This window comes from Bufo bufo, chromosome 1 (assembly GCF_905171765.1).
Source record: "Bufo bufo chromosome 1, aBufBuf1.1, whole genome shotgun sequence".
NCBI classification, from domain to species: domain Eukaryota; kingdom Metazoa; phylum Chordata; class Amphibia; order Anura; family Bufonidae; genus Bufo; species Bufo bufo.
Genome location: NC_053389.1, coordinates 682,749,466 through 683,037,823, shown reverse-complemented (window position 1 = coordinate 683,037,823; position 288,358 = coordinate 682,749,466). Strand labels below are relative to the sequence as shown.

Sequence of the window (288,358 nt, the reverse complement as noted above, 5' to 3'; positions counted from 1 at the left end):
TAAAACACCCCACAACAGCCTTTAGTACAGATAATTGCACCGCAAAAGGGCAAATAAGCTACTTTCACACTGGCGTTTCTGGGTCCGCTTGTAAGATCCGTTTCAGGGCTCTCACAAGCGGGCCAAAACGGATCAGTTTAGCCCCAATGCATTCTGAATGGATAAGGATCCGTTCAGAATGCATCAGTTTGCCTCCGTTCAGCCTCCATTCCGCTCTGGAGGCGGACACCAAAACGCTGCTTGCAACGTTTTGATGTCCGCCTGACGATGCGGAGCCAAACGGATCCGTCCTGACTTACAATGTAAGTCAATGGGGACGGATCCGTTTTCATTGACACAATATGGTGCAATTGAAAACGGATCCGCCTCCCATTGACTTTCAATGTAAGTCAAAACGGAGCCGTTTGCATTATCATAAACAAAAAAAAATAATAAAAAAAAATATTTGGAATGTTCTGAACAGATACAAGCGTTTGCATTATAGGTGCGGATCCAGGTGTGAAAGTAGCCTAAGATGTTTAAATAATTACTTGGAATAACCCCTGTTAATGCCTGTATCAAGAACGGTTTGCTGCAATTACAGAGCTGTATAATGGCAGTTTGGGTGCCCAGTCAGTGCTGCAAGGTCTCATAGGATTGTTCCTATCACCTAGGCTGTCACCTCCCCGAATGAACCATGTTCAACATAAATGCTGTGGAATGATTCCTCCCTATCCTTTCCCTACACCTTGAATAATCTTTCCCTGCACTTGTAAATCTTTTTTTTTTTTTTTCAGTAGAATGACTATTTTTCTAGCACTGTCCCTAGCGCCTGCAGACACGTCTCTCCCTGCACTAAGTTCGCTGGTGAATTTCAGTAGAATGACTATTTTTCTAGCACTGTCCCTGTCCCTACGCCTGCAGACACGTCTCTCCCTGCATTAAGTTCGCTGGTGAATGGCAGAATCTAAGATGGCTGCTGTATTTATAGGGCTGTGACATCACAGGGCTGGCTGGCTGCTGATTGGCAGCATGCTTGGCAGTATGGGTGATCCCTTCCCAGACTTCCTTTCTCCATGTCCTCACACATGCAACAGCCATTTTAGGAAAAATGCGATTCGTTACTATGAAGCGTGAGGAAATTTGCATTCGGTGTGAATCAAATTTTTCCTGAAATTTTTAACTAATTCCAATTCATCAGCTTCGAATCGCTCATCTCTAGTCATCAATTCCAGATCAACAGGGGTCCAACTCATGACACCTCTGCAAATCAGCTGTTTAAATGGTTCACAGAGCTCGGAAGACCACTGCAGTCCCTTCAGGATATACCAAGCACAGCACCGTATGCTGTATAGTGGATGTAATTGGTACTGCAGCTTAATCCCAATCACCTGAATGGGACTGAGCAGCAGAAAGGCTGTTGGACTAATAGAAGTGACAACACAAACCAATAAAGAAACTGTTGTCCTTGCCAGAGCACTGCGGCCACGACTAACAGCAGATTAGTGGGAGTTTTGGGACTTAGGGTACTTTCACACTTGCGGCAGAGTGATCCGGCAAGCAGTTCAGTCGCCGAAACTGCCTGCCGGATCAGGCAATCTGCATGCAAAACAAATGCATTGCAAGAACGGATCCGTCTCTCTGTTTGTCACACGGACAAACGGATCCGTTTCAATTTTTTTTCACATTTTTACCGGTCTGTGCATGCACAGACCGGAAGGACGGATCTGGCATTGCAGTATTTTTAATGCTGGATCCGGAATTTTGGCAACTGATCCGGAATTTTGGACGGAGATAATACTGTAGCATGCTGCGGCATTTCCTCCATCCAAAACACTGTTCAGTCACTGAACTGAAGACATCCTGAACGGATTTCTCTCCATTCAGAATGCATTAGGATAAAACTGATCAGTTCTTTTCCGGTATAGAGCCTCTAGGATAGAGCTGAGTGCCAGAAAAGAAAAAACGCTAGTGTGAAAGTACCCTTAAACCACTAATTAGATAATGATGACCAAACACAGCATCCTGCAAACACTGAATATACAGATTGCTATATTCAATATATAAATGAATATGATGTACTTATCAAATATACTTTAATCGAAATCATTTGTGCATTCTACCATGGCCAGATGACCTCTTTAAGGCTACTTTCACACTTGCGGCAGGATGGATCCGACATGCTGTTCACCCTGTCGGATCCGTCATTCCGCTATTTCGCCGTGCCGCCGGACCGCCGCTCCGTCCCCATTGACTATAATGGGGACGGGGCGGAGCTCCGGTGCAGCACGGCGGTGCACGGTGAAAGCCGCCGGACTAAAAAGTCCTGCATGTCCGACTTTTTAGTCCGGCGGTTTTTGCCGTGCAGCGCCGGAGCTCCGCCCCGTCCCCATTATAGTCAATGGGGACAGAGCGGCGGTCCGGCGGCACGGCGAAATAGCGGAAGGACGGATCCGACATGGTGAACAGCCTGTCGGATCCGTCCTGCCGCAAGTGTGAAAGTACCCTTAGATGGGACCCTACTCTATAATTACTCCCCTGCTCTCTAGCGGTCTTACATTTAGGCCTCCTGCACACGACCATATGGCTTCTTCAGTGTTTTGCGGTCCGTTTTTCACGGATCCGTTGTTCCGTTTTTTTTTTCCGTTGTGTTTCCGTTTCTGTTCCGTTTTTCCGTATGGCATATACAGTATACAGTAATTACATAGATAAAATTGGGCTGGGCATAACATTTTCAATTGATGGTTCTGCAAAAAAACGGAACGGAAACGGAAGAACTACGGATGCATTTCCGTTTTTTTGCAGACCTATTGACTTGAATGGAGCCACGGAACGTGATTTGCGGGCAATAATAGGACATGTTCTATCTTTTAACGGAACGGAAAAATGGAAATACGAAAACGGAATGCATACGGAGTACATTCCGTTTTTTTTGCGGAACCATTGAAATGAATGTTTCCGTATACGGACCGTATACGGAACGCAAAAAGCGGCCAGTAAACGGGGAAAAAAAACGGTCGTGTGCAGGAGGCCTTAGACCATTTTCTATTCCTAAAACAGGCATACAAAATGGTAAATGAGACGGGCCTGTCGGCAGAAATACTCCTAATATAGGCATATTTCTGTTTAAAAAAAGCGCCTGTATTTTTCCTTCCATTCATATCCGATTAATATTTGACAAAAGATACAATGTTATTTTTAATCATATTTATTTTCAGAAATTCTTATTGTACAAATAAATATTCCAATATAAAACACACACACATATATATATATATATATATTTGTGACACAAGCCGATTTTTTACATCAGCAAAACACAAAATCAGTAACGTGTGCAACGATACAGTATACTGAATGTCAAAGTACAGTATATACAGGTCTGTGTTTCCTTGTGTCATCTAGAAAGGCAGCAGTGAGGAATTAGATTTTCTTAGCGCACTTATGGTCAGTATCAGAACTGGATGGGTATCTTTATAAGTGCCAGATTTGTTGCAAACATTTCTGCAACTGAAAAATGTATCTTATACATATGAATTGGTTTGTTTCTGCAGCAGATGAATGGAACAGTTGCTGAAATTTCTGCAACAAATCTGCCGGGATTGAACATACCGAAAAGTAGTAATTCCAAAAATGTTGTTCATTTATATTAGGGAGTATCTGACAAAAATGATTTTCTAACGTTATTTTAATAGTAGCTGCACTTTTTACATTAAATCCTAGCTTCTAGGATGATCCATAGCCATGGTCACAGGGAATTTATACATGGACATAAGGCATTGCCTGAACAAACGTGAATCATTTCCGATTTTCATCTGAATGTACTTTGTCTTGCTCAGAAAGAGGTTCTGTACTTGGTATTTAAAAAAAAACACACATTTTATTAAACCATGCAATTTCCACTAATATTCCAAAGAAGTCCCTGTACATTGTCTTATATACAGTGAAGTATATATATAGCCTTTATCTCCATAAGACCCCGTTCATATTTCTGTGTCCGTTTGATGTCCATGGAAAATCCGTCTGTGAAGATGTCCATGAAGAATCTGTGTCTGGTCTGTGTGTCTGTTTTTTGCCCTCTGTGTATCATATGTATAACACCCACACTTTCCAGCGCATCTCCTATCAATGGTCCGTGAAAAAACACTGACAGAACACAGATGCCATCCGTGTTGCGTCAATGGTTTTTTACAGACTCATAGCCTTTAATGAGCATGTTTGGTCCCCATCACACTGATATGTGAACAAACACATTAAGGCTGAGTTCACACGGGCGTCGCGGGAAAAGGTGCGGGTGCGTTGCGGGAACATGCACAAATTTTCCGCGCAAGTGCAAAAATTGTAATGCGTTTTGCACGCGCATGAGAAAAATCGTCATGTTTGGTACCCAAACCCGAACTTCTTCACAGAAGTTCGGGCTTGGGATCGGTGTTCTGTAGATTGTATTATATTTGAATACAGAATGCATAGTACAATAGCGCTGGAGGGGTTAAAAAATAAATAAAATAATTTAACTCACCTTAATCCACTTGCTCGCGCAGCCGGCATCTCTTCTGTCTTCTTCTTTGCTGTGTGCAGGAACAGGACCTGTGGTGACGTCACTCCGGTCATCACATGGTCCGTCACATGATCTTTTACCATGGTGATGGATCATGTGATGGACCATGTGATGACCGGAGTGACGTCACCACAGGTCCTTTTCCTGCACACAGCTAAGATGAAGACAGAAGAGAAGCCGGGCTGCGCGAGCAAGTGGATTAAGGTGAGTTAAAAATTTTTATTTTATTTTTTAACCCCTCCAGCGCTATTGTACTATGCATTCTGTATTCAGAAAGCTATTATTTTCCCTTATAACCATGTTATAAGGGAAAATAATAATGATCGGGTCTCCATCCCGATCATTTCATAGCAACCGTGCATGAAAATCGCACCGCATCCGCACTTGCTTGCAGATGCTTGCGATTTTCACGCAACCCCATTCACTTCTATGGGGCCTGCGTTGCGTGGAAAACGCACAATATAGAGCATGCTGCAATTTTCACGCAACGCATAAGTGATCCGTGAAAATCACAGCTCGTGCACAGCCCCATAGAAATTAATGGGTCCAGATTCAGTGCGGGTGCAATGCGTTCACCTCCCACATTGCACCCGCGCGAAATACTCGCCCGTGTGAACTCAGCCTAAAAGTCAATGGATACGTGTGCTGACCGTGGAGAACACAGACAGCACACGTCCATGATTCACTGAAGTGTGAACAAACTCTGAATTTGCAGTTTCAAAAACAATACACTGAAGTCTGTCCAGCTGCAGTCTCAATTATCTTGGCTTAATAAAGAGGACCTGTCACCTCTCCTGACATAACAGTTTATCATTCCCCATGTGATAACAATTCTGGAGCAGCTATTCTTATTACTCTGTTGTGCCGTTCATGTAATATTCCTACTAGGAAAATGAAAAATTACTAGCAGTTTGTAATGGTTGTTACCTTCTGGTTGTTAGTATTTGGGGGTCCCTGCTGCCTGACAATAGCAGCACTGATTGGATAGTGTCAGACTGTCAGGAACGCACTCCTAACTGGTAACACCCATCACAACCTTAATTGCTAGTAAGTAATTTAGAATTTCTAGCAGGGATATTACAGGCAAGGCAATAGGCATGCAAGTAGTTGCTAAAATATTACAAAGGGATGCAAGTACAGTAATAGCTAAAATAGACATGTCAGAAGATGTTACAGTTGTCCTTTAGGATACCCATACACATTAGTCTAAAGTTGATCAAAACTGACAATTTCAACCAATATGATCATTGGGTGAAATTTAACAGTGAAGAGTTGTTTCAGCTGACCAACACCAGAATGCCATTGCCTGAAAAAAGTTGGCTGTGTTTGAAATTTTTATCCAATAGTTGGACCAAAGATCTTTCATTTAAAGAAAAACTGTTTGTGGATAAAAGATCTTTCTTGGGAACAGCATTTCCAGAAAGATTGTTTGTCCATCATCTGGTTTCGATAAACGTGTATGGCCATTGTGAACGACTAGAAAGGCCAATAAAGACTAAAACGTCTGCAGAATAGTCATTAACATGATGGTCATTTGGTTTAACTGCTGTTCAACCATCAACGAGCTTCTATCTCAGGTGTATGGCCAACTTTAGAATATAGTGTAAATTACATAATTAAATGAAAAGTGTACAGAGTATAAAACCCCTTTACCATAAAATGTGGATTATCAAGAAAATGACGACAATAAACCTAAATCAGAAAAACATGAACAAATGCTCAGAATATGATTCAACATGAACGGCTCGTCTTTGTAACGTATATTGATAATAGTCTTTTAAAAGGTAGGATTTACAAATATACTTTTATCAAGAGGCCTGCAAACCATTGATGAAAGTGAAATGTGGGTCAGTGCTCCTCAGACAGCTGTCATTTTCTCTTAGGTATGGGAGATGTGATGGTTGTAAGTTCACTGCTTGATCCTCTGTAACCTGCATTTGAACAGAAAAATGTAAGTGGACTTGCAATAGATATTATTTTATGAGCTCCGATGAATACTCATCTACCAAGCTATTCTTGCTGTCAAACACATAAGTACTCTTGATAGAAACAGATCTGTCATGCTCATCATGTCTCTATTATGAACAGAACCTTTTCTATTAACTTTAGCTGTTAATATATTAAGCATTTAAATTAAATCCACCAACTAAATACTTTGAAAACTCATGCCTTGAGCTTTATCCTACCTAGTTGGCCAATAAAACACTGATGTCTAACTATATTATCACATTACTTGTCAAAGTATACAATACAAATCTAATAACCCCCATAGTGGACACAAAGTTCCTTACCTGATATGTGTGTGTAAACCTTGACATGTATGGAGATGGCAGGCTGCAGTCAGTCGCAGGTATGTTCCTCCTATTGTAGACTGCTGATGACATCCACTGTTCTTCTTGTTGTCTGGTGTTATATTGGGTGGAAGAAATTCGAAAGTTGTTGCCTTGGTAAGATAGTTCATTAGAGATAGGATTTTGTGGCTGCTGTTGGTTCTGCTGATAGTGCCGACATGTCACTTCTTGGTTTCCTTCTGGGATCTTTGGATATGCAACATTCAGTTCAGGTTGAATTTCTCTACTCTGGCCCATGGTCTCTTCATTCAAACCAAGTAACTGTGATAAATGAGAAATGTAGCTAATGGTCAATGTCAAGGTTTCGATTTTAGTTAGGTTCCGGCCTGCTGGTACAACTGAGGGCGGTAAGTATCTTCTCAGGTTATGAAGAGCCTTGGAGAGATCCCTCATTCTCAACTTTTCCCGTTCACTGGCGTTTTGTCTTTGGGGGCCCATCATTTTGCATCGTGTCCTCTTAGATGTCACAGGAGACTTTTCAGCATGATGACAAGCCATGCTCATCACTGGATCCTGAAGGTAGTTTCTGATAGTTTTGTTATTCAAGGATAGATGTGAATAGTTTGGTGACAGAATGTAGGACTCAGAAGAAGATGCTGGAGACTTTGAGTCTGAAGAAGGATAGACCCAGTCAGTAAGAAAGGAGCAGTCTTGAGGCATCATATAGTCTAGGACCGTCCAAAAGTTTCTTTTCCCCAAAGTTGTGTGCTTCTTGACAGTCAGTCCAAATGCTGAAGGGACTGAGCTTCCCTGGTTTATATACTGAGTCCAGAGGTGTGAAGAGTCTTCTTCCCAGGACCAGAGATGTGTCAAAATCATCAGCCTTTTGAATGAGTCAGATGCAGGAGGTCTCTGGGAAAGTGAGCCCCATTTGCAAAGGTGTGAATTTTGTCTCCTTATGTCACTAATTGGTGCTACAGTGAACTCCTTATGTGTGGTGGGAACCATTATTATATATATAACAACTGCTAACTTTCTTACTTTAAGTGTCTTTATCAGACAACTATGAGATGTTCCCAGTAAAAAAAAAAAAGTTTTGATTAGCTACATAGTGGCTTCAGATACCTTGACAGACTAAGCCAGCAATATTCACTATAAGGGACATTTATTAAGACCAGCATATTATACGCCTGTTATAATCTATCGTTAGATGCACCATAACTATCAAGAGGTGCTCACTCTGAAGGTCTGAGCACCAAAACATAAATCAACACCTGCAAGGGAGCTGGTGTAGATTTCCACAAAATTTTTTAAAACAAAGGGGGTCATTTACTAAGCTGAAATACTCCTAAATTAGGTGTATTTCAGGGGCGGATGACTGCAGCAATGTTATCTGCGACTTCGCCCTGCTCACACCAGGTCTAAAATTGTGGGCGTGTCGTGGGCAGGGAAGGGGACGGACCGGCAAGCTCGTCTCATTCACTATTTTTTACGCATGTTTTAGGCGTAGAAAAAGGTCTAAATGTAAGACAGCTCGGAAGCTGTCCATTTAGAACTGGCGTTGGATGCGCCGAAGTTATTTAGAGGCCTGTGCCTCTTCATAACTTCGGCGGATCCACCGCCAGCTATGGACCTTTATTAAAAATTTTGCAGAATAAAATTTTTCCCAACTATAATATGCATTAAACTTTGTAAATTTTTCATGGCAGTTTTCTGGTGTACAGGGAATGATAAATATAATAATATTTTAAGTTGTTTTTCGTGAGTAGTTTTAAGGATTCTTCATTGATGTAGCAGCTACGAATCTGCAATCACCTTATATTAAAGTCTATATATGGACATCAGAATCAGGACTGTGTCTAATCTTGCCTTAGTAATGGCGAGATGAGCCAACCCCTTTAACCCCTTAAGGACACAGCCTTTTTACACCTTAGGACCAGGCCATTTTTTGAAAATCTGACCAGAGTCCCTTTAAGTGCTGATAACTTTAAAACGCTTTGACTTATCCAGGCCGTTCTGAGATTGTTTTTTCGTCACATATTGTACTTCATGACACTGGTAAAATGAAGTCAAAAAAATTATTTTTTTTGCACCAAAAAATACCTAATTTAACAAAAAATTTTGAAAAATTTGCAAATTTCAAAGTTTCAGTTTCTCTACTTCTGTAATACATAGTAATACCCCCAAAAATTGTGATGACTTTACATTCCCCATATGTCTACTTCATGTTAGAATTGATTTGGGAATGATATTTTATTTTTTGGGGATGTTATAAGGCTTAGAAGTTTAGAAGCAAATCTTGAAATTTTTCAGAAATTTACAAAAACTCAATTTTTAGGGACCCGTTCAGGTCTCAAGTCACTTTGCGAGGCTTACATTATAGAAACCACCCAAAAATGACCCCATCTAAGAAACTACACCCCTCAAGGTATTCAAAACTGATTTTGCATACGTTGTTAACCCTTTAGGTGTTGCACAAGAGTTATTGGCAAATGGGGAGGAAATTTGAGAATTTCATTTTTTTGTCTAATTTTTCATTTTAACCCATTTTTTCCACTAACAAATCAAGGGTTAACAGCCAAACAAGACTGTATCTTTATTGCCCTGACTCTGCCGTTTACAGAAACACCCAATATGTGGCCGTAAACTACTGTACGGCCACACAGCGGGGCGTAGAGTGAAAGGTGCGCCGTATGGTTTTTGGAGGGCTGATTTTTATGGACTGGTTTATTTACACCATGTCCCATTTGAAGCCCCCTGATGCACCCCTAGAGGAGAAACTCCCTAAAAGTGACCCCATCTAAGAAACTACACCCCTCAAGCTATTCAAAACTGATTTTACATACATCGTTAACCCTTTAGGTGTTGCACAGGCGTTATTGGCAAATGGCGATGAAATTTGAGAATTTCATTTTTTTGCCTAATTTTCCATTTTAACCCATTTTTTCCACTAACAAAGCAAGGGTTAACAGCCAAACAAGACTGTATCTTTATTGCCCTGACTCTGCTGTTTACAGAAACACCCCATATGTGGCCGTAAACTACTGTACGGGCACACAGCGGGGCGTAGAGTGAAAGGTGCGCCGTTTGGTTTTTGGAGGGCTGATTTTGCTGGACTGTTTTTTTGGCACCATGTCCCATTTGAAGCCCCCCTGATGCACCCCTGGAGTAGAAACTCCATAAAAGTGACCCCATCTAAGAAACTACACCCCTCAAGGTATTCAAAACTGATTTTACAAACTTTGTTAACCCTTTAGGTGTTGCACAAGATTTAATGGAAAATAGAGATACAATTTCAAAATTTCACTTTTTTGGCAGATTTTCCATTTTAATATTTTTTTTCCAGTTACAAAGCAAGGGTTAACAGCCAAACAAAACTCATTATTTATGGCCCTGATTCTGTAGTTTACAGAAACACCCCATATGTGGTCGTAAACTGCTGTACGGGCACACGGCAGGGCGCAGAAGGAAAGGAACGCCATACGGTTTTTGGAAGGCAGATTTTGCTGGACAGTTTTTTTTTACACCATGTCCCATTTGAAGCCCCCCTGATGCACCCCTAGAGTAGAAACTCCAAAAAAGTGACCCCATTTTAGAAACTACGGGATAGGGTGGCAGTTTTGTTGGTACTAGTTTAGGGTACATATGATTTTTGGTTGCTCTATATTACACTTTTTGTGCGGCAAGGTAACAAGAAATAGATTTTTTGGCACGTTTTTATTTTTTGTTATTGACAACATTCATCTGACAGGTTAGATCATGTGGTAATTTTATAGAGCAGGTTGTCACGGACGTGGCGATATCTAATATGTATACTATTTTTTTTATTTATGTAAGTTTTACACAATGATTTCATTTTTAAAACAAAAAAAATGTTTTAGTGTCTCCATAGTCTAAGAGCCATAGTTTTTTCAGTTTTTGGGCGATTATCTTAAGTAGGGTCTCATTTTTTGCGGGATGAAATGACGGTTTGATTGGCATCTATTTTGGGGTGCATATGACTTTTTGATTGCTTGCTATTACACTTTTTGTGACGTAAGATGACAAAAAATGGCTTTTTTTACACCGTTTTTATTTTAATTTTTTTACGGTGGTCATCTGAGGGGTTAGATCATGTGATATTTTTATAGAGCCGGTCGATACGGACGCGGCGATACCTAATATGTATACTTTTTTTTTTATTTATGTAAGTTTTACACAATGATTTCATTTTTGAAACAAAAAAAATCATGTTTTAGTGTTTCCATAGTCTAAGAGCCATAGTTTTTTCAGTTTTTGGGCGATTATCTTGGGTAGGGTATGATTTTTGCGGGATGAGATGACGGTTTGATTGGTACTATTTTGGCGTACATGCGACTTTTTTGATCACTTTTATTACCTTTTTTGGGAAGTAAGGTGGGCAAAATTTCAATTTCATCATAGTTTTTTATTTTTTATTTTTATGGCGTTCACCGTTCGGGTAAAGTAACATAACCGTTTTATAGATCAGGTCGTTACGGATGCGGCGATACCAAACATGTGTAGGGAATTTTATTTTTTTCATTTTTAATCAGTGATAAATGTGTTTTTTGATTTTTACTTTTTTTTCACTTTTTTTAACTTTTTTTTTGACCCAGACCCACTTGGTTCTTGAAGATCCAGTGGGTCTGATGTCTGTATAATACAGTACAGTACAATATATATTGTTCTGTACTGTATTTTACTTACACTGAACAGATCTATGCTTTCAGCACAGATCTGTTCAGCACCATGGACAGCAGGACGCCTGAGAGGCGTCCTGTTGCCATGGGAACCTTCCCCGTCTGCTCAGAACTGCGCAGACGGGGAAGGGTAAGCACAGGGCTGAGGGGGGCTCTCTGGGGGCTCTCTCCCTCTCCCATCGGGGGGCTGCAAAGGCACAGCAGCCCCCCGATGGGAGAGGGAGGGAGCTCCCTGCGCTGTTAACCTTTTCCATACAGCGGTCCGTACGGACCGCTGTATGGAAAGGGTTAACGGCTGACATCGCATCGCAGATGTCAGCCGTTTATACCAGGGTGCCAGCAATGTGCTGGCACCCTGGTATACCCACTAGAAACCAACGATTATACAAGGGGAGGCGGGCGGGGGATCGCGATCCCGCCTGCCGCACCGCCCGCCCGCCTCCCGCACCGCCCGCACTGCCCGCAACCCTCCCCCTGCACCTCCCACCGGGCTAAAATCACTCGGGGGGTGCAGGGGGAGGGATACAGATCTATTTTAGGAATACTAAAGTTTCTGATCCCCGCGGTCAGGGACCGCAGGGATCAGAAACTGCAGAAATCGCAGCAAACCGCAGGTCTGAATTGACCTGCGGTTTGCCGCGATCGCCGACATGGGGGGGTCACGGGACCCCCCCGCGCATTTAGCCTAGGTGCCTGCTCGATGATTTGAGCAGGCACCGGGTTCCGATCACTGCCGGCCGGGCGGCAGTGATCGGAACAACACATGACGTACCGGTACGTCATGTGTCCTTAAGTACCAGGACATCATGACGTACCGGTACGTCATGTGTCCTTAAGAGGTTAAACCTGGGTAGGCAATCCATGTGATGTAGCCTGTAGGCCATAATAAGGTGCTTCCTCTATTCGCATGCATATTATAGAGCAGGAGGAGCTGAGCAGACTGATATATATAATTGACAGCTAGCAGTGTATACACTGTCATAGATGGAAGGCTGTCAATCACAGATTGAGCAGACATTTAAATGAATAAATTGCAAGTTTTACTGAATCTTTTACCATAAAAACATATATCAATCTGCTCTGTTCCTCCTGTTCTATAACATGCTGTCTGCAGCTTACATTGCATTTTCATGGTGACAGGTTCCCTTTAATAGAAGCACTGTAACTTACTTACTATGTAGGGAGTATAGAACAGTGAATATTTTAGCTTGCTCTCTCTCTCTCTCTCTCTCTCTCTCTCTATCTATATATATATATATTTTCTTTCTTATGTAAATCTTCAGGTTATACTCACAAGACTCAGATGATAATAAGCGTAAAAGACCGGCTCAGCACTGTCATCCACCCAGGAGCTGCACACCTTAGATGCCGTTCACTAGACCAGACGGACGAATAGGATCTTTAGCCGCTTGTACGAAATCTTGCACAAGCACAAGCTGGATCTCAAAATGAATACCACTTTGGCAAGATGTCAAACTTTACACTCTTCAAGGTCTCGGAGGAAAGATATCAACCAATGGTGAAGTACATACCACAGTGTTAGATAAAAAGGATTTATTATACTCACAAAGAACGCAAGTTTTGGAGCAAATTTAAAACAAGTACAAAGTGCCTGGGTGGATGACAGTGCTGAGCCGGTCTTTTACGCTTATTATCATCTGAGTCTTGTGAGTATAACCTGTGATCAGGTGACACTCCTTTTTAGAAGTTACTACACCATTGTGCGGTCTCTATTTCATTTCAGATTTCCACACCGCAGTTGTGTTTGATGTATATGGATGAACCCATTTGACCGAAGATTTACATAAGAAAGAAAATATAAGTAACTTTTGGACTTTAACCTTTTTAGCATACTCTCCTGCAGCGCAATCCATTTTCTTCTATTCAATTAAAAAACAAACTGAAATCTTTTAGATGGAGGGAAGAAAACAAAAAAACTAAAATAATATGGTTGCATAAGTGTGCACTATAACTAGGGGTGTAGCTGTGTTCAGAATTAAGCAATAACATTCAAAATCATGTTAAATAGGAGTCAGCATACACCTGCCATCATTTAAAGTGCCCCTGATTAACCCCAAATAAAGTTCAGCTGCTCTGGTTGGTCTTTCCTGAAATTTTCTTAGTCGTATCCCACAGCAAAAGCCATGGACGACAGAGAGCTTCCAAAGCATCAGAGGGATCTCATTGTTAAAAGGTATTAGTCAGGAGAAGGGTACAAAAGAATTTCCAAGGCATTAGATATACCATGGAACAGAGTGAAGACAGTCATCAAGTGGAGAAAATATGGCATAACAGTGACATTACCAAGAACTGGACGTCCCTCCAAAATTCATGAAATGACGAGAGGAAAACTGGTCTGGGAGGCTACCAAGAGGCCTACAGCAACATTAAAGGAGCTGCAGGAATATCTGGCAAGTACTGGCGGTGTGGTACATATGACAACAATCTCCTGTATTCTTCATATGTCTGGGCTATGGGGTAGAGTGGCAAGACGAAAGCCTTTTCTTACAAAGAAAAACATCCAAGCCAGGCTACATTTTGCAAAAACACATCTGAAGTCTCCCAAAAGCATGTGGGAAAAGGTGTTATGGTCTGATAAAACCAAGGTTGAACTTTTTAGCCATAATTCCAAAAGATATGTTTGGTGCAAAAACAACACTGCACATCACTAAAAGAACACCATACCCACAGTGAAGCATGGTGGTGGCAGCATCATGCTTTGGGGCTGTTTTTCTATAGCTGGAACTGGGGCCTTAGTTAAGATAGAGGGAATTATGAACAGTTCCAAATACCAGTCAATATTGGCACAAAACCTTCAGGCTTCTGCTAGAAAGCTGAACACGAAGAGGAACTTCATCTTTCAGCATGACAACGACCCAAAGCATACATCCAAATCAACAAATGAATGGCTTCACCAGAAGAAGATTAAAGTTTTGGAGTGGCCCAGCCACAGCCCTGACCTGAATCCGATTGAACATCTGTGGGGTGATCTGAAGAGGGCTGTGCACAGAAGATGCCCTTGCAATCTGACAGATTTGGAGTGTTTTTGCAAAGAGTGGGCAAATCTGGCCAAGTCAAAATGTGCTTTGCTGATAGACTCATAGCCCAAAAGACTGAGTGCTGTAAAAAAATCTAAAGGTGCTTCAACAATGTATTAATTTAAGGGTGTGCACACTTATGCAACCATATTATTATTATTTTTATAAAAATAATTCCTGGGCAATATTTTTGGACGCCATGTTTCGCAATGGTACCGCTTCCGGGTATCGTGTGGCATAGCCCAACACAACCAAGATATACTGGTGCCCCCTAGCTGACTTAACAATGGGACCCACCAAGTCCATGGCAATTCTTTCAAAAGGTACCTCAATGATGGGAAGATGCACCAAGGGATTCCGGAAATGTTATGTCGGGGCAGTATATTTCCACTTCCTTGTATACTCCAGGTCAGAAAAATCTTTGTAGTACCATCTCCTGTGTTTTGCTAACACCCAAATGACCCCCAAGTACGTGATTATGTGCGAGATCTAGTACCATACGTCTATAGGGTTTTGGCACCAGAAGCTGCTCCAAAATTTCATTGTTGAATTTATTAACTCGATGCAGCAGGTTTCCATTCATGGCAAAATGCGGAAATTTCTGGTCAGCTTCTGGTACCTGTGGTACACCATCTATCACGGTAACATTTCCGTGAGCACTCATGAGAGTGAGGTCTCTCAATTGCTCTGTACCAAAGTTACCCCGAGACACCCCTAAGTCTAACACATTTTCCCCAGTTGGGGAAGCTTCATCTTCACCAGCTAACACCTGCAATGGAAAAGTGTCATTATCAGGTATGTCACATAACCCCACATTTTCATCAGACATTTCAGTTACCATGACATCTTCATTTTGCACCTTATCGGCACCATTGTTTTCAATGGTCTCTTCCTTTAAACCATTGGATTCAATGAGCCCCTCATAGCAATGATTATTTAAAGGAGAAGGCACAGATTCTGCAGGAATGTTTCTCTTCTCCCACAACTTCCAAAACAAGGGGAAGTCCCGGCCCAATATCATATCATGCATAAGTCTTTTTACGACCCCAACTTTATAGGATACAGTCCCAGCCGGAGTTTCCAGCTTAACGCAAGCCACCGGGTATGATTTTGCATCCCCGTGGATGCACAGCACACTTACTCTTTTGTCCGGCACATAATTCCCAGCCACGAAGTTGGCATGCACTAAGGTGACCAGACTACCGGAGTCCAACAAAGCCCTGACTGAGCAGTTATTTATCTTCAGGGTACACATCTGCGGCTCAGTCTCTAGTCCTGGGGAGGCCGCACACACTGGCACCGCATACAGCGACTGTCTCCGGCTTCTGGCACACTCCATGGGCTCTGAGGTCAGAGGGCAATAGGCAGCAATGTGTCCCCACTCACGGCACCTCCAGTACTGGGTCGCCCCAGGTCTTCCAGGTGAGAAGACCTCTCCGGGTCTGGACTGCCCGGGAGACTCAGCCTTATGCCCACGCCCAACCTCTAGAGCCTTATTCCCTCTTCCACCCTTCCACACACCCCCAACAGCCGGAACTCTCTTACCCACAGATGACACAGGTCGGGCACTCCGGGGAGGTGTTCGTGTGGTAGGGACATCAGGTAGTCCTCAGTCACCAGGAACCTTTCCACCATGTTCACGAGCTGATCCGCAGTTTTTGGGGTCTCCATGACCCACCGTTGTAGCTCCGCCGGGAGGGCTCTGAAGTAGTGATGATCCACCACTACTTTCTCCACGATCTGGTCCGGTGTAGAAGACTCAGGTTCCAGACACTTCCGTACAAGATGGAGGAGGTCAAACATTTGAGATCAGGCAGGCTTGTCCATGGTGTAGCTCCACGTGTGGACCCTCCGGGCACGAACCGCCGGTGTAACGCCCAAACGAGCTAGGATCTCAATTTTTTCCAGCTCCCTGAGGTCATAGTAGGCCTTTTGTGGTTCGCCGGACAAAAAGGGCGCAAGGACCTCTGCCCACTCTGCTATTGGCAGCCTTTCTCTTTCCGCCACCCTCTCAAATATGGTCAGGTAGGCCTCGATATCATCATCAAGTGTCAGTTTTTGCGCTGCACAGCCCTCCTCACATTCAAAGTCTCTGGGGGGCTTACCCCCACTTGTGGGGCTGGCATTACAGCAGTCTCTCTTATTGCAGCAATTTGTTCTATCAGCCAACGATTTGTTTCCTGCTGCTGTGCCATGTTGTTGCTGCGCATTAGCCTGTTGTTGGACACGTAAGGCTTCTTCGTGTCTCTTTTTATCCTCTGCATGCAACCTCTGCTGTTGCTCCATGGCCTGTTGTTGCCTTAGGTTAGCCTGAACCAGCTGCTTCATCATTTCCTCCATGGGACTTGATGCACTTTGCATTGTATTTGCAGCTTTTAGCCAGGACATTAAATCAACTGTCACGCCGTTGCCCTTAGCAACCTGCTATTGCCTTTTTTTCAGCAGGGATGCTTGCCCACATCCGACACCAATTGTAAGGGGTTACACTCTCAGGCTGGGCGGCGATGACAGATTCTCTTGCAGACCACAGGGTTAAAGTCCAAATGTTGCTTTATTTATCACACTTCGGCAATACAGGCAACCCCAGTTATAATTCACTGGGTAAGGTGAAGGTCCAACACCACAAAACATAAACCAAAATAAACACCTACACGTCTGGGCTCTGGCTAATACAGTGAAGTTCCTAACTCACCTATTGAACACAGTTCACACAGAGAATTCGGCTTCTCTAGCCAGCAGGGCAGCCAGCTTCCCAGACTTTCTCCAGGCATTACACCATGGGCGTAGCTATAGGGGGTGCAGAGGTAGCAGTCGCTACCCGGCCCAGGAGCCTGAGGGGGCCCAAAGACCCTTGTGCCACATAAGAAGACACACAATGCACTGAGGGAAGGGGGGCCCAAGCTGAACTCCTGCACCAGGGCCCATGAGCCGTTAGCTACGCCCCTGCATTACACTCGCCAGACTGACAGCCTGGACTGTGCTTTATTTCCCCTTGATGATCCCAGCTGTCTTCAGCTGGGGATCCCTCAGGCTAGGGGAAAACCTGTCCCAGAATGGGGTGGACTGGGGAGGTCCCTCTACCAATCCTACCTTCTCCCAGTCCAATAAAATCCAGCCCATAAACTTAACAAAACTGTCTCAGCAACCTACACATTGCTGAGACCATTTTAACCTTCTGGATTTTATTTACCTCACCCAGTTGAGGAAGCTGGGTGGGATATACACCCTTTCCAGGACTTTACCATACACTTTTCTGTTCACCTTACCACAATATATATATATTAGTGTTGGACGAGCATGCTCGGCCAAACACCATTTTGACTCGAGCATTGCAATGCTCGGCACATCGCGGTTTTCGGCCGAACACTGCGTGTGCTCGAGCGCGATGCTTGAGTCTCCTCCCCGCATGTTTGTTGGCTGCTACACAGCCAATAAACGTGCGGGGAAGTACTGGCACTCACTGTAATGCCGTAGCCATGTTGGTTACTGGCATTACAGTGATTGGCTGGCCGGAATGCTTCATCGGGTGCTATATATTCGGCTCAGTCTTAGTCAGGGCGAGCTGCAGCAGAAGGGACAGATAGTGTAGGGACAGGAATAGTTTTTTTTTAGGCAGGGTTTAGTGTTGAAAGGTGTTAGAGACTCAAAAGTCCTTTTAAGGACTATTGTTTTATCTGGCTGCAATAAATATTATTAGCGCAACCTGGGCTAAATTGCGTGCAATTGTTTGGCAGCTGCTGCTACATCTGTTGTGTTACATTTGCGCATTCTAAATATCTGTGACATTCAGCGCAATTGTTTGGCCGCTGCTGACAGCGACATTACCTGCACTTCATCTCCTGTATAACGTTTGCGCATCCTAAATATCTGTGACATTCAGTGTAATTTTTTCTTGCCGCCCGTGACAGCGACATTACTGTACCTGTTCTACATCCCCTGTATAACGTTTGCGCATCCTAAATATTTGTGACTTTCAGTGCAATTTTTCCTTAGCCGCTGGTGATAGCGACATTACCTGCGCTACATCTCCTGTATAACGTTAGCGCATCCTAAATATCTGTGACATTCAGTGTAATTTATTTGCGCATACACTTACAAAACCTGCGCTACTGTACGTGTGACATACAGGGAGTGCAGAATTATTAGGCAAGTTGTATTTTTGAGGATTAATTTTATTATTGAACAACAACCATGTTCTCAATGAACCCAAAAAACTCATTAATATCAAAGCTGAATATTTTTGGAAGTAGTTTTTAGTTTGTTTTTAGTTTTAGCTTTTTTAGGGGGATATCTGTGTGTGCAGGTGACTATTACTGTGCATAATTATTAGGCAACTTAACAAAAAACAAATATATACCCATTTCAATTATTTATTTTTACCAGTGAAACCAATATAACATCTCAACATTCACAAATATACATTTCTGACATTCAAAAACAAAACAAAAACAAATCAGTGACCAATATAGCCACCTTTCTTTGCAAGGACACTCAAAAGCCTGCCATCCATGGATTCTGTCAGTGTTTTGATCTGTTCACCATCAACATTGCGTGCAGCAGCAACCACAGCCTCCCAGACACTGTTCAGAGAGGTGTACTGTTTTCCCTCCCTGTAAATCTCACATTTGATGATGGACCACAGGTTCTCAATGGGGTTCAGATCAGGTGAACAAGGAGGCCATGTCATTAGATTTTCTTCTTTTATACCCTTTCTTGCCAGCCACGCTGTGGAGTACTTGGACGCGTGTGATGGAGCATTGTCCTGCATGAAAATCATGTTTTTCTTGAAGGATGCAGACTTCTTCCTGTACCACTGCTTGAAGAAGGTGTCTTCCAGAAACTGGCAGTAGGACTGGGAGTTGAGCTTGACTCCATCCTCAACCCGAAAAAGCCCCACAAGCTCATCTTTGATGATACCAGCCCAAACCAGTACTCCACCTCCACCTTGATGGCGTCTGAGTCGGACTGGAGCTCTCTGCCCTTTACCAATCCAGCCACGGGCCCATCAAGACTCACTCTCATTTCATCAGTCCATAAAACCTTAGAAAAATCAGTCTTGAGATATTTCTTGGCCCAGTCTTGACGTTTCAGCTTGTGTGTCTTGTTCAGTGGTGGTCGTCTTTCAGCCTTTCTTACCTTGGCCATGTCTCTGAGTATTGCACACCTTGTGCTTTTGGGCACTCCAGTGATGTTGCAGCTCTGAAATATGGCCAAACTGGTGGCAAGTGGCATCTTGGCAGCTGCACGCTTGACTTTTCTCAGTTCATGGGCAGTTATTTTGCGCCTTGGTTTTTCCACACGCTTCTTGCGACCCTGTTGACTATTTTGAATGAAACGCTTGATTGTTCAATGATCACGCTTCAGAAGCTTTGCAATTTTAAGAGTGCTGCATCCCTCTGCAAGATATCTCACTAATTTTGACTTTTCTGAGCCTGTCAAGTCCTTCTTTTGACCCATTTTGCCAAAGGAAAGGAAGTTGCCTAATAATTATGCACACCTAATATAGGGTGTTGTAGTCATTAGTAGGGATCGACCGATTATCGGTTTGGCCGATATTATCGGCCGATATTGAGGATTTTGAACGTTATCGGTATCAGCATCAATTTTGCCGATATACCGATAACGTATGGGGAACACAGAACGCGCTGCTCTCAGCGCTCTCTGTGTTCCCTTCGCAGCACAGGGGAGAAGGAAGCAGTGTCTCCTCCCCCTGTGCTGCTGCTGCCGCTGCCGCCAATGAGGGGATAGAACATAAGAGGAGGGGAGGGGCTGTGGCCGCTGCGCCACCAATGAAGATAAGCCTCTCATTCATTCATATACAGGAGGCGGGAGCTGGCTGCAGAATCACATAGCCGGCTCCCGACCTCTATGAGCAATAGCTGCGGTCCGCGGTAGTTAACTCCTCAGGTGCCGCGGATCGCAGCTACCGCTGATAGAGGTCGGGAGCCGGCTATGTGATTCTGCAGCCAGCTCCCGCCTCCTGTATATGAATGATCGAGAGACTTATCTTCATTGGTGGCGCAGTGCGCCCCCCCAAGCCCCCCAGTATTAATCATTGGTGGCGCAGTGCGCCCCCCACCCCCACCCCCCCGAGTGAAGACAGCAGTACAGAGGGGGAGGGATCCGCAGCACCGCAACAGGCTGGAAGAGGCAGTGTGGTGACAAAAGGGAGAAGGCGGGCCACACCAAACAGGCCCGCAACTGTTCCCCGGAGCCCCCCCTTGCGGCAATCTCCCTTGCCAAGGGGTAGGTGTTCCGCAGTCTGGCGCTTTTTTGAGGAAAGTGCAGACGATAAAAGATTTGTCATTTGTAACCTGTGCCGTACCAAAATGAGCAGGGGCGTGAACACTAGCAACCTCACCACCTCCAGCATGATCCGCCACATCAAAGCACCCCAATAGGTGGGCCGAACGCCTGGGTCCACACTCAGTGTCTGCGGGTCACACCACTGCCTCCTCTTCCCCTGTGTTACGTGCTGGCCAATCCCCTGTCCAAGACGCAGGCCCGGATGCCTCCCGCCCTGCACCTGGACCTTCGCAAGCACCATCAGCTAGCACATCCACCTCTGTGTCCCAGCGCAGCGTACAGATGTCCACACCCCAGGCCTTTGAACGAAAGCACAAATACCCAGCCACCCACCCACAGGCCATAGCACTAAATGCGCACCTTTCCAAATTGCTGGCCCTGGAAATGTTGCCATTTAGGCTTGTAGACACTGAGGCTTTCCACAGCATGATGGCGGCGGCCGTCCCTTGTTACTCAGTCCCCAGTTGTCACTATTTTTCCCAGTGTGCCGTACCCGCCCTACACCAGCATGTGTCCTGTAACATCACCCGTGCCCTGACCAACGCAGTTATTGGGAAGGTCCACTTAACGACTGACACATGGACAAGCGCATTTGGCCAGGGATGCTACATTTCCCTAACGGCACACTGGGTGAACGTTGTGGAGGCAAGGAGAGAGTTGTACCCTGGGATGGCACAGGTGCTACTGACGCCAAGGATTGCGGGCCCTACTTCCATCAGGATTTCCGCCACCACCTACATTAGTGGCTACAATCCCCCTTCCCTCCTCCACCTCCTCCTCCACTTCCACCTCTGAATTCTCATCTTGCAGCACCAGTTAGCCGTTTAAAATTCGAAGCATCGACTCAATTGTACCATTTCTGGCTTTTTACACCACCACAATGGATTTGAAATGAAACAAACAAGATGTGCTTTAACTGCAGACTGTCAGCTTTAATTTGAGGGTATTTACCTCAAAATTAGTAGAACAGTGTAGGAATTACAACAGTTTTTCATATGTGCCTCCCACTTGTTAAGGGACCAAAAGTAATGGGACAATTGGCTTCTCAGCTGTTCCATGGCCAGGTGTGTGTTATTCGCTCATTATCCCAACTACAATGAGCAGATAAAAGGTCCAGCGTTCATTTCAAGTGTGCTATTTGCATTTGGAATCTGTTGCTGTCAACTGTCAAGATGAGATCCAAAGAGTTGTCACTACAGGGAGTGCAGAATTATTAGGCAAGTTGTATTTTTGAGGATTAATTTTATTATTGAACAACAACCATGTTCTCAATGAACCCAAAAAACTCATTAATATCAAAGCTGAATATTTTTGGAAGTAGTTTTTAGTTTGTTTTTAGTTTTAGCTATTTTAGGGGGATATCTGTGTGTGCAGGTGACTATTACTGTGCATAATTATTAGGCAACTTAACAAAAAACAAATATATACCCATTTCAATTATTTATTTTTACCAGTGAAACCAATATAACATCTCAACATTCACAAATATACATTTCTGACATTCAAAAACAAAACAAAAACAAATCAGTGACCAATATAGCCACCTTTCTTTGCAAGGACACTCAAAAGCCTGCCATCCATGGATTCTGTCAGTGTTTTGATCTGTTCACCATCAACATTGCGTGCAGCAGCAACCACAGCCTCCCAGACACTGTTCAGAGAGGTGTACTGTTTTCCCTCCTTGTAAATCTCACATTTGATGATGGACCACAGGTTCTCAATGGGGTTCAGATCAGGTGAACAAGGAGGCCATGTCATTAGATTTTCTTCTTTTATACCCTTTCTTGCCAGCCACGCTGTGGAGTACTTGGACGCGTGTGATGGAGCATTGTCCTGCATGAAAATCATGTTTTTCTTGAAGGATGCAGACTTCTTCCTGTACCACTGCTTGAAGAAGGTGTCTTCCAGAAACTGGCAGTAGGACTGGGAGTTGAGCTTGACTCCATCCTCAACCCGAAAAGGCCCCACAAGCTCATCTTTGATGATACCAGCCCAAACCAGTACTCCACCTCCACCTTGATGGCGTCTGAGTCGGACTGGAGCTCTCTGCCCTTTACCAATCCAGCCACGGGCCCATCCATCTGGCCCATCAAGACTGACTCTCATTTCATCAGTCCATAAAACCTTAGAAAAATCAGTCTTGAGATATTTCTTGGCCCAGTCTTGACGTTTCAGCTTGTGTGTCTTGTTCAGTGGTGGTCGTCTTTCAGCCTTTCTTACCTTGGCCATGTCTCTGAGTATTGCACACCTTGTGCTTTTGGGCACTCCAGTGATGTTGCAGCTCTGAAATATGGCCAAACTGGTGGCAAGTGGCATCTTGGCAGCTGCACGCTTGACTTTTCTCAGTTCATGGGCAGTTATTTTGCGCCTTGGTTTTTCCACACGCTTCTTGCGACCCTGTTGACTATTTTGAATGAAACGCTTGATTGTTCGATGATCACGCTTCAAAAGCTTTGCAATTTTAAGAGTGCTGCATCCCTCTGCAAGATATCTCACTATGTTTGACTTTTCTGAGCCTGTCAAGTCCTTCTTTTGACCCATTTTGCCAAAGGAAAGGAAGTTGCCTAATAATTATGCACACCTAATATAGGGTGTTGATGTCATTAGACCACACCCCTTCTCATTACAGAGATGCACATCACCTAATATGCTTAATTGGTAGTAGGCTTTCGAGCCTATACAGCTTGGAGTAAGACAACATGCATAAAGAGGATGATGTGGTCAAAATACTCATTTGCCTAATAATTCTGCACGCAGTGTATCAGTGAAGCAAGCCATCATTAGGCTGAAAAAACACAACAACCCCAGCAGAGAGATAGCAAAAACATTAGGCGTAGTCAAAACAACTGTTTGGAACATTCTTAAAAAGAAGGAAAGCACCAGTAAGCTCAGCAACACCAAAAGACCCGGAAGACCACGGAAAACAACTGTGGTGGATGACCGAAGAATTCTTTCCCAGGTGAAGAAAACACCCTTGACAACAGGCCAGATCAAGAACACTCTCCAGGAGGTAGGTGTATGTGTGTCAAAGTCAACAATCAAGAGAAGACTTCACCAGTGAATACAGAGGGTTCACCACAAGATGTAAACTATTGGTGAGCCTCAAAAACAGGAAGGCCAGATTAGAGTTTGCCAAACGACATCTAAAAAAGCCTTCACAGTTCTGGAACAACATCCTATGGATGAGACCAAGATCAACTTGTACCAGAGTGACGGGAAGAGAAGAGTATGGAGAAGGAAAGGAACTGCTCGTGATCCTAAGCATACCACCTCATCAGTGAAGCATGGTGGTGGTAGTGTCATGGCGAGCGCATGTATGGCTGCCAATGGAACTGGTTCTCTTGTATTTATTGATGATGTGACTGCTGACAAAAGCAACAGGATGAATTCTGAAGTGTTTCGGGCAATATTATCTGCTCATATTGAGCCAAATGCTTCAGAACTCATTGGACGGCGCTTCACACTGCAGATGGACAGTGACCCAAAGCATACTGTAAAAGCAACCAAAGAGTTTTTCAAGGGAAAGAAGTGGAATATTATGCCAAGTCAATCACCTGACCTGAATCCGATTGAGCATGCATTTCACTTGCTGAAGACAAAACTGAAGGGAAAATGCCCCAAGAACAAGCTGGAACTGAAGACAGTTGCAGTAGAGGCCTGGCAGAGCATCACCAGGGATGAAACCCAGCATCTGATGATGTCTATGCGTTCCAGAATTCAGGCTGTAATTGACTGCAAAGGATTTGCAACTAAGTATTAAAAAGTGAAAGTTTGGTTTATGATTATTATTCTGTCCCATTACTTTTGGTCCATTAACAAGTGGGAGGCACATATGCAAACTGTTGTAATTCCTACACCGTTCACCTGATTTGGATGTAAATACCCTCAAATTAAAGCTGACAGTCTGCAGTTAAAGAACATCCTGTTTGTTTCATTTAAAATCCATTGTGGTGGTGTATAGAGCCAAAAATGTTAGAATTGTGTCAATGTCCCAATATTTATGGACCTGACTGTATATATATATATATATATATATATATATACACTGAGCAAAAATATAAACGCAACAGTTTCGATTTTGCTCCCATTTTGCATGAGCTGAACTCAAAGATCTGAAATATTTTCTACATACACAAAAGACCCATTACTCTCAAATATTGTTCACAAATCTGTCTAAGGCCTCTTTCACACGACCGTTGTGTGCATCCGCGGCCGTTGTTCCGTTTTTTGTTTTTTTTCGCGGACCCATTGACTTTCAATGGGTCCGTGGAATACTCGGAAAAGGCACCGTTTGTCATCCTTGACCGTGATCCGTGGTTTGAGTCAGTGAAAAAAATATGACCTGTCCTATTTTTTTCACGGCCAACGGTTCACGGACCCATTCAAGTCAATGGGTCCGTGAAAGAACACGGATGCACACAAGATTGGCATCCGTGTCCGTGATCCGTGGCCGTAGGTTAGTTTTTATACAGACGGATCCGAAGATCCGTCTGCATAAAAGCTTTTTCAGAGATGAGTTTTCACTTCGTGAAAACTCAAATCCGACAGTATATTCTAACACAGAGGCGTTCCCATGGTGATGGGGACGCTTCAGGTTAAAATATACTAACAGAACTGTGTACATGACTGCCCCCTGTAGTTAACACATTGGTGGCCAGTGCGGCCGGCCCCCCCCTCCCCTGTAGTTAACTCATTGGTGGCCAGTGCGGCCCCTCCCCTCCCTTGTAGTTAACTCATTGGTGGCCAGTGGGCCCCCCCCCTGTAGTTAACTCATTGGTGGCCAGTGCGGCCGGCGCCCCCCTCCCTCCCCTGTAGTTAACTCGTTAATGGCCAGTGGGCCCCCCCCCCCTCCCTTCCCATGTAGTTAACTCGTTGGTGGCCAGTGGGCCTTCTCCCCTCCCTCCCCCTCGTAATTAAAATCTCCCCCCTATCATTGGTGGCAGCGGAGTGTACCGATCGGAGTCCCAGTTTAATCGCTGGGGCTCCGATCGGTAACCATGGCAACCAGGACGCTACTGCAGTCCCGATTGCCATGGTTATTTAGCAATTTGTAGAACCATTATACTTACCTGCGAGCTGCGATCTCTGCGTCCGGCCGGGAGCTCCTCCTACTGGTAAGTGACAGGTCCGGCCGGGAGCTCCTCCTACTGGTAAGTGACAGGTCATGTCACTTACCAGTAGGAGGAGCTCCCGGCCGGACCTGTCACTTACCAGTAGGAGGAGCTCCCGGCCGGACACAGAGATCGCAGCTCGCAGGTAAGTATAATGTGGAGGTCATCACCATGGGAACGCCTCTGTGTTAGAATATACTGTCGGATTTGAGTTTCACGATGTAACTTAAATCCGACAGTATATTCTAACATAGAGGCGTTCCCATGGTGATGGGGACGCTTCAAGTTAAAATATACCATCGGATTGGAGAAAACTCCGATCCGATGGTATATTAACTCCTGACTTTACATTGAAAGTCAATGGGGACGGATCCGTTTGAAATTGCACCATATTGTGTCAACGTCAAACGGATCCGTCCCCATTGACTTGCATTGTAATTCAGGACGTATCCGTTTGGCTCCGCACGGCCAGGCGGACACCAAAACGACTTTTTTTTTCATGTCCGTGGATCCTCCAAAAATCAAGGAAGACCCACGGACGAAAAAACGGTCACGGATCACGGGAAAACGGGACCCCGTTTTGCGGACCGTGAAAATATACTGTCGTGTGCAATAAGCCTAAGGGTCCATTCACACGTCCGTTTTTTCTTTCCTGATCTGTTTCCGTTTTTTGCGGAACAGATCAGGACCAGATCTGGACCCATTCATTTTCAATGGGTCCTGGAAAAAATCGGACAACACAATGTGTGCTGTCCGTTTCCGTTGTTTCGTTCCGCATGTCCGATTAAATATAAAACTTGTCCTATTCTTTTCCGCAAAAATCGGATCCTGGTACAATACAAAGTCAATGGATCCGCAAAAAACGGAAGACATTCGGATGTCATTACGTATGTCATCCGTTTTATGCGGATTCCGTTACTGGAAATGACATTTAAATTTTTTATTTTTTTCAAAGAAATCCAAACAACTTTATTTGCTTATTGAAATTTATACATGTTTCCGTTTTTTGCGGATCCGCAAAAAACGGATGACATACGGAAACATTTTCAGGAACAACGGATCCGCAAAAAATGGACCGAAAATCGGGATATAGAAAAATACTGACGTGTGAATGTAGCCGGCTCCATTCACACGTCCGCAAAATGTGTCCGCATCCTTTCCGCAATTTTGCGGAAAGGATGCGGACCCATTCATTCTCTATGGGGACGGAATGTGCTGTCCGCATCCACATTTGCGGATTCGCACTTCCGCATCCGTGTTTCCGTTTCCGCAAAAAAATAGAACATGTCCTATTCTTGTCCGCAATTGCGGACAAGAACAGGCATATTCTATTATGTCGGCAATGTGCGGTCCGCAAAATGCGGAACGCACATTGCCGCTTTCCGTGTTTTGCGGATCCGTGACTCCGTGTATCCGCAAAACACATTGTGGACGTGTGAATGTAGCCTTAGTCTGTGTTAGTGAGCACTTCTAGATTGCTGAGATAATCCATCCCACCTCACAGGTGTGGCATATCAAGGTACTGATTAGACAGCATGAATATTGCACAGGTGTGCCTTAGACTGCCCGCAAGTATTTCATTTAATGTTTGTGTGTGTGATTAAAAGATATCCCCCATAAAAGTGCCCTCCACAGCGGCCCACCCCCTTAACTATGACCTCCATATTGCCCCACTCCTTTACAATTTGACCTCCACAGCACCTTGCCCCCTTAACAGTGACCTCCACAGCGGCCTACCCCCTTACCAGTGGCCCTCCACAGCGGTCTACCCCTTAACTGTGACCTTCACAATGCCCCACACCCTTAACATTTACCTCTACAGCACCCCACCTCGTTAACAGTGACCTCCACAGTGGACCACCCCTTTCACATTGACCTCCACAGCAGTCCGGCCATCTTAACAGTGACCTCCACAGTGGACCACCCCTATCACAGTGACCTCCACAGCAGCCCGGCCAGGTTTCCATAGCAACTTCACTGTTATAGGTTACTGTTAAGGGGGTAGAGGCTATGTAGGTCACTGTTAAATTGGTTGTCTCACTTCAGTAAGTGGCATTTATCATGTAGAAAAAGTTAATACGAGGCACTTACTAATGTATTGTTATTATCCATATTGCTTCCTTTGCTGGCTGGATTAATTTTTCCATCACAATATAAACTGCTTGTTTCCATGGTTACGACCACCCTGCAATCCATCAGTGGTGGTCGTGCTTGCACAATATAGGAAAAAGCACTAGCCTATGTGAGCTCCCATGGTCCCGGCCGCCAGCGAGGCTGATGCTTTTTCTTATAGTGTGCAAGCATGACCACTGATGGATTGTAGGGTGGTCTGTAACCATGGAAACAAGCAGTTTATATTGTGATGGAAAAATGAATCCAGACAGCAAAGGAAGCAATATGGATAATAACAATATATTAGTAAGTCGTTTGTATTAGCTTCCTCTACATGATAAATGCCACTTACTGAAGTGAGACAACCCCTTTAACAGTGACCTAGATAGCACTCTACCCCCTTAACAGTAACCTATAACAGTGAAGTTGTTATGGAAACCTGGTGTAAAACTGTGTGTATGTCAAGACTGAAGGACCTGCAAGCTTCTATAGGCTAATATGGGTCATGTGACTGTGTGTATGGCAGTTAGAATGTGAGTGAAGCTGCAAGCTCCTATTGGCTAATACATTTTTTGGGTATATCTTAAGAACTGTACGTCCTAAAGAACTGAGACCTTTACGAAAACCTTCCCAGACACTAAGACATGTAAAGAGCAGACAGACGACAGCAGAATTTCATTATATATTTAGAGAGCTAAAATGTGTTTATTGTTAATTATTTTTCTCCATTACATTTTTTGATTAGTAAATAAATTAGACTTTTGCTGTTATCCCAGTGTCCTGGTATACAGAGATGTATCTGTAAATCTCAAAGCTGTTAAGCCTGTGCCTCAGCTAGTAAGGCTATTGCCTCTGAAGGTCCCTGGTTTGATACCCACTAGTAACAATTTGGATAAAAGGAGAATAAACATTTTATAAATACACATGGGTGTTGTCAATTAATATTATAATGTTCAAGGCCCTAGATATATGGGGGAATGACTTTTATTTTAACCTCTTCCCGACCTACGCTATACATGTAGTCTATAGGAGCAGCAGTCCAGCAATCCCTAGAGTGACTTAAAATAAGTGAAAGGAAAATGAAAAAAAAGTTTTTAAAACTATAAAAATTCAAATGAGCCCCTCTCCCCATATTAATAACAAAATTAAACAATAAAAACTATTAAAATATAAATGTATTTAGTCCGTATGGTGAACTCCATAATAGAAAAAACAAAAAAACAAAACTGCGGACATTTTTTGGTTGCTTCATCTCCCAAAAAAACAATAAAAAATTCTCATTCCAAAATAGTACGAATAAAAACTACAGATGTCTGGGGGAAAAAAGACCACCTACTTAGCTTGGCCATACCTTCTGCCAGTTTGGCTCTGCCTACAACATAGGACACTTCTACTTTTTTTCCAGGGCCACTTTGAGTTCCCAATCCGCACCAGGCCCGTGTAAAAGGGGCCCTAAAGGGGTTGTCTGGAAATAACTTCTAAATGATGCCAGCAGCCTGCTTCCACTATTGAAAGATTCATACTTACCCGCTCTCCACCACTCTGGTCCTCCATGCTGACTGCCGCGTGTCCATCTTCTGATCCCCGGTTTGTTTACTTCTTTCCACTCATGGTCATGGTCTTCTGCTCAGGAGAAGGTAAACTTGCCAAGGATTAGAGGATGATGACCACACAAGCATGCAGGAGCAAAGCGGCTGGGAGCAGGTAAGTATGAATGTTTCAATAGCGGAGACAGGCTGCAGGCATCAATTAAAAGATAGGTATTCCTGGACAACCCTTTTAAGCCACAAAGTAATTACAGAAGTGTCTGTATCTGCAGTGTCCATCTGACCAAGATTTACATCCTGAGGATATTCCAATGAAAACCTCAGCTGTATCAGTTTAACATCTGTAAATCAGTCTGGCATCTGTCATTCATAAGCACCCTGTTGTATGTAGTATATATCTCTTTTATAAAAATTGAAAAAAACAATGATATCCCTGACACATATACTGTCCTTAAAGCAACCAAAGGGACACTTTTTGGACTCCACTTAATGGGAACCTGTTGGAACTTCCCCAGACATACATAATGCAGTATAAAGAGACACTAAAAAAGGCTACAATTTTTAATTCTCTATTAATGGCCCCTTTAATTTAACTACTGAGCTATATGGTTTCTGCTAAGGGCTTGATCACACGAACACGTATTTTGAGGTCCGCAAATTGCGAATCCGCAAAACATGGATGCCGCCCGTGTGCCTTCCACAATTTGCGGAGTGGAACGGACAGCCCTTTATAGAAATGCCTATTCTTGTCCGCAAAAAGGTCAAGAATAGGACATGACTCACAATTTTTGCAGCGCCACGTAATAAAGCCACGGATGCGGACAGCACACAAAGTGCTGTCCTCATCTTTTGCGGCCCCATTGAAGTGAATGGGTCCACACCCAAGCCACAAAAAATGCGGCTCGGATGCAGAACCAAACCATGGTAGTGTAAATGAGCCCTAATTCAAATGTCTTCACACAGAATTCTTCATACACATAATAAAGCTGTCGGCCAACAATCAGCTTTCTCTGACTCACCCCTTAGGCTAGTTTCACACTAGTGGCAGAGATCCTGCAGGCTGTTCTGGATCTCCGCCGGTCCCCTTTGTAGTGAATGCAGCCTGACGGAGCCTTACAAACTTCCGTCAATGCCAGAATGCACAGAGATCTGGCAGGCTGTTCCCTGCTAGAACCGCCTGCTGGATCTCTGCTGCTAGTATGCACTTTCGACTTGGCCAAGCATGCATGTTATTTCTATGATACTGTTACTTTGGATCATTAGTCGGACGAATGGGTCTGGACTAGTTAGACGACTGGGTCTGGATTTGCAATGATACAGACACTAAAGCAGAGCCGCATTTTGGCTGTCTGAATTATGCCTATGTTTCCAGCCTTCTGTGCACTTTTTGCTACCGGTCCTTTGGTCAGAAGAAAGAGGAGGTCTATTACCAGTTTACCAGTGGTCTGGTCCTAGGATTAAATAACACCTACTAGATTAAACCTTAAAAAAAAATAATGAAGAAGCCATTGACCTTGTGCTGCCACGTAAACCCCATGTGATCTGGCACACTGGACGTCATGATGTCTTTGAGGGTTTTCATATGTCTCTTAGATTGTACGACATCTGCCTGCTTATGGTCAGGCTAAGTACAAAAGGTCCTAATTGGTCATCAGCTTGTAAGGGCATTTTTACTTTATATATCCTAAGGGCATTTTTTTCCAGACATTAGGCCAGGTCAGCCAGGATGTTAATTTGTTATATGGGAAGTGAAAGCTGTGAATCTGATTTACATGTCAGTGGAGGGAAGCACTAACACTGTGACGCTTCTATTTAATCACTAATGAGAACCTCAGCAGGTACAATGCCTTGTATATTCTGGAGCAACATGCTGCCTTTCATGTAGAGACAGAAGCTCAGACACATTTTGAATAAATATACATACACGTCACGTATACATAACTCCTGCAAGCATTTATTACACTGGAAAAATACACAAAGTCCTCTATTAAAGTCTATAACATACGGGTGCTGCAGGATCCCTTTGAAGTAGGTCCTCTTTACAAAACCACTACTTTAAATAAATAGATCAGCGCAAAGTGACCAGTGCGGATCCATTTATTTAACATATTTATTGCGCTGTGTTATAATTATGGAGGTCATCCTTATGCCCTCTTCAAGAAAACTTACCAGATGTCTTTTACATGGGCCAGTGATTGGGAGCGAACATTAAACATGCCACCGATTGGGTGATCGCATCTTTTATAGGCATCAAAATCATTGGTTGTCGTCAGCACATCGCCCTGTGTAAACAGGGAATTGCTGCCATGAGAGTGTACATCTGAACGATTGTTCAGGCAAATACAGTTAGGAACAGGATTTGGGCAGGATTGATGAAATTGCTCTTATTGTTTGTTACCGTCTTGCGTTTCGGTGGTGAAAAGAAGATAAAAGATAAGAAGTAAAGCCTTGGAGGTTTTATTCTTCTGGATAGGGAACGCACGGTCCCAAAAAACGCATGTACTGAACTGTGACTTGTGCTCACTTCACTTTCGGGAATCGCTTCGGCAAACCATAGACAACGGACTGGAGCTAAATAGTTTTTTTTAAATACAGTTAGGAGCTAAACGAGCACCACTCAACATGCTATATCGTTGATCAGTGCTTGTTTTGGGCAAAAAAAAATCAGTCTGTGTAAAATGACCCTTAGGGCTCTTTGAAATGAGCATGTCCTGTGCGGGAATCACACTCTGTTTGTGAGTGTGATTCCCCATTATGGACACTGCTGGTTTCGGAAGAGCGCACGGCATTATACTGATTTATAATGCTGTGTGTCTCTGCTACTTCTTTTATTTAAGAATTATGGAGGCTGCTGTGCTCTTGAGAACTTTCAGTGCAACAGATTTTTTTGTACCCTTCTCTAGATCTGTGCCTCCAGACAATCCTATCTCTGAGCTCTACAGACAGTTCTTTCCTCCTCATGGCTTGGTTTTTGCTCTGGTATACTTTATCATCTGTGAGACCTTATATAGACAGGGCGGTGACTTTCCAAATCATGTCCAATCAACAGAATTTACAACAGATGGACTCTAATCAAGGTTTAGAAACATCTCAGATTATCAAGAGAAATGGAAGGCCCCCAGAGCAAAATATCAAAGGGTGTGAACACTTATGTCTGTGAGAAATTAAAATTCTTCCTTTTTAATACATTTGCAAACATTTCTAAAATTCTGTTTTCACTTTCTCATTATAGGATATTGAGTGCAGATTGATGGGAAGAAACTTAATTTTTTTTTTTTTTTTTGCACAAGGCTGCAACATAACAAAATGTGAAAATAGGGAAAGGGTCTGAAGACTTTCCTAAAGCACAGCATGGTAAATATTAGTTATTGAGTCTTTTGTGGGCTAAGACCATCCATCTTAAAAGCAGAAAAAAAAATCTAATTTGGATATTTGCACATTTTGTTAAATTTTCATAAAAATGTGGATTTTTTTATTATAAATAAAAAAATATATCAACCAAAATTTATCACATTACATAAAAGTACAGTATCACGAGAATACAGTCTCAGAATGACTTGAATAAGTAAAAGCATTAGAAAGTTATTACTACATAAAGGGACGTGTGAGATTTGAAAATTGGCAAAATAGGCTTTGTCGTTAATGGGTTAAACGAAAGAAAAAGCGTGGATCGCACATCCATGATGCATTGATCTTCTACTTCTTAGCATAATTAATAAACCGTACATGAGGCACTTAGTACACATTTCAATAAAAATGCATAAGCCCTCTCACCGCGTTAAGATGGCCTCCTTGAGTCCCCACGCCATACACTAAATTGGCGCAGTACCACATGCTGCCACAGCACCACACCCACAGACGGTGTGACCCAGCAGCTGAAGAACACCCCTGCTGTCAGGTTAATCCCTGCACTGGGCCACACCAACCCAATAGCAACAACAACCTCCATGCTGCACGGAAACTAAACTGAGACCAAAGAACAAAAAGTATAACAAGTGTGTCATGTACATTTTATTATTTATGCAAAAGATCAATGGATTGCTTGTGGATGTGCGATCCATGCTTTTACCTTAGTTAACTGTACTCGGCCCAGTATAAAGATGACACTCATTAGAGCTAAAGCTCACTGTAGTATTATGAGTCTATGTTGTACAAATCAGAAATACCATGCTATGGGTCTTAGTTCCATGTGCCTCTCATTTTATACAGAAAAACAAAAAATAATGGCACTCTCTGCATGCTTTATTACACATCATTGCTTCTAGAAGTGAATACAATGGCTCACGGAAATACCATATGGAGATTACAGATGTGCACGTCCATGTGCAGACCACATACAGATGTACATGTGCTTAAAGGGGTTGTCTCACCTCAGCAGACGGCATTTAGCATGTAGAGAAAAGGCACTCCTTAATGTATTTTGATTGTCCATATTGCACCCCTTTCACATCTTACTGTATACGGCTTCCTTCCATGGTTAGCAGTAATCACAGATTTTCAACTCCTACAATGAAATACTGACCTCCAAATAACCGACCAGCGGTAATCTCCTGTCTATGGTAATGCCTATAGATGAAAGTATATTATCATATGTCTCCACAGCACTTAGGCTCATTTCACATCCGGTAGGCTGCTCCACTGTTGCGCGCAGCGGAATTTGCCTGTCCGATTCTTGGCATATTTGCAGGGTTGTGACCAGATCTCTGCCAGTGCCCGTTATAGTTAGTGGCATTCATGTAGCTTCCAGCAATGCCAAATCCAGAGAGACCCTGTAGGCTGTTCCCTGTGTGAAATTAGCCCCAAAAGGGATGTCCGAGATTTTAATACTGATGGCAAAGTCAGCTGTTTGAGAAAGCACCGGCGCCGCGGCCTTCTTGCAGCTTACCAAGCACAGCGCGGTACATTTGATAGCGGCTGTGCTTGGTATCACACTCACTTCTATGGGGCTGAGCTGTGTCTAGGCCACGTGACAGATAAACGTCACATCACTGGCCTAGGAAAAGCTGGGAGAAGTCCACGGCGCTAATGCAAGCACTGCTGCCTTCTCAAACAGCTGATTGGCTGGGGCCTCGGATGTCCTGAGGATTGGTCATCAGTATTAAAATCCCAGAAAACCCCTTTAAATGAGCATTATTGAAGTGTGCTGATACGAGTTATGTTCTGATATTGTAGGCCACATGGGTATATTTCATATACTGCTACATTTCTCCAACCTTGCCTCTATAATATAACAATCTTTTCTATACATGCTACTAGTCCGAATAATAAAAGTCACTTTGAATGAAATAAAAAATGCATTATTATAAATGCTTTTAACACATTCAAACATGGTCAGAGTGTATGCAAGCTGCTGCACACAGATACTAATGGAAGGATATGATAAGGGATATTGATCAGGTATATTTAAGGGATTCTGAACTTTGTTTAAACTGATGATCTATCCTCTGGATAGATCATCAGCATCTGACCGGTGGGGGTCCGACACCCGGGACCCCGCCGATCAGCTGTTTGAGAAGGCAGCAGCGCTCCAGCAGCGCTGCGGCCTTCTCACTGTTTACCGCCTGCCCAGTGACGTTATGACTAGTATTAACTTGCCTGGGCGGTGCTAAGCTCTGTTCACTTGAATGGAGCTTAGCCCCGCCCAGGCCATTGATACTAGTCGTGACGTCACTGGGCCTGCGGTAAACAGTGAGAAGGCCGCAGCGCTGCTGGAGCGCCGCTGCCTTCTCAAACAGCTGATCGGCGGGGATCCCAGGTGTCGGACCCCCACCGGTTAGATGCTGATGATCTATCCAGAGGATAGATCATCAGTTTAAACAAAGTGCAGAACTCCATAAAAGCAGAACTTCCACTTTCCTTGTGTGTTTTTGTGTTGTACATATATACCTTATGTATTATGTGGACGTATGTAGGAACATACTTGCTGTACATATAAGAAAATTCTCAGGTGCTATAAAAGTGCAGTCGGAGCATAAGGCCCCATTTACATGACCGTATTTTTGTGGACCCATTCATTTCAATGGGTCCGCAAAAAATGCAGACAGCATCTTCATTCAGCAGGACCTGCGCTGACGTCACTGCGCTCCCCACGTGGTGAGCGCGATTACGTCATCAAAGGTCCTTTTGCAGGTCCTGAAAGAAGAAGCAAGAAGACGATGCCAGCTGCGCGATCAATTGGATAAGGTGAGTAAATATTTTTTTTATTTTTTAACCCCTCAATCCACATTTTAGTAAGCATTCTGTATTAAGAATGCTATTATTTTCCATTATAACCATGTTATAAGGGAAAATAATAAAATCTACAGAACATCTAACCCAAACCCGAACTTCAGTGAAGAAGTCCGGGTTTGGGTCTGGGTACCACATTCAGTTTTTTCTCAGGCGCGTGCAAAACGCATTGCACTCGCAAGGAAAAAACGGAACATCGGAACGCAATCGCAGTCAAAACTGACTGCAATTGCGTGCCTACTCGCGCGGTTTTCCCGCAATGCACACGCGACTCATCCGGAGCAAATCCGTAACGCCCGTCACTGATAGCCGGACACCTACTGTATACGCCGGCATCGGTTAAAACACAGATGCCGGCAAATTATCCCTTGCACTGCCACGGTCAGCGCTGACTGCGTCACATGCGGTATCCTGCCGGGTGCAGGGTGTCCAACGGGACTCCGCGCTGCTGTAACAGGGACCCGATGGCTTGGACGGAAGCTGTAAGTGTATTACACTGGTAATACACTTAGGCCAGGTCTACACGACGACATGTGTCGCGCGACAATAAGAAGCAATTTTTATAATGGTAGTCTATGGAGTCGCACTGCGACATGCGACATGCTGCGACTGCGACGCGACAGTCGCAGAAAAATCCATCTTGAATGTTTTTTTTTCGACTGTCGTGTCGCAGTCGCAGCATGTCGCAGTGCGACACCATAGACTACCATTCAAAATGTCGTGCGACAAATGTCGTCGTGTAGACCTAGTCTTACAGCCAATGCATGACAATACAGATGTATTGTAAAGCATTGTACAGGGGATCAGACCCACAAAAGTTGAAGTCCCAGAGTGGGCCAAAACATAAAGTTAAAAAAGAAGTAATAAAAATAAAGTTTTACAAAAAAAATGTAAAGTTTCAAGTAAAAAAAAAAAGTCCTTTTCCCAAAATGAAGTAAAAAAAAAATTGTAAAAAAAGAAAAAAGAGAAAAGTAGACATATTAGATATCGCCGCTTTCGTATCGACCGGCTATATAAAATCCACCCCATCAGGTAAACACTGTAAAAAAAAAAAAAAGTGCCAAAACAGCCATTTTTTGGTCACCTTGCCTCACAAAAAGTGTAATACCAAGTGATCAAAAAGTATTATGTACCCCAAAATTGTACCAATAGAAACATCACCTCATCCCGCAAAAAATGAGCCCCCACATAAGACAATCACTTAAAAAATAAAAACCAATGGCACCCGTAAACCAATCCATAAAATCTGCTCTGCCAAAGCAATATGGCGCTCCTTCCGTTCTGAGTCCTGCCATGTGCCCCCACAGCAGTTTACCACCATGTATGGGGTGTTGCCGTATTCAGGAGAAAATGGGTAACAAATTATGGGGTGCTTTTTCTCCTGTTACCCCTTGTGAAAATGAAAAATTTGGGGCTAAAGCAACATTTTCTTGGAAGAAATGAAACTTTTCATTTTGACAGCCAAGTGTAAAATGCTTAGGGGGTCAAAGTGTTAATATATTCTTTAAGGGGTGTAGTTTCCAAAATGGGGTAACTTTTTGAGGGTTTCCACTGTAGGGGTACGTCTGGGTCTCTTCAAATACAAAATGGTGCCTAAAAACCATTCCAGCAAAATCTGCCTCCAAAATCCATATGGCGCTCCGGTTACTTCTGACCACTGCCACGTGCCCATAGGACAGTTTACTACCACATATGGGGTATTTCTGTAAACTGCAGAATAAGAGTAATATGTGTTGAGGTTTATTTCGCTGTTAACCCTTGCTGTGTTGCAAAAAATAATTTATTAACATAAAAAAATTCTACCAAAAAATAGAAATTTTTAAATTTCACCTCCATTTTCCTTTAATTCTTGTGGAACACCTCAAGGGTTAACAAAGTTTGCAACATGAGCTTTAAATAATTAGAGGGGTGCAGTTTCTAAAATGGGGTCATTTATGGATGGCTTCCATTACGTAAGCCCCTCAAAATCACTTTATAACTGAATCGGTGGTTAAAAAAAAAAGTTTTGGAAATTTTTTAGAAAATTTGAAAAATGGCTTCTAAACTTCTAAGCCTTCTAATGTCCTAAAAAAATAAAATGACATTTGCAAAATGATGCCAATATAAAGCAGACATATGGTGAATGTGTCACAAGAAAACAGTTTTAGAATGGCTTGGATAAGTAAAAGTGTTCCAAAGTTATTACCACATAAAGTGACACATGTAAGATTTGCAAAAATCGGCCTGGGATTTAAGGTGAAAAGTGGCTCGGTATTGAAGGGGTTAATAATCTATCAAGTTTTTTCTATCGAACATAGACTGGTTGATGTGCTATACATTGAATATATGTATGTAGTATAGTTATGTGCCACTTGTGCAGGGGGTGGGAGACTAGGTGCCCACCTAGCTCAGGGGCCCACTGGCGGATTCACCTGTACCCCTGTGAGCCAGTCTGAGCCTGCTGTCAGACATGTACCCCAGGGGGTAGATGCCATGTCTCTAGGGGGTACTCCCAGTATGTGACTGCAGTCCTTTTAATAGATAGCATGGAGTATGGTCTCGCCTGGATGTTATTTTCTTCATTAGAGAGTACTTGGCTTCAGAAATACGGGAACAATAATCTTGATCTGATTTCCAGATCCATTCATTTGTATAGAGCTGGTCAGGTTCATCGGTGGGTTCTGTTTGGACTAGTGATTCCCATCATAGCACTCAGAGTCTGATGGAGGCTGAGCGCGGTGACAGGGAGCTTCAGAAGGTGTCAGAATTCTGGCACTTGTCTAAATACAAGGAGGCCAAAAGTGAGACATGTTCACACTCACAGAGGGGCCTGGAAAGGTCAGGGGGCAGCAAAATGCCATTATATTTGGGAAAGTAATGTTAAAGGTTATGACACTGAGAAGTCATGACAGCCAGCCATAGGTAACACTAACCTATACGGGGCAAGGTCAGTCATTGAATGGCATCTACTATATATAAAAAATGTGGCATAGTGAGTATGATAAATAGTTAAAGAGGACCTCTCCATTCTCTTGACATGTCTGTCTTTGAAAATACTTGGATTCTCCATGAAACAATGATTGTGGAGCATCTTTTCTTGTCACTGTGTGGAGGGACAAACCACATACTAGTAACGCCCAGCTGTTAATTTATTAATACATTTTCTAGTAGTGATAACAGAGGACTGGCACAATGCAGAGTTGCAGGCCTTGTGAACTACCTCTTTTGATGCAGCTGGTCAGGTCCTTTCTCACCAATGACTATATTTGCTAGTTGTAATGACGCAGTAATTTATACGCTTTGTGTCCATTTGGTATACTTCAGGGGGTATAGTCTTTATATGTTATAATGAAAAACTCCATTGACAGCGCCATCACAGTTTATTGATCACGCGAATGCCAGATTTCCCTGAACGCAATCATGTAGCATCATATGGACAGGTCTTTATGTGATAGTAATTCTGAAGCCTGATTGATAAGATGTTTATTACCTTTTCCGCAGCCGTTTTGCAGGCAAGAATACATGTACATGAGACCTAAAGCTGTGTTATATTCTCAATGTTCACATCCATAGTTTAAATTATTTCATTTCTCACACACACATATTGATATTGATATAACATTAAGCTTTACAGAAAAATTGGGTTACCATTATGTTAAACCTTTACTTCTAGTAACATAGTTTATAAGGCTGAAAAAATACATTTGTCCATCCAGTTCAGCCTGTCATCCTGCAAGTTGATCCAGAGGAAGGCAAAAGAAACACATGTGAGGTAGAAGCCAATTTTCCCCACTTAAGGGGAAAAAAATTCCTTCCTGACTCCAATCAGACAGTCAGATAACTCCCTGGATCAACGAGCCCTCTCTAGTAGCTGTAGCCTGTAATATTATTACACTCCAGAAATCCATCCATCTCATCTTTTAGTGAACTTCCCGTACCATCACCACCCCCTCAGGCAGAGAGTTCCATAGTCTCACTGCTCTTACCGTAAAGAATCCTATTCTATGTTTGTGTACAAACCTTCTTTTCTCCAGACGCAGAGGATGTCCCCTCGTCACAGTCACAGTCCTGGGGATAAATAGATGATGGGAGAGATCTCTGTACTGACCCCTGATATATTTATACATAGTTATTAGATTTCCCCTCAGTCGTCTTTTTTCTAACGTGAATAACCCTAATTTTGATAATCTTTCAGGGAACTGTAGTCCCCCCATTCCAGTTATTACTTTAGTTGCCCTCCTCTGAACCCTCTCCAGCTCTGCTATGTCTGTCTTGTTCACAGGAGCCCAGAACTATACACAGTACTCCATGTGTGGTCTGACTAGTGATTTATAAAGTGGCAGGACTATGTTCTCATCATGGGCATCTATGCCCCTTTTGATGCAACCCATTATCTTATTGGCCTTGGCAGCACCTGCCTGACACTGGTTTCTACAACTTAGTTTACTGTTCACTAAAATTCCTAGGTCCTTTTCCATGTCAGTGTTAGCCAGTGTTTTACCATTTAGTATGTACGGGTGACTTGCATTATTCCATTATTTGACAGTATTAAACCTCATCTGCCACTTCTCTGCCCAAGCCTCCAATCTATCCAGATCCCTCTGTAGTAGTATACTGTCCTCTTCCGTGTTAATTACTTTACACCGTTTAGTGTAATCTGCAAAAAATATTTTACTGTGCAAGCCTTCTACAAGATCATTAATAAATATATTAAAGAGGTACTCCGCTAGTGACAGTGACCCAATCTGAGTGAATACCGTTAATAACCACCCTCTGTTTTCTATCACTCAGCCAGTTACTTACCCACATACAGACATTTTATTCCAGTCCAAGCATTCTCATTTTATATACTAATATTTTATGCGGTACAGTGTCAAATACTTTGGAGAAGTCCAGATATACGACATCCATTGATTCGCTGCTGTCAAGTCTAGAACTTACCTCCTCATAGAAACTGAATAAATTAGTTTGACATGACCGATCCCTCATGAAGCCATGCTGATATGGTGTTATTTGCTTATTTTCATTGACATACTCCAATATAGCATCTCTTAGAAAACCTTCAAACAGTTTACCCACGACAGATGTTTAACTTACCGGTCTATAGTTTCCAGGCTCTGTTTTTGGACCCTTTTTGAATATTGGCACCAGATTTGCCATGCGCCAATCCTGTGGGACATTCCCTGTCAGTATAGAGTCCGCAAATATCAGAAATAAGGGTCTGGCTATGACATTACTTAATTCTCTTAGGATACGGGTGTGTGTGCCATCCGGTCCTGTTGATTTGTCTATTTTAATCTTTTTTAAGACGTCGCTGTACTTTTTCCTGCATTCTGCATTTCATCTGACAGTTTATTATCCTCAGTGAATACAGTGGAGAAAAAAAATATTTAACAGCTTTGCTTTCTCCTCATCGCTCTCTGCGACTCCCCCCTCATTACTCTTTAAAGGGCCGACACCTTCAGATTTATACTTTTTACCATTTATATAATTGAAGAACATTTTAGGGTTAGTTTTGCTCTCTTTGGCAATTAATCTCTAGGTCTCTAGTTTGGCTACTTTTATTAGTTTTTTACATATTCTATTTTTTTCCTTATAGTTTTTCTATTAGGGAATGGCATTAAAGGGACACTACTTACACATTTGTATCACATATTAACAGCTTAAATGTGAATATTCTATGCTAAAAAAAAGTCACTGCATGAATCCTACGACCTCTACTGGCTCTTTAATTTCCTCCTTTGTCTGGATTTATTTATTTATTGGTTTCAATAATTTTTCTGTGATTTTCATATAATAACGTTGGTCAATAAAGTACAGGTTGAAATAATACAGTGTAACATGTGTTTCAGAGTACTTGAATCAGAATATTTCAATGTAAAGCTAATCAGGAATATAATAGCTTGTTAGCAAAGATATACAAACGTATACAGTTACATTGAAAAACAGCCAGTTTAACAGAATTTAAAAAGGGTAACCGAAATCGGGGAGCACATAACTTAGTAAGTAGGTCTCAAATGGAAACTTGATTTACTATTGGAGTTGGACTAATGGGCATGGGTACAAAATTAAGCCAGGCCTGCCACTGTTGATAGAATTTCTCAGGTTTATGGTCTTTATAGGCCATCATCTTTTCATAATTGCAGTTTTGCTGTATATGAGCAATAATATCTTCCATAGTCGGGATTCTCATGGACTTCCAGTGTCTGGTGATGAAAAGTTTAGTGACTATGAATAGGTGAGCAATAGGGATTCTATATGGTATGGGAATGTCCTGCATATCCATAAAGAATAGAGCTCTATGGGGGGAAGGTTCTAGTGGTGTGCCACAGAATCTGGAGGCAAAGTCAAAGACATTACTCCATAAGCCCGTCAAGCTAGGACAAGACCAGAGAATGTGTAGCAGTGTACCTTTGGCGCCACATTCATGCCAGCATAGATGGGAGCAACCAGGATATACACTGCTCAAAAAAATAAAGGGAACACTTAAACAACACAATGTAACTCCAAGTCAATCACAATTCTGTGAAATCAAACTGTCCACTTAGGAAGCAACACTGAGTGACAATCAATTTCACATGCTGTTGTGCAAATGGGATAGACAACAGGTGGAAATTATAGGCAATTAGCAAGACACCCCCAATAAAGGAGTGGTTCTGCAGGGGGTGATCGCAGACCACTTCTCAGTTCCTATGCTTCCTGGCTGATGTTTTGGTCACTTTTGAATGCTGGCGGTGCTTTCACTCTAGTGGTAGCATGAGACGGAGTCTACAACCCACACAAGTGGCTCAGGTAGTGCAGCTTATCCAGGATGGCACATCAATGCGAGCTGTGGCAAGAAGGTTTGCTGTGTCTGTCAGCGTAGTGTCTAGAGCATGGAGGCGCTACCAGGAGACAGGCCAGTACATCGGGAGACGTGGAGGAGGCCGTAGGAGGGCAACAACCCAGCAGCAGGACCGCTACCTCCGCCTTTGTGCAAGGAGGAACAGGAGGAGCACTGCCAGAGCCCTGCAAAATGACCTCCAGCAGGCCACAAATGTGCATGTGTCTGCTCAAACGGTCAGAAACGGACTCCATAAGGGTGATATGAGGGCCCGACGTCCATAGGTGGGGGTTGTGCTTACAGCCCAACACCGTGCAGGACGTTTGGCATTTGCCAGAGAACACCAAGATTGGCAAAATCGCCACTGGCGCCCTGTGCTCTTCACAGATGAAAGCAGGTTCACACTGAGCACATGTGAAAGACGTGACAGAGTCTGGAGACGCCGTGGAGAACGTCTGCTGCCTGCAACATCCTCCAGCATGACCGGTTTGGCATTGGGTCAGTAATGGTGTGGGGTGGCATTTCTTTGGAGGGCCGCACAGCCCTCTATATGCTCGCCAGAGGTAGCCTGACTTCCATTAGGTACCGAGATGAGATCCTCAGACCCCTTGTGAGACCATATGCTGGTGCTGTTGGCCCTGGGTTCCTCCTAATGCAAGACAATGCTAGACCTCATGTGGCTGGAGTGTGTCAGCAGTTCCTGCAAGACGAAGGCATTGATGCTATGGACTGGCCCGCCTGTTCCCCAGACCTGAATCCAATTGAGCACATCTGGGACATCATGTCTCGCTCTATCCACCAACGTCACGTTGCACCACAGACTGTCCAGGAGTTGGCAGAGCTTTAATCCAGGTCTGGGAGGAGATCCCTCAGGAGACCGTCCGCCACCTCATCAGGAGCATGCACAGGCGTTGTAGGGAGGTCATACAGGAACGCGGAGGCCACACACACTACTGAGCCTCATTTTGACTTGTTTTAAGGACATTACATCAAAGTTGGATCAGCCTGTAGTGTGTTTTTCCACTTTAATTTTGAGGGTGACTCCAAATCCAGACCTCCATGGGTTGAAAATTTGATTTCCATTTTTTTATTTTTGTGTGATTTTGTTGTCAGCACATTCAACTATGTAAAGAACAAAGTATTTCAGAAGAATATTTAATTAATTCAGATCTAGGATGTGTTATTTTTGTGTTCCCTTTATTTTTTTGAGCAGTGTATTTTATTTAGCCTATCTGGGGTAAAACACCATCTCAGGCTGGTTTTAATGGCAGCCTCATAAAGGGAGACACTAAAGAAAGTATTAGAAATGAATCTCAGAGCTGGGATCCATTTAGTTATGGAAATAGATGTATTCATTTCTTTGTCCCAGGTTAGGAAAGGGGTTGTTTTATGGAAGTATTGTTTGTCACCAAGACTCATGTATAGAGGTCTAAGAGTAGGTGAGTGTGCTAATTGTATGGTGGAAATGCTCCTCTCCAATACTTGACCTGTAGGAGTTGGCGGATCTGTAAATATTTATAAAAGTCATTATTGGATAAGTCTAACTGTTGTTGGAGCTCTTCAAAGGACTAAAGTTGTCCATTATCATAGAACTGGGAAATCCATTGGATGCCCTTCATTCTCCAATTAGAGAGGTCTATGTCAGGGATTTTCCACTCTAATAATTGTATAGGGGAGATGGATGGGATACTCATATTTGTATGGATGCACCTGTGGTGGAAAGTGTGCCAGTGATGTAAGGCCCCATCTAGAAGGTATGGCAATTGTATGAGTGTTATAGTAGAAGGGTTTAAGCTATCGATTAATAAGGCTCAGAGGTGTTTTGAGGGGGCAAGGGAGGTCTCAATTTGGATCCATGGGATGGAGGTATCTCCTCTCCACCAGTTGAAAAGTAGGTTGATTTGTGTTGCCAAAAAATAGTCAGCTAGGTTTGGGAGGCCTAGGTCTCCTCCTCTTTTGGTTTTGCATAGTAGCGTGAAAGATACCCGTGGTTTGCGACCTGCCCAGATAAAAGAGTTAAGGAGGTTTTGAGCTTTAGTGAAGAAATGAGTGGGCACTTTAATTGGGACCGTGCGAAAGATGAATAGAAGTTTAGAATGTGTCATCATTTGGAAGGTGGCTATACGACCCACCCATGATATTTTAAATTTCCCATAGTTGGAAATATCCTGTTTAATAATGTCCAGGAGGGGGAGGTAGTTATGCTGAAACAGGAGGTGAGTAGCTGAAGTTAGATTGATACCTAAGTATTTAATGTGGGTGAATTGCCAGTCGAAAGGGAATCTGGACTTTAAGTCTGGTATTTGTTGGGGAGGTATGTGAAAGGGCAAGAGCTGAGATTTACTTTCATTAACTTTGTAATATGATATACGGCCAAATTCAGCTAGGAGTGGTAGGATTATTTCTAATGAAGTCTGTGGGGAAGATAGAGTTAGCAGGATATCATCAGCATATAAAGATATGCGGTGTTGTTTATTAGCTATATTGATCCCTGATATGTCGGGGTGTTGTCTGATGGCCTGGGCTAAGGGTTCTATAGCTAATACAAAAATGAGGGGGGAAAGTGGGCATCCCTTTCGGGTTCCATTAGTGATTGGAAAGGTTGACGATAATGCCCCATTTACAAATACCCTTGCAGAAGGGACTGAATATAGGGCTTTTATGGCTGTAATGAGGTCATTTCCAAGGCCTAATCTCCCGAGGACTGAGAAGGCGAAGGACCAGTTCAATCGGTCAAACGCCTTCTCAGCGTCCAGCGTAACCAGGCAGGCAGGGATCTTTTGGCGAGGGATATGGTCAATGAGGTTTAGTGCCCTTCTCGTGTTGTCAGTGAGTTGTCTCCCCTTGACAAAGCAAACTTGGTCTATTCCGATTAGTGTTGGGGGAATTTTTGCTAGTCTGTTCGCTAATGCTTTTGCATAGATCTTAACATGTGTGTTCAGGAGGGAAATAGGTCTAAAGTTTTGGGGTGTGTCTTGAGGTTTGCCAGGCTTAGGATTTGTTACAATTGTGGCCATCAACATCTCTTGTGTGGGAAGGAGCCATCAGCAAAGGCTTGTTGGTATATTGGTCGCATGTGACAAAAGTTTTGTAGTAGGTATTTGAGAGGCCATCAGATCCAGAGGATTTATGTAGGGGCAGGGATGATATGATTTGTGATATCAATGTGTGGGAGAAGGGGAGAGATAACCATTGTTGATGTTGAGGAGTTAGAGAGGGAAGATTAAGGGAGGATAGAAAGGATTTTATCTCTAGGGGGGAGGCTTGATAGGTATATTGGGAATTGTTTAAATTGTAGAGGGAGGAGTAGTACTATATAAATTGGTTCGTAATGTCTTTTGGGTTGTATAGTTTGCTCTTTTTATCCGGGTGCAGTAGAAAGGGGATTTTGGATTTAGCTAGTCGTGTTTTAATTCGGTTAGTGAGCAGTTTCCCTGCTTTGTTATTTTGGGAGTAATAGCGAGCCTTCACTGAGTGTAGGTGCTTCTCGTATCGATGTAATAGACAATCTTTGAGTTGATTTCCATTTTGCGCTCTTCAGTGAAGGAGGTTTTGTTTATGGATTCTAGGGTGGATAGCTTGGAAATAATGGAATCAATCAGTTTTTCTCTTTCTTTCTTTGCACGGTGCCCTAGTTTTATAAAGATCTCCCTTATGAAGGCTTTGTGTGCATTCCAAAGACTAAATGGGCTAGACACAGACCCAATATTTAGAGAGAAGTATTCAGTCAGATCCTTCTCCATCTCCGATTTATAGCTGGGGTTTGATAGTAGGAAGTCATTGCAACGCCACAAAGTCTCTTTGACATTATATGTTTCCTCAATTGATAGTGAAATTGCGGCATGGTCTGACCATTCAATAGTTTCAATGGTAGATTGCGAAGCTAACTGTAGGAGGGATCTGCTCAAAAGAAACAGGTCAATACGGGAGTATGTGTTATGAACATTGGAGAAGAATGAAAAATCACGTTCTTGCACGTGGTGGATTCTCCATATGTCATAAAGTTCTTCTTTGTGTAGCAGTGGACCTAAGATTTCGCTCCAAGATCTGGAAGAGACTGTAATGTCCACTTTTGCATCAGGGATCATATTAAAGTCTTCACAGAGCAAAGTGTTTTATCTTAGATACTTTGGTTAATAACCTATGGAGGAATCGCATCTGGTGCTTGTTGGGGGCATAAACTGCCACTATGGTGTAAATGATGTTGTTTAATTTGCATACCTGTATTATAAATCTGCTTTTTGGGTCTATGGACAAGGCAATAGGTTGGTATGCTATTGAAGATTTAAAAGCAAGCATCACCCCTCTCTGTTTTTTTGTGATAATGGGATTGTACAATATTTGGGAAGAGGTGGTGGTTCAATCTGTGGGCATCCTGAAACACCACATGAGATTCCGGGACACAGAAAACATCAGCATGAAGTTGTAAAAAAAAATACTCTTTTCAGACAGAAGTATTCATTTAATACCAATTCCCAAATACATATCCCTGATTTGCCCTTTAATGTAGATACCACTGCAATATTGATCATGACTACAGGGAATACGAATTCCAGTTTAGCCAATGCTGTTGAACATGAAATGTTAAAACATAAAGGGCTCATGCACATGAACGTGTTTTCTTTCCGCGTCCGTTCCATTTTTTTTTGCGAACGGTATGCGGAACCATTAATATTAATGGGTCCACAAAAAACGGAAGTTACTTTGTGTGCATTCCGTATTTCCGTTTTTCAAAAAAATAGAATATGTCCTATTATTACGGACAAGGATAAGACTGTTCAATTAGGTTGTTCCGTTCCGCAAAATACAGAATGCACACGGAGTCATGCACATTTTTTGCGGATGCATTTTTTGTGGACCGCAAGATACATACGGTCGTGTGCGTGAGCCCAAAGGAAGCTAAAAGCTGGAAAAGCAGTTAGGAATGGATGATGTTCCGCTGAATGTAGTGGTTCCCAAGTTAACACGTCAGACTTGTGGGAGGACAGGTTCATGAGGCTAGGCACTTGTGTCAACATGAGGCTAAGGTGTGAAGTGGTCACACTTCCAAACATTCAGAGGCACCCAAGTGACCGTAGATGAGTTTGGGAAAAGTGAGCATGCTCAGAAACTCAACTGACCTGACCTTGGACTGAATTATCATCCATTTCTATAATCATAAGAGTATACAAATAATTAATAAACATATAATACAAATAAATGAAAAAAGAGGTGCTTGTTTTTTCCCCAGAATTTATTTCTAACCACATCAGCATATTTTAAAAGGAATTTACAAAGCAGGTAATATTAAGGACTGCTCCACGATAGTGGTGGATCTCAGTGCCAAATCAAAGTTCTTAGTGGCAATGTTGTACCTACTGGCTCATGTGCCCCTGGTTTCATGATCACAAAAAAATCAGATTTTTCACTGCCTGAAATAGCAGGCACACAAAACAACAAATACACATGCGATTTCATGCGCACCTTCACAGGTCAACCTTACTGCACTGCCATCTCAAAGTGCAATAATTGTACCACACAGCATTAATCTGAAGAGTAACTACACCCAGAAGTGAAGACTCATTTTTTTTTTTACTAATTACACTGATATCAAAAGGTAGTGTTGAGTGAAGTTCTCAAAAATTCCATTCGGATACTTTGCTGAATAAAAAAATAAAAAATTGGCTTGGTGACGAATTACTTCACCGTGAAGAGCATTTCTTTGTAAATTGTAGGTCCAATGACAGAGAACAGCAAGTCCGCCTGACTTTAATATTTAAGTCTATAATAAAAATGTTTTAATGAAATTGTACTTACCTCATCCATTTGATCGCAAAGAGCCCGCTGCCGCAATCTTGATTGAAGGTCCAATGCGAAATCTCGTGAGGCCCGTGATAACGCCATCACATCGGCCAACATGGTGATGTCATATGTCACCGCGCATGGGATTCCGCGGGATCTTCAATCAAGATCGTGGCGGGTTCTTCGCACTCAAACGGATGAGGTAAGTATGAATTTTAGTTTTTTACTGCATTTCAGGGAAATCGTTTCGACACCATGAAGCACGAGGAAATTCAGCTTAGGTTACTTTCACACTGGCGTTTCGGGGTCCGCTTGTGAGATCCGTTTCAGGGCTCTCACAAGCGGCCCAAAACGGATCAGTTCAGCCCCAATGCATTCGGAATGGATAAGGATCCGTTCAGAATGCATCAATTTGGCTTTTTAAGTGAGCTGGTATATATAATTGTTTGCATAACAAATGCACATACCACTTTATTGAAGCATTTTTAGGCTTCATTAATTTTTGCAGTTACGGTATATCATGTGACCCCCCCCTATCCTAATGAGACTCACTGGATGCCCTCTCATATGACAGTCTCATAGGAATGAATAGATAGAGAACCTGACTTCCTTTCATTCACTCATGATCTAACTGCCGCAAGTAACGGAGGCTGAAAATAATCAATAACTTGCATTCTTGACAACATTTGAAAGTTGGCTTGCGGGAGATTGATGACTTAGCTCCACAGACTTTGTGCATCGCCCCTACTTCCTTTGTAAGGCTCTCTTCTCCAAATTCAATTTGGACGCTGGGGTTGCATCTAATGAAACAGAATCCCAGCATCAGATACATTATATGGTTGGGTGCATTTTGGAAGAAAGCAGTCCTCTATGATTTGCCTGGAACTGGGAGATTTGCTGAATCTTCAGGGACGGCTCTCCTTGTTCTAGTACAGTTGCAAGTATGATAAATCGATAGGTAAGTTTGTGAATCAAATAATTATGAGGACCAGCAAATTTACCAATGGGTGGGAAAAAAAAAAAGTTTCTGGGAGCGCTTCTTTAAACGGCCTGTGGTAAATCTCAGCAACACTGGGCCTATGATTTGATCATTCCAAGGGGAATGGTTGAGGTCGTAACTAGGGAAAGTAACGTGTATCAGTCATTCATCTGAACAATTTTAGTAGAGGTCCAAAGGGAACACTTAAGCAGAATTACATGATTACATAGGGGCACTGTGAGTCCCAGGGGCGTAGCTAACGGCTCATGGGCCCTGGTGCAGGAGTTCAGCTTGGGCCCCCCTTCCCTCAGTGCATTGTGTGTCTTCTTATGTGGCACAAGGGTCTTTGGGCCCCCTCAGCCTCCTGGGCCCGGTAGCGACTGCTACCTCTGCACCCCCTATAGCTCCGCCCATGACTGTGACCCCTCTGGTAGTACACCAAGTACCTGCACTCACAGAACAGTAGGTTTCTAGACACACATTAACATGACACTGCACACAATATACAAGCACATTACATTGCAAAGCATCTAAATCACAATGATTCGGTGTGGGTGGATAGGGTGATTATTAGATGCCAGACAGACAGACAGAAAGGAAATTCAGCCATCCAATCCCATATAGCTAGTCAACATGTAATCTTATTGTGTGATGGCATTTTCATGCTGGGCCTTAGGGTACAGATATTAGTAGGCTGGCACCATTTTGCTAAACACTAATCTGACTAGAAAGATGCAGTGCCAGGCCATACTGTCTGGGGAGAAAGCATCTGGTTCCTGCTCCTGACTACAAGGATAGACTTTAGCCCCTCTCACATTGTGATTTGGGGCAGATGTACTAATCCTAATAGTTAGAGATTGTAAACTTTGACTAGACAGTCTAAATATTACCCCAGATTTACCATAATGGCTGACAGAATTTTTTGAATACCCCTTCCCAGTGAAGCTACTCCCATATGTCATACCCCCTCGGTGAGGGATTATTTTTTTTGGCCTACTTGCTTCATAAATATGTCTAAAATGAGATGTCCCAAAGTGCGCCAAAAAGTCTAAAATGCCTCCACACTAGAGGAACATTTAAAACAACAGCCATAATTATGCCAGCAATAAACTGGGGGTGGGGCAAATTGTATATAGGTATATATTTTATGTATGTTTTCAAATGTACTTGGGTTAGTTCTACTGCTTAAATGGCTTTTCCAACCATTTAATTGGGACTTAAAGGGGCTGCCCCACTGATTAATTCAGAATGGTGTGAAATTATAAAAAAATGTAATGATCATCTTACTGTTCACCTACCACTTCTGTTCTGCACCTATTGGTTCCCCACTCCCAGATTGGCCATAGACCTTTCTCGGAAATTTCCTGGTGGGCCGATGCCCAGGGGGCAGCCTGGGCCCTCCTCACGGCTGGCCAGTGAAAGCTTTTGGGAATGTATTTTGTGCTGTGGGCAGTATTCTGTGATGGACTGTGGTGTTTGGCTCTGTTGAGGTAGTATAATGTGCCACAATATGGTATTTCTGGCCCTGCCTTCCATCAATTTGGACCCAACTACAAAACAGGGCCACTCTTAGTATTTTTTCCAGGGCCACTTTAAGTTCCCAGTCGTCCCTGCCCTAGTTACTTCCCAGTCCCCCTCGACACATAGGAAATGACTGCTCAACCCATCACTGGTGTAGCAGTGACCAGTAATTCGCTGAGTGGTCATAGTCTGTAGGTCAGAGATTTACTAAGAAGTAGAGACTGGCAAGGGACCATTAAGCATCAGAACAGGAGTGTTGGGGGATTGTTAAGGTGAACAACTTATTAAAAAAATTTCCACTGTTCTGAGCATATTTAAAAAAAAATGTAATTGGTCTGTTTGCTCAAGATAACTACCTGGTCAGTCCTTCTTGTGGGGGTCTTACAGTGGCTCAGTAGAAAAACATAACTCAGTTTTTTCAGATAAAGCCATTTAGGAATTTCTAGTTATGTCTATGGTAATAAAAGCACTCTGATGTACTACATGGGTTGGAGCAGGTGATCAACTACAAAACTATAGTTTAGGATATATATACGTCCGGAACAGGGACAGTGAATTTCTACTTACAAAAAATAAAGTTTCCCATCATTCCTATTACATTTGGATGGAATTGCACAATTGTTACATTTAGTCTATGGATATAGCGTACATAAAATCCTGCTTACAGTTCCTTGTGACTGGACATAAATTCGCATTGTGTATTGCAAACTAGTCTGCTGGCTGAAGAGCTCCTTCAGCCCGGGCAGAAAAGCCTAGGTGTTACTGGGAATTTGCACTAGGATGCCAATACACAATTATAGAGGTACTGTGTGTTTCAAGAGCTGGGGAGGATCTGGAAATGAACTCCAGCACACTAATGAACAGCGGTTGAATGTGAAATGGGCTGCTAATACCTTTCATTCCTGTCACTCTGTGACTTGTAATGTTTGAAATGCAAGTATCTTGCTGGGATCTCTTGTAATCTTGTATTTGATGTCCCAGCCTCTCTGTAATCTGACCGGACTCCGCTCACTTTGATAGACAGAGATAAGTAGTTCCTGTCTGGGAGAAATCCTGTTATTGGGTAGACTGTATGTGTTAACAGATAAACATTAAAGGCGGTTTACTGTACCCCTTTTTGTTAATGGGGTTATCTACTTAGTGCCCTATTAGCTGAAGTCAGGGGGGTAACTACCATAGCGGCAGACCATGCGAGTGCTATGGAGCCCAGGAAAAAAGGGGGCCTAGTTGGGATCAGCCCGTCTTCTAGAGGAGGACTTTACCCTCTAAAGGAATAACTTTAGCAAGGCAGTGAAAAAAATGTCCCAACAGTCATTGAAAAGGGTTTAGGTGGAAACCCTTCTGTCCTGTGTGGGGGGCCTGGTTTGATCCCTGCCATGGGGCCCTTACTTCTCTATGTACGCTACTGGCTGAAGCCAAAAGTCATCATCCTATTACGGCATGTTGAGCTAAGGGCAACCATTTAAGAGAGGTGTCCATATGAAATCTTTTAAAGGAATATAAGGCCGAATTGTATGCTGTGTATCTTAATGTATGTAGAACCATCAATGGGACTGTTTGCTCTCCTGCCATCACTTGTATTATCATTGCCAATGGAGTTGGGTGCAGTAGGTTTGGGGTGTCCAATGCCGTCTAGTGGGATGTGTAGGTGGCTGCCACTGAGTTCTCAGTTCTAGAGGAAGTGCTATGAGCACCAAGTGGCTGTGATGAGCATCAGTGTATGTAAACCATATAGTATAGAAATGTACTGCAGTTCTCCAGAAAAGGCAATTCAAAGGTTAATGTACTCCACATGGGAGAAGACAAAACATCCAAAAAATAATGGCTAAAGATGGCTATTAAGCTGATGAGAATTATATTTTCAAGCCTTCCCATTTCACCCCTAGTTAAAGAATTTGTCACCAAAGGAGGCAAATTGGCCACCTTTTGGTCTCCTGAGTGTGGGAATGTACTGGTTCACTGTGAACCTTCGTAGAACAGCTGTAAAGGGTAAGGAGCCCCTCTGTGCACGTTCCCAAGACCCTATGATGGACAATGACATAAACAGTTAGAGAGTAATGATTTACTATATTGCAAATTAATCACTGTTATCAAGCTCCATTAGCAACAGATAATAGCAAAATGACAAAAATGTCCTTCTAAGGGTACTTTCACACTAGCGTTTTTCTTTTCCGGCACTGAGTTCCATCATAGGGGCTCAATACCGGAAAAGAACTGATCAGTTTCATCCCTATGCATTATGAATGGAGAGAAATCCGTTCAGGATGCATCAGGATGTCTTCAGTTCAATCATGCTGCGGTATTATCTCCGTCCAAAATTCCGGATCAGTTGCCGGAATGCCGGATCCGGCATTCATTTACATTGAAATGTATTAGTGCCAGATCCGGCATTAAAAATACCGCAATCCTGGATCCGTACTTGCAAAACCGCATGCGCAGACCGGTAAAAATGTGAAAAAAATATATAACGGATCAGTTTCTCCTGATGATATCCGGAGAGACGGATCCGTCTAGATAAGGATCCACTAGATAAGGATCAAGTGGTTGAAATGTCCTCAGGGAGATAAACCGCTATCAGTGGTGTCTGGTAGCAGCTTTCTAGCCATCCTTATACATAACGCATGCACGCTGGGATGAGACAGACAGATATCTCATATCTATGGCTAGCCCAACAGATCAAAACAATAAAGTGTGCCTTAAGTGGTTTTATTTCAGATATAGTTAGGCTGTTCCTACCTTATATCTTGAATGACTGCAGAATGACAGAAAGAACAAGCAAGTGAATGATTGATGGCAAGAAGCTTCATCAATATTCAATGATTGATAGCTGTCCTGACAATGTGAGCATGCTTAGTAATACGGCTGTCAGTCACTGACTGATACTGCTCTCAGTGACATTTCCAGGAACTAATCATCATTTATCACATGCATCATGGAAGGCAAAGTCAGGAGTAAATTAAAAAAAGAGAAGTATCTGTCCATTACACTTTCTATTCTCTTATGATCAACTCCTGATTTCCACTTCAAAAACTACGTCAAGAAACCTGGCTGTGTGGCTGTACCCTTAAAAGGGTTGCCCGGGTTCAGAGGTGAACCTGGACATAAGCTCCCCTTCACTCATTTACCATGTCTGGGTGGAGCATCGGAGCATTTCTTGCTCCAATGCTCCCCCTTGCCAAGCTTTTTCTTCACTATCGGTGACGTACCGGGTTTTACATGGGCGGTCTTTAGTGCTGCCTAGGGCAGTGCTAAAGACCGCCCATTTGTGCCGGTGATGTCACCGGGATCACCCCTAGACAGAAGCCTCCTCATAGCATACTGGGAAAAAGCTGGGTACGTCACCGGCAGTACATAAACTGCCCTTGTCCTGCCCTGTGCAGGGCAGGGCAAGGGGGAGCATTGGAGCTAGAAATGCTGCGATGGTCCACTCACACATGGCAAATGAGTAAAGTGGGGCTTATGTCCGGGTTCAATTCTGAACACGGACAACCCATTTTAAGGTATCCACACACATTATCAACATGCCCATTTTTTTTGTTTCCAGGAAAGATAAGCTGCCACCAGTGGTGTCTGGCCGTGACTTACCCATTCAGAATACTTCCATGGTCAGCCAAGCGGAGTGAACATGTATATTGGGGACTGGGAGGAAAAAAAGTTGGCCAACAGCTATCTAAAGGGTATGGCCAAGTCTACGCTATAACTATTGTGCAATCAATTTGTTTTCAGCAATAGACCTGAAATATAGCTACAGATAGATAAAAGGAACAGTAGGCCAATAAATATCCAAATGAAGAATAAGGCCTCATAGACACGGCCGTTGTTTTGGCGGCTCGGATGCGGACCCATTCACTTCAATGGGGCAGCAAAAGATGCGGACAGCACTGTGTGTGCTGTCCACATCCGTTGCTCCGTTCCGTGGTCCGCAAAAAAAATATAGCCTGTCCTATTTTTGTCCGTGTTTTGCGGACAAGAATAGGCAGTTATATTAATGGCTGTCCGTGCCATTCCGAAGTGGCGCAACCAAGTAAGTTCCAGATCACAGTGTGATGAAAAATAAGTTTATTGTGTTAATCTCTTAAGAGGTGATGCGTTTCAGGGCCAGACTGGCCCCTTTATCAGACCAAGAGCAACCTAGGTAGATATATGTACACGGGGCAGTGATCAGGGTTGAAAATTCATACAACCTTTTGTTCACCTGATCATTGACATATATATAGAGGAAAAATGGCGGCACTGGCTATAAGTGAGTAAAAAAGGGTGCACGTTCCTAGGGAAAAGACTTCTTACCCCGCAATAAATCCAGAAAATGGACGGCACTCCAGTTAGATGAAAAAATTCAGTGATACCTTTATTCAACCATCCGGTGCAACGTTTCAGCTCTAAATGAGCCTTTTTCAAGCAGAGATACAATGTGAATGAAGACAGACTTATAGGTGAATCAATTAACAAAGACACACCCATCTCTGGGTGTGTCTGCACAATTACAAAAAAATGTGAACAAATCTTAAAGACACATCCCACACCGGGTGTGTTCACAAAACATATCAGTGTCATAATAACATATAGAGAAGTGCGAAACAATGAATAAAAGGAACATATATGTCCCATAGTTACATAATACACGTGCATTTATAAATACCATATCTCATGTGGATCTAAAGACACGCCCATCGATCGGGCGCACAGGACTAATCGATGTGTGTGTCCGGTACCACATGTGTATAAGGGGCGGAGCAGGGACATAACAATGTGGACATACCAAACATCAGCTGGAGACATATTCCATGTGACTACTTGGCGTTGTGTACATTCCAATACGCAGACGCGTATTACAACATCATCAAAACTTGCCGACATCATTGCGTCATCAAGACGCCCCTGGCTTGTCACGGCGCATGCCCAGCGTCGATCTACGTTACAAAGCGCCATCTTAGATACTGGAGAAATGCTCCTAACCTGTGTGACAATAGGTCACACATATATATGGGACTGGGAACACAGGCTGGATTGTCCAATCCTATTGTATTTTTTGCAATTCATTGCATTACTCTGTATATATTTCACTGTCCATAGATATAATGTAGGGTTATCATACAGCCGACAACTGTTTACTGTGTATAGCATACCACTGAATAAAATGAGCGTTTTTTAGCGACCCTATTCCGCCATGTGAGGGACTGGATATGGGGATCCTCTCACTTCTTGGCATCAACATTAGAGTGGGAATTGGCACATCCATGGCACCTGGGAGCGCTTCTTCACTCGAGGTTACGGGACGTCCCTCCCCGAATTAAACATAGCGTACTATTGAGAGACACGATGATGGGATGGAAAGCTGCAAGGAAAATATTCCAGTCTATGTGTCGCCGCAAATGCCCCTGTGAACATTTCTGGCATTCCCCCAGGGTAGGCACAATAAGATGTTTAAAATATGGAGACACAAGGGGATACATCGATTGCACCATATTTTAGATTCATCAGGTCAGGCCTTACTTCCTTGGGAAGATTTAAAAACCAAATATCAGCTGACGGATTCTCATTTTCTCCCGTACCATCAGGTAAAATCTTATTGCAACTCACAGGCAACTAAACTGGGAGAAGCGGAAAAGCTGTTATGGTTTAAGTCACTTTTGGGGGGAGAAACGGCACCGATATCCTTGTCGGAATTGTACTTTAAGATTCATAATACACAAATGATAGGATTGGTGGAGAGAGCTTTTTAAGTCTGGGAGAGAGAGCTGGGTGACCAGACCATAACGAAAAAGATGAGAGACGGTCTTGAATTCGTCAGAAAAGCCATCCAAAACGAGCAATGGAGGGAGACCCAACTACGTATACTCCATAGGGCCACCTATGCTTTCAACTTGTCTTATAGGGATGCCCCAGCCCATTATCTTAGGCACTGCCCCAAATGTACCCTGTCCAAGGCCGATCTGACCCATAGCCTCCTAACCTGCCCGCGACTACAGTCTCTTTGGTCAAAAGCGGCAGAATTTGTGCGTCAGGTATGGGGGGTCAAAGTAGTGGTCAATGCACAACACTGTATCTTTCAATACATCCCCAAAGACCAATTAGATGATCAGGAGATAGGAGTGTCAGACTGAGGTATTCACATCTTGCTTATGTCTGTCAAGAAATCAATCTTGAGGAAGTGGCTATAAACGGAGCCACCCGAATGGGAGGAGGTCAAATGAAACAAGTGTTTTACATGGAAAGGCGGGAGATTGAGAGACATAAGGAAAACACCATAGGCAGGTTCATGAAAAAATGGAAACTGTTTATCATTGCAGTTCTGTCTGATTCAGAAATAGAGGAACTGATGTCACCTTTCCGGCAGACAAAATGGTACCTCACATCTCAACTAAGAGGCGATCTGGGCAGACTAGGTATTGGGGGAGATTGAGAAGGCACCAGTCCAGGGAGACAACCTGTGCACTTACCTGATAAACGAGCCCTTTATTTGATTAAGGGGAAATTGATGGAAACAGAAGCACCTGAGGGGAGGGATGGGGTTTCAAGTTTTGGTTGGGGAGAGGGGGGGAGAATTCATAGTTTCTACATGTTGGACATTCTTCATATTGTTTATGTCGTGCAAGGAAAGAAATAAGCAAGACATTCAATTTATTTATTTTTTATGCTTTATTGGTGACCACAAGATGTCATATTTGCAAAATGATTCTCCATGTTTTACAAAGTGATATGCCATACTTGTAAAATGTCTTGCTTGTAATAAAAAGATTTTGAAAAAAAAATAAAAATAATTAAGGGTTTGCCACAATTTCATAACTATCACTGACTTTGTAAAAACCTACCATGCATTCGAAAGTCTTCAGACCCTTCTACTGTTTTTTTAATATTTTATTATGTCGCAGCCTTGTGCTAAAATAAAATAAAAAAATTCAAGATTTCCCCCATCAATCTGCATTCAATAACGCATTATGACAACGTGGAAACCAAATGTTAGAAATCTGTGCTAATTTATTGAAAACTGAAGAATTAAATATTGTATGGGCATAAGTATTCAGACCCTTTACTCAGTAGACGTCTACTGACTCTGCCGTGATGCTGCTGAAAACAGAGAACAACACTCCGAACACTCCGTGGATGACTAAGTGACTAATGCACTTTTGGTGAACATTATGTTTAAGTGTATTTTGTATTTAGTGTTGAGCGAACTTGTGATTTGCAAGTTCGGTGTACAAGGTTTGGGTTATATAAGAATTCCGTTATGGATTCCGCTACAACGGACCATAACCGAATTCTATGACAGCATGCACCACGGAAGCCTATAAGAGGCATTCCGTATTGCATTCCGTCATAATAGAAGTATAGGCTGGCCATAGACTTCTATTATGACAGAATGCAATACGGAATGCCTCTTATAGGGTTCCATGGTACATGTCGTCCTAGAATTCCGTTATGGTCCATGGTAATGAAATCCATTACAGAATTCTTAGATAACCCGAACCCTGAACTTGCAAATTGCAAGTTTGCTCAACACTAGTCAGTTCTATTGCAGCAACTTACTGTATTTTTGCTTTATAAGATGAACTATTTTCCCAAAAGGGTGGTGGGAATAGCAGTATATATTAAAAACAAAAAACGAATGAGGGCTTCCATTATGGAAGTGCACATTAGTATGTAGGAGGTGTGGGAAGCAGTGACTGTAGTGCTGCTAGCACTGGCTGAACTCACCGCTCCCTGGTCATCTTTTGGGCCCCCGCTGTGCTGTGTCCTGATTGTGAATACCATCCACAGCAGGAGAGGTAAGTTGTTTTATTTATTTTACTGCCTAGTCTGAGGTCTGAAGAAGATTGGGGGTCTGACTGGGGGTGTGATCTGAGGTCTGATAAAGATTGGGGGTCTGATTGGGGGATGTGATCTGAGGTCTGATAAAAAATTGGGGGTCTCATTGGAGGGTTTGATCTGAGGGCTGATAAAGAATGCGGTTCTGTTTGGGGAATCTGATGTCTGATAAAGTTTGGTGGTCTGATTGGGGGGTCTGATATGAGGTATGATGAAGATTGGGGGTCTGAACTGAGGTCTGCTAAAGATTGGAGATTTGATCTGAGGTCTGATTTGGGAGTCTGATGAATATTGGGGGTCTGATGAAGATTGGGGATCTGATTGGGGGTCTAAACCGAGGTCTGATGAAGATTGAGGGTCTGATCTGAGGTCTGATAAATAATATGTTTTCTTATTTTCCTCCTCTAAAACCTAGGTGTGTCTTATTATTAGGTGCATCTTATAAAGCAAAAAATATAGTACTTATAAAAGGTACATAGCAATATAAACATTACTATATTTCTGGTTGTGAAATAATGTGTATTCATCAGCAAAAACGACACTACAGGAGCTATTTCTAGCAGATTTATAACGGGGATAGCTACCTCCAAAAACAAAAGTGCAGTTCGCACCATGTTGCGGGATTTCACATGGGAGAGACTTTTCTAACCTTTCTCAGAGAATTCTTTCAACTATATAGACATATTTCAAAATATTCAGACAGGTTGAATTACATTTCATTCCTGTAGGAGTGAAATCGCTCACTTTGGTCCTCTGCTGAGTCTTCTTCCCAGGGACCCCCTGCCTAGTCTGCCTGGGCCCCATGAGGCTTTGATGTGTTGATGATGGTGGTGAAGGTGACAATTCACACCTCTACAAGCTGGATAAAGGCTTGACAGTTCACTTCTGCTCACAATTCCACAAGAACTCTAAGAGGAAAGGGAGACATGGAAAACTCTTCTATGCCTCTCTACCAGCAGGACAACATGTACCAGACCTGTGCCACTTTACACCAATACAATTATCCAAGCTCTGAAGGATACAGCAGTCTTTCTCCTGCATCTTCCATAGACTCCATTGGCCTATCTCCTCCATATATTGGTTATGCAACATCACAGGAAGCATATGGTAACATTTCTATGCCTTGTTCTCAGCAAATGGATGTGAAAATTCAACCTAACATTCCTTCAGAAAAGAAAACCAAGAAAATGAAAGGAAAACTACCATACAGTCAACGACAAAGTGCAAGTGAGAGGGAGAAGATGAGGATGAGGAACATCTCCAAAGCTCTACAGAACCTTAGAAGATATCTCCCTCCTTCAGTAGCTCCAATTGACAAGACTCTAACTAAAATAGAAACACTTCAGTTGACCATAAGCTATATATCACTGCTTTCTGAACAGCTGGGGCTCAGTGAAGAAGTACTGGAGCAAAGAAGACAAGCTGCCATACAGACAAGATGTGCCCAAGATGTTAGCTGCTGCATGGATATGAGTCATTCATTGTGTTCAGAGTCTGTAAAACAGAATCCGCCAATTGGGCCACCTACAGAACATATACCTTTAACAAGAACCCCAGCTATTGACTCTAGGTGGCTGAATATGCAAACAAGTTGCCAGATGCCATATGAAATGCCTCAATACCATGCATTACCAGTAAGCCCACTACAGAACCATTATCAAGAACCTGGTACAACACTGTCTCAGCCAGCTAATGACTACTATGTCACAAGCCACCAACAAATGGTAAGCATCTCTTTAAAAATAGTATATACCTTGATATTTGTCTATAAGCATTCTAGACCTTTGGTAACATAGCTGAATATGAGTATATGTAATTGTTTTAGACTTTCTAAGTGAATGGTTTATTTCCTTAGTGACCACACCATTTTTTTTTTAAATCACATCCCAAGAGCTATAACTTTTTAGTTTTTTCATCAATGTACCTGTATGAGGGCTTTTTTTTTTTGCAGGACAAGTTACAATTTTTAATGCACCATTTTGGGTATATATAATAATTGATTAACGCCAGCTGTCTAACTTAAACCCGCTTAGTTAACGTCAGTAAAAAGGCGTATTAGTGGTCACTAAAGGGACCATGCCTGGAGCTATAGTCTAAGACCATCTTAGGAGGCATATTCTACCATCAAATTAAACATAAATACAACTGTTTAGATGAAATGTACAGTATGGTCCAGTATGTAGTAAAATATTTGCAGTTAATATTAACTCGACTGTTATGATGTATTTATTAGGCCCCCTGTGAAGAGTACTCACACCTGGTGGAGATGTGGAGGACAGAACCATCTCATGTCTGAACATGAAGACAAGACTTGGAGCTTATAAAAAGTGACTCACCTAAATTATTGGGTTTATACTATGTATATACGTATTCTCTATCTATTCCTTGTATGGTCTCTTATTCAGTTTGGATTGAATTCACAATATTTATATATCTATTTATAAAATATTTGTATTTTTCTAAATCATAGTTGCCTTTTATTTGGGGAAATTATGGGAATTATTTAGGATTAAGGAACTCCTTTTCTATTATTAATTTCGAAGGTGCTTTATATATGGAGTACAGTGAGGATTAAATAGATAACTTATAAATAAACTTAAAAAACATGCAAGAACAATAGATATGAATGAAGTAATCTAAAGGCTAGAGGGTGGAACATCTGATGTGGTATGAAGTGTGTAACATAATTATTATAACATAAGGGTTTGTACCAAGTTTTAAACGTATCCCCTATTCACTGGATAGGAAATAAGTGTCGGATTGGTGGGGCTGTGCTCTCTGGGACCCCCACTTATCATAGGAATGGGGGTTCCTGTGTTTCCCTGTATGAATAAAGCCATGGTCGAGCATGCCGCTCCATACTTTCCTATGGGACTGTCAAAGAGTAGCCAAGTACAGAGCTGGAAGTCTCTGGCAATCCTACAGAGATTAATAGAGTGGCAGTGCACATGCTTCAACAATGCTCCATTCACACGGGTAGACATAGGACCCCTGTACTCATGATTGGTGGAGATCCCAGTGGTCCCAGCATTAGTAAGTGCCTTGCATTAACTTTCTCTACATGATAAATGTCATTTGTTGAAGTGAGACAACACCTTTAAGATAAGGAAACTCGTCAAATTTCATTCTATTTATTTCTACCCTTTTTGTAACTTTTTAAAACTCACAGCTAATGGGTAAACAAATGGATCCCTACAAAGTGGATTTGTGAAACAAAATCAGTGGGATCCTCTCACTAGTTAATTCTTTTATGCCAGGCATGCTCAACCTGCGGCCCTCCAGCTGTTGTAAAACTACAACTCCCACAATGCCCTGCTGTAGGCTGTTCGGGCATGCTGGGAGTTGTAGTTTTGCAACAGCTGGAGGACCGCAGGTTGAGCATGCCTGTTTTATGCTTTTCAAACAATGCATATTAATAAGGTTAAGTTTACTCTGTGTTTGCAGTATATGCTGAACATACTCCCTGTGTCTCATTGGCCAAAGAGTGTTGTTTTTTGGGTGGAGTGTGTGTGTGGGGGGGGGGGGGGGCATACAGTATGTCGGGGCAATATGTGTCAACATACCCTTTTTAAAATATATTCAATAATAAAAAAACAGCTGTGCTATTCAATATGGAGGCATCCCACAAAAATCATACATAGGCTTCTGTCACAGATAAATACTCACTGAAAAATAATAACGCACTCAGAGTTGTTGGAATTGAATGGAACTTTATGTGTGAATGTAATCAGTCAGTGATGCCCAACCTACGGCCCGTGGGCCAAATCTGGCCGGCGAAGCTGTGTCATGCGGACCGTGCAGTTAGGCCAGACAGTCCGGTTTTAAGAGTCCTGGTCCTCCGTCCGCGCAAGGCCAGGACGGACAGCCAGGAGTCCTCCTTTAGTGTGGTACAGGGTCAGGGTCCATTTAAGTTTACCCATGGCAGGGGCAGGCAGGCAGCACGTTGCCCGCACAGTGTGCTGTATGACATGACGTCATAACGCCATCCAGCGCTGGCTGCGTCGTCGGACAGAACTGTTATCTACAGCAGGCAGGACGGAGTGCGGGTGCCACTGTCAGCAGTGTACGTCAGTTTAATGGCGGTGCATCTCTGACAGGTATTTGTATAGCGCAGTCACACCGCAATATTGTGCTCACAGCATCATTAGTCTTTTGCCCCTCAATCTGTTCCTGTGCCGCATGTCCAGGGAGCTGCTCAGTCATCTGCACAGCCTTCACTCTATAGGGGAGGAACATCAGATAGGGGTGAGGGGGACGAGGCGCCCCTTAAATCACCACTGTAGCTAATAATATACATGCCCCCCCCCCCCCCACAGAGTACAACAGCACACGAGGAGGAGAGATTCGCTGCGTACTAGGGGCACATATTTTACATGACTCCTCTTTACTAGTCCCAATGTTCCCAAAAAGAAGTCACATATACCCCCATAACAGTGTGCAACCCACATATACCCCATACCAGTGTGCCACCCATATATACTCCATAACAGTGTGCCACCCATATATATACTTGAAACAGAAGAAACGTCCAGCACATAGTAGGTTACAACGCTGCAACATCTTTATTCCATCGTAGATAAAATCAGTATACAAAGCAGTGGTCGTCACCTCCATCAGACCGACATGTTTCAAACCAAAAAGGTTCTTAATCATGATCTGTAAGTGATCGGAACTCGGACAAACTTGTTAAACCTATCCTCCAATCAGATGCGAAAAGAAGGGGGGGGGAAGGGAAACCGCAGGTGATTGGAGGCGTGGAACAAGAGAGTCCGACCCCGGACAATCCTTTTTCCGCACATAAAAAATCCCACCCAAACACGTGTAAATATATGAAAACTAGAATATGTATAAACACAGTAATCCATAAGGAGAATGCCTTCTCCTTATTGATTACTGTGTTTATACATATTCTAGTTTTCATATATTTACACGTTTGGGTGGGATTTTTTATGTGCGGAAAAAGGATTGTCCGGGCAACTGAACGCAATCGCAGACAAAACTGACTGAACTTGCTTGCAAAATGGTGCGAGTTTCACTGAATGCCTTAGGGTACTTTCACCCTAGCGTTGTTGGATGCGGAAAATCCGTATGCAAACGGATATCTTTTTTTTCCTGGATATGGATCCGTTACACTTCTTAATTGAAATACCGGATCCGTCTTTCTGGTATCATCCAGATTAACGGATCCGATATTTAATGTTTTCAAAGCTAGAAAGAACTGCGCATGAGCAGCACGAAAAACCCGATCCGGCAATTTCCGGAACACTTGGTACCGCTTCCGGCATTAATACATTTCAATGGAAATGCGGTAGTGTTCTGGAATTTGGGCTGGAAAAAATACCCGGTCAAATACTGTACAAGGGACGGAACGGAAGACATCCTGATGCATACTGAACGGATTGCTTTCCATTCAGAATGCATTGGGACAAAACTGAAGTGTTTTCCGGTATTGAGACCCTTTGATTTCAATACCGGAAAAGTATAATGCTAGTGTGAAATTACCCTTAGCTGACTGCTGGACTTTTCAGAACATCAGCCAGAAAACCTTTGAGGGGAAATAAAACCTCTTGGCAGCTGGAACCAATAGGAAGCATGGGCAGGGAAGGGGACGGACCGGCAGGCCCGTCTCATTTATTATTTCCTGTTTTAGGCGTAGAAAATGGTCTAAATGTAAGTCAGCTAGGAAGTTGCCTTACATTTAGTACCTAGATGCGCCAAAGTTATGGAGAAGCCGGCACCTCTACATAACTTTGGAGGATGCACCGCCAGCTGTGGGTCTAAAACGTCTTAATAAATGTTCCCCAATGTCTGCAACCCTGATAGGTAGGCCCATAGCATTGTGTTTTACATATTGCATGAAGCTATCATTTTATAGTCTGCAGGTCATTAGTATTTGACCTTGCATGGTAATATTATTTGTTAATATAGCTCTATTTGTGCACTGTATGACAGCATAATCTTCACACTGTGTGATCACATAATGTTGGCACTTCATGTTACTGTGGGACATACAGTACAGACCAAAAGTTTGGACACACCTTCTCATTCAAAGAGTTTTCTTTATTTTCATGACTATGAAGGCATCAAAACTATGAATTAACACATGTGGAATTATATACATAACAAACAAGTGTGAAACAACTGAAAATATGTCATATTCTAGGTTCTTCAAAGTAGCCACCTTTTGCTTTGATTACTGCTTTGCACACTCTTGGCATTCTCTTGATGAGCTTCAAGAGGTAGTCCCCTGAAATGGTCTTCCAACAGTCTTGAAGGAGTTCCCAGAGATGCTTAGCACTTGTTGGCCCTTTTGCCTTCACTCTGCGGTCTAGCTTACCCCAAACCATCTCGATTGGGTTCAGGTCCGGTGACTGTGGAGGCCAGGTCACCTGGCGCAGCACCCCATCACTCTCCTTCATGGTCAAATAGCCCTTACTTTCAAAGTTTTCCCAATTTTTCGGCTGACTGACTGACCTTCATTTCTTAAAGTAATGATGGCCACTCGTTTTTCTTTACTTAGCTGCTTTTTTCTTGCCATAATACAAATTCTAACAGTCTATTCAGTTGGACTATCAGCTGTGTATCCACCTGACTTCTCCTCAACGCAACTGATGGTCCCAACCCCATTTATAAGGCAAGAAATCCCACTTATTAAACCTGACAGGGCACACCTGTGAAGTGAAAACCATTTCAGGGGACTACCTCTTGAAGCTCATCAAGAGAATGCCAAGAGTATGCAAAGCAGTAATCAAAGCAAAAGGTGGCTACTTTGAAGAACCTAGAATATGACATATTTTCAGTTGTTTCACACTTGTTTGTTATGTATATAATTCCACATGTGTTAATTCATAGTTTTGATGCCTTCAGTGTGAATCTACAATTTTCATAGTCATGAAAATAAAGAAAACTCTTTGAATGAGAAGGTGTGTCCAAACTTTTGGTCTGTACTGTACTGTATATATATCTTTAGCTTGTGAAATACATGTGACTATGTAAAGATTCCTTTACACTTGACGATCTTACAGCAGATTGCTGGGAAGTGTTCCTTTTCGACAATCTGCTGATCGCTAGCAGAGGAGACCATTTACATGCAGCGATCTCCTCCAGAGTATGGAAAGGAGTGATCGCTAATGCCATCACTCCTCCCCATAATGACTCGTTGCTTGCCGGCAGGAGATCGAGTTTACATGGCATGTTCTGCTGCCCATCACTTTTGCGTGTGCACAAATGATCGGATTACCCGATGAACAAGCGTTTCGGTCGTTCATCGGGTAATAGACGATACATTTACACCGCCCGATCATCGCTAACGAGCATTACTATGAACATTTGTTAGCGATAATCTGTGTGATTCTCGGCCCATGTAAAGGGCCCTTAAGTCATAAAATCTTTGATCAGCTTCACACCTCTGTGTCTCTGTGTCAAATTCTCCCAAATAATGGAACGGCAAATCATAATGAGGTGGATATTATGGGGGACTTCAACTACCCAGATATAGACTGGGAAACTGAATCTTGTATATCTCATAAGGGAAACAGGTTCTTGGCAATAACCAAAGACAATTACCTCTCCCAACTGGTTCAGGACCCGACTAGATGGACAACCATACTGGACTTAGTATTAACCAATAGGCCCGACAGAACAACAGATGTGCAGGTTGGGGGACAACTGGGAAATAGTGACCATAAAGTAATAACCTTACAATTGTCATTCAAAAGAGCGTTTCTACAGGGAGGAACAAAAATACCAAACTTCAAAAAAGCTAAATTTAAGAGAGGCCTAACTAACTGGGACAAAGTCCTCAAAAATAAAAATACAGCCACAAAATAGTTGAGATGGATTTAGGGTACTTTCACACTTGCGGCAGAGGATTCTGGCAGGCAGTAGCGTCGCCGGAACCGCCTGCCGGATCAGGTTTAGGATCCTCATCCATATGACAAATGCACTGAAATGCTCTCCGGTGTCATCCGGAAAAACGGATCCGGCATTTATTTTTTTTCACTTTTTTTGCGGTCTGAGCATGTGCAGACCGCAATGCCAGATCCGTTTTGCCGGATCCGGCATTAATGCATATCAATGGGAAAAAAGTTAAAACAAAATAACGTTTTGAAGGATAACCTTACTAAACAGGAGAGATGAGCCCCCAGCAATTTGCGGGAGAATAAAGATCTAATAAAGATCTAATAATTTAAAAAATCAGATAAGGGTGGTAATGTAGTTGTGTTAGATGCAGGTTTATATCTGAAATGTAATGAGGATTTGCTGGGGGATACATCCACATATAGAGTACCTAAATCAGATCCTACTTGGGAGTTTGTTTCAGCTGTATCCAAATTGCTAGATGAGGGAGTCTCATTAGGAGTTCTTGATTTGAAACTCAGAGACTATCTTCTAATAAATAAACCGGTAATCCCTATCTTTAACTCACTCCCTAAAGTTCATAAAAAGCTCTCCCCCCCCCCTTCCCCATTACAACCAATGGTATCAGGCATAGGGAGTTTAGGAGAACGTTTGGGAGCATGGGTGGATCACTATCTACAACCCCTTGTACAACGTATCCCAAGGTATTTGAGAGATACAAAACATGTGTTGGAGCTGACCAGTAATCCTCTGGGCTTAGGGAGCTTGAAAAGACATTTAGATCTTTATAGTAAACATAGTGCTGCTTTGAAAGAATTTCTCTATATGTCTGTGGAGTCATAATTATTTCTCCTTCAATGGGACTTTTTATTTGCAGACGAGAGGAGCATCAATGGGTGCTAAGTTCTCCCCCTCGTTTGAAAATATATATATGTCCCATTGGGAGGAACAGTACCTCATGACCGAGGACAATATTTTTTTGCCCTTGATCATGCGGTACGGAAGATTTATAGATGATATCATCTTGGTTTGGAACTCCACAGAAGAGAATTTTTCAAATTGTGTGAGGTACATGAATAAAAATGAAATGAATCTTCAGTTTACCCACACAATAGCAGCCAAGGATATTTCTTTTCTTGATGTCAAACTCTCGAATAGAGGTAAGGAGGCAGTCAGCAGCAACTACAGGAAGGATACAAGTAGAAATATTTTGCTGTTGGCATCCTCATGTCCAACTAAACATGTAATCAATGGGATCCCTTATGGTGAGACCATGAGAGTCCGTCGTAATTGTTCAGAGGACTCTATGTTTGAGTCAGAGAATGCAGCATTAAATAGAAGACTCAAAGCAAGGGGTTAGAGCAGGGGTGGGGAACCTCCGGCCCGAGGGCCGTATGCGGCCCACGGTATCATTTCATGTGGCCCCCGGCCCCCTGCCAGAACATAATGTGAAAATGCTTATGACCCCTTCCATTATGGAAGCGGTCATTAGCATACGGGAGGCACAGGAAGGTGAGAACAGCACTGCACTGGCTGTCCTCACCTTCCCTGGTCTTCTTTCAGCCCCACACTGTGTCCTGACACATCCAGCGTCAGGACGCAGTGCACGTAGACGTGCACTATGACCTGACGCTGTGCGGTGTGAGGTGACAATATAGTGCGGCAGGAAGAAGAACAGGGAGGGTAAGTGAATCTGCCAAGAGGCAGCGCCGTACGGAGCTGGAGAGGTAAGTTTATTTGTTTATCTTAAATACAGTATCTGATCTGATGTCTGATTGGGGCTGATCTGAGGCTAAAGGAGGGTGGGGAGGGTCTGATGGGGGTCTGATCTGAGGCTTGGGAGGGTCTGATCTGAGGCTGGGGGTGTCTGATCTGAGGCTGGGGTTTGATAGGGGTCTGATCTGAGACTAGGGGGGCTGATGGGGGCTGATCTGAGGCTGGGGAGGGTCTGATGGGGGCTGATCTGAGGCTAGGGAGGGTATTATGAAGGTCTGATCTGAGGCTGGGGGGTCTTATAGGGGCTGATCTGACCCTGGGGGGTCTGATGGGGGCTGATCTGAGGCTGGGCGTCTGATCCGGGTCTGGTCTGAGGCTGGGGGTCTGATGGGAGTCTGATCTGAAGCTAGGAAGGGTCTGATTGGGGTCTAATCTGAGGCTTAGAGGTCTGATGGGAGTCTGATCTGAGGCTGATGTAGGCCTGGGGGGTCTGATAGGAGGCTGATTTCAGGCTGATGGAGGTGGGGGCAGATATTTTGCTGAGAAAGGGACAAAGGCAGGGACAGTTGCGAAGAAAGAGGCAGGGAGAGTGAAAGCTGGGTGAACCCCTCTCTGGACCCCCTGGGTTTAGCTTCCTGCCATTAATGTCAAATAAGTAACATTCTGATTTTAAAAATTAGACTGCTATGTGTGGTCAATATGGCGCCTGTATTGTATGTAATATACTGTATATATATAGTGCAGGCGCTATTTTGTGCTGCAAAAATACAGCCCTCTAGATTATTTTAATTGAAGTGCAATTTCTGTAACTTATCCCCAAGTCAATTATATGTTTGACCAAATACAGCAGTAAAAAATTTTTATTGAGAATTTTGTATGGCCCCCGAATGATGTTACAAATATCCAAATGGCCCTTGGCAGCAAAATGGTTCCCCACCGCTGGGTTAGAGTGAAGTTTACTGAAACAGGCAGAAAAGAAGGTAAAACTTCTAGATAGAAAAAAATGAATTACTCATAAAATAGAAAAGTGAAGTGAAGTGGAAGTACATAAACAACTGAGAGTAGTAACCACCTTTAGTAGGCAGTTTAATGAAATACGTAATATCATTAGGAGGTATTCACCTAAACCAGGATGATAATTACGACGGATATTAGAACCGGGCATCCAAGTAGTGAGTAAACGAGCGCCTACTATATCTACCGGTTTGTCTCCTAGCCTGTTCCTACAGCGATCAGGCCTGAGTGGGAAGACATGGTTGGACGTGACTGGCTGCTATAAATGTGGACATAATATCTGTAAAACCTGTCGCTTTATAAAACTAAGTAAAATGTTGAAATCTAGTGTTACAGGGGAATAGTTTAACATTAAATCGTATATTAACTGCAACATGGCCACATGTAACAGCTGTGACGTTCAATACGAGGAAACACCTTTCAAATCTGAAAGTTGTGAATGTCTCTATGTTGTCTCGACATGGTATGAATAATAGACATGAGCTCATCTTTGAATATTGATTCGAATTCCCAGTTGTATGATGTTGTTTTTGCATGTAGTTTTGTATTTTGTGATGTCACTTGACACACCTCCGTCTCTGATTTAATTATTATTCAACTCATGGAGAGGTAGGTGTGCCTTAAAGGGTTTCTGTCAGCAGGAAAATGGGTATTAACGTGGCTTACATTAGTGATGTACTAATGTCAGCTGAACATATATAATAGTGCCATCTCACTGACGAAGCCGCTGAGGTGAAACGCGCGTCGAGGTCTTGCGCTTAGGGCTATTACATCCATCTGGGCCTGGTCATGTCTTCAGGTACGTCCCAGGACTCAAGTGTCTATTGAGACACCATTATAGACACTGCCATAACAGCTTCTATTTTAGGCCTATGTTATTGATCAGGCTATACAGACATACTATTGTGTGCTGTGTGTAGAATAGGCTGTGGATATTTTGGTACCAGGCATTATATATATACCGTATCTATGTTGCTGATGGTTGCCATGGATGCTGGCTGTGGATCGCACTAACATCCATGAATTTTTCTTGAGGTAATTGCAGTATATTATGTAATTCCCCATTGGGGTGTGTATACCTTATACTATACACCTCTTTGGTGCACATTGGATGTTGTGTGTCACAGCACGGACCTGGTACCGATAAGTGCTTACTAGCCTTGTGGGGATACATGATAGTCCAGTGGAATATATGCCCTTTGCTTCTCTGTAAAGTTTTTCCATCTTGCCCTTTCTCTCTCTATTTTATACATAATAAAGTGATATGAATTTGGATATATTATCTCCACTGGCTTTTTTGTTGTGACGTTGTGTGTTGCTCCAGTTGGAACGTTGTGCTGTCGATTGTAGACAGAGAGGTTTGTTGTAGGTTAACAAGGAAAATGGTTATTAACCTGGCTGACATTAGTGATGTACTAATGTCAGCTGAACATACCTATAATAGTGCCATCTCACTGCCTGCCGCTGTTATTGAGAAAAAAAATAACTTTATTTATTACTTTATAATATGCAAATGAGCCTCTAGGAGCAGGGGGGGCGTTGAAGAATAATGCCCCCATTAGTGCCCCCCAGGAAACATAATGCCCCCATTAGTTTCCCCCAGGAAGAATAAAGCCCTATTAGTGCCCCCCAGAAAGATTAATGCCCCCATTAGTGTCCACAGAAAGAATAATGCCCCCATTAGTGCCCCCACGAAGAATAATACCCAATTAGTGCCACCCAGGAAGAATAATGGCCCCATTAGTGCCCCACTTAAGAATAATGTCCCCATTAGAGTCCCCCAGAAAGAATAACGCCTCCCATTAGTTCCCCCCAGGAAGAATAATGCCCCCATTAGTGCCCCCTAAAGAATAACAGCGCCCATGAGAAATAATACCCCCATTAGTGCCCCCCAGGAAGAGAAATGCCCCCATTAGTGCCCCACAGGAAGCATAATCCCCCCATTAGTGCCCCCCAGGAAGCATAATGCCCCCATTAGTGCCCCAAGGAAGCATAATGCCCCCATTAGTGCCCCCACGAAGAATAATGCCCCCATTAGTGCCCCCAGGAAGAATAATACCCCATTAGTGCCCCCCAGGAAGAATAATGCCCCCATTAGTGCCCCACTTAAGAATAATGTCCCCCTTTAGAGTCCCCCAGGAAGGATAACGCCTCCCATTAGTTCACACCAGGAAGAATAATGCCCCATTAGTGCCCCCTAAAGAATAACGCCGCCCATGAAGAATAATGCCCCCATTAGTGCCCCCCAGGAAGAGAAATGCCCCCATAAGTACCCCCAAGGAAGCAAAATCCCCCCATTAGGGCCCCCCAGGAAGCATAATGCCCCCATTAGTGCCCCAAAGGAAGCATAATGCCCCCATTAGTGCCCCTACGAAGAATAATGTTTCCATTAGTGCCCCCAGGAAGAATAATGCCTCCATTAGTGCCCCACATAAGAATAATGTTCCCCATTAGAGTCCCCCAGGAAGGATAACGCCCCCCATTAGTTCCCCCCCAGGAAGAATAATGCCCCCATTAGTGCCGCCCTAAAGAATAACGCGGCCCAAGAAGAAAAATGCCCCAATTAGTGCCCCCCAGGATAAGAAATGCCCCCATTAGTGCCCCCCAGGAAGCTTAATCCCCTCATTAGTGCCCACCAGGAATCATAATGCCCCCATTAGTGTCCCCCAGGAAGAATAATGCCCCATTAGTGCACCCCAGAAAGAATAATGGCTCCATTAGTGCCCCCAGGAAGAATAATGCCCCCAGGAAGAATAATACCCCATTAGTGCCCCCCAGGAAGAATAATGCTCCCATTAGTGCCCCACTTAAGAATAATGTCTCCCATTAGAGTCCCCCAGGAAGGATGATGCCCCCATTAGTTCCCCCCAGGAAGAATAATGCCCCCATTAGTGCCCCCCTAAAGAAAAACACCGCCCATGAAGAATAATGCCCCCATTAGTGCCCCCCAGGAAGAGAAATGCCCCCTTTAGTGCACCCCAGGAAGCATAATTCCACCATTAGTGCCCCCCAGGAAGCATAATGCCCCCATTAGTGTCCCCCAGGAAGAATAATGCCCCATTAGTGACCTCCAGAAAGAATAATGCCCCATTAGTGCCCCTCTTAAAAATAATGTCCCCCATTAGAGTCCCCCAGGAAGAATAACTCCCCCCCATTAGTGTCGCTCAGGAAGAGTAATGCTCCCATTAGTGCCCCCCAGAAAGAATAATGCCCCATTAGTGCCCCACAGAAAGAATAATGCCCCATTAGTGCCCCACTTAAGAATAATGTCACCCATTAGAGTCCATCAGGAAGAATAACGCCCCCATTAGTACCCCCCAGGAAGAATAATGCCCCAATTAGTGCCCCCCTAAAGAATAACGCCGCCCATGAAGAATAATGCCCCCATTAGTGCCCCCCAGGAAGAGAAATGCCCCCATAAGTGCCCCCAAGGAAGCAAAATCCCCCCATTAGGGCCCCCCAGGAAGCATAATGCCCCCATTAGTGCCCCAAAGGAAGCATAATGCCCCCATTAGTGCCCCCACGAAGAATAATGTTTCCATTAGTGCCCCCAGGAAGAATAATGCCTCCATTAGTGCCCCACATAAGAATAATGTCCCCCATTAGAGTCCCCCAGGAAGGATAACGCCCCCCATTAGTTCCCCCACAGGAAGAATAATGCCCCCATTAGTGCCGCCCTAAAGAATAACGCGGCCCAAGAAGAAAAATGCCCCAATTAGTGCCCCCCAGGATAAGAAATGCCCCCATTAGTGCCCCCCAGGAAGCTTAATCCCCTCATTAGTGCCCACCAGGAATCATAATGCCCCCATTAGTGTCCCCCAGGAAGAATAATGCCCCATTAGTGCACCCCAGAAAGAATAATGCCCCCATTAGTGCCCCCAGGAAGAATAATGCCCCCAGGAAGAATAATACCCCATTAGTGCCCCCCAGGAAGAATAATGCTCCCATTAGTGCCCCACTTAAGAATAATGTCTCCCATTAGAGTCCCCCAGGAAGGATGATGCCCCCATTAGTTCCCCCCAGGAAGAATAATGCCCCCATTAGTGCCCCCCTAAAGAAAAACACCGCCCATGAAGAATAATGCCCCCATTAGTGTCCCCAGGAAGAGAAATGCCCCCATTAGTGCCCCCCAGTAAGCATAATGCCCCCATTAATGCACCCCAGGAAGAATAATGCCCCATTAGTGCCCCCCAGGAAGAATAATGCCCCATTAGTGCCGCTAAGAAGAGGAATGCCCCCATTAGTGCCCCCCAGTAAGAATAATGCCTCCAGTTGCGCCGCCAGGAAGAATAATGCCCCCATTAGTGTAACTACGAAGAATAATGCCCCCATTAGTACCCCCTAGGAAGAATAATGCTTCCATTAGTGTCCCCAGGAAGAATAATGCCCCCATTAGTGCCCCCAGGAAGAATAATGCCCCCATTAGTGCCCACCAGGAAGAATAATGCCCTCATTAGTGCCCCGCTTAAGAATAATGTCCCCCATTAGTGTCCCCCAGGAAGAATACCCCCCCATGAAGAATAATGCCCCCATTAGTGCCCCCCCAGGAAGCATAATGCCCCCATTAGTGCCCCCAAGGAAGCATAATGCCCCCATTAGTGCCCCCAGGAAGAATAATGCCCCCATTAGTGTCCCCAGGAAGAATAATGCCCCCATTAGTGCCCACCAGGAAGAATAATGCCCCCATTAGTGCCCCACTTAAGAATAATGCACCCATTAGTGCCCCCAGGTAGAATAATGCCCCTATTAGTGTCCCTAGGAAGAATAATGCCCCCATTAGTGCCCACCAGGAAGAATAATGCCCCCATTAGTGCCCACCAGGAAGAATAATGCCTTCATTAGTGCCCCGCTTAAGAATAATGTCCCCCATTAGAGTCCCCCAGGAAGAATAACCCCCCCATGAAGAATAATGCCCGCATTAGTGCCCCCAGGAAGCTTAATGCCCCCATTAGTGCCCCCAAGAAAGCATAATGCCCCCATTAGTGTCCCCAGAAAGAATAATGCCCCCATTAGTGTCCCCAGAAAGAATAATGCCCCATTAGTGCCCCCCAGGAAGAAAAATGCCCCATTAGTTTCACCTTTAAAAATAATGACTCCCATTAGAGTCCCCCAGGAAGAATAACGCCCCCCCATTAGTGTCCACCAGGAAGAATAATGCCTCCATTAGTGCCCCCCATGAAGAATATTGCCCTTATTAGTGCTCCCAGGAAGAATAATGTCCCTATTATTGCTCCCCTTAAGAATCATGCCCCCATTAGTGTCCCCAGAAAGAATAATGCCCCCATTAGTGTCCCCAGAAAGAATAATGCCCCCATTATGGTCCCCAGAAAGAATAATGCCCCCATTAGTGTCCCCAGGAAGAATAATGCCCCCATTAGAGTCCCCAGGAAGAATAGTGCCTTCAGTTGTGCACCCAGGAAGAATAATGCCCCCATTAGTGCCGCTAAGAAGAAGAATGCCCCCATTAGTGCCCCCCAGTAAGAATAATGCCTCCAGTTGTGCACCCAGGAAGAATAATGCCCCCATTAGTGCCGCTAAGAAGAAGAATGCCCCCATTAGTGCCCCCCAGGAAGAATAATGCTTCTATTAGTGTCCCCAGGAAAAATAATGCCCCCATTAGTGTCCCTAAGAAGAATAATGCCCCTATTAGTGCCCCCCAGGAAGAATAATGCCCCCATTAGTGCCCCCAGGAAGAATAATGCCCCCATTAGTGTCCCCAGGAAGAATTATGCCCCCATTAGTGCCCACCAGGAAGAATAATGCCCTCATTAGTGCCCTGCTTAAGAACAATGTCCCCCAGGAAGAATAACCCCCCCATAAAGAATAATGCCCCCATTAGTGCCCCCCAGGAAGCATAATGCCCCCATTAGTGCCCCCAAAAAAGCATAATGCCCCCATTAGTTTCCCCAGGAAGAATAATGCCCCCATTAGTGCCCCCAGGAAGAGAAATGCCCCCATTAGTGCCTCCCAGGAAGCATAATTCCCCCATTAGTGCCCCCAGGTAGAATAATGCCCCCATAAGTGACCCCAGGAAGAATAATGACCCCATTCGTGCCCCTAAGAAGAATAAGGCCCCCATCAGTGTCTCTAAGAAGAAGAATGTCCCCATTAGTGCCCCCCAGGAAGCATAATGCTTCCATTAGTGTCTTCAGGAAGAATGATGCCCCCATTAGTGCCCCCAGGAAGTATAATGCCCTCAGAAAGAATAATTCCCCAATTAGTGTCCCCAGGAAGAATAATGCCCCCATTAGTGCCCCGCTTAAGAATAATGTCCCCCATTAGAGTGCCCCGCTTAAGAATAATGTCCCCTATGAAGAATAATGCCCACTTTAGTGCCCCCAAGGAAGCATAATGCCCCCATTAGTGTCCCCAGGAAGAATAATGCCCCCATTAGTGCCCCCAGGAAGAATAATACCCCATTAGTGCCCCCCAGGAAGAATAATGCCCCCATTAGTTCCCCACTTAAGAATAATGCCCCCATTAGTGCCCCCAGGTAGAATAATGCCCCTATTAGTGTCCCTAGGAAGAATAATGCCCCCATTAGTGCCCACCAGGAAGAATAATGCCCCCATTAGTGCCCACCAGGAAGAATATTGCCTTCATTAGTGCCCTGCTTAAGAATAATGTCCCCCATTAGAGTCCCCCAGAAAGAATAACCCCCACATGAAGAATAATGCCCCCATTAGTGCCCCCCAGGAAGCATAATGCTCCCATTAGTGCCCCCAAGGAAGCATAATGCCCCCATTAGTGCCCTCCAGAAAGAATAATGCCCTTATTAGTGCTCCCAGGAAGAATAATGTCCCTATTAATGCTCCCCTTAAGAATTATCCCCCCATTAGTGCTCCTCAGGAAGCATAATGCCCCCATTAGTGCCTCCAGGAAGAATAATGCCCCATTAGTGCCCACCAGGAAGAATAATGCCCTCATTAGTGCCCCGCTTAAGAATAATGTCCCCCAATAGTGTCCCCCAGGAAGAATAATCCCCCCCATGAAGAATAATGCCCCCATTAGTGCCCCCCAGGAAGCATAATGCCCCCATTAGTGCCCCCAAGGAAGCATAATGCCCCCATTAGTGCCCCCAGGAAGAATAATACCCCATTAGTACCCTCCAGGAAGAATAATGCCCCCATTAGTGCCCCACTTAAGAATAATGTCCCCCATTAGAGTCCCCCAGGAAGAATAACGCCCCCCATTAGTTTCCCCCAGGAAGAATAATGCCCCCATTAGTGCCCCCGTAAAGAATAACACCGCCTATGAAGAATAATGTGCCCACTAGTGCCCCCCAGGAAGAGAAATGCCCACATTAGTGCCCCCCAGGAAGAATAATGCCCCATTAGTTCCCCCCTTAAGAATAATGTCCCCCATTAGAGTCCCCCAGGAAGAATAATGCCCCCCCATTAGTGTCCCTCAGGAAGAATAATGCCCCCATTAGTGCCCCCCAGAAAGAATAATGCCCTTATTAGTGCTTCCAGGAAGAATAATGTCCCTATTAATGCTGTCCTTAAGTATAATGCCCCCATTAGTGCCCCCAGGAAGAATAATGCCCATTAGTGCCCCCCAGGAAGAATAATGCCATTAGTGCCCCCCTTAAGAATAATGCCCCCCATTAGTTCCCCCTTCTCTGCTTCTGCCCAAAAAAAAAAAAAGCACTCACCTCCTCTATTTGCTCGCGCTGTGGTGAACGCTCACTGCTGACGGAAAGCTCAGGACAGGACCTGCTCTCCAGCGTGATGACATCTGGCAGGTCCTGTCCTCTAGTTAGCAGCCGAGCAAATGGAGGAGGTGAGTGATTATTATTTTTTTATTAACACAAGGGGGGGAAAGGGTTGGAAAGGTAAAGGCTGCACTAATGAGCGCTCCGCAATGGAAGCAGGCCTTGTAGGAAAAGCAGGCCTTGTAGGAAAATACCGGCAATTAACATTGCTGATAGAAAAAAGTTACCGGCATCGGCAGGGCCACTAAAATACCGGCCTTGCCGGCACGATACCGGCCGGGTGGTAACCCTAAGGCCATGGTTATAAGGGAAAATAATAGCAATCTTAATACATAATGCTTAGTAAAATAAGGCTGGAGGGGTTAAAAAATAAAAAACAATTAACTCACCTCATCCTGTTGTTTGCGCAGCCGGCATCTTCTTCTTCTTTCAAGACCTGCAAAAGGACCTTTGATGACGTAATCGCTCTCACCACGTGGTGAGCGCGGTGATATCAGCGCAGGTCCTGCTGAATGAAGATAGAAGATCCATGTGATGAGCGCGATGACGTCATCAAAGGTCCTTTTGCAGGTCCTGAAAGAAGAAGAAAGAAGACGATGCCGGCTGTGCGATCAAGTGGATGAGGTGAGTAAATTGTTTTTATTTTTTAACCCCTCAAGCAACATTTTAGTAAGCATTCTGTATTAAGAATGCTATTATTTTCCTTTATAACCATGTTATAAGGGAAAATAACACAGTAAATTGACTTTAATCAATTTACTAACATCATCTCTTAGCAACCATGCGTGAAAATCGCATTGCATTCGCACTTGCTTGTGGATGCGATTTTCACGCAGACTCATTCATTTCTATGGGGCCTGCGCATTGCACCCGCACTGAATTCTCGCCCGTGTGAAAGGGGCCTAATTGTGCTGCACTGTGATAATGTGTTTGCCCAGCCTTCAACATGGGGCCACTTAGTTTTTCCAGGGACACCTTATATTTCCATTCCACCCTTACCCTAAACCAAGTAATCAACCTCTAAGACCAGGCATGGATCCGGTTGTTAACATTACAACTGGATTGGAGAACCGTGTTACCGGCTGAGTACCGATCCGGTGCTCTGGCGGTGGCAGGGCAGCTGGAGATGTTCGCTTCCATTGCTTCGCGCGCCACTGATAGTTTAGCTCCTTAGTTGGGTGGTGTGTGTGTGTGTAGTGTATTTATGTATGTGTACCATGTATATGGTGTATTTATGTATGTGTACCATGTATATGGTGTATTTATGTATGTGTACCATGTATATGGTGTATTTATGTATGTGTACCATGTATATGGTGTATTTATGTATGTGTACCATGTATATGGTGTATTTATGTATGTGTACCATGTATATGGTGTATTTATGTATATGGTGTATTTATGTATTAATACCATGTATATGGTGTATTTATGTATGAATACCATGTATATGGTGTATTTATGTATTAATACCATGTATATGGTGTATTTATGTATGAATACCATGTATATGGTGTATTTATGTATTAATACCATGTATATGGTGTATTTATGTATGTGTGAGAAATCACAGTAGTATTAATGCATATTATGTATTATGTAGGTATATAAACTGTAAATCACTGAAGAATTAAACCTACTTAAAACTTAACTTTTATACAGGATATTCATTAAAATAAGTCTCAAAATTTGATATATGTTGTAGATGACTGCAAATAGTTATCTACCGGAGTTTTTTAGGGTACATAACACCTTAAACATACGATGATGTTTATTATTACACTGAATTGTTTGTAACCACTCACGGTTTGATGTACAATATCTTCAGATGTCTGTAATGAGTCCAGGGTCTCAGGTCAAATAGATGCGATAAGTGGTTCCTTTGTCCAGGCTGTAGACTTGGGTTGTAGACTTGTCCACTGTAGGAAATGGTCCAAAGGTTAAGATGAAGGGGGGGGGGGGGGGAGGTAATATCCCTATAGTTCTATATAGTCCTACCTAAAAGTGGAGAGGTCTCCCGCCTAAATGCGGGAGAATCACCCCCTAGAAGAGCGACCCCACTCGTCGGTGGCTGACCCTAGAGACCCTAAACAAATTCCAGACGCGTTTCCTCTGTCCAAAATATTATGGCAGATTCATCAGGGGATAGGCGGATGAAAGTGTAGCCTGATAGCTCAAAGCTGGATAACTTGCTGGTACTCCAAATGTTGATATGCAGACCAGAACAATGTCTGGAATCTGCTACCTAAAATACCCTTAGTGATTAGGCAGAAGTCCACACAGGTGTGTAACTTACTGTGGTCCGATCGCGTGCGTTCCACCTTCATGCCGCCAACCCGGAAAAGAACATCCGCCGGAAAGTTTTCAAAGAAAATGACCTAGGGGAGAGTCTAAGACTGGGTATTCCATTGGAGGATATTCCCTTGGCGAAAACAATGACGGATCTCCTAATAGAAGGGGAAAAGAGACCTGGAGAGGGTCCATTTACTGATCTTAAACCAAAAAGTACAAAATCTCCCCCTCAAATGGAGACAAACAGTATAGATCTGTTTCTCAACATAGTCACCAAGGAATTGGATAGACTAGAAGAAAAACAAAGTAGGGGTAATAAAATATCTAATTTGGAAAAAAGTGAAATAGAAGCTATGATTAGAGTTGAAACGGATCATAACATTACAATAAAATCCTCTGATAAAGGAGGAAACTTGGTGGTAATGGACCACCACGAATACAAACAAATGTGTTATGCTATCCTCAATAACGATAAAGGATATAATATACTTAGGACAGACCCTACACTCAGTTTTTATACTGATTTGGAAACTCTACTTCTGGAGGCCTTTGAGGAGAAACTAGTGTCTAGTGATGAGATTAAGTTTATGTTAAAACCACACCCACAGATTCCAACATTTTATACTATACCAAAGATGCATAAGGGTTTAACCCCGTTGAAGGGCCGCCCAATAGTGGCAGGGATAAACTCTCTAACACAAAATGTAGGCATATACATTGACAGGATTTTGAGATCTTTTGTTACGGCACTTCCGTCATATATCAGAGATACCTCCGACTTACTAACCAAAATTGATGGATTACATCTGGAGGAGGGTATTTTCCTGGCGTCCATAGATGTAGAAGCACTCTACAGCAATATTCCCCATGATCTGGGTTTGTGTGCAGTGAATCATTTCTTGAAGAGTTGGGGTACTCAATTTACAGCACATAATCGTTTGGTACTCAAACTTAGGGATTTTGTCCTACGACACAATTATTTTTTATTTGACTCCAAGTTCTTCCACCAGCTCAGAGGCACAGCAATGGGAAGCGCCTGTGCCCCCACTTATGCTAATTTGTTCCTGGGCTGGTGGGAGGACACGGTGGTTTTCACCGAGGAGAGTGTCTGGACACCAAGGATAGCCTTCTGGGGCCGCTATATCGATGATATACTGATATTTTGGGGCGGCCCCAGAGGGCTATTCTCTGCTTTCCTGGCTGATTTAAACAACAACCAGATTGGCATGCACTTTACCTCTGAGATAAGAGACAAGGGCCTGGCTTTTTTGGATTTGTACATCACTTTAACCAACGGTATCATTAAAACTAAGACATATAGGAAACCCACGGCAACCAACAACTTGCTAAGATGGGAAAGTCATCACCCCTTTAATCAAAAATGTGGTATTCCAAAGGGTCAATACCTGCGTATTCGCAGAAATTGAAGTACAAAGAATGATTTTTATGATCAGGCCAGAGACCTAAAAACTAGATTCAATCAGAGAGTTTACCCAGATCGTCCCCTTCATAGAGCCTTCAAATCGGCTGAAAATGCAGAAAGAACGAAGTTGTTGATTCCTAAGAAGGGGAAAAAATAAGAAACAGATCCAATGTTCCGAATAGTGGGAACCTTTGACAATTGTAAAAGGGAAGTCAGGGATATCCTGAAAAAATATTGAGAAATGCTACGTTTGGATCCGGATGTGAGGGCCATTACATATAGGAAAGGGAGGTCATTGGGGGACAGGTTCATCCATAGCCACTATACACCTATCAAGAAATCAGGCACGTGGTTAGATAGAAGACCCCTTGGTCATAGCTTGTCCCTACATTTGTCAAACCAAAACCTTCACTAGCAACACAACAAATAAAACATTCACTATCAGAGATTTTGCTAACTGCAAAACTACAGGAGTTGTGTATTTGGGTAGCTGTACCTGCGGACTTCAGTACGTGGGAAAAACTAAAAGAGAATTAAGAAGAAGGATTGGGGACCATCTGGGAGACATAAGGAATAAAAGAGACACCGCTATCTCTAGACATATACAACTCTTCCATGATGGAAATGAAAAGGCATTGAGGTTTTGTTTTGTTGAAGTCGTGCGTCCCTCCCCAAGAGGTGGAGATTTAAACAGGAGGATATTACAGAAAGAGGCAGAGACTAAAAACTGTGAGCCCACTGGGCCTCAATGAGATGCTGTCCTCGGGTGTTTTATCTGATCCCTCAGTGCATCAATGTTTTCTTGAATTAAAGACATAGTGTATTAAGTATATCTTGACCTGTCAGAATGAATAATAAGTATCAGACCGAGAAAGGTCTAACAAGTGTAATCAACTTTTGGTGAATAAGGGTATCAAGATAGGTTATTTTGTGATTTTGAGAAACCAATATCCCTATCCCTGGAAGCACCTCTTCCCCATATATATGTATTAAGACAGCGGAAACTCCATTTCTAATATACCCTAATATTTATTTTATATTGAGAACTTTGGCTTTTGCTGTAGTAACAGTGTCTGGATGGCGTAGTACGGTATTAATTATTACTGAATACAAATCATAATCCAGTGTCACATAATCTCTGTGGCCTCTTTATTATCAATGGATAATGTAATAATATGGATAGAAATAAACATATATACGCATGCGCAGGGGAGACTTAGCCTAACCTTATCTGAACGAGCGGCGCAGGCGGGGAGTATATTATTGTAGCGCCTGCGCTCTGGCATGCGCTCCACGTGCGTTCCACCGATGACATTATGCATACGCACTTCCGGTGGACGCACTTCCGGACGCACTTTTTTTACGTCAGTGCGGTTCACAGCGCCATTCCGGCGGATGTTCTTTTCCGGGTTGGCGGCATGAAGGTGGAACGCACGCGATCGGACCACAGTAAGTTACACACCTGTGTGGACTTCTGCCTAATCACTAAGGGTATTTTAGGTAGCAGATTCCAGACATTGTTCTGGTCTGCATATCAACATTGGAGCACCAGCAAGTTATCCAGCTTTGAGCTATCAGGCTACACTTTCATCCGCCTATCCCCTGATGAATCTGCCATAATATTTTGGAAAGAGGAAACGCGTCTGGAATTTGTTTATTTGGAGCTATCTACTTAAGGCAAGTTGTCTCAAGGGTCAGCCACCGATAAGTGGGGTCGCTCTTCTAGGGGGTGATTCTCCCGCATTTAGGCGGGAGACCTCTCCGCTTTTAGGTAGGGCTATATAGAACTATAGGGATATTACCCCCCCCCCATCTTAACCTTTGGACCATTTCCTACAGTGGACAAGTCTACAACCCAAGTCTACAGCCTGGACAAAGGAACCACTTATCGCATCTATTTGACCTGAGACCCTGGACTCATTACAGACATCTGAAGATATTGTACATCAAACCCTGAGTGGTTACAAACAATTCAGTGTAATAATAAACATCATCGTATGTTTAAGGTGTTATGTACCTTAAAAAAAACTCCGGTAGATAACTATTTGCAGTCATCTACAACATATATCAAATTTTGTGGGACTTATTTTAATGAATATCCTATATAAAAGTTAAGTTTTAAGTAGGTTTAATTCTTCAGTGATTTATAGTATTTATGTATTTGTGCCATGTATATGGTGTATTTATGTATGTGTACCATGTATATGGTGTATTTATGTATGAATACCATGTATATGGTGTATTTATGTATGAATACCATGTATATGGTGTATTTATGTATGTGTACCATGTATATGGTGTATTTATGTATGTGTACCATGTATATGGTGTATTTATTGTACCATGTATATGGTGTATTTATGTATGTGTACCATGTATATGGTGTATTTATGTATGAATACCATGTATATGGTGTATTTATATATGTGTACCATGTATATGGTGTATTTATGTATGTGTACCATGTATATGGTGTATTTATGTATGTGTACCATGTATATGGTGTATTTATGTATGTGTACCATGTATATGGTGTATTTATATGTGTGAGTACCATGTATATTGTATATTTATATGTGTGCTGCATATATATGGTGTAGGTATATGTAAACATGTGAATCCCACCCCTGCCTGTGGCCCCTCGTCCTCATGTACTGCACTAGACCTGCCCCTCAGACATAACGGCTACTTTCCCTCCGTCACACAGACTTGCAGTTTCGTTTCCCACCACTAGATGGCACTAGAGCAGAGCGCTATTGTCCCCGCGCGTCGCTGGCATAATAGAAGTGTAATCGCCTGTAAGTAAATGACACGGTATACGTGTAAAGTATTTTGCTCCTTGCCTCCCCCCTGTCCCTCGGGGTTGCTATAGAAACGCCCCCTACCTGGGAAGGCACTCACTTGTTGCTATGGTAACACCGCAGTTTCTCCCCCTCCTGATTGCCCCCAGTACGGAGATTCGCAGCTCTCGCGGTATCTCTCCTGTCAGCTCCGGACACCGGCCGCACAAAGGAACCGGACACTGGGGAGGGGGAGGCGGCGCCGTGAGTATCCGAGCCCCGTTATCTGTCGTGTCCCCTCATCCACCGCTGTGCCCTTGTCCCGGGCAGCAGAGAACAAAGCACTACACCACAGCTCTGCTGCTCCCTGCACCAGCTCAGCACCGCATCACCCACACTAGATCCCCGCAGTGATGGGGCACGTGCCTCAGGAGGAGATCACACACATCTGACTTGAGCTGTGGAGATCCCATACTACTGTAACCCCCAGCATGCCTCACATGAGTAGACATGTAGGGGGTTGTCATCATTTGTGCCAGATTTATCAAAGATTGCGCAATGTAGGGGTATTCCGGTTACATCAAGTTACCCCCACTGTAAGACCCCACTGTCCACTAAGGGTCTAAAGGCAGAGACCCCTATGATCACAAGAATTCGGGCACCCCCATAATGTATGGAGCGGCATTCACCCCTATAGGACTTCCAGAGATGGCAGCGTACAAGCGCTCAGCTATTTACGGAAGGGCCATTGAGATAAATGCGGAGGTGCAAATACTTGACCAGACACTCCATTGACTTTGGGGGTCCCCACGAGGTAAAAGCCTCCATAATTTTCGTCAGTGGCTGAACCCCCAGAGATCTAATAGTTATCCCCTGTACTGTGGATGTCACCGGAATACCCCTTTAAATGGTACTCCATTGGGGTGAGATTTAGGCATCTTTCCCACAGTCCGTGTTTGTTCAGTGTTTGATCAGTTATTTACATCAGTGGATCCTGCACAGAGAGAAGGTGTAATGGAACCTGTTGTGTGATTTGGCTCCCAGTCACTGACCAGACACTGACTGTGTGAAAGCGTCCTTAGGCCTCCTGCACACGACCGCGCAGATCAGTAAAACAGACACTGGCCGCGGGCGTTCTGCATTTTGGGGATCGCACCGTCCTGCCCCCTGTTATGCCTCATTCACACGTCAGTGTTCGGTCAGTGATTTCCATCAGTGATTTTGAGCCAAAACCAGGTGCGGCTCTAAACACAGAACAGGTGCAGATCTTTCCCTTATCCCTGATGTCTGTGGAGGCTCCAGTCCTGGTTTTGGCTCCCAATCACTGATGGAAATCACTGACCGAACACTGACGTGTGAATGAGGCTTTAGAACTGCCTATTGTCCACAACACGGACAAGAATAGCACATGTTCTATTTTTCTGCGTATGCCGTGGAACGGACAGACGGATGAGGACAGCACACAGTGTGCTGTCCGCACCTTTTTCGGCCCCATTGCAATGAATGGATCCGCATCTGACCTGCAAAAAAATGACCATCAGATGCCGACCAGATCTACGGTCCTTTTTTTTTATAAATCTGGTCCCTCTTGATGTTATCATAGAAAGTCACTAAGTTTTGCCCAAACATGGAAAGCACAAAAATGTAAAACTTTTCTTTACAACAGAAAAGTAGTAAACTGGGGGGTCATACATTTCCCCCATTGTCTAAGCCACCCATACGTCCCGGATGTTTGTAGAACCATAAGCCCCAGCATGCCAGCAATAGCGGTCAAGCAGTGCTTCCCGTCCAGTCATGCAGAACGCTCTGCTCCAGCGCTCGCTCCTCATGTATGTTAATTATTTGCAGGTAGAACCTGTGCACTTCTCACCCACCACAATGGCGACGCCAGCAGCCGTGACCCCCAGCGGTGAGTCCTCGTCTCTTCTGTTCTTCTATCCTCACTCCGGTGGAAGCAGATCTCCCGCTCTTCCCCTTACATGTGGTTTCGATGCTTGTAGTTTATAGTCAATCCTTTCTGTACCTGAAATCAGCTCTCTGTGTACTCACGTTCCTGTGGGCTTCTACACACCAGCCAGATACAACAAGCAGACCTGCAGTGTAAAGCATGTGGGATCAAGAGAACAGCAGCCTGAGCCCCTGAACAGAGCCTTACTGCAGCATACTGACTGAATCTGCTTCACATAGCTCTCCCATGAACATACATGCTCGGATGGGTCAAGCAGGCATAAGAATTGTCATGGATGGCTGGAGATAAGCAGTCAAATTTGGGAGCTGAAAAATCAGATGCCGCTTATCTCTGCAGGGGATATGGAAATTGGGAATGTTAGAAATGAAAACAAATCCATGTTGCCTCTGAAAGCCGGCAGATGCACTTCAGGGCTCATGCACACAAGTGTCGTTGCTCAGTGCCCGTATTGCGGACTGTAAATGGCGGGTCCGCAATATGCGGGCGCTGGCCATGTGCCCTCTGTGTCACGGATGCAGACCCATTTACTTGAAGGGGTCCACGGCGGCCAGATACGACTGAAGATAGGACTTCACCTATCTTTTTGCGGGGCGGAGGCACAGATCAGAAGCACTGCGCCTCTGTGGGTTTCTGATCCCCGCCGCCTTACCGCAAAAAGATAGAACATGCTTGTCTGTACTTTGGCGGTATTTTGCGGATTGTGGACCCATTCAAGTCAGTGGGTTTGAACCAGTTGTGGTCCGCAGCACGGGCACTGAGCGGTTATGCTCGTTGACGGCACCTTGGTAAATTGCACGTGCTTCAGCTTGTATGTATTTTAGGATTTAGATATATTTTTTTAAGAAAAAAAATGTTCACTTTAAGCTGTTTTCAGAATCTGCATCAAAACTTAGAGTATGTATGAAGTCAGCCGGAGGGGCCCCTACATAGATTAGCACGGACTCCGCACCCAAAAACTGCTGAAAACGCTTGAAGGGAACCTGTCACCTAGAAAGTGCATATTAAACCGCCAGCAGTACCTTATTGCAGCTCGTAGTATGATTATAAAGGTGTCTGTGTCTTTTCTGTACAATGCGCCAAAAGTCTGAAAAAATTACTTTTATTCAACAGGCCGCGCCATCTTGAAGTCGGGGGCAGCGGCTTTCTCGCCTGAAGTCAAGCGTGCCCCGCCCCTTAGCGTTTGATTGAATTCCAATCCCTTCACCACTGGACGCTCAAACGTAGTCTTGCGCGTGCGCTGTGTCCCTGCTGTGCTGGCGCCTGTGCACTGTTCCACTCCACTGTGAGGTAGGCTCAATGATCAGGCACTCGCACATGAGAGCCTGCGCATGCGTGAGACTGCGCTCAAGTGCCCAGCAGTGAAGGGATTGCACATCCTATCAATCAAATACTAAGGGGCGGGCAAGTGGGCGGGGCATGTTTGACTTCAGGCCAGAAAGCCGCTGCCCCCTTGACTTCAAGACTATCGTTTACATGGCGCGGCCTGTTGAATAAAAGTTTCAGACTTTTGGCGCATTGTACAGAAAAGACACAGACACCTTTATAATCATACTACGAGCTGCAATAAGGTACTGCTGGCGGTTTAATACGCATTTTCTAGGTGACAGGTTCCCTTTAAAAATAATCTCCATTGATTTCACTGGGAAAACCGCTTGTTAATTTACACGGCACAGTTTGTTTTCCATGTTCATCCTTGGTGCAGATTCTGCGTCCACATCTAAACTTCCCATTGAAATGGACAGACTGAAAAACCACATCCGAAAAACCTGTCAAAAACTGCTGCTAAAAAAAACACCCGGAATCCTGAAGCAGAACCTGCGTCATTTTTTTAATTTTTTTTTGTGACCTGCATTTTTCTGGTGCTTTTTGCCCGCTAGCATTTTCTTCATGACTCTTATTTCCCTATAGTGAAAGAGGGAGGTAGAAAAAAGCCTGAAAAAACCTTCAGTTCCAGTGTGCTGCATGTGAAAGAAGCCACCTAATTAGCCAAAAACTCTTGTGTGTCCTGCATTTTATATTTCCCATCGACCTTCAGCTAACACTTGGAGCTAACGTTTTTTACCACAAAAGACGCACCATAAAATGTACTGCAAAAAAATAAATGCCTCTAAAACCGCAAAAGTACAGAAAAAAAGGCACTAAAAACCTGTGTGTGAACCCAGCCTAAGGCCTCTTGCACACGACCGTATGTATTTTGCAGTCCGCCAAAAATACAGATGACGTCCGTGGGCATTCCGTATTTTGCGGACCGGAACAGCTGGCCCCTAATAGAACAGTCCTATCCTTGTCCGTAATGCGGACAATAATAGGACATGTTCTAATTTTTTAGGGAACAGAAATACGGAAACGGAGTGCACACGGAGTACCTTCTGTTTTTTTTGCGGACCCATTGAAATAAATGGTTCGGTATACGGTCCGCAAAGAAATGGAACGGACACGGAAAGAAAATACGTTCGTGTGCAAGAGGCCTAAGGGTACGGCTACGCGGTGACATGTTGTTGCAGACTATTTTAGAACGGTCATTTGGCTGTGAAGACGCAGGAATGTCTCAGGTGAGTCGCATGCGACTTATTGCAGACCACAAACCGCGGATCCACAAAACACGGGCACTTGACTTCAATAGTTCCATGATCCGCAAGATGCGGTGAAATATAGGACATGTTCTATCTTTTGCGGTGCAGAAGCACAGACCCGGAGGCACACAGAAGGGCTTCTGTGTGTTTCCCGTGGGCTTTTGCGTCCTTGCCTTCACCCACAAAAGAAAGAACATGTCCTATGTTTAAACCACATCTTGCGAATCGCAGACTCGTTGAAGTCAGTGGTTACGCACTGTGATGCGTCGTGCACATGGCTGGTGTGAAAGAACCCTTAAAGAAAGGGCTGTGATCTTCTCCATGTGCTTTGCCTGGCAGGGGCTGATTGGCTATATACCTTACCGGGAAATTTTCCGGTGGGCCGATGCCCAGGGGGCCGCCTGAACCCTCCTCATGGCCACTCAGTGGAAGTTTTTGGGAATGTATTTTGTGATTGACTGTGGTGTTTGGCTCTGTTGGGTGGTATAATGTACCACACTATGGTATTGTTGGCCCTGCCTTCCATGAATGTGGACCCTACTACAAAAACGGGGCTACTTTTACTATTTTTTCCATGGCCACTTTAAGTTCCCAGTCCGCCCCTAATGCCTGGTATTGCCGTTCAGTCCTATTAACAGGAATGGAGTGAGCTGCAGTAACAGACACGGCTACTTCTGGGGACAATCGACAACAAACTTAAAGAGGACCTTTCACCGATTATTACACTATGAACTAACTATACAGACATGGAGAGCGGCGCCCGGGGATCTCACTGCACTTACTATTATCCCTGGGCGCCGCTCCGTTCTCCCGCTATGCCCTCCGGTATCTCCGCTCACTAAGTTATAGTAGGCGGAGATACCAGTCACTAAGTTATGGTAGGCGGAGTCTGCCCTTTTTGTGCTCTAGCGCTGGCCAATCGCAGCGCAGAGCTCACAGCCTGGGAAGTTATTTTCTCCCAGGCTGTGAGCTCTGCAATGCGATTGGCCAGCGCTACAGAAGAACAAGGGCAGACTCCGCCTACCATAACTTAGTGAGCGGAGATACCGGAGGACATAGCGGGAGAACGGAGCGGCGCCCAGGGATAATAGTAAGTGCAGTGAGTGAGATCCCCGGGCGCCGCTCTACATGTCTGTATAGTTAGTTCATAGTGTAATAATCGGTGAAAGGTCCTCTTTAAAGGAGGTGGGTCACCGCAGACATAGGTGTCATATCACTATGGGACTGCCGGAAACTCGTCCATTTTTGGAACGCCCCAAAAAAATGAATGGGTGGCATATCCTAGTGTTACCACAGATGTATGAGGTGAGGCAGTGTATTTCAGGTCCCCAGCAGAATAGAGCAGTCTGTCTATATACATCTTAGGGCGGGTTCACATCAACGTTATGAAATCCATTATTGCTGTCCGTTATAACGAGGTTATAACGGAATTCGTAAGACGGAATTCAAAACGGAAACCTTTAGAGGCATTCTGTTTTGATCAGTCATAATAGAAGTCTATGGGCAGCAGACAGATCCGTTCTGCTTGCCCCACTATTATGCCTCTAAAGGTTTCTCTTTTGAATTCCGTTATAACCTCGTTATAACGGACAGCAATAATGGAATTCATAACGTTGATGTGAACCCGCCCTTACAGATGAGACCAGGCAGACTGCGCCTGCAGGGCATCAACAGGACCATCCACACCCGAATCCTGCTGACGGCTCCTGCAGGACCCGCATGGTGGGTTTTGATTCCCCTGCTTTTACTGGCCATATTTTCATCCTATGTTATGTGCAAATTCCATTGTAGGAAACTATGACCATATGGATGTGGCCTTGGGCATTCGTCTGCGATGATGTCTTTTTGATCTGTCCTTTTTGTTATAGCAGGGTTCTTAACCCTTTGTGATCCATGCCGTGTATTGTCCGTCTGGTAAAGCCGTTCTCAGAAGTGTTCAGTTCTGATGACCATTGGTGGCACTTTTAGCTATCTTCATGCAGGATGAGATATGTGATTATGGCGGCTTTCACACAAGCGAGTTCAACACATCATAAATCAATATAATGCTATGCGACCTCGGCAGTGCTGGGAGGTCAGGACGGGAGCTGCCGCCAGAGGTCGCCCTATGTTTTTTCCAGAAGAGTAAAAACACTCCTCTAAGCATTTTTGAGGAGTATTTTTACCCGAGGAGGAGTACGAAAGTTGCGGTAATTAAAATACATAATACATAGGCCTGCACTCACTCACATCTGCATTGGAGGCTGCGTTTGGAGCCTCTGTTGCAGATTCTGTTGAAAGACCAGACAAAAAAGCCTTGTGCAGTACTTTTTTGTCTGGTAAAAAAACAGAATCCCGAACGGAAACTGAACGGATCCCATCATAGTTGGTGGAGTCTGTTCAGCTTCTTCCCTGTGGGGTAACAGGAGGAGGGGGGAAGCAGGGTCACTAGTGGGGTGACAGGAGGAGTGGGGAGCAGGGTCACTAGTGGGGTGACAGAAGGGTTACTAGTGGGGTGGCAGGAGGAGAGGGGAGCAGGGTCAGTAGTGGGGGGGAGCAGGGTTACTAGTGGGGTGGCAGGAGGAGAGGGGAGCAGGGTCAGTAGTGGGGGGGAGCAGGGTTACTAGTGGGGTGGCAGGAGGAGAGGGGAGCAGGGTCAGTAGTGGGGGGGAGCAGGGTTACTAGTGGGGTGGCAGGAGGAGAGGGGAGCAGGGTCAGTAGTGGGGGGGAGCAGGGTTACTAGTGGGGTGAAAGGAGAAGAGGGGAGCAGGGTCACTAGCGGGGACGAGCAAGGTAACTAGTGGGGTGACAGGAGGAGGGGGGAGCATGGTCACTAGTGGGGTGACAGAAGGAGGGGGGCTCAGGGTTACTAGTGGGGTGGCAGGAGAAGAGGTGAGCAGGGTCAGTAGTGGGGGGGAGCAAGGTAACTAGTGGGGTGACAGAAGGAGGGGGGCACAGGGTTACTAGTGGTGTGGCAGGAGGAGGGGGGAGCAGGGTTACTGGTGGGGTGACGGGAGGAGGGGGAGCAGGGTCAGTAGTGGTGTGACAGGAGGATAGGCGAGCAGGGTCACTAGTGGGGTGACAGGAGGAGGGGGGGCGCAGGGTTACTAGTGGGGTGGCAGGAGAAGAGGGGAGCAGGGTCACTAGTGGGGTGACGGGAGGAGGGGGGAGCAGAGAACTGGGAGACTGGACGGAACCATATTTGGAGGAGGGGGGACTCACTCACTTGAAGACTGACAGGCCGAGCTTTTCACTGACACAACTCTCCCACCCCCCAGCACAGGCCCAGGGGCAGCTCTTCTCTCAGACCGGGGACCAGTCACATGAGTCCGCGGCTCCTTAGCTCTCCAGCGGCCCTGTCATGTTTGCCAGGGTCCTTGGGCAGCGCGCCCTGCTCTCCTTACTACAGCCGGCCCCTCCTCTTTCAGGCTCCCGTCGGCTTCCCCTGCCTCACCCGACTTGTATCGCTCTGGCTCGCCAATACCCAACTAATAACAAAGCTCCTAACAACAAGGGTGGTCATGATTAAGACGTATAGTCGAAACGCATAGACCTTGCCTGTCTGGTCGGCCTATGGGTTTTCTAATGAAGTAATAAAGACATTGGATTTTATCCTGAGCCTGCTGCTGGATTTTTTTCTACTGTTTTGATTGATTCCTGGTCCGGGATCCGTGCACGGCGAAGGACGGTGGGTGAGGTGAAATCCCTTTTTTTCTCATATCAGGAGCTTTGTTATTGGTTATTTCAGGCACAGGCAGCATCGCTGCTCTGCCCGCACCGTTCACAGCGCTGATGAATGTGGGGGGAAAGTCTAAGGCGTTATTGCGAATAAAATGGCCTGAAAAAGCGTAATAGACGCTTGTACAGGCGTCATTGCCACCTCTGGCTGCCGCATACTCACCCTGCGAGACCGACGCGTTGTGTGCGATTTCTGTTGGTGATCTGTTTGGTTTCTACTTGTTACATTCGTGATTTAGCAAATTGCTATGTTTCAGGCAGAAGGTTTTTTCCCACCATGCACCTTTATGACCCCCATGAAATCTGTCTGTAGATCCTGCTTAAAAAGGTATTAGAATCTTAGACGTTCATGATATGTCTACATGGAATGACCTAATTGTCTGATAGATAGGGGCCCCACCTATCTCCAGAATGGGGGCCCCCCACCATCCAGCTGGAGTAATGAATTGAGCGGAGACTTTCTCTGCTAACTCCCATAGAAGTGAATTGAGAGCGCCAGGCGGCCACGTCTCCTTTTATTCTTCTCCGGGCCTCACGAGGTGGGATGGTGGTGAGGGGGTGGCATTCTGTGGATAAAACACCCCTTTAAATGGATTGATGCATAAAGACAACAACCTTTCGATAAGGACACATGCGCGATTCGCACGATTTTCAGATTTCCCTGTGGAATTGCTGCGGATCATTTCGGCAGCAACTCTGCTTCATCTGCAGATAGCCTAGTGACCGCACACACTCGCCCCCTTCACCGTCACCCTCACAGATGAGACTTTTAGGGTAGGTTCACATGGAGATTTTTGGAGGCAGAAGTGGAACCAACATGAAGATGAAGTGTCTTTTGTTTATATTTCAGATTCCAGAAACCTCCGTGTGAACCTCCCCTTAGAGTATAAAGGTCTCTGGTGGGTAAGAGGCGTGTTTGGTAGGGCAGGGAGAAGCACACGTGAAGCAGTCCCAATATCCAACCTGTTTGATAGAGGTTTGCTTCGTGAGGCCAGCTGAATCACCACCACTGTGAACAGAGGCAGCGAGGGATGTTGTCTTGTTCTGAGCTGAATACAAATTCTCGCCCCCTCCTCCACCTCAGCCATTGCTGCCAGGTTTCTTGCATACTGATGATGCTGTGTCCTCGGTGCTCGGTTCTCTACTAGGAGGAAGCGCCGTCCGCTCTTACTTATCCCCTCTCCCGGAGGTAAAAGTTTAGGGTTTCTGTATTGTCACCCGGTTGTGCTTGGGTTAGCGGGGTGTTCTCCTCTGTGTGCCACCTTATATAGGCCTAGCTTATCAGGGTCTTTGTCTGTGGTGGTCTCCGCTTGGCTTGTGGATTCCGCATTATTGCCAATCTGTTGTCCTGTGTGACCTGTCTACTCATTGTAGATCGTCTCCTCATATATTTGTGTCTAAGGCTCCTTGTGGTTTCAGACAACCTTGTCTCTTACAAACTAGTAGAACTAGGAGTGATCTTAAGTAAACCTTGATGAAGAATTAGCTGGGGTTTGACAGACTCTACTGCGTCATTGTCATCCATTTCTATTAAGAACAAGTTTGTCCCCTGGGCAGGCGGTGGAGCCATATTTGAGCAGCGATGGGGTTTTGGGACACCTTAGACCTGTGACGGCTAACCTCCGGCACTCCAGCCGTGGTAAAACTACGACTCCCAAGATGTACACTTGCTTGGCTGTTCTCAGAACTCCATAGAAATGAATGGAGCATGCTGGGAGTCGTAGTTTCACCACAGCTGGAGTGCCGGAGGTTAGCCATCACTGCCTCAGACTATCATGTGTGACATGGTAATAGCATTAAGCCTGTAAGAATGTGTAAGATCCATAGCAAAAGCAATCTAGAGAGAAAAATAGAGAGATTATGGGGCACATTAAGGCTCCATTCACACGTCTGCAAATGGGTCCGCATCCGTTCCGCAATTTTGCGGAATGGGTGCGGACCGATTCATTTTCTATGGTGATGGAATGGATGCCGACAGCACACAGTGTGCTGTCCGCATCCGCGGCGCGCGGCCCCGATCTTCGGGTCCGCAGCTCCGCAAAAGATAGAACATGTCCTATTCTTGTCCGCAGCTTGCGGACAAGAATAGGCATTTCTATAGGGGTGCCGGGCGGGTGTGTTGCGGATCCGCAATTTGCGGGTCCGCAACACACCACGGACGTGTGAATGGAGCCTTATTAAGACCAGCGTTTTAGACGAGGTTCTTTATAACCCCTATACCTGGCGGTGGATCCGCTGGAGTTATGAAGAAGCGCCGGCCTCTACATAACTTTAGCGTATCCACCTCTGATTCTAAATGTGAGACAGTTTCTTTGCTGTGTTACATTTAGACCATTTTTTACGCCTAAACCAGGGGTAGAAAATGATGAATGAGAGGGCCTGCAGGCCTACTTTTTTTGACCTGGCGTGAGCGGCGAAGAAGTCGCAGATTCTGCTGCACCATGGCGTGCGACAGAATCTGCTCTAGATATACTCCACAAAAGTGGCGTATATCTGGTCATAAATGTCCCCCTATATGCGTAAGGATGTTCAAGGAAAATTGGCGAATAGTACAGTAAAATTCCAGAAGTCTTTCATCCAGTTATCCAGAAATTCTCATATTCATGTGAGAGGCAGTGTCTGTACCGACGGGAGAAACACTGTAATACCTCCTGACAGGTCTGTTTCAGTGACTACTTACATTCTCCATGTAATAACAGTTCTGTAACATTTATTCTTTTGGCTCTATGTTTTGCCATTACTCTATTATTGATGCGAGAAATGTATGAATTAATTTGCATCAGTCAGCAATAAAGATTGAACTGGGTGTTACCAGTTGGGGGTGCACCCCTGTACAGTCTGACATTATTCAATAAGTCCTGCCAGTGTCAAATTGTGCAGGGACACACCCCAAAATGGTAACGCCCAAAAGGACATTCTTTGCAGACTGCTGCTAATTCATTTATAACTTTTAGCAGGAATAATAGAGTAATAGCGCAACATGGAGTCAAATGAATGGGTACTCCAGAATTATTACATGGGGAATGCAAGTAGTTACTGAAACAGACATGTCAGGAGAGGTGACAGGTCCTGTTTAGAAATGGAAGGCACAGACAGGCATGACAGTTCCACAATGGGTGCAGTCTTAGGCCTCATACACACGACTGTGCCGTTTTTTGCGGTCTGCAAACCGCGGATCCGCAAAAAACGGAAGACGCCCGTGTTGCCTTCCTCAATTTGTGGAACGGAACGGGCGCTGGCAATATAAATTCCTATTCTTGTCCGCAAAGCGCGGACAAGAATAGGACGTTATATTTTTTTAGCGGGCCGCGGAATGGAGCCACGGATGCGGACAGCACACGGAGTGCTGTCCGCATCTTTTGCGGCCCCATTGAAATGAACGGGTCCGCATCCGAGCCGCCAAAACGGCGGCTCAGATGCGGACCCAAACAACGGTCATGTGCATGAGGCCTTAGGCTTAATTCACATGTCAGTGATTTCCATCAGTGATTTTGAGCCAAAACCAGGTGCGGCTCTAAACCCAGAACAGGAGCAGATCTTTCCCTTATAACTTATGTCTGTGGAGGCTCCAATCCTGGTTTTGGCTCAAAATCACTGATGGATATCGCTGATCAAAACACTGGCATGTGTATAAGGCTTTAACCCTTAGGCTACGGCGCTGGTGCGATGTGTAAACATGACGCCCGCTCGCACGTGCAGCTGGCGTCATGGCCGGCAGATCTCTGCTGTTTCATATAATGCCTATAGCGGTAATTAAATGCTTTAGATGCCGTGATCAAGTGAGATCACGGCACCTAAATGCGCAAAAACCCGGAGGCTCGCTCTTCCGGGCTTCCTACCTATGTGTCCAATCCGGACATAGGTCGTTGCGCTGAATACTGATCACTGGAGGGTTAGCCTACTTAAAACATAACTTTTATATTTTCTTTCTAAAATAAGTCCCACAAAAAATAATTATAATTCATATAAATGACTGCATGGGTAGTCTGGAAAATAATATAGAAAGAAAGAACCGCATTAAATAGACAGCAAATGCAATTCTTTACGTTTACTGAGTAGGCGAACAGTATTCAAACTGCAATTCTTATTTTGGCCACCAGATGGCAGGCCAGGATAAGAAATTAGCAAAAGTGAGCAAAATAAGCAAATAATAAATTCCTGATAAACCAAAATAAAAAAATGTAATAAGCTCATATATGAGGCACATAATGATCACAAAAAATATATAAAAAATCTACAATAGTTTAAATCACCCTCCTTTCCATATAATTAAAAAATAAATACCTAAATAACAATAAATATAAACATCATGCGTATCGCTGCAACTGAAAATGCCCATACTATTAAAATAGAAAAAAAATATCCAATACGGCGAATGGCGTAACGGAAAAAAAGGGTCAAAATGGCCGATTTGCCATTTTTTCATTGCTTCTCTTACCCAAAATGTAATAAAATGTGATTAAAAAGTCATGCATACTCCAAAATTATATCAATTAAAAGTACAGATTGTTCTGCAAAAAATGAGCCCTTAAACAGCTCAGTAGACAGAAGTATAAAAAAGTTATGGGGGTCAGAATATGGTGATATAACAAAAAAAACTAATGTTTCTCAAAGTTTACATTTATTTTTACACTATTTAGACATAAAAAACCTATACATATGGGGTATCGTTGTAATTGTACTGACCCAGAGAATGAAGGCCATGGGTCAGTTTTCCGTAAACAAAACGCCGTGGGAACAAAACCTGTAAAACGGTGGAGGGATTGCTTTTTTTTTATAATTCCACCCCCATTTTTTTTACCGCTTCCCACAACATTTTATGCCATAATTAATGATGACATTAGAAAGTACAACTTGTCCCGCAAAAAATAAGCCCTCATACAGCTATGTGATTTTAGCGGTGTGTCACTCATGAGCTAAAAGTAAGTGGTTGCTGAGAACCAGCATCATAATCATTGCAGCCCGATATTGGAAAAGAGTCCCATCTACCTGAGAAGAGTCCTGGTTATTCCTAATCTCCTAGAAACGCGGGACTGCACAAAGTCCGACGTCACAATCAGGACAATGGAACCTGGCTCCCTTTCGGATTCTCTTCCCATTATCATCTCGCTTTGAGCAATAAACCACGCACATCCTTGTAGGTGCTGACTTTTGTTCGGTTGGTGGGATGTAGTCCATGAAGTGACGACCAGTCAGGCGTTCTGGGTTGACAACATCAACAGCACGACGTCCAGGTCTTTTCACAGCCATTGATGGTGTTTGGTGGTTCACAAAGATCCGTTCAGCAACTTTCCAAATGAAGTCAGAATGAACCAGAAGCTTGTCACTCTTTTCTCTGTGCCGAATGTAGGCATTCCACAAGCATTGTTTTATTGAAGTCTATCACTACTTGTGGCTTCATGACTTCTTTCCCACCTTTCGTGTGTACCATAACAGTCGAGGTATTATGAACAGTACTCAATAGGCACACATCTTTTTTGTCATGTCACCGCAGTGCCATCATCTTGCCTTTCTGCCAGGCAACCATTTCTCCAGTTTTCAGCTTCTTCTTGCCAAACATTGATGGCATGTCACGGCGGTTAGCCCTAACGGTTCCATAGGCATTGGTTTTGTTTTTTTAGAAGAAACTCAAAGTTCAGGAGATGTATAAAAGTTGTCGGTTGTTACACAATAGCCCTGATGGTTCAATGAGTGAATGTCACAGGTTAAGGGGAAGGGAAAACACCAAATACACACCACAACAAACAGACAACAATCTAGGCCTCAAAAGCTAAGGAAGAGGGATGGTGACCTCCTAGTAATCCCTAGGCCTTTCCCTAACTCCTGCCAGTATGAGCAGATCCTGATGGTGGAAATACTCATACACCGAATACCTAAAGCCCTGCTAAAACTGATGAACCCTAGGATAGGTAGCAGGGGATGAGACAGCTGGTTCCTTCCAGAATGAAGGAACCTGCATCTCCCTGAGGCCTAGAAACAACTCACTCCAGATAATAAGAAACAGCGAAGGCAACAAGTACTTAGCTTAGAGATGAATGGAGAAGTGGGAGATCCAAGACACACCAGCACTAGCAACTCCAATGAGAAACTATCGACCGCATGGTCGGCAGTGTGAGGCGGATCTAAATAGAGCCTCATCACTGATAACAAGCAGAACCTGAGGAGAGGTGAGATCCTGCCAAACAACAACATACTGTCACGGCCACGGTTTTGGCCGTGACTCCTTGGGAGCCGCATACTGTTGCCCGCGGTTTTGTGTTGTAGTTTCAACCGCAGCTTGAGGCATAATGTAGTTGGCCTCAGATGCGGTTGCCGCGGACAACAGCTATGTGTGCGGTTTCCTAGGAGTTGTGTGTATGTATGCACTTTTGTATGTCGGTGTGCACTCTCTGTTTTGTGTGGTGTACACTTACATCTTCTCCTCACTGTGGTTGCCCGTGGCAACGTTTGGTTGCATGGTGTACATGTGGTGGCAGTGTCCCGGCCTTCGGGCTAACTCCCAGGACATGGTTGCCACCCATGTCGTTGCCTGCGGCAACAGCCACAGTGTGTTTCTGAGTTGGACACTTTCCCTTTTAATTTATGTTTCCCTTCTCTGGTGTTGGAAGGGTTAACCTCCTTCCCAGTGTGTTTGTGTGTCACTGGGTGTGTCCGACTGTGGGGTGTGGCTTCCTGGCCTATATAGCCTCGCTGTTAGCATGGCTCAGTGGGTTGTTTCAGCCATGCTTGCTGGAGCAGCCTCCTGTGTTATTATCTGCCTGTGAGAGCCACCCCTGTGGTCATAAAGAAAATGTCACTTTATGTTTTATGTCATGTTGTGTGAGATGTCCATCTGATGTTCTGTTGGGTCCTTCCTTCGTTTGGTTTGTGCAGCTAATGGTTCTGGATTCTGTGTGTTCTCAGGGATCCAGTCAGCAAGGCTGTGGCAGGTTGGTTGAACTACTTAGTTCACCTGCCATTTCCGTTAGTCTGTTTTGGTTCCCCTTTTTCCCAACAGCTTGGCTAGTGAGACTCCTGCTCCTCCGTGCCTAGGGGGAGTAGGTCATCTTACCCTGACTCCTAGCGCAGGGACCGGACGGAGGGTGAGTTAGGCTGGGTTCACACGAGCGGATGCCGTGCGTGGCATCCGCTCCGTGAAAGAGTGCCAAGACCCGATGCAGACTGCAGAGGCACGGAGCATTAACATGACTCATAATGCTCCGTGCCTCTCTGTGACCTCTTTACTACGAAATCACAGTTGTCATTGTGATTTCGTAGTAAAGAGGTCACAGAGAGGCACGGAACATTATCAGTCATGTTAATGCTCCGTGCCTCTGCAGTCTGCATCGGGTCTTGGCTGTCATTCACGGAGGGGATGTCACGCACGGCATCCGCTCGTGTGAACCCAGCCTTAGGGATCCGAGGTTCCTGCGCATGGGTCCTCCTACCTTTAAGGTCGGCCCATGCAGTTAGGAGTTAGGGTCAGGGTAGGGACGCTGTTAGGAGGTGACCTGCTCCCTATCCTGCTCTCCTGGCCGAGTAGGCCAACAGCATCTGGCATCGCACGGCTGAGGATTTCCCCCATCCTCAGCCGTGACACATACATAGAGGAAAACAGAGAGACCTGTCAGATAGCCTCACGTGCATTAAGTCTATCCGATTTTCTCACCTCTCTCACAGGAGGGACCGTGACAGTGTGAGGACGGAAGATATTGACATTCCATAGTGGTTGTACTTTGGATTGAATTTTGTGCCTTTTCCAGTGTATATAACTGAATTCCAAATGCAGCCAGTTAACGGTTTGCAGAGCATATAGGATTTTATGCCAAATCGTTCCCTCTTTGATGCAATGGACTGTATCCAGCTGAGCCGTCCCTTGTAGGCCATTAGACTTTCATCTATGATCATCCATGTCTTTCTGGCACATAGGTCTGTTGGAAATTCTTTACCATCATTTGATATATTTCCAAAATGTTCTTTAGTTTTGGTGCAGGATAAGTAGTTTAATCAAATTCTTCATTGCTTGTGAAGTGAAAAAATGTCATAATCAGGGAAAATCTGTACTCTGACATGACGGTGCCAAAAATGGATTTGCAAGTAATTTATTAGTGGTCCAATACCATCTTTGGTCGCTGGTTCCCACTTTCTGCTTCTTGAAAACTTGTGACACAGAGTAGCGGATTGTTGCTCTTTGTACCGGTTTGTCTCCGTAACAATCTTTTCAATTACCTCATCAGTCAGAAATAATTGTAGGTGTGCCAAAGGGTTGTTGTGCTCAACGTCTACTTTGATACCAGGTGTTCCAGTAAATGGGAATCTTGGGGCGCTGCCTGACCCGTACCACAGTATATAGGGCACCAGGTTCGCACATTGCTGAGCTCAGGTGCAGATTCGTCACTGTCACTTGTCTGATCAGTGTCGGATGAGGAATTTCCCCCATGAATCGCTATTGCTCAATTCAGCGAGTACTTCTAAGTCACTGCCGCTGTCATTTATCTGGTCTAAAACTGCTTTTGCACTAAATTGATGCTTTTTTGATGCCATGGCCGAAAAATTTCCAGGCAGAAATGACAGTAAAAGGGCAGGCAGGGCACTGGAGAATGATCCCTAGGGACAAGTCTTTTGGTTTGATGCAGTGTAATCCTCACAGATTACACTGTATCGCTGTTTGTGTATGTCACTTTATTGCTTTGAATTTCCCTCCAAGTTCTGCCTCATGCGCCGCCCGACTCGCAGGGAACAGGTAATGGACTTTCTGGGACACTGCAGTGTAAGTTCAGACGTCCGTATGAATGGCCCGCACCCGTTCCGCAATAATGTGGAACGGGTGCAGAACTATTCTTTTTTAATGACGCAGGAATGGATGCGGACAGCACACAGTGAGCTGTCCGCATCTGCATTTCCGGAGCGCAGCCCCGAACTTCCGGTCATCAGCTCTGCAAGAAAATAGAGCATGTCCTATTCTTGTCTGCAGCTGCGGACAAGCATAGGACTTCTCTATGTAAGTGCCAGCCATGTGCGGCGTCAGTGTTTTGTGGTCCGGGGTAACCGCATCTGGCAGTGAAAGTTAACCCCGATCCACACTCGGAGATTACTGCCCGGGAGGTTAAGCACCAAGTTCAGAAAGCACACAGCTGTCCCACTGGTAGTGCCCAGAGTTGCTATAACAGTGCATGTAATATGTTTCCCTGATATTAGGGTGACGGTGACTATAATTCTGCTGCTGCAGCACCTCCTTATGGTCTGCTCAACAATTTCAGCATCTCCCTTAGGGCTCATGCACATACGACCATAGCCTGTAATGCGGACAATAATAGGACATGTTCTATATTTTTGCGGATGCCACGGAATGGAAGTGCAGATGCGGACAGTGCTCGGTGTTCTGTCTGCATCTTTTGTAGCCTCATTGAAGTGAATGGGTCGGCATCCGACACGGAAAAAGTGCGGACCAGATGCGGACAACCAATACGTTTGTGTGCAGCTCGTAGTAACATAGCAATCCTGCTGTCCAGGCTGAATGCTCCTAGCACTAGCCACAATACACGGCTGTGGCAGGAGACGCTCCAGCCCAAGAATCACAGCGCACACCCTGACCAGATGCCCTCCTAATGTGTGCCCAGCACCTGCTTCTGCTCGGTGGCAAAGACGTCACTTAAAGAATCTCTGCCGCCATGTTGCTCTTCACAGATAACGCAGCCCTGGGTCGTTGGGCTATGGCCATATGCAGCGCTTCCTTACAGGATACTGTAGAGCGGCATTACTTGAGGACCAGCTCTGGCATGGCTATGTGACCACTGGTCCTCTCCAAGGAGTAGAACACAGATTTACAGCCATCATCAGGACACATAAAATGCTGCAGCAATACATCTAGAAGGGACAGCATGGTACATGGGCCATAATATATATCTGGAAGGGATGATTTCACCACCTTACTGCAGGTACTCAAGATATAATAATATCATCTTATATACTGTTTTCTAAGTATCAGACAGCACAGACCGTCTCATCATCTAGGACAAGGATTCAAGGGATTTCACTGTGAATTGTTAATGGAAGGAGCGACACCTTTAATGCTTGTATATGTTATATGTCTTGTATGTTATATGAAGCACGTACTGTAAGGTTTAATATGAGATCTACTGTTCTATAATTAATATTATCAGTTCTGGTTCACAGAAATGACCACAGACATACCAGGATCAGTGACGTTACCAGGAGCTGCCATGACAGCCGGGCAGGTGAGAATGGCCGGCCCTTTGCCATCATCACGGGGTGGAAAACGACGGTCAGGGTAAGTTAACATTTGGGTTGGGTTTTTCAGGATGGAGTGAAAGTGCGGCAGTGGCCGTTCTCTTGGTATGATGATGTGGTTATTATGTCTGGCTCCTCATGACCTCAGTAGAGTAAGGGCGCCTTCACTAGTTTCCACGACTGAAAATCAGTTCCATTCACCTGAATGGGGCTTGCAGAAATCCATGTGCTTGCCGCCCCATTGAAATGAATGGAACTGATTTTCAGTCGCGGAAATTTCTGCGACAAAATCCATAGAGCGTGGGTGCACCCCAAGATCTTTCAGATGAGTCCTGTAAAACTCTTCTGTGTTCCAGAGGTCTGCACACACGGCGTCCATCTGGTGTCCGTTCTTACTGATCCATTTACTTGAGTGGACGAGTCTAGCGAGAAAATTGAGCCTCCTGCAGTTATGTAGATCAGACATGGGATTTGGCCCATTGACTATAAGGGGTCATTGTTCAGTCCACTGTGCCTTCTACGGACAGACAGAGGATCGTCTGAATAGGCTCTAAGGCTAATTTTCAACCTACCTATATTTATTTGACATTTCATATAGTAGTCACGAGCTCAGCAGTTTCTATGTAGTGCACATATGTTAGCCACGGCAGTGTTCCTGTAGTAGCCGCAGCCCAGTGGTGTCCGTAATAAGATAGCGGCAATCTGCTTCCCTTAAAGGGGTTGTCTTACTTCAAATGGCATTTATCATGTAGATGGAGTTAACCGGGTTGTCTCCTTTTTTTTATATTGATGACCTATTTTCAGGATAGATCATCAATATCTGATTGGCGGGGGTCCGACTTGTACAAGCGCTGCCTTCTCTTCACTGTTTACCGGCTCACCATCGCAACTGCAGCAGTGAGCAGTGTAATTACATCTCCACCATCCCTATTCACTTCCACGGGATGACTCCGTCCTATTCACTTGAAGAAGAAGAAGTCGTCCCATTGAAGTGAATGTGGACACAAAGCTGTAATTACACTGCTCACTGCTGCGGTTGTGATGGTGAGTGAAGAGAAGGCAGTGCTCGGACAAGCGCTACGGTCTCTTCGAACAGCTTATTGGACGGGGTACCGGCAGTCGGACCCACACCGATCTGATACTGATGACTTATCCTGAGGATAGGTCATCAGTATAAAGAAAGCAGAATACCCCTTTAACTGTATCTACATGATAAGTGTCATTTGCTGAAGTTAGACAGCCCCTTTACCTTATTATACATTCCCCTGTATTGCTGTCTGTCAGTAGGCCGCCTCTTCATCCGGTGTCGCTGGTTGATGCAGGTAAAGAATACTCCACTAAGTGCCATGTGTGACCACAAGGACAGATGGAAGTCGAGAATCAGCCAAATATTTCATGCTGGGCAATCCATGGGAGTCTTGGATCAGGATCTGCCGGTACCACTTGTTGCAGTGGGAAGAGCGTTCACTGATCGATAACCCCACAAATTTACCATCCCAAACCTGATCCTGCATCATTACTGTCCAGGATGTAGACTTGTCACTGCCGGCTTCTGCCGTGGACCAGCTTGTCCTCTTTTCTCTGAAGTTCACTAGGTTAGGATTATTTAATGCAGAAAAGCAATTTTTGGTGACGTGACATAGCGGGTCTTGGTGATGTGACATAGCGGGTCTTGGTGATGTAGCTGGTCTTGAAACAGGTGCTCTATAAAGAGAGACATCTACAGCATGTCCTTAAAGCAGGTTTTGGTTTTCTCGGCTGTGTAGTCAACCATAAGTTCACAAGGACACGGGGAGGCGATTATTGCTAGAGGAAGGATCGACTCATGCCGCTAAACCACCTGAGAGGAGGAGACGGTAGCTCCCTTTCTGATCTATCCTGGTGACACAGATTTGCCAGTCATATATACAGATTCTCAATTTCCATTACAACTAGGGGGGCTACATAGTGGGCACACACTAGTTTAACTCTTTAAGGCAGGGATGCCCAACTTGCAGCCCTCCAGATATTGCAAAACTGCTCCCAGCATGCCTGGACAGCCTACAGCTATCAGTCTACAGCAAGGCATTGTGGGAGTTGTGGTTTTGCAATATCTGGAGGGCTGCAAGTTGGGCATCCCTGCCTTAAAGAGTTAAACTAGTGTGTGCCCACTATGTAGCCCCCCTAGTTGTAATGGAAATTGAGAATCTGTATATATGACTGGCAAATCTGTGTCACCAGGATAGATCAGAAAGGTGCCAGTGTCGCAGGACCCACTGACCTTCCTGCTTCACCAGCTAACAAAGTAACACCCCAAACAGGGAGCTACCGTCTCCTCCTCTCAGGTGATTTAGCGGCATGAGTCTATCCTTCCTCTAGCAATAATCGCCTCCCCGTGTCCTTGTGAACTTATGGTTGACTACACAGCCGAGGAAACCAATTGCGGTAGATTGTATTTCAGGCTGTCATTCATAACAAGCCCTATTCTTGCTGAATTTCAGGAGTATTACTATTAGGCAACAGGCACACGAACGTTGATTGTTTCCGTGTCCGTTCCGTTTTTTTTGCGGATAGGATGCGGACCGCAAAACACATACGGTCCTGTGCATGTAGCCTTACATGTATTTTCCTGGGTTTACCTGTGCAACCATGTAAAATTACAGTCAGCCATTCACAAGATCCTCACACCTACAGTAGAATGTAGTAAGTTAGTAACATTTTAATGATTGATATATATTTTTTTATGGCGATTGCCACAAAATGAAGTTACAGGTCGTCTACATAAGTGTGGAAATGACCATTTTCTTTTTAGAGGAAAGTGTTTTAAAAAAAATATATATATATATATTATTTCATTTTTATACCGAAGCAAAAAATAATTTGTTTGTGGTAGAACAATCTTGTGTAATTTAGGAGTCCTGCCACCAGAGGGCAGCAACATACAAGTAAAGTCATATAAAGAGTGAAATGAGCAGTTGTGGCAACCCTTTTTACCTGCTTCATTGAGTGATAATGTCCCTGGGACACAGATGGCTGCCTAGACCTGCACCAGATAGATCACAGGGGCTCAGGCTGGATGACACATCTGGTGCAGACACTTTTCTCTGACTCTGTACCAGCTACTGGTTTGGCTTACTTTGGGATACAATTGTGGCACGGTTTTGGTGCAGTATGTCGCTTCGTAGGCCACTCATCCTTTGCCATGAAGCCATGCCCATTTCCCAAGCAAATCCGCCAGGTGTGATGCAATGGATTTAATCCACAGCAGACTTTTCAGTGCGGAATCCACACTAGTAATGAGCATGCAGAGGATTTTGAAATCCGTGAATATTTTTTGGGTGTATATAAATGTGCCATAAAATATCCAATTCACATGCATTACCAGCTTTCAGCCCCCTGCTGAATCATATAGCACAGGCGCAGATACAAGCAGCAGAATCTCCTATACCTACACCTATGCAAAACGCTTTCAGCATCCACCATCTTGAGAAGTTATAGTCCAGGGATGCCCAACCCGCAGCCCTCCAGCTTTTGCAAGACTACAACTCCCAGCATGCTCTGACCAGACTACAGCAGGGCATTGTGGGAGTTGTAGTTTTACAACAGCTGGAGGGCCGCAGGTTGAGCATGCCTGCATAGTCTGTGGTTTGTTCACATCCATTATTTATGGGCACCAGGGGGCTTCACAGCATAGGTTTAAGGGGTTATCCAACTCTTTTGTAACTGAAGACCTATCCTATCCCAGTCACGTGGCTGAAATGCAGCTCATTCCCACTCACTTGAGTCCATGTGACCGATGCTCGTGTTGTCAGTTTCCTAGGGTAAGGAGTGACAAGCCCGTGGAGTGCTTGTTGGCAGAGGTCCAAGGTGTTGGATCAGATACTGGTGACCGATGCAGAGGATAGGTCATTAATTAAAAAGAGTCTGATGATCCCTTTAAGCTCGTTCTGTGAAGCACGGACTTAAAGGGGCAACCCCTTTAAGGTATGTCCGCAAGAATTTTTACATTTCTTTATATGATGTTTCTGAAGTTGAGCAACTCCTTTACGTGTAAAAGCCTTGTTACCAAGTAGAACAGAGCCTGTTACATACCACAAAATGCTATTGATACATATCAAATCAACTTGGAAACTTTTTTTTTTTGTTCTTGAAGGAAAATGTTTTATTTTTACAACTTTTCCAAGTTGAGGCAAATCAGTTTTCCAGTTTTCATTCAAACTGTTGCACAATATTTCCTCACAGTAAATGACTATGCTGTGCTGTCATCAGTAGGTGGCAGTATCCCACCATAAAGCAGTAGCCCCCATATTTTTTTTCACTCCTTGATAGTCTTACTGGACCAGTTAAAAAAATAATAATAAAAAAAACATCTATATATATATATATATATATATATATATATATATATAGTAATGCATGTTTCTAAAGTACAGTGCGCAAACTGGCTTTTCTCCAGAAGGAAGAAATCTTGTATCGGCCAACCAGAGAGAGCCTTCTGTGTGCAGCTGGTTTAGGGTCTTGCTCAGGGATCTCTGCCTTTTGGAGAAGTCTCTGATTTGTCTGATGCAAGTTTTCTTCCTTCTGGAAAAAGCTAATTTGCATAATTAGAAAGTATTGGAAAATGCTAATTTGCACATAAGAGAGTATCCATACACCACCTAGATCTCTTCAATGAGAATATACAGTATAATATATGACCATAACTATGATATAAACAGGAGTGGTGGCTCATTGTGACTAAATGATTTCCGTGCTTGCCTGTCTCCTCCTTTGTGCTTCATTTCCTCGCCATATGCTTGCTGCCAGTGACGGGACATTTTCTCTGAATCTAAAAACCTGACCTACTGTAGTAGTACTGACTCAGCTGACCCTTAATGATATTTTGAACATTTCGGCACAAGACCAGACATCCCAGGACCATAGTACATGGTCGCCCTGGAAATATGGGGCTACTGGCAGCTCCCTCCAGCAATACCAGCTGATGGTCAGGGTTTTCAGCTGCCACATCCTCCACAAGCTTCTGACCATCCGCACTCCGTCCAGCTGCTGTGCAACTACAACTCCGAGCATGCACACTTGCTCAGCTGTTCAGGTGAATGAAACGTTCTGGGAGTTGTAGTCTGCGAAACAGCTGGAGTGCCGTAGGTTGATAATTCCTTAATCTTCACTTGAATGGCTGGAAACTCATCTCGTGTGACCGCCATAAGGGTAAGTACACTTGCAGCCGAACCTCTGTCCACATTGGGTAGCCACTGGCCACACGATTATGTGTGTAAAACTAAGGTTTTAAGAAAATACCCATTATCCCTGATTACTAAATAGGTCTACTTAGCTATACAGGTTTACTTCTGCACTGCTGTATATCTGAGCAGATTTGCCACTGAGGGTCCTAGGAAAGCTAGGTGACAACCCATAAGAGAGTCAAAATGGCGTCCATATGTATTGTCACCCAATAGCTGGATTAAGAAATGTCTGAATAACATTTAAACTTGTCGTCTTTCTGCTGAAAGCACAAGGAATCCCACAGAGCTAGTCGCGGATTCATTGCGTAGTCTCGGCATGAACATTTGGCACCTAGTGTATAAAGCTATGGAGAACTGGCGAGCACAGTACAAGATTAGCTTATCACAAGCAAGAACATCTTCCAATGCGGGAGGAACCCAGACCATCCTGTGGATTTCACAGAGGAACATCGCCTCGCTGGTGGTTGCTGAGTAGGATGTGAGCTGTCAAACCCTTTTCTACCTTCCAAAGATTCATTTGGGAATGAAGATGTCTCCTCCCTTCCGTGTGAGCGCAGTAGCCTCCGGTTATCGGAGGGAAGAGAGGCGTGTGTTTGTTTAAAGCAAGCCCATGTCTCACATCTCCTCTTTGTTTCCTGTTTCCTGGATCAGGATGGTGGGAAACCATCTACCTCATCTTGTATGCCTGCGGTCCTCACAGCACATCCAGACCAGGCTGGAAACCGCCGTGTAGGTGACATGGAGGCATCACGTTCATTCCTATAGTACACCTCCTGTAGGAAGGGAGCAGAATGAACGATTAGGAGGCCCATCACTTTATGATCGGTGGAGGTCCCTCCCTGAGACCTCAGCGATCAGCAGAATGGATGAGCGTGGTTGCACTGCTGCCCCAACACAGCAACATCCATGCCAGTCAGGTTGTGCCTGGTATTGAAGCTCCTCTGTACTTTGGCTTTGTGCTTCAGGGTTATTATCTTAGCAGAAAATAAATATTCCCCCATATTGCATATTGATTTCTCTCTACAATTCTCCTGTATTTTGGTGCATTCTTTAATTTCACCAGCTTTCCTCAGTGCATGATACTGAAGTTGTGTGGTTTAGACAACTCCTTGCAAATTGCTTGTTTCTTGCTTTGGAAGATCCAGCATTTTCATGGATATCACCGAAGAATTTACTGGTTTTAGTGGGACAATGTGCACTGCTTCTTTATACCCTCCAGTATCTCAGGAGGGGAATGGAGCAGCCGAGGTCAGATATGAACACTCCTTTACCAGCTAGTCATTGAGGAACCTATATAAAGATAGAGTTGTCAAACGTGACCTATCCTTGGCGATCCAGTCTCGTTACGTTTATATGCACTGTACTGTATTCCTTCATTGTCTGTTGACTCACATGCATCTTATTTTCTGTAGGATGGAGTTTGATGATGAAGATGGAGAAGGACCTAGTAAATTTTCAAGGTCGGTGATGACTACATTCTCCTCTCTGCATAAGTTACGGTTTATGACTTTAATGTTCCTCATTTGCTTTCTGTTGGTATGACTACGAGATATGTTCAGATGTTTTCCACATTTTCATCTACTTTCAGCCCAATTTCACACAAGTTCATAACAAGGACTCATTTCCAAAATCAATAGGGACAGTTTGTGAAACATTGGTCTTTGAAGCTTACAGCTCTTCACTCCAGTGGAGCTGCAACAATCCAAAGTCAGTGAACCAGACTGGGATCGTGTGAAAGGGTTCATCTATTTGGTAGCCCTACTACATCAGCTGCCCAGTCTACCCCACAGGTTTCTGTCTTGTTAGTGAAAGCTCTTTAATTAATTCTGTATATTGTAGCTATTAGATCACATAGCTGTGCTTTCCGTGATTGGGGTCTGACATTTGAAAAGCGTACTTTGTAGTAGTTGTGCATGTCATGTGCGCAAAGTGGAATGTGTAGATCCAGATCACTGCTGCTTAGGATACTTTCACACTAGCGTTTTTGTTTTCCGATATTGAGTTCCGTCCTAGGGGCTCAATATCGGAAAGAAAACTGATCAGTTTTATCCTAATGCATTCTGAATGGAGAGCAATCCGTTCAGGATACGTCAGTTCAGTCCCTCTTACGTTTTTTGGATGGAGAAAATACCGCAGCATGCTGCAGTTTTCTCTCTGGCCAAAAATACTGATCACTTGCCGGAATGCCGGCATTAATTTTGTATTAGTGCCGGATCCGGCATTAAGTGTTCCGGCAAAACGGATCCGGCTTTCCGGTCTGCGCATGCGCAGACCTTTAAAAATGCAAATAAAAATAATACCGGATCCGTTTTTCCGTATGACACCGGAGAGACGGATCCGGTATTTCAGTGCATTTGTCAAACGGATCCGTCTGATAAATGCCATCAGTTTGCGTCCGGATTGGCGGATCCGGTAGGCAGTTCCAGCGACGCAACTGCCTGCCGGAATCCTCTGCCACAAGTGTGAAAGTCCATGTCCTGCCCTGCATTACACTGTCAGGAATGCCTTCAACGTGCCGATGTTCTGCAGGTCTTTACACAGTAGGAAATGAGCAAATATGAGACCTGAAAGGAGAAGCTTAGTCATAGGGTGTCATTTATGAACAGAAAAGTGACATATATCTGGCACAGATTCTGTTGCATGCCGTGTTGCGACAGAACCTGCGACTTCTTCCCCCACTCATGCCAGGCCTAAAAAAAGGGTCGAGGAAGAGGGCAGGCCAACAGGTCCATCTCATTCATCATTTTCTAAGCTATCGGCTTGATATTCAGTCATGGATTATAAGATTGAAGGATGGGTCACATCTAGTCCAAGACCTTCAGCCTCCTACTTATACGTCTGCTTCAAAAAGAGCCACAAGGTTATGCTGAAATAAAAGCCACCGTCTGTTAGTTTATGTAGAAACGTTAATTTTTCTTTGTGCACAGATTTTTTTTAATGTATAAATGAATACTGAAACATATGCCGCCGCCCCCGCCATGACCCAGACAAGTGAAAGAAAGCATATTGCACATTATGCAGGCACAATGAGGCTGTCACTGTATACACACGGATCAGTGCTGAGCCATATGCATGTTATGTATATGCTGGAAGACAATGGGTTATAGCATGAAGACGTGCCTCCTTCCACGTGTTCTATGCGGTGTCATTGTCAAACCTAGCTCAAAGTAAAAGATTAAACAACAGTCCTTTATCACCTCACATTAAAGAGGAGCTGACTGCTCTTGTGTCTGTTTCAGCAAAAACTTGTGTTCCTTACGAAAAAACTATTCGGAAATGTCTTTACTTAGAACTCTGCGTTGTGACTTTCCTTTGTTATTCCTTTTGGAAATGTCTGACAAAAACTAGTCTACAGGTGTTTCCTCACACAGTCTGACTGTCAGCAGATATCAAACTGTGTAGGGACCCACCCCACTGACATTCAGTTATCAGCTTTTGCATATTTTTACAGGAGGAATAACAGAGGAATAGCGCAACACTGATTTCTCCACAATCATTATTTTGTGAGGATTGAAATAATTTGTGGTAAGTCATGTCAGGAGAGAAAACGGATTCTCTTTAAAGAGGATTAATCACCTGAAATAAAAAAAAAATATCCTCGGTAAGCAGATGTATATTCTTGAGTTGTTTCCTTATATCAGTTTTTCATTTTTTCTCCCTGAGGACCCTATTAGACTGCATGATTTTTGGGCCAATTATCGGGAACAAGCTTTCATAGAAAGCTGATAATTGGCCTGTATAATCAAGCAGCCAATAAATGAGCAAATGCCCGTTTATCGGCGGATGGCAGGTGCCCGATTATTGGCTGCTCATCTCCCTGTGTAATCAAGGATGTACTGCCAATGATCAACAGAACTGGATGAGGGAAGAAGGACCGCAGTAGCAATCATTCCTCCCCCATTCACTTCGCATTGGTGTGTGTAATCAGGCCACTGCAAACATCCATCGGCGCTTGCAGTGCTGGAACATCCGACAATGTAATAGGGCCCTTGGTTATGACGCTGGGGTTTCTCTAAATGACAACAGGAAATTCCTTTGGTGGCTGTCACCTGCTTTCCACATGTCCTAGAGTCTGGTGTTGTATTGTTGACAGATTAGCCATTCAGACATCTTGCAAACATTGCTTACAACCTCTATAGGAGCCATAAGGATAACTAAGGTTGTCAGTTTCAATAACAACTTCTGACTGATCAGAATTGTAAGATATTCAAGGAGAACCCAAGGGCTTCTATCTGTACAATGCAAAACAGAGTTGGACTAGCACCTCCAAACTATGTATTAAGGGAGTTCAGGTGCATGCTACCATGGCTGCAATGCAAAAGCAAACAAGAACTACTTCTCCCGGCACAAAGACACATGCGAACATTGAAAACATGAATAAATCTAAATTGCATTACTGCTGTACTTACTATATGAAAATTAAAAGCTCTTTTCACACATTTTTGATCAAAAGTGTATCGGGCCCATCTACTAGCGGCAAGGTGGCTTCTAGCAGACATGTATAGAAGTGTAGGTCTCGTCTGTTAGAAGTCATCTAGTTGCTGGTAGATGGGCCCGACACACTTTTGATCAAAAATGTGCACTAAGAGCTTCTAATATATACAGTATATATATATTAGCTGGTGACTTTTCACTTCCAGGTGATGCTCACTAATATCTGTACCAGTAATATATGGATTCCATGGTTCTGTCATTGAATGTTGTGTTCAGTTTTACAGTTTTTATTAAATCAATGTTCTTTTTTCATTTCTCCTCGTTATTTGTATTCTGTTTAACTGGTGAGTTGTATTATTTTGTGGGGGTCCTACAGAGAAGTACTGGAGGTTATGTATAAAGACTAGTGCAAATAAGAGTGGTGTTACCCATAGTAACCTGTGTCCATTCTTTGTTCTTTACAAACTGGTTGCTATGGGCAACACCGCTTTTTCTATTATACACTAGTATTTATACAGGGTGCTGAGCACACAAAGAACGGGAAAGTGGTGCACATTAAACAAGTCGTCAGTGTTTTTTCAGCTGACAAGCCAAACGTAACACGAAATGGGAAATGAGAATTACAGCTCTATTTTTTTATATTTGGTCTTGGTGGCTCCTTGATCTTGGAAACATTGCCTTTATTCCAATGAACAGCCCCATAATGTAGTAGTGATTACACCATGCTGCTTTCTGCCAAGGCCCATAGTTCCCTCCATGATACTTATTTGCAAGCCTCCTGGAAAAAGAACGATAAGAATTTAGAGAAAATATTCTCAGCATGAGGACTTAAAAGGGGTTTTCTTGTGTTACGTATATAAGGTAAGCTCATTCATTGTAAGGCGAGATGCAATGCAAATTTTAAGATTTGTGTATCAGTTCCTCACTTTTATTTTAAGACATCTGCTTGCTGTAAGGGAATGGAAAAATCCTTGCTTACATTCACAGGCCAAAAATTGTTTGGAAAACATGCTTCTCACCCAAGTGCCCAGTTTCCAATTTGTTGAGATAGATAGACACATGCTATGTATTTTTCAGACTATAAGACGCACTCAAGGTTTAGACAACAGACAATTACAAAAAATATTTATTTACTTATTCAATCTTCCCTGGTAGTTTAATGAAGTGGAGGGTCCCTTCACCAGGCATTACACAACAGTTATAAAAATATGCACACAGAGTCGCACTTTGCTCCCTGAGTCACAGGTCAGTGGTGAATGAGCTCCGTCGAGAAAGCACAATGTAATAACATGTCATGAGTGGATAGTATAAGTAATATAAACCTGTTTTCACTTTCAACTATCATTCCTGACCTGATTTCTAACAGCTATATCTCCCGATTCTGATCTTGTTTTAACCCTTAGACTGTCGGCTTTCAAATAAGACCAGAACCATATCTCAGAGATAGGAGGGGTTAAAGTAGCCCACCCCCTCAACCTGCTGCCCGAGCTCTGCAGACAGTGAGCGCTCTTTGCTGAAAGGCAACTCTGGTGCACTTCAGCCATAGCAAGCCTTCAAGCGGTGAAATAGTGCTGAGGAGCCCTACTGATGACATGGGACACAGGCACTTTTAAGCAAAAAAATGTCTTGCTAAAAAAGTGCGTCTTATGGTCCAAAAATACGATATATATACATACATCCAATGCAGAAGTAGGATTTTAAGACTCGTTTTCAGCTTCTGAATATAAGCAAGACTGAACCCGTTCACTGACAGCAAGCAACGATTTTGTTGTGAAGAATTGATGTAAAAATTATATTTTTTTGCATGGCTCTTTGTTATATGATGAATCTGCTTCATTGACTTAAAACCAGAAAACGCCTTTAAGTTTGATTTACACAAAATGGTATAGTGACGGGCAGTGCATCAAATCCAGCAGCAAGGCACTTAATGGAAGAAGGCCTGACATGAATAAAATAATCAGATGTTGGAATATAGTATTACCAATCAAAGGAGATCCAAGTCATTACCAAGACCTGCTGCCAGTGGGAAAGTGTGGAAGCTGAACAGACACTGATGGGCTCTTGTGCACTCACCTCCTCTCCAGCCCCTCACACTGTGTGTGTTCGTTGGGTTGCGGGGACCGTGTCCCTGGACGGCTCTGCTTGGTGCTGATTCTTATACTCTTCCGTTTTTTTCTCCTGCTCTGATTCTGCTTCCAGAGAGAATCACAGTGAAATTGAAAGACGTCGGAGGAATAAGATGACACAGTACATCACAGAGCTGTCCGACATGGTTCCCACCTGCAGTGCCCTCGCACGCAAACCTGACAAGCTCACCATCCTGCGCATGGCTGTATCCCACATGAAATCCATGAGAGGGACAGGAAATAAATCTACGGACGGAGCTTATAAACCCTCCTTCTTAACAGAACAGGTGCAGAGATATATGCCATTCTCATTAGTCATCCCTTGTAATGTGTTGAGTAAGTGAGTCGTGAAGACGTAGCAGCTGAACGTAGGACATATGTCAGAATGTAGAAATTGTGGAAGCACTGTGATATTGTACAATGTACCGCTGTTGTATTAACTGCTCTCCCGTATGTTCCCCTTTCCAGGTTTCCAGTAAGTAAAAGCCAATTACTATCTTTCATTTAAACTTATTCTACTTAGATTTAGCAGCCATTTTTTTGAGATTTGTCTCTGATTGTTTGGTTTTAGTTCCATATCTATTTAATTTAGTTCCACATCTCACTACTAGGTTTTTATGACTAGACATGACCCAGCAAAGTATGGAGCATGTCTCTTAGCCAGCCATAGACAAGTCGATTATTGCCTCATCTACTTGACTTTTGTCCATGATGGTCCATGTGCCTGAAAAAGTAAATGTATAACATGATCAAGCAAAAGCGGCCAGTCATTTGTCCATCTGTTATTTCACTTTCTTTTGAAGTTATTCTTTTCTGGTACATAGATGTTGATGGCCTGTCCTCAGGATAGGTCATCAGTATCAGATTGTGGACATCCAGCACCACCACCAATCAGGTGCTGGTGCCAGGAACTATATACTGGACAGAACCGGGAGCAGAAGGTTCCATCCACGGTGTAGTGCCCGTCCTCGGGGAGAATGGGAGGTGAGATGCAGTACATCGACACCAGAAACTACATAGTGGATGGAGCCTTCCAGCACCGACCGCTGCCCGAAACAGCTGAACGATGAGGGTGCAATCTGGTGGACCATTGATCTGCGGCATTCTGGCCGATGATTATGTTATGTGTATGGCCGACTTCAGGCTACACTACAATTTTAATTGACCAACGCCAGCTACAGGTAAGTCATGCATCTAAAAGCAGATAATGGAACAGTCTGCATAGGTTTCTTGCACCAATTGAAGTAAATGATGAACATTTGCACGAAAGCTATTTTTCCAGTAAGAGAAACAGTTGGCCAACTGTTGACAGTTACACCAAGGCCTCATCATAGATTCCACTTTTGTGGATTTCCATTCTGCCAAATAATCAACTAGCTAAATAGTGTAACTGCATTTATTCTTAAGGTTGCGTCCAGTATTATGCGCCAGTGACTAAACTGGTGGTATAGCCTTAGGTCAGCAGAAAACTGTAATGTGTAAGAGTCAGCAAACCTAAATGTGTACACATGGACAGGGAAATTGTCAGTGAGCAAAAGATGAATGTATACTACGGATGAGCGTCCTGCATGTATCGCAATCACTCCTATTATAAACAAGGGTGACCAGTAGTAGAAATTGGGGGCAGTCGGTTTCACCTGTGGCCCTGCAGAGGGCACCATTTACAGCAGACACAGCCTATCCTACAACAGCTTGGGTCCTGTTAAATGATCTCCTGAGCATCAGTAGACAAACTGTGGTAATGGAAGTCTATGAGCAAATCAGTGTGTGCAGTTACTTCATATATACAGGTAGTTGTAAGTTTTATCAGAATCTAAATTGTCCACAGTAAAGATAGTTCTCACCACCAAATGCCCATGACCGTAGTGTGAACAGAGCATTATGTAATGATTGTAGAGAAAGATGTTGATCCATTTTTTTTAAAAACTGTTCATGAAACAGTCTTGAATATTAATGGTTGGTTGAACTATTGATGACAACCAGTATGGCTCCTTACTGTCCTTATTTCTCCCCCGGCCAGGAACTGAAGCATCTTATACTGGAAGCTGCAGATGGATTTCTGTTTGTCGTGGCAGCAGAAACTGGACGAGTGATCTTCGTTTCTGACTCTGTCACTCCGGTTCTGAACCAGCCCCAGTCAGAATGGTTTGGCAGTACTTTGTATGAGCAGACCCATCCTGATGACATTGAGAAGCTCCGAGAGCAGCTGTGCACTTCCGAGAACTCCATGACAGGTTGGTTCTGTTGGCAGATGACAAATAATGCTTGATCTTGGTTCATTAGCCCTGCCACAAAGTCATGAAATATCTATAACCATTTGTTTTCATTCTTCTGATGCTTAGTTACAGTGCATTTGGAAAGACTTCAGACCCTTTCTTTTTTCCATGATTTTATGTTGCAGCCTTGTGCTAAGATAAAAAAAAAAGTTAGATCCCCCCCCCCCATCATTCTTCACCCAATATCTCATAATGAGAAACAAAAAACAGAATGGTAGAAATCTTTGTTCATTTATTGAAAATGGAAAACCAAAACCTTGCATTGACATATGTATTCAGACCCCTTACTTGGTACTTAGTTAAATCACCTTTGGCAGTTATTACAGCTTCCAGTCTTCTTGGGTATGATGCCAGGAGGTTCTCTTCTCTGAGATCCTCTCAAGCTCTGCCAGGTTTGATGAGGACTGTTGGTGGGCAGCCATTTTCAGGTCTCTCCAGAGATGATCGATTAGGTTTAAGTCAGGGCTCTGGCTGGGCCACTCAAGGACAATCACAGAGTTGTCCCTAAGCTGCTCCTGTGTTATCCTGGTGTGCTCAGGCTCATTGTAACATAGTAACATAGTTTATAAGGTCGAAAAAAGACATCTGTCCATCCAGTTCGGCCTGTTATCCTGCCAGTTGATCCAGAGGAAGGCAAAAAAAGCCCTGTGAGGTAGAAGCCAATTTTCCCCACTTAAGGGAAAAAAAATTCCTTCCCGTCTCGAATCAGGCAATCAGAATAACTCCCTGGATCAACGACCCCTCTCTAGTAGCTATAGCCTGTAATATTATTACACTCCAGAAATACATCCAGGCCCCTCTTGAACTCTTTTAGTGAACTCTCCATCACCACCTCCTCAGGCAGAGAGTTCCATAGTCTCACTGCTCTTACCGTAAAGAATCCTTTTCTATGTTTGTGTACAAACCTTCTTTCCTCCAGACGCAGAGGATGTCCCCTAGTCACAGTCACAGTCCTGGGGATAAATAGATGATGGGAGAGATCTCTGTACTGACCCCTGATATATTTATACATAGTTATTAGATCTCCCCTGAGTCGTCTTTTTTCTAAAGTGAATAACCCTAATTTTGATAATCTTTCAGGGTACTGTAGTCTCCCCATTCCAGTTATTACTTTAGTTGCCCTCCTCTGAACCCTCTCCAGCTCTGCTATGTCTGCCTTGTTCACAGGTCTGACTAGTGATTTGTAAAGTGGCAGGACTATGTTCTCATCACTGGCATCTATGCCCCTTTTAATGCAACCCATTATCTTATTGGCCTTGGCAGCAGCTGCCTGACACTGGTTTCGACAGCTTAGTTTGCTGTACACAAAAATTCCTAGGTCCTTTTCCATGTCAGTGTTACCCAGTGTTTTACCATTTAGTATGTACTGGTGACTTCCATTATTCCTTCCCTTGTGCATAACTTTACATTTGTCAGTGTTAAACCTCATCTGCCACTTATCTGCCCAAGCCTCCAATCTATCCAGATCCATCTGTAGAAGTATACTGTCCACCTCCGTGTCAATTTCTTTACACAGTTTAGTGTCATCTGCAAAAATTTTTTTTTTTACTGTGCAAGCCTTCTACAAGATCATTAATAAATATATTGAAGAGAATAGGGCCCAATACTGACCCCTGTGGTACCCCACTAGTGACAGTGACCCAATCTGAGTGCGTTAATAACCACCCTCTGTTTTCTATCACTGAGCCAGTAACTTACCCATATACAGACATTTTCTTCCAGTCCAAGCATTCTCATTTTATATACTAACCTTTTATGTGGTACAGTGTCAAATGCTTTGGAGAAGTCCAGATATACAACATCCATTGATTCGCCGCTGTCAAGTTTAGAACTTATCTCCTCATAGAAACTGATTAAATTAGTTTGACATGACTGATCCTTCGTGAAGCCATGCTGATATGGTGTTGTTTGCTTATTTTCCTTTAGGTACTCCAAGATAGCATCACTTAGAAAACCTTCAAACTAATTTGGCCACGACAGATGTTAAACTTACCGGCCTATAGTTTCCAGGCTCTGTTTTTGGACCCTTTTTAGAATATTGGCACCACATTTGCTATACACCAATCCCGTGGAACACTCCCCGTCAGTATAGAGTCCTTAAATATCAGAAATAAGGGTCTGGCTATGACATTACTTAATTCTCTTAGGATACGGGGGTGTATGCCATCTGCTCCTGGCGATTTGTCTAGTTTAATTTTTAATTGAAAAACATTTTGGGGTTAGTTTTGCTCTCTTTGGCAATTAATCTCTCGGTCTCTAGTTTGGCTGCTTTTACTAGTTTTTTTACATATTCTATTTTTTTCCTTATAGTTTTTCAGTGCTTCCTCGCTACTCTCCTGTTTTAGTGATTTAAATGCTTTTCTTTTTGTCATTTATTGCTTTCTTTACAGTTCTATTTATCCTCATTGGTTTTTCTTGTTCCTTAACCTTTTATTCCCATAAGGTATGTACCTCTCACAATTAGATTGTAGGATGCTTTTAAAAATATCCCATTTTGTGGCTGTATTTTTATTTTTGAGAACTTTGTCCCAGTTAGTTAGGCCTATGGCCTCTCTTAGTTGGCTAAATGTAGCTTTTTTGAAGTTTGGTATTTTTGTTCCTCCCTGAAGAAACACTCTTTTGAATGACAATTGGAAGGTTATTACCGTATATGCCGTCGTATAAGACGACTTTCTAACACTAGAAATTATTTTCAAAAGTCGGGGGTCGTCTTATACGCCGCCGGGTATACTCAGATCCGATGGTATATTCTAACCCCCAGGCGTTCCCATGGTGACGGGGACGCTTGCCTAGGGGTTAGAATATACAGGGCCCCGCCACTCAGAGGAGTATACATTTATTAACTGTAATCCGTAACTTTAACTTTAAATCAGCGCTCATCTCTTTACTAGGGTACCTTACTCTCAGCTCCGGTAACAGGCAGTGCGGGCGGAGCTCACTCACTGACGTCACGCGCGTGCGCCGCCTAGTGGAATGAGCAGGCACGTGACGTCAGAGAGTGAGCGCCGCCCGCACTGCCCGTTACCGAAGCTAAGAGTAAGGTACCCTAGAAAAGAGATCAGCGCTGATTAAAGTTAAAGTTACAGATTACAGTTAATAAATTTATACTCCTCTGAGTGTCGGGGAGGGGGATCTGTGGATAGCACTGTTATGGGAGGGGGATCTGTGGATGGCACTGTCATGGGGAGGGGGATCTGTGGATGGCACTGTCATGGGGAGGGGGATCTTTGGATGGCACTGTTATAGGGGGGAGATCTGTGGATGGCACTGTTATAGGGGGGGATTTGTGGATGGCACTGTTATAGGGGGGGGGATTTGTGGATGGCACTGTTATAGGGGGGGGGGATTTGTGGATGGCACTGTTATAGGGGGGGATTTGTGGATGGCACTGTTTAGGGGGGGAGATCTGTGAATGGCACTGTTATGGGGAGGGGGAATCTGTGGATGACAGTTATAGGGAGGGGGATCTGTGGATGACACTGTCATGGGGTGGATCTGTGGATGACACATATAGCATAAGATGCTATATAGTGCCATCCATATATCCCCCCATAGCAGTGTCATCCACAGATCCCCCTCCCTATAACAGTGTCATCCACAGATCCCCCTCCTCATAACAGTGCCATCCACCGATCCCAGTCAGTTCCCTGGACTGGAGAAGATAGTCTTGAAGACAGGGATGGCTGGGCATTGAGGGGTAGTCTTACACGGCGAGTATAGCCCAAACCCTATATTTTAAATGGAAAAGTTGGGGGTCGTCTTATACGCCTAGTCGTCTTATACGCCGGCATATATGGTACTTTATGGTTACTATTTCCCAGGTGTCCCCCAACCTGCACGTCTGTTGTTCTGTCAGGTCTATTGGTTAATACTAAGTCCAGTATGGCCGTCCCTCTAGTCGAGTCCTGAACTAGTTGGCAAAGGTAATTGTCTTTGGTTATTGCCAAGAACCTGTTTCCTTTATGAGATGTACAGGTTTCAGTTTCCCAGTCTACAGTCGTGTCCAAAAGTTTTGAGAATGACAAAAATATTAGTTTTCACAAAGTTTGCTGCTAAACTACTTTTAGATCTTTGTTTCAGTTGTTTCTGTGATGTAGTGAAATATAATTACACGCACTTCATACGTTTCAAAGGCTTTTATCGACAATTACATGACATTTATGCAAAGAGTCAGTATTTGCAGTGTTGGCCCTTCTTTTTCAGGACCTCTGCAATTCGACTGGGCATGCTCTCAATCAACTTCTGGGCCAATTCCTGAATGATAGCAACCCATTCTTTCATAAGCACTTCTTGGAGTTTGTCAGAATTAGTGGGTTTTTGTTTGTCCCACAATTTCTCAATGGGATTAAGATCGGGGGAATTTCCAGGCCATGGACCTAAAATGTCAACGTTTTGGTCCCCGAGCCACTTAGTTATCACTTTTGCCTTATGGCACGGTGCTCCATCGTGCTGGAAAATGCATTGTTCTTCACCAAACTTGTTGGATTGTTGGAAGAAGTTGCTGTTGGAGGGTGTTTTGGTACCATTCTTTATTCATGGCTGTGTTTTGCGGCAAAATTGTGAGTGAGCCCACTCCCTTGGATGAGAAGCAACCCCACACATGAATGGTCTCAGGATGCTTTACTGTTGGCATGACACAGGACTGATGGTAGCGCTCACCTTTTCTTCTCCGGACAAGCCTTTTTCCAGATGCCCCAAACAATCGGAAAGAGGCTTCATTGGAGAATATGACTTTGCCCCAGTCCTCAGCAGTCCATTCACCATACTTTCTGCAGAAGATCAATCTGTCCCTGATGTTTTTTTTGGAGAGAAGTGGCTTCTTTGCTGCCCTTCTTGACACCAGGCCATCTTCCAAAAGTCTTCGCCTCACTGTGCGTGCAGATGCGCTCATACCTGCCGGCTGCCATTCCTGAGCAAGCTCTGCACTGGTGGCACTCCGATCCCGCAGTTGAATCCTCTTTAGGAGACGATCCTGGCGCTTGCTGGACTTTCTTGGACGCCCTGAAGCCTTCTTAACAAGAATTGAACCTCTTTCCTTGAAGTTCTTGATGATCCTATAAATTGTTGATTGAGGTGCAATCTTAGTAGCCACAATATCCTTGCCTGTGAAGCCATTTTTATGCAACGCAATGATGGCTGCACGCGTTTCTTTGCAGGTCACCATGGTTTAACAATGGAAGAACAATGATTTCAAGCATCACCCTCCTTTTAACATGTCAAGTCTGCCATTTTAACCCAATCAGCCTGACATAATGATCTCCATCCTTGTGCTCGTCAACATTCTCACCTGAGTTAACAAGACGATTACTGAAATGATCTCAGCAGGTCCTTTCATGACAGCAATGAAGTGTAGTGGAAAGTTGTTTTTGGGATTAAGTTAACTTTCATGGCAAAGAAGGACTATGCAATTCATCTGATCACTCTTCATAACATTCTGGAGTATATGCAAATTGCTATTATAAAAACTTAAGCAGCAACTTTTCCAATTTCCAATATTTATGTAATTCTCAAAACTTTTGGCCACGACTGTATATCTGAGTAGTTGAAGTCCCCCATAATAACCACCTCATTATGATTTGCCGCCTCGTCTATTTCGTTTAGAAGTAGATTCTCTGTGGACTCTGGTATATTAGGTGGTTTATAATAAACTCCTATTAGTAATTTATTATTGTTTTTGCCTCCATGTATTTCTACCCACAGTGACTCCCACTATGTCATAGTTCTCCTCACACATCACTAATTCCAGTTTCCCAGTTTTATTAGTCAGGCTTCTGGTATTAGTATACATACATTTAAGAGGTTTATATATATTTTGTACCCTACACCTTTCCTTCTGAACTGTTCTAGTCGCTCCATATATTCCTCCCCCAGTCCCATTACCTTGCCCCCGGTCTCTATCTGCACTATCTTCCCATCCTATATTGTAATTAACCCCCGCCCCCCCAGTCCCTAGTTTAAACACTCCTCCAACCTTCTAGCCATCTTCTCCCCCAACACAGCTGCCCCGTCCCCATTGAGGTGCTTCCCATGCCTACAATAGAGCCTTTAGCCAACAGAGAGGTCGGCCCAGTTCTCCAGGAACCCAAACCTCTCCTTCCTACACCAGTTCTTGAGCCACTTGTTAACCTCCCTAATCTCCCGCTGCCCTTGCCCTAAATCCCTAAAATAATTTTTAAGGACGCTCCATCTACCTCTAACTTTGTCATTGGTTCCGATATGGACCATGATTGCTGGATCTTCTCCAGCCCCTCCCAGTAATCTGTCAACATGATCCGCGATGTGTCGAACTCTAGTGCCGTTCGACGTTCCCGGTCTTTGACAGATTGCCCTATCTGTACTCCTAATAATTGAGCCTCCCACTACCAGCACCTGTCTGGCCTACCCTGCTCTCCTGGTTCCCTGCTTACTGGAGCTGACATTCCCCTGACTGGCAGAGGAAGTGTCTGGCTGCAGCAGTCTTCTCCCTGAACTGAAATCCCCCTCATCTGCCAACCTTGCAAACTTGTTGGGGTGTGTTAGATCAGGGCTAGTCAGCTAGCTACCTCACTTTCCTGAGCCTCCTCGCTACCACCCTCCCCCACATCTACCCCATAGAGTGCCTGCTCAGTGAGCAGCAAACTCTTTTCCAAATTGTCAACGCTTCTCAGTGTTGAAATTGGCCCATTTAGATACTCGATGTGCGATTCCAAACGGGCAATTTGCTCACATTTTGAACAAAGATATGCACCCTCAAACGGCTGTTCCAGGACTGCATACATTAGACAAGATGTGCACTCCACTGCGCTGTCAATAATGGAACACATACTAAATGCGGATTACGCAAGAAAAGAGAAAAATACAATACAGTGCTGTGATAAGAATCTAACTTACTGTAGTCCCCTCCTAAAGTCCCTGAATCGCAAGGCACGTAATCTAAAGTCACACACTTAATACAAACACGCACATGAACTCAAACAAGCGAACGTTCACAAACTCACGTTATTTGCTTGCTTGTATAAATGTAGCTCTTAAACCAGCCTGCTTTTTCCCCCTCTGGATTCAAAGGACTGAGCTGCCCTTAAGACTGGCTATTTACCTTCTCCTAATTAGACAGCCTCACCTTAATTACTCACCTGGTCAACACCCTGGAGAAGGAAGAGAGAAAAAAAAATGTAATCACAGTATACTCTCAGCTGCTATGCAATAAACCTGGCAGCAAAAGCAAGTCACAGTGTACAATAAAGTCAGGCACAGCCACTTAGCAATGCACACAAATAATTTAGCTCTCACAGATACTCCCTCACGTCCTCTAAAGTCACACACTTAATACAAACACACACTTGAACTCAAACACGCGAATGCTCACAAACTCGCGTTATTTGCTTGCTTGTATAAATGCAGCTCTCAAACCAGCCTGCTTTTTTTCCTCTGGATTCAAAGGAGCTGGAAGGTGAACCTTCAGCCTAGTTTGAGGTGCAGAGCACTCTGGATCAAGGTTTTTTTAAGAATATCTTTGTACTTTGCTCCATTCTGCCTCCCCTCACCTGACCAGTCATCCTGTCCCAGCCACTGAAAAAACCCCACAGCATGATGCTGCCACCACCATGCTTCACTGTAAGGATGGTATTGGGCAGTGCCTGGTTTCCTCTAATCATGTCACTTAGAATTGAAGCCAAAAAGTTCAATCTTGGTTTCATCAGACCAGAGAATCTTGTCTCTCTCCATTTTGCATTTCTGTCAAATGCTCATGTGTCTTTTACAGAGGAGAGGCTTCTTTCTAGCCACTGCCATAAAACCCAGATTGGTGGAGTGCTGCAGTGATGCTTGACCTTCTGGATGTTTCTCCCATCTGCACACATTATCTTTGGAGCTCAGCCAGAGTGACCAATGGGTTCTTGATTACCTGTCTTACCAAGGCCCTTCTTCCCCAATTACTAAGTTTGGTGGGTCGGACAGCTCTAGGAAAAGACCTGGTTGTTCCAAAATTCTTCCATTTAAGAATTGTGGAGGATACTCTGCTCTTAGGAACTTTCAATGCAGCAGAATTGTTTTGTACCTTTCTCCAGATCTGTGCCTCCACACAATCCTGTTTGGTAAGCAAATTGCTCTAGTGGTGGAAGGTACAAACGAGTCAATGCATCTGTTCTTAAAACCATTTCCTTTTCAGAGATTCTTCAGGACTACTTGTCAAATGCACCTCTAGTGAAACAAGACGCTGACCACAGCAGACAGAATGCACTGCCTCAGTGGTTTTTAGCCTTTTAAGTACATTTTAATCTTGTGTTTGGTGCTGTAGATCATGTTTGATATTCTGACTTAGGTCCATCCAAGTCTACATTTTGCTTTTAATGAAAATATTTGCTGTGGTAGTATATATGCTATCATGAATCAATTCTTTGAATTGCATAGCAAAATTTGTTGCCATAACCTGGAGCTTAAAGGGAGCCTGCCACAAGGAAATTCACTGTAAAACCAGGCTAGCTCACCTGAATGTAAGGATGCCCTGCATTTAGTGATCTATTGCTCTATTCTGGAGAAAAAGTACTTTTAATCCATATGCAAACGAGCAGTTATGTGCACTGAGGGCGGGCCAAAGCCACACTGTGCGCCTCGCTCCTCTGGCTTCCTTTGCCAGCTCCTCAATTTCCTTCTTGCTTGACAGGAACAGTTTCCTACATAGTCATCTCAACTGGCCCTGCCAATCAAGAAGGAGAGGGAGGGGCTAGCAGAGGAAACAGGAGGAGCCAAGGTGCACAGAGGTGCTTGATCCCTCCTTCAGTGCTCTTAACTGATCATTTGCATATGGATTACAAACTGCTTTTTCCCTAGAATGAAGCAACAAATGGCCAAGTTAAAGATATCAATACATTCAGCTGAGCTAGCCCTCAATTATTACCAGGATTACTATATGGTCGTTCCATTTTTTACAAGACTGACAGAGATGATATGTGTACCTAAGATATTTTGGATAAGGAGACATTGTTCATTGGTGGTGACAGAGCCCCTTTAAATTATTATTCTGGCCCTAATAAGGATCATCATTTGGAAACCGTCCAGCTTGTGTTTTATTATGCTTTGCACATTCAGACTCCTTAAGACAAAGCACCCAGTGGTAATTCACACTGGGGCCTATAGGTATGAACGTTAACCTATGGGCATGACAGAGTACATTGTATGGACCAGTTCAACCCCCGCTCAGCTTGCTTTGAAAAGCCCCACTGTGCTCGGCAGGGCCCTGGCAGCGGAGAGTTCCTGACAGTTCTAGGTTTAAAGTTTCACGGTCCCTTCCTGCAGCTTGTTATGGCAGATGTGTTGCTGGATCTAGTTCTGCTTCTCTTCAGAGTAAAATATTTATTTGCCCTGCCTTGTTTTGCTTCTCCATTTGATGATACTTAAAAAATGTTTAAAGTTCAGCAACTTTTTCCCTGACTTTGTTTTATTTTAGTTGTAATATTTCCGAGAGCTCAAATAGAAAAAAGGGTCCTTTGAAAGTTTATTTTTCTTTTTTAATTTGTTACAGAAAAAAAAAATCCTCCGTCCTGAAAGGGCTGGGTGAAATTCCTCATCAGCTGGATGCTGTGTCCATGCAGTAGTCCTCCTTTGTGTGTCTGGCGTCGCTTTCTTCTATAAACTATTCCGTATCAATATCTGAGTCTCTCGTGTAACCCTTGAGTGTAAGGCCTCTTTCACACGTTAATGAATTGTGCACATGTGCTCTCCATGGTCTCCACGAACCATCACGTATCCATTGACTTTAAAGGGGTTATCTATCCCCTAAAATGCCCGGGCACCTCATACAGGTTATACTTACCCTCTCCCCTGTACCCACATCGCCCCTGATGCCCACACAGCCATTGCGCGTATCAAAACATACGGGGCCGCGACGGGAACGAGCTGCCCTAGTGTCACCCACGATGCTAGGTAGGCTGTCGCGGTCTGCTATTGGCTGACACAACTTCACCCCGTCGCCGGAAGTTTTGATTCACATGACTAGGAGATGCAGTGGCAGCCAGGGCATCAGGAGCGACGCGGGGTAAGTATGACCTGTATGAGGTGCCTGGGTATTTTGGGGGGCATTATAGGTGTTGGATAACCCCTTTAATGTAAGAAAGGGGTATATTCCAGGATCCAATTTCCAGTTTAACTCAATCTTTATTTCATCCTCTAAAACAATCCGAACAGCAAAGGAAACCTACTCCTTTGGACATGCAGCTCTCCCTAACTCATGATTGTCTGTAATGTGGTGCCCTATGTTTGGCTGTGATTACAGTTCCCTTGCGCACATTAAAGTCCATGAGTTTGTGAAAACCACGAACACAACACGGATGTCATCTGTGTTTGGTTCGTGGTACTAACGAATTGTTGCTTGGAGATGCTGTGGCAACCATTTTTCATACGGATAAGACACAGAGGGCAACAAATGGACCAAACACGGATTCTTCACAGATGAACCAAGGACGTGTGAAAAGCCAGAGCTTATTAAGCCCAGAGAAAAAGCTGTGAATAAAGGAAATATGCCTTCTGATTGGTTAATTTAGCCATTCGGGGTCTATCTCGGACATGAGGCAGACTACGATCCTTGACACTGTATCACCTCCTGCGGTGTCACAGTAATATTCTTTATAGTCTGACCTCAATCTGGCAATCACACTTTTCTGAAATCAGTCTTCTGCGATGAATTTAGGCATCTGGTGAAAATGGCAAACACGAAAACATTCTGTTTTTGCGTGCTGTACTAAACAGCTCTTGGGACCATTTCAGTCGCATTCTGGAGAAATAAATGAAATACTTTAAGAAAATAAGACGTCACCCCCACCTCCCCAGCTAAATGAAATTAAAACCAGTGTTTGAAGGCTGTGCATGCTTTTGGATACAGATTCAGTATAACTTTATCATTTGAAATGCCTTGTCTTTCTGTATTACATTTTAATCATTTTTGTCTAAAATAATTTTTTTTCAGTCGTTCTTTATTAAAATTGACACAGCTTTCAGTTTAAGTGTATGGCCAGGCTAGCAGCCTTACTGTTTTACAGTGACACCGTCAGAGAACTGCTCTGTATATCCCTCATCGCTGAACTCTTCATATCTAATAAACACGAACTGAAGCTTGAAGTTTTTATGAAACTGGTAAAAGTTTAGCTTTAAAGGTTATGCACAACTTCGTGCCCATGTTTTTTAGGATTGCATTCTACTCATTTTGTCCTAAAATCTTTTTTTTCAATTGTTCTTTATTAAAAATGTTCAGCCGTTTCTGAGATATAAGGGTTAAAAAAATCAATCTGTTTATAAGCTGTGACTTTGTGTTCTGTGAATCCCATCAGCTGGCAGCTCATGTAGAGTTCTTATCTCTGATCTCCTGAAGCTCATAAACAATTAATTACCGTAAGCCATATTTTTATCAGCTTGATAACAGCTGAGCTATAATGACCATGAGGTGAGGAGCTATGAGATACGAGCATTATATGATGGGATTCAAAGAAAAGAAAGTCACAGCTTGCAGACAGGCCGGTTTTCTAACCCTTGTTTCTCAGATAAATTGAAAAAATAATTTTTAGCCCAAAATGAGTCAAATACAATAATAAAAAGAATGCTCACAAAGGTGTACATAGCCTTTAAGGTCTTTTTACACCTTCCGATAATCAGGCCAATTATGTGGAATGAGCATTTGTAGAAACGCTTTTTCTACGGGTTTAGACGGGCCGATGGAGTGGCCAATTTGTCGGGAATGAAGCGTTCCTTCCCGACAGTAGGATGCTCGCTCAGTGAAGGAGACCTCTGTATTTAAATGCAGTGATTTCCATCACCATATGAAGATGAGCATGGCTGTTGCGATCTCTCGTCCTCATACGGAGTCATTGTTTCTGGGCGGCAGATTGCTGTTTAGATGTGCTGCCCAGAAACGATGATTGGCGTGCCTGCACGAACGACAGGATCACCCTACGAACGAGCGTTTTGCTTGTAAATCAGGTGATCAGCAGCGCATTTACACAGGCAGATTGCCAGGAACGAGCCTTCGTAGGAACGGTCGTTCCCTATAATCTACCCAATAATTGGCTTGTGTAAATGCAGCTTAAAGGGTGCCAGTAATTACCTGATGAATGAATAAACGCTCCTTCATCAGGTGATTCTGTTGTTCTGCCGTCACCTGAAATCATTGTTTCTGTGCAGCAGATCAGCCGGTCTAAAGAACAATGACTTTCTATGGGGACAAACAATCACTGTATCGATCACGTGTACCCATACAATGGAGGTGATTGCTGCATGTAAATGCAGCCCTCATCTCCACTGATGATCAGGCAGCAGATGATCTGTCTCTCTAAACAGAAGATTCATACTTACCTGCACCCCGCCGCTCCGGTCCTGCTTCCCTGCCAACGCAGTGTCCGTGTTCCGGTCCCTGCAGTGTTGACATCTGGCACAGCATGAGTCTAGTCAGATGCTCTGCTGCAGCCATTGACTGGCTTCTGCAGGGACGTGGCCACAAGCTGCATGTCACTGCTGAAGTCAGTCATTGGCTGCAGCGGAGCATGTGACCATGCCCATGCTGCATTGGATGTCAACACTGCGGCGACCAGAACAAAGACACAGCGGCGTCAGCGTGGAGGACCAGAGAAACGGGGAACAGGTGTGAATCTTCTGTTTAGAGAGGCAGGCTGCAGGCGCTTGCTAAAAAAAAATATTATTCGCAGACCTTGAAAATGTCAGTCAGTCTGCTAACATCATGCTGTAGAGCAGAGTTAGCTGAGTAGATTGATATAGTTTTATGGGAACAGATTCAATATAACTTATAAATTTATAATTTGAAATGCCTTTTCTTTCTGTGCTTTGGAGTCCAGTTGGGGGTCCTCCTAATTCATAGCCCTCCTGATAGGACTTTGCATACACAGATGGCTATGATAAATGATCAGGTTTCTAAGCATAAAAAGAGCAGAGATTTCAATGAATAATTACAAGTTATTCTGATTAGACCATAGTAGATTTTCTCGTTTCTGTTGTCTTTTTGTCATATTTTGCTATACTTTTATTATTTTTCCTTTTTCACTCTTGATATTTTCCTAGTAATACTTGTGATACCATATCACCCTTAGTAAGTGTCACATAACAGACATTAAATCTCCTTAATGTTATATGACCATAGACAGATGTAGCTTGACAACATAGTTGAACTCTTTTTCTCGCCCATATTCATTGGGGGACACAGAAACTGTGGGTATAGCTATGTCCTCTAGGAGGCGTTGACACTAATAAAAGCTGTTAGCTCCTCCCCTGGCAGCTATACCCCCTCCAGCCTGGAGAGAGAGCCCCCTCTCCACCCTGTCTGTGTGGTACCAAGCTGGGCCCGTGTCCTATACGGACAAGGAGGACCTCTCATAGTTCCCAATCGCCCTCCTGGGTCGTTGGTTGATATTCCTCCACCTACGCAGATCCAGGGAGGACAGCTGGAGTATTCCCAATCCACCCTCTAGGCAGTTTGGTTGATAATTCTCCAGCGCACTCCAGTACAGGACCTCTGGATTCCCAATCCATCCTCCGGGGCCGTTTGGTTGATAGTTCTCCAGTGCACTCCAGCACAGGACCTCTGGATTCCCAATCCATCCTTCGGGGCCGTTTGGTTGATAGTTCTCCAGCACAGGACCTCTGGATTCCCAATCTGCCCTCCGGGGCCGTTTGGTGGTTAATTCTCCACCTGCACGATCCAATGGAGAACCTCTGAAAGTTCCCACTCCATCCTCCGGGGCCGTTTGGTTGATAAAGCTCCGCCTTCCCCACCGGCGCGGCCTACAACTACCACGGGCAAGTTTCTGAGAGGTAGAACTGCGCGCAAGCAGGCCAGAGCAGAAAACTTCTCCTCGGTCACCTGCGCATCCCCAAGGGTCCCGCTCAGACGCACCCTTCCATCCCTGGAGTGGTTCGGTCCAAGGGGGGTGGGGGGGGGGGAAATCAGTGATTCGGGCTCTGACTCGAATCCTTTGCAATCTTCCAAGATTGCGCCCACAGTAGCCAGCAGTTCTTGACGTCTGCATTACCCCCTTCCTCAGGTGGAGTATTTGCACCATGCTGCATACAATACCTACCATAGGCATTACCTCCTTTCATAGGTAAACTAACTGCTAAAGCGCTGTTTTCAGTGACGCCTGTAGTTTTTTCCCCCTTCCATAGGGGACGGAATTGCATTTCCACTGGGTACAGTCCGTACAGTATGCATTAGCCTCTTCCATAGGTGGCGTTATGGCATTATCACCGGTTACAGTGTTTACCGTAGGCATTACCCCTTCCTTAGGTGGAGTAATCCGGGTACTGGATTCGCCATGTGCATTACCCTTCCGTAAACGGTGTAATCTCTACCGTTGCATTCAGTTCTGGATGTATGCATGACCACTTCTGCTGCAGTACTTTGTATGCATTACCCCTTCCATAGGCAGAGTAATCGCACTGCTACATTTACAGTACTTGCCTTATGTATTGTCCACTGCCGTAGGTGGACTGAATACAATTACACTCTTTTCAGTGCCGGACGTATGCATCCACCCTCGGTAGCCGGCGGCATTGCATCTCCACTGGATTCTGTACCTGCCGTATGCATTAGCCTTCTCCCATCACCGTGCTTCCTGTTGAATTTCCAGGTGATCCGCTTACAGGGGAATACCTGAACATCTTAGATTACTACAGTTCAACTACGCCACGGCGCTAGATGCCTTAGGACATGCTCTTTCACAAGGGGTGTGGCAACAGTCGTTACCGCAGGTGCTGGTGCTCTGCATTCCTGGTGTATGGGTGCCGCCAGTGGATATGGTTGCTGTTTCCACAGGGGCTCCTTCTTATCTTTCGGTTCTGGTTTGGAGCATGGTTGTGACATCCTCCTGTCTTCTCAGAGGGGTTGCCTAGCAACACTGTGTCCTAGAGACCACCCATCTCTATGGGCCTCCTCAGCTCCAGTCGGTCATGATATGGTCCTCATTAATACGTGGTGCATTCACCATTGCGAATAATATGGGGAGTATGTTCCAGCTAGTCGAGTGTTCACTGACTCTGTAGTCCCCCTCAGCTGGGGGTTCTGCCCTGACGCTAGCTTGCTGTGTCTCCTGTTCAGAGCCCTTCCAAGGTGAAGTGTTCAGGCTAGCTCAGCTTAACTGGGGCAGTATGGTACCATGGCTTCTACGGGATAGCCTCACGCCGTTTCCGTTTTGCGCCGACAGGGCGGGCACTGGCTGCTTCTGGGGGAGTGGTATTAGTGTTACCACTACATACTATGGTTCTTACTGCATAGCTCCTTCGTCAGGTGGCGGATTCTTCTAGCACTGAATTGGTGGACTCTGCGGTGTGGCCCCTGCTCCGCTGGGGTGTGGGCTAGCGATACAGTTGTGGCTCCCCCTGCTTGACTTCTTTCTCTGGCGGAGTTTTGGCACTAAATGCCTGGTTGCATCTGCATTTGCACGGGGTATTCTCGTGTCGCATTCTATTCCAAAGTTCAGGACCGGCTGGTGGGCTGTTGCGCACTACACATCTCTCCTTCTACAGGTAATTCTTTCCATTGATCCTGGGTGTGCTGCCTGTATCTACATTGCCTCTCTTAAGACATGTCTAATGTCTAGGTCACGTCAGCCCTCTGGTGATCATACTTTCCGCCGCCCATTCCGTGGGTAGGCTACGAGACTCCCCACACCAGACGGAGCGGAGTTGCTGTCACGTCTTGGCACGCTGATGGACGTTCCATTCCTGGAACGGAACACCCTCCTATTTCTTCTTCCTCCTCGAACAGAATGGCTATCGGCCTCTCCCTCCAGTATTCCGGGACTGCGGAAGGTGTTCGAGGCGATCTGTCGGCGTTGGAGTCGCCCGGACGTGGGCTTGATGGCCTCGAGACTGACTCAGAAGCTTCCCACCGTTCTCTCCCCAGCAAGGGGTCTGGAAGCTTGCGGCGTGGACGCCCTGATTTCCCCTTGGCAGGAGTTCTCCTTCCTTGCAAGACCGCCATTCTACGCAAAGAGTTTTTTTTTTGGCGGATGTTATCCGCAAGCCTGCATCGTCCAGGATCTATCCAGCCGAAATGTTCCGCCGCTTTGTTTTTTCTCTCCCCACGGTCCTGTCCTTTCTACAATCGGGGTTGGACCTTGGTCTGGCCCTTAGTTCTTGAGGAGTCAGGTGTCGGCGCTTTCTATCCTTTCCAGAGCCCTCTGAGCCCCCTGGGGCCTGTAAGGACTTTTCTTCAGGAAGTGGCACATACGGTTCCTCCGTTCCGTCCTCCTTTACCGCTTTGGGATCTGATTTAGTCCTCTCAACGTTCCAGGTTTTCCCTGGAGCCCTTGCGAGAGCTTTCTCTCCGACTCCTGTCCTGGAAGGTAGTTTTTTCTGGTCTCTATCTTCCATCAGACGGGTGTCTGAGTTGGCAGTCCTCTCTACAGAGAACCCTTCCTGTTTTTTTTATAGGGACAAGGTGGTTCTCCGGCCTGTCCCTTCATTTCTTCCGAAGGTGGTCTCTAACTTTCATTTTTTTGAGAAAATTGTCCTTCCCTCACTGTGCCATCTCCTTCACACCCTAAGGAAAAGGAGTTACATCATTTGGACATTGTCAGAGCTCTGCAGGTCTATTTTCAGCCTCCGATTCCTTCCGCTGTACGGATCTCCCTTTTGTCATTCCGGAGGGTCTTCAAATGGGACTGGCGTCTTCCAAGGTGACATTCGCATTCTGTACTCAGTCTACAATTGCTGAAGCATGCCGCGCCCGAGGCAGGGTTCCGACCTTAGGTGTCACGGCTTACTCCACCAGAGCGGTGGGCGCATCTTGGGCTCGGAGGAATCACACTTCGGCTGTACTGTCGTGTAGGGCGGCTACTTGTCCTCCTTACACACATTCGCATGATTTTACCAGGTGCATACTTGCATTGGCGGCTGCTGCCTTAGGCCACATGGTCTTGCAGGCGGCAGTTTCTTAGATGCCTGCAGGGACGATTGCGTCCGTGGGTCTGTGGTTTTTCCCTCCCTGTGGACTACTGTGTCCCCCAATGAATATGGGCGAGAAAAGGAGATTTTTGTATAACTTACCAGTAAAATCTCTTTCTCGCTCTTCATTGGGGGACACAGCACCCACCCAGTATTGTTGTTCGTCCACAGTTGTGGCTGTTGCTGGTTAGAACCTAGTTCGGTTCTTGGCATGGTTGCTGTTCCACGTTTTTTCGTTGGTTTACTTGCTTCTCCTACTGCTTCTCACAAACTGAAGCTCTCTCTCCAGACTGGAGGGGGTATAGCTGCCAGGGGAGGGGCTAACAGCTTTTACTAGTGTCAACGCCTCCTAGAGGACATAGCTATACCCACGGTTCCTGTGTCCCCCAATGAAGAGCGAGAAAGAGATTTTACTCGTAAGTTATACAAAATCTCCTTTTCTTTTCTCTTTTATATTATTTTACTATATCATTCCATTAGTTTAGCACATCTCCACCATTTAGACCCTGGTCTTTTTCTCAGCTCAGTCATATTAATACGTTCCCTCTTTAGGCTCTGTCCAAAAAATGTGTTTTGTGGTGACTGACTTCCTTACAAATCCTCATTTTCTGGCGAGAATTCAAACACCTGCACTGCCGCACTGGTCGCTCATTTCCTTGTTGTTTTCCTGTGCCCTCGTCTGGCTTTTTCCTTTTAGGGATTTTCTTTCTTTTGGACTCGGGGCTTGAAGTTTTACATTTTCTTATTACACAGTTCCAGTTATTCAGAATCTGTCTTTATCTAGGGGACTCGTAAATGCTTTAGCTAATCACAGCTGTGACCCACATTTCTGTTTGTCTTGGTGCCGTTGGAGCCATCATCTTAACGACACCGGAGCTGTGATTTACGGTAAATTATATTGCAGAACAGGGGTGTTGAACTCTCGCCTGCTCTTCTTTCACAGTTGTCTAACTTTACATGCACTCCTCCTGGCTGCAGCGCCAGTTTTTTAAAGAAGGCAAGTAGCGTTCTGGTTAATAATATATTTTAAGGGATCTGTATGACTAACTTTAATCATTGCTTAAATTAGTCCAAAAATATAGGGGCACATTTATTTAGACCAGCGTTTTAGACGCCACCCCTATACCTGGCAGGGGATCCAGCTGAGTTATGAAGAGACACCATTTCATAATTTTTAGTTTTTTTTTTGTTTCCTTGCAAAATAGGCACACTGACGTTCAGGTGCCTATATTGCTTTGGAATCCACTCTTGCTGTGAGTACAGGCAGCGGTGCGTATTGCTGCTCCTCCCTGCTCGCTATAAGCTCTGCATAGCACATCACTGATATGCTATGCCAGGCTTTAGGGGAGCGAGCGCAGGCAGGGGCAGGGATGTGCTATGCAGAGCTCTGCTAAAAGCCATGATATTCCACATCAGTTCAAGTGAACCAAGCACTATACACCATGTAGTGGCATGGTCTGGTTACTTCAGCACTGCTACTATTCAAGTGAACCAGGCAGATCTGTACAACATGTGGTGGCAGTGTCTGATTACTGCAGCCCTTCTCCTATTCAGGTGAACCAGGCGCATCTACCACCCAATGTTTGGAGCTGGGTAATTCGGTACATGGTTCTGGCGCAGCAGCTCCTGAAAACAGCTGATTGGTGGGGGTACCAGGAGGAGTCCTAAAGATAGGTCATTAATGGCATTATCCCGGAAAACCCCTTTAACCTTTTTATGTATATTATTTCCATATGTAATGGTGTTTGGAGATACATTGTAATTTAGGTCCTGTCTAAGAGCTGCCTACATGTACAGCTGTGCTGTCAGAGCCTTACCTCTACTACGTGCTCGTGATACTTGGGGCAATCATCCTTGTCCTGGAATCTGCCGGTAAGAACAAGCTTTAGCGCAGTGATGAGGACAGGAATATTTGCCGCTGACATTCCCTTTAATCTCTGCTTGTCAGCGCCAGGGCCAGCTCTCTCGTCCTGGTCCGATGGCATCTGGTTGTCACAATTCTGATGTCAGCAGAGATATCCGTGATTATTACATTGACTGTGGAACTACAGATCGCTCCTTGCTGTCATTACTCATGGTTGCATGGCGGCCTGACGTGTCGGCTGCTTTTAGCTTCAGTCTGGAGGGGATGACGGTATACAATTTCCCATAAAATATTGCATCCTCCTGCAGCCTGTAGTATTGTGTGGTTAACTCCTACAATTTCATGGATAGAACAACCTTGTGCAGACATTGTCATATTATAGTACATCTCCTCTCTTTTTCAGGTTAGCGCCCTCCGTTTTTCTCGATACGTCCTTCGTGGCGGCTGTTTTTTCTGTGCTACCGTACATGTAGGGCTGGCGTAGACTCATTTGGGCTTAGCCTGGCAGTGGTAGAGCTGTTGGGCTACTGGGTCTCCCTTGCCACGCAGGTGCTGTGTTTTGGTGACAGCGGTAGCCATGTGGTCTCGCACACAGTAGCGTAGGGACACACTTGAAAGAGTTTGTGGTGAGCTTGATAAAAACATATACGGTACAAAGAACTTCATGGTTGTGGTTATACCGTACGTGTTACTTAGCAGCAATAAAACATTGTATGATATGAGATCCATGGGAATTTTCTACATTTGTGGCACAAGTAATATAACAACCTTTATATCCCAATTCACACAATAATGCACTTCTTGCTCTTTTCTTTTATGGCTCCATGTGTAAAATTGTGCCATGTAATTCTATTATAGGAATCAAAACTCAATCCCATCACTTGAGACGTTAAACAGTCGATATGGGGAAGGGATGGCACATGCCAAAGCGCTAATTGGAGCCTCTAATGGGTTAAAATGTTTATAAACTGCGTCGATCTGTGCAATCGATCATATCTGAAGCCACATGGTGTGTGATAAGAGCACTGGAGCCTGTAGTGACTCTCCCATGACCCCTTCTAATATGTGGCAGGAGGCTGTGGTGCATCAGACGGGCCTGTTCTTACCAAAGCAGCTCAGAACCGGTTCACAGCACATACACAAGCCACATGGAACTGAAAGGTCATATGTTCTCCAGCTACTCAAAATCCAAATGAAATCACATGTCCGTATGTGGACTGCCAAAAAGATGAGCGAGAGGAATGCAAGAAAAAATGTTAAGCGCCATTGTGTATGAGAGTCTACTTATCCGAGACTCTTCTGAGCTGGCCAGAGATGATTATTAAAACTGCGCCTACGGAAATCCTCGATTTACACTACAACTTAGCGTTCAGCGTTCCTATTCAGGGGTTATAGAGCCCACCTTAGTCAGTATGTATGTGGGGGATGGATTTACAGGGGAGATTTATAAACGGGCCAGTATTGGCTTACTCACCTCACTGATCCCCGCAGCTGCCATTCCAATTCTGCGTCAGTCCTCACTACTAGATCCTGCCTCAGCTGGAAATGCCCGCTCAGCCGATCACTGGCATCTCCAGCCATGGCCAGCCAGGAAAGAGAGCTGTGCAGACCAGAGCGGGGTCAGAATGGCAGGGAATCAGTGCTTGCTTTTTAATTTTAATCGATTTTTGCCTTTTTAGAAAATAATTGTCTCCCCCAGAAAACCCCTGTAACTATTTTTTTAAAGGGGTTGTCCAAGATTTTGATATTGATGGTCTAGCCTCAGGATAGATCATCAAGGTCAGATCTGCAGGGGTTCCGGTTTCTGCCACTCCAGTGAAGGCTTAGGGCTCTTCCGAGGGCAGTGACGTCACCATACATCGGTCACATGGCCTAGGCACAGCTCAGTCCTATTCAAGTGAATGGAGCTGAGCTGCAGTACTGAGCACATCTGTTCTCCAGTATACAGCGCTGTGCTTGGTAAGATTGAGTGCTGATCAGCCATGATGCTAAGGGTCGGTCCCCCACCAATCTCATTTTGATGACCTATCCTGAGGATAGATCATCAATATTGAAGGGGTTATCCTATTGATTAATGTAAAAAAATTTAATCAACTATTATATATTCCATGGCACTCTCTAACAAAGCTAGAACCCGCCCTGTACCTCACATGGACCCAGAGATCTCCACATCCATTCCTCCAATTGCTCTGCTAAACTTATATCAAGTTGGCAGCTCAAGGGGAGGGTCCTTTCTGCTGCAGCTCAGGAGGCGTGTCTCAGCTCTCCCTAGCACAGCTCAGGAGGCGTGTCTCAGCTCTCCCTAGCACAGCTCAGGAGGCGTGTCTCAGCTCTCCCTAGCACAGCTCAGGAGGCGTGTCTCAGCTCTCCCTAGCACAGCTCAGGCGGCGTGTCTCAGCTCTCCCTAGCACAGCTCAGGAGGCGTGTCTCAGCTCTCCCTAGCACAGCTCAGGAGGCGTGTCTCATCTCTCCCTAGCACAGCTCAGGAGGCGTATCTCAGCTCTCCCTACACAGCTCAGGAGGCGTGTCTCAGCTCTCCCTATCACAGCTCAGGAGGCGTGTCTCATCTCTCCCTAGCACAGCTCAGGAGGCGTATCTCAGCTCTCCCTACACAGCTCAGGAGGCGTGTCTCAGCTCTCCCTAGCACAGCTCAGGAGGCGTGTCTCATCTCTCCCTAGCACAGATCAGGAGGCAATTGAAGGATGAAACTGAGCATGTGCGGCCATCTCAGAGAGCCAAACAAAGAAATAAGAAAAAGAACAAACAGCAGGTGGCGCTATACAGATATATTTTACTGAATAACTCGCTGGCTATGCAAAATTTTTAATTACATGCAATTTCAAAAGTATCCAGATGCTGGTATGAAAACCATAGAATATTTTGGTGGAGAAATGCTTTAGGCTGCTTACATGTAGAGTGCAGGCTGCTGAAGACTATCCCATAGGATCAGCTATACTATGTTTTACTTCATTGTGTCCTTTTTTGCTCTTTGTTCATCTTTACAGATTTTTTTCAGTGCTTTCTTAATCAGCAGATGTTTTTCTCGTTTTGTTCGGAAAGGATTACTTCTTGCATTTTTTTGGCCACTGATTCATTAAGAAAGTATGTAAAAAAACAACTACATAATATGTATGTTGTAAAAGTTACAAAACCACAGACTTGTATCCAGTAAAGCTCGTGGTTCACATGACTGAGAGGAGCTATTTTTGTTTAGAATTTACCTGTTTTGATTGTGTAATTCCTATTTTTAGAAGCTCCCCATGGCCAAATAATGGGACAGCCACTAGGGGGCACACTATCTGCATGTGAGGAAGAGCAGTTTGCCACCTTGCTGTAGGGCAGCTGTGACAGATGAGGACAATACAATGTTTTTTGGGAGTGAATAATGCTTCCGATATCAGCAGTGATTATTCACTTTTAGAACTGCGTTGCATAACTTTGGAACTTTCTTACTAAAACCCCAACTATGCTCATGGCTGCAAATGAGAACACGGTTTTTCAGTAAGATATAAAGCTATAACCATGCTAAGAGATGTTTCAACGACCATACACATGCTTTAGCTGATCAGCCGAGTTATTTCTCCCAACTCCGTAATCCTAAAAACTTGGGTTCTTAGCTCAAACTATGCATTTTATTTCAGTGGGGAGAGGGGAATAAAGCGCTGACAGAGCCTTCAGACAGCAGCTTATCGCCCACAGGAGCTGAGGTTTGGGCATGTTTAAATCCAGCATGCCTGATCCTTCTTTCTTTTCAGCATCTGCTGTTAAGGGATCATTCACATGACCATAGTTCTGAGTCCGCATCCATTCTGCAATTTTGCTCAACAGGTGCGGACCCATTCATTTCAATAGGGCCACAGAAGATGCGGACTGAACACCGTGTTCTGTACGCATCCTTAGTTCCGTTTAGCGGCCCCGCTAAAAATGTTGAGCATGTCCTATTCTATTCTTGTCTGCAATCATAGGACAATAATAGGCATTTTCTATATAGTGCCGGCCATTAGGGATGAGCGAATCGACTTCGGATGAAACATCCGAAGTCGATACGCATAAAACTTTGTTTCAATACTGTACGGAGCTCTGTACAGTATTAGAATGTATTGGCTCCGTTGAGCCGAAGTTATTACTTTGTGAAGTCTCGCAAGACTTTGCATAATAACTTCAGAAATTGATTTAGACTGTAAAAAAACATTTCCCGAACTCGGGTTCGGTTCCAAGTGGTGGTAACTTGTTATTTTACAGTATAAATCAATTTCTGAAGTTATTATGCGAAGGGATTTACAGTGACATTTCTAAAAATGACATATATGTGGCACACAGGTGTATGTGGACCATACGTAACTGTTTAAGGCATTTTAAGAAATGTCATGGGAAATTGACCAAACCCTTTAATTCACCTTTTAGGTGGTAAAAACGTAGACTAAACAGTCTAAAGGTGCACCAGATTTATCATCCAGGATCTGCCGCATATAGAGACTGTCCCGTTGTATATACCACACGTCCCCACATATACACAGATCTCTGAGCTGGCATTCCCCCCTTTTGACTCAGAACATCGGCGAGCCCTGCACAAGATCATACTTCTCCTTTCTCGGGATTGGCAGCAGTGTTAAATGTGACTACATGGTGGAAGCATTGAGAGCGTTTACAGGCACACAAGGAAGAAATGTGTCACACATGCAGTTACCCTGATTTCTGTTCAGTGCGCCTCGCTTGCTGATATGTGGAGAAGGACAGAACAGGGTGACACCTGGGATGTGAATGCAGTTGGGATGCTCCACAGATATAGTGTCCTCCACTACTTCTCACTGTGGTTGGAGAAACATTGTGATGCATGTAGGGATTATACATATCCCAACATTCCCAACTATTTAACAACCAGATGTGGGTAGTATGCCCATATGATTGTGACTGCTTATATAATACAGATGTTTTTGAATTGAAATGTTTTTGTATTTTCTTGATCTGTCGCTGGCTTTTTACAGTCCCGGATAACGGGAAAAGGGTGGACCAGGACAGTGGTATTTTCCTTACCACCCAATGTCAGCAAGGGAAGGTGGTGTCCTTTGTGCAGTTATGACTCTTTTAATGATGGATGTGAGACTGGGGCACGCCAACCTGCCAGAGAAGAACAATGCTAAATAAAGGCATAGAACATAAAGACCTGAAAAGATTTATTGGATATCAGATTACGTAGGAAATATCCAATGACCGCAGTTTTCTAATGTTGAAATGTAAGGCAGATTTCAGCCAAGGGGATGTTTGAGTGTGAGGAGTTTGACCAGGAACGTGGCACCTGTATCAAGATTAGTGACATCTCTCTATTATACCACATCTATGGTGGGATTAAACATGATATACAGTCTTATCTTCCTACATCATATGCATCATGCAAAAAAAATCTAATTAGACTAGTTGGGGGAAATGTATTAAAGGGGTTCTGCACTTTGTTTTAACTGATGATCTATCTTCTGGATAGATCATCAGCTTCTGATCGGCGGGGGTCCGACACCCGGGACTCCCGCCGATCAGATGTTTGAGAAGGCAGCGCCGCTGGGCTAAGCTCTGTTCACTTGAATGGAGCTTATCCGCGCCCAGGCCAGTGATACTAGTCGTGACGTCAGTGGGCCGGCGGTAAACAGTGAGAAGGCCGTGGCGCTACTGGAGTGCCGCTGCCTTCTCAAACAGCTGATCGGCGGAGGTCCCGGGTGTCGGACCCCCGCCGATCAGAAGCTGATGATCTATCCACAGGATATATCATCAGTTAAAACACAGTGCAGAATCCCTTTAAGATTGGTGTCTCATATGCCAGTCTTGGTAAAATTTGTGGTGGAGAAAGATATGTTGAGGGATGCAGACCTCTTAAGAAATTTGGTGCATCTTCTGGCAGTCCATGCTCTAGAAAATGAAATCTATCTATAGTGTACTCCAATTTCTGGTGTAAATTATACCAAATGCGGGAGTCCCCTCTTGGTTTGCCCCACGCACTTTTTCTTTTTTGTACAGAGAGGCACAAAAATAAAAGACAATTTTGTGCACACAAATTTGTCACTGTTGCATTCCAGAAAATGGAGTCCTTGTGTTTGATTTCTTTTCTCAAAGATAAATGTATTTAAAGGCTATGTACACCTTTTGGGGGCAATTATTTTAAATATTGCATTGCACTCATTTTAATAATTTTTTTAACTGGTCTTTATTACAAATTCAGAAACTTGTTTCTGTACAGGGCTGAGATGCTGTAATAGAGGGATCTGAATTTTCTCTCTGCCCCGTCAGTCGGCTAATCTGACGGACTCCTTATCTGTGCTCTCTGACATTATAAACACTCATTAGAGCTCAGTTCTTATCTTACTGATAAGGATGTGGCTTAAGTAAGTGTTTATGACATCTTGGTAAATTACAGATAAGGGTTGTTATGGGATGGCTCTGAGCCATTACACCTGATCACCACTGCAATAGCTGCGGCCAGCAGGTAAACAGAGCAGAGAAGGCAGCGCTCGTATGAACACTGCCTTCTCTTCATACAGCTAATTGGCGGGGGGTGCCAGGAGTTGGCCTCCCAACAATCTGATATTGATGACCTATCCTAAGGGTAGCTCATCAATAGTAAAAAGCAGACAATCCCTTTAAGTAGTGGCAGAAAAGGCTTTTGACAGATGTTAACTGAAGGAGTTCTGTTTGCTGGTCATTTATTTTTTGGGGGGGATATCCTCATGAAGAGGTACACTTCAGGTAATAAATGCTAACAGAACATGAATATCCATGTAAAGCCCGTATGTTGAAAATCTTAATTTAGTAGCGAACTGAGAAGAAGAAAATAATAATAATTATTTATTTTTTATTTTTTTGCTTTTCTGTATTTAGGACGAATTTTGGATTTGAAAACGGGCACAGTGAAGAAAGAGGGACAACAGTCATCTATGAGAATGTGTATGGGATCACGGCGTTCGTTCATATGCCGGATGAGGTAATGGCAGCACATACAGTATATGTGCTGTTTAGAGATGAGCTATTCAGTTCTAACATTTAGCTCAGATTGGGAGAAACTTAAAACCAACTGTTTAGCTGCTGCAAAGAAAATCTCTGACGTCCTGTTCACAGCTCAGAATGATCAGAACAGATATAAACCGTTACAGTACAAATGCTTTTATAACCGTGTACATTAATCCACATCATTGCTGTTTAGTAATGTGATCACTCAGCAGGGCATGACTGTAATCAGACCTACCGTATTTCACTATTCCTTCAAGATCTCTAGCAATCCATTCTAATGTAAAGAACGAAAAGGGTTTTGGTGTTAAGTGCAAGGACCTTAAATGACTTCTCTTTGTGGAAGCATTTTTCTTACTCTGATTTCTAAACTGCAAGCAGCGTTTTTGGGTGCAGTATGGGAAACTGAGCATGCTAACCATGTAAGTCAATGGTGCCGGATGAGTTTTTTTCGGATCCAGATCAGGTTTCTTCATTTTCAATATAATACAACCAGATCCGTTCTGAATGGATGCAGCCAGTTGTATTATTATGATGGATGCGTTTTGCTGTGGTTTTGAGATTCCCTGCCGGATCTCAAAACCGTATAGCAATAACGCCGACGTGAAAGTAGCCTGTCATTATTAGACATGTACTTAGAGCAAAAACTTTTTTGCTTTTTTTATTTTTAGTTTAAGCAGTGACAAACTCGTTTTAAAGATCCATTTTATCACTATAGTAATAGAGCCGTTGTCTGTATTGTAGGTGTGGTAATGCCCCACTGGATCACCTGCCTCTCAATAGAATCAGCACAATGCGAAAGAGGTACAGGTAAGAAGTGCATAACTCTATTATTAGTAATGTGCTCCTCTTTGTTTTCGCTTAAAGGGGTTTTCCGAGATTTTGATACTGATGACCTATCCTAAGGATAGGTCATCAGTATCTGATCGGTGGGGGTCCGACAGGTCAGCCGCATTCACTTCATTGGGGCTGAGCGTGATACCAAGCGCAGCCGTTATACAATGTATGGTGCTGTGCTTGGTAAGCTGCAAGAAGGCCACAACATTCACAGGAGTGCTGGTGCCTTCTCAAACAGCTGATCGGTGGGGGTCCCAGGTGTTGGACTCCCACCGATCAGATACTGATGACCTATCCTGAGGATAGGTCATCAGTATCAAAATGTCAGAAAACTCCTTTAATAGGGTTTTCTACCTTTTAGTAATCAATGGCCTATCTTCAGGATAGGCTATCAATGGCTGATCGGCTGCTGATGTGTAGTTCCATTGCCAGAAGTTGGTACCAGAACTACACAGTTCTTCAGTACATCCCTGCTTCCATTGACAGTGGGTGCAGCTTTGTAGTAATAAGCTCCCTCCAGTGCACGGTCTATGGGGCTGTGTAATTTTGGCGCTGTCTTCTAGTGACAAAACTACATCTGAACAGCTGATCAGGGGGTACAGGGTGTTGGACCCCAGCCAATCAGATACTGATGGCTTATCCTGAGGATAGACTATCACTTAATAAAAGCTGGACAACCCCTTTAAGTTTATTTGCACAGTGTGTATTCTCTGGACAGTTCCCATACCCTACAACATAGCAGTTCCTGTTTCTTGCAGGAACGGGCTTGGACCAGTGAAAGAAGGAGAGGCTCAGTATTCTGTAGTACACTGTACAGGATACATTAAGGCCTGGCCTCCAGCAGGTAAGGAATTTATAACCTAAGGAAAGAGTTCTGTCAATCAAGAAAGTATGTTACATATCAGGAACTGGCGAGTACTAGAGTCAGAATTGTAGATCTAAAGTGAAAACATTCACCAATATGAGTTTTTATGTCAATTATATATATTTTTTATAGTTTTATTGCTATATGACTATTAGCTGGGTTTTAACTTTTATTGGATGTTGTGATTCATGTGGACATCCTTGGAGGGTGCAGCTCGGAACAGTACACTGCAAGTAAAAATCAAAAGAAGTGATAGCCTCTTCATAATGCTTTTATTGTAAAGACCCTCTTACACAGGGCGAGCATCGGGATTTAGTAGTCATACAATGTTTGTTCCTGATAATTGCTCCGTGTAAAGGTGCTGCCAGTGACCTGGCATTTCATTAAATCTTTTATGTGGCGCATAAGATTTTCCTTTGCTGGCAGCAGATCGCCTGTGTAAACAGAGGTGTGCTGCCGGCAAACAATGATTCTCTATGAGGATGAAGAATTGCAGTAGCGATCACTTATCCTCGTGCAGAGAAGATGATTGCTGAATGTACGTACAGCTATCACCTCTGCTCATGGTCAGGCAATTATTGGAAACGTTTGGTACCTTCCTGATAATTGTCTGTGTATCGGCCCTTGTAAAAGAGCCTTAAAGGGGTTATCCAATATCATATACTGCCCCCCCATGTGCTGGGCCTTTCACAGGGAATATACTTACCCTGCTCCCCGTACCTCTCCCGGTCCCTTCACCGCCACTGCTGCTTCTCCCTGTACACGGATAAAAACATCCTGTGTCGGGGGGGGGGGGGGGGGCAGAGAGAGCAGCCAATGGCAGGCGGGGGGGGGGGGGGGGAGCCTCCCTAGCATCGCGGGTGACGCGAGAAGCAGCAGCAGTGGTGCGAGGAGCAGGGTAAGTATATTGAGGGTCCCGGCAAATGGGGGGCTGTTTACAATATTTAATGGTAAGGACTTTAATGGTAAGTGCAACTTCACAAGAGATGTTTTCACATTTTGAGTATATCATTCTTAGTTAGAATTTAGCGATGACTACGAGCATGCGGCTTGAAACACATAAGTGTTCCCTTTGTATTTGGCGTTAAGAGAGTAAAGAACGGCACTCTGGAGGAAGATTTGTGATGCAGTTTTATGATAAATCCATTGTCCTGAAGAACAACAGTGCAGCAACGTTTTGGACAAGAACTGCCAAGCTGTGATATACAAAAAACATACAAAAATACAATGAATAACCATATTGGGTGTTGGTACATTCTGTAGTAGTACAAACAGTGAATGTGCAGACAAGGTAAGAAAACGGAATCTAAAGCCGTTACAATCCAATCTAACATTGCAGGTAGCATTTTGAAGACTATATTGACTTGGGGTGTCAGCCACCATGACATTTGTTCAAGATGGTCAAATGGATAAAGTCCGGTTTTAGAGAGTGATTTCATTGTGTTTATAAAAGCCTAATCCATCCTGTACAACACTTTGATTTTTGCCGGGTCCGCATCTGATCTGCCAAAAATGCGGATGGGATGCAGTCCAAAAATACGGTCCTCGGCATGAGGCCTTACCGTGCAGAGGTACCTGCGTACAAGCTAGCAAAGTGCAAGTATAGCAGCAGTGTTACTGTTGTGTTCCTGTCTCATAAGAACAGATATGAGAACTCAGGGTATCCAACGTTACAATGTGACATGTAAGATGACAGCAATCCCATTGTCAGCAGCTTCACAGCCTTGTGTTAGCAGTTGGGACTTTATATTCGCATTTCCTCGCCAATTGGTTAATCGGGGCACAGGTGCTTAAATGTGAAAAGTCGCCTTGGAAGGTTCAGTTCACAAGTTCAGATCCGACCAGGGTAATGTCTGGAAGGCGTCTCTGTGTTTTTGCCCTGCTTGAACGAGTTTGTTTCGAGTGCTCCAGTTTCCTCCCACATGCAAAACATTATATTAGGTCAACTGGCTCCCTATGAAATTGGCCTCGGTGTATGTGTGAGAGATTGGGGAACAGAGGGGACGGGGTCAATGCAGTACAAACTGCGTGCACCAGTGCAGAATAAGGTAGAGCTATACGGTACAAGAAATACAAAACAGGTAAAAGTCTGGATGTGGCCTTTTCATGCTATCTAGTATGGCACTGGTATTATATTCATGAACCAGAAGGCTCAGGATGAATAGGGCTATAGCTCTGTTATGGGTAGATTGTGGTGCAGTGCACACACCTCTGGCTTAATACAAGAAAGTAAGATTAATGGCTAAGCTGAAAACATAGTTTAAAGGGATTGTTTCATTAATCTCTGGATTGGCTAATGAATAGACACCAGAGTGTGGAGTCACACGTAGTGTACCTCAATGGTCTGTCCTAGGTCCTATTTTTACTAAGTATTTTTGTAGGTGACATAGGAGAAGCTTTGGTAGGCAAGGTTTGCTGATAAAGTACATATTCCTGGAGGCATTAGTAACATGAGAAATGTTCAAACAATGGAAACAGCAGTTCACAGTAAAATAATGGACTTGGGGAGAAGGAACCCTCTGTCTGACTATAATATTGGTAATTCTGGGTTATCATAAGCCCCATTCACACTTACAGTGGAATTCAGACATTTTCTGGAGTTTACCTGGAGGGGCTGTATGTGTGAATGCAAACCTCCACAATATCTGTCCCGGACTTTACCCAGACTTATTCTCCCCAGAGCCCTAGTACTAACTCCGGGTGATGTCCGAGTGAGCGCATGTGTGAAAACAGCAGTAGATGTTCCAGAAAAATCACAGTGGGCCATGCCTAAAGTTTCTGCCCCTTGCCTAGGGACCTGGAACATTTCCTCTGTAGTGAGAACGCACACGACATGGAACATCTCAGGGGTGATAGCTGCATGTGTGAAAAGGCCAATTTTGGTAAATCTCTGGCCCTGGTAATCTGGAAATATTCTGGAGTTTAGGTGTGAAAACAGCATAAGACTTCAGAAGAGATGGGTCTAGGGGTTCTGACATTAGACAGCTTCAAAATGAGTGCACAGTGTAGGCGGGCAGCTGGGAAAGCAAGCCAGATGCTGGTCTGTATAGCTAAAGGGTTAACCAGTAGGAAGAGAAAGATCGTGATCCTGCTGTATAGAGCGCTGGTGAGACCTCATCTGGAATAATGTGTCCATTTCTGGAGACCTCACCTACAAAAAGATATAGATAAAATGGACGGGTGCAAAAGTGGGCTACAAAAATGGTGGATCGTCTGAAGCATAAAACATCACGAAAGACTTAAAGAACTTAAACTGTATAGCCTTGAGGAAAGAAGGGAAAGGGGGACATAAATAAGGTTTAGGAGGGAAGTGTTTTTAGTTAAAAAGAAAACTCAACACAAAAACAAGGGGGTGCAATCTAAAATTAGTTGGGAGAAGAGAACCAATGTCAGGATTTTTTTTTTTTACACTGAAAGAGTGGTTGGAGCTTGTAACAACCTGTGAGAGATGTGGTTGGGAAATTGACAGTAAGTAAATTTAAACATGTCTGAGATAAACATGTCTGAGATAAACACAATATTGTTGAAAATCTTCATTTTAATCCTGTACGGAGACCGTTCTCCGTTCTACGTACAGCATTAAAATGTACGGGCTCCGGCAAGGTTAACAGAGTTATCACCAAAGTCCTTCGTGGGGAAGGGGCAGCTGTGTTGGGGGAGAAGATGGCTAGAAGGTTGGAGGAGTGTTTAAAGGGAACCTGTCACTGGGATTTTGTGTATAGAGCTGAGGACATGGGTTGCTAGATGGCCGCTAGCACATCCGCAATATCCAGTCCCCATAGCTCTGTGTGCTTTTATTGTGTATAAAAACCGATTTTTATACATATGCAAATGAACCTGATAGGAGTCCTGTATGTGAGAAGAGTCAGGGACTGGACTCATCTCAGGTTAATTTGCAGATGTATCAAATCGTTTTTTATACACAATAAAAGCACACAGAGCTATGGGGACTGGGCATTTCGGATGTGCTAGCGGCCATCTAGCAACCCATGTCCTCAGCTCTATACACAAAATCCAGGTGACAGGTTCCCTTTAACCACCTCAGCCCCCAGTGCTTAAACACCCTGAAAGACCAGGCCACTTTTTACACTTCTGACCTACACTACTTTCACCGTTTATTGCTCGGTCATGCAACTTACCACCCAAATGAATTTTACCTCCTTTTCTTCTCACTAATAGAGCTTTCATTTGGTGGTATTTCATTGCTGCTGACATTTTTACTTTTTTTGTTATTAATCGAAATTTAACGATTTTTTTGCAAAAAAATGACATTTTTCACTTTCAGTTGTAAAATTTTGCAAAAAAAACGACATCCATATAGAAATTTTGCTCTAAATTTATAGTTCTACATGTCTTTGATAAAAAAAAAATGTTTGGGTAGAAAAAAAATGGTTTGGGTAAAAGTTATAGCGTTTACAAACTATGGTACAAAAATGTGAATTTCCGCTTTTTGAAGCAGCTCTGACTTTCTGAGCACCTGTCATGTTTCCTGAGGTTCTACAATGCCCAGACAGTACAAACACCCCACAAATGACCCCATTTCTGAAAGTACACACCCTAAGGTATTCGCTGATGGGCATAGTGAGTTCATAGAACTTTTTATTTTTTGTCACAAGTTAGCGGAAAATGATGATTTTTTTTTTTTTTTTTTTTTTTCTTACAAAGTCTCATATTCCACTAACTTGTGACAAAAAATAAAAAGTTCTATGAACTCACTATGCCCATCACGAAATACCTTGGGGTCTCTTCTTTCCAAAATGGGGTCACTTGTGGGGTAGTTATACTGCCCTGGCATTCTAGGGGCCCAAATGTGTGGTAAGGAGTTTGAAATCAAATTCAGTAAAAAATGACCTGTGAAATCCGAAAGGTGCTCTTTGGAATATGGGCCCCTTTGCCCACCTAGGCTGCAAAAAAGTGTCACACATCTGGTATTGCCGTACTCAGGAGAAGTTGAGGAATGTGTTTTGGGGTGTCTTTTTACATATACCCATGCTGGGTGAGATAAATATCTTGGTCAAATGACAACTTTGTATAAAAAAATGGGAAAAGTTGTCTTTTGCCAAGATATTTCTCTCACCCAGCATGGGTATATATAAAATGACACCCCAAAACACATTCCCCACCTTCTCCTGAGTACGGAGATACCAGATGTGTGACACTTTTTTGCAGCCTAGGTGGGCAAAGGGGCCCATATTCCAAAGAGCACCTTTCGGATTTCACTCGTCATTTTTTACTGAATTTGATTTCAAACTCCTTACCACACATTTGGGCCCCTAGAATGCCAGGGCAGTATAACTACCCCACAAGTGACCCCATTTTGGAAAGAAGACACCCCAAGGTATTCCGTAAGGGGCATGGCGAGTTCCTAGAATTTTTTATTTTTTGTCACAAGTTAGTGGAAAATGATGATTTTTTTTTTTTTTTTTTTTTTTCATACAAAGTCTCATATTCCACTAACTTGTGACAAAAAATAAAAACTTCCATGAACTCACTATGCCCATCAGCGAATACCTTGGGGTCTCTTCTTTCCAAAATGGGGTCACTTGTGGGGTAGTTATACTGCCCTGGCATTCTAGGGGCCCAAATGTGTGGTAAGGAGTTTGAAATCAAATTCTGTAAAAATTGACCTGTGAAATCCGAAAGGTGCTCTTTGGAATATGGGCCCCTTTGCCCACCTAGGCTGCAAAAAAGTGTCACACATCTGGTATCTCCGTATTCAGTAGAAGTTGGGGAATGTGTTTTGGGGTGTCTTTTTACATATACCCATGCTGGGTGAGAGAAATATCTTGGTCAAATGCCAACTTTGTATAAAAAAATGGGAAAAGTTGTCTTTTGCCAAGATATTTCTCTCACCCAGCAGGGGTATATGTAAAATGACACCCCAAAACACATTCCCCACCTTCTCCTGAGTACGGAGATACCAGATGTGTGACACTTTTTTGCAGCCTAGGTGGGCAAAGGGGCCCATATTCCAAAGAGCACCTTTCGGATTTCACAGGTCATTTATTACAGAATTTGATTTCAAACTCCTTACCACACATTTGGGCCACTAGAATGCCAGGGCAGTATAACTACCCCACAAGTGACCCCATTTTGGAAAGAAGACACCCCAAGGTATTCGCTGATGGACATAGTGAGTTCATGGAAGTTTTTATTTTTTGTCACAAGTTAGTGGAATATGAGACTTTGTATAAAAAAAAAAAAAAAAAAAAAAAAATCAGCATTTTCCACTAACTTGTGACAAAAAATAAAAAATTCTAGGAACTCGCCATGCCCCTCACGGAATACCTTGGGGTGTCTTCTTTCCAAAATGGGGTCACTTGTGGGGTAGTTATACTGCCCTGGCATTTTCCAGGGGCCCTAATGTGTGGTAAGTAGGTAAATGACCTGTGAAATCCTAAAGGTGCTCTTTGGAATATGGGCCCCTTTGCCCACCTAGGCTGCAAAAAAGTGTCACACATGTGGTATCGCCGTATTCAGGAGAAGTTGGGGAATGTGTTTTGGGGTGTCATTTTACATATACCCTTGCTGGGTGAGAGAAATATCTTGGCAAAAGACAACTTTTCCCATTTTTTTATACAAAGTTGGCATTTGACCAAGATATTTCTCTCACCCAGCATGGGTATATGTAAAATGACACCCCAAAACACATTCCCCAACTTCTCCTGAGTACGGCGATACCAGATGTGTGACACTTTTTTGCAGCCTAGATGCGCAAAGGTGCCCAAATTCCTTTTAGGAGGGCATTTTTAGACATTTGGATACCAGACTTCTTCTCACGCTTTGGGGCCCCTAGAATGCCAGGGCAGTATAAATACCCCACATGTGACCCCATTTTGGAAAGAAGACACCCCAAGGTATTCAATGAGGGGCATGGCGAGTTCATAGAAAAAAAAAATTTTTGGCACAAGTTAGCGGAAATTGATATTTTTAATTTTTTTCTCACAAAGTCTCCCGTTCCGCTAACTTGGGACAAAAATTTCAATCTTTCATGGACTCAATATGCCCCTCACGGAATACCTGGGGGTGTCTTCTTTCCGAAATGGGGTCACATGTGGGGTATTTATACTGCCCTGGCATTCTAGGGGCCCTAAAGCGTGAGAAGAAGTCTGGAATATAAATGTCTAAAAAATTTTACGCATTTGGATTCCGTGAGGGGTATGATGAGTTCATGTGAGATTTTATTTTTTGACACAAGTTAGTGGAATATGAGACTTTGTAAGAAAAAAAAAAAATAATTCCGCTAACTTGGGCCAAAAAAATGTCTGAATGGAGCCTTACAGAGGGGTGATCAATGACAGGGGGGTGATCAATGACAGGGGGGGTGATCAATGACAGGGGGGGTGATCAATGACAGGGGGGGTGATCAATGACAGGGGGGGTGATCAATGACAGGGGGGGTGATCAATGACAGGGGGGTGATCAATGACAGGGGGGGTGATCAATGACAGGGGGGGTGATCAATGACAGGGGGGGTGATCAATGACAGGGGGGGTGATCAATGACAGGGGGGGTGATCAATGACAGGGGGGTGATCAGGGAGTCTATATGGGGTGATCACCACAGTCATTGATCATGCCCCTGTAAGGCTTCATTCAGACGTCCGGATGCGTTTTGCGGATCCGATCCATCTATCAGTGGATCCGTAAAAATCATGCGGACGTCTGAATGGAGCTTTACAGGGGTGTAATCAATGACAGGGGGGTGATCAGGGAGTCTATATGGGGTGATCACCACAGTCATTGATCACGCCCCTGTAAGGCTTCATTCAGACGTCCGGATGCGTTTTGCGGATCGGATCCATCTATTAGTGCATCCGTAAAAATCATGCGGACATCTGAATGGAGCTTTACAGGGGGGTGATCAGGGAGTCTATATGGGGTGATCACCACAGTCATTGATCATGCCCCTGTAAGGCTTCATTCAGACGTCCGGATGCGTTTTGCGGATCGGATCCATCTATCAGTGCATCCGTAAAAATCATGCGGACATCTGAATGGAGCTTTACAGGGGGGTGATCAGGGAGTCTATATGGGGTGATCACCACAGTCATTGATCATGCCCCTGTAAGGCTTCATTCAGACGTCCGGATGCGTTTTGCGGATCCGATCCATCTATCAGTGCATCCGTAAAAATCATGCGGACGTCTGAATGGAGCTTTACAGGGGGGTGATCAATGACAGGGGTGTGATCAATGACAGGGGGGTGATCAGGGAGTCTATATGGGGTGATAACCACAGTCATTGATCACGCCCCTGTAAGGCTTCATTCAGACGTCCGGATGCGTTTTGCGGATCCGATCCATCTATCAGTGGATCCGTAAAAATCATGCGGACGTCTGAATGGAGCTTTACAGGGGGGAAATCAATGACAGGGGTGTAATCAATGACAGGGGGGTGATCAGGGAGTCTATATGGGGTGATAACCACAGTCATTGATCACGCCCCTGTAAGGCTTCATTCAGACGTCCGGATGCGTTTTGCGGATCCGATCCATCTATCAGTGGATCCGTAAAAATCATGCGGACGTCTGAATGGAGCTTTACAGGGGGTTGATCAATGACAGGGGGGTAATCAATGACAGGGGGGTGATCAGGGAGTCTATATGGGGTGATCAGGTGCTAATAAGGGGTTAATAAGTGACGGGGGGGGGTGTAGTGTAGTGTAGTGGTGCTACTTTACTGAGCTACCTGTGTCCTCTGGTGGTCGATCCAAACAAAGGGGACCACCAGAGGACCAGGTAGCAGGTATATTAGACGCTGTTATCAAAACAGCGTCTAATATACCTGTTAGGGGTTAAAAAAATCACATCTCCAGCCTGCCAGCGAACGATCGCCGCTGGCAGGCTGGAGATCAACTCTCTTACCTTCCGTTCCTGTGAGCGCGCGCGCCTGTGTGCGCGCGTTCACAGGAAATCTCGCGTCTCGCGAGATGACGCACGGATGCGTCCAGGAGGAATGAATCAACCACCTTCCGGACGCATCCGTGCGTTAGGCGGTCGGGAGGTGGTTAAACTAGGGTCTGGGGGGGAGGGAAATTACATTATAGGAGGGGAAGATAGTGCAGATAGAGACCGGGGGCAAGGTAGTGGGACTGGGGGAGGAATGGAAGGAGGGACTAAAACAGTTCAGAAGGAAAGGTGTAGGGTACAAAATATACATAAACCTCTTAATTGTATGTACACTAATGCCAGAAGCCTGACTAATAAAACTGGGAAACTGGAATTAGTGATGTGTGAGGAGGACTATGACATAGTAGGAATAACTGAGACATGGCTGGATGATAGCTATGACTGGGCAGTCAATGTACAAGGTTACAGTCTGTTTAGAAAGGATCGTCAAAACCGGAGAGGGGGAGGGGTCTGCCTTTATATAAAGTCCTGTCTAAAGCCCACAGTCCTAGAAGATATAAGTGAGGGACATGAACATGTGGAGTCACTGTGGGTAAAAATACATGGAGGCAAAAACAATAATAAATTACTAATAGGAGTTTACTATAAACCACCTAATATACCAGAGTCCACAGAGAATCTACTTCTAAACTAAATAGACAAGGCGGCAAATCATAATGAGGTGGTTATTATGGGGGACTTCAACTACCCAGATATAGACTGGGAAACGGAAACCTGTACATCTCATAAAGGAAACAGGTTCTTGGCAATAACCAAAGACAATTACCTCTCCCAACTGGACCTTGTATTAACTAGGGATGACCGAATCGACTTTGGATGAAACATCCAAAGTCGCTTCGCATAAAACTTCGTTCCAATACTGTACGGAGCAGGAGCTCCGTACAGTATTAGAATGTATTGGCTCCGATGAGCAGAAGTTATTGGAACCGAACCCGAGTTCGGGAAATGTTTTTTTACAGTACAAAAGTGCCCTGTCTGACCCAGGAAGAAGCGGCGTCTTAAAGGGAACCTGTCACCTCCAAAAAACATCCCAAGCCGCCAGCAGTACCTGACAGTAGCTAGCAGCGTGTTTCTGACGATAATTTTCTTCCTGAAGGCCGATGCGGCTAAAGCTTAGAAAACGTTCTTTTATTCCCTGCCGGTGCACTTCTCTAGTCATGCTTGAAGTCAAGGGGGCAGTGGCCTCTTTGCTTCAAGTCAAGATAACCAAAGAAGGTTTGTACACAAACATAGAAGAGGATTCTTTACGGTAAGAGCAGTGAGACTATGGAACTCTCTGCCTGAGGAGGTGGTGATGGAGAGTTCACTAAAAGAGTTCAAGACGGGCCTGGATGTATTTCTGGATTGTAATAATATTACAGGTTATAGTAACTAGAGATGGGTCGTTGATCCAGGGAGTTATTCTGATTCCCTGATGGGATTGGGAAGGAATTTTTTCCCCTAAAGTGAGCAAAATTGGCGTCTACCTCACAGGTTTTTTTTGCCTTTCTCTGGATCAACTTTGCAGGATAACAGGCCGAACTGGATGGACAGATGTCTTATTTCAGCCTTATAAACTATGTTAACTTCAACCATCGATTTTGAAAGTTTAAAACAATTTTAAAACATGGATCCGAAGTTAGCTGTACCAGCTGGTACCGAAGCTGACATCGGATCCCTGTTTCAAAATGGTTTTAAAGTTAAATAATCCGATCCCAAAGTCTCGCGGGACTTCAGTGATAACGAATTTTCCTCGCCGGAGGCCATACAATGGAATGCTGTACAGAGCCGAATCTTCGAATCTTGGATCGAAAACTCGATTCGCTAAACACTAATAAGTAATATAATGGCCGACTAGAGGAAACAAGTGGTCTATTTCAGCCATCAATCTTCTATGTTTCTATGACTAACTACAACTTTTAAAATGCGGCTGTGACAGTCGGCTGATTATTCTAGGTCTTGCTTCTGGAACCCTTGACCAACAGCTTATTTTGCCAGGGTAAGGCACAGTCAGAATGGCATTTACAAAATTTGTAGTATATGGTGGAAATTCAGATGGTTGGCCCAAGTCCACCAGAACAGCAACGGCTTTTACAGAGCAGTTTTCTGTTGTGGTTCTTAGAGGAGGGTGTTGAACGAGACACCACTCTATGATATCCATATGCTCTAACAGGATCTATGGACAAGCATTGTCTTCAAGAGACAGCTCCTTCAATAATAAAATGTGAGTGCCATGAATCAGCAGTGCGGCATCTGTAACTGCATCCTGTGAGAAGAACAGTGATGTATTATCACTTCTCTGGTGTCAGAAGTTCAGACACGTGAATTCTGAGCAGCGCGGTATGAACCAGAGCAGAGAAAACATTATTCTACATTTGTTAGTATGAACTAGAGCAGAGAAAACAATGTAAGTTCATGATTTTTCTGGAAGCTGTGACACATATGGGATGTGCTGGATGTTTTTTATTTTCTTCTGAAAGCTTAACATTCGTGGTATTGGTGTACAGTATTTGGCAGAATGGTCTGTTTCAAACAGAAATGTGACTTTTTATTTCTGTAAAGTGATCTGGCAGTTGAGATTTTCAGAGGAAAATGAATGATGAACGTGTGACTGGCGTCTTGGCTTTCCATCTGAACTAGGGTCATGTCATCAGACTTGCGCCATCCCTTGTTAGGACCACAGAGACCAGCAACACTTTGTAAGGAAATTCCTGGATTGTTCATTGCTCTCCTCTGATATGTGAAATATGGCTGTATACAACACACTCTTCATTTGGTTGTTCCAAGGCAATTGTTTGCTAATTTGTGGTAGAGCCACGTGTTCCTTTTAGATGAGGAAATCTGAACACTCACCCAGTTTGGCCATTAGATCTAAAATCACATGGAAAAAAAAAAAAAAAGTATTTGTAAGGTTTGGGCTACATGGTGTCTTTCAAAGAAATACATTTTTCAGCGCACCGCCTTTGTTAGTCCTCGGTGCACGGATCCTTAGGAGAAGCAAATCCACTGTAAAAACAAAGTAGCGGGTCCAGCATTCGGGTCTTGAATAAAACCATGAATCTTTTATTTCAAATATTTAGAAAAAAATCAAAAAGTCAAAATAGCACACAGCAGGACATCTCCCCACACCAGTCAACGTATGGTGACTTTGGCCACAACACATGTTGCACAGGCAAGGATTGCAGTGTAGTGCTGCCGACATTGCAAGGAAACACAACTGATATAAGTGACTGGTACTGTATTGTGACCCACAATATACAATTGGTGCAAGAAATCCAACCCTGCTGAATGCCGCAACGTGACACCATTCACTTACATTAGTTGCGATTTACTTTCAACCTTTGACTGTGCAACATGTTTCATGGACAAAGTTTCCATATATTCTCAGGCTAAGGGCTCATGCACATGACCATATGTATTTTGTGGTCCGCAAAACATGGATCCGAAAATGACATCTGTGTGACCTCCGTGTTGCATCCGTTTTTTTTTTTTGCGAATCCATTGTAACAATGCCTGTCCTTGTCGGACAACAGACAAGAATAGGACATGTTGTAATCCTTTGTGGAACGGACATACGTTGCAAGCTGCGTTTTAGTGACCGTCTAAAAAACGCAACGGAGACCAAACGCAGCCACATTGATGCATTCTGAACGGATACTTATCCATTCAGAATTCATTGGGGCTTAACTGATCCGTTTTGGGCCGCTTGTGAGAGCCCTGAAACGGATCTCACAAGCGAACCCAGAAACGCCAGTGTGAAAGTAGCCTAAGAGATAAGGGTAATTATATTACTGGTACAAAGTGAAAGTACCAGTCACACAGTTAGAAAAACAGTTAACCCTTGAGGATTGCGTCCTGGCGGCGGCCCTGTTATTCCTCCTGGACGCATATACGCGTCCTCTCGCGAGACGCGAGATTTCCTGTGAACGCGCGCACACAGGCGCGCGCGTTCACAGGAACCGAAGGTAAGCGAGTGGATCTGCAGCCTGCCAGCGGCGATCGTTCGCTGGCAGGCTGTAGATGCGATTTTTTTTTTAACCCCTAACAGGTATATTAGATGCTGTTTTGATATCAGCGTCTAATATACCTGCTACCTGGTCCTCTGGTGGTCCCTTTTGCTTTGATCGACCACCAGAGGACACAGGCAGCTCTGTAATAAGTAGCACCAAACTCCACTACACTACACCCCCCCCCCCCCCCCCCGACACTTATTAACCCCTGATCACCCCATATTAGACTCCCTGATCACCCCCCTGTCATTGATCACCCCCCTGTAAGGCTCCATTCAGACGTCCGTATGTGTTTTGCGGATCCGATCCATGAATCCGCGGATCCGCAAAACACATACGGACCTCTGAATGGAGCCTTACAGGGGGGTGATCAATGACAGGGTGATGATCACCCCATATAGACTCCCTGATCACCCCCCTGTCATTGATCACCCCCCTGTAAGGCTCTATTCAGACATTTTTTTGGCACAAGTTAGCTGAAATTGATATTTATTTATTTATTTATTTTTCTTACAAAGTCTCATATTCCACTAATTTGTGACAAAAAATAAAATCTCACATGAACTCACCATACCCCTCACAGAATCCAAATGCGTAAATTTTTTTAGACATTTATATTCCAGACTTCTTCTCACTCTTTAAGGCCCCTAAAATGTGACCCCATTTTGGAAAGAAGACACCTCAAGGTATTTTGTGAAGGGCATGGCGAGTTCATGTAAAATTTTATTTTTTGTCACAAGTTAGCGGAAAGGGAGACTTTGTGAGAAAAAAAATAATAATAATTTCCGCTAACTTGTGCCAAAAAAATAAAACTTCTATGAACTCGCCATGCCCCTCACGGAATACCTTGGGGTGTCTTCTTTCCAAAATGGGGTCATTTGTGGGGTGTTTGTACTGTCTGGGTATTGTAGAACCTCAGGAAACATGACAGGTGCTCAGAAAGTCAGAGTTGCTTCAAAATGCGGAAATTCACATTTTTGTACTATAGTTTGTAAACGCTATAACTTTTACCCAAACCATTTTTTTTTTACCCAAACCATTTTTTTTAATCAAAGACATGTAGAACAATACATTTAGAGAAAAAATTATATAGAAATGTAGTTTTTTAAAAAAAAAAATTACAACTGAAAGTGAAAAATGTCATTTTTTTGCAAAAATGTAAAATTTTATTTTTTGTCACAAGTTTGCGGAAAGGGAGACTTTGTGAGAAAAAATAAATAAATAAATTTCCGCTAACTTGTGCCAAAAAAATAAAACTTCTATGAACTCGCCATGCCCCTGACGGAATACCTTGGGGTGTCTTCTTTCCAAAATGGGGTCACATGTGGGGTATTTATACTGCCCAGGCATTTTAGGGGCCCTAAAGCGTGAGAAGAAGTCTGGAATCCAAATGCCCTCCTAAAAGATACTCATTGGAATTTGGGCCCCTTTGCCCACCTAGGCTGCAAAAAAGTGTCACACGTGGTATCTCTCTATAACATGGGTGTCAAACATGCGGCCCGCAATGAATATCTTTGCGGCCCGGCAGTCTAGTATCTCTGAACATGAGCGCGCTGCTATCGGCGCGCTCATGTTCTCTCAGCAGCACGGGGAGAAGGAAGCTGTCCTCCCTCCCCCTGTGCTGCTGCCGCTGCCACCAATGAGAAGAGAGGGGGGGGAGGGGCGGGCGCACTGCGCCACCAATGAGGAGAGAGGGGCGGAGGAGGTGCGGGCGCACTGAGCCACCAATGATAGGACTATTCCCATTTCCCACACAGAGCGGCGCCCAGCGATGTCTCAGCACTCACCATTAGTCCTGGGCGCCGCTCCGTTCGCCCGCAGTGCCCCATTACTGTCTCCTCTCCTGCTCCACATGCTGCGGATTACTATCGGAGCGATGGGAGGAGACATCAGCTTCACTAGTGGGCGTTCCTTCTCCCTGCGCTGCGATTGGACAGCGCTACAGCCAGGAAGAAGGAACGCCCACTAGTGAAGCTGATGTCTCCTCCCATCGCTCCGATAGTAATCAGCAGCATGTGGAGCAGGAGAGAAGACAGTAATGGAGCACTGCGGGCGAATGGAGCGGCGCCCAGGACTAATGGTGAGTGCTGAGACATCGCTGGGCGCCGCTCTGTGTGGCCTGATAGTAAGAGTCAGTCTTTAACACAATACAGGAGGCGGGTGCCGGCAGCAGAATCGCATTGCCGGCACCCTGCCGCTGACAGGGAGCTGCGATCAGAGGCAGTTAACCCCTTAGGTGCCGCACCTGAGGGGTTAACTGCTGATCTGCCAGTACCAGCCTCCTGTATAAAGGGGAAATTTATCATTGGTGGTGCAGTGTGCCCCCCTCAACCCCCCATCCCATTAAAATCATTGGTGGCACAGTGCGCCAGCCCCTCTCAACCCCCCCAGTATTAAAATCATTGGTGGCAGTGGCCACAGGGACCTCTCCCCTCCCCCTCATTGGTGGTGCAGTGGCAGCTTCTGATCGGAGCCCCAGCTGTGTAAGCCTGGGGCTCCGATCAGTTACCATGGCAGCCAGGACGCTACAGAAGCCCTGGTTGCCATGGTAACATCCCTGATGCTGTGTGCACAAGGCACAGAGCAGCAGGGACAGTGTGAAGTCCTATTCACCCTAATAGAGCTGAATAGGACAAGGGATGAAAGATCCCAGGTTCTCGCCCCTAAGGCTACTTTCACACTTGCGTTCAGAGCGGATCCGTCTGAGACGGATCCGCTCATATAATGCAGACGGTGGATCCGTTCAGAACGGATCCGTCTGCATTATATTGTAAAAATGTTTTATTTTTTTTGATGCGGCCCACATAAACTTAAATATTTTTTTTTTTGGCCCATGTTAGCCTTTGAGTTTGACATGCTTGCTCTATAATGACAACTTTGTATAAAAAAAATGGGAAAAGTTGACTTTTAGAGAGATATTTCTCTCACCAGGCATGGGTATATGTAAAAATACACCCCAAAACACATTGCCCAACTTCTCCTGAGTACGGCGATACCACATGTGTGACACTTTTTTGCAGCCTAGGTGCGCAAAGGGGCCCAAATTCCAATGAGTATCTTTTAGGAGGGCATTTGGATTCCAGACTTCTTCTCACGCTTTTGGGCCCCTAAAATGCCTGGGCAGTATAAATACCCCACATGTGACCCCATTTTGGAAAGAAGACACCCCAAGGTATTCCGTGATGGGCATAGTGAGTTCATGGAAGTTTTTATTTTTTGTCACAAGTTAGTGGAATATTAGACTTTGTAAGGAAAAAAAATAAATTATAATTTTCCGCTAACTTGTGACAAAAAATAAAAAGTTCTATGAACTCACTATGCCCATCACTGAATACCTTAGGGTGTCTACTTTCCGAAATGGGGTCATTTGTGGGGTGTTTGTACTGTCTGGGTATTGTAGAACCTCAGGAAACATGACAGGTGCTGAGAAAGTCAGAGTTGCTTCAAAATGCGGAAATTCACATTTTTGTACCATAGTTTGTAAACGCTATAACTTTTACCCAAACCATTTTTTTTTTTTACCCAAACATTTTTTTTTAATCAAAGACATGTAGAACAATAAATTTAGAGAAAAAATTATATAGAAATGTAGTTTTTTAAAAAAAAAATACAACTGAAAGTGAAAAATGTCATTTTTTTGCAAAAATTTCGTTAAATTTCGATTAATAACAAAAAAAGTAAAAATGTCAGCAGCAATGAAATACCACCAAATGAAAGCTCTATTAGTGAGAAGAAAAGAAGGTAAAATTCATTTGGGTGGTAAGTTGTATGACCGAGCAATAAACCGTGAAAATAGTGTAGTGCAGAATTGTAAAAAGTGGTCTGGTCATTAAGGGTGTTTAAGCTAAGGGGGCTGAAGTGGTTAATATGGTTTTAAATAAAAGATAAAAATAACAAAGAACTTGTGTCTCACCTGGGATCTCTACATGCAGGGCAGACCACTTTACCACCAAGCTATAACATCACCAAATAGAGATACATATTTCTTTCTATGCTTATAAGCTGACACGTATTACTGGCTTCTTTATAATCATATATTGTGTACACAATGGGAGTGGGAGCATCGAGATTGAAGTGAAGAATTAGGAAAAGTTGACCGGTACACTATTAAGCTCTGTAGGAGACTAGACGTGGTTTGCACAGTTTTAAAGGACATTTTTTAGGATCCCGCACAACACCTTTTAACAAAAAAGGACAATATTACCATGTTTTTCGGATTAGAATATACACCAGACTGTAAGGCGCACCTAGGATTTAGAGGAGGAAATTAAGAAAAAAAAATATTTATTTTTTTATCACTTAAAATCGGACCCCCAATCTTCTTCAGACCTCAGATCAGACCCCCAAGCGCCATCAGCCTCAGATCGAACCCCCAACAGCTTGCATCGGACCCCCATCAGACCTCAGATCAGACCTAAAAAAATAAAATAAACTTGATTCAGACAGCGCTGGCACTTTGCAGGTCCACTCACTGCTCCCGCTGTATGCAGTCTGGACACAGTTCAGAGCAAAGCCCAGAAAAAGACCAGGGAGGGTAAGTACAGCCACGCAACGCTCCCCGCGTCTCCTGCATGCTGATGACCACTTCCATAATATAAGCGGTCATTAGCATTCGGACTATAAGATACACTGCCATTTTCCCCCCACTTTTGGGAGAAAAAGGGGTGTCTTATAGTCCGAAAAATACGGTATTGTAGTGTTTTTTTTCAATCAGTAGGTAATGCAATAACATGTGCACAAACAGCAGATATATTCCTGGAAGAGACAGAGGTGAATTCTGCAGCAAATCCAGAAAAAATGATATTTTTTAAAAACTGCAGCATAGATTTTTTTTTTTTCCGAAGTATGTGTATGTATTTTCTTTTTTCTTAATTCCAATTTAATTGTATTGTACAATACTTTAGTTATGGATTTTTAGTGTCCATTCCAAATGAAAAATCCACATCTAAACCTCTGCATAGGACCTTAGTATTTGTGCTCAGTAACATCGTGGCATGCCTGGAAAGGAAATATATGGAGCTTTGAACAACCTGACAATTGGTGTACAGTACCTTCAGTGCATTGGAAAATAACAGAACACATTGTGGCAGCACAATGGGAAATATCCGCATCTGTATATGTAAATGTACATACTGTATATATTCATGTCGATCCTCTGAAAATGTAGATTTATAGATAGGTGTAAACAGGTTTTTAGGTTTTTTCTTCCTGCTAGTGATCAAGTTAGCATTGCCCCTCAATAACCTGTGAAAATTCCTGAGCTACGGCGTATGCTGTTTTGTCCTGTGGGAAAAGAGATTTTGCTCAGAAATCCTATATATAGAATTGTTTAGCCTGCAGCCAGCAGCCCCCTTCTCTAATGCATGGCAGGTGGGAATTCGGCGTTTCAGCACACGCAAAGGAACACTTATTTTACATTGTTTGTGTGTTCAGATCGGAACAATCCCACTGATGTGAGATCATAGAGTGTAAGACCCCCTAATGGGGCAAGCTCAGCTTTATCATGAAAAAATGTAAAAACTGTAGGATGGAAACAATTCAGGCAAATGTAAGCAAATTAAATTCCTGAATGTCAAGGACAGAGGTCACTAAGTGAGCTTTTACTCTATGAATTAGTATTGCATTTTTTCCATTCGGGCTGATTACTTATATATCATAGAAAGGGTCACTTTTTTTTTTTTTATAAAATAATTTTTTGTATACATAACCACAAATAATAATTTTAGAGTGTGGGCATTTTTTTTTACACACAATGTTAACATACATAGAGATGGATACAGCCTGCCCGGCTTTTTTCCTGAAGTTTAGTGACCAATGTACATTTAGTTATATGAACTGGTTGCTTGAAACCCAATAGAAAAATTTCTTGTCGGGCCGTAATCCGCAGCAGTTAGGCTGGCTGTAGCATCTGACTGCACACAGGTTTGTTTGTAGTCTGTTACCATGGCAACATATCTGCGTGGGAATTGTAGACACTAATAAGCAAGATATTCTTAATCAAGCAATTATTTTAGATCCATCCTTGAAGATAGGACATAAATACCACATTACTGAAGCGTATTCCCATCATATCACTGGAATGGGACATCACTTTATTATTGGTTGGAGTCTGACCTGTTGGACGTACGCCAGCACTGAGAATGGAGAAGGCACAGGGAACTACTTGTGATGCAACTCCTGCACTTGCAGCCCCTTAATTCTCAGGATCACCCCTGTATATTTAAAATAGCTTGTAATGCACCAGTACAAATGCCTTTTCTCGTTCATTCCATTGGGGGACACAGACCATGGGTATAGCTTAGAGATATTACTAGGAGGGACACTATGCAAAAAAAGAAGCTCCTCCTCCTCGGGCTATACCCCCAGGCACCTCCAGGAGAACTTCAGTCTTTGCTTAGTGTCCGTTCAAGGAGGTTGACGCTTATTCTTCTCCTGTTTGTTATTTTCTGTTTTCAGATGGGGACGCAGGTCAGCATTGCGCTTTCCTGGCCCCTGTGGAGTGTCTGCCACGGTCTTCTGAAGGTTCCTGGCTACCTCCCATTCCCCCACAGAAGAAAAGTGGATCCAGGCTCGACATGTAAGCTCTGGCATCCCACCAGCTGCTGGGACACCTGCTGCCTACCCTCCACCAGAGCACTGCCCTCCTTTGGAGTCATATGTCTGAAGAGGTGAATCCCTGCTGGTGTGGACATCGAGGGAGCATGCTGAACAGATAAGTATTGCCTGCTTCAATCTCCCTCCTCTCTCTCCCCTCCCCCCTCTCTTCATGTCGTCTGTCTGGCGCTCTGAGGCCGCCTGGGTGAGCTAGAAAAGGACCTGCTGAGGGCATTTTTTATTTTTTTTTTTACTATGGGAGGGGGCCTTCTGGGTAGGGCTGGTGATTCCTGCCTACGGATATGCCTTTCCTACCTGCCTACAGCGCAACGGAAACTCGATTTCGGCAGAGGCAGGACGCCTCTGCATATGGTGTATTCTATTCACTTAGACTGCGGCCGCTTGCAGCTCCCCGCCGGACTGCTCCTTCATATATTAACCCCCGCTGCGCCGTACCAGGCGAAAGGGGTGTATTTTAAATCGCGCGCGCGCTTATTTCGCGCCGCTATGACGCGTTCTAGGGGGCGGAGCTTCGGCGTCCTTCTCTTGCTTAGCCCGGTCCTCCCTCTGCCCCTGCAGAACCAGCGGTACCCGCCTGGGCCTCCGCCATGTCTAATGCGGCAGCTGATCTGGCCTTAGTTGCCAAGGCAGCCATGTCCTTCATGGAGCGCATGGCGGCTACTACAGTGGCATCCACCACTCCATCCCCTCTCAGTGACTCTCACAGAGGGCGTCTGACTTCTAAAAGGCAGCGTGAGCGGCAGCATTCCTCCTCGGATGACTCCGCTTCTCCCCCTCGCCTTGAGGCATGCCCGGTTGACTCTCCCCCTCGCAGGGAGCGCAAATCCGATGGGGAATTGTCCAGATCGGACGAAGTCACGGAGCGGGAACCCCTGCCTAAGCTTTCCACCATGGTAACCGAGTTGGTGGCAGCTGTCCGTGACACTTTTAATATACAAGGGGATTCTCCTCCCTCCACTAGTCGGGAGTTCTCCCTTTTTCCACCCAAGAAACAGGAGTCCGCCGTCTTCCCTATTCATGAGGAATTCACTGCGGTCCTATCAAAAGCTTGGGATCGACCTAATCAAAAAATTTCGGCCACCAAGCGTATGGATACGCTTTATCCTTTTCCAGCTGACACAGTGGAAAAGTGGACTTCTTCCCCTAAGGTAGATCCTCCGGTGGCCAGGTTAGCCAAGAACACGGCCCTTCCCGTCCTAGACGGTTCCTCTCTGCAGGATGCGGTGGACAGACGTTTGGATTCACTTTCCAAGTCCATCTTCTCACTGGCGGGCACTTCCCTGCGACCGGCCTTTGCGTCGGCTTGGGTCGCCAGAGCCCTTACGACGTGGTTGCAGCGCCACCACCAGGATCTGTCAGAGCAGGACGCCTCTGCAGATACTCTGGATTTTATCATCCAGATGTCTCAAGCTTCTAAATATCTCTGTGAGGCTTCAATGGACATCGGCTCCCTCTTTGCCCGTATTTCGGCCCTCTCTGTCATTCAGCGCAGGGAGGTCTGGCTGAAGGTGTGGGATGCTGATGCCTCATCCAAGCGTTCCCTCGCTAACCTTCCCTTTGAAGGGTCCAGGCTCTTTGGGGCTCAACTAGATGAATTCATTTCTGCCGCAACTGGGGGCAAGAGCACTCATCTACCCCAGCCCAGGACCAATCGTCCCTTTCGGTCTCGGCCTTCAGGTTTCCGGGGCCAGTCCTTTCGTCGCTTCTCCACTGCCAGGACGCCGTCGTCCTCATCAGCAGGGGGATCCCAGGACTCCCGCAAGAAGCCTTTCTTCAAGCCCCAGCCCTCTTGGCGGCCTCGGGCGCAGTCAGCCCGTCCTCCTGCTCCCAAGCAACCCTCCGCATGAAGGGGTGCCCCCATCCCTCGTGGTGGTGGTGGGGGGCCGTCTGCTCTCCTTTCAACAGGTCTGGAGGGCTCACGTTCAGGACGCCTGGGCTCTGGAAGTGGTGACGTCCGGCTACAAGTTGGAGTTCGCGTCCAGCCCGCCGGAACGTTTTTTCCCTTCTCGCGTTCCGGGGGATCCAGCCAGGGCCTCGGACCTCTTTTTTGCGGTCTCCTCTCTTCTGGACCGTGGTGTCATTTCCCCCGTTCCCCCAGAAGAGCAAGGGACAGGTTTTTACTCAAACCTGTTCGTTGGTTCTCCAGCGTCGCTCGTATGTTGGCGGATGTTCCGTGGCCTCTGCCCGACAGAGAGGATCTCCTGTCTCAGGGGCCGCTCTTCCACCAGAATTCACGGCAGCTGCGTTTAACGGCGTGGCTGTTGAGACCGCCATCCTGAGGAAGAGAGGCTTCTCTGATGCGGTGGTGAGAACCATGATCAGGGCTCGGAAGCCGGCTTCTTCACGGATCTATTATCGCACCTGGAAGGCCTTCCTGTTTTTTTGTGAGAAATCGGGCTACCCGCCCCTACGTTTCTCTGTCCCAGTGGTGCTGTCCTTTCTCCAGTCCGGCCTCGACATGGGTCTGTCGCTCAGTTCTTTGAAGGGTCAGGTTTCTGCTTTGGCTATCTTTTTTCAGAGGTCCATTGCCTTTTTGGGACCTGTGAAAACCTTTCTGCAGGGGGTGGCGCATTCTGTTCCCCCGTATGTGCCTCCCTTGCCCCCCTGGGATCTCAACTTGGTTCTGCGCGCCCTTCAGGCGGCGCCTTTTTAACCTCTGAGGGAGGTCTCTCTGGTTTTACTCACCTGGAAGGTAGTTTTTCTGGTGGCCATTACCTCCATCAGGCGAGTTTCGGAGCTGGCCGCACTTTCCTGCCGGGAGCCTTTTCTGGTCTTTCACCAGGATAAGGTGGTGCTCAGACCGGTGCCTTCTTTTTTGCCTAAGGTGGTTTCTCCCTTCCACCTTAACGAGGATCTTGTCCTGCCCTCTTTTTGTCCTTCTCCGGCGAACCCCAAGGAATGCGCTCTCCACTCCCTGGACGTCGTCAGGGCTCTGAAGGTGTACCTGGGGGCTACCGCTTCCTTCCGGCGTTCAGACTCTCTCTTTGTGATTCCTGAAGGGTCCCGTAAGAGCCTGGCGGCTTCCAAGGTCACCGTGGCGCGGTGGATCCGTTCCGCTATTGCTGCGGCATATCGCGCTCGTGGCCATATTCCTCCGTCGCGGATTACCGCTCACTCCACAAGGGCAGTGGGAGCTTCCTGGGCTAGACGCAATCGCGCATCCGTTTCCCAGTTGTGTAAGGCGGCCACTTGGTCGTCCTTACATACTTTCACAAAGTTTTATCAGTTACACTCCGGCCTCGGCTGATGCTGTTCTTGGGCGCAGGGTATTGCAGGCTGTGGTTCCGGTTTGACTGCTGGACGTTTATTCCTGGCGGTGTTGGATTTGTTCTTTTATCCCACCCCATGGACTGCTTTGGGACGTCCCATGGTCTGTGTCCCCCAATGGAATGAACGAGAAAAGGAGATTTTTGTGAAACTCACCTGTAAAATCTTTTTCTCGTAATTTCCATTGGGGGACACAGCTCCCGCCCCTTTTTTGGTTTACGCCTTATGGTGTGCTGTGTGATGGTTTCCATAGTGTTTTATTTCCGTTCTCCTTCTCCTACTGCTTTTGCAACGACTGAAGTTCTCCTGGAGGTGCCTGGGGATATAGCCCGAGGAGGAGGAGCTTCTTTTTTTGCATAGTGTCCCTCCTAGTAATATCTCTAAGCTATACCCATGGTCTGTGTCCCCCAATGGAAATTACGAGAAAAAGATTTTACAGGTGAGTTTCACAAAAATCTCCTTTTTGGGCAATTTGTGCAGTAATGATGCAAATACTTGCATAATTGAAGAGCTGTTTGCACAGCACACAGAGCCAGTACCAGTCCTTAGGCCTAGTTCACACGAACGTTTTTTTTGCGAGTGTATGGGCCGTTTTTTTGTGTTCCGTATACGGAACCATTCATTTCAATGGTTCCGCAAAAAAATCGGAATGTGTTCCGTATGCATTCCGTTTCCGTATTTCCGTTTTTCCGTTCCGTTGAAAGATAGAACATGTCCTATATTTGGCCGCAAATCACATTCCGTGGCTCCATTAAAGTCAATGGGTCCGCAAAAAAACAGAACACATACGGAAATGCATCCGTATGTCTTCCGTATCTGTTCCGTTTTTGCTGAACCATCTATTGAAAATGTTATGCCCAGCCCAATTTTTTCTATGTAATTACTGTATACTGTATATGCCATACGGAAAAAAGGAACAGAAACGGAAACACAACGGATCCGTGAAAAACGGACCGCAAAAAACTATAAAAGCCATACGTTAGTGTGAACTAGGCCTTAGTGTGGACCATACAGGGTCATTTGGACAGAGATATCTTCCCCTAGAGGCAATGCCTGTTGTGGAGATTACCTCCATACATGCAGAGTCTTCTTTTCGGGCAAGCTGTCTGACAGAACATACCTCTGTATACCTCAGTATGAAATTGGAGGGATACGTATTTAACATTAGAGGGCTTGTGCATCTCTTTGGCAGCCCCATTATGGCTTTGTACTAGATGGGATCATATTATGGCCATATGTCTCAGCCCTCCGACTTCATACTTGAAATAAACAGACTCCAGTGATGACATAAGATATCGCCGTAAAACTCCATAAATGAAAAGAAATGCTGGTGTATGGAAACCTGTGATTAGTTTACCTTGCAGCGCTAGGCTTTATTGAGGTTGCCCCAGCTCTAACCAGATACTGGGGCCAAATAGATTCAGCGAGGCGAACAAATGTTGACTGTGAGTGAAAACTGTAAATCTTTCCAACCAGCACACTTAGCTGGAGAACCCTTTATAGGAAACCAGATCTCACATTCAACCTCTAAATATGTCCCTTCGTATTGTGTTCATCTGTGTACTACAATAACCATACATATCTGGCACCCTTGCCGAGCAACGTGCGCCAGGCCCGAGAGCTGCAGATTTTCCGTTGTGTTAAATCCCAGATTCAGCGGCCGTCCTGCCAAGACTTTCTCTTCTAGGCGGCTCTTTAAGCGTCCCGGATTTATTCGGCAGTAGCATGAAGAAAGTCCCATAAAAGGAGAGTGTAGCTGAAATCACATCTGGCATGCACAACAAAGCCATGGCTGGCAAACGATACTCGTGTTAACTGTTTATGGATCCTAATACTTGTCCTTTTGTATCCCTCACACAAAAGCATCATTCTCATGTACTACATAAAATGCAGTGGCATATTTAGAAATGACTGGGCCCCACAGGAAATTTTTGAACAGGGCCCCCCACCCCCGAAACGTCTTTGCAACCCTTCTACTCCAGAGGCCAGTCAAGATCACACACTCAGGCTAGGCCTGTCCGTTTCCTGCAGTATCACTGTATATAATGTCATTGTATGATACAGTTAAGGGGGCCCTGACAATAAAATCTTTTAGTCCTCCTTCTAGGTGGGCCCCTTCTGAGGTAGGGCCCCACAACGGCTGCTTCCCCCTACAGCTACACCCCTGATAAAATTCCTAATATTTATATTATGTGAACCCCATTGGGTACAGGGATTGTCTCTGTACAGAGATGCAGATTATTTTGGAGCTATATACAGTCATGGCCGTAAATGTTGGCACCCCTGAAATTTTTCTATACACATGTTTATTCCCTTTGTGTGTATTGGAACAAAACCAAAAAAGGGAGGAAAAAAAGCTAATTGGACATAATGTCACACCAAACTCCAAAAATGGGCTGAACAAAATTATTGGCACCCTTAACTTAATATTTGGTTGCACACCCTGTGGAAAAAATAACTGAAATCAGTCGCTTCCTATAACTGTCAATAAGCTTCTGACACCTCTCACCCGGAATTTTGGACCACTCTTCCTTAGCAAACTGCTCCAGGTCTCTCTTATTGGAAGGGTGCATTTTCCCAACAGCAATTTTAAGATCTTTCCACAGGTGTTCAATGGGATTTGGATCTGGACTCATTGCTGGCCACTTCAGAACTCTCGCTTTTTGACTTATGTTTGGGGTCATTGTCCTGCTGAAAGACCCAAGATCTTGGACGCAAACTCAGCTTTCTGACACTGGGCTTTACAGTGCGACCCAAAATTTGTTGGTAATCCTCAGATTTCATGATGCCTTGCACACATTCAACGCACCCAGTGCCAGAGGCAGCAAAGCAACCCCAAAACATCAATGAACCTCCACCATATTTCACTGTAGGTACTGTGTTCTTTTCTTTGTAGACCTCATTCCGTTTTCAGTAAACAGAATGATGTGCTTTACCAAAAAGTTCTATCTTGGTCTCATCTGTCCACAAGACGTTTTCCCAGAAGGATTTTAGCTTACTCAAGTTCATTTTTGCAAAATGTAGTCTTGCTTTTTTATGTCTCTGTGTCAGCTGTGGGATCCTCCTGGGTCTCCTGCCATAGCGTTTCATTTCATTTAAATGTCGACGGATAGTTCGTGCTGACACTGATGCTCCCTGAGCCTGCAGGACAGCTTGAATATCTTTGGAACTTGTTTGGGGCTGCTTATCCACCATCCATACTATCCTGCGTTGATACCTTTCATCAATTTTTCTCTTCCGTCCATGCCCAGGAAGATTAGCTACAGTGCCATGGGTTGCAAACTAGATCTCTGGAGATGTACTTGTAACCTTGAGATTGTTGATATTTTTCCACAATTTTGGTTCTCAAGTCCTCAGACAGTTCTCTTCTCCTCTTTCTGTTGTCCATGCTTAGTGTGGTGCACACAGACACACAATGCAAAGACTAAGTGAACTTCTCTCCTTTTTATCTGCTTTCATGTGTGATTTTTATATTGCCCACACCTCTTGCTTGCCCCAGGTGAGTTTAAAGGAGCATCACATGCTTGAAACAATCCTATTTATCCACAATTTTGAAAGGGTGCCAATAATTTTGCCCAGCCCATTTTTGGAGTTTGGTGTGACATTATGTCCAATTTGCTTTTCTCGTACATTCCATTGGGGGACACAGACCATGGGGTATAGCCTAGGTCATTACTAGAAGGAGACACTATGCAAATAAAAAAGAAAGCCCCTCCTCCCCGGGCTATACCCCCATGCTCCACAGGGAGGACCCCAGTCTTGCTTAGTGTTGGATAAGGAGGTGACATTTTCGACTCTACTCCCGTTTATTTTTTTTCAGCAGGGTCGCAATTCTGCTTCCCTGGTCTCTCGGTGGAGCAAGCACCGGGGTCGAACTGACGTCCCCGGCTACCTACCACCCTCCCCCAGAAGTGGAACCGGGCTCGACCTGCAGCTCCGGCGGCCTACCAGATTCGGGCCTTCCTGCCCTCCTCCAGATCACTGCCACTCCTTGTGCCAGCTGACTGAGAGGTGACCTCCGCTGGTGTGGATTTGAGGGCGAAGACTGCAGGACGCAGATAAGTACACTGCCTCTCCCTGTCTCCCGGTGTGACACTTAGGGCCGCTTGGTGGGTGGTTTGAACGGGGGAAGGATCCCTGTCCGGGGCATCGCTATCAGAAGTGGCAACTTCCTCAGCTCTCCCTCAGCGGTGTCTAGGGGGCGGGCCCTCCTACCCTTCCGGCGGCCGCGTCTCTGTTATTTTTCATATTTTCCGCGCGCGGGTTTCACGCCTCCTGACGCGATTTGTGGGCGGTGCCCTATTCTTCTGCTCCGCACTTCTGGCTCAGCGCTCTCCATACGCGGCTGCTCCTGGCTCCACTCTGTCGCGGTAGGATAGTTATTGTCTTGCGTGCTGCAGGAACGGTAGGAGACCCTGACCCCTTCCTCTGCAGGGATTGCCGCCATCATGCCGAAACCTGGTGCCTCCCAAAAATCCAAGTCGGCCCCTCAGGCCCCACTGGGGCTATGTAAGGTTTGCTGCTTGCCACTTTCGGTCACGGGATCCTGTGACTCTTGCCTTGGACAGGATCATCCTCTCCCCCTCTTCCCCCTCTCACTCAGCCCAGTCCTCCCTCCGCCCCGTCGGAGCCCGCGGAACCCGCTAGGGCCTCTGCCATTCCGAGGGCGGCCGCTGATTTAGCCCAAGTCTCTCGGGCCGCCATGGCCTTCATGGAACGCATGGCGTCCACGGATCCTGCGGCTAACACCAATCCGCTTCCCAGTGGTTCCCACAGAGGACGCTCGGCCACTAAGAGGCAGCGTACACAGCAGCATCCTTCCTCGGATGATTCTGTTTCTCCTCCTCGCCTGGAGGCCCGTTCAGACACTTCCCCTCCTCACAGGGACCATAGATCGGAAGGGGAAAGGTCCAGTTCTGACGAGGACACAGAGCTGGAGTCCTCGCCCAAGCTGTCCACTATGCCGGGATACTTTTGATATCCTGGGGGAATCTCCTTCCGCTGGTAGCCAGGAGTTCCCTCTTTTCCACTCTAGGAAACCTCAAACGGTTGTATTCCCCATACATGGCGAGTTCGACAAGGTCCTCTCTAAGGCCTGGGACCGCCCTAATCACTTTTTCTGCCACGAAACGTATGGATACTCTTTATCCATTTCCTGCAGAAAATGTGCAGCAGTGGTCTTCTCCTCCTAAGGTCGACCCGCCAGTGGTCAGATTGGCTAAGAATACGGCCATTCCTGTCTTGGACGGTTCGTCTCTACGGGATGCAGTTGACAGGCGTTTGGATTCTCTGTCCAAAGCCATCTTCACTCTGGCAGGCACTGGCCTGCGGCCCGCCTTCGCCTCGGCCTGGGTATCCAGAGCGCTTTCCGTATGGTTGCAGCGCCACCATCAGGACCTAGCGGAGCAGGATGCCTCTGCGGACACCTTAAACTTTGTCCTTCAAATGTCTCAGGCGACGAAGTTTCTCTGCGAAGCTTCCTTTGATGTTAACATTCTCTTTGCGTGGATTTCGGCCCTTTCGGTCACACAGCACAGAGAAGTCTGGTTGAAGGTTTGGGATGCTGACGCTTAGAGCGTTCCCTCTCTAACCTCCCCTTTTCGGGTTCCAGGCTTTTCGATGATAAGCTGGACGAGATTATCTCGGACGTGACGGGGGGCAAGACTACCAACCTGCCCCAATCTAGATCCAAGTGCATGTTTGGAGGTCGGTCCTCCGGTTCTAGGAACCAGTCCTTTCGTCACTTCGCCTCTTCCAGGTCTGCGGCGGCCCCCTTCCCGGGTGGCTCTCAGGACTCCCGTAAGAAGCCTGCCTTTAAGCCCCAGCCTTCCTGGCGCCCGCGGCCACAATCTGCCCGCCCTGCGACTCCCAAGCAGTCCTCCACCTGAAGGGGCGCCCCCACCTCTTACGGTGGGGGGCCGATTGCTCTCCTTTCAACAGGGTTGGAGAGCTCATATCCAGGACGCCTGGGCCCTGGAAATTGTAACATGTGGTTACAAAATAGAATTCGCTTCCAGGCCTCCGGAGCGTTTCTTCTCTTCTCTTCTCGGGTTCCGGGGGATCCGGTCCGGGCCTCGGCTCTTTTGCAGGCGGTCTCTTCCCTTTTTGACAGGGGAGTGATTGTTCCAGTCCCCTTGGAGGAGCAAGGCGCAGGTTTCTACTCCAACCTATTCGTGGTGCCAAAGAAGGAGGGATTGGTGCGTCCTGTTCTAGACCTGAAACTGTTAAACAGGTCTCTACGGATCCGGAGGTTCCGGATGGAATCCCTCCGATCCGTTATTGCTTCTCTTCTTCCAGGGGAATTCCTTGCGTCGGTGGACATACAAGACGCATATTTGCATGTCCCTATAGCAGAATCTCACCACAGGTTTCTGCGCTTCGCTGTCGGCGGGCAGCATTAACAGTTTGTCGCCCTGCCCTTTGGGCTGGCTACGGCCCCTCGGGTATTCACGAAGATCTTGACGCCGCTCTTGGCGCTCCTCCGTACCAGGGGCATATCTCTGTTGCCCTACCTGGACGACATACTGATAAAGGCTTCCTCCCTTCCCCAGGCCAGGGACAGCGTCCGGATCACTGTTCAGACTCTGGAGCAGTTCGGCTGGCTGATCAATGTCCAGAAGTCGTCTCTTCACCCCTCACAGAGGGTGACCTTCCTAGGAATGGTTCTGGACACCACGGCAGCTCGGATATTCCTTCCGGGTTCCAAGTTCCGAATTCAGGAGTCTGTATCTCTCCTACTGCGCTCCCGACGACTCTCCATCCTGGAGTGCATGAGGGTTCTGGGGCTGATAGTGGCCTCCTTCAAGGCCGCCCCCTTTGCCCAGTTTCACACTCGGCCTCTACAGCGGGCGATTCTGTCCTTTTGGGACAGGACGTCGCGCGGTCTGGACTCTCAAGTCCGTCTGCCTCCTCGGGTTCAGGTGGAACTCCAGTGGTGGCTGTCCCCCTAAAACCTGATTTCAGGGAGGTCCTTTCTTCTGATCTCCTGGACAGTCGTCCCCACCGGCGCCAGCCTCCTGGGTTGAGGTGATGTTCTCCAGGCCCGGACGGTGCAGGGGGTTTGGTCGGCAGCGGAAGCCCGCCTTCCGATTCAACGTGCTGGAGCTCAGAGCAATTTTCCTCTCCCTTTCTCATTGGACTCCTCTCCTGGCAGGTCACCCGGTAAGGGTCCAGTCGGACAATGCCACAGCCGTGGCTTACGTCAACCACCAGGGTGGGACCCGCAGCCGGACGGTGATGCAGGAGGCGGAAAGGATCCTCCAGTGGGCGGAGACTCATGTTCCAGTACTGTCGGCAGTGTACATCCCAGGGATCGACAATTGGGAGGCGGACTTTCTCAGCCGCAACACGGTGGATCCAGGAGAGTGGTCCTTAAATCAAGAAGTTTTCGAGGACATCTGTCGCCGGTGGGGCCGCCCGGACGTCGACCTGATGGCGTCCACGCTCAACAGCAAGGTTCCCACGTTTCTGACCCGTGCTCGGGACCCGGAGGCATACGGGGTGAACGCGCTGGTGTCTCCGTGGCGAGGCTTGCCCCTCCTTTATGTCTTTCCACCTCTGCCTCTACTACCGAAGGTCCTTCGCAAAATCACGTCGGAAGGTATTCCGAACATTCTCATCGCCCCCGATTGGCCTCGCCGCGCCTGCTTCTCGGACGTCACTTGGATGCTGGCAGACGTTCCGTGGCCTCTTCCTCTCAGGGAGGACCTACTGTCTCAAGGACCGCTCTTCCACCAGAATTTATGGTCACTTCGTTTAACGGCGTGGCAGTTGAGACCGCCATCCTGAAGAAGAGGGGCTTCTCGGACTCTGTGGTGAAGACCATGATCAAGGCCAGAAAACCAGCTTCATCCCGGATATACTATCGTACCTGGAAGGCCTTTCTTGACTTTTGTGAGAAACTGGGCGTTTTTCCCCTTCGTTTCTCGGTTCCGGTGGTCCTCTCTTTTCTCCAGTCGGGCCTTGAGATGGGAATGTCGCTGAGCTCTCTGAAAGGCCAGGTCTCTGCTCTGGCCATTTTCTTTCAGCGATCCCTGGCTCTACTCGGTCCAGTGAGAACCTTCCTACAAGGGGTGGCGCATTCGGTCCCTCCCCTGCCCCCCTGGGACCTAAATTTGGTCTTGTCTTCCCTCCAGGCGGCTCCATTTGAGCCTCTGAGGGAGGTTTCTTTGAATCTTCTCACCTGGAAGTTGGTCTTTTTGGTGGCGATCACCTCGATCAGGAGGGTATCGGAGCTGGCCGCGCTTTCCTGTAGGGAGCCCCTTTTGGTTTTCCACCAGGATAAGGTGGTGCTACGCCCGGTCCCTTCATTTTTGCTCAAGGTGGGCTCCGCCTTCCACCTTAATGAGGATATAGTCCTGCCCTCTTTTTGTCCATCCCCGGCGAACCGCAAGGAGCACGCTCTCCATTCCCTGGACGTTGTCCGTGCTCTGCGAGTGTACGTGTCGGTTACTGCCTCTTTCCGCCGTACGGATTCCCTTTTCGTGATTCCTGAAGGGCCGTGTAAAGGTCTGGCGGCTTCCAAGGTCTCGGTAGCCTGGTGGATTCGGTCGGCTATTACCGCGGCCTATCGTGCCCGTGGCAGGGTTCCCCCAGCCGGGGTTACCGCGCACTAAACCAGGGCGGTGGGGGCCTCCTGGGCTAGGCGTAATCGCGCCTCGGCATCTCAACTTTGTAAGGCGGCCACCTAGTTCTCCTTGCATACCTTTACAAAGTTTTACCAATTGCACTCTTTGGCATCAGCTGATGCTGTCCTTGAGCGCAAGGTATTGCAGGCGGTGGTTCCTGTTTGACTGCTGGGCGTTTTCCCCTGGAGGTGCTGGTCTTTCCCACCCCATGGACTGCTCTGGGACGTCCCATGGTCTATGTCCCCCAATGGAATGTACGAGAAAAGGAGATTTTTTTTGTGAAACTCACCTGTAAAATCTTTTTCTCGTCTTTTCCATTGAGGGACACCGCTCCCTCCCATTCTTGCCTGTTATAGGAAGGGTTGGTTTAGTTCTTCGGGACCTGAAGGTTTTCGGTCCGATGGCGGTATTTCTTTGTTCTGGTCTCTATTGCTTTGGTCTCCTTCTCCTACTGCTTTTGCACGCACTGGGGTCCTCCCTGTGGAGCATGGGGGTATAGCCCGGGGAGGAGGAGCTTTCTTTTTTATTTGCATGGTCTGTGTCCCCCAATGGAAAAGACGAGAAAAAGATTTTACAGGTGAGTTTCACAAAAAATCGCCTTTTTTTTCCCTCCCTTTTTTGGTTTTGTTCCAATACACACAAAGGGAATAAACATGTGTATAGCAAAACATGTGTTACTGCAATACTGCAATACTTTTCTGTGAGAAATACTTCATTTTCTTGAAAAATTTCAGGGGTGCCAACATTTACGGCCATGACTGTATGCAGATCAAAATGAACAGGCTTGGCAGGAGTTCTGTTAGTTATCCCAAAATAGGGGGAGACCGTCATTTAGACGACCGTCTGAACTGGCTGCATAAAGGCAGGCAGCCTAAATTGCACCTATGACCTAACCCACTTTATTCAAGCCCTAAAGTCTGCTAATACATAATGCATGGTATATGCACATGGCAAGGCCTTGTGCGCAAAGGATATACTTGCATGGGGGCCATAGAGTTCCTAGCATGGAGCTGCATAGTCTCAGTGTGCCCCCATACATGTGCAGATAATAAATAGCTGAAATCGGAAGCATACAGAGGTACAGTTGAGGTCTCATGCCCCTCTCTGTTAACCCTTTTGTGATTATGTGCATGAGGTGTTAGAGAGGAGACTCACTGTTCTTCTAAGTGTCACATTTAAGGCAGTTACTTCACAATGAGCAACTACTTATCAGGAGGTTGGCTTAATGTCCAGTAGAGTGGACTACTCCCTGGCTGCAAAATTCTCTTTGGCAGTAGAGACAATTTCAGGGCATCAGTGATTCCTGCAGAGCAGTTCATCTAGAGGACTTGTACACTTAAACGGGTTACCCCATGACTAATGTAAAAAGTGAAAATCAGACATCATATAGGACATGATAACCTCTTTCTAACAAACCCAGAACCAGCCCTGAACCTCACTTGGATCCAGAGATGTCCACATTCATTGCTCTGCTATATTTATATCAAACTGACAGCTCAGGGGAGTGTCTTTTCTGCTGCAGCTCAAGGGGCGTGTCTCAGATCTCCCTATCACAGCTCAGGAGGTAGTTGAAGTATAAAACTGAGCATGTGCGACCTTTTTCATTGAGTCGGACAAAGAAATAAGAAAAAAGAACAACCAGCAGGTGGCGCTACAAAGATACATTTTATTGAATAACTCAGTGGCTGTGCTAAATTTTTATTTACATGCAATTACAAAAGTATTCAGATCCAGATGCTGGTTTGAAAACTGTAGAATATTTTTCATGGGACAACCCATTTAAGGGAGTTGTTATAGGCACCTAGTAGACCATTTCATAAATCCTCTTCAAGTGCAGATATGGCATGTTCATGGAAAAGCAGTTAATGATCCTGTCCATGAAGCCTTTGTATTGCTAGGTGTATTTTATCTATCCGACGTGCTGTACGTGGAGGTATTATGTCATGTGGTAGAAGAACAGTCTAATATTATCTACAGAACAAAGCGGTTCCTGCTGCGATCATCAGGAGTATCTGCCAATTCCCACTTCAGATATCATATAGAGCCGTGTGTCTGCAGCTGCCTGTTTAATGCATCAGTACCAGAGAACCTGAGGTGAATTACTAAACTTAATTTATAGTTCTCTAGGTGAAGCATTTTCCATTTGTAACCCCTGTAGCTTCTACTGCTTTAAACATTTGGTTGCAATAAGACAAAGAGAAGAAAAAACAGTAATTTGTTATTGGGCGACGTGCTCCTGGCATCCACCGTGACTTCTGCTCTCCTCGTATTGAAGGAGGGTATGACTGTTCCTTATTAGAAGAAGAATTACTAGTGGATGGAATACTTATACAGTAGAGTGCACGCTTACCTCAGTTGTTTTTTTAATCTGTTTACTTTTTATTGAAATAAACAATATCACATGCATTTTTTTTTTTTTGTATAGTTGAAAATAAGTACAACAACTTGTAAAGATATTGGTGTACGCAGACACCCATGGCATTATGGGAGATAAAGATTCCCGTAAGCATTGCAGCAATTAAAAGATTAAAGTAATGTAACATTGCATATAATAACACATTAACTCCCTTCCCCCCCCCCCCCCCACCCCACCCCAACTTGAGCAGAGAGACATCCGTGTCTGTAGATTTAATGAAAATCATACAATTGGGCATCAAAACATTTCCAGCTAGCTATCCTAACTCAGCCGTTCAAATAGTGTACCATGACTATGTGGTTCCTCTGGAGAGGGAGTGTAAGAAGGACTTTTGTCCCCGTATACAATCTTGAACTAATGCCTGAGAAGCCAGTTGCGCAGACTCAACCCACACCTGCCATAAAGATAGGAATTTATTTGGACATTTTCGTTTGGCATAGACTCCCTTTTCTAATCTCAGAATTACATTCATCCTATTAACAAATTCTTGTTTTGTGGGAGGGGTCTCTCGTATCCAGTGTTTAGCTATCAGTACCCTAGCTTGAAACAGGAGTCTATGAATACAAAGGAAGTTCCTGTCTCCCAATCCCAGAGAGTCCAGTATCCCCAGTATACAGACTCTAGGGTCATCGGGTAGACGTATCTGGGTTGCCAGCGTTATAATACGTCTGACATCCTCCCAATAGGATTGCAATCGTGGGCAGTTCCAAATCATATGGAGCAATGTCGCATCCTCTTCCCCACATCTAGGGCACTTTTAATCTGCGCGCACACCAATTCTGAAAATAAATTGTAGGGTTCTATATACTCGATGTATAAGTTATAATTGTGATAGTCGCTGGGATTCACTAACCGTCAGAGAGGGAGTAAGGGCCAGAATATCTGTCCATTGCTCCTGGGTCAATGCTCCAAGATCCTTTTCCCATTGGACCTTTGCCTTAATGGTAGTAGTAGAGAAGGAAATATCAATAATATGTCTATATAGCAAGGATATAAGGCCCTCGCTTACCTCAGTTGTACTTAATAAGTGAGTTTTATCTTTGGAAAATATGACTGGGTCAAAACAGATGTACTTGGTATGTCAGGGCTGAAAAGTGCATGTTTCTTTATGGAGACCGAAAGAGTAATCAGCATGCCATTTAGCCATATACTTCCCACCCCTTTACATGTTCGAAGACAGAATTACAGATCACATGACTGTTTTTTTAAAGGGGTTATCCAAACCTGGAAACTGGGACTGAGCTGCACCTAGGCCATGTGATCGATGAGTGTGACATCACTGGCCTAGGAAGAGGCCGCAGTACTCATTGAAGCGCTGCAGCCTCTTCAAACAGCTGATTGCCGAGGGTGGCGGGAGTCGGACCCTCACCTATCAGCCCTTTAAAGGTGCCCATGCACTTTAGACTAAAGCTGATGAAAATATAGACGATTTGAAACCTAATGAATGCTCATCACGTGAAATTTACAACAGTGATTTTTGGCGACCAATGAGAAACCATCTTCATCTGGAAAGAAGTCGGCTGTGTTTAAAGTTTTCACCCGATAGTAGGGTGAAAGTCCTGTCCATCTTATGTGTGATCTTTTTTAGGTGCAAGCTAATTGTTGGGAGTCCAACATCCCACACCCCCAACGATTAGCAGTTCTGTGTAGCTCTGTCGTCAGAAGTTCACAACACTCTCAGCGTTGCAGTTGACCGCGCTCGTAACGCTGCAGTTGCTAGCCTTGTCCACTACAGTGTTTGACGGTGCATTGTAGTTCCAGCACTACACAAAACAGCTAATTGGCGGGGGTGTGGGGTGGATGACCCCCGCCAATCAGCTAGTGATAGCCTATCCTGAGGATAGGCCATCACTTAAAGAAGGCTGAAAACCCCTGTAATGGGCAATATGTTCTAAAATCGTTCACTAATGTGTGTAATGTGTACAGCCCCCTTTAGGCACTAGGAGGCTGTACTGTAATGCAGCCATGTCCATGAGAAGATTGTTCACGAGGAGCTGTAATGAATATAAATGTTACGGCCCTTTCACCAAGCTGATCGTCATGTAAATGCGCTACCATAACCTTGTTCGTTCCCGATCTTTGATTGCCCTGGGTAAACATGGCATTGATTAGCCTTCAAATGAGCAAGCGCTTTCTTTTCAGCTGACTGAATCTTATATGTGGGCCTAAAAATGATTGCTGGTTGGCAGCACATCTCCCATGTGATGGTGGGTGTACATGGGGCGAGGAGCAGCCGATTATCTGGAAGGAAGCGTTTCTTCCCAACAACTGGCTGCTCGTTCAGTGGGGGTGAAGCTTTGCGTTTACATGGCTGTTGCGATCGCTTGTCCTCATATAGCTGCATTGTTTCTGGGCAGCAGATCCCTGTTCAGACCGCACGATCGCCCAGAAATAATAATAGCCGTCTGCATTAACGATTGTTTCACCTGATGAACAAGCGTTTCGCTCGTTCATCGGGTGATCTGCTGCACCTTCAGACGGGCAGATCTTCCCTGATAATCTTCCCAACAATCAGGCCGTGTACACCCGCCACTAGCCAGAGATGTGCTGTCTTAATAAGGTAAAGTGCATAGGGGGCAAGCAGTTGTAGTAACATATACAGTATATAAGGAATGTGCCATAGAGCATCCTGCTTGGAGGATATTTATCTCTTTCAGCCATCACAAGCGGGTCAGAAAGTTTAAATAGATTGGTATAGGCATCATTTCCCGTTCTGTATGCTCTATATTTAACATGACGCAGTAATTAAAACATTCCTTATTGAAACAATTATACGTATATGACATAAAGTTTGCACAGCTACAACTCGCCACCGCGTATAACGTTATGGTTCAGTAATAGGATACAAGACCAGTCTCCCCGAAGCTCTGTGCAATCTGGGAGATCCGGTAGTAAGTAGTAGCGACGCTGCTCCGTGGATTCATTTTATTAATTAGTATGTTCCATCTTGAAGGCTTTCTATCAACCATGATGGGCCCGGGCTGACTCACCCTTGTGCCGTCAGCACAGAACTCGGAGCCTTGTGAAATGAGCTTGGAAAAATGCTGAAACCAGCTCCCCAGAAAAAAAGCTGCATTTTTTCCGAACACATAACAGGAAGTTTAGATGGCTCCAAGCAGTACAGAACTGCATGTGATAAAAATACCTCTAATGAGACACAAATGTGCTCCATCGCCTCTGATCTGCTACCAGTAAACAACATTCTTCAGCAGTGGAACTAGGGACAGCCGCGTCTCGCATATCCACAATAGGCTGTGCCTGAACTCCTATGTTTTACCATGACGCATACTACCGCTATACTGTGACACGTTAGTAGGGTCCTCTACATAGATGAGGCATGTGGCATTGTTTCCAATTACAGTTGATTAACACAGTCTTAACAGTAACTCAAGATGATGCTATAAATATGATGTGGGTGTATGAGTGTGTAATACGTCTACGTGCTGTTTACATGCACATTCCAGCGCAAGCTAATTTTACTACCAAAACATTTTAAAGGGGTTATTCCATGATGAGTAAAAAACGAATATCACATTTCATATAGTACATGCCAGTCTCTTTCTAACAAACTTAGAAGCCGTCCCGTCCCTCACATGGATCCAGAGATCTGCCCATTAATTGCTGCAATTGCTCTGTTAGATTTATTTCAGGGGGCGTGCACTTTCTCAGGTGTGTCCTTTCTGGTGGCAGCTGAAGGATTGAACTGAGCATGTATGTCAACTTCAACCAGCTGGACAGAGAATTTAGAGAGAGGGCAAACAGCAGATGGCGCTATACAGATAGGTCTACAAAATTATTCAGATCCAGGTGCTGGTTTGAAAAATATAGAATATTTTAATGGAAAGGAATTCAAATTATTTTTATAACCTTGAATATATCACACCATATACAGTTAAAGCGTTTTGTATTTCATCTTGCCGAGTTGGCCCGCTTTTCTTTCTAGCAAACTGTGTGCTATTGTTTTTCTATATGTTTCATTTCTTCTAGGTATGACTATCCCTGAAGAGGATTCCGAGGTTGGACAAGGAAGCAAATATTGCCTGGTCGCTATCGGCAGACTGCAGGTATGTTGGTGTTACTAGTAGTACACACATGGCACTATCCATTCTTTGTTCAAAAACATCGAAACCATGTTCTTAGTGTTAAACAGAACTGAGAAGAACTACTCTTCATCGTTACTTGGCATCGTCATATAGTAATTTCTGTTTGAATTGAAATTATGGATAAAAAATATAAAATTAGCTTTTGCCCAGAATTCATGGATCGTATCTTTCAAAAGTTATACTTAGGCCCCCTTTACTTATCTCTATTGATCCAGCTCAGTTTTCTTCCACTGAAGCCAGAACTTAATCCATAGGTTTCTATGAAATCATTCATAATTATCTGGCGCTTCAGTTGGGATGCCGGAAGTGAGAGAGCACCAGAAATAAAAATGTAGCACCCTGGAGCGATCAGTCTGTGGACGTCGGACCTGTGCACTAAGGTGCACTACACATACGTGTTGGTCTCCGCAAAAAAAAAACTGGCAGGACACAACTCTTACGGTATATGTGCACCCAGCCTTACTAAGTTGGCACTGATCTAGGGATTATCTTCTGCACATCTCCATGTATGTTCTTTACCATGCTGCTGCAGACCACCCAGCAATCTGCACAAATGGAGGAGTGACCTATGACAAACCGATGCTGAAAGTAACTTTAGGGGTAGACAAGAAATATGAACATTAATGAATGCTAAACATGAACCCAAATTTTAACGAGGGACATTAGCCAGCTTTCTCGTATGTACTATGCCCAATGGGGAGATTTATGAAAACTGATACAAGAAAAAGGCTGAATACCCTTGAGAAATGAGAGCAATGTTCTGATTGTCATGTGCCACTCTTTAACTTTTCTTTTTCAATAGTTTTGACCAAATGCCATATGCCAGGCCAGTTTGTGACCCAAAAATGTAAACTTCAAATGTGTTCCTTAGTCAAGGAAGAGTAGCCATCTAATCACTACTTTACTGTGTTATTGTTACCTCTTAAAGAGGACCTTTCATGGGTCCAGACATTATAAACTAAGTATCAGGTGTGGGGACTCGCTCTGGTAGACAGGATTAGCGGACGCAGTATAGAGGCAACAACAAGTTCTTTGGATCAAACAGTTCAGTGTTTTATTCACACTTTAGGCAAGTGACAAAAGCAGTCATATTCAAACAAAAAGTCACCTTGCGGTGTTGGTGGTAATTCTCACCATGCGGAAATTCTGTCTCAAAGAGTCCTTGCTCATAGCAGCACCATATAAAGAAGGTATGTCTTCTGTTTCATAGCCGCACCAACCTGTTTTTACGCCAAACAGGTAGCAAGCCTTCATCCAGACACAAGGCTCCCAGATCCCAACACAGAGACCTGGCTTCTGAGCCCAGCTGCCTATTTAAGGACAGCCAAGTGCTGCCAAAACCGGACCGGCACTTAAAATCCAGTCTGGTATTTGACCTAACCTGGCTGTAAATCAGCCCAGCAGCACATGCTGGGAGGAAAATACCTGTTTTCCCAGACCAAACCTCTTACTGTGTCACACAAGATACGTAGGACATAGTGCAGGGATCTAACTGCACTTACTATTTTTTCTGGGTGCCACTCGGTTCGCTCGCTGTGGCCCCCGTTGTATTCTCCCGCCTGGTATGCTAATTTTAGCATCGGAACAATGAGGAGGAGACTGAGTCTTTCTCCCTGGCTGTAGCGCTGTCCAATCGCAGCAGAGACCGTCACTTTTAAAGGTGAGCTTTTCTTTTTCTCCCTGGCTGTGACGATCTCTGCTCCTCCTCGTTGTTCTGATGCTAAAATTAGCATACCAGGCGGGAGAATACAACGGGGGCCACAGAAGCGAACGGAGTGGCGCCCAGAAAAAATAGTAAGTGCAGTTAGATCCCTGCACTATGCCCTACATATCCTGATACTTAGTTTATAATGTTTGGACCCATAAAAGGTCCTCTTTAATAACCAGACTCTACAGACCAACGTTTGGTTGATGCTTATTCTTTGACTGCACATTTCTATAGTCGGCCTACCCAAGTGATTTAGGGGCATTTTATTTAAATACATTAGGACGTTATTTCTATACTGCTTGGAGAATGTGGTGGTGGCTAGGTCTGTGGACATGGTCAGCAGGTGATCATTTATTTCATTATTCTTTTATTTTACAACATCACATCAGTAGACTATTGGTGGTACCTTGGGCTCAATTCACATCTGCATTCTGGTTTCTACTATAATCTGAAATTATGATTCACTGCCAGATCTGTAACAACTCATACCAGTGGTGCCCAACAGTCCCTACTGACTTGTAATGGGGTCTGTCGGGTCTTGCTCCGATGCAGATGTGAACATAGCATAAGACATACAGTAAATAGTCTATTAGTGGTCTGCAACTAAAGTTGTTGGAAGTGTTAACTTGACAGTCAGCACGTTAAATATACATTATTTAAACGAGTTGTCCTGCCATTTATACTGATAACCTATCGTCAGGATAGATCGTTCATAGCTGTAGATTTCCAGTATAATCTACAGTAGTTTCCTGGCATGGACTATAATAAATATGCCGGGCCAACTAAAAGTTCCAAAGTTTTGTACAGTGCTCCAAATTTTACAGCTTTTTGACACCAGTATTCTGTCAGCCTACATGCAGACAATAACTCATCATATCTCTCATTGTGTACTTCTTTCTTAGTCTTAGCATATGGCAGAGTATAGTGAACTATCGTGTCTTCATCCATCACCTAGTTTCTGACCTCCATTGTTCTTCTGCAGTCAGTCAGTCTCCCACATTTAGTTTCTCGTTCATTTCTCACCCACATGCACTGTTCCAGTTGCAATTGTTCCATATTATTTCTGCCGCTCAGTATAAATCAATTTTCTTTTTCAGGTCACAAGTTCTCCTGGGAGCCTGGATATGAATGGAATGTCTCTTCCCACCGAATTCTTATCACGACACAACACAGATGGTATCATCACGTTTGTAGACCCTCGGTGCATCAGCGTAATTGGGTACCAACCACAGGTTAGTGGTGGGACCAGTTACCATGTGTAATATGTCTGAAATGTAACAAACCATTTTGTGGGTCAAGGTTTATTTTGCTATAATGGTTTGTCTCATATCTGGTCTGAGTTTACTGCTGTTTCATGGTCTGTGCCTTGGATCAGACTTTGTACATTTTTGTTGCCTCAGCATATGTGCATTGTGCTTCACATTTTCCAGAATTTGTAAATCTGTAGATTTATGTAAAGTGAAACTGTTTCTTCTTTGGTTAGGATCTCCTGGGAAAGGACATTATTGAGTTCTGCCACCCTGAAGACCAGAGTCATCTTCGAGAAAGTTTTCAGCAGGTACATGGTGCTGAAGTACTGTGAAAGCAAAGCCATTGTTAATGAAAGGGGTTTTACAGGAGTTCAGTATTGATGGTCTATCAATGCACTGCACCCGCATTACAGCATACCAAGCACAGTACCCTTGATTGTATAACGGCTGTGCCTGGTATAGCATCCCAGGCCTATTTACTTGTATGAGACCGAGCTGCGCCAAGGCCATGTGACTAAAATTGTGATGGCAATGACCTAGGAAGAGGCCGTAGCGCCCATCAAAGTGCCACAGCCTCTTCACACAACTGATTGGTGTGGTTACCAGTCAGATGTTGTTGACCTATTTTGAGGACATCAATAATAAACAGAAAACCCCTTTAATGTGGTTGTCTGGCCAGGATAAGAACATTTTAAAAAGGGGAATGACCTAAAAAAGTACCGTAATACTTACCTTGCTGAACCCCCGTCAGTCTTGTTTCAACGTCTCACAGATCGCCACTGGTTCCTCTTGACGTGGCCACTGGCTGAAGCATGTCACTGTTACTGCAAATGAGCAGTCACATTTCCTGTTTCGACAGGGACCCAGAAAGTAGATATTGGAAGGGTGCCCAGGAAGTCTAGGAACGATAGCAGTGGGTAATCACTGTGGTATTTTTTTTAATTATTATAATTTTTTTTACTTTTTAAGCCCTTTTAATTCCCAGCCATATAACCTCTATGAAACAGATGACAGAATGATTATTTGATTAGGTTCCATATGGATGGATGGATAGATAAATAGGAGATATTACATAGATAGATATTAGATAGATACAGATAGATATTAGATAGATAGATAGATAGATAGATAGATAGATAGATAGATAGATAGATAGATCAATATTAGATAGATCTTTCCAGTCTGGACACACCTTTTCATTCCATGGTTTTTCCTTTTATTTTCTACATGGAATGAAATAGTAAAAACAAAAGTGTTAAACCTGAATGTTTTAGATTCTACCAATGAATCCCCTTTTGCTTTGATGACAGCTTTACTCTGTCTGCTTTAAGAAGTAGTCACCTAGAAATGGTTTCTATTAAAGGGAACCTGCCATGCCGATATTTCACTTTTAGCTGTGCACAGGCCTTATCAATACAAGCATGTTGTACCCGATTCCTCTTTTCTTCTGTTTTTCCTTTTTATGGTTGTTGAGAAAATGAACTTTATATCTTGCTCTCGCCATACGTTAGTGATCATGTTAAAGTCAAGGAGCCTGGCGCTTGCATCCTCCAAGTCGCGATTGCCACGCCCAAATGCTGCCTCCTGTCCTATGATTGATGCTTCCCAGCAGTGGCCATGTAATCCTCTTGCATCTCAACATCTTGCTTACATCTTGTACAGGCCCACTTACTACTCATTTTAGTGATTGGCGGGGATCTCACCACTCTGACCGCTACTGATCAAAACCTTTGATATGCCGCTTTGCCATATCAAAAGTTTTGCCTAATTGTAATTACTCTTTACCTCCTTCAGAAACAGGTGATTTTCCATTTTCCTGTTTCCGTTTTTAACTTCCCAGCCTTCCCGGAACTATAACTTGGTTATTTTTCTATTCACATAGATGTATGAGGGCTTGTTTTTTTTGTGGGATAAGGTGTAATTTCTAATGACACCATTTAATATTACATAGGATGTAGTGGGAAGCTGGAAAAAAATTGTAAATGTTGTGGAATTTTGAAAAAAAATGTAGTTGCAACATAGTTTTAGGGGTTTCGTTTTTTTGACGTTCATTATGCGGTAAAACTGACCTGTTCCCTTCATTCTCCAGGTCAGTACAGTTACAGCTATACCACATTTGTACAAGACTTTTTTATAGTTACATCTATGAAGCTGTGTGACGGTTCATTTTTTGTGGGGTGATCTAACATAGTAACATAGCTTATAAGGCCGAAAAAAGACATTTGTCCATCCAGTTCTGCCTGTTATCCTGCAAGTTGATCCAGAGGAAGGCAAAAAACCCCAGTGAGGTAGAAGCCAATTTTCCCCACTCTAATCAGGCAATCAGAATAACTCCCTGGATCAACGACCCCTCTTTAGTAGCTATATCCTGTAATATTATTACACTCCAGAAATACGTCCAGGCCTCTCTTGAACTCTTTTAGTGAACTCTCCATCACCACCTCCTCAGGCAGAGAGTTCCATAGTCTCACTGCTCTTACCGTAAAGAATCCTCTTCTATGTTTGTGTACAAACCTTCTTTCCTCCAGACGCAGAGGATGTCCCCTCGTCACAGTCACAGTCCTGGGGATAAATAGATGATGGGAGAGATCTCTGTACTGTCCTCTGATATATTTATACATAGTAATTAGATCTCCCCTCAGTCGACTTTTTTCTAAAGTGAATAACCCTAATGTTGATAATCTTTCAGGGTACTGTAGTCCCCCCATTCCAGTTATTACTTTAGTTGCCCTCCTCTGAACCCTCTCCAGCTCTGCTATGTCTGCCTTGTTCACAGGAGCCCAGAACTGTACACAGTACTCCATGTGTGGTCTGACTAGTGATTTGTAAAGTAGTAGGAATATGTTCTCATCACGGGCATCTATGCCCCTTTTGATGCAACACCCATTATCTTATTGGTCTTGGCAGCAGCTGCCTGACACTGGTTTCTATAGCTTAATTTGCTGTTCACTAAAATTCCTAGGTCCTTTTCCATGTCAGTGTTACCCAGTGTTTTACCATTTAGTATGTACTGATGACTTGCATTATTCCTTCCCATGTGCATGACCTGTCAGTGTTAAACCTCATCTGCCACTTATCAGCCCAAGCCTCCAATCTATCCAGATCCCTCTGTAGTAGTATACTGTCCTCTTCCGTGTTAATTACTTTACACAGTTTAGTGTCATCTGCAAAAAAATTTATTTTACTATGCAAGCCTTCTACAAGATCATTAATAAATATATTGAAGAGGATATGGCCCAATACTGACCCCTGAGGTACCCCACTAGTGACAGTGACCCAATCTGAGTGTGTACCACTAATAACCACCCTCTGTTTTCTATTACTGAGCCAGTAACTTACCCACATACAGACATTTTCTCCCAGTCCGAGCATTCTCATTTTATATACTAACCTTTTATGTGGTACAGTGTCAAATGCTTTGGAGAAGTCCAGATATACGACATCCATTGATTCGCCGCTGTCAAGTCTAGAACTTACCTCCTATTGTTTTTATTGATTTTTATTGATATTGATTTTGGATGTCTATGTCTTTATTGATCACTTTTTTGGGGGGGGAAGTGAAGTGATGAAAAAACAGCAGATTGGCCATTTAGTTATTTTTTTAGTTTTTTTTTCCATTACAATGTTCACCATACGGGATAAGGACACGTATTTTATTACCATAGGCATTTTGGGATGCATCAGTACAAATTATCTTTATATTTTAGTTATAGGGAAGGGGGGGGGCGGGGTAATTTGAATTTAAATATATATTTTTAAAATATTTTAATAAACGTTATTTTTACTTATTATTTTTTTAAAAGTCGCCCTAAGGGACTTAAACATGCGATCATAAGATTGCTTCTTCCATAGACTGCAATGATTTACCACTGCAGTCTATGGGAGATTCAATACTTTACTATCATAGGCAGAGCTCCATAGCAATGTATTGGTTACCACAAAGAATGAACAGTTTCCCTGACCAGCGCACAGGAAGTGCAGCAGTCCCGAGGAAAGCCTTTTCAAATGCAGTGGTTACTACTGACCACGGCACCCAAAATGTGTGCAATTGGCGTCATCACTGGTTGCAGACTTTAACTCTGGGTGTCTGCTGTTTAAAACAGAAGCAGAAACCCGGTGGTTGTGGTGCCCGCTGAACTCGTGAGCGGGTGCCATTTTTAAACACTGAAAAGTGTACTAAAAAGGTTAAATCCTAAGTATTCGATCAGAAATCTGGGTGCATCGGTGTCAAGTAGGCCTAACAAATCAAGAACTTGCCTTCAGAAGTAGTATCTGGTTTATAGGCAATGTGTCCGCTTACTTGCAGTATTTTGTTACATCTCCGATCTATTGTGGAATTTTTTCATGGATTTGCTGTGCAGACTTACATTGCAATGCGATAAAATTTGCTGCACATTTTGTTGTGGATTTACAGGATACGGAGTGCTGTCCGCATCTTTTGCGGCCCCATTGAAGTGAATGGGTGCGCACCCGAGCCGTAAAAACTGCGGCTCGGATGTGGACCCGAACAACGCCTTATACGGATGACCTATCCTCAGGATACGGCATCAGTTTCTGCTCACTGGGGGTCCAACACCCAGGACCCTTGCCGATCAGCTGTTTGAGGAGGCTGCACCCTTCTTGTAGCTTACCCTAGCCCAGTGACGTCACGTTCATCGATCACATGGCCTAGGTGCAGCTCAGTTCCACTCAAGTGAATGGGGCTGAGCTGCTATACCAAGCACAGCCATTGTACAGTGTAAGCAGTGAGCAGGCCTCTGTGTTCATCGGACAACATCGCATCGTCCAACAGCTGAGGTGTCGGACCCCACGATCAGATGCTAATGCCGTATCCTATGGATATGTCATCAATATAAGACAGTCAGAAAACCCCTTTAAAGAGATACTCCCATCAAATATTTTTTAGCGCATAGTAACAACCTACAAGTGAATAGTCTGCGTAAATTTCTAATTAAAAAAACTGTTTTGTTTTGTTTTTGTATATGTTTTTTAAGTTACTCCATGTATTCTACTTGCTGTCAGTTTTTCAATCAAACCATTTACTGCAACCAGAAAAGTGACTCAGTTGCAAGCATATCATCATTCATGATGCCAATCAATGTAATGCTCTCCTGTGGGCATCGTTATCGAGGCCTGTCAAGAGAATAACAGAGCTGTCATATGGTTATCCCAATCGTACATCTACTATTACTATTATAGAAGGACTCCCCTTCAGATAACTTCATACTTTCACAGCAGCAGTAAACTGATAATGGTCTTATTTGTGCATACTGCACAATTTTCAATGGCATAGCACTACCAAAATGAAAAACTGACACAAATTCTAAAAACAGTGTTTCTATGAATATTCAGTTGATAAATACTTCTTTCTGATAGAAGTGTCCCTTTAATATTGTAAGCCTGAATAAACGTCTAACACACAGCCTAACCGGGTTACTGCACTTCCAGACATCTAGAGGTATGGTGAGTATGTTAGGAAAATGACGTGACTCCATTATAAAATAGGTCATATAGAGACTATCCCCTTCTTAGTCCTTTGTAGTTTCAACAAATGGCCATCTATGCTAGCTTCTCAGTTAGAAATGATATGCTGTGCCTCAGTGTCGTCATTTCTCCCACCAGGTGGTGAAGCTGAAAGGGCAGGTGCTGTCGGTGATGTATCGTTTCCATACCAAGACTCGAGACTGGATGCTACTTCGCACGAGCAGCTTCACTTTCCAGAACCCGTACTCTGATGAGATTGAATACATTATCTGCACAAATACCAATGTGAAGTAAGTAGCCTGCAGGCAATCGGGCCGCCCTTCTTCCCTTACATTGCTATAAATGTAGGCCACACTTTCGATCTACTGGTCCGATACATACTCTTACACGTATATATGTAAATGTGCCAACAATGTACACACTGTGGCAGATCTATGAAAATGTCTAAAGGTAAAACTGCCTTTGTTGCCTGTACCAACCAATCACAGTGCAGCTTTCATTTGTCTCACGTACTGTAAGAAGTGAAAGCTGTGCTGTGATTGTGTTGCTATGGGTAACAACGAAGGTTTTAATAAAATTGTCCCATTGCACACAGTGGGGCAGATTTACTAACCCCTTCTTAGATTTACTCAGTGTAGCCTTGGGCCAGACCGTCTATAAAGACAAATGTGGTTCATATTTAGACACTTTTGTCAAAAGTTTCCTGCAATTTTCCCGGTCACAGCTTATGCCATGCCCGTTTTCCCACTAAGCCACAAAAAGTGTCCAAGAAGCTTAAAGCGGGTCAGGAATGATTTAAAATGGCCACCAACAACCTGTCCTAGAATGTGAGCAGGACTGGTAGCTTTCACTTGCCGAGCTGCCTAGGGGGCTCAGGGTGCGGGACCTCACTACATTCTTGCACTTGCATATACTATATATTAAAGAGGTTTCCTGTCAGGCTGCTCAGTGGCATATCGTAGGCAGGATCACATAATCGCCGTCTGTTTTGGAGCAGTGCAGTGAGACCCCACACCTTCACCTACGCAGCTCTGCAAGTGGAGGCTAACAGTCCTGCTCGTATTCTAGCACTAGGGATGAGCGAACTTCCATTATGAATTCCGCTACCAATTCCATAACAGAATTCTTAGATAACCCAAACCTTGTACGCCGAACTTGAAAACAAAAGTTCTATCTAGGACAGGTTGCTGGCGGCCAATTGAAAATCTTTCCCAGAGAACCCCTTCAGGACGCTGAGATTTTCCGTTTTCATTTTTCACTCCCCGCCTTCCCATAGTCCTAACTTTTTTATTTTTCCATTCACATAGCCTTATAAGGGCCTGTTTTTTGCTGGACAAGTTTTACTTTCTAATAGCACCATTTATGGTTGCATACCATGTAGTAGGAAGCAGAAAAAAAATTCCAAATGGGGTAGAATTGGGAAAAAACACAATTCTGATAAAGGTTTTTATTTTCATTTTTACACCGTACACAATGTGGTAAAATTGACCTGTTATCTTCATTCTCCAGGTCAGTACTGTTACAACGATACCACACTTGTATAATTTTTCTTGCATTTTAATACCCCCCAAAAAATGACAACCTTTGAGGAAAAAAATTAAATTTATAACCATACTCTGATCCCTATAACTTTTTTGTAGTTATGTATACGGGGCTGTGAGAGGGCTCATTTTTTGAAGGATGATCTGTTCTTTTCAGTGATATCAATTTGAAATGTGTACGACTTTTTGCTCACTTTTTATTAAAAAAATTATTGGGTAGTTGAAGTGACAAAAAATGGCAAATTGGCTGTTTTTATATTTTTTTCTCATTATGCCATTTTCCGTATGCGGGCGCCATGTTTAGGGACCGGACTTCCGCCATACATATACGGCGAAGGTCCTAAAGGGGTTAATAGATGTGGTGCATAGCCCGTGCACCAGAAAACTGGCAGTTTGTAAATCTGCCCCAATGTGCGCAAATTTGTGCATTTTCATGCAGACACAATGGAATCCAAAGGCCTGCCTCACTATTGTATGGGAATCTGTCAGCCAGACGTGGAATGTCTGTTGATGGCTGCAAAGAATATAGCTGTGACACTTTGGAGCACCAGATTGTGGATAGCTTTAGGCTGTAGCTGACGCATGCAATCTTTTACTGGTCCCAATAAGACATATAGTCATGTATTAAAACAAGCAGTCAAGGCTGAGTATGAAATATGATCCCACACATGTTATATACAGTCTGTAAGCAATTAAAAAGTGTCCACAAGTATTAAAGAAGTATATAAAAGCTCTGCAAAGAGACCATTAACCAACTTAATGTCCGCATGCTTTCATACACATCACTAAACTGTAAGATGACTTCCAGTGGCCATATAAATGATGAGATCTTTGCATTTTTGTAATAAATAAGGTATGCAGATACAATTTTAATAGATTTTTGTCGGTCTGTAGCCAGACTTGTTTAATAGAGCTGTACTGAGATCTCCAGATTGTGCTGACTCTTCAGTCTGTCACAGAAGCCTGTGACTGTGCATTCAGTTTCTCCTAGTTTTATATGTTGACTACATAGTTGACTCTTCCTATGTACATCGAATCATATGGACAGAGTATTTCAGTGATGTATAAGAAAGCATTTCAGACACAAGTGCAGCACAACTGCATAATATACAGTCTTCTAGTAAGCACACATTAGGCCCCTTTAACACGGGCGTTGCGTATTGGGGCCGGATGCGTTCAGGGAAAATGGTGCGATTTGACACTAAAACAAGTCAGTTTTTTACTGCGATTGCGTTCCATGTTTGCATTTTTTCAGCGCAGGTGCAAAACATTGTAATGCGTTTTGCACGCGCGTGATAAAAATCGGCATGTTTGGTACCCAGACCCGAACCTGGACTTCTTCACAGAAGTTCGGGTTTGGGTTAGGTGTTGTGTAGATTTTATTATTTTCCCTTATAACATGGTTATAAGGGAAAATAAGAGCATTCTTAATACAGAATGCATAGTACAATAGGACTGGAGGGGTTAAAAAAGATAAAATAATTTAACTCACCTTAATCCACTTGATCGCGCAGCCGGCTTCTCTTCTGTCTTCTTCTTTGAGGAATAGGACCTTTGATGACGTCACTGCGCTCATCACATGGTCCATCACATGATCTTTTTACCATGGTGAAGTATCATGTGACGGACCATGTGATGAGCGCAGTGATGTCATCAAAGATCCTTTTCCTGTGCACAGCACAGCAAAGAAGAAGACAGAAGAAATGCCAGCTGCGCGATCAAGTGGATTAAGGTGAGTTAATTTCCCTTATAACCATGTTATAAGGGATAATGATCGGATCCCCATCCCGATCGTCTCCTAGCAACTGTGCGCGATTTTCTTGCAGCCCTATTCACTTCTATGGGGCCTGCATTTCGTGAAAAACGCAGAATATAGAACATGTTGCGATTTTCACGCAACGCACAAGTGATGCGTAAAAATCACCGTTCGTGTGCAAAGCCCCATAGAAATGAATGGGTCCGGATTCAGTGCGGGTGCAATGCGTTCACGTCACGCATTGCACCCGCGCGGAAAACTCGCTCGTGTGAAAGGGGCCTTAAAGGGAATGTGTCATCTGGAAATGACCTACTGACCTAAATAGTTATTAAATAAAAAGAAAAAAAAAAGTTATATTAAGTTTAAATCACCCTCGTTCCCAACTTGACATATAAAATATATAAACAATAAATAAACATATTACCTATCGCCACGCCCAAAAAAGTGCAAACTATTCAAATATTTGAAAAAATTCTCCTATGCTGTGAACGCCGTAACAGAAAAAAAATAATAAAAACCTTGAGATTCGCTATTTTTTAGTCACCTTGTCCCCCCAAAAATAGGATCAGACTGTTCGACTATGGGCCGGACGTTCCATAAAATGCAGAATGCACGCTGCTTGTTTTATTTTTTTTCACGTGGTATCGAGTATTGCAATACTTTTTCATGGTATCGAAATCGAATCAAAATTTTGGTATCGCAGCAACTGTAGTACAATGACCTCTGCACAGGTCACAGAGCATGCCTAGAAACCTCTCCCATAGAAGTCAATGAGGACCCCTCCTGACCATTGTGTCTATAGACCATGGGGCTGTCATAAAGCAATTTTCTTAATGATCTGTAGATGCTGTAAAGAACAAATCGGGCAAGATGGCCGCCCCCATAATAATGTTCAGAAAACAGAATAAAAACTCTTTAATCAGAAAATAAAATCAGAGTAGAAAAAAGGAGATGTGTTGCTATCTGGTTTTAACTGGCAGATAAAATATTTGGTAATTGCAGGTTTAAAGCAGGGGCCCAAGGCCCTAAAGTGGCCACTATATGCGTATGATACTACGCTGTCCGCACGCCACCTGTATCTCCCCTAATGCTCCTGAGGAATTGTGGGGCTATACCCATAATGAAACGCGTTGAGCCTGACACTGGGGAGAATTGTATGACCCATGTATGATCGGCGGTGTGCCTGCTAGCGCTACATACATAATACAGACAATTGCACTAAGCATAAACAAGACGGGTTACAAACTGGTACAGAAGGAGAGAGGGCCCTGCCCGCGAGGGCTTACAATTCAGCCCCCGTATATCATTTTTTAGTTTTACAAGTAGCCTCCTCTTATATAGGTATTTTATACTAACTAGACATCTCCTGCCTTTGTGTCACTTGCTAGTAATCATGACAAGTTTTTGGCCTCTGGATGTAAAAAAATTTTTTATTGAAAGCAAACATAGATCTTAAAATGGTGATTAGAGATGAGCGAAACAACTTCAGATGCTACATCCGAAGTCGCTTTGCTAAAAAATTTGTTATAATACTGTACGGAGAAATCTAAGTTATTCACGAAGTCATTGAAATAATGAAGTAATTGAAGGTAATTGATTATTACAGTGAAAAACCTTGGAACCGAACTCTGTACCACTCGGAACCGAAACAGAGTTCGGTTCCAAGTTTTGAAGTGGTTTTTCACTGTAATAATCAATTACTGAAGTTATTCAACAAAGTCTCGCGCGACTTCATGAATAACTTAGTTCGGCTCATCGGAGCCCATACATTCTAATACTGTACAGAGACGAGCAGTGGTGTTTATTTGGCTCAGTCATGTAACCTATCCGTACTGTTGTAGCCTACAGTATTTCCACAGCTGTTTCTGTGCTCCTAGGCAGGTCCAGCAGCAGCAGGCCGAACTAGAGGTTCATCCAAGGGACAGCCTATCCTCCTATGACCTGTCACAGGTGGGTATCTCTCACATACTCTTCCCAACCCATCCTCATGCTGTGTGCGCTGACATGCTTTGTGTCATTTCAGGTGCCTGTCCCAAATCTTGCAGGAAATGTACACGAAGGTGGGAAGTCTGTGGTTGATAAGACAGAATCCTTATTTTCCCAAGACCGGGACCCAAGGTTCGCTGAGATGTTTGCTGGAATCACAGCCTGTAAGTCGTCCATTTTATCCCTTGGAACCAGTCAGACAGCTTTTATAGCGTCATTGTAGGGCATACAGCTCGTCTGTGTGCCGTCAGGATAACTTCTTGCACTTGCCTTTGACGCCTCAGTACCTAGAGGGCTATCAGTGTTCATCTTTTTTATCTTGACCCTAATAGAGTCAGTCTGCCTACTTTCAACAATTTATTACATCTTTTAAGGGATTACGTGATCTTAGATACCTATCAAGTTCAGCTCAGGACAGTTGAGAGAATTCAGGGACCCCAGGGATCTTGGTTATGCGTGTTTTCAATAAGCATTTATATATGTTTGTAAATGTAGTGAAAGGGTCAAATGCCGAGTCTTCATTGAGAAGGAATGTAATGTAAAATATCCAAAGTGCCTTCTGCTAGCCTCCTTGTCGCCATCAGTGCATAGTTGTAGAGGTAACGGGGGTCTGTGTCTCGGATAGAATTAGGGGGTAACGTCTGCAAGACATCTGAGCGCTTGTAAATTATTTATATGCCGTTAGTGAAGTTAAATATATTGAGGGTCGATTTAGTACTGTAACTGGTGGAGGTAGATTTATTTTACTGAGATACTGATGATCTCTGCAAACCTTACATACATGTTAGATGCATTTAATTTCCAAAGAAAGATCACCCAGATATTTTGCTGCATAAAATTCAGCATTTAAAGGGATTGTCCAGGATAGGCCATCAATATCTGATTGGTGGGGATCTGACACTCCACATCCTTGACAATCAGATGGTTTAGAGTAGCTCCAGAAGTCGGCATTGCAGTAGCACTGCTCCCGTTCACTTCCATGTAACCAACGCCATCCACTACACAATGTTCATAGCTGTATAGTTCCGCGCCACATTCTGGTGACGGAGCTACTCTGAAACCACTGATCGCTGGGGTTTTGGGGTGTCGGACACCTGGCAATTTAATTTTGATGGCCTGAGGATAGGCCATCAATATTACAATCCTCGAATAACCCCTTTAAGTCTTATTTGTTTGTCTTCAGGTGAAACTGAAATGTATTCATTTTCTTTGTGAATATGTTGTCAGCTGTTAAATGCCACATATAAACCAGTAGACTAAATGGTAAAATTATTTGACAAGCTGTGAACCTGGGTTTTCATTCTGTTCCATGAATAGTTTACGTCTATAATAAAATTTGTAATATATCTTATTACAGAAAAATGCCTCTTTTCCAACTACTTCCTGTACTGATATCTCAGTGTTCACTTTTAAAATCTGTACACTGGACTCCATACAGGATACAGGTGCTGACCAAAGTGATGGGAGAGAGACACAAAGATGCTGCGACTTCTACTGTCTCACACCAGTGCTGGAATCACAGCTACTCTGCTCACTACTGATGCATAATATCTTACATGCTGCCTCTGTGTATGAGAGAGTGATAGATGAGCAGAATCTCCTCTGGTTTTAGTGTGCTGTGTAGGGAGACATCACAGCAGCTATTTAGTGTTCACTCACTCTGGAGCTGAGCTCATGGGTAAAAAGACAATAAGAGACAGAACCTCCAGAGAGGCAAACGTGTAGAAAAATGCTAAATATATTCATATACATTGATATAATGGCCAGATACAGTGTTACTCTTCATCTATGCACACATTACAGATTATTCTGAAAAGTCTGAAATAATAAGTAGGCTTTAATTTGTGAGGGTATGTGTGACTTCTTTTCTACTCCATCAGCTGAGAAGAAGATGTTGTCAGCATCCAGCAGTGGGAATCAGCAGTTATACTCAACAGGAAGCCCCTTCCAACCTGGCCACAGTGGCAAGACCTTCAGGTACTTACTCGTAACTTACTTTTACTTATCTGTGGACCTGATAGAAGCATGAAGATGAATACATTATTAAAGGGGTTCTACAGTTTGTTTTAACTGATGATCTATACTCTGGATAGATCATCAGCATCTGATCGGCGGGGGTCCGACACCCGGGACCCCTGCTGATCAGCTGTTTGAGAAGGCAGCGGTGCTCCAGCAGCGCCGCGGACTTCTCACTGTTTACTGCTGGCCCAGTGACGTCACAACTAGTATCAAATGGCCTGGGCGGAGCTTAGCCCCGCCCAGGCCATTGATACTAGTCGTGACGTCACTGGGCCAGCGGTAAACAGTGAGGAGGCTGCGGCGCTGCTGGAGCACCGCTGCCTTCTCAAACAGCTGATCGGCGGGGGTCCCGGGTGTCGGACCCCCGCCGATCAGATGCTGATGATCTATCCAGAGTATAGATCATCAGTTAAAACAAATTGTAGAACCCCTTTAATGCACAGTGAGCAATGTTTTGCAGTGATTACTGCAGATTGCTGCACTGGGTCACACAATGTGTGCAACCAAATATGGTCACCACTCAATGCCAGTCAGTTCATTTAACATCACCGTTTGTATGTCATGATACTGCTGTGACCTTTGTACGGCAATTATAATCAATATGTATTTTGTGCAGCGATTATGGGACATTTGAAAGAAGAAAAGTTGTATTTGAAACAAGTGAGACTCGTAATATAATTCATGTCTCAGAACTTTCTTTTGTATCTTGCTGTTTTCAGTGTTGTTTATGTTATTCTTTTAATTATTTATGCATCTAATAAATATAAGAGATGTGAGCCATACTCAATAATATACAGTAGGGCCCATTTTAAATGGCATATCTTCACTCTCATTGAATGTAAAGATACCAAAAATTTATAAAAAATAGTATACTATATAATACAGTCCTGATCAAAAGTTTAAGACCACTTGAAAAATGGCAAAAAATCATATTTAGCATGGCTGGATCTTAACAAGGTTCCAAGTAGAACTTCAACATGCAACAAGAAGAAATGGGAGTGAGACAAAACATTTTTTGAGCATTCAATTTAATAAAAACAATGAATAAACTGAAACAGGCTGTTTTTCAGCTGATCAAAAGTTTAGGACCACACCTCCAAAAAAAAACTAAACCCCCCAAAATCCAACTTCCAAACATGAACTCAGTAATGAGTAGCTCCGCCGTTATTGTTTCTCGCCCATATTCATTGGGGGACACAGGAACCGTGGGTATAGCTATGTCCTCTAGGAGGCGTTGACACTAGTAAAAGCTGTTAGCTCCTCCCCTGGGGGGGGGGCACTCTGGTGCGAATTCTTCCCGCCCTGCTTCCCCCTCCCCTAGAAGGATGCTGAGCCTGCCCCGGTCCTAAAAATGGCCTTAACCCTTTCATGCCCAGCCACCTCTTTAGGCCGGCATATCTGGGGATCCACCCCTGGTGCACGCTGGTAATGCAGAGGATTTTAACAGTTTCCTGCCTCTTGTGCGCTTGAGGCCGGCATCGTATTTAAAAAAAAATATATAATAATATGCGCCATACGGGTTCCTCTCCTCAGCCCTCACTACCGCGGGACTAACCTGTCTGTGTGGTACCACACTGGGCCATGTCCTATCTCGGATAGGGAGGACCTCTCATATTCCCAATCCGCCCTCCAGGGCCGTTTGGTTGATAATTCTCCACCTTCGCAAATCCCATGGAGGACAGTTGAAGTATTCCCAATCCACCCTCCAGGTCGTTTGGTTGATATTTCTCCACCTGCGCAATCCAGTGAAGGACCACTGCAAGATCCCAATTCGTCCTCCGGGGCCGTTTGGTTGATGATTCTCCACCTGCGCAATCCAGTGAAGGACCACTGCAGGATCCTAATACGTCCTCCGGGGCCGTTTGGTTGATAATTCTCTGCAGGTTCCCAATCCGTCCTCCGTGGCCGTTTTGGTTGATAATTTTCCACCTGCTCAATATAGCGGAGAACCTCTGGAATTCCAAATCCACCCTCCGGGGTCGTTTGGTTGATAATTCTCCACCTTCGTACATCACGTGGAGGACAGCTGGAGCATTCCAAACCCACCTTCCGGGTCGTTTGGTTGCCAATTCTCCACCTGCGAAATTCAGCGAAGGATCTCTGCAGGATTCCTAATCCGTCCTCCTGGGTCGTTTGGTTGATGATTCCCCACCTGCGCAATTCCAGTGGGAGGCAACTGTAACTTCCCAATCCACCCTCTGGGGTCGTTTGGTTCATGATTCTCCACCTGGGCAATCCAGTGATGGACCACTGCAGGATCCCAATCCGTCTTTCGGGGCCGTTTTGGTTGATAATTCTCCACCTGCTCAATACAGCGGAGAGCTCTGGAATTCCAAATCCACCCTCCGGGGTCGTTTGGTTGATAATTCTCCACCTTCATACATCACGTGGAGGACAGCTGAAGCATTCCAAACCCACCTTCCGGGTCGTTTGGTTGCTAATTCTCCACCTGCGAAATTCAGCAAAGGATCTCTGCAGGATTCCTAATCCGTCCTCCTGGGTCGTTTGGTTGATGATTCCCCACCTGCGCAATTCCAGTGGGAGGCAACTGGAACTTCCCAATCCACCTTCTGGGGTAGTTTGGTTCATAATTCTCTGCCGGCGCAATTTTATACAGGGCCCCTGTTCTCAATCCACCCTCCCGGGTAGTTTGGTTGATCATTCTCAACCGGCGCAATTTTATACAGGACCTCTGTTCCCATTCCACCCCCTGGGTGGTTTGGTTGCTAAGCCCCCTCCTGCGCAGTCCGCATCTGCCAGGGGCGAGATTCTGAAGGGCAGACCTGCGCGCTAGCAGCGGACCACAGCAGGTCATCTTCTCCTCGAACATCTCCGCACCCCCTCCCTTCATCCCCGGGTCACGCTCAGGCGCACCCTCTCTCACAGGAGCGGGTCCGTCCGGGGGGGGGGGGGGGAGAATCACTGATTCAGACCCTGGCGTGGATCCGAAGCAATTTCCTAAGATTGAGTCTACGGTGGCCAGCAGCACTTGTCGTAGGCATTACCCTCTTCCTTAGGCGGAGTAATTGCACTACTTGGGATACAGTACTGACCTTATACATTGTCCCCTGTCATAGGTGGACTAAGTACAATAACACTGATTTCAGTGCCGGACGGATACATTCCCCCTTCTGTAGGTGGTGGAATTGCATCTCCACTGGGTTCAGTACCTGCCGTATTCAATAGCGTCTTCCACAGGTGGCAGGATGACATTATCACTGGTTACAAGGTGTGCTGTATGCATTACCCCCTTACTTAGGTCCTAATTGCACTCCCACAGGGTACAGGACTCGCCATATGCACTAGTTTTCGCCGTGGGCATTAACCCTCCTTTATAGGTGGGGTATTTTCCCTACCACTTCACAAGGATAAGGCGGTTCTCTGGGCCATTCCTTTTTTCTCCCGAAGGTGGTCTCTGTCTTCCACTTCAATGTAGGAATTGTCCTTCCTTCACTGTCCCTCTCCTTCACTCCCTGAGGCAGGGAGCTACGTCATTATTGGCAGCCTCCAGTTCCTTCCGGCGTACGGAACCCCCCTTTTTTGTCATCCGGAGGTTCCACGGAAAGGATTGGCGGCCTCCGAGGTGCAAATTGCACGATGGATTCGGTCTGCAAATGCCTTACCGTTCCGCCCTTAAGTGTCACGGCTCGCTCCCCTGAACGGTGGACGCTTATTGGGCTCTGAGGCATCGCGCCTCGGCTGCGCAGTTGTGTAACGCGGCTTCCGGTCCTCCTTACACACATAAAAAAAAAATTCCAGGTGCATTCTTATGCATCTGCGGCCGCTGCTTAGCCCGCAAGGTCTTGCAGGCGGCAGTTTCTTAGCTACCAGCAGGGACGCTTGCTTCCATGGGTCTGTGGTTTTTCCCTCCCCGTGGACTGCTCTTGAACGTCCCACGGTTCCTGTGTCCCCCAATGAATATGGGCGAGAAAAGGAGATTTTTGTATAACTTACCAGTATAATCTCTTTCTCGCTCTTCAATGGGGGACACAGCACCCACCCAGTATTGTTGTTCATCCACAGTTGTGGCTGTTGCTGGTTAGAACCTAGTTCGGTTCTTGGCATGGTTGCTGTTCCACGTTTTTTCATTGGTTTACTTGCTTCTCCTACTGCTTCTCACAAACTGAAGCTCTCTCTCCAGGCTGGAGGGGGTATAGCTGCCAGGGGAGGAGCTAACAGCTTTTACTAGTGTCAACGCCTCCTAGAGGACATAGCTATACCCACGGTTCCTGTGTCCCCCAATGAAGAGCGAGAAAGAGATTTTACTGGTAAGTTATACAAAAATCTCCTTTTATCACTTCCAAAATTCGTTTCGGCATGCTTGATGCAAGCATTTCCATGAGGTGAGTGGGAACATTTCTCCAAGTGGTGAAGACGGCCGCACGAAGGCCATCTACTGTCTGGAACTGTTATCCATTTTTGTAAACTTCCCTTGCCATCCATCCCCAAAGGTTCTCAATTGGATTTAGATCAGGGGAACACGCAGGATGGGCAAAAAGAGTCCTTGTCCTGCGGGCATTGTGTACTGTAGCGTTGTCCTGTTGAAAAACCCAGTCGTTACCACACAGACGAGGGCCCTCAGTCATGAGGAATGCTCTCTGCAACATCTGGACATAGCCAGCGGCCGTTTGACGCCCCTGCACTTCCTGAAGCTCCATTGTTCCACTGAAGGAAAAAGCACCCCAGACCATTATGGCGCCCCCTCCACTGTGGTGTGTAGAAAACATCTCAGGTGGGATCTGCTTGTCATGCCAGTAACGTTGGAAACCATCAAGACCATCAAGGTTAAATTTTTTCTCATCAGAGAATAAAACTTTCTTCCACCTTTGAATGTCCCATGTTTGGTGCTCTCTTGCAAAGTCCAAACGAGCAGTTCTGTGGCGTTCAAGGAGACGAGGTCTTTGAAGACGTTTTTTGTTTTTGAAGCCCTTCAGTCTCAGATGCCGTCTGATGGTTATGGGGCTGCAGTCAGCACCAGTAAGGGCCTTAATTTGGGTCGAGGATCGTCCAGTGTCTTGACGGACAGCCAATTGGATCCTCCGGCTCAGTGCTGATGAAATTTTTGTTGGGTCTTCCACTTGACTTTTTTGTTCCATAACCCTCAGGATCATTTAAGAAATTCCAAATGACTGTCTTACTGCGTCCCACCTCAGCAGCGATGGCGTGCTGTGAGAGACCCTGCTTATGCAGTTCAACAACCCGACCACGTTCAAAAAGGGAGAGTTTTTTTGCCTTTGCCATCACAACGTGTGACTACCTGACAGAAAATGACAATGAATCCACATCTTTGCACAGATTTGGCCTTTTAAAGGCATGTGGTCCTAAAATTTGGATCAGCTGAAAAACAGCCTGTTTCAGTTTAATCGTTATTTTCAATAAATTGAATGCTCAAAAAATGTTTTGTCTCACTCTCATTTCTTCTTGTTGCATGTTGAAGCTCTACTTGGAACCTTGTTAAGATCCAACAATGTAAAATATGATTTCTTTTTTGCCATTTTTCAAATGGTCTTAAACTTTTGATCAGGACTGTATGAGGTATAATATAATATAATCTCATATTATATAGTATAGGAAATATATCATATAGTATGTGTACAAGAAAATTAATTAAATAATAAATACCATAAGCAAAGTGACAGCAAAATAAAATGAATTGCCTCAAAATGCCTGGGCGCAAGGACTTTTGGGATACAAGAATAAAATGGGGTAATTGCCACGTACCATCTTCAGATGCAGACTGAAAGAATGTCTGCAGGCAGCAGCCCGTCTATATACTGTAGAACAGGTAAAGAGACGAGGCATGGTGACTGTCTTCAAGATTTCCATCTTTGGAGTGTGAATCTTAGAAGAAAACGTTTACTTATCTGTATGCATAGGGACAAGCCCTTCATCTGCATTTGCAGTTAACTGGAGGTTGACATTAAAATGTCAATCTAAAATGTAATTTTTTTCAATTTGTGACCTAAAATGCAAATTTTAGTATTCTATTGAGTCTTTCACCTAAAATGACCATTATAGAACACTAACCCCATGATCTGCATTATAGTCCCCATATTGGAATGCTACTTACCGTATAGCTGTCTGCCGCTTATTTTCGCTAAAAAACACTTTTATTCAATATGTAAATCAGGTTCTGAAGGTGCCCAGGGGCGGCGTGCAAGTGGCTGGTGCCCAGGCCTCTCGTCGCTTTTCATATGAAACCCCTCCCCTTTCACCCCTTTGGCCCACCCTAGGTTCTTCAGAAATCCAGCTCCAGCGCCGTTCACACGATTCGCCGCGCCTGCGCACTTCATTCCCCATTATGGGCAGAGGCACAAAGCCGGCTAGATGTACGGGCCGGCACATGCGCATTAAACGCTCTTGTGCCTCTGCCCATGGGGGATGAAGTGCGCAGGCGCGGCGAATCTTGTGAACAGCTCTGGCGCTGGATTTCTGAAGAACCTAGGGCGGGCCAGAGGGGTGAAAGGGGAGGGGTTCATATGAAAAGCGACGCTTGCACGCCGCCCCTGGGCACCTTCAGAACCTAATTTACATATTGAATAAAAGTGTTTTTAGCGAAAATAAGCGACGGACAGCTATACGGTAAGTAGCATTCAAATATGGGGACTATAATGGAGATCATGTGTTTAGTGTTCTATAATGGTCATTTTAGGTGAAAGACTCCCTTTAAGTTGACTGACTGATCACCATACAGAATACCCTGCTGTGCCGTTATTTAGGATACACTATGCCGATTCATGAAGTAGAATGAAATCGCAACAAAAACATGTTTGGGTTTCTACTTTCTTATTCCAGCTCCTCAGTTGTCCATGTGACTGGTGTGAATGAAATTCAGTCTCCAACGGGCACTGGACAGAATTTAACGCAGATATCACGCCAAATTAATGCTGGACAGGTCTGGACAGGAAGCCGGCCGCCTTTCCAAGGACAGGTATTTCCACTACTAATAGCTCTATAGATAGTGACAATGGGGGTCATGTATCAATGCTGTATCCGTCTTTAGAGGCCAAGATGGTCAGGCAGCTCACTGAACAATCAGATTACATGCTGCCCTTAGAAGTCTAAGGGAGGAGGGGGTGAGTTGGAGTGGGAGACACACAGACACATTGGCTAGATCAGCTAACATTAAGTGTTACATCTCACCTCAAGTGCTTTATTCACATCAGTACACCCAATGCCTCTCTAGAATGTCCTGTATGGTGCTTCTGTGTGGATAAGAGAGGGTAAGGGAGCAGAATTTTCTGTTTTGCTAGTGTTCAGCTAACCTCCACACACTAACTCTAGAGATGGAGCCTGCAGAGAGGAAAACTGCAAAAAAAAAATGCAGAATACAAATCTTATCATTGCCTGAAATCCCAAATAAGTGATTTATATGCACGATAGCTTATTCTGAAAAGTTATATGAAAGTTTAGATGTGTTCTTACCTTCATTTGGCGATATTAGTTGGATTTTTTATCAGCTGGATTTGCTTATCACCAATTGGACGATTTAGAAGAGTGGTTTACTGGAGACAACCCCTTTAATTGTAAAAATGATGTGGTCCGTCCCTTACTTCAAAGTTAAAGGGTTGTCTCACTTCCGCAAATAGCATTTATCATGTAGAGAAAGTGAATACAAGGCAGTTACTAATGTACTGTTATTATCCATATTGCTTCCTTTGCTGGCTGGATTCATTTTTCCATCTCATTATACACTGCTCATATCCAGGGGTTACGATCACCCTTCAACCCAGAAGCGGTGGCCGTGCTTGCACACTATAGGACTATTCGCACTCCCACTGTACCAGCCACCAGAGAGGCCAACGCTTTTTCCTATAGTGTGCAAGCGTGGCCACTGCTTCTAGATTGCAGAGTGGTCATACCCCCTTGAAACAAGAAGTGTATAATGTGATGGGAAAAATTTATCAAGCCAGCAAAGGAGGCAATATGGACAATTTTAACAGATATATAATTTTTTTTCTTTTGCAGCAAATTACTACACAATCGGGAAAAGCTCAAACTTCCCCATTTGGTATTGGAACAAGTCACACATATACGTCTGACCCATCTACATACAGCCCACTGTCAAGCCCAGCCACGTCGTCTCCCAGTGGAAATGCTTACTCTGGCCTGGGAGGAAGGAACGCTGCATTCAGTAAGTATACATTTTTCGGCTTTCTACAAAGGTGTCCTTAGATTTATGACATGCTTCTTAATACATGTTGGTCCAACATAAATATTTTCAGCTGTAGTATGAGCCATGGATATCTCAGACACGTATGGTACCTCTTTATCTCTGCTCACTGTCTCCATAACGATTTTTGCTATCATAACTGGGCCATCAGTGTTTTAACACAGGAAGGTAGGTCATTGTGTCATCTTCAGTCTACACTAAAGGGCTTTTATGTCACTGCTTATTCAGAAATGAATTATCTGTAATACCTGTGAATGAATTATAAGAAGATAATGAATAATAGTGATGGCTAACCTCCGGCACTCCAGCTGTGGTAAAACTACAACTCCCAAGATGTACACTTGCTTGGCTGTTCTCAGAACTCCATAGAAATGAGTAGAGCATGCTGGGAGTCGTAGTTTCACCACAGCTGGAGTGCCGGAGGTTAGCCATCACTATTATAGGGGGTTATCTGACTATTTGTAACCAGAGAATAGGTCATCAGCATCTGATCGTGGGGTCCAGGACGTTTGCCACTCAGCTGTTTGTGAAGGCCCAGCTTCTCACTGCGTACCCTAGACCAGTGACATCAAGACCATCAGTCATGGGGCAGGCTCAGCTCAGCTCCATTCCCTTGAATGAGATTGTGTTTTGCACTCTTATGTCTCTAGCACCTGTGCCCAGCCTGTGACTAGGCTTCTCTTTGTCATTGTTGAACACTTTTAACATGTTTTTCCATCTTTTATGTGTTTTTTTGGGGGTATAAAACCAGTGGGACTGATGGCAACAACTATCAAACAGTTACAAAATAACAACTAGCTCAAAACCTGGATGTAACGATAGGTGGTGATTGGTGTTTTTCCCCGAAGCAAAATACGATGACAGCAGATGTCAGGCACAATTCATAGTGTAAAAATCACCTTACTGACTGACAATTTGTTGTGAATGTCTCCATGTTTTCTGTATAGCTAATTATATTTAAAGGGAGTCTGTCATCAAAGTTTCACCTTTTTAACCCTTCCCATAGCTTTCTAGCAGGCTTACAGTTAATAAAAACGTTACCTTTATGAGCAATCCTGGACTTATAAAACCGGCAAAAATCAACTTAGTAGCATATGCAAATGAGGGCTCGCAAGTGCCCAGGGGCGGCGTTACCCTCGTAGGTGCCCAGCTAGCTCAGCCTTATCGTCGCTTCCCTCCGCTCATTCTTTCCCTCTGCCCGGCGAAACAAGAAGTAAGTAGATGGGCGGTCAGAGGGAAAGGATGGGCGGGGGGAAGGGACAATAAGGCTGAGCTAGCTGGGCACCTACGAGGGTAACGCCGCCCCTGGGCACTTGCGAGCCCTCATTTGCATATGCTACGAAGTTGTTTTTTGCCGGTTTTATAAGTCCAGGATTGCTCATAAAGGTAACGTTTTTATTAACTGTAAGAAAGCTATGGGAAGGGTTAAAAAGGTGAAACTTTGATGACAGACTCCCTTTAACTTGTGTGTATCCATCTCACTATTAGCTGAAACAGGGCAGAGCAGTAACCAGTTCCAGGGACGGGCGTCAGAAGTCTGGTCTCAGTGGCAGAGCCAACACCATAACCAGCAGAGCAATGACCAGCACTCCCATCAACAGCCAGGTCAAGCCGAAGTGTTTCAGGTACTGTGCAGTCCTTCGTCTGCTGTGGTAGTGATCTCTATGCCGGTCCATCAGCAGGGTGTAGACTATGTTGTAACATTCACATTCCATAAACTGTGATTTGTTTTCTGCTGATAGATACTGAAGGTAAGCAGGAGGAGTGAATGTCCTTTCCCAGCAGTTGATTTGGCACAATTCCACTAATAGCACATATTTGTAAGCAAGTCCCTTACATTTTCTGCAAAGTTGCTCTTAATTAAAATTCTTCTCCATAGCCATGTTAATTGCATTTCAAGGAAGTGAAATGTCAGCGTTAAAATATGAAGATATGAAATTCATAAACTGAGAGGGGACACGGGTAAGAGTAACGTATCTGGATTCATATGTACATTTTTTGTATCCCCAGGACATGTTACCTATGTCTGGAGACCCCACTCAAGGAACCGGTAACTACAACATTGAAGACTTTGCAGATCTGGGGATGTTCCCACCTTTTTCTGAATAATCTCATGGAAGCAATCTCCTTTTCTGTGTTACCTGTGTCAGCTTTGTATTGTGAGACAGTGAAGACCAGAGACTGTATTATCGCTGCATACATCTGGCATACATCTGGCGTGTCTGTCTGTAAAACCAATTTACTGTAGATCCCAACTTTCACAAGCTGCAACGCTTCATATGAGCCTGTTGATGCTTTTATGTTACAGACCACAAAATGTAAGAGCAAGACTGCAAATTCATTGCAATCAACTGGCGTATTGTTATACAAAATGACACTGGCTGCTACAATGGTTGCATACGATGTAACTGGAAATCAGTCTTCAGATTATAAAGCCTAGAATGTGACGGCCATAACCTATATATGACCTAGGGAATCCGTCGGTCTCCACAATATCATGTGAAAAAATACCATTGCTCAGATCTGTCTGTCATATAACACTCAGATCCCCTGTCCTGTAACTTCCCAGGGACTCCCATAATCCGCAGTGAACTGGGCAGTTCTAATATGTCTTTTACATTGACCAGTGACCTGGTTACTTAATTGTCAAGCTGTTATGTTACGTGAAGCGTATACCTTGTGTATTTTGTACTACTGAATGTCCTGTACTAATCCTCATACTGCATAGTTTGACTGTGCAGTGTTAAGCTAACGTCATTTCATTAAAGAGTGACAACGGCCATGTTGTTGGTCGTCATAATGATTTCTGAATTGTCCTGCAGTTATGTGACTGACCAGTTTTCACAATCAAACTGGTGCGGTCAGGAATTCAGTCAGATGACTGTTCTTTAGCTATAAAATTGTAAAACCTAAATGGACGTTAAAAGTAGCACCAGGTAAAAAAACGTGAAAAAAAGAATTACAGACTTATAGGGCCGCATTTACCCAAATTGTCTAATAAAGACTGTCCTTATTTCCTATGGCAACGTATCGGAGCTCGGCTTTCATTTCTTAAACTGCTGTGGTAGAATGAAACCTGTACTGGGATTAGTTGCTATGGACGGCAAATAGTTTTTTGTTTAAGCAATTTTGATAAATCTGCCCCTCGATCATGAATTTTTACAAATAAATGCTCTTTAACTTCAGCTTTTATAACCGTCTAAAGAAAGACTTACTAAGGGCTCATGCGCACGAACGTGTGCCGGCCGGGCCCGTGCTGCAGGGAGCAAATTGCAGTCCGCAATGCATGGGCCACCAACCGCGTGCCTACCGTCTGCGGACGCAGACCCATTCACTTGAATGGGGTCTGCAATCCGCATCCGACTCCGTTGTGCTTTCATGGACTATCGATCCGTGCCTCCGTTCTGCACCATATCATGTGGATTCCGGACCCATTCAAGTGATTGCGGGCCCCAATACGGGCAACGGCTGTGTGCATGAGCCCTTAGAGTGTATATATCAGCAGTGGATGCTATTACTCCTTCGGAACAAGTCAGGACTTGGAACTCTACTCCAAGCTGTGTCACTAGACCCCAGATCAAACACAAAGGGGTCCTTGCATAGGAACACTTTGAATCAGGATTTTGGGACACACTTTCACTCCAGGAGTCAATGAGTATAACACCATATCATTATACAGGCCGCAGAACTTCCTGTGTGATACCGTTATAGGCACCAGCCTTTCTCTCACATGGACTGTTCTAAGCAAATCAGTTTTCTATTTACAGTTTGAACTCGTTGCCCTTGGCATGGTGCGGGGCGCCCCCTGCATCTAGTTCCCATTGCCTCTATACTTATGTAACCAGCAGTCTGCCATGTCTCAATAGATTATACACAGACAACACTGCTATCCTCGTACCCTGTCTATAAATCCTAGCTAAATCATCAAATTCTACAAGCTGATATGCCCATATTGCAAAGGGTTAACCTCAAATTTGGACTCTCTCATCACAAGTATACGAGGAATGCACATATTGCTCAACATCAGTGTTTATTTCCATCCTTACTAAGCTGTTTGACGATTTATACATATACAACATGTCATAAGCTGATAATATACACAAGTCTTGTAAAAAAAAATTATATAAATAATATACGCTTGAGCAAAGAAAAAATATGGGAGGAAAATGGACAAAATGATGACTTGAAGTTCTAGAATAGTCCAATGCAAAAACTATTTAACAAAAATGTAGAGTGGGTACTTAGATCACTTTAATGGAGAGCGCTAACCAGTAGCTGCCGCTCTTCATACCAGCTGTGTAAATATATGCTCACAATTAGTCATTACATGAACACAAGAGACCACGCAGCCCATGAGCCACGTCCTTCTTCTTCCTCTCAGCATGGATTGTTTTTGGGTTCCTGAACCCTTCCAGATAGAATTTGGAACGTCCACCAGTAGAACAACAAATATTGTTTTCCTTCAGCCCATGAATTACGACTGCAACACCGCAGTGAGGTAAACCAGTGCGCCTGTCTCATGACAGCCCCATTAATACTGTGTGATCTTACAAAGGGACAATTAACTGAAAATGAGTCATGTTTTCTGTCTGAGACATTTCTTCATGAAGTCCATTGTTCCATTTTATATCCGATTCTTGGTGATGACTCAGGTTACTGTTAAACTCTATAGATATATACCTCTGTCCCCAAAGTGCACTTATCAAGTGTTTTCTTTTCTACACCCTCGTGTGAAAATCATCTTGCTCATAAATAACAGTGATATTTTCCCAGGAATATTAAATTGAAGAAACATAAAAAAACACTACATATGCCACATAGTAATGAGTCAGTGGCAATACAAACAATAATGTGGAAGTGTTCTGCATAAATATTAAGCCGTTTAGCAAGTTCAGACTTGTATGGTAAGATGTGGGCCGAGTGGTTGGTAAACTGAGCAGGGCAGTCCAGTCAAGTAGCTCAGTTAGTCCAAAAGACTCCTTATGCCCTACACTGCATATGTGACCCAACTCTGGACCTCCCAACTGAAGCCGTTAGGGTGGTTAAAGGGAACCTGTCACCATGAAAATGCAGTGTAATCTTGGAGCAGCATCTTACAGAACAGGAGGAGGTGACCGGATTAGTATATAGTTTTGTGGGAAAAGAGTCGGTATGATTTGTATTTCATACATTTATATTTCTGGTCTTTGAGGTCCAGGAGGCAGTCCTATCTGTGATTGACAGCTATCTCTGTATACACTGTCATAGAGGGAAGCCTGTCAATCACTTGACCCTTAAAGCCCAGAATGAGCAGTGATATAAATTAATGAAATACAGGTTAAAACTATATATATAATCTGCTCATTTTCTCCTGCTCCATAACATGCTATTTTTTTTTTTGTTAGAAACAATGCCACACCTAAATATGACACATTGGCCAATAGGAAATTTTAAATGTCTGCATTTGGTGGCGGTTTAACACATTTTACTGGTGTATTTTGTTTGCATTCTTGCTTGCAGTGTTTTCCATTAACCCCCTTCCCAACCAGCGCCGTAATAGTACGGTGCAGCGGGACGTGACTTGCCGCCCAGCACTGTACTATTACGGCCCGCTGATCGGGCGGGTGCAGGAGCTGCGCCCACCCGATCAGCTGCAGGGGACTGGCTGTTCCCGTTAGCCGGACACCTGCTGCGGTGAAAACACCGATGCCGGCACAGTAACCCCTTCTATGCTGTGGTCAGCGCTGACCGCGACATAGAAGGGGTTTGCTGCGGGTGAGGGAGCCCATCGGGTCCCCTCGCTGCTGTGGCGGGGATCCGATGGGTAAGAAGGCAGCCCGATGCCGTGCAGAGGCTGCCCAATGCCTTGCACAGCATCAGGACCTTCCCTTTACGGGTGCCCAGGAGATCCAGCCTCAGGCTGGGTCTCCTAGGCAACCTGTTAGTGTATTACTCTGTGTAATACACTAACAGGCAATGCATTACAATACAGATATATTGTAAAGCATTGCAGAGGGGATCAGACCCCCAGATGTTAGTCAGAAATAAAGTTAAAAAAAGGTAAAAAACTGTGTTTTTAATAAATAAAAAAAGAAAGTTTCAAGTAAAAAAAGAAACGCCCCTTTTGCCCTGATTTTATAATAAAAATAAAAAAAACACATATATTAGGTATCGCCACGTCCGTAACAACCGGCTCTATAAATATATCACATGATCCACCCCGTTCGATAAACACCATAAAAAAATAAAAACTGCGTCAAAAAAAGCAATTTTTGTCACCTTACATCACAAAAAGAACAAGCAACACCAAGCGATCAAAAAGGCATATGCCCCCCAAAATAGTTCAAAATGGTACTAATCAAACCATCTTTCAAAAAAGGACAATCTGTTAAAAAATAGAAAAGCTATGGAGACACTAAAACATAATTGTTTTTGTTTCAAAAATGCTATTATTGTGTTAAAGTGAAATAAATAAAAAAAAGTATACATATTAGGTATCGCCGCATCCGTAACAACCAGCTCAATAAAAATATCACATGACCTAACCCCTCAGTTGAATGCTGGAAAAATAAATAAATGAAAACTGTGCCAAAATTACCAATTTTTTGGTCACCTTGCCCCATAAAGTGTAATAATGAATGATCAAAAAATGATATGTACCCAAAAATGGTACCAATAAAAACGTCAACTCTTCCCGCAAAAAACGAGCCCCTGCAGAAGACTATCGTCAGAAAAATAAAAAAAATATGGCGTTCAGAATATGGAGGCACAAAAACATAATTTTTTTTTTCAAAAATGCTTTATTATGTAAAACTGAAACAAAGAAAGTAGACATATTTGATATAATTGCATCTGTAACCACCTTCTCTATAAAAGTAGCACATGATCTACCCTACCTCTAACAGATGAATCTTGTAAAAAGTAAAAACTGTGCCAAAACAGCAATTTTTTGGTTACCTTGCCTCCCAAAAAACGTAATAAAGAGCAATTAAAAATCATATGTACCACAAAATAGTACCAATAAAACTGGCACCTTATCCCCTAGTTTCCAAAATGGGGTCACTTTTAGGGAGTTTCTACTGTGCATCAGGTGGGCTTAAAATGGGACATAGCATCTAAAAACGGTCCACCGCATCATTGACGAAATCCCGCGTCTGCGTCGTTCACTTCTGTCTTCGGCGCAGGCGCAGTGAGTGAATGATGCGCTCCTGGTGCCGGATTCCTCACTGCGCCGACTACGTCACAGTGAGGAACCCGGCATCAGGAGAGCGGCCTTCACTCACTGCGCCGAAGACAGAAGTGAACGGCGCAGGCGCGGGATTTCGTCAATGATGCGGTGGACCGTGGCATCAATCAAGAGGAGCGGGGCAGGCAGAACAGGGGACCTGGGCGGGATAAAGCGTGAGTGGACGGAGCTTCTAGGTGCTGATTTTACGCCCACATAGCACCTAGAGGCTCATTAGCATATTATAAAAGTGCATTTTTTACAAAAACGGCTGCAGGGACTAATGTTAGAAACATACTGTTATGTAGTGCTGACCTTAGCGCATCGCTAATGTAAGTCAGCTACATAACAGTATTTCTGGTGGTAGAAGCCCTTTAAATTACATTTACAAAATGATGCCAACATAAAGTAGATGTATGGGGAATGTTAAGTAGTAAATATTTTATGAGGTATCACCTTCTGTTTTAAAGCAGAGAAATTGAAATTGCAAATTTTTCAAAATTTTGGGTAAATTTGGTATTTTTTCATAAATAAAGGTGAAATATATTGACTCAAATTTATGACTATCATGAAGTACAATGTGTCACGAGAAAACAGTCTCAGAATGGCTTGAATAACTAAAAGTGTTCCAAAGTTATTACCACATAAAGTAACACATGTCGGATTTGCAAAAAATGGACTGGACAGGAAAGTGAAAACTGGCCCAGGGTAGAAAGGGTTAATCTGTTTTTTTCCAGGCATTTTCAACTCCCATAGAGATTTCTGAGGAAGAAAACGCCTGAACAAGATGCCATACCTGAAGCATGTTGAAGCATACCTGGTGCAGATGACCCTTTCCGAGAAACCTCGTTGCTTCAGAATGGCGGTTTTAACAGCCACGTCGTCAAACGTAGCGACTCTAAATGCTGGTGGAAGACAGGACCCTGAGAGAGAAGATCGAGCCTGAGCGGAAGGAGCCACAGTGTGTCTCCTAGGAGACGAATGATGTCTGTGTACCACGTGCGTCGAGGCCAATCCGGAGCGATGAATATCGTTTGGATGCCCTCCATCTTGATTCTGCGTAAGACTCAGGGCAGGAGAGGGAGAGGTGGAAACACGTACACCATGGAGAACCCGTCCCATGGTGCAACCAGTGTGTCAACTGCGCGTGCCCTGAAATCTCTTATTCGAGAGAAGGCAGGGAGCTTGTGGTTGAGTCTGGATGCCATCAGGTCCACCTCTGGTTGGCCCCACCGGAGACAGATTGCTTGGAACACCTCGGGGTGCAGAGACCACTCCCCTGGGTCCACCGTCGTCCGACTGAGGAAATCCGCCGTCCAGTTCTCCACTCCCGGAATAAAGACCGCCGAAAGAGTTGGCACATGAGTCTCCGCCCACCGCAGGATCTTGGCTGACTCTGCCATTACTGCTTGACTGTGGGTTCCTCCTTGATGATTGATATAAGCCACTGCCGTGGCGTTGTCTGACTGTACCCGGATCGGCCGGCCCTTCAAGAGAGGGGCCCAATGTAGAAGGGACAGATGAATGGCCCGGAGTTCCAGTATGTTGATGGGCAGTTGGGACTCCGACCGAGACCATACACCTTGGACTGCCCGGGGTGGGAAGACTCCGCCCCAACCTTGGAGACTTGCGTCGGTGGTGATGACCGTCCATGAGATCGGGAGAAAAGATTTACCTGACTCCAAGGTTGGGGTCGAAAGCCACCACCTGAGTGCCGAACGTACCCCTGGGGGTAGGACAATGTGACGGTACAGGGAATCCGTTGACTTGTCCCACGACAACAAGATTGTCCGCTGAAGTGAATGAGTGTAAAATTGTGCAAACGGAACCGCCTTCGAAAGAAGCGACCATTGCATCCAATACCTTCATGCAAAACCGAATTGAAGGGTACCTGTGCCGGAGGAGAGGGCGGATTGACCGACGAAGGGCCAGTCCCGGCCGTATTGAGGATCATGCCAGACGCACCAACGCCGCGGCCGTATCGAGGATCATGCCTAGAAAAGTGATCCATCTGGTAGGACGGGAAGACTTCTGGAAGTTCACCAACCACCCGAACCGCGCCAGTGTATCCAGCGGGTTACGCAGGCTGTCCTTGTATTGACCGAAGGTCGCCGCTTTGACCAGAATGTCATCCAAGTAGGGAATCGGGGTGATGCCCTTGGTACGAAGAAGTGCCAGGAGAGCAGTGAGTACTTTTGTAAAGACTTGCGGTGCCGTCGCCAGGCCAAAGGGAAGGGCGACGAACTGATAGTGGTGGAGCCCCACTGCAAAGCGGAGGAAATGCTGATGTGCCGGGGCAATGGGGACGTGTAAGTATGAGTCCCAAATGTCTATAGAAGAGAGAAATTAGCATCGGTCCAGTGAAGCAATCATGGAGCGAAGGGATTCCATTTTGAAGTGTCGAACCCGGTTCAGCAACTTGAGGTCCAGAACCGGGCGATCTGACCCTTCTTTCTTGGGGACGACAAACAGGTTTAAATAAAACCCTGAGAATTGCTATGTCCGAGGAAACGGGTAGATCACCCCCCCCCCCCCCTACCCCTTCCCGTGCGAGGAGGCATTGAATTGCCTGGAAAAAGGCGACAGCCCGACCTGGATCCCTGGGTGGTTAGGAGGGAAAGAAACATTGCGGAGGAGGGGATGCAAACTCGATCTTGTAACCCGAGGTTACGATTTAGAGTGCCCACACGTCGGAGATGTGGGCCCGCCACACTTCCTGAAGAAGGAGTAGGCGAATCCCCACCCGAGATGGTGGGGGTGCATCTTCATGCGGAGGACTGTTTGCCGGACAAGGGACGGGCAGGCTGTGCCTGCGGGTGCCAGGCTGGTTGAGGCCTGAAGAATGGCTTCTTCCGCTGGTCCTGTGTGGAGGATCTGGTCGGGGCTGCCGAACGCGTGCCCGAGAAGTGACGTAAGGGCTGGGACCGGGCACTTGTCTGCTTAGCGCGAAACGTGCGCCTGGATTTGCCCTGCGGGAGGTAAGTACTTTTACCGCCCGTAGCCTCTGAGATAATCTCATCAAGCCGGGCCCCGAACAACCGGGAGCCGGCAAACAGAAGGCTGGTAAGGGAACGCTTTGACGAGGAGTCCGCTGCCCAGACCTTAAGCCAGAGCTCGTGCCTCAAAGTTACCGCGAGAGCCGATGAGCGGGCAACAAGTGCACCTGCGTCCAAGGAAGCCTCACAGAGGTACTTCCCTGCCTGTGAGATCTGCAGAGCCAAGGACTGGAGCTCGGTGAGCGGGTGGTCCTGGATTAACCGGAGTGCCCACTCCGAGACCACCTTAGCCACCCAAGCGGAGGCCAAAAAGGGCCGAAGCTCTGAGCCACTTGCTGCGAAAATGGACTTCGCCCAAGACTCCATGCGGCGATCCATGGGATCCTGAAGGGCTGAACCATCGGCCACCGGAATGGCGATGTTCTTGGCGAGGTGTGCTACTGGAGGGTCCAACTTGGGAGGAGGGGACCACTTAGCCACCCAATCCACCGTAAAGGGATAAAGCGGATCGCTTTGACATGCTAAAGCGACGATCTGGATGGTCCCACGCCTTGGCAATGACAACCGAAAAGTCGTCATGTAAGGGGAAGGCTTTAGGAGTTTGCCTGGCTTGGAGAAAAGACACTTCCTGGTGACTCGTGGAAGGGGAGTCATCCTGCACCTGGTAGGTGTAACGGACAGCAGAGACTAAGCTGTCTACCATGGAAGCAACCTTGGAAGATTGTTCCTGATCCATATCCGAGTCTGAGTCCCCAATTCCCCCATCGGACAGAACTTCCCCTGGGAGGGAGGATGCGTCCGAGCGTGACCCATGGAGGGGAGGAGATACTGAGGCGTCAGAGGAGGAATGACGACCTGCTCTGGGCCGCTTGTGCGAAGGTCTGCCCCTAAGGCGCTCTCCAGAGGAGGGTGCGGACTGCGCAGGTGGAGATTTATCAACCAATCGACCCATGAGAATGAGGGTGGATTGACCATAGACCTTACAGGGAAATTTCCCGGTGGGCCAATGCCCAGGGAGCCGCCTAAGCCCTCCTCACAGCCGTCCAGTGGAAGTTTTTGGGGATGTATTTTGTGCTGCTGGCAGTATTTTGTGATGGACTGTGGTATTTGGCTCTGTTGATGTGGTATAATGTGCCACAATATGGTATTGCTGACCCTGCCTTCCAATAATCTGTACCCGACTAGAAAACGGAGCCACTTTTATCTTTTTTTTCCAGGGCCACTTTAAGTTCCCAGTCTGCCACTGGTGGATTGGGATATTTTAGAGAAGTCCTCCACTGCCCGAGATGAGGCACGGGCCCAGTCCGGTTCCATCCGGTCAGGGTGGTCATGCGGCTGGGGGGGCAGAACCTGCGTGGGCTCACAGCATGCGGAGAAGGCAGAGTCCGGCTAGCCGCGAGGGAACTTAATTTTGCATTTCACACATGCATAAGTGTCAACAGGGGCAATTGAAACGGCGTGGGTCCCCCCAGACATGGTATCCCAGTGTCCCTACCCTGGAATTAAAGTGTAGAAGCCGTCTACCCTAATGAGGTGGGTGGGAGAGGAGAGGGGGGGCGGGGGTTGGACACGGAGAATACTCACCCAGTCCCGACTACTCACCCCATCTTCATCCTTTTTTCTTTACCCCTCCTCAGAGTACCAGCAGGGTCACCTCTTCAGCAGCTGGCACCCGAAGTGGCAGGGGGTCTCGCCAGATCCAGGTGACCCCTTGGCTGGTGGGAAGCAGGGGAGTTGGGCTGCCCTGGTCCACTTTTGCTTCTTGGGGGGGGGGGGGTCGTTGGGGGAATCAGACACCGATCTAGCTCCCGGGGTAGGCAGAGGGGCTAGGTGCCTCTGTTTCCCCTACCTAAAAAGAGAAAAAGATAAAACAAAAAATAACAAAAAGAAGCTGCCCTGCACGGAGGACACTAAGCTAAAAACTGATATGCTCTCTCCTGGCTGGAGGGGGTATAGCCGGCAGAGGAGGAGCTAACACTTTCTAGCCTAGTGTCTCCTCCTAGTGGCAGCAGCAGCTATACCCACGGTCCTGTGTCCCCCAATGATACGAGCAAGAAAACACCTGTTCTAAATGAAATGTTCAAAAGTAAGAAAAAAAACACATGGCATTACAAAAAATGTGTGGTTTATAGGAAACAATTAGATGAAATAGTTTGACAGCTTTGCCATGCAACCAGCTATTTGGATAAGTATCTAATACAGTTATGATGTTACTGCTCCTAGTCCATCCATATTTATTACCTGCTAATAGGATGAGCGCTGTGACTGATGTGGCTGGCAAGTTCAAATGCTATTTAAAGGCCACGATATAAAGGTATGTTCAAAATTGTTATGGTCATTTGGGGTATACACTGTGAACACTCCTTGTCATATTCATTGACATACCCATATACTTTATTAGCCATACGTATGTCAACAGAGTGGCCACTTTTAATCAAAATGCCTTTTTTATGGCTGTATTAAAAATGTTCTTGACTACACTTTTCAATACAAGTACATCCATCAAAAAATGTATGTACTACATTGTATACCTTCTTTTTACAATGGGAGTCATATGCAACTGTATAGGCATGTAGTTGCATACCGTATGTCAGGGGCTTCAAATATGCACACTGAGCATGTTCTTGAGACATAGTGTCCTAACGCAATGCACAGGGTGAAGTTAGCTGCACATCTGCCTCACAGTCCATGACAAATCTTGCCGCAGATTTGTCACAGAGTTTGCCATACTGCTACCCTGCCTAATCTCATAACCCTAATGGTGGCAAAGGCGTAACACACTAGAGACTCCCTATTCTGCCTGCATCTAATATCCAGATCAGTACTACATATGCATTACATCTTAATCATAAATAGCTTGTACATAATATTTTAGTGACATGATCTTAAATACTCCTAGGTGTGTATTTAACATACCCGGTGATGAATTACTTGAGTGTTGTCAAAATGTTGACCATATGTTTTTTGTTAGACCCTTTTTTTAAGCATGGTCTTATTATTCCAGTACATTGTACCAGACAGTAAAACAAAATGTATCATACACCATTGTTCTATTCATAACTGTGGAATGTGAAATGGTAATAAAAGCAGATAGACCTTACCACTAACTTTGCCTCTTTTAAAAAAAAAAAATGACAAATGGATATAATATACAGTACAGACCAAAAGTTTGGACACACCTTCTCATTCAAAGAGTTTTCTTTATTTTCATGACTTACAGTGCTGCCCATAATTATTCATACCCCTGGCAAATTTTGACTTAAAGTTACTTTTATTCAACCAGCAAGTAATTTTTTGACGGGAAATGACATGGGTGTCTCCCAAAAGATAATAAGACTATGTACAAGAGGCATTATTGTGAAAAAAAAAAAATTCTCAGCTTTTATTTACATTTGAGCAAAAAATTCAAGATGTTCCGCACTGTGGAAAATCTCAGAGGACGTGGTCGGAAGCCAAAAGTGACACCTGTGCTGGCCGGGAGGATAGTTAGAGAGGTGAAAAAGAATCCAAGGATCACCACCAAGGCCAGGCCATCCTGGTGAATCTGGGCTCTGCTTGTGGCAATGTCTCAAGGCAGACAATCCAACGGACACTGCACACTGCTGGGTTCCACTTCTCCAGATAAGGCACACAAAAGCTCGCTTGGCCTTTGCAAAAGCTCATCTGGACAAAGAAGAAGACTTCTGGTCTTCTGTGTTATGGTCAGATGAAACAAAAATTTAATTGTTTGGTCACAATGATGTTTCCTTCATTTGGCGTAAAAAAGGAGAAGCCTCCAACCCAAAGAACACCATCCCCACTGTCAAACATGGTGGTGGGAACCTAATGCTTTGGGGGTGTTTTTTAGCCAATGGACCAGGGAACCTAATCACAGTAAATGGCACCATGAAAAAAGAGCAATAAATGAGGATTCTCAACGACAACATCAGGCAGTCTGCGGAGAAACTTGGCCTTGGGCACCAGTGGACATTTCAGCATGACAATGACCCAAAACACACAGCAAAAGTGGTGAAGAAATGGTTAGCAGACAACAACATTAACGTTTTGGAGTGGCCCAGCCAGAGTCCAGACTTGAATCCAATTGAGAATCTGTGGAGGGAGCTAAAGATCAGGGTGATGGCAAGAAGACCCTCCAACCTGAAATATTTGGAGCTCATTGCTAAAGATGAATGGGCAAAAATACCTGTGGAGACATGCAAAAAGCTGGTCTGCAATTATAGGAAGAGTTTGATTGCTGTAATAGCCAATAAAGGCTTTTCTATTGATTATTGAGAAGGGTATGAATAATTTTAGACTGGACACTTTTTTCTCAAATGTAAATAAAAGCTGAGAAATGTTTTTTTTCCACAATAATGCATCTTGTACATCGTCTTATTATCTTTTGGGAGACACCTATGTAATTTCCCGTCAAAAAATTACTTGCTGGTTGAATAAAAGTAACTTTAAGTCAAAATTTGCCAGGGGTATGAATAATTATGGGCAGCACTGTACATAATAATAACCACCCAACAATTACCCCATTCTAGAAACTACACCCCTCAAGGTATTCAAAACTGATTTTGCAAACGTCATTAACCCTTTAGGTGTTCCACAAGAGTTAATGGCAAATGGAGATAAAATTTCAGAATTTAGATTTTTTGGCAAATTTTCAATTTTAATCCATTTTTTTCACTAACAAAGCAAGGGTTAACAGACAAACAAAAAACTATATTTATTGACCCGATTCTGTAGTTTGCAGAAACACCCCATATGTGGCCGTAAACTACTGTACGGGCACACAGTAGGGCGTAGAGGGAAAGGTGCGCCGTATTGTTTTTGGAAGGCAGATTTTGCTGGTCTGGTTTATTTACACCATGTCCTATTTGAAGCCCCCCTGATGCATGCCTAGAGTAGAAACTCCATAAAAGTGACCCCATTTTAGAAACTACGGTATAAGGTGGCAGTTTTGTTGGGACTATTTTTATGGTACATATGATTTTTGGTTTATCTATATTACATTTTTGTGAGGCAAGGTTACCAAAAATAGAAATTCTGAAATTTCATCTCCATTTGCCATAAACTGTTGAGGAACACCTAAAGAGTTAATAAAGTTTGTAAAATCAGTTTTAAATACATTGAGGGGTGTAGTTTCTTAGATGGCGTCACTTTTATGGAGTTTCTACTCTAGGGGTGCATCAGGGGGGCTTCAAATGGGACATGGTGCCCAAAAAAAAAGGCCATCAAAATCTGCCTTCCAGAAACCATACAGCGTTTCTTTCCTTCTGCGCCCTGCTGTTTGGTCATACAGCAGTTTACAACCATATATGTGGTGTTTCTGTAAACTGCAGAATCAGGGTAATAAATATTACGTTTTGTTTGGCTGATAACCCTTGCTTTTTTATTGGAAAAAAACGGATTAAAATGGAACATTTGCCAGAAAATTGCTGTTTAGGCACCGTTTTTATTTTATTTTTTTGACTGTGTTCATCTGAGGGGTTAGGTCATTTTTTAGAGCAGATTCTTACGGACTTGGCGATACCTAATATGTCTACTTTTTAAAATTTATTTATGTTTTACACTATATTTTCTTTTTATAAACCAAAAAAAAAACATTTTAATATCTCCATAGTCTGAGTCTTTTTTTTTTTGTTTTTTAGCCGATTATCTTAGGTAGGGGCTCACTTTTTGATCGCTTGCTATTACTATTTTTGTGATGTAAGGTGCATAGTTTTTTTTTTGGACCGTGTTCATCAGAGGGGATAGGTCATGGGATATTTTTATAGAGCAGATTCTTACGGACGTGGCGATACCTAATATGTCTACTTTTTTTATTTATTTTAGTTTTGCAAAATAATATTTTAAAAATGTTTTTTTTTTTCGTTTGAGTGTCTCAAGTCTGAGAACCATAGTTTTTTATCCGATTGTCAGTGGCTAAATTTGGATATAAATTTAGTACTCCATGGAAGTGTGGTACTCCCTGAAGCAACCAATAATGCAGAGGTCCGGATGATCGGGGCACATGTCACACTGAGTAGTGGTGTCCTTCCGTATCCCCCTCCTGTGACACACTCTGCACTTTTTTGGGGTCCGTCCCTTCTTTCCAGTATGGGGGACCACACCTGGAAAGTGTTGGCCAGGGACGATCCGGGCGCCTCCAGTTCCCGAGGTACTCCAGCCTGCTCTTTCCCTGTCAGAAAAGATTAGGTCCTTGAGGACTGCCTCGTAGAACTGAAGGAATGTCCCTGTGTTGCCAGCGCTCCGGGACAGCACAAAAGAGTTGTACAAGGCAACCTGTACCAAGTAGACCAACTTTTTTGTACCATGCCCGGGTTTTGCGCATGCCGTTATATGGCTTGAGGACTTGATCAGAGAGATCAACTCCTCCCATATACCGATTGTAGTCGACAATAGAATCGTGATTGAGAACCATTGCCGCGGTACCTCTCACAGGGACAGGGGTGATGCCGTTACCATGAATTGTGGACAGTACAAGGACATCCCTCTTGTCCTTATAGCTGACCAGCAACAGGTTTCCACTGGTAAGGGCATGGGTCGCACCCCTGGGGATAGGTACCTGGAGGGGGTAGGTAGGAAGGCCGCATTGATTTTTCTGCACGGTCCCAAAAGCGGATGTGGATCTGGCGGTGAGGGACTGGAACAAGGGGATACTAGTATAAAAGTTATCCACGTACAGGTGGTAAATCTTATCTAGCAGTGGGTGCATAAGGTCCCACACAAGTTTCCCGCTAACACCCAGAGTGGGGGGACATTCTGGGGGTTGAATACGGGAATCTTGCCCCTCGTACACACAAAACTTGTAAGTGTACCCTGAGGTACTCTCACAAAGTTTGTACAGCTTCACGCCATACCTCGCCCGCTGAGAGGGAACATACTGGCGGAAAAGGAGTCTCCCCTTGAAAGCAATGAGAGACTCATCAACCGCGACCTCCCTTCCAGGTACATAGGCCTGTACAAATTTGGCCCCAATGTGATCGATGACCGGCCTGATTTTGTACAGGCGGTCATAGGCAGGATCACCTTGGGGGGAACATGCTGCATTATCTGAATAATGCAGGCATTTCCGGATGGCCTCAAACCGGGAGGGTGTCATGGCCGTACTGTAAATTGGGGTCTGGTAGAGGACGTCCCCACTCCAGTAATGCCTGACACTAGGTTTTTTGACTAGGCCCATGTGCAGCACGAGGCCCCAAAATGTCCTCATCTCGGCTGCACTGACCGGGGTCCAGCCACAGGCCCTAGCCAAAAAGGAGCCCGGGTGTTGAGCAACAAACTGTTGGGAGTACAGGTTTGTTTGCTCCACCATTAGATTTACAAAGTGGTCACTGAAAAAAAGACTAAAATAGTCATATTCAGTGAAGCCCACTGTGGAAATCTGGATTCCTGGTTGGCCTACAAAATCAGGAATCACGGGCTCAAAATGCTCTGGGGTATACCAGACAAGTTCACCGGCAGGGGGCTCCGGTGGACTTAACTGGTGGGCCGGAAAACTAGTACGAGCCCCAGAGCGGCTCGTACTAGGGTGGGCCACAGGGTCCCTAGCATGTTGGTCCCCTTGCGCCGCCTTGGGGGCTCATCATCATCGCTAGATGATGAGGAGGACGCGGATGAGAAAAGGAAAGTGGGGTCATCCTCATCCTCAATGGGACTCTCGGAGTCGGAGGCAAGCTGGGCGTATGCCTCCTCAGCCGAGAACATCCGGCGGGCCATAGGGGAGTGTGTGTGAGCGTGCTTGTTAAACTTTATTTGGTGTCTGTGTGTGTGGGGGCACGGGTGTTCACGAACTTACCCTAAACCTAACAGACAAAAAAAACTAAAAAAAGGGCAAAAAATGTGTAAAAAAATTCAAAATCGATGATCAACCGTCCGAAGTTTATCAGTGGTGGGGTGTGCGATGCGCTAACAGTTAAGTTACAGATAAAACAGAAGGTCAGTCCTGTGTCCCAACACGGACACTATTAGCGCTGCTGCTGGTCCCGGAGTAGTGCGGTAGGTTTCACACAGGTAAAATCAAAGTCAAATAGGTTTTGGAACCGCGCTGCAGGAAAATACGTATTCCGGTCCCAAATGGATGATGTACGGGTGTCAGCCCTTCTCCTCGACAATCAGAGGGTACGGTCCTCCCAGACCCCCTCCTCTACAAGATTTAAGGAGATAGGCAAGATAGTGAAGCACCCCTGAGAATGTTATATTAAAAGGTTTTATTCTACTTACAACAGGTCAGTAGACAAAAGGCATAAAATTACAAGATGATCGTCACGTTTCTGCCCGACCCGGGTTTCGCTACCTCGCTTCTTCAAGGGCGATGACTGAGCATGCTCTCACACGAGCCTTTTAAATAGCCCAGCTGTCTCATTATTCAAGCGGGTGTGGTTCCGATCCCAAAATCACAGTTTTAGAAATTCCATTCATACCTTCATAAATACAATCACTTTTAAGATGTGAACATAAGATACATAAAATACACATACAATACACATTGATGTACATAGTCATTGCCAATTTGTAAGTAAAACCCTTTCGAGTTGCCGCACATATCCAAAATCAATATATTCATTAGTAAATTCAGCCCCTTTCTCTATATCCTCTCCCACAAGATCTTCTCATGTCCTAACATTTTTCACTCATTCTAATATAATGGTCCTATTACTCTATGCATGTTATCCACTCTTGCAACATTATACAGGTATCCTCCCCCTATTCCCGGAGCGTCATTCATCTAGTCTCCGCCCCCTCCTGAAGTGTCATTTCCTCAGACGTCATCCAATCCTGGCGCGTCATTCAGGTAGTCTCCACCCACTTTTAGCGCATCATTAGAAAGAACGCTATCCGCTATGGTAGCGTCATTCGTGTGTTCTCGACCCCGCCTCCACCTGTGACGTTCCAGTCACGAGGCATCAAGGTCCAATGGAGCTGCCAGATAGCTGACGTCACCCAAAGGTCCTTAGGAGGCCCGGTAAAGAACAAAAGAAAGACGCCACCGGTAAGATCGTTTCACAATAAACATGGTTTTAGGTCAAATTCAATATTAAGCCCTCTGGGTTGTAGGGTTCCTAGCAGGTAAATCCACTCCACCTCTTTTTTATTTATTTGTGCCAGCGAGTCTCCTCCACGCCAGTGGGGATTAACAATTTCAACTCCTGCGAATTTTAACCCTTGCGGATTTTTTCCGTGCCTTAATTTAAAGTGTGCTGATACACTGTGGGTCATTAGGCCCTTTTTGATGTTACGTAAATGTTCTTGTATTCTGACCTTTAGCTTTCTAATTGTCCGTCCCACGTACTGGAGCCCGCAAGGACATTCCAATACATAAATTATGCCTTCATTTTCGCATGAGCAGTTACTCTTAATACGAAATTCGACCCCATTACTTTTAGACATAATGTGCTGGATATTTATTTGGCGATCTTTGGAATTCCGGTTCTTACAACCTGCACAGAATCCACACCAGGTGAACTTTCCTTCTTTTTTCACCTTTATACTAACTGGCGGTATGGCACTACGTACAAGTTTTTCTCTAATGTTAGTTGCTTTCTTAAAAATAAAAGAGGGATTTGCAGGTATCATTTTTCCTATTATTGGATCGTTCCTCAAAACTCCCCAATTCTTTTTGACCATTTTCTTAATATCACCTGACATGGAGCAGAATTTAGTAACAAATGAAAATCTGTAGTCCCTTTTTTCTTTATCCACTATTCTTTTTATATTCTCCTTTTTTCCCCTTGTTTCTATCTCTACATTCTGTATGCATGCTTCCAAATCAACCTCATCGTATCCTCTCTCCACAAATCTGCTTTTTAACACCCCACATTGTGATCTATACTCGCTCTGTTCTGTACAGTTACGGGACATCCTCTTAAACTGCCCTTTCGGAATGTTCCTGAGCCATGGGCCGTAGTGACAGCTCTTCATATCGATGTAGGAGTTCACATCGGTTTCTTTGAAATGGGAACTAGTCAAAAAGCGCCCATTTTCTATCCGGATGCATAGGTCAAGAAAATTGACGCTGGTGTCACTAATTTCCCCCACAAATCGTAGATTCCAACTATTATGGTTCAATTGGGAGATGAATGACTCGAGTCCCTCCCTCCCTCCTTCCCACACTAGGAGACAGTCATCAATATACCTCCTCCAGAAGGTCAACTTACCCCCTGGAGTGTCCGCTCCCAGTGTGGGAAGGATGAAGCTCTCCTCCCAAGCCCCCATAAAAATATTTGCAAAACTGGGGGCGAATTTCGCCCCCATCGCAGTGCCAATGCACTGTACATAATATGAGTCTTTGAACCAGAAATAGTTGTAATCGAGGCAATAGCTGAGGCATTCTAAAATAAAGTTACCCTGGAGATTCCCCATTTTTACGTCATTTCTGATTCTCTTCTCCACTGCCTCCATTCCCAATTTTTTGGGGATAACTGTGTATAGGGATGCCACGTCTATTGTGGCCATCCACGTATTCACAGTAGGGGGATTTAGATTTTTGATGAGCTCCAACACCGATCCAGTATCTTTCAAATGAGAGGGGTTCTGCATAACATATCCTTGTAAATAAAAATCAATATATTCCGTGACTCTGCACGTCAATGAGTTGAGCCCCGAAATTATCGGTCTCCCCGGGGGATCTACTGGATTTTTATGAATCTTGGGCAGATGGTATATGACCGGCACCAAGGGAAAAGGGATGGTAAGGTAATTAAACTCTTTTCTGTTCAATATTCCTTTAGTAAAGCCCCCTGTTAATATGCTATCGAGGGCCCGTTTATATTCTTGGGTGGGATTATTTTTCAGTTTCTTATAGGTGGTTGTGTCCGACACTAATCTTGCCATTTCGGCCTCATATTTTTCTTTACTCATTATGACCACCCCTCCCCCTTTATCTGCCGGCTTTACGATTATATCCGGATTCTTTTCTAGATCTTTAAGAGCTTTTCTCTCTTTATAGGTGAGATTATTTGTCACTTTCTCCATATTCATCTCTTCCAGTTCCTTTAACAATCCAGTTTTAAATGCCTCTATACATTCATTATTTAGGTTTTTTGGAAAAAACTTGGACTTTTCCTTCATTTGGGTATGCAGAACATCCTCCCTATTATCATTTGAGTTAACAAGCCCCACCTCAGGGTTCACACTCTGCGGTGCGGGGTTGTTAACCCAATATTTGGCCATATTCAATTTCCGGATAAATTTGTGTATATCCAGAAATGTCTCAAATTTATTGATTTTCTGGCTAGGTGCATACTTTAGGCCCTTATTTAGGACACTCATTTCCCCCTCTGTTAGGATATGGCTGCTCAAGTTAAAAATTCCCTTTAGATTTCCTTGCTCCTTTTTGTTTTGGGGCTTATTTTTCCCTTTTCCTCGTTTTCCTCTACTAGACTTCTTTTTTGTGGGGTCCTCATTATCTGTTCTTTTGTTTCTCCTTCTCTCTGTACTCCTTTTATACTTTGGTGGGGAAAATTTTGTTCACCTTGCGGTTTTGGGTTTGATCTACTCCCCTCGCAATTATCCCTTTTTAATTCATCTCCGTAATTGCTACCACCATAGTGGGTGCCTTTGTCAAAATAGCTAGAATCATGGCCACCATTGTAGCCATAACCGTAGTTATCCTGTGGTCTCCACTTTGGTTTTCCTTTGTACCCTCCCCCTTGGTATGGCTGTCTGTACGGTTGTCTGTATTGTGATTGTCCCCTATACCCATTATGTTGTCCATAATTACCACTATATTGTCCTCCCCTATATCCGTAGTTTTGGCTCCAACCTTGTTGGCCTCTTTGGTTATATTGATAGGACTGTGTTTGTTGGTACCTATTATCGGACCATTTTCCAAACTGTGGTTCATGCATTTGTTCATAATCCCTATTAGGCTGAAAAAAACGTTCTTGATTTTTAGGTGCGTAACCATAGTTGCGCTGCGGTGTATACTCATTGGCTTGATGGTTATGATTTTTAAAAACCTTTTGTTTCCCAACTCCATTTTCTAATTTCCTAAAACCTCCAGTGTAGTTTCCCAGATTGGGATTGCTATCACTGTTATCGCCCACAGGTGCCGGATTTATCATAGTCTCCTCTACATTTATTTGTTTATTTTTCCATTTATATACCATATTCATTTTATAGTCATTACAAATTTTGGCATATTTCTTTTGTTTCTTGCTTTTTATATCTTTTTCAGATTTTAAAATGGAATCTTGACATTGTTTACTGCATTTCTCGTATAACTCCTTATTTGCACTTTTCATCGGTTTAATCTCTTCTTGTAGTTCATCTATAGCATTGTTAATTTTCCTTAATTTGCTTTTACGAACCATAATAATATACTGCATAACTTTCCATGCACACTCATTCATTACTTTTTCCCAGCCCACTAGGTCTTCCTCCTCTTCAGTTACTAGAGGCAGTTGCCATCTCAGACCCTCCGGGATCCTGCCTTCCATAAGAAAACGTTCTAAGGAGGCAATGTCCCAGGTGGTTCTAATTTCCCTAGTGAACTCCCTTTCTAATTTCACAAACAGTGTTCGCATATTATCTGACCCATTATCGGTATTACTAGGAGTATCACAGAATGCATCAAGATCACATTTAAAAGTTGCTCTGAAATCAAAAATGTCCATGTTGCTAGCAGGACTAGACAACCTACAAACGCAGATAAGTTACAGATAAAACAGAAGGTCAGTCCTGTGTCCCAACACGGACACTATTAGCGCTGCTGCTGGTCCCGGAGTAGTGCGGTAGGTTTCACACAGGTAAAATCAAAGTCAAATAGGTTTTGGAACCGCGCTGCAGGAAAATACGTATTCCGGTCCCAAATGGATGATGTACGGGTGTCAGCCCTTCTCCTCGACAATCAGAGGGTACGGTCCTCCCAGACCCCCTCCTCTACAAGATTTAAGGAGATAGGCAAGATAGTGAAGCACCCCTGAGAATGTTATATTAAAAGGTTTTATTCTACTTACAACAGGTCAGTAGACAAAAGGCATAAAATTACAAGATGATCGTCACGTTTCTGCCCGACCCGGGTTTCGCTACCTCGCTTCTTCAAGGGCGATGACTGAGCATGCTCTCACACGAGCCTTTTAAATAGCCCAGCTGTCTCATTATTCAAGCGGGTGTGGTTCCGATCCCAAAATCACAGTTTTAGAAATTCCATTCATACCTTCATAAATACAATCACTTTTAAGATGTGAACATAAGATACATAAAATACACATACAATACACATTGATGTACATAGTCATTGCCAATTTGTAAGTAAAACCCTTTCGAGTTGCCGCACATATCCAAAATCAATATATTCATTAGTAAATTCAGCCCCTTTCTCTATATCCTCTCCCACAAGATCTTCTCATGTCCTAACATTTTTCACTCATTCTAATATAATGGTCCTATTACTCTATGCATGTTATCCACTCTTGCAACATTATACAGGTATCCTCCCCCTATTCCCGGAGCGTCATTCATCTAGTCTCCGCCCCCTCCTGAAGTGTCATTTCCTCAGACGTCATCCAATCCTGGCGCGTCATTCAGGTAGTCTCCACCCACTTTTAGCGCATCATTAGAAAGAACGCTATCCGCTATGGTAGCGTCATTCGTGTGTTCTCGACCCCGCCTCCACCTGTGACGTTCCAGTCACGAGGCATCAAGGTCCAATGGAGCTGCCAGATAGCTGACGTCACCCAAAGGTCCTTAGGAGGCCCGGTAAAGAACAAAAGAAAGACGCCACCGGTAAGATCGTTTCACAATAAACATGGTTTTAGGTCAAATTCAATATTAAGCCCTCTGGGTTGTAGGGTTCCTAGCAGGTAAATCCACTCCACCTCTTTTTTATTTATTTGTGCCAGCGAGTCTCCTCCACGCCAGTGGGGATTAACAATTTCAACTCCTGCGAATTTTAACCCTTGCGGATTTTTTCCGTGCCTTAATTTAAAGTGTGCTGATACACTGTGGGTCATTAGGCCCTTTTTGATGTTACGTAAATGTTCTTGTATTCTGACCTTTAGCTTTCTAATTGTCCGTCCCACGTACTGGAGCCCGCAAGGACATTCCAATACATAAATTATGCCTTCATTTTCGCATGAGCAGTTACTCTTAATACGAAATTCGACCCCATTACTTTTAGACATAATGTGCTGGATATTTATTTGGCGATCTTTGGAATTCCGGTTCTTACAACCTGCACAGAATCCACACCAGGTGAACTTTCCTTCTTTTTTCACCTTTATACTAACTGGCGGTATGGCACTACGTACAAGTTTTTCTCTAATGTTAGTTGCTTTCTTAAAAATAAAAGAGGGATTTGCAGGTATCATTTTTCCTATTATTGGATCGTTCCTCAAAACTCCCCAATTCTTTTTGACCATTTTCTTAATATCACCTGACATGGAGCAGAATTTAGTAACAAATGAAAATCTGTAGTCCCTTTTTTCTTTATCCACTATTCTTTTTATATTCTCCTTTTTTCCCCTTGTTTCTATCTCTACATTCTGTATGCATGCTTCCAAATCAACCTCATCGTATCCTCTCTCCACAAATCTGCTTTTTAACACCCCACATTGTGATCTATACTCGCTCTGTTCTGTACAGTTACGGGACATCCTCTTAAACTGCCCTTTCGGAATGTTCCTGAGCCATGGGCCGTAGTGACAGCTCTTCATATCGATGTAGGAGTTCACATCGGTTTCTTTGAAATGGGAACTAGTCAAAAAGCGCCCATTTTCTATCCGGATGCATAGGTCAAGAAAATTGACGCTGGTGTCACTAATTTCCCCCACAAATCGTAGATTCCAACTATTATGGTTCAATTGGGAGATGAATGACTCGAGTCCCTCCCTCCCTCCTTCCCACACTAGGAGACAGTCATCAATATACCTCCTCCAGAAGGTCAACTTACCCCCTGGAGTGTCCGCTCCCAGTGTGGGAAGGATGAAGCTCTCCTCCCAAGCCCCCCATAAAATCTGAAAAAGATATAAAAAGCAAGAAACAAAAGAAATATGCCAAAATTTGTAATGACTATAAAATGAATATGGTATATAAATGGAAAAATAAACAAATAAATGTAGAGGAGACTATGATAAATCCGGCACCTGTGGGCGATAACAGTGATAGCAATCCCAATCTGGGAAACTACACTGGAGGTTTTAGGAAATTAGAAAATGGAGTTGGGAAACAAAAGGTTTTTAAAAATCATAACCATCAAGCCAATGAGTATACACCGCAGCGCAACTATGGTTACGCACCTAAAAATCAAGAACGTTTTTTTCAGCCTAATAGGGATTATGAACAAATGCATGAACCACAGTTTGGAAAATGGTCCGATAATAGGTACCAACAAACACAGTCCTATCAATATAACCAAAGAGGCCAACAAGGTTGGAGCCAAAACTACGGATATAGGGGAGGACAATATAGTGGTAATTATGGACAACATAATGGGTATAGGGGACAATCACAATACAGACAACCGTACAGACAGCCATACCAAGGGGGAGGGTACAAAGGAAAACCAAAGTGGAGACCACAGGATAACTACGGTTATGGCTACAATGGTGGCCATGATTCTAGCTATTTTGACAAAGGCACCCACTATGGTGGTAGCAATTACGGAGATGAATTAAAAAGGGATAATTGCGAGGGGAGTAGATCAAACCCAAAACCGCAAGGTGAACAAAATTTTCCCCACCAAAGTATAAAAGGAGTACAGAGAGAAGGAGAAACAAAAGAACAGATAATGAGGACCCCACAAAAAAGAAGTCTAGTAGAGGAAAACGAGGAAAAGGGAAAAATAAGCCCCAAAACAAAAAGGAGCAAGGAAATCTAAAGGGAATTTTTAACTTGAGCAGCCATATCCTAACAGAGGGGGAAATGAGTGTCCTAAATAAGGGCCTAAAGTATGCACCTAGCCAGAAAATCAATAAATTTGAGACATTTCTGGATATACACAAATTTATCCGGAAATTGAATATGGCCAAATATTGGGTTAACAACCCCGCACCGCAGAGTGTGAACCCTGAGGTGGGGCTTGTTAACTCAAATGATAATAGGGAGGATGTTCTGCATACCCAAATGAAGGAAAAGTCCAAGTTTTTTCCAAAAAACCTAAATAATGAATGTATAGAGGCATTTAAAACTGGATTGTTAAAGGAACTGGAAGAGATGAATATGGAGAAAGTGACAAATAATCTCACCTATAAAGAGAGAAAAGCTCTTAAAGATCTAGAAAAGAATCCGGATATAATCGTAAAGCCGGCAGATAAAGGGGGAGGGGTGGTCATAATGAGTAAAGAAAAATATGAGGCCGAAATGGCAAGATTAGTGTCGGACACAACCACCTATAAGAAACTGAAAAATAATCCCACCCAAGAATATAAACGGGCCCTCGATAGCATATTAACAGGGGGCTTTACTAAAGGAATATTGAACAGAAAAGAGTTTAATTACCTTACCATCCCTTTTCCCTTGGTGCCGGTCATATACCATCTGCCCAAGATTCATAAAAATCCAGTAGATCCCCCGGGGAGACCGATAATTTCGGGGCTCAACTCATTGACGTGCAGAGTCACGGAATATATTGATTTTTATTTACAAGGATATGTTATGCAGAACCCCTCTCATTTGAAAGATACTGGATCGGTGTTGGAGCTCATCAAAAATCTAAATCCCCCTACTGTGAATACGTGGATGGCCACAATAGACGTGGCATCCCTATACACAGTTATCCCCAAAAAATTGGGAATGGAGGCAGTGGAGAAGAGAATCAGAAATGACGTAAAAATGGGGAATCTCCAGGGTAACTTTATTTTAGAATGCCTCAGCTATTGCCTCGATTACAACTATTTCTGGTTCAAAGACTCATATTATGTACAGTGCATTGGCACTGCGATGGGGGCGAAATTCGCCCCCAGTTTTGCAAATATTTTTATGGGGGCTTGGGAGGAGAGCTTCATCCTTCCCACACTGGGAGCGGACACTCCAGGGGGTAAGTTGACCTTCTGGAGGAGGTATATTGATGACTGTCTCCTAGTGTGGGAAGGAGGGAGGGAGGGACTCGAGTCATTCATCTCCCAATTGAACCATAATAGTTGGAATCTACGATTTGTGGGGGAAATTAGTGACACCAGCGTCAATTTTCTTGACCTATGCATCCGGATAGAAAATGGGCGCTTTTTGACTAGTTCCCATTTCAAAGAAACCGATGTGAACTCCTACATCGATATGAAGAGCTGTCACTACGGCCCATGGCTCAGGAACATTCCGAAAGGGCAGTTTAAGAGGATGTCCCGTAACTGTACAGAACAGAGCGAGTATAGATCACAATGTGGGGTGTTAAAAAGCAGATTTGTGGAGAGAGGATACGATGAGGTTGATTTGGAAGCATGCATACAGAATGTAGAGATAGAAACAAGGGGAAAAAAGGAGAATATAAAAAGAATAGTGGATAAAGAAAAAAGGGACTACAGATTTTCATTTGTTACTAAATTCTGCTCCATGTCAGGTGATATTAAGAAAATGGTCAAAAAGAATTGGGGAGTTTTGAGGAACGATCCAATAATAGGAAAAATGATACCTGCAAATCCCTCTTTTATTTTTAAGAAAGCAACTAACATTAGAGAAAAACTTGTACGTAGTGCCATACCGCCAGTTAGTATAAAGGTGAAAAAAGAAGGAAAGTTCACCTGGTGTGGATTCTGTGCAGGTTGTAAGAACCGGAATTCCAAAGATCGCCAAATAAATATCCAGCACATTATGTCTAAAAGTAATGGGGTCGAATTTCGTATTAAGAGTAACTGCTCATGCGAAAATGAAGGCATAATTTATGTATTGGAATGTCCTTGCGGGCTCCAGTACGTGGGACGGACAATTAGAAAGCTAAAGGTCAGAATACAAGAACATTTACGTAACATCAAAAAGGGCCTAATGACCCACAGTGTATCAGCACACTTTAAATTAAGGCACGGAAAAAATCCGCAAGGGTTAAAATTCGCAGGAGTTGAAATTGTTAATCCCCACTGGCGTGGAGGAGACTCGCTGGCACAAATAAATAAAAAAGAGGTGGAGTGGATTTACCTGCTAGGAACCCTACAACCCAGAGGGCTTAATATTGAATTTGACCTAAAACCATGTTTATTGTGAAACGATCTTACCGGTGGCGTCTTTCTTTTGTTCTTTACCGGGCCTCCTAAGGACCTTTGGGTGACGTCAGCTATCTGGCAGCTCCATTGGACCTTGATGCCTCGTGACTGGAACGTCACAGGTGGAGGCGGGGTCGAGAACACACGAATGACGCTACCATAGCGGATAGCGTTCTTTCTAATGATGCGCTAAAAGTGGGTGGAGACTACCTGAATGACGCGCCAGGATTGGATGACGTCTGAGGAAATGACACTTCAGGAGGGGGCGGAGACTAGATGAATGACGCTCCGGGAATAGGGGGAGGATACCTGTATAATGTTGCAAGAGTGGATAACATGCATAGAGTAATAGGACCATTATATTAGAATGAGTGAAAAATGTTAGGACATGAGAAGATCTTGTGGGAGAGGATATAGAGAAAGGGGCTGAATTTACTAATGAATATATTGATTTTGGATATGTGCGGCAACTCGAAAGGGTTTTACTTACAAATTGGCAATGACTATGTACATCAATGTGTATTGTATGTGTATTTTATGTATCTTATGTTCACATCTTAAAAGTGATTGTATTTATGAAGGTATGAATGGAATTTCTAAAACTGTGATTTTGGGATCGGAACCACACCCGCTTGAATAATGAGACAGCTGGGCTATTTAAAAGGCTCGTGTGAGAGCATGCTCAGTCATCGCCCTTGAAGAAGCGAGGTAGCGAAACCCGGGTCGGGCAGAAACGTGACGATCATCTTGTAATTTTATGCCTTTTGTCTACTGACCTGTTGTAAGTAGAATAAAACCTTTTAATATAACATTCTCAGGGGTGCTTCACTATCTTGCCTATCTCCTTAAATCTTGTAGAGGAGGGGGTCTGGGAGGACCGTACCCTCTGATTGTCGAGGAGAAGGGCTGACACCCGTACATCATCCATTTGGGACCGGAATACGTATTTTCCTGCAGCGCGGTTCCAAAACCTATTTGACTTTGATGCGCTAACAGTGGCCAGACACAGTCAGCGTACGCACAAAAAAAAAAGAAAACTGCTTGCGTCCCAAAAAAGTTGTGGGGGGAGGGGGGCAAGCTGCAGCACCCCTGGGGGGTGGGTCTAGGGTCACACAGCTGTGCTGTGGACTCCAGACACCCGATTTAGGGTGATGCAATCAGTAACTTTTTTTTTTTCTTTCACTAACTTTCCCTAAATATCCCTGCCTAACCTAACCTTTCCCTAAATACCTGGGTGGTGCTGGGGGTGCTGGCTGGAGATCCTATGCAATCTGATGCTATTTGAAATGCCCGCCCAGCTGACCAATGATAGGCGATCCTGAGAGGTGATGTCACATCACCTCTCAGGATCGCAGGATAATGATTGATGGTGTATTATCACACCACCGATCACCATCCTGTTCCCGGTTATCGGGTCCCCATAGACCCGAATAACCCGGAAACGCAGCAAACCGCAGGTCTGAATTGACCTGCGGTTTGCTGCGATCTCCTACACGGGGGGTCACAGGACCCCCCGGTGCATTGTCCCCAGGTGTCTGCTCAATGATTTGAGCAGGCACCGGGTTTCGATCACTGAGCGGCGGTGATCGGAAATACATACGACGTATCGGTACGTCCTGTGTCCTTAAGTACCGGGACATCAGGGCATACCAGTACGCCCTATGTCCGGAACAGGTTAAGAGAATTGGGGAAACTTTTTGTGGAAAGCCCATTCCTCTGGCAGCATCACTATCTCCCTGTGCACAAAAGAGAAAAATTGTTTACCAAGTTAACTGTGGAAAACCTGATCTAAACGCAGTCCTGACCTCATCCACAAAAATTGAGTGAGTTGGAATGCCAAATACAAGCCAGACCATACTGCAACCTTTTTCAGAGCTCTTGTGCCCAAATGACCCCATTAGGTCAAATGCCATATTAAAAGGAATACGTCACCAAAAAACTTCTTATAAATCTGTTTGCATAGACACATAGCTGTGGTTCTCCTGATTAAAACACAGTTTCTTTAGTTTTTTTTTAATCTGAGGCTCCGTTCCCAAGTTATGATACTTTGTCTTAATATGCAAATTAAGACATGGGTGCAACAAAGACATCACCATTGCTCTTGTTAGGCCTGTTTCATACTTGCTTTGTGGCACTCCGGTTTTTAGAACCGGCAGATCCATGCCATTTAATACATCCTGATGCATCAGTTTTGGCCGGATCCGGTTGTATTAAATCAAAGCTGAACAAACCCAATCCAGTATGAAAATCATTGATAATCATTGTAACCGTTGCCCGGCCATGGCCGTTATTGTGGCCCGCAAACAGCGGGTCCGCAATATGCGGGCACCAGTCGTGTGCTCCCTGCATCAAGGATGCGGAACCATTCACTTGAATGGGTCCGCAATCCGGAGCTGCGGTGCGGAACAGAGGCACAGAGTGCTTCCATGGTGTTTGTCTGTGCCTCTGTGCCACAAAAAAAATAGAACATGTTCTATTTTTTGCGGTGCAGACAGATCACAGGCCCAAATTGCGGTCTCCAATGCACTTAACGGCAAGAAGCCTAAGTCACAGAGCACTGGATCCGTTTTTCCGCTGACAAAAAAAAAAAACTGATCCGGCACCATTTACTTACATTGATTGTCATGTCGGATCTAGTTTGTTCCTTTTCGCAGACCAGACACAAAACCGCAGCTTGCAGTGGTTTTGTGTCTGGCCAAAAAACTGAACAGAATGCATCTTGATCAGTTTAGTCCCCATTGACAATGAATGGGGACAAAACTGATCCATTTTGGCCAGGATTTGGGATCCTCTGCTGGATCTCAAAACCGGAAAGCCACAACGCAAGTGTGAAACAGGCCTTATACCCAAGCTCTGCCCCTTTCTGTGGCCAACCCCTCCCTGGCTGCTTTGCCACTGCCTGGCCCTGTCAATCAAAGCAGCGAGGGAGGGGCTGTTCACAGAAAGGAGAGGAGCCTGGGTGTTACAAGAGCAAAGGTGACACCCTCATTGCACCAAAACCCTAATTTGCATAATTAAAAGTATCATAGCTCAGGAAAGGAGCTTCGAATCAACAGAAAAAAATTGTGTTTTAATCAGGTGAACCACGGCTATGTGTCTATGTTCAGTTTGATAGGGAGGTCGCTGGTGAAGGATTCCCTTTAATGCCCATGTTTTAGAAGGAGATGTTCAACAAGCAGATCAGGATATGATATCAACATAATCATGGTTTTATAATTTACCCCATATTTATATTTACTGTAACACAGGGTTTTCTGATCATTAGAGTCTTGATGCTCCAGGTTGTCTACATCTTCTACAAATCCCTGGTGAGAACAAGCATGCAAGTAAAACGCAACAGGAGTTGTTAAAGGGGTTCTGCACTTTCATTTAACTGATGATCTATCCTCTGGATAGATCATCAGCTTCTGATCGGCGGGGGTCCGACAGCCGGGACCCCCGCTAATCAGCTGTTTGAGAAGGCAGCGGCGCTCCAGCAGCGCCGCGGCCTTCTCACTGTTTACCGCCGGCCCACTGACGTCATGATTAGTATTAACTAGCATGGGTGCGGCTAAGCTCCATTCAAGTGAACAGAGCTTAGCCCCGCCCACGCTAGTTGATACTAGTCGTGACGTCAGTGGGCCGGCGGCCCGGCAGTAAACAGTGAGAAGGCCGGAGCGCTGCTGCCTTCTCAAACAGCTGATCGGCGGGGGTCCCGGATGTCGGACCCCCGCCGATCAGAAGCTGATGATCTATCCAGAGGATAGATCATCAGTTAAATGAAAGTGCAGAACCCCTTTAAGAAAATAAATAAAAACAAATATTGCATGCCAGTAATTCTAAATCATCAGTCGCTATTATAAGTGTTAAATCTAGTTTTAAAAATGTTTTCCACTTTTAGGCTAAGCAAATCCAGTGACTGAAGTAATAACATTTCTTTAAAAAAAAAAAAAAGAAGCATCCAGACAGGTGAAGTTATTGAAGGACTTACAGCATTTTGACTTCCCAGCAGTCTCATAAGAATTATTAAAATGTTACTTTATGGTTATAAACCTTATAATATATTTTTTACATTATAATACAGTCTTTTTTTAAAAAAAAGTTAAGTGTCACCATTACACCCATCCAGCCTCATCACTACACCATTGAAAATTATGACATAAAATTTCAACACCAAGAAGGACAAGCCGTAAGGTTATGCAAATAAAAGAAGTAACAGGTATCACTAAGATCTGCAGATGATCCAATGTTCAAGCACCTAGCTCCAATCTGTGGTGTGTGGGAGGGGCATAAAATCCAGATTGAAAGCAAAGAAAACCAGATTGAAATCAAATCAAGACTTGTGGGATGATTGTGCGATGCCTCCTGTTCATCAACGTGCCAGTTATCTTCAATTGTCGCAGACTGAGGGAAAAAATCCTTGAACTGAGAGACCTAGGTTTATCACTCCGGCAGATCACTATGCGCCTAGACCGAGATGTCAGCCCTGTTCAACATTACGTGTCCGGTGGTTAGGAGAACAACGACAAACTGGAATGACAGCAAGAGGTGCAGAGGCAAACCTCTGTATGAATGGATCGTCTGATTAGAAGAACGGCACATATTGATCCATTCTATACTGCGAGTAAAATTGGACGTCACATCCCTAGCCTAGGACTAGACATCAGAAGGTGCTTGCACAACATTGGGCTATGAGCCAGACGTCCAGCTACAAGTGTTCTATTGACCTCCCATAACTGCTCTCAAAGGCTGTCATGGTGCACAGCAAGATGGGAATGAAGGTCTTCCATGATGAGCCTCGAAGATTGGTCGACAGTTTCAAAGGAAGCTGCAGTGGATCTTAATGATTTGTGTGCCCAAATGCATTAAAAATGGCAGAACGTTCTTCAGATAAGCATTAATAACCTGATTGGTGGCATGCCAAGGTGTGGGGCACTCATACTCGAAACTGAATATTTATAATTTGAAATGTTTTTATTAACATTTTCTTATTAAGCAACAGCATGTATATAACAACTATAGATTGATCAACTGGATGGAAGACATTAGCTAAGAAATACATTATGTTACATATTACTGTATTAACAAAACATTTTATGAACAAAAAGTCCATTGGGCCATGAACAGGCCATTTTCCAATGTTGTCAAAGTCTGGTGAGTGGTCTGTTCTCACATAGCCTGTGTATATAATTTGTCCAAGCTGTGGAGATGATAGCAATAGGATAACGGGAAGGGGAGAAAGGAAACACAGCAAACCTAAAATAACAAAGAAAAATGTGAATGACCCCCAATCAGGCTTCAGATCAGAGCCCCAATGTGAATGACCCCCAATCAGGCTTCAGATCAGAGCCCCAATGTGAATGACCCCCAATCAGACCTCAGATCAGAGCCCCAATTAACTGTGTGAGAGGAGAAGCACGTCATGGGTTTGGTTGGATACAGCAACAGCATACATCCCAACTTTCGAAAAGCCCAAGGAGGGAGAATAACAGCGGTGCACAGTGTACAGTGGCACATTTTATTTACTCTAAGCCACACCTCTAACTTAGTCCCACAGTAGTTATTACCCCTTTATGTCCCTTCATAGTAGAAGGCTTCCTTAGTGCCCCCACACTGTATAATGTCCCGTTAGTGCCCCCTTACAATGCTTTTAGAGTAGTTTGCCCCCTTAGTGCTTCCTGTAGTTTAAGTAAAATAAAAAAGTAATATTCACCTAGTCCAGTTCCCTGATGAATGAAACACAACTTTCCCTGGCCTGTGCTCTCACACTCGGCAGGCCATGCTGCAAAAAGAACAGCCAACACTATCAAAATGACCCAATTAATAGTGCCAAGCTATCTTCCCCATAGATAATGCCAGTTATAATAAAGTTGATATGGATCCGCTGTGCCATTAGAACAGACTTGACTTAGGGCTAATCCTAAGGGAATTATCTAGATGCCTGCCCCCCAAAGGTCTTCACGATCTAAACCCTGTTCAGGGATCTGGACTCCACTGCATGAGAACCACCAGGCTGCTACCTCATGGAGTAGTCTCAAGTGACTGCTGGCCCACTGGGGTCAAGAGATACTGGTGCGGAACACAGAGGGATCAGGAAAAGCCACAGTAAGGCCTCTTTCACACGGGCGTTGCGGGAAAATGTGCGGGTGCGTTGCGGGAACACGCGCGATTTTTCCGCGCGAGTGCAAAACATTGTAATGCGTTTTGCACTCGCGTGAGAAAAATCGTGCATGTTTGGTACCCAAACCCGAACTTCTTCACAGAAGTTCGGGCTTGGGATTGGTGTTCTGTAGATTGTATTATTTCCCCTTATAACATGGTTATAAGGGAAAATAATAGCATTCTGAATACAGACGGCATAGTAAAATAGCGCTGGAGGGGTTAAAAAAAAATAAAAAAAATTTAACTCACCTTAGTCCACTTGATCGCACTGCCGGCATTTCCTTCTGTCTCCTTCTTTGCTGATTGTAGGAACAGGACCTGTGGTGACAGATGCTTGCGATTTTCACGCAACCCCATTCACTTCTATGGAGCCTGCGTCGCGTGAAAAACGCAGAATATAGAGCATGCTGCGATTTTCACGCGACACACAAGTGATGCGTGAAAATCACCGCTCATGTGAACAGCCCCATAGAAATGAATGGGTCGGTATTCAGTGCGGGTGCAATGCGTTCACCTCACGCATCGAATCCGCGTGGAATACTCGCCCGTGTGAAAGGGGCCTTAGGCCTCATGCACACGACCGTATTTTGTTTCTGTGTCCGATCCATTTTTTTTGCCGATAGGATGCGGACCCATTCATTTCAATGGGTCCGCAAAAAACACAGACAGCACACCATGTGCTGTCCACATTAGTATGTCCGTTCCGTTGCTCCGCAAAAAAAAACAGTGCATGTCCTATTTTTTTCTAGTTTGCGGACAAGGATAGGCATTATTACAATGGATCCGCAAAAAAAAACGGATCCGCAAAAAAAACTGATGCCATATGGAATATCATCCGTTTTTTGGGCGGATCCGCAATTTGTGGACTGCAAAACACATACGGTCGTGTGCATGTAGCCTTAGGGACAGGCAGACATCAGGGCAGGCAGAGTACATGCAATCCTATAAATAGTCCAAGGTCTGGCAGGCAGAGCCAGGTCAGAATGGAGATCAGGTAGAGGTAAGGTCAGGCATTGAAGGGTCAAATCCAGAAATCAGGCAGAAGTTGGTACATGGAACTGACAAATGAACACAGATGGCACACCTTAGCAGTATACTAGAGAACTAGAACCTATTGCTCAGGCACTTTCCCCAAGGTGGCCAACAATAGGCTAGGGATGAAGAGGGTGCACACTCTAGCTCAAGAGCCAGAGGGAACGCGTGCACCCTACAGGCAGTAAGCGGTAATGGAAGAGCAGTGACCAGGACCACCAGGCAGGGAGAAGTAGATGCCAGCAGGACCAGACCACCGAAGCCCTGAGAGAGTGGAGCGAGTGAGCAAGGCATCGGTCTTGCCCAACAGCAGGGGAGGATTGGGCAAAACTAGCTAAGTGCCCCAATAACTAAGGCTAGCAGAATGCCTGCAATAGACAATAATGGCAGAATAATGTTACACATATTCAGTTTGTCCATCTTATGAAGAGTGGCAGTTTTGTAATTACAGGTGAAACTCGAAAAATTAGAATATAGTGCAAAGTTCATTTATTTCTTAAAAGGTGAAACTAACATATGAGATAGACTCATTACATGCAAAGCGAGATAGTTCAAGCCTTTATTTGTTATAATTTGGATGATTATGGCTTATAGCTTATGAAACCCCAAAGTCACAATTTTGAGGTACCCTTTGCTCAAGGGATATGGATTAATTAGCTGACTAGAGTCTGACACTTTGAGCTTAGAATACTGAACCTTTTCACAAAATTCTAATTTTAAGCTACATTAATGCAATTCCTTTTAATTTGCATTACTGAAATAAATGGACTTTTGCACGATATTCAAATTTTTCGAGTTTCACCTGTACATATATACAACTGTAAATTTACAGTAAATGATCCATGTCTGCCTGCAGCCTCCACAAGGGGGTGCTCACCACTTAATATGTATACAGTTTCCATTAAAAGTCAAAGGATGCAGTTGTTGTGGAAAAATTATTGTTCGTCGTATGGTCGCCATCTATCCTATGGAGATGCGCAGATTCGTTCGCATTCGCATCGCGCATAAACTTTCGCACGATGGTCTGGTCGTCTCGACCTGTAGCTGATTTGTGCCCTGCCTGGTGTTACTACAGGATGCCAGTGTCATGGCGCCGGCTGAGGCGGGAGAGATAGGCACCATCGAACAAAGGTTTCTTCATCCGCGAGGATAAGCGTGGCAACGAAAAGGGCGCAAATAAGTCTACGAACGCGCAAACTTCACATCTTCGCAAGCCAATCACTTCATATCATAACCTGTCTCCCTATTGGTCATGATTGTAAGACCGCCTTCCAGCCAATCACCTGTCTCTCTCTATTGGTCATGATTGTAAGACCGCCTTCCAGCCAATCACCTCTCTCCCCATTGGTCATGATTGTAAGACCGCCTTCCATCTTCTGGTATAAATAAACCTCGCCTAGCTGTTGGAAGCAGGCACATTATTGGATCCTACTTGAGAACGTCTCTGTGACGTTAATTTGGAGGAATTGCGCACACATTGACGCATACTACACCAAGGATTTCCCGATTGTACTTCTGGCGGTCGTTTTCGGTTGTGAGAACGAGACAAATGAGCAAACGGCGATATCAGTTGGCGAGCACAGTTAGGGAGCTAATTTTTTTCCCCCGTTATCAGCAGAACTTAAAGGAGACACAGCTTAATTTCCAAAAAGCAAAAAAGGCCGGCATAAGTTAAGAAAATCCTTTTCCTTACTCTCATTTTTGAGAAAGTTCTGCTCTTTGTGAATTGAGATCTGTGTACTCCAATCTGCTGATATCAGGAAAAAATCTACTGAAAGAACCTTTTGGTGTATGTGGTTGATGTTTATCCAATAATAGCTGCCCAGATACTTGTTGTTGCATCTTTGCGTAACTGCTGTGGGGGTTTCTCAACCATAAAGGACTGTTCAGTGCCCTTCTGGGACAAAGGATCTATGGTGGGAGATCCAACAGAGGGCTTTGTGTGTAAGGTCGGGTGGTTATAGTTTAACACCACTGCAGGCAGATATTGCCATCAGTATCTAAACAGGGGGTTTGTTATGTCTGTGATTAGTTTGTTTGTGCCCTAACTGTTGTATTGTTAAAAACTGTTCCGGAACATATTTCTCTCTCTCTCTTTCTCTTCCCCTCTCTTTTTCTCTCTCTCTCTCTCTTTCTCTCTCTTTTTCTCTCTCCTTTTCCCGCTCTATTTCCCTCTCTTTTTCTCTCTCTCTCTCTCTCTTTTCCTCTCTTTTTTCTCGCTCTTTTCCCCTCTCTTTTTCTCTTTAGATTTGGTTGGGAGACCTTTCTTTAGTTACTGGGGGTCTCGTGATATTGTGTGGGAACTACTGTCTGAATTCAAGGGTTGCTGCTGAGCGAGAGGTTTTTGATCAGTCACTGCAAAAAGGGCTTTGTGTGCTGTTCAGCTTGACTATATAGAATCATATCGGCAAAGGAAAGGGAGTTGATGAGGTTTTTTTAAGGAGACAAGGTGGTATATATCACCCGGGCATACCAATAGCTGTGTGAGTAACCCCTTTCCCCACAGGAGTAATGTGTGTTTCCTGTGCGCCCCTCATCCCCACAGAGGTACTGTGTGTTCTCTGGGATGACCCCCCTTTTCCAACAGCTGGTACTGTGTGTTCTCTGTTGATCCTTCCCCCACGGGAGTACTGTGTGTTTCCTGTGCGCCCCTCGTCCCCACAGAAGGTACTGTGTGTTCTCTGTGTGTACCGTGTCCCCACAGAAGGTAATGTGTGTTCTCTGTGCACCCCTTTTTTTCCACAGGAGTACTGTGTGTTTCCTGTGCGCACATTCCACTCCAGGTCAATTGGAAGCCTTATCCTGTGGTCAGGTCACTATTCAGAGCCAAAACCGAGGCTGATATATCTCATTAGGAGACTCTGAGGGCCGCTGTGTGTCGGCAAGAGCACTTTTCCTCACGCTGCTACTCCTTTTCCTGAGGTCTAACTAGGGTGAACGGAGTCGGTGTGTCGGTGCCAGAGATCCTAGGGCAACTCATAGGCGAACGAAGGGGAGTAGCAGCCATCCAGGCGTGTGCCGCAGGACATTGTAGGTGGACGCACCTACTTTTAGAAGGCTCGAGCATGGGTGTAGGGAAATCTAGGGAACAGAAGGGTACCACTTCTATAGTATTCGGTCTCAACCATTGAAAGGGGATCCCTCCTTTATCCTAAACAGCAAAATCCTGTGCATAAGGAGGTTCCACTACTGGATATAGGCACTAATAGTGAAAACAAAAATAGAAACACAAACAACATTATCAAGGACAAGGACAGAAGGAATCTGTTTGTAACACAATATAGTACAGAGTACCAACAGATATGTCATATTATAAAAAAACATTTTCCTGTCCTGTCTTATGACAGAGAATGGACTGACATAGTTGCAGATGGGGTTAAATGCGCAGCCAGACGGGCGCCCACAATTGCAAACTATGTCAGCCCTAGCCTATACCAAGAAGACAAAAAGTCGCAACCTGTGTGGCTTAGGACCAAGGGGAGTTATAGGTGTGGACACCACAGATGCATTTGCTGCACACATATGATGAAATCCAAAACCTTTTCCTCAACTGCAAACAACAGAGTTTTTCCAATGAAAGCGTATCTTAACTGCAATACAACCCACGCTGTATACTTGATCACCTGCACAAAGTGCAAACTGCAATACGTGGGTTGTACTATTAATGCAATAAAATCTAGGATACGCAAACACATCTCTGATGTGCCCCACCATGGCAGTCGCAATGTGTCTGCAGCTAGTCTGCATTTTGCTGTCTGCCATGGTGGGGACACATCAGATATGATAGTACAAGGCATAGAAAAAGTTTTTCTGCCTAAACGTGGAGGAGACTATAGAAGAAAATTATTAAACAGGGAATCCTTTTGGATTTTTTCACTGAATACACGCCAACCTGAGGGGCTCAATAAACGCCTAGATCTGATTTTGCAGCAATAATTCTCATGCTAATAATATTTTGGCATGTGAATTTCTTCCTTTCCTGAGAATGCTACAACACATTTCTGGTGACCTGATTTCCATTACATTCCACCATGGTTTGCTAGAATATTGCTGTATATCCGGCTCATACCCCATGTATCCTCTATATATGTATACCCTTGTATGACATAGTTTTTTTTTTTTCATAGTCATTATACTTTTATTTTCTCTATGCATACATATGGTTATATATTTTTGTTTTTTCTTTCATTTAATTTTCATGAGAAGAGTTAACTGGAAGTGTGGCACCTTTTCCTGGGGGCGGTTACAGGCCTGTGGAAACAATTAGTGAACACAGGTGTACCCTCCCCTTTAAAAGGTCTCACTTTTAATGTCTTTCTGTGTCATGAAGAAGGGCTGGAAATGTCTCTGATAGCCCGAAACATGTAGACAAGACAAGACTGCTAAATTTTGTATTTCTTGGATGAGTTTTTAACCGCAAGCTGAATAAACGCAATTCCTTTAAAGTGGAGCTGGATTTTTCTCAACTTCTTTCTGCATTTGCTGCCCGCACCTGACACGGGCCATCCGTGCTCACAACTAAAGGAAGGGCAGGTGAGAGCTGCTACATTTCTCTTTTCCACTTCTAAGTATAGGATAGCCAAGCAGCACATAAAATCCATCTATGGAGGAGGAGTTGTTAAACCCCTCAAAGATTGGCACCTATGGACAGTAGGTTCAGAGTGGACCATCCCCAAAGAAGGGACCTTTGAGGTCTGGATTTGGGAAAAGTTCGTCCATGAATTCCCCACTAGACTCCAAAGCCATGGTTCCCTCCAGAAGGCAGAACTGTGGCTGCACAAATCCATCGAGCTCCAGCAACAGAGCATTCAAAAGTCCCAGACAGTGCGAACTAACACTGTCATGTACTCCCGTCCAATTAAAACTACGGAGTCCAATAAAACCAGGGATGAGACCGAGCTGCAGGCAGGCTTAAACCTACTGGCTACTCAGGCCATACCAGCAGCCTCAGCTGCTCTGTCTCCCTCTCCACCACCAACTCAGGGACCGGCAACCGATGTCTCTGATAAAACGGATTATCGACACCTTGGGAAATCCGATTTAGTCACAATATGTGAAGCCAGAGGCATCTCCATAATCAATAAACCCAAACCAGAGTGCATAGCAGCCTTAGAAAGGGATGATTTCCAACAGAGCCCGGAGAGGGATTATAGGTGCTATCAAGAGGAACAGTTGAGGGCCAGACTCAGGGAGGTTTATGGAGTTACGTTTGATGGTAGTCCGAGACTACTCATTACCAAATTGTGGCAATTAGATGCAAGCCTGAACAGGCAGACACCTCCAGTTGAACCGACTCCTAGAGCCCCGGACTCTGAGCCAACAGCTAGTCCTCGAAAAATAGAGCCTTTGTATCCGTCTTTGGCCAATCTGGGGGAAACGGTGATTGTGGCAGAGCCTCTCCACCCCCCTTCCAGCGACCTACCACCTTCTAAGAGGCCTCCAGCTCAGGCTGGTCCACCTCCCGGGGTGTTTCCAGTCCGGGTACAGGAATGTGAGGGATCCCCCGGACAAAACACTATGAGCCATATCACCTGGCACGTACCTTTTACCACAGGGGAGATCAGGGAGATCTTGAATGACCTTCCGGATCACAGGACTAATCCGCGTGGGTTTGCCAAGAAAATGAATGTCAATCAGCTGAGCTATGGGATGAGTGGAGCAGATTCTGCACGCATCCTCAGAGCCGCTGTAGGTGAAGATGTTGCGGATGACATCATTCCCACGTGTGGTATAACCACACATGAGCAATTCACGACGGGGGGTAAGGAATTTTGCAAACACTTGACAGACAAAATGCCTACCATGTACAGTGTTGTGTCCCCCTTCCAGTTCATGAGAGCAATCTAAGGTCCAGATGAAGATGCCTCCGTCTACTGGCGGAGATTGAAACAAGGGGTATCAGACTCAGGGTTCGAGGCAGGTCCAGATGTCCCCGATAATTCACAACCCGTATCTCCAATCCACCTGATGTTGAAGGCCAAATTCCTGGCTGGATTAGTGCCTAAATTGAGGGATAGGTTAATGATGGCACGGCCGGAAGCTCACTCCATGGACTTCCACTCCCTCATGGCAACGATCCAGGCCATAGAGCTGGACTTATTTGACAGGACCGCCGAGCTCTCAACATCCCACTCAGCATAGCAGTCACCAAAATGGGCCTGGGAGACATATGATGTTTATGTTCCACCCAGGTGGCAAATCAGTATTTCAACCAAATCAGCCATCACATCTCACATGCTTCAATACGGGATATGATGTTTCTATTCTATCCAGGTGACTCATCAATATTCGGGCCAAATCATCCATCACATCTCACATGCTCATCACTTTTGGATGAGCTAATGTGAGTGAAAGGGAGATTTGGCTATTTTTCCCCATTTTTCAATGGTGGAGTACTACTGCGAGTAAATATTACTCATATAAAACAGCAGTAATTTTGTTGTTCGTTTAGGCCAGAAGGGTGGACTGTCTTAAGATAAAAGATCCATTTTGCTTCGCATTGAAGGATCCTTCTATCAAAGTCGCCCCTTCTCATTCCTGGCTTGATTTTTTCAATCCCCATAAAAGGAAAGGCAATCCAGCCTACCATTATGTTCAGTGTTCACATGTCGTGCCACCGACGTATCTCTGCCATTTCTAATATCGCTCACATGCTCTCCTATCCTTCTCCTCAGTTCTCGACCTGTCTTCCCCACATATTCCTTTCCACATGTACATGTGATTTTATATACCACTCCCATGCTTTTACAGTTAATAATATCATTGACTGTATACATTTTACCAGTGTTGTTACTCCTAAATGACTTTGCCTTGGTCATAAAGGGGCACGCCACACACCCTCCGCATCTGAAGTTACCACTAATGCCTCTCTCAAGCCATGTTTTTTTGTGGGGCACTGGTGTGTAGTGGCTATGCACCATCATGTCACAGATGCTTTTGCCACGTCTGTACGTGATGCTGGGGTGCCCCTTTATGACCTTACAAATGTCTGGGTCCATCTGAAGCACATGCCAATGTTTGGATATAATGTCTCTTATTGCAGAGGAGCAGCCATTGTATGTACTAATAAGACGGATCTCCCTGTTTTCACTAGGGCCACTGATACTGGGGGTGTCAACTTTCGGGGCCAATAAGGACCCCCTGTCCTTATTTAGGGCCATCTGGTACGCTGGGGTGAGTACACCTCCTGGATATCCACGGTCTAGGAAGCGGGTTTTTAGGTCATCCGCTTGTTTGATGAACTCTGAACGCCTGGAGCAATTCCTCCTTAACCGTAAGTATTGCCCTCTCGGTATTCCCTTCCTGAGGGGATATGGATGGCTGCTTTCCCATCTCAGGAGTGAATTTGTGGAGGTCGGTTTCCGATAAATAGATGTCTCCAGGCAGCCCATCCCGTTTATACTGACGCAGATATCCAGAAAGGGGAGTTTAGATGAGTCACATTCTGATGTAAAATGGAGGCCTATCTCGTTTCGGTTCAATTGTTGAACCCAAGCAGAGAAGGTCTCCTTACTCCCCTTCCAGATGACGAAAACGTCATCTATAAAGCGCGCCCACTTTTGAACGCACTGTAGTTCCATTGTGGACTCATCCCTGAATACTATGGTGTTTTCCCACCAGCCCAGGAACAAATTTGCATACGATGGGGCACAAGGGCTCCCCATAGCAGTGCCCCTGAGCTGGTGGAAGAAACGCCCATTAAACAGGAAATAATTCCTTTTCAATGAGAATTCCAACAATTCCAACACAAAGACGTTATGTGCCCTAAAGTGTTTCCCTCTTGACGACAGAAAGTATGATACTGCATGCAAGCCCCATTTATGTGGGATGGATGAGTATAGGGCTTCAGTGCTGGCCCCAAAATAATTAATCTGTCAGATCACAACCTCACAAACATAGAAACTAGGGTCCTTGAGAAGGGTCTCTCCTTTGTCCCTACGTCCAAGTATAATCCGTTTAAGACTGCTGTTGATTTGCATCTTTTTGCGGTAGGGGAGACGAACTGCGTAGATGTATTTCTCAAACTGGTCAGTACTGACCTGAAGAGCATCACCTCATAATTGTACTCAGGATGAACTGTGTGCATTGGACAATCTGTCCAAGAATAAAAGCATCGTTATTAAGCCATCAGACAAAGGTGGCAACACAGTCATTCTGGGTACAAAGAATTATGAGGTGATGTGCGAGAAGCTATTAGCCCCACGGAATTGCTATGAAATCCTACAAAGTGACCCGACTCTGACTTATCAAAAAGAGCTAAAAAATATCTTGATTAAGGCAAAACTTGATAAACTAATCAGCCAGGAAGAAATAGATTTTTTGTATCCGGAATGCCCACAAATCGCCACATTTTATAGTCTCCCAAAAGTACACAAGGGCTATGACCCTTTAAAAGGGCGCCCGATTGTATCAGGCATTGATAGCCTGAACCAAAATATAGGAGTGTACATTGATAAGATCTTGGCACCCTTTGTCCTTTTCTTATCATCTCATGTTAAAGATACTGGGGACCTACTCAGACAGATAGAGGGTATCCATCTTGATAGGGGTTGCATATTGGGGAGTGTAGATGTGGAAGCCCTATACTCATCCATCCCACATAAATGGGGCTTGCATGCAGTATCATACTTTCTGTCGTCAAGAGGGAAACACTTTAGGGCACATAACGTCTTTGTGTTGGAATTGTGTTGGAATTGTTGGAATGTACATGTGGAAAGGAATATGTGGGGAAGACAGGTCGAGAACTGAGGAGAAGGATAGGAGAGCATGTGAGCGATATTAGAAATGGCAGAGATACGTCGGTGGCACGACATGTGAACACTGAACATAATGGTAGGCTGGATTGCCTTTCCTTTATGGGGATTGAAAAAATCAAGCCAGGAATGAGAAGGGGCGACTTTGATAGAAGGATCCTTCAATGCGAAGTGAAATGTATCTTTTATCTTAAGACAGTCCACCCTTCTGGCCTAAACGAACAACAAAATTACTGCTGTTTTATATGAGTAATATTTACTCGCAGTAGTACTCCACCATTGAAAAATGGGGAAAAATAGCCAAATCTCCCTTTCACTCACATTAGCTCATCCAAAAGTGATGAGCATGTGAGATGTGATGGATGATTTGGCCCGAATATTGATGAGTCACCTGGATAGAATAGAAACATCATATCCCGTATTGAAACATGTGAGATGTGATGGCTGATTTGGTTGAAATACTGATTTGCCACCTGGGTGGAACATAAACATCATATGTCTCCCAGGCCCATTTTGGTGACTGCTATGCTGAGTGGGATGTTGAGAGCTCGGCGGTCCTGTCAAATAAATCCGGCTTGCGACTGTGCATATACAAAAAAGCAGGCAAGTTATCATGTGCTTGCGATCAGGCCGTGCGGACATGAGTTTGGAAGTTGCTATGTTACTAGCGACGCTTAGATGCAAGTCTTTACCTCACTTCCGGTCAGCCCGCCCCACGTGACTCCAGCTTCCGGTCCGGTGGAACGCATGCGAGCGGCGTGCGTTCCATATGCAGCAACATGCACCGCAATGGAGACGGACAGGTGAGGCAGGTAATCAGGGGGGGCGTACACTCACTGGGTGGTGAGGTATATAAAGAGGTGGATAACAAATGTTGAGTGCTCACCCAAATCATTGTTGTTTGTGGTGAGACACCGGCTGTCATGGGACACTTCCCATGGTACAGCAAGGATAAGAACTACTGAATATCCTGAGTGAAGATTCGAGGCCAAAACCACCTTGATCTTTAGTAAGTAACCTGAGTCTGTTGAAAATTATTTTATATGCGGTACTCAGTGATACATGTGACCTGTATTTAGTGTATGTTTGTGATTTTATTTTTAGTTGCCCTTGAATACATGTGTGAAGTCCCCTGATGATGTCTCAAAAGCAAGACAGAAACATGGCATGTAGGGCTTTGTAATTAGAGCCATATAGAACACTAGACCCATACTGAGGGAAAGGTTCAGTGTGGTGCTCCATGTGTGATAGGCAGGCGCTGTCAGTAGCCCCTAACCCTTAATGAGGCAGGAAAGACAGAATAGGGCCTGCTAGGAGCTATTTACAGTGCCAATACCAACACAAGCACCCTGGTCGCACCGGTTCCCGGTATCATCTAACACCAGGAATTTCTCCATTGATTGTGGATCCCGCAAAGATGTGGTAAGATCCACCCTTTTTTCATGTATTTGAAGTGGTATATTGGAGATATATGTTGTTGTCCATCACCTTGTAAAAAACAATATTTTAAATGACCTAGTAAATGCTATGTTTTAACAAATCCCAGATTACAAAATAAATCTGCTACACTTTCGGAATAGCCCATGATTTCGGTCCAATTTGGAAGGCCAGAGGATTCCTCACTAGCTCGGGGAAACCTGTGAAGCACGCCGAACTAATCAACAGATTGTTCGTAGCGTTTACACTCCCATTAGAAGTGGCTATCTTAAAGGTCAAGGCTCACATCACAGAGACCACCATGGAAGCTAGGGGCAATGCAATGGCAGATCTGGCTGCTAAAGAAGGAGCCCTAGACCCCCCTCCCCTGACGCTAATGCTGGCTTAACCAGCTGATGTGTCATTGGATGAGTTCAAAAAGTTGCAGGCTCAGGCAGAGAACTCAGAGAAGCGGAAATGTGCAGCGTTCAGGCCAATGAAAGGGGCTTATAAGATCTGGGGTCTTGGTGGTAAGTGGTGCTTGCCAAGAGTATTGTATCCAATGACGGCCCATTTAGCTTACTACCCCAGTCACCAGTCCAAAACTGCCATGTGTGCTCAAGTGGAAGAGTATTGGATAGCTCCAGGATTCTCCACCAAAGCCACCAAATTTTATAGTGCTTGCCTGGTCTGTGCTTTACACAACCCTGGACGACCGGCTATAACCCCAAAGAAACATTCCCCAAAACCTGAGTACCCTTTCCAGAGAATCCAAATTGATTACATCAAGATGCCTAAGAGTGCGCCCCACGAGTATGCTTTGGTCTGTGTAGACATGTTTTCTGGATGGCCGGAGGCTTGGCCCGTTAAAAAAGCTAATGCCACAACGACTGCCAAAAATATCCTTTCTGAGGTTGTCTGTCGATGGGGAGTACCCGAAGCCATTGAATCCGACCAGGGGACTCACTTTACGGGACAAGTTTTCAAGGAGATATGTGAGGCTCTTCACATCAATCAGGGTCTCCATACTCCTTATCATCCCCAAAGCAGTGGCAAGGTGGAGAGACTAAACGGTACTATAAAGAACAAAATTTCTAAGATTTCCACCGACACGGGTAAACTGTGGCCCGAGTGTTTGTCCATTGCTCTCTACTCTGTGCAATGCACCAAGATGGCCTCATGGGCTGTCCCCTTGTGAGATTCTGTTCGGGAGTAGACCAAAGACGGGGTTGTACTTTCCCCAGCAGCTGTCATCTTTACATTCTCAGCTGACGGGGTATGTGCAGTCTCTTCAACGGGAACTCCAAAAGATACACCAGAGAGTTTATGAATCTATTCCTGATCCAGAATCTATAACTGGTTTGCATTCCATACAACCAGGTTTGCATTCCATACAACATCAGTGCCAGGGACTAGAGGCGAGATATACCGGGCCGTATCAGGTTCTACTTACAACACCAACCTCCCTCAAGGTCGAGGAACGTGACGGGTGGATCCACGCCAGCCATTGCAAGAAGCTACTGGACCACAAAGCGCAATGATCAGGTACCTCGTATTCCTTTATTCTTTCTGTCTAATGCACTTTGAAAAATGTTATGAGGAGTCACATCCGAATTTGTTATTCAGAATGCATTTGCAGTTAGCAAAGACGGCAAATAGATCCAACTGCTGGGTGTGCTCCAAACCACCTCCGGGTCAGAGCCTCCCGGCCATGCCGGCAGTTCATGCCCTTTAAGACATCAGGGTGGGCATGAGCAAAATCAACCCTTTAGGTAAATCTGTGGAGCGTCACCTATCCATAGAGTTCAACCATACATTCTTAGATGGTAACGTCACTTATTGTCTTGATTTCAGCCCTGAGACTTGTAGTAGGCTTAGTAGACCCGTGTGGGTATCCGGTCAATTGGGGCGACCCCAGATTTGTTTTAATATCAGCTCTGAATTTGGAGCTAAGTCCATGGGTCGGACCGAATGCCCATCTGGGATCACTGTCCAGATCAACCATAGAATCCCTGACCGTAACAACCTAACCACCAGACATGACTATATCTGCTGGGGGGGAGGGTGTGACATTCAGGACGGTGCAGCAATCCCTTTATCAAACCAGCTGTTGCTCAATTCCCGTAACCGGAACCCTAATGACCTTTGTGTCTCTCTAACTGGGCCCTATTACTTCTTGTGTGGGCAGGCTGCTTACAGAGTCATTCCCACGAATGCTAGAAGGTCATGCTCCTTAGTCAGGTTAGTCCCCGCCTCCTACATTGCTGATGGTCACGAGGATCTGATGGTGCAGAGGAGGGTGAGTATGGGAAGAAGGACTAGGAGGGAGCTGCCCGTGTTTGGGCATGGTTTCCGGCATGGACCGGATGGGGTATAGAACTTATGAAGCGGCTGAACAAATTTTCTACCATAGTGGATGAGATGTTCAATGAGACAGTCGAAGCCATGAGAGAAGTCTCCTCTGAACAGCGACAGTTAAAAACTCTTCTCCTCCAGGAGAAGATGGCTCTCGACTATCTTTTAGCTGAAAAGGGGGGTTTCTGTGAATTCATCGAGGAGGATTGCTGCCCCTGGGTGGAAGATACCGGTGACAAGGTTCAGACCCATCTACATAGAGTTAAGGCGTTACAGGGGCAAGCACGTGTGATTGCAGATGAAGGTTGGAAAGGTCTGGGGGGCTTCGGTGATATGTTGTTTTCTATAAGATCATGGCTTAAGGAAATAGGAGTGTATGTCCTGTTACTGCTGTGCTTTCTATTTCTTTTCTATGTGGCAGTGAGAATGACCTGCTGCTTGATGAATCGAGTCACGAGGAGCCGTTCAGAGGACCACGTTATGATCGCAGAGAACCATCGCCGGGAGCAACCGGATTCTTACTCCAGGAGGACCGACCCAAGAAGAACCAGCGCATTTTAAGGAACCATCATGGATAATCACTCTTCCTTTTGAAGGCATTTCTTTATTAGAGACACTTTAGAGACTTTTCACTGTCACCACCCTTACCGAACGTCGCGGTCAAGCAACCGAAGAGGCCCAAGAATGCTAGGCCAGGTTCTTCTTGTTAGTTCATCTGTAGTGTAGCATGTTCCCCTTTACATGTTTATTCCCTTTAGAGGTCTGGTTTGAGTGATTGTAGTGTTAGGGAGCCGCTGAAATGACGACATATGGCGAAAAAGGGGGGAACTGTTGTGGAAAAATTATTGTTCGCCGTATGGTCGCCATCTATCCTATGGAGATGTGCAGATTCGTTCGCGTTTGCATCGCGCATAAACTTTCACACGATGGTCTGGTCGTCCCGACCTGTAGCTGATTTATGCCCGGCCTGGTGTTACTGCAGGATACCAGTGTCATGGCGCCGGCTGAGGCGGGAGGGATGGGGACCATCGAACAGAGGTTTCTTCATCCGCGAGGATAAGCGTGGCAACGAAAAGGGCGCAAATAAGTGTGCGAACGCTCATTCACATCTTCGTCAGCCAATTACTTCATAACATAACCTGTCTCCCCATTGGTCATGATTGTAAGACCGCCTTCCAGCCAATCACCTGTCTCCCCATTGGTCATGATTGTAAGACCGCCTTCCAGCCAATCACCTGTCTCCCCATTGGTCATGATTGTAAGACCGCCCTCCATCTTCTGGTATGAATAAACCTCGCCTAGCTGTTGGAAGCAGGCACATTATTGGATGCTACTTGAGAACGTCTCTGTGACGTTATTTTGGAGGAATTGCGCACACATCGACGCACACTACACCAAGGATTTCCCGATTGTACTTCTGGTGGTCGTTTTCAGTTGTGAGAACGAGACAAAGGAGCAAACGGCGATATCACAGTATAAATGCATATGCAGCATGCTTCTCCTCAGGCAGCCGCTCACTTGACTTCTCTGCTGCAAATCAGAGAGTTCTTGACAATCCAGGAGAGTAAAGAAGTCCGATCTGTGGTAGACATAAAGCACATTACAACTTTAATTTTTTTAAGCCAGAATGAAAAATGCAATAGGCAAGCCTTTTGTTAACTATGGTCACAAAAATTGGGCCCCAGTGCAAATACTGTAACTTGGCCCCCCAACTGTCGTGTAATTTTTCATACTGGCCCCCTCGTATAGGGAATGGGGATGTTTTGTGCACCCCATACTAAAGGGTCCACGTAGGGCTGCACCTTCTGCACCCCCTATAGTTATACCCCAGTAGAGGTTGAAGCTTTAGTTTTCATTTGCACTAGTCTATACATCTTCCCTAGAGCCTCAGAATTAATTTTTCCTGTGATGCTCAAGAAATGGGCTGAAAAACGGGAAATCCTTAACTTAAAGGGTTTCTGTCACCAGATTTAACCCTATTAAGCAAGCTGACATTAGCGATGTGCTAATGTCAGCTAAATCTAAGTAGCATATTCCTACTTTTATCTAAGCCCCCGTTACGCCAGTAATGTAACTCTTATAGTATGCTAATTAGCCTCTAGGAGCAGGGGGGGGTGTTGTTACTGCTCCTAGAGGCTCCGTTCTTTCACCTTTGTCGCCTTCCTCCAAGTCCTGATTCACAGGGCCAGGCCGCGCTCCCATCCGTCTGCCAGCCCTGTGCTCTGGTGAAATATTACGCCGTTCAGTATTCGGTGCAGGCGCGGTGAGGAAGCTGGCAGCCTGCGAGCGTCTTTCCCTCACCGCGCCTGCGCCGAATGCTGAATGGCGCGATATTTCACCAGAGCACAGGGCTGGCAGACAGATGCGAGCGCCGCCTGGCCCTGTCAATCAGGACTTGGAGGGAGGAGACAAAGGTGGGAGAACGGAGCCTCTAGGAGCAGGAACAACGCCCCCCCCCCCCCCCCCCCGCTCCTAGAGGCTAATTAGCATATTATAAAAGTTACATTTCTGGCGTAACGGGGGCATAGATAAAAGTAGGAATAGGCTAGTTAGGTTTCGCTAATGTCAGCTAGCTTAATAGGGTTAAATCTGGTGACAGAAACCCTTTAAAGGCCTGCTTCCATAGCGACAATTTGTAAAAAATATGACAGAGAAGCCTTTAAACTGAACAAAGTATATAAAACAAGTAGAAGACTGCTCTTTTAATAGCATTTTAAATGTGTTCTCTTGTGGCCGAATATGCTTTTGGATCCAAAATCAGAGCTCCCCATTAATATTGAATCCTCTGACTGCCAGGAAGAATAAAAAGCATGTGCTGAGGGGACATTTCCAAAAGAAGATGTGTCATCCATGCAACCTATTAGACATTTCATGTTTCTGAGGCAGTGTAGAGTAGATGGCTACTGTGGTATTTTGGTCATAATAAATGCCCCACTTCCTAATATTATTGGTACCCCTTGTACTTTGTATAACTATATAAATAGTCTGCTTCTGTCTAATATTGCACATAGTGTTTTGCTTGTTTTGTTTGCTGTGGGTTTGTTTTGCATATGACTGTATTGGACCGGATACAGAAAGAAGATTCGTTTTTGGAATTCCCTCCTCTGCAGACATTTATGGCGCATGAATAGTGTTCAGATGGGCTTCTCTGTCTGACATGAAGGAGCAGAACTGGTTTGGAGGATTCGTAGCTGTTATGTTCGTACACAGTGTGCTTAGCAAGCTGTTTATCCATGTCATGATGTATTCTTGCTTGCATAACACTGGTTATTTAAGGAAGATTTAGCAACTCTTGTTTTCACTATAATGGTAAATGTTTGATGTAAAAATGTAACATGATTAATGAGGGGACGGCAATAGATCTGAGATTGCAAGAGTCATTCCAGTCTCACATCCAATGTAAAGATGGCCTCTCTCCATATGTGCCCTCCTGCTGGAGATTGTTGTGCGGTATTCCAGCATTGTGTATACATCCAGTTACTTAGAAAACCATTACTACTTCTTTATAAAGAACTAAGTTTTATGCTGCAGCTTTTCAGAGAAAACACAGGAGGCATTTATCAACCCCTTTGGGGGATACAGACCTACTTGACACTTTTTCAAAAAGTGAGTGGACAGCGACAACTTGACAGCCGGACAGCCTGGGGATATTGTGAAGACTTCCAGGTCTATCATAGTCAGCGGCCTGCGGAGCCGAACCAGACAGGCAACTAGTGAAAATCCCATAGACTATACTAGTATTACATTGCAGTCTATGATACAAGTGATCAAAAGATCACATGTAAAAGTCTAAATATTATACTAAAAAATGTATTTTAAAAAATAGAAAAAAAAACACAAAAATATAAAAAGTTCCATTTGCCCCTTTCCCAGTTTTGCCCCTACCAAAAAATTCAATAAAGAGTGATTAAAAAGTTTTATGTACCTCAGAATGGTACTGGTAGACAAAATTATTAAAAAGCTATGAGCGTCCAAATACAAAGATGCAAAGAAAATGTTTTTTTATTTTCACTTTTAGAGTATAATAAACACCATAGAAACAAAACCAGAAAAATGACAGAAATGCAATTACTTTATTTTCCCTGACAAAGAATTAGTTTTCTTGTTTTTCAGTACAAGATATAGTGAATTGAATTGTATTTTTTTTTAAATAGTGCCATTAAATAAATACAGCGTGCTCCACAAAATAAGCTCTCATAAGTCTGTGTGAATGGAAAAGTATAACAAATTGGGATCTTGGAAGGCCGGAGAGGAAAAAAAAAAAATTCAAAAATGAAAATTAAGGGGTTAATATTTTGTTTCTCTGGGGATTACTTTGTTCCACTCATTGTGAGGAGACGTGCAAAATGGTGGTATAGCTCTCCTAGATCCTGTGTCTTGGATGCTGGGGACTTAAAGAGCAGATGAATGTGTTTATAGGGTCTGTCATTATCAAATATTATTATGTTTCAGATTGAAACTGGAAAGTGACTCTGGGGGACCTGACACCCATGCATTATACAGACAATCTGAATGTATACTGTGTAATGCTTTGTTTCCCCTGTGAACAACAGTCCCAATAATAATAATAATAATAATAATTCCCTAATAAGCTGATCCTGCATGGTGTAAGCAGCAGGACACCCTGTGATCAGTTTATCATCAGGGTTTGTCCAAAATGCAGTCAAACTGCACTGAAAACTGAATTCTTTGCCATCGCTCTGGAGTCCTGCATGAGGGTTTAATATGTTCAAATATGTAGACGGTATGAATTCATAGCCAAAAGGCTTAAAATGATTTCATATCATATTGTCATGAAAGTTAGTGAAGAGTGCAGCCCTGAACTCCACCCATACCACTGTCCCTCTACCTACTTGCACGATCCACCCTAAATGACTGGCCACAGCGTGGCGGTGATCCCTGACTTGACTAAGTGCAGGAGCCTAAACCTTAATGGGTAATGAGTAGTCAGACAGAAAGAGGCCAAAACTGTATAGGCAAAAGCAGGACCGAATCAGAACATAAAAGCTAAGTCAAATACACAGCAAAGTGTAACCAGGAGATAACGTCAGAGACAAAGTCAGCAGGCAAAATCAAGTTCACAAACTAGCAGAGTCTAATACCAAACAGCGTCCAAAATCAAGCAAGGTCAAATAACAAGCAAAGTCAAATTGGAGACTTAGGCAGAGAAGTGTCAGATGAGGTTTAACACTGACAAATATAAGGTTATGCACATGGGAAGGAATAATGCAAGTCATCCGTACATACTAAATGGTAAAACACTGGGTAACACTGACATGGAAAAGGACCTAGGAATTTAAGTGAACAGCAAACTAAGCTGTAAAAACCGGTTCTGGGCTCCTGTGAACAAGGCAGTTCTGGGCTCCTGTGAACAAGGCAGACATAGCAGAGCAGGAGAGGGTTCAGAGGAGGGCAACTAAAGTAATAACTGGAATGGGGGGACTACAGTACCCTGAAAGATTATCAACATTAGGGTTATTCACTTTAGAAAAAAGATGACTGAGGGGAGATCTAATAACTATGTATAAATGTATCAGGGGTCAGTACAGAGATCTCTCCCATCATCTATTTATCCCCAGGACTGTGACTGTGATGAGGGGACATCCTCTGCGTCTGGAGAAAAGAAGGTTTGTACACAAATATAGAAGAGGATTCTTTACGGTAAGAGCAGTGAGACTATGGAACTCTCTGCCTGAGGAGGTGGTGATGGTGAGTACAATAAAGGAATTCAAGAGGGGCCTGGATGTATTTCTGGAGTGTAATAATATTACAGGTTATAGTTACTAGAAAGGGGTCGTTGATCCAGGGAGTTATTCTGATTGCCTGATTGGAGTCGGGAAGGAATTTTTTTCCCCCTTAAGTGGGGAAAATAGGCTTCTACCTCATGAGGTTTTTTTTGCCTTCCTCTGGATCAACTTGCAGGACAACAGGCCGAACTGGATGTAGAAATTTCTTTTTTCGGCCTTATATACTATGTTACTATGTTACCAGGAGGTCACTTCAGAGCAGTAGCGACTCTAGGAACAATATATAGGGGGGCACATAAGATACCACAGTCAAAAATGGGGGGGCACTAATAATTTTCACCATTTAATCATACTACTGAAAATAACGAAATACGGTAAGTATATATAAATAAGATTACAAATACGAGAGTATTGCGGTATGCAGGGTTACCTTTTTATTGTACTAACCTAATACTTATTTTTAAAAGACAAGCTTTCAAGAGTTTTCCTTTCTTTCTCAGTATTGCTTCATACCTGAGAAAGAGAGAAACACTCTCGAAAACTTTTCTTTATAGTTTAAAGCAGTTTCAGCAAACACCAGGGCTGTGTAAATAATCCCATATGTTAAACATGTCACTAAAGAAGACCACTGAATAGACGCTCACAGGCTTATTCACAAAAGGGTGAAGGGTTTGGAGAAGGGAACAATCTAGGACAACATAACTGAATAGGAAAGTGAGCTGAATTGGAGAATTTTTTTCATATCAGCTATGTTGTCCTATATTGTTCACTTCTCCGGACTTCTCCAAACTCTTCACCCTTTTGTGAAATAACCCTGTGGGTGTTGTTGGTGTGTGCAACTAATACTAGTTATTCTGCTTGTAACGCAAAATGCGGCGGTCAGGGGTGCGTGTAACGCAGAGTGCGGCGGTCAGGGGTGCGTTGTAACTCAGGGTGCGCTGGTCAGGGGTGCGTGTAACACAGGGTGCGCTGGTCAGGGGTGCGTGTAACACAGGGTGCGCTGGTCAGGGGTGCGTGTAACGCAGGGGGCGCTGGTCAGGGGTGCATGTAACGCAGGGGGCGCTGGTCAGGGGTGCATCGCAGATAGAAAAGGTACGGGGTGCAAGGAATAACCTGGGGGGGGGGAAATTGCCTCCCCCCTTGCCCACCTGTAGCGATGCCTCTGCTTCAGAGGCAAAATCGGTAATCAGAGCCAATGTCAAAGAAACAGTCAAAAGTCAGTGATCCAGTGTAACAAACACAACACTAGCTAGTGAGGCAAGAATACAAATCACAGGCAACTTTGGCCAGCTGTCCTGTTCCCCTTATTGTGAAGAATAATTCGACAGGTAGTTTACTCGCCCTTCAATCACCACACTGTTAAAGTTCCGGTAACTTGTTTAATGTGTATGATCAAAAGAAGGTAAAACTGTGAATACAGACAAAGCATAGTATCAGACCATACATGCAATGCAGGAGTGTGGATTAATACAATAACGCATACATCAAAGAACAGTGATGCATAAGAATACACTATGGAGCATCTGACATAAAATGCGTCTGCAGATGAGAGAACTATAGCATCATGGCAACTACACAGATCTAGGAGCATGTGACAGGAATCTACTAACATAGATTAGCTAATACCTAACTATAAAGCTCTAACATAATGCATGTATACAACAAAATATGCATCCTACACTGCAGATATAAGTAAATGATAAGGTTTGACATACCAACGATGCTTGGATGGCGTGGATGAAGGATAGATGCATGTGGATGCAACAGTACAGTGTGAATCTAGGAAATATGACTGCTGGAATAAAGAACAACCTGCTTCCTGATCACAGAGAGTCTACTTCCTGCAGTGTCACATGACCTCAGGACAGAACAGAAAAGAACAAAGCAGTCTTAAAGGTGTCCACTAGGGGGAGCAGAATTCAGCAATGTAGATTAACATAATCTGGCTGTGGACAGACAGCACACTCCCCGCCTGGTATCTGTTAGAGATACCACAATTTACCAGACCACCGAAAGTTACTCTGAAGGAGATAAGAGCAAGACAAGTTCTGTTACTGGTCTAATGAACAAAGCTGAACTTCCTTCTGTGTTTACTCTCACCTCTACCTTACGGACCCTACCATCATCGTGAGGGAAGGTCTTTGTCACTCGACCCATAGGCCACTTAATCTGCTTGGTTTGGTGGTTTTTCAGAAGCACGATGTCACCCTGCTGAACATTAGGCCTGTCTGCCTGCCACTTCTTTCGTTCCTGGAGAGTAGCCAAATACTGTTTGTACCATTTGTGCCAAAAGTCTTTAGCCAGGCTCTGGACCTGTCTCCACTGTCGTTTGTAGAGGTCTTTACTATCAAATGTTTCGGACAACACTGGATAAGGTGCAATCTTTTGAGTTATTAAGGTTGCTGGAGTAAGGATTTGTGGATCTTCAGGATCTGTTGAGACTGGTATCAACGGTCTTGAGTTTACAATAGCAGTCACTTCTGCCATCAAAGTAACTAGCACCTCATGAGTAAGCCTTGAAGGTTGTTGCAAAAACATGGAGTCTAGTATCCTCTTGGTGATTCCAATCATCCTTTCCCACACTCCTCCCATGTGGGAAGCGAAAGGGGGGTTAAAAATCCAAGATACTTCTTGCCTTGAAAGAAAACTCTCTACCTTTTCATCATTGAGGTTAGAGGAGATTTTGAGTTCATGGCAAGCACCTACGAAGTTCGTTCCTCTGTCTGATCTGATTGTTTTGACTGGGCCACGAATAGCAAAGAACCTTCTCAAGGCATTTATGAAACTTGAGGCATCCATGGATTCTACAATCTCTATGTGGATGGCACGGATGCTGAGACAGGTGAAAAGAACTGCCCACCTCTTGCTGTTGGCTTCACCTCCACGGGTACGTCTGGAGCAAACCAACCAAGGACCAAATACATCCAGGCCGATGTGAGTGAATGGAGGATCTGTGCTAAGTCTGTCAGGTGGTAAGTCTGCCATTTTCTGTGTTTCACAGGTCCTTCTGAGCTTCCGGCAAATAACACATTTGAAGATAAGACTGGAAACGTTCCGCTTAGCTCCCAAAATCCAATACCCCGCTGTACGAATAGCTCCTTCTGTAATGTGTCGTCCTTGGTGCTGTGACTGGATATGGTGGTGACGGGTTATGAGGGTGGCAATGTGGTGTCGACCTGGGATAATGACTGGGCTTTTCTCATCGTGCCCAAGATCTACATTGCGTAGACGTCCACCCACTCTTAGTAGCCCATCTACATCTATGAAGGGATCTAAAGCTCTAAGCGAACTGTCATTGGAGATACTCTTTTTCTCTTGAATACAGAGGATCTCTCTAGGAAATGTTTCTCCTTGCACATTTTGAAGGACGATTATTCTGGCTTTCTTGAGGAACTCAATAAGATGCGGTCCTGTACAGAGATGCCAACCATTACAGTTTTCAGGATGTTTTTCTGCCTTTACCTTGTAAAGTTGTGTAATGTGGATGAGACGTGCGACAGCTCGTGTCAAAGTATTCCAGCTAGAGAATCTGCAAAAACGTTCAGATCCAAGTCTCTTCTCTCTATATACAGTGCTTAATGTTGTCACCTCAGGACGGATGTCTGTATCAGTCGTTGGATCAACGAGGTCAAAGGCCTCAGTCTCAGTCTTTTCGGCTGGCGAATTTGAATGAAGTAGGAATGTTGGCCCTGTAAGCCACATTGAGTCTTGTAGATGTGCTGTTGATACTGATCTGGTGGCGAGATCTGCTGGGTTATCCTTTGTCGGCACGTAATGCCATTGCTTTGGGATTGAACATCTTCTTATCCTCTGAACACGATTACTGACGAATACATAAAATCTTCTTTCCTCGTTGTAAATGTAGCCCAGAACGATTTTACTATCAGTGAAATAGCTAACAGTGTCAATGTTCAAGTCAATTTCTGTGGTAATGAATTCCGCAATGTCCACAGCAAGGACCGCTGCGCTAAGCTCCAGCCGTGGGATCGTGAGTTCTGGCCGTGGAGTTAGTTTTGCCTTTCCTAAGACGAACCCAATGTGAGCTCCTCCTTGAGCATCAACAACCTTTAAGTAGGCTACTGCTGCTATTGCCTGGACAGAGGCATCTGAGAATACACAGAGCTCTTTATACTGAGCATTAGAGCAGGAAATTGATACATAAGGTCTGGATACCTCAACGTGTCTCAACTTCTGTAGGGATTCTCTCCAATCTTCCCACTGCTGTTTCTTCTCTTCAGGTAGGGGTGCATCCCAATCTTGACTATCTGCAGTGAGATTACGAAGAAGACCTTTTCCTCTAATGGTGACTGGTGCAGCTATACCTAGAGGATCATATACACTGTTCACGGTAGAGAGGACTCCCCGACGAGTGAAAGGTCTTTTCTCTTGTGATACTTGGAATGTCAAAACATCTTTTTTGAGGTCCCAGCTAATGCCAAGGCTTCTCTGAATGGGTAATGCATCAGCACTAAAATCAAGATCCCTTAAGTCACTTGCCCGATCTTCTGAAGGGAAGGCCATCATGACTTCTCTGCTGTTTGATGCTAGCTTATGTAGGTGAAGGTTGGAACATGCCAGCATCTCTCTTGTTCTCTTCAATAGGTTGATGGCTTGTGTTGCAGTTGGCACAGATTTTAGTCCGTCATCAACATAAAAGTCTCTTTCTACAAATTCTCTTGCATCTGCACCAAACTGTCTTTCTCTTTCGTATGCTGCGAGTTTGAGGCCAAAAATGGCTACTGCTGGTGAGGGGCTGTTGCCAAAAATATGCACTTTCATCCGCCATTCGATGATGTCTTCTGCTGGGTTATTATCCTTATGCCAGAAGAATCTTAAAAAGTTCCTATCTTCAGGTCTAACCAGGAAACAATGAAACATTTGGCCAATGTCTGCCACAAAGGCAATAGCATCCTTTCGAAAGCGAAGTAATACTCCTAAGAGATTGTTGTTGAGGTCTGGACCCTTCAAAAGGATGTCGTTCAGGGATATCCCACCACACTGGGCACTTGAATCGAAGACTACTCTGATTTGCAAGGGTTTCTTCGGGTGGTACACCCCGAACAGAGGTAGATACCAGCATTCTTCTTCTATGTCAAGGGGTGGTGCTACTTCACAATGGCCATTCTGTATTACTTTCTCCATGAAAGCAAAGAAATGTCTTTTCATGTCGGGCTTCTGTTTAAAGGATTTTTGAAGAGACCTGAATCGGTGCAAAACCTGTGTCTTGTTATTTGGAAGGCGTTGTCTGTGTGTTTTAAAAGGTAGCGGAGCAACCCAGCTGTTGTCTTCGTCCCTGTAGAAGCCTCTCTTCATTATCTCCAGGAAAGCAAGCTCACTGCGAGAAGGAGCCATTTTATCATCTTCTTTGGTAATTTCAAAGGCTTTGTGGCCAAGACAGTTTTCCATACAAGAGGAATTCGAGATGGATGAGGCCTGCAGGGTCAAGGGAATGCCGGTATTGAAGCTTTCCTTCACAGCAAAGAAGTTTGGGCAAGGTGTGAACAGCGATCCCCGGCTATTATCTAAGATGTTGGTATAGAGGCTATGCACGGTGTCTGGTCTGTGGACACCACCTAGACATACATTGCCCACTATTACCCACCCTAGGTCTAGTCTTTGGGCGTAAGGAGAGTCGTTTGGCCCATTAATCTGGTCCCTGACCTTGTGGATCCTAATAATATCTCTGCCTAGCAACAGGAGAATGGAGGCATTAGGATCAAGCTCAGGTATCTGAGTGGCTATTTGCCTCAGATGTGTATGATGAAGTGCAACCTCTGGGGTAGGGATCTCTGATCGAACATTTGGGATTTCATCACATTCTATCAGCGTGGGTAGTGGAACGGACACTTGTCTGTCAAGGGATTCCAACTGGAAGCCATGTACCATTCTCCCAGTAGTGTTGATCACTCCCGCACATGTCTTGAGAGAAAAGGGCAATTGGTGACCTTTTGACCCAAAAAGCTCAAACAACTCTGGTCTTGCCAAAGATCTATTGCTCTGGTCATCTAAGATTGCATAAACTTTGGTAGCTCTTTCCCTATGCCCTGTAGGGTACACATTGACCAAGCAGATTTTTGAACATGACCTGCCCTGAAGATTTTCTCTACAAACTTCAGTACACATAGCTGACACATCTGCTGATAAGCTACTTTCCTGTCCCTCCCCGCCATGCTCTACCCCTGTTTCAGCTTTCACAGTCCATGGTGCGGGACCAGGATGCATAGCGGACACATGCTTATTGCTATTGCATTCTGTACAACAGATAGTCTTATCACAGTCCTTTGCAAGATGTGAAGTAGATGCACAACAATGATAGCAAACATTATTTTGCTTCAGGAAGGCCTTTCTTTCAGTTAAAGGTTTTACCCTGAAGCTACGACATTCATACAAAGGATGAGGCTTGCGATGAATGGGGCAACCTTGGGTAAGATCCGCAGTCTTGGGACGGGCAGGCTCTTTCTGTGATGGTGTACCTGTATAAGTCTCAGTCTTGTGCACTGAGACAGAGGTTCTATGAGTAGTATTCTTGTGATGGTGTTTCTCTAGTCTCCAACCATCAGAGCTTTGAGGGGACAGGATGAACCCTGGATCATTACGCATCTTTGCTTGTTGTGTGACAAAACTCACAAAGAAAGAGAATGGTGGGAAAGACACCCGGTGCAGTTCTTTATATCTGGAGCCCTGAGTCATCCACCTCTCTTGTAGGGAAATTGGCAATTTTTGTACAATGTTGCTTATACCCCTAGCTGTATCAAGAATGGCTAGACCTGGAAAGTCACCTTCTTCCTTTGCAGCTTGCAGTTCCATTAACAGGTCTCCTAACTCTCTAAGCCTGGGATGGTCTTTGCTGGAGATTTTCCCAAAGCTGTCTACTCTATTCCACAGGCAGTCCTCTATAATCTCAGGAGCCCCATAGCACTCATCAAGTCTCTGCCATGCCATCTGCAAACCCTTTCTGGAGTCATTCACATGTACAGCTTGTATGCGTTTCACTTGCTTGCATGACTCAATGCCTAACCATCTCACCAGAAGATCTATTTCTTCTTTGTAAGAGAAATTAAGATCTGTTATAGCATTTCTGAATGAAGCCCGCCAAGCCCTATAGTTTTCTGGCAGATCATCAAACTGCACAAGTCCCTTTGAAATAATTTCTCGTCTTGCCATATATCTTACCAGATCCGACGTGACTTGGTTGTGAGCTGGAGAGTCTGGGTAGCGATTAACTGGTGGTATCATTCTTGCATCTGATGAGCAAGTATAAATTCCTTTTTCCACTGGAGGCATAGGATAGCTGTAGCAGTCAGGTGGATCTATGCAGTGGTGTGGAGTGTCAAGTCGCTTGCTGTCCATCGCAGGGTCTTCCCTGAAGATCTGACCGCTGGAGTTTCTCATTGGAGGGGCATAAAATGATAGGTCTGCAGTGAAGGGAGGGTCTTGACAAGAGGCGTTCTGCTGCTGTGAACTTGTCTGAAGTGGAAAGCGTGTGCTGCTGTGTGGGTACTTGTTTCCATCTTCTGAGATTGGATCAGGTTGATGGAGTATCTGTGAATGTTCTCTCACATATTCTTCAGTACGCTGTATAGCAGTTTCTTGCTTTAAGTCAAGCTGGATGTCTTGTTTGTCGCTTGTGTCATCATCCGTTTCTAATGCAGCCTCTAATACTTGTGCTTTTGCAGTTGCTGCAGCTGCTGACTTTTTCAAACTGAGTACTTCTAGTGAAGCTTCTATACGTGCCTTTTCTTGCTTTATCTTTGCTTCTTCTTCTGCAAATACTATTTGTGCTTTCATGGCCTCTGCTTCGGCTCTGGCTAGCGCTGCTGCTTCAGAAGCACGAGATCGATGTGAGAGTCTGGATGAGCGTGACACTCTGGATCTGGTCTTCTGTGAAACTTCAGACATCTTTGTGTTGCTAGGTGTGGGTCTGTGTGAGACAGTAACTTCAGTCCCTCTGAAGTAGAAGCTGTGGCTGCACTGCGATGCTGTGTAGTGCTGCTGTACACGGATTAAGCGCTGATCATGCTTGCATTGCTCTATCGCATTCAAGGGCCGTCTCCGTTAAAGCCGTTGTTTTACTGTCCTGTTCCCCTTATTGTGAAGAATAATTCGACAGGTAGTTTACTCGCCCTTCAATCACCACACTGTTAAAGTTCCGGTAACTTGTTTAATGTGTATGATCAAAAGAAGGTAAAACTGTGAATACAGACAAAGCATAGTATCAGACCATACATGCAATGCAGGAGTGTGGATTAATACAATAACGCATACATCAAAGAACAGTGATGCATAAGAATACACTATGGAGCATCTGACATAAAATGCGTCTGCAGATGAGAGAACTATAGCATCATGGCAACTACACAGATCTAGGAGCATGTGACAGGAATCTACTAACATAGATTAGCTAATACCTAACTATAAAGCTCTAACATAATGCATGTATACAACAAAATATGCATCCTACACTGCAGATATAAGTAAATGATAAGGTTTGACATACCAACGATGCTTGGATGGCGTGGATGAAGGATAGATGCATGTGGATGCAACAGTACAGTGTGAATCTAGGAAATATGACTGCTGGAATAAAGAACAACCTGCTTCCTGATCACAGAGAGTCTACTTCCTGCAGTGTCACATGACCTCAGGACAGAACAGAAAAGAACAAAGCAGTCTTAAAGGTGTCCACTAGGGGGAGCAGAATTCAGCAATGTAGATTAACATAATCTGGCTGTGGACAGACAGCACACCAGCAGCTGCCTTTTTAAAAAGTCTGCCCTCAGGAAGCATGTGATGTGAGTGCTGAGCCTGACTAGCCCCAATGTGTGGCCACCATAGTGCGGCCGGACTCACCGTGGAAGAGCAGACAGGTGAGTATGTGATACCGGTATATGTGTTGTATGTATTATGTTATTGCTGGCCACAGATAAAAGTACTAAAGACAGAGTTATTTTGTTATCAGCATGTTAGTTTCTGTGGCAGTTTCCAATAAAACATACTTACTTTCTCACTAATTATCGATTCTCAAGATAGGTCATCAGGCCATCTGACCTCAGCTGTTTGAGAAGGCAGTGGTGCTTGCAGTAGCGCCGCGCCCTTCTCATTGCTTCCGGCAGGCCAGTGACGTCACGACTTTGTCACGTGGCCTGGGCGTAGCTCAACCCTATTAAAGTGAATGATACTAAGCACAGCTCCTATTCACTGTACAGTCGTGGCCAAAAGTTTTGAGAATTAGATAAATATTGGAATTGGAAAAGTTGCTGCTTAAGTTTTTATAATAGCAATTTGCATATACTCCAGAATGTTATGAAGAGTGATCAGATGAATTGCATAGTCCTTCTTTGCCATGAAAATTAACTTAATCCCAAAAAAAACTTTCCACTGCATTTCATTGCTGTCATTAAAGGAACTGCTAAGATCATTTCAGTAATCGTCTTGTTAACTCAGGTGAGAATGTTGACGAGCACAAGGCTGGAGATCATTATGTCAGGCTGATTGGGTTAAAATGGCAGACTTGACATGTTAAAAGGAGGGTGATGCTTGAAATCATTGTTCTCCATTGTTAACCATGGTGACCTGCAAAGAAACGCGTGCAGCCATCATTGCGTTGCATAAAAATGGCTTCACAGGCAAGGATATTGTGGCTACTAAGATTGCACCTCAATCAACAATTTATAGGATCATCAAGAACTTCAAGGAAAGAGGTTCAATTCTTGTTAAGAAGGCTTCAGGGCGTCCAAGAAAGTCCAGCAAGCGCCAGGATCGTCTCCTAAAGAGGATTCAGCTGCGGGATCGGAATGCCACCAGTGCAGAGCTTGCTCAGGAATGGCAGCAGGCAGGTGTGAGCGCATCTGCACGCACAGTGAGGCGAAGACTTTTGGAAGATGGCCTGGTGTCAAGAAGGGCAGCAAAGAAGCCACTTCTCTCCAAAAAAAACATCAGGGACAGATTGATCTTCTGCAGAAAGTATGGTGAATGGACTGCTGAGGACTGGGGCATATTCTCTGATGAAGCCTCTTTCTGATTGTTTGGGGCATCTGGAAAAAGGCTTGTCCGGAGAAGAAAAGGTGAACGCTACCATCAGTCCTGTGTCATGCCAACAGTAAAGCATCCTGAGACCATTCATGTGTGGGGTTGCTTCTCCTCCAAGGGAGTGGGCTCACTCACAATTTTGCCCAAAAACACAGCCATGAATAATGAATGGTACCAAAACACCCTCCAACAGCAACTTCTTCCAACAATCCAACAACAGTTTGGTGAAGAACAATGCATTTTCCAGCACGATGGAGCACCGTGCCATAAGGCAAAAGTGATAACTAAGTGGCTCGGGGACCAAAACGTTGACATTTTGGGTCCATGGCCAGGAAACTCCCCAGATCTTAATCCCATTGAGAACTTGTGGTCAATCCTCAAGAGGCGGGTGGACAAACAAAAACCCACTAATTCTGACAAACTCCAAGAAGTGATTATGAAAGAATGGGTTGCTATCAGTCAGGAATTGGCCCAGAAGTTGATTGAGAGCATGCCCAGTCGAATTGCAGAGGTCCTGAAAAAGAAGGGCCAACACTGCAAATACTGACTTTTTGCATTAGGCCTCATGCACATGACCGTTTTTTTTTAAGGTCCGCAAAAACGGGGTCCGTAAGTCCGTGATCCGTGACCGTTTTTTCGTCCGTGGGTCTTCCTTGATTTTTGGAGGATCCACGGACATGAAAAAAAAGTCGTTTTGGTGTCCGCCTGGCCGTGCGAACCCAAATGGATCCACCCTGACTTACAATGCAAGTCAATGGGGACGGATCCGTTTGACGTTGACACAATATGGTGCAATTGCAAACTGATCCGTCCCCCATTGACTTTCAATATAAAGTCAGGAGTCTCTATTATACCATCGGATCGGAGTTTTCTCCAATCCGATGGTATATTTTAACTTGAAGCGTCCCCATCACCATGGGAACGCCTCTATGTTAGAATATACTGTCAGATATGAGTTAGATCGTGAAACTCAGATCCGACAGTATATTCTAACACAGAGGCGTTCCCATGGTGATGGGGACGCTTCAAGTTAGAATATCCTACGAACTGTGTACATGACTGCCCCCTGCTGCCTGGCAGCACTCGATCTTTTACAGGGGGCTGTGATCCGCACAATTAACCCCTCAGGTGCCGCACTTAAAGGATTAATTGTGCGTATCATAGACCCCTGTAAGAGATCAGGTGCTCCCTAATATTATATTTATTGGTGGCCAGTGCGGCCTCCCCTCTCCCCCCCCCAGTTAAAATCACGTTCCGAATCCCCCAGCATTGGTGGCCAGTGCGGCCTCACATCTCCCCCCCCAGTTAAAATCACGTTCCGAATCCCCCATCATTGGTGGCCAGTGCTGACTCACATCTCCCCCCCCCCTTGTTAAAATCACGTTCCAAATCCCCCGTCATTGGTGGCCAGTGCGGCCTCACATCTCCCCCCCTTGTTAAAATCACGTTCCGAATCCCCCATCATTGGTGGCCAGTGCGGCCTCACATCTCCCCCCCCCCCTTGTTAAAATCACGTTCCCCCATCATTGGTGGCAGTGGAGAGTTCCGATCGGAGTCCCAGTTTAATTGCTGGGGCTCTGATCGGTAACCATGGCAACCAGGACGCTACTGCAGTCCTGGTTGCCATGGTTACTTAGCAATTTTTAGAAGCATTATACTTACCTGCGACCTGCGATGTCTGTGACCGGACGGGCGCTCCTCCTACTGGTAAGTGAAAGGTCTGTGCGGCGCATTGCCTATAGCACAGACCTGTCACTTACCAGTAGGAGGAGCTCCCAGCCAGACACAGACATCGCAGCTTGCAGGTAAGTATAATGCTTCTAAAAATTTCTAAGTAACCATGGCAACCAGGACTGCAGTAGCGTCCTGGTTGCCATGGTTACCGATCGGAGCCCCAGCGATTAAACTGGGACTCCGATTGGAACTCTCCGCTGCCACCAATGATGGGGGAACGTGATTTTAACTGGGGGGGAGATGTGAGGCCGCACTGGCCACCAATGATGGGGGATTCGGAACGGGATTTTAACTAGGGGGGGGGAGATGTGAGGCCGCACTGGCCACCAATGATGGGGGATTCGGAACGTGATTTTAACTAGGGGGGGGGAGATGTGAGGCCGCACTGGCCACCAATGATGGGGGATTCGGAACGTGATTTTAACTGGGGGGGGGGGAGAGGGGAGGCCGCACTGGCCACCAATGAATATAATATTGGGGAGGGAGGGGGTCTGCCCCCTCCTATCTGGCAGCACCTGATCTCTTACAGGGGGCTATGATACGCACAATTAACCCTTTAGGTGCGGCACCTGAGGGGTTAATTGTGCGGATCACAGCCCCCTGTAAAAGATCGGGTGCTGCCAGGCAGCAGGGGGCAGTCATGTACACAGTTCTCAGTATATTCTAACTTGAAGCGTCCCCATCACTATGGGAACGCCTCTGTGTTAGAATATACTGTCGGATATGAGTTTTCACGAAGTGAAAACTCATATCTGAAAAAGCTTTTATGCAGACGAATCTGTGATTCGTCTGTGTGAAAGTTGCCAACGGCCACAGATCACAGACGCGGATGCCAATCTTGTGTGCATCCGTGTTTTTTCACAGACCCATTGACTTGAATGGGTCCGTGAACCGTTGTCCGTCAAAAAAATAGGACAGTTCATATTTTTTGGACGGACAGGAAACACGGATCACGGCCGCGGATGAACAACGGTGCATTTTCCGAGTTTTCAACGGACCCATTGAAAGTCAATGGGTCCGCAGAAAATCACGGAAAACGGAACAACGGCCACGGATGCACACAGCGGTCGTGTGCATGAGGCCTAAATGTCATGTAATTGTCGATAAAAGCCTTTGAAACGTATGAAGTGCGTGTAATCATATTTCACTACATCACAGAAACAACTGAAACAAAGATCTAAAAGCAGTTTAGCAGCAAACTTTGTGAAAACTAATATTTGTGTCATTCTCAAAACTTTTGGCCACGACTGTACAGCGCTGTGCTTGGTGAGCAGGGAGAAGGCCGCGGCGCTCACAGGAGCACTGGTGTCTTCTCAAACAGCTGATCGGCGGGGTCTGGGTGTCGGACTCCCACCAATCAGATACTGATGACCTATCCTGAGGACAGGATAGAAAAAGGCGGACAACCCCTTTAAAGATGGCTAATTCACAGCATGATCTCTTCTGGTCCAGGAAATGTATTTATTTGCTAACAAATTGAGTGTTGTACTTGGAAGCCATCGTGCAGGTGAAGGTCGGCGAGGCACAAACCTTGAATGATATAAAGGGGCTGATTATTTGACATTTTACGGCATGAAGCCTGCTGAGCACACACAGAGCAGATGTTTATTGGGATAATGGAAGCTCACAATACAATAACTAAGCACAGCTAGGATTACAACCGCCGACTCCCAACTGCTCTCATCTTCCCTTTTAACCCTTTACAAACTAAATGTAATTCAATTAATTAACGTTTGTATCCTCATCTTGTTAGAATTATGACCACTCAACAAAAACTTAATAACATATAAAATTCAGCATGTCCATGGTATAAGTGGAAAACATGAAGAAATCCGCACGTATGAAGCTGGTCATGGACACATTCATGATATCAGTGGGATCTACGGACAATACCCAGTATCTCAATTTGTGATGTGTGTAGTGAGCCAGACCGATAGGGGAATTATACGTGAGGTCACGGTGTGAGCATTAGGTGGGCCGAGGTAAATACAGTTCTGGTTACTCACGGTTATGTCGTCCCTGGGCAGGCCTGCACAAGTGATGAGGAAAACGGCACAGGAATTCTCTGGGGCACACTCTGGTGTAAGGGACACAGGCCATATGGTGGTTCGAGGTGCCCTTGATAGTCTGTATTAATGTGCCAGTGGCAAGGTCCCTTGTAGTCATGACGCCAGTACCTTTTATGGTGGTACAACCATTTACTGTAGTGTTAACTGAGGAATTGGAGACTGATACAAGGATGGTACAATCCAGCTTTACTGAACGTTGCTCTTGATAACTGTTACATCCAAGTATTAAACAGTCTCTAGTACATCCAGATATGAAATACAGTCTCTTTAAGAGGGACAGAGGTAAAGCTGCAAGAGGTCCATTGCTCACAGGTGTGATGTCTGTCTCTCAGGCTATTAATGATATAAGTTTTATGCTTACTGGTAGAGGACTTCTTTGCTGGTCCCTGTTATCCCAGTGCAGGTTAGTGAGGCTGTCGGAGGCTGGTAAATCCTTCACTTTTAACTCCAAAGGTCCTAAGGCAAATATAGCGTTGGCCGTAACCCTTTGGGTCTGTTTCTTTAGTGCTTTCTGGATTAATATCCTTTTCTGAAGCTAAACTTCTAGCTGATGTCCACTAACTCTTAGCTCAGGGCTGAAGACTCAAGACTGAAAACTAAGACTGCCTAACTAGGCCTGAGTTGGGCTTTATATATGGAATGTGTTGTCTTCCTCTAGTGGTAGGCTCAATGTAACGAAATCTAACACACCTGTAGGCAGGGATTATGCATAAAGATGCACTGCAGCATAAAACAGGTTATATAAAGCATACAAAGCATAACACTACAACTTTGCAGTACCCACGTGGGTAGTGGGACACTGCATGTGTGTGATCAGGTCGTGCCCTTGTACCTGAAGCCATGCTCGCTTTCGCTTCAGCTCCGTCCTCTGCACAATGGATGAAGTTGTGTAGTACTGACTTCCAGCACCTGAGCTGACTGTCATGTCAGACCCACGCCAATTTAAAATTACAGAAAATCCCTTTAAGCTATCCATCATACACTTCATCCAGCCTGGCTTTTTCAAGTCAGCTACTACGTCTCCTGCATTATGAATCATCCATTGGGATTATGTGTCCATTAGCATTTCTAATGTCACTGTATCTAATATTACTCTGGCATTTTGACTGGTAGTATGAGCCACTATACTGCTATTATAACGGTCAGGGCCGGATTAAGAGCATCATGGGCCTGGTGCTGAGGATTTTGCTGGGCCTTTTTATGGAACTGCACTCAGTGTCTTAATTACATATATATTTTATCGATACCATTAAAGTATTTTGTTCCTGCAACTACCCCTTCATTTGGCGTCGATCTTGGCAACATGGAGGGGGACCACGGGAGGGGGACCCTGAGGGTGGGGGCACCCTCAGGGCACTATAGTGTCAGGAAAACCGCTTTGTTTTCCTGACACTATAGTGATCATTTAACATGACTATGAAGATTACTGTTTTCTAGCTGCTGTGGACTGTGGACAACAGCAGCTAGAAACAGTAATTTTCATAGAGCTGTGTTATGATTTATGGACACAGCACTCAGCATGCTTAGCCAGTCAGATAGAAGGCTGGCTAAGCATGCTGAGAGCTGTGTCTAAATAACATAACACATTAAAGGGATTCTGTCACCAGGTTTGACCCCTGTCAGCTAAAAATATGCTGATGTTCAGGGCGTCTTCACGATTCCTAATGTGGGCTTATAAATGTCATCTCTGGGCTTACTTAGCTAAAAAACAGGTTTTACTAACCTGTCAGTCAAACAAATAAGGTGCCCAAGGGGATGTTAATGGATGCAAGGTGTCGGCTGCACCCGCCGCCGTTCGTGCCCAGCGTCGCCTTTCCAGATTTCTGCGCCACCTCCTAATCCTCTGTGGCCTCTCGCTCTCCCTCCCTCCCCCCTCCTCCTTTAGCTGTAACATAATCTAGAACTAATGTGTGTTGGTTGGTGACGATGATTAACTGGTTTTGCACAATGTTTGAGGTATTCATATGTCTCATCACCTCCCATATTTGGTCATCCAGGTAGTCTGTTGCTACTACCAGATGATCCCACATCTGCATTATCATGGGATATATGAAGATGGAACTAACAATTTTGTTGGTAATGCTCATCTCTACTACATGTGGCTTGCCATTTGGTCTGGGTGTGTTATCTTTGGCCCTACGATACAAGGTGTGTTTAGGTACTGCATTTATGTCAATTTCAGAGTGTGGTACTATAAAGGTAGCAGGAGTAAGCCTGGCGATGGGGCACAGTCCTGTGACATTCTCGGATAACCATTTGTATGCTTTGTGTCCACAAACTAAGTATATGTCGTCTGGAACTGCTACTGCTGTGCCATTGAATAATAGGGTAATTAGTTTGGCTAATTGTGTCCCTTTCGCCAACTCATATCCTTTTGACTGACTTTCGGTGTCGTTAGCTAATATACCTGTCCGGAGATCCTGTACAGTACGGTTGTTACAGGGCAGATCCTTTCCGTTCACAGCATCTACACCAATACACTGCACGTGGCTGTCTGTTTTTGAATCATTGCAACCTGAGTGTATGTGTGGACTAAATGTCATACCTTTGGTTTGTACTTGGAGAATAACAGTGTGTCCAGCTAGGAAAACATGTGACATTAGCCCAGTGTCCCTCTTGCCAAGGAGTAGAGCTATGATCTACTGAGGGTCCTGATCTGTTTATCATGAGCCATGGGGCATCTGCCCACCCTGCAACAGGTAAGGCTACTTCCCTGTCCTTGTTTGAACTGGATTTAACTTGGTGTATACTAGTGAGAAAGATGGTAGAATTAGACAGGTCAATCAGTTCAGAAAGGTCCAGGGGTATTGCAAAATAAGGCATACTGGTTGAACTCACGGAACTGTGGGTACAGATCCAACAATCTCTCAGAGTTTCAGTCTCCTTCAACCCCTGGACTAAAATTTGATGGTGCCGTATCAGTGAATTGTCCCATTCATCACCCAGTGGCGTGAATACTGCAGATATGCCCACTGTCAAAGTCATGATCAGTATGTGAATCCTCATGGCTTATGGTTCCTGGGACGGTGGGACAGCCTTCACTCTTTTACAATGTGAAGCGTGGATCCAGGTGGGTCTCCCTTCGAGTTTCACAGAGGGTGGGGTGGTCAGCAACACCTGGTAAGGTCCCTCGTATCGTGGTTCGAGGGTGCTTCTGACGTGTTTCTTGACCACCACCCACTCTCCAGGTTTGAGAGTGTGGCTTCCCTCCAGGGAGTTAGGATCTGGAATGGAAGAGAAAACTTGTGCATGTATATTAGACAATTGCTTGCTCAAGGCTATCACATATTTTGCAACAGATTCATAATGCATTTGTAACTGTTGTGGGAAATACTGTCCCATTCTTGGCCCTGTTCCAAATAAGATCTCATATGGGGTTAGTTTGTGTGGGGGCCTTGGTGTATGCCTAACTGAAAAGAGGGTTATAGGCAAACATTGAACCCAATTAAGCCCTGTCTCCCTGGTCATCTTCAGCATTTTAGATTTTAACACCCCGTTCAATCTTTCGACTTTGCCGCTGCTTTGGGGCCTGTATGGGGTATGATACGCCAGGTGTGACCCTACCATCTTCCAGACCTCTTGGGTTAGACTAGCAGTGAATGCTGGGCCCTGATCACTCTCAATGACCTCAGGTACTCCGAACCTACAGACAAGCTCCTGCATCAGTTTTTTTGCAGTAGTGGTTGCTGTCTGGTTTCGGACGGGGTAGGCTTCTGGCCACCCAGAGAACAAGTCTATCACTACTAGCACATATTGAAACCCTTGGCACATTGGCATCTGGATATGATCGATTTGTATCCTCTGAAAGGGATATAAGGCTTTCGGGAGACATTTTCTGGGAGTGGGCTCGGTTCTGCCGGGGTTACACTTTGCACAGATGAGACACGCTTGAGTATGTCTCACCAGGACAGGGGTTATCCCTGGGGCCACCCATATTTTGTCAATTAGTTCTTTCATGATGGTTTTGGATTGGTGGGTGGGCCCATGGGCCACTGAGGCTATTAGGGGATAAAGAGCTCTGGGTAGGCAGACTCTCTTTCCTTGTGTCCAGAGTCCAGATTCTTCTTCGAGGGCTGATTCTTTCAGCCAGATTTCCTTTTCCCTGGGAGTGGCCTGTTTCTGCATTTGTTTCAGTAGGTCCCATGTGATTTCTTCTTGTTCCAGGTCTTCCTGTGTTATCATAATCTGGTCTGACTGGACTCTTTCCTCTTTCACTGCTGCTTCCTTGGCCGCTTGGTCAGCTAGGGCGTTTCCTCTGGCCTCAGGGGTGTCAGCTCGAGTATGGGCCTTTACTTTGATCACTGCCACTTGGTTGGGCAGGAGTACTGCTGCCATTAGGGCTGCTACTGCTGCAGCATTCTTAATCGGGGTTCCTGCAGCTGTGATGTAATCCCGGGCCTTCCATATTAGTCCAAAGTCATGAACCACTCCAAAGGCATATCTAGAATCTGTGTAGATATTGGCGGTAGAGTCTTTTGCCATGAGGCAGGCTTCAGTGAGGGCAATGAGTTCAGCTTCTTGTGCTGACTGGTCTGGGCGCAATTGTCTTGCACACAGCACTTCATGTTCACTTGTGACTGCCATGCCTGTATGGAACTTCCCCTTGTCATCGGCGTACCTTGAGCCGTCCACAAAGAGAATCCAATGAGGGTTTGTCAGAGGAGTGTCATGGACTGATGGTGGTGTCCCTACTTCAGCTTCCATCATTGTGATGCAATCATGTTCTTGTTCCTTGTAAAGAGAGTCGGTTGAGGCCCATAGTTCTTCTTCCTGAAGATCCTCTTCAGCATGTAGATCAATAAAATCTTCAGAATTTCCATTATACTCCCCCCTTGGAAGAGGAAGGAGTGCAGCAGGATTGAGGATGTGGCACCTCTGAATGGTGACATTATCTGGCAGAAGCAAACTACACTGAAGCCGGAGGTGGCGCTGTGCAGTGAGGTGTTTAGGTTGAGTCTGCTGGAGGATGGCAGAAATGTCATGGGGAGCCAGAATAGTGAGGGGATGACCCAGCACAACGTCAGATGTGACGTTTAGAAGAGAGCTGGCAGCATGGATAGCTCTGACACAGGAAGGGGCAGCTCTGGCTACCGGGTCAAGACGCTTAGAATAGTAACCCAAGGGTCGATTGCGGCCACCATGAGTTTGAGTGAGGACTCCAGTGGCGTGACCTTGGCGTTCCATGACATACAGCCGGAAAGGAAGGTTGTAGTTGGGGATGCCAAGAGCAGGGGCAGATGCAATGGCGGCCTTCAATGACTGAAAAGCTTCTCCGGCCTCCATTGTCATCTGGAAAGGAGTAGCAGCATTACGAGGTATACAGTCATATAAGGGCTGCATGAGGACAGAAGCATCAGATATCCAAGGCCTGCAGTAGGAGATGAGTCCCAGAAAGGTTTGCAGCTGATGAGGAGTGTCCGGGAGTTGGATGTCAGAGATAGCCTTCTTCCTCGCCTCAGTTAGGTGCTTGTGACCTTGAGAGATGCAATGACCTAGGAAGACAACTTTGGGGAGACACAGTTGTAGTTTGGCTTGTGAGACTCGACATCCAGCAGAGGCTAAAAACTGGAGAAGTGAGACAGATTTTGTCATGCAGATTTGGGGAGAGACCGCACAGAGGAGAAGGTCATCTACATACTAGAGGAGTTCCACATCCGGGTGATCTGCTTGCCAGGGTTGCAGAACAGAGGACATAGCCTTGCTGAAGCAGGAAGGGCTGTTTTGAGCCCCTTGAGGCATAACAGTCCAGGTGTACTGTTTGCCTGCATGTGTGAAAGCAAAAAGAAACTGACATTTCTCATGTAAGGGAACAGAAAAGAATGCATTGGCCAGATCAATGACAGTGAAAGTAGTGGCAGTGGGTGGAATGCCAGCAAGGAGTGTGTGCGGATTGGGGACAATAGGTGTCTCAAGAACAGTAGCCTCATTGACAGCTCGGAGGTCCTGCACCATGCGGTACGTTGGAGGCTGTCCTTTCTCCCTTTTCTTCCGTACTGGGTAAAGGGGTGAGTTACAGGGAGAAGTAGTGATCTTGATTGCCCCATTCTGCAGGAGGGCCTGCACCTGGAGGGTAATAGCATCCTGTTGTGAGATAGAAAGCGGATATTGCGCTTTGTATGGCAGAACCTTGGGATCCTTCAGGGTCACAGTGACCGGTGGGACGTTGAGGCGTCCGATATCATGGGGTCCTTTGGTCCAGAGAGTATCGGGGATGAGGTGCAAAATGGTTTGCAGCGAATCCCCTTGTTCATATGAGTCAACGTCCTGAAGTGTGGTTAATGCCATAAGGAGGCAAGTATCTTCCGGGTGTAGGGCTGTACCGAGGGTGACTGTTCCATCCTCTTTGAACTGTATGTTAGCCTGGATTTTCTGAAGAAAATCAGAGCCTAACAGATTGAAGGGGCATGTTTGGCTGAGAACAAACTGCGACATGACTCCTGCAGGGAGGTGGAGTTGGGGGGTTTTAGTCCGGGAGAATCTAGGGGAAGTGACTGTGAGTGGCTTGGTCACGGAGTTATGTTGCACAACCCCCTCTAGTCCAGAACAAGGTAATTGAATGTCAGTGAGCCAAGAATGAGGTACGGCAGTCTCACATAATACACTGCGGGCTGCACCAGTGTCCACAAGAAATGAAAGTTCCTTCCCTGCAACCTCGAGCGTCACTCGAGGGGTGGGACCGGTAGGAGGGGTAGAGACTGTCATATATGGAATGTCCCCTCCCTGCACTGGTTTGCCAGCGTCCTATTGCGATGAAGGGGGCTGAGTGCCCCCCTGTCGCCGTTGATTGGTTGGCCACAGATGTTTGCTACGGCAGTGTCGTTTTATGTGACCGGGCTTGCCGCACCCATAACAGACATAAGGGGGTGGGTGTTCTCCACCATCTTCTCCTGACATTACGGCTATCACAGCAGCACGGGTTTTCTTTGTGTTACTCTCTAGACCCTTTGCAATCTGCTCCAACATATCTAGTGTCAAGGATTTCCACTCGGGGCGACAGGTCACAAGGGCTTTGTTTATCTCTGGTCGTAGACCATCGACAAACGAGCGGGCCAAGAGTCTGAGATGAACAGGCTCATTCTGACTAAAACCCATGTCTTTGTAATTTTGTTTAATCCTCTGAGCAAATTTCTCGACAGTTTCAACTTTTTCCTGTGTCATATCCTGTAATGTCGTGGATTGGTCTGCTAATCTTGCTTTCGCCCATTTCTGTAGTTGTTCTATAAAGAATTCTCCAGACTCATGATCCCGGGGGTCAAAGTTAGCACCTTTAAGTTCAGAGATGTGGATTTGATCCATTATCAGTGTGAAGTATTCACCTGTCTTGTTTTCCACTATACTTTGCAGGTCCGACCATGTGCACCCATAGGTTTGATGCACTTGGGACAGTTTCCTGAAAAAGGGCATGGGATGGGTCTCAGGGTCAGGCAGTAAATTCACTATGGTGAATAACTGTTGTGGGGTGAAAGACACATATTTTGGTGGTCCCTGTGGCCGGTTAAGTGCTAGGGCTTCTTTCAGTGTCTCAAGGTTTCCCTGCTCAATTTTCTGTAAGTTCTTTTGTAACTCTGTAATCTGACCCTGCAGTATTTGATCTTGTGAACGTCGTGATGGGCGCACGACCATGGGCACAGTCCACTGTGGTGCCAGGGATAAAGTTGGCGGATCACCGTAGTCTGTCGGGGTACCCCGCGAAGGAGTCTGCATATTACCCGGTGCATTTTGTATGCCCATTGTGGATTCTGCAGCACCGTCTGCATCCCCCTGTTCTGCTTCATCAGGTTGCCCCCCTACCATTATAGGAGTAAGGGTGGCAGGTGAGTGTGGTAGCATGAATGTACCGTCCGGGTTAACCATGTGGTACAAGGTAGTAGGAAGGGGCAAGGGTGACATAGGAGTGACGGGGGGGTCCGGACCGACTGATATTAGAGGTCCGTTCATGGGCGTTGCCTGGGGACAAGATGGCGCTGTAGCTAACACGGGAAGTGATGGGATGTGCCGGGGAGTAGTTACCAAGGTGTGGTTTTGTGGGTGGGGAACCCCACAGGGAAGGCACGTATCACGGGAGGAGGGATTCTGTTGACCACATGTTTTGCAGGTCCACCCACCTGCTTTCTTCCCGGCGCCATTATAAGGTGGTGGCAAGTCATGTATCAATGCAACACCAGGCTTACAGAAATATCTCTGTCTTTTCTCATCAAAATTTAGTTCCCCCCCGGTCTGTTCAAATTCTTTACTACAGTCCAACCACACACGGACCATGTCTGTCAATTTATCATCTTCTAACTTCCCCCTCTTCTCGTTTAACAACACTTGCCAGGTGGCACTACAAAGGATGCCTCCTTTACAGACACTATAACTCTTCTCCAACTTAGTTAATCCTTTTATGAAACGTTTGCCTCTCCTGTCCGCCACGTACTGTTCAGGTGAACAGTAACCCTTCGGGACACTTTCCTCATTTCCCATTATCTCTCGTACCTACTGAAGCCGCCTAAAGACCTCTGTATAGAGTAATCACTGGACGTGAAGACCTTTGAGTCCCGGTCAGCACACTCTGGGCTACCGCGAACCGCTCTCCACCCATCTGTGATCGTCCCCTTTATGGAGATTTGAGTCAGACACCGGGCTGAACTCCGATACAGGCACACAGGAGAACTCCGTGTCTCAGTCAGTGATACTTGTCAACAGGGTCTTCACAACTTATAGGCACAACACAGTACATCAAGACTTTAAAAAAAACATATGGGGTTCTTACTTTCATGCCCTCGAGGACGTCCCAGACTGCTTCCGCACCCCTCCCTCAGACGAACACCAAGAGGCTACACCAGGGGACACTTTATGGGCAAGATGACTCAATTTTCTTACCTCATATCACGGGTTGCGATCCCGATGTCCGTTAGTGCACCTCTCCTCGTCTGGTCTCTGGGGGTACGGGAACAGAGGGTCCAATCCTCGAGCCCCACGATTGGGTGCCAAAATTGTTCTGGTTCTGGCCAAGCTGCCAGTTCGGTTGATGTACTGCTCCAAATTAATTCATGTACGTGCACGGAGAGATCAAATCTGAGACAACCCACAGCACGGGGTTAAAACAGTATCTCTAGTTTATTTTCTGAAAACAACACACAATACATAGGTTTTACGACATGAAGAAGTGGGAGGGGGGGGGGGTGAAAGATAGAGTATATCTTTTCTATTGGCTACGAACTCTACACTTTTCTGTAACCTTGACGGCCAGAGTAAATTCCTCCCCCCTTGCTCGTGGGAGAAACCGTTACTTCTTTTTTTCTTTGTAACTGCTTGCTTGAGCTGAACGGAAACCTCTTTGTAACTGCTTGCTTGAGCTGAACGGAAACCACAAAGAAACACATGATAAAACGCAAAGTAAGATTCTAGTTTATAGGTGTTGGCTGAATGCCTGGCAGCCATCTTAGCTAAACATAGTCCTCAACAAGCAAGTATCCATTTTGTATCAATAGTCCATAACACTGTGGACTAGCAGCTAGAAACAGTAATTTCTTTAATGTGTTATGTTATTTAGACTGAGCTCTCAGCATGCTTAGCCAGTCAGTAATTTTCATAGTGCTGTTATGATTTATGGATACAGCTCTCAGCATGCTTAGCCAGCCTTCTATCTGGCTGTGCTTCTTGAGAGTCACAGTCCACAGGCTCAGAAACAGCCTGTGGACTGTGACTCTCAAGATGCAAAGCCAGATAGAAGGCTGGCTAAGCATGCTGAGAGCTGTGTCCATAAATCATAACAGCACTATGATTGCCCTCCCTTCCAACTGGATGAGTTTATCTGATACCTGCCCTGCTCCAGAAGCTCCTGCTGTCTCGCGGGCTGGTGTGGCTGAGCGCTGTGGGCCGTGTGCTGGTCGAAACTGCTGAGCAGGTTGTACACAGCGCAGCATGCAGGAGGGATAACCGCGGGCGCACTGAGGTCATATCCGGCGGGCCGCGGCATTACAGGAACCGCACCAGCTGCTCTGACGTCCTGCCGCCGGATATCCTGTGACGTATATCCGGCGGCAGGACGTCAGAGCAGCTGGTGCTGTTCCTGTAATGCCGCGGCCCGCCGGATATGACCTCAGTAGTGATGGGAAGTTCGGATCTTTCAGATGAATCGGTTCATGAATCGGATCTTGCTGAGTCACTGACTGCTGAGCTGACCCGCAAGTGAACCGAAGACTCTAGGTGCCGATGCGCTTGCGCAGATGCTATCCATTCGATTCACTTGCTGCTGCTGACTCAGTCGGGATCAGGAAGAGTGATTGATTATAGTGATAGTGAAGGGAAGCTGAGGCTGACGCCGGACAGGAGGACTCAGGACAGGACTCAGGAGCTGTCACTGTGGTGTGCATTGTTGTCTGTTGTGCATTGTTACCCACAGTGACAACAGTCTGACACTGACAGTAGTACAACGAACCAAGTGAAGTGAAATGTGAATGCACGCACAGGGAAAACTATGTGCTGAATTGATAACAGTATTACAGTAACACAGTCACTGGCTGATAATAAAATAGTCCCCACTTAACGGAATCCATAAAGGAGATGTGAACCCACCCTTAGTTATATAGCTACTGAATGAGATGCCTTTAACATATATATCTCCTGAGAAGCCAATTTGATCCTAAAGGGTTAATTCAACCTGTAATCTAAACTCTGTGTCATCTGTCACTTCTCTTATCTCTCTGCTCCTGTCCCTTAAAGAGGACCTTTCACCGATTCTTACCCTATGAACTAACTATACAGATATGTAGAGCGGCGCCCGGGGATCTCACTGCACTTACTATTATCCCCGGGCGCCGCTCCGTTCTCCTGCTATGCCCTCCGGTATCTCCGCTCACTAAGTTATAGTAGGCGGAGATACCAGTCCCTAAGTTATGGTAGGCGGAGTCTGCCCTAGCGCTGGCCAATCGCAGCGCAGAGCTCACAGCCTGGGAGGTTATTTTCTCCCAGGCTGTGAGCTCTGCAATGCGATTGGCCAGCGCTAGGGCAGACTCCGCCTACCATAACTTAGGGAACGGAGATACCGGAGGACATAGCAGGAGAACGGAGCGGCGCCCGGGGATAATAGTAAGTGCAGAGAGATCCCCGGGCGCCGCTCCACATGTATGTATACTTAGTTCATAGGGTAAGAATCGGTGAAAGGTCCTCTTTAACCTTATCACTGCTGCAACAAGAGCCGACAGCCTCAGTGTAATAACCTGTTCTACAGTCGGACTCACGGCCCTTTTAACTCAAAGAATCGAATGAGTCTCTAACTAATCGGATCTTTAGATTCTTTTAACCTGTGACTCATTCGATTAATTTATATTCTTAGACTCCCTGTATAGACGGCTCAGAGCTGCTAGTGCTTGCCTTGCCTCAGCTCTGATTGGTTGGTGGGCGGGGAGGGGAGGGGCTGGCAGAAGCAGCTTCCACTCTAGGATCATATTACGCTCCTCCCAGTCCCTCCCTCAGGCTCCCTGCTGCCAGCGTGAGGTAAGCGTCTCTGCATTGTCTGTGTGCTATGTGACGCTGCGCTGTGTACAACAGAGGACTTTTAGCGCGGGCCGCTCCCGACGGCCTTTTGGCTGGCGGATGGGCCTATTTTATGGTAGGGGCCTGGAGCTGCAGCTCCATCAGCCCCTACGTTAATCCGGCCCTGATAACGGTACAAAGACTGGTATGCTAAACCCACTATACTTGGCACTATTATGTATTAACTTTTCCTCTTGAATATACTCTATAGTTGGTTCTATAATATTTTTGTATGGCTAACACTATTGTATACTGTATATAGTGATTAAATATGTATCATAAGTAGTGTTGGGTGTAGCTAGATGAGGACAAGTGGGACATTGCCCTGGTTGCTGAGTGCCATAGGGGTACCAACAAGCTTTACTTTCCCTTTAGGCCTGATGCACACGACCATTGTTTGTTTTGCGGTCCGCAAATTGCGGATCCGCAAAACACGGATGGCGTCTGTGTGCGTTCCGCAATTTGCAGAATGGCACGGACAGCCATTGATATAACTGCCTATTCTTGTCCGCTACCATGGCCTTCGTATGCATAATATCTCCCATAGTGCCCCCAGTATGATTAATGCCCGGTTGTTGGTCCCCCAGTATTAATGCCTCCATTAGTGGCCCCCAGTATTAATAATGCCCCTCAGTATTAATGCCCCCATTCGCCTTGTATAATAAAAATACAAAAAACAACAAAACCTTGTGCAGTTGAACGTGTGGGGACACTTGCTCCTCACTGAATGCAGCAGGAAAGGACCTGCGCTCCCAGCATGATGACATCATCAAGCTGGGAGTGCAGGTCCTTTTCTGCTACTTCCAGTAAGGAGCAAGTATACCCTTCACTGGAGACAGCAGGACCTGCACTCCAGGTATGAAGATGTCATCATGCTGGGAGCGCAGCTCATTTCCTGCTGCATCCAGTGGGGAGCGAGTTCAAGTGGTAGAGGTCAGGTGAGTATACAATAGTGCTAGCCATGAAAGGCCATTTGTACCCATTTTAACAGGCTGTCTAAAAGGCCATTAAAAATTGTCCCATTGAATCAAGTGTGGTCTGTCTGACTGTGGAAACAGCCAAAAATAGGACAATGGCCATGTCAGTAGTCCTATTGACTTTTAATCTAAAAATGGTCGTGTGACAGCCATTACTTAAACAGTTATCACACGGCCATTTTTCCCTTTCGTGTGAATGTATCCTAACTACAGTTCTGGGCGCAGTAGATGAGTGATGTGAGTAATCCAGCCTGAAAACCCCATGCTGTGTGGACATAAGCTGTCTCTGGACTGCCAGGGCATGCTGTGAGTTGTAGTGTCACCTCAGTTAGAGAGTCATGAATTGCATACTGCTGTGTACTAACGAGATTCTGACTACATTTTCAATGAAAATGTCTGTTTTGGGTCCCTGCTGTATGGTGGACACCGTAACTAAAGGGTTAAAATGGTTCTAGTGACCACAAGTTGGGCCAGTAACGGTGTCGCTAAATGTGTCAAGACATTTACTGGAACGGTAGCATTTCTTTTATTCAAATAGGCTGTTGTATTTAATGACAATTCACATTTACTTCTGGCTGGAGGTGGAGTAAATAAGCGTTTATTGCCAGTTTTAAAGTAACGTGGAGCTCATGGGAGACGTAAGTCATTTCCGTGTGTAATTACACAGAGAGCGAGAACGTCATGAAGTGATGATTCCTACAGGAAGGCTCCTATTTTCAGCCTTTCTTTTTGTCCACCGGGGGATTTGGCCACATTATAAGCTCAGTTGCTGGGGGAACTGGAAGACAGAAATGTCATTTTAGACAAAATGCTGGGAACGTTTCCGTGGAGAAGTCAGCTGACATTTAATGAGGGACGGTCTATGAAAGTTCAACTTTGAAAGCAAACAGGATGCTCATTAAAGCTGACGCAGACCCCTCCATGTTCATCTGGACCGTAGGTGGAGATTAAGGTCACAAACATTTACTGGACCACCGGATAACTAAATACGAAAATGTCCGCAGGATACAATAAACCAACAGACAGCAGTCCTAAAACTGTGTGTCATCTCAGTGACCTAGAAATCCTCATAAATATTAACAGCTCCCGGCAGATTGACTGATTCCTGTAACGTAAAGTGATATGGTGTCAGTTATAACAGATGAATTCTATTATCAAATGAAGGCAATGATTTAAAATGTCCGCCAGCAAGCTGTCCTAGAATGTGAGCAGGACTGGTTGCATCACTTGCAGAGCTGCCTAGGGTCGTGAGGTGGCAGGTCTCACTACACACTACACTCTGGCATATACTGCATATTGGTGAGTGTTCCTGTCAGGCTGCCCAGTCATAACGACATATCATAGGCAGGATGACATTATTACAATCTATTTTAGATCAGTGTAATGAGGCCCCGACCTCTCACCCCCCTAGGCAGCTCTACAAGTGGTGCAACCAGTCCTGCTCATATTATAGGAGCGGTTGCTGGCAGCCATTTTAAATCATTCCTGGAGAACCCCTTTAATCATCCATCCAACATGTAGAAGAATAAGAATATATGTTGTCAGGAGAATTATTCTAACACTCTGTTGGAAAATTGTGGTTCACATACAATTTTAACTTTTATTCTTGCTATTTACTGGTTTTGCAGTTTGTAATAGGGCACTTTTAAAATAGAGTTAAAGGGGTTTTCCAGGATTTGCTTATTGATAACCTATCTTTAGTATAGGCCATCATTATCAGATTGGTGGAGACAATCGGCTGTTTTCACTAGCAAAATACTTACATAGTCATAGTTAATACAGAAGAAAAAAGACAAAAGTCCATCAAGTTCAACCAAGGGATAAGAGGGGATGTGAATAAAAAAAAAAAAGGAAGTGAGGGCTAGATTTCTACACAATTTCATAAGCATAAATGTCATTTATTTTTAAGAATTTATTTTAAAACTGTCCACTGTTCCTGCTGTGACCACGTCCTGAGGAAGTCTAATGCACAGATTCACAGTTCTTACAGTAAAGAAGCTTTGACGCTTCTAGAGATTGAACTTTTTCTTCTCCAGTCGGAGGCAGTGCCCCCTTGTCTTTTGAGGGCATTTTACATGGAACAGTTTTTCACCATATTTTTTGTATGGCCCATTTATATATTTGTATAGGTTATTCATGTTCCCTTTATCAGTTTAGTCGCTCTCCTCTGTACTTTTTCCAGCTGTAGTGTGTCCTTTCTATGGACTGGTGACCAGAACTGAACTGAATATTCCAGATGAGGCCGCACCAACGCTTTGTAAAATGGTAATATTACATCCCTGCCCCGCGACTCCATGCCTTGCTTAATGCATGACAATATCCTGGTGGCCTTAGAAGCAGCTAATTGACATGGTAGATTAAATAACAGCATACAATCTACAAGGACACCGAAATCCTTCTCTATAAGTGACACTCCCAGTGTTACATCCCCTAGGACAGGCATCCTCAAACTGCGGCCCTCCAGCTGTTGCAAAACTACAACTCCCAGCATACCCGAACAGCCTACAGGTATCAGCCTACAGCAGGGCATTGTGGGAGTTGTACAGGGTGGGCCATTTATATGGATACACCTTAATAAAATGGGAATGGTTGATGATATTAACTTCCTGTTTGTGGCACATTAGTATATGTGAGGGGGGAAACTTTTCAAGATGGGTGGTGACCATGGTGGCCATTTTGAAGTCGGCCATTTTGAATCCAACTTTTGTGTTTTCAATAGGAAGAGGGTCATGTGACACATCAAACTTATTGGGAATTTCACAAGAAAAACAATGGTTTTAATGTAACTTTATTCTTTCATGAGTTATTTACAAGTTTCGGACCACTTATAAAATGTGTTCA

At 44.6% G+C, this 288,358-nt stretch overlaps 2 protein-coding genes across 5 annotated transcripts; both read left to right on the top strand.

Annotated features, from left to right (window-relative positions):
* The first annotated feature begins 59,685 nt into the window (after window positions 1-59,685).
* On the top strand, window positions 59,686-60,593 carry LOC120986721 (mesoderm posterior protein 1-like). Its single transcript, XM_040415428.1, has 2 exons — window positions 59,686-60,483; window positions 60,585-60,593. The coding sequence occupies exons 1-2, from the start codon at window positions 59,686-59,688 to the stop codon at window positions 60,591-60,593; spliced, it is 807 nt and encodes a 268-aa protein (XP_040271362.1).
* A 23,142-nt stretch (window positions 60,594-83,735) lies between these two features.
* On the top strand, window positions 83,736-208,431 carry ARNT2 (aryl hydrocarbon receptor nuclear translocator 2). Of its 4 annotated transcripts, XM_040414146.1 has the most exons (20): window positions 83,736-83,822; window positions 85,407-85,467; window positions 101,973-102,087; window positions 108,682-108,729; window positions 113,903-114,116; window positions 115,850-116,063; window positions 141,754-141,856; window positions 142,624-142,689; window positions 143,475-143,560; window positions 181,393-181,469; window positions 184,314-184,448; window positions 184,700-184,774; window positions 190,089-190,240; window positions 195,125-195,197; window positions 195,271-195,397; window positions 197,114-197,210; window positions 204,048-204,183; window positions 205,221-205,386; window positions 206,914-207,050; window positions 207,436-208,431. In XM_040414146.1, the coding sequence occupies exons 2-20, from the start codon at window positions 85,437-85,439 to the stop codon at window positions 207,532-207,534; spliced, it is 2,151 nt and encodes a 716-aa protein (XP_040270080.1). In that variant the 5' UTR covers window positions 83,736-83,822; window positions 85,407-85,436; the 3' UTR covers window positions 207,535-208,431. The 4 variants fall into 4 exon arrangements, with proteins under 4 accessions (XP_040270080.1, XP_040270082.1, XP_040270083.1 ...); XM_040414148.1 differs by lacking the exons at window positions 83,736-83,822; window positions 85,407-85,467; window positions 101,973-102,087 and adding an exon at window positions 107,653-107,747; XM_040414149.1 differs by lacking the exons at window positions 83,736-83,822; window positions 85,407-85,467; window positions 101,973-102,087 and adding an exon at window positions 107,732-107,816.
* The last annotated feature ends 79,927 nt before the right edge of the window (window positions 208,432-288,358 follow it).

Bases quoted from the DNA above. Each gene is read 5' to 3' on its own strand.
- LOC120986721 (XM_040415428.1), top strand. From the start codon at position 59,686: ATGGAAAACTCTTCTATGCCTCTCTACCAGCAGGACAACATGTACCAG.
- ARNT2 (XM_040414146.1), top strand. From the start codon at position 85,437: ATGGCGACGCCAGCAGCCGTGACCCCCAGCG. The intron at 108,730-113,902 runs GTCGGTGATGAC...TTCTGCTTCCAG, and splicing joins GGACCTAGTAAATTTTCAAG to AGAGAATCACAGTGAAATTG. The intron at 142,690-143,474 runs GTAAGAAGTGCA...TGTTTCTTGCAG, and splicing joins ACAATGCGAAAGAGGTACAG to GAACGGGCTTGGACCAGTGA.